This window comes from Phaenicophaeus curvirostris, chromosome 4, assembly GCF_032191515.1.
Source record: "Phaenicophaeus curvirostris isolate KB17595 chromosome 4, BPBGC_Pcur_1.0, whole genome shotgun sequence".
Classification (NCBI taxonomy): domain Eukaryota; kingdom Metazoa; phylum Chordata; class Aves; order Cuculiformes; family Cuculidae; genus Phaenicophaeus; species Phaenicophaeus curvirostris.
The window spans coordinates 71561270-71849627 of NC_091395.1; the positions used below are offsets into that span (position 1 = coordinate 71561270).

Here is a 288358-nt window from a genome sequence, read left to right on the forward strand (position 1 = left end):
GGCTGGACACTGTACAGAAGGTGCCCTTTTACTGCAACAGTGACATGAGATAGAGGTGCCTTTCAACTGTCGCCTTTTTTGCCAAGACCATGTCAAATGAACTTAAAAGAGGTCAGTTAACAATGAGCTTCTGTTTGCCTGAGGTCATTATTTCCAGGCACGGAGGTAACAAATTCTGAGCAGCACGGTTACCTGCGTAAAGAGCAATAAAACAGAGGTGATCTGAACTAGCGATATTAATCACGTGCAATCCGATTGTTCTTCACTGTAAATCAGGAGGGTCTGGAGGCGTTTTAATTTTTCTCCTCTCTTTTATTATTTTTAAATTTCAGGACTGTTTGAATGCAGCCAAAAGGAGCCGCACTGCCCTGCCCCAGCACAGATCCATGACCCGCAGTGAACCTCCCTTAGTCTGGAAAGATGTCCTGGCATCTGACAGTCCTAGCTCAGTGTTGGTAGAAAAAGCAACAAAGGAGGCGAAAAGGTGGGAGCATCACAGTGAACGTGACACAGAAGGTCAGTAGAAGAACACCTCAGCCTCCTGCTCTGGAGGATGACTGAGCTGAAGTAACAGTGAAATGAAGATGTTGGACCTGAGAACATGAGGCTCCGTGAGCCTGAGCATGGGCAGACCTGACTATCTGACAGACAAACTTTGATTTCTTGCAGAAATGAGTTTGGAAACACAGAGAAACACAGACACTCTATGCAGGTTGAAAAAAGTCCATCTAAAATAACACTAGGAGAATATATCAGGTCAGGGAACGCAACGTTGTCCAGCTGAATTGTTTCCTACAGCACAGGCAGCATGGGCAGAGGTCCTCTGATGACGATAAAGCTGGTTGGCTGAACCACTGTCCACCTCCTCGTGTGATGCCCTGCCAGCTTTGATCTCCAGAGCCAGTAGCTCCCCTGGCTGAGCAGCTGCTCATAAGGAATTTTCCAAGAGGACTCTCGTCTCCAAGCTTGTTAGCCTTTCTGAGCTCATTAGCCTCTCTTGGCCTGAAGCAACCAAGCCCCAGTGATGTTTACTGTTTGTTGAAAGATGCATCACTTACACGGCCCTTCCTAGTAAAGGATGAGTTTAAGGAACTCATAGCATAATACAGCCATGTGTTAACTATGCATAGCCAGCTGGACTCATTTGGGGAATAACATCATGTGTATTAGTTACGACTTTGTACTTTGAGCAAGAAGTCAGATGAGATAGAGGCAAACAAACAGGGTAGTCAGCTACGACACCCAAAGAAAAACTCAGGTCCCAGAATTTTTTTTTCTATATGAATAACACCAGAGCACATGTTCAAGATCATGTCACTCAAAAGCAAAACACAAAGCTTCCCTGTATTTCAAACTGCTAAGACTACATCTTCTCTCTGCCTCAAACAGGAATATAGCTCTTCTATGTCTTTACTTGTGGGCCTTATGGGGAGCTACTCTGATACCTTCCCTACACAGGTGAGTATGACGGATGAGTTGTGAAGAAATGCAATAAGAACTGATCCTAAGGTATGGTGGAAGAAGGAAACTCGATGAAAATTTATCCAGAGGAAATAGAACAAAAAATATCAATGCAGAAAACATGCCATCAGGATAATGCAGCTTGATACCCCACCATTTGTAGCTAGACCATGGATTAACCTATACAGCTCTATGGAAGTCCAGCTCAGTATGAAAACTCTCCTTTCCATATTCAGTATCGCCTACACCATGCTCACCAGAGTCCTCTTCTAGTGGCAAAGCCGTCAGTGAGAGGTGAACCTTGGCAGTACTCCACTCCAGGAATCCCATGGGACTGGGACTGAGAGAGGAACAAAAATTGGCTACCGTCCTGGACTGGGAAGAAAGCTGAAGGAGCCAATTTGGTGCCATTGCTCTTAAATGCAAGAGACAACAGGGTCAGCAGGGAGGACTTCAGAGGCAACATGGAGCAATTACATTCTGTGGGTTTTGCCCTGCAGAGCTTGCTCAGGTGGACAGACTCATTGACAACAATTAACATCCCATTTCCAGGCATGGCTTGTAAAAATTGCAAGGGTAACCACTGACTCAAAACTGAACTAACATTTAAAAGTCAGTTTTACTGCACATCCAAGTCAAACAAAACAGCTCTGAGTTTCTGCAGACACTCAGTAGCCTCATGTGCTGTTTCTGGGCAACAGGGAGGCTCTTACACAAACAGCCTTGCCAGAGCTCCAGTGGGCTGAGATTGTGCTTTATTCAAACCATTTCTGAATGGTGACTAATTGCATTCTGCCTCCCTGTTTATTTATTATTTTGCATCAGGTGACCCTATTACCAGTGCAACTTTGCATGAAGAACATCAAAGGGAAGTTCAGAAGTTATTGGAGCTCTCTTATCTTGTGGCCAGCGTGATTTCCTAATCGGCACAACATCTGCCTTGCATTTTGTGAATTTTAGTACATTGAAATCATTGTGGCTCAGAAAAACTTTTCTGTAGCTTGCTTGGTGAGTATAAGCTCAAATCACTGCTGCTGCATGTCCTGGTCCTCCAAACACTCAAGTACTTGAGTTACGTTGCACATCTGAACAGTCTCATTGACCCAGTGGGAATATATGATTGGGTAAGTGTCTGTAAGATCCAGACCCTAAACCTGAAGTGAGACTGAAAAGCATAGAAAAAAAAAGGGGTCAGAGAGGAGGAAGGACATGATAAAAACACACTAAATAGTGAACAATGCCCGACTGTGAAATCAGGTGTTACTGTTTAACCTCTCATAACAAAACAATAAGGAACTTCTTGTAGCACAGGTAAGATAACAAAATGAGAATTGACAGAAGGAAATACTAGCTTTTAACCAAGTCATATAATTCTGTCTTGATCACGAAGAGTAATTCGTGCTGGAAACTAATCAAAAAAACCAACAAGAGAACTATTGTACTCGTTCCTGGCTGTGGAAGAAGGATACATGCATTCTGTGATTATGCAAGGAAAAAGATAAAGGGACAATAATGGAACAATTCCTCAGCACAGACGGGAAGACGTTGCTAAATTGACTGACACTCATTTCAGACACTGGCTAACACATATCACAGATTAAAAACTAAACATCACAAAATTTGATTGTTGAATGGGGGAGAAGACTGGCAGCTGAGACAAAGATATATGTACATATTAGGCTGAAAAGCAGTTTGGAGCAGGGATTTGTGTTGTGATGTATTTCTACAATATCCCTGCATCCTATTACCAAGAAGTATTATTAAGCCATAAAAAAGTTGGTTTTAAAAAACATCAATTTTTTGTAAACAACACTGTTGAAGACCTGCATGCTCGAGAGTAGCATTGATCACTCAGGGTTTAGAGTGAGTTACTAGGACTGAAGACACAGCCTTTCCATTCCCTCGGACAGCCTGCTGCAGAATGCGAGGGTGACTTGCTCTTGACCTGCTGGTCTCACTTTTGGTGTTATGCCCTGGTTTCAATATATGTGACTCACTAATACTCTACAAAAACACAGTTTCCTGGTTGTGGGATGATTAAATATTTGTCCTTTTGCAATCCTCTCCACTCGGCCCCCACCTTACAGCGTGGCAGTAAGGATAAACTATAAATTTGCTGTAACAGAATCACAAAGCCAGCACAAGTTCCCCTGCTACTTGCACATCCTAAAACTGCACTGTGTTCTATTTAAATTGAAAAAACCACAGTTTTTCCATGATCGCCTGCACCAATCTGAAAGATTGCCATAACAGAAGCACCGAGGAGTTCATGATGAGTGTGGCTTAGAATGTATCTGAGCCTTTGATGTGCCATCACATGTCAGTTTGCAGAGCCCTTGTGTTTGAAAGCCTGTTGGGCTGTAGCTGATGAGCACACCCAGATCTGCGGCTCCTGGTATTAACTAACCGATGCAAGCAGAAGCACAGATAGATGGGGGTGTAAAAAGCCACAGCCTTTCAGCAGGAAAAATGCTTGTTTGTCCCAGCTGAAATGCTTTGCAGCAGACTTCAGATTTTGACAACTGCCTGTGAAAGCATGTGGGAAGTTTGGGGGGATCCAACTGCTTCACTTCTCTTCTGACCCCAGAGTCACTGACGTGTTTGTGCGTAACGGGCAGAGCAAACTGCCTACAATTTTGCAAGTTTTTTCCAACATGAGCAATAATCTGGGTGTCTCCATGCTCTGGGGATCGCGTCTGGATGCCCCGAGGGACTGAGTATCAAATCTTTGAGTAATCGGGGCTTGGCAGACCCAAGCAAATTCAAATCCTTTCACATATTTGTTTCTGACATGCTTGGTGGACTCCCCGTTACATGGATTCATGACCCTACCAGGTTTAAGTGAGAAACTGCCAGTTTCTGTGCATTAACATAGATCTTCACAGACTTCATCAACACACTCAAATATTAGCAAATCTCTTGCTATCTCTTATCTTGTTTCCACTTTGTGATTCTTTGTAAGATTTTTTTTTCTGATGATTGTATTGTCATTTCACTATTTAAAACTGCTGCACACCCACGCCTACAAAACTATCTCAAGTATTTCCACATTGTTAAAGGTACTTCATAATCTTATACTTAAATTATCAATTACTTTGCTAACACACCGTCTCAGACATGAGTGAGTAGCTGAAATACAGCATTTTAAATTCAGGACACCTGAATGTTTTTTTTCCCCTCTCATGACTTCTCCTCCTGCTTTGTGTAAGGTGCTGGGCAACTCACTATAACTTTTTGCACCTCATTTTTTAAATCTGTTTTGCAGAGCTCCAATAATTTCTTTCTCGAAATGTTCATGTGCAACTAGATTCCTTAGCTTCCTTTTGGGTGATGAAACACAAACTAGTATCACTTATTGAGCCTGGTAATCTAAGATAATTTGAATATAATGCAGCCTCAAAATTAATAGCCCTGAAACAAATAAGAATAATAGACTCTAAGGAAAATTACCAGAGTAGGAACACAGCAGGCTCTCTTTAAATGTGTCTTTAAAAATAAATTGCATACTAATAATCCTATTATTCAAAGGAAAAAAAGAGTGTCTTTCTATGTTTATTAGATACTCTAGAAAAGCCACAGTCTTTTACAATACTGCTTCTCATAAATCACTCCAGTTTAATGACAAGATTCTGTAGACTTCATCTCACATTTAAGTAAATATGTTTATTTCATCCTGGAGAGAGATTTTATTTTAGCATTAAGATTATAATTTTTTGTAAGCCTGTCAGAAAACAACATGAGCACTGCCAAATGGAAATACATATCACTCCCCTGGTATGTTTAAAAATTAAGTTTTTTTCCTCTAGCACAGAATAATCCTTATTTATTCTGACAAAGAAGCAAAGGACAGCGATCAGGGACACTAAAGTTAACTGCTGCCTGAAGTCATAAACATCTGGTGGCTATTTTAATTGCATTGTGAACCAACCACAAAATTCTCTGCTAAAAGAACAGAAATATTTCCCCTGTGCAATATTGTATTTTAGAATTCCTCTCTTCTGAATCAATGTCAGACGTGATTACAGCACAATGTAGTCTGGGTTTTCATGCCTGCATTTTCTTGACAATGCTGCATAACCCTATTACAATTAGAGAGTTACTCAAAATTTCTCATATGAACGAAATATTCAGATTGTTGCTGCAAACACTGACCTAAAGATAAAACATAATGCTTCAAGCAGTGTCATCTTTTTTGTAAGTTAGGTAAATTAGTAAGTCTATATACAAATAAGAGACATTAGAAAGCACAGGGACAACCAAACAACCACACAACTGTGTGTATAAAGAATCTATGTAGAGAGATATACACGCACACAAACATACAGATATTCATACATATATATGTATATAGATGCATATATAGGATGCATTTAGTAAGTAGTAATACAACCTACCTAAATATGAATAGCAATTGTTGTTAATAAAATACTTGCATGAGTAGTACAGGGAACTTCTAAATGTCTGTGCTTCCTGGGGAGACCAAATGACCTCTTTTTTACAGATACCAAGATCAAAGCTCTTGGTTAGATACTCCAGCTGTCTCTCTCATTGGCATTTGACATGCAACCCAGTCCATTTAAAATCAGGGGGCATGTAAACATTTTAACCCTTGGCAGCAGTATCTGAGAAAGATGCTAGCAATAAATGGTCAGAACTGCCTGGGCCAAATCACATTTGGTGTCCTTCCTTTGAAGTATTTGCAGGCGCTGTACCCTATGGTTTTGACAAAAAGCCAAGTCCAAAAAAAGGCTGTCGAAGCTGGCCGGACATGGTCTTTGGGATCCAGGGTGGCTCTGCACAGCTGAATAATCGCCTCTAAACTTGCTGTGGGCCTCTCTGTCTGACCTTGGAGGGTCTTTGCCCACGGCTCCGCTTCGGTGTGCTGCCTACACTACCCCAGCTCCCACACTTAAGTGGCAATTTTTTTTTGCCAAGCACAGAGACATCTTCATCCCTTGCAAAACCTCCTTTGGTGGGTGTGCGCATACTAACAGGATCAGACTCTGCACTTAATACAATCACAGCTATTTTGTTTTTTAAAAATCATTGCCACAGGAGGGTGCCATTTTTCTGTTTAAGCCCAAATTGGTCAAGTCTCTTGCTGAGAAACTAATCACAGGTTCAAATCCATTATGTCCCAGGAGAGAAGGACATGGTGGATGTGAGCTCAGGAGAAGTGGCCTTGCATGCCTACGCCTTCCTACCAAAGCCAAGCTAGGTACCTAGGGACAGGTGAGCAAACAACATTGAAAAGATCCTGCGGGTAAAAGCACTTCTTCTGAAGAGGACTTCTGGTCCTCACTGCCAAGTTGTTTTCTGTCATATTTTTGGAAGAGACATAGCACAGGGAAACCAGAATCTTTCTCTTCTTCAGCCATACTTTAAAAAGAATGAGTGTCTCTCTCTTTCCAGTCCTTGAAGAAACATTGGAGAAACAGTCCCCATTCCATTTGACTCCTGACGTTACCTGCCTCCTGCATCAGGTACACATGATCTGGAGAAAGGAGGCGCTAAATACACAGATAAAATATGTCCCATTGGCTCTTCAGTGGCTTAAATGCCATTCTCCCCATGCAGAGACCCCAACTCACTTAACCTGGGCTTCCAACTGCATCTTAGGTTCAGGTGCATAAATACTTTTTCCCTTAAAATGCCAAAGTGCCCAAAGGTACCCAGGGCACCTATGCAAAAACTAGCTTCTGGCACAAAGGCAGTAAGACAGGTTGATGTGACGCTGGTTATCAGATGGCCAGAGCAGAGGTATGAAAATGCTATCTCTTATAAGGTGGTGCATAATATGTTCAACACCATACGATGCTCATGAGGAAGAGGAGCAGAGCATCGCTGACCAGGATATGTCCTTCCCAGAGAGACCTTCATTGCAACATGGGTTCTGCAAAGCCATCTCTGGAGGTTATTGCCTGGCAGCGGAGGGAGGAGCTGTGTACCTAGATGAGGTGGCAGGAGCTGGTTCTCAAGGGGAGATCTCCTGCTTGGAGGACAGTTGATGTCGTCAGCTGAAATGGCAGAAGTAAACTTGGTGGAAGAACCCCAGGAATTTCCCTTCTCCAAACATAAAACAGTTTCAGGTTTTGCACCCTTGCTGCACTCACCAAGGCACTTGGCTTCTGTAAACAGCTAAGTTTCAGACACGTCTTCCTCCTTTCTCCTCCTGGTGTTGTTTTCCTTCTGAACAGCCTCTTCCACAGAGGGTTTGTCTCCCTTGTGCCTGAACAGGGAACAGACCAGTTAGACACCTAACCTGTACTGCGACCTCCATCCTCAGGGCTCCATGCACAGCAGTGAGGCACCCCCACAAACATCTCAGTGCCAGAGTCCCACTGCCTGTGGGCAAATGTAGATGAACTTAGACATTTCAGGGAGCAATCCTTGAGTCTCAGACCAAACAGTGCCATCCAGTTCCTGATCTCATCCTAAGAGATTCATCCAAGGTGGAACTCACTTAAACCCTCTTCATGGCTCCCCCTGGCAAGTTCACAACTGCTCAGTCTGTGATGGCTTCTCCATTACTAAACTCATAAGTACTCGACATTACAGTCAGAAATGTATTAGTAATATTTAATCCAAATTGACTTCAATTAACTTTCCACACATTTGAGTAATTAAAGGCAGTGGTAGTCACTGTCAACTGCAAACAAACCTATTAGCGGACTACGAAGATGATCAGAGGGCTGGAGCACCTCCCATACAAGGACAGGCTGAGAGAGTTGGGGTTGTTCAGCCTGGGGAAGAGAAGGCTCTGAGGAGACCTTATAGCAACCTTCCAATACCTGAAAGGGGCCTACAACAAAGCTGGAGAGGGACTGTTTATAAAGACTTGTAGTGATAAGACTAGGGGCAATGGGTATAAATTGTAGAGGGGCAGACTTAGACTAGACTTTAGGAAGAATTTCTTCACTATGAGAGCTGTGAGGCACTGGAACACATTGTCTAGGGAAGTTGTGGCTGCCCCATCCCTGGAAGTGTTCAAGGCCAGGTTGGATGGGGCCTTGGGCAGCCTGATCTGGTGGGAGGTGTCCCTGCCCATGGCCGGGGGGTTGGAACTAGATGATCTTTAAGGTCCCTGCCAACCCAAACTGTTCTACGGTTCTATGATTCTATGATTGTAAATGATGGACAGTGTATTTGCATTCAATATTTATGGCCAGCGATTGTGCAAGTATTTCATACCAACAAACATCTCAGTAAACATGATCTAAGGAGGTCATTGAAAGGGAAAATTTTAAAATAATGTTAACCTCTGAAGATTTTTTCCCATTATTTTTTTCTCATAGAACTGCAGCTATTAAAGTGTCTCCTTAAATAAGTGGCTTTTAAATAAGTGCCCACTAACTCAAAATTTACTGTGCCTTAATATTCTTTTAAAAGTTATGCTTGTATCAAGAGATAAAACAATCTAACTACATCATTTCAGAGTTTAAACAAATAGACTTTGAGCTGTACTGGCAAGATTTGGTTGTCGTTAACTGACTTAAATTGTATCAGTGCATTTATTTCCACTTCCAGATGATGTTACAGAAAACAATTAGGGAAGAATTTCTCAATAGTGCAAATGAATGTGGAAATACTAAGACAAACACTGTGCTGAAGTGTTTGTAGTCAAGAAATTGAAGAGATCAACATAAAAGTTTTGAAATTAATGCTGTTCAAGAACTGCTACCTAACCAGAAAGACTGAAACCTGGATTCCAGGCGTACCAGTCCTGCACTCCACTGTCAATTGCTGATATGGATCACCGGTCACAGCTCTAATTGACTGATTACACAAAAGCACTTTGCAAAATCAAGACTAAGCCTTTGCAATGTATGAGCTGCAGTTCCTAGCGACTGGCTCCAAGAGAGCTTCAAAGTTTGCATAAAGTCACCAAAATTGCATTTGCTGACTTAAAAGCAAAACTCAGGGGATTTCTTCTGTGCATTTACAGAGTCTGATGGCATAATGAATAGAACTGGAACAGTCAGATGAAACTTTAATTGCGAGAGTATAAACTGAGCAGTAATGTTTAAACATATATTTTGTGTCTGGCTTTAAGGGAAAAAAGGATTTAGATCAGAATTGGTGTTAAGGTTGGAAGATCTGCTTTTGATTTGCCAATAGCAAAATTCAGATGAATTTTGGTAAAAAAATGATAGTATAAATGAATATGCCTCTGGAATATGATTTTGTTGATGGAGTTCAGAGTTTGTTTTCCTTTTACCTATTTCAAAACTAATTAAATTAACTGGTGCCATGGCTACCTATTTACACTGTAATCTCAAATCTAATTCTGCAGATGGCCTTGAGACATCTTTTTGTCTGTTGCCTTGCAAACAGGAAGAAAAGTATAATCAAAATTCCCATTAGTAACTAAAGATCTGAAAATCAAACTACTTTGTTGTCACAATTAGTTAGAAGCAAGCCATCTCGCCTTGAGTGTCTGTACTATGATCTTACGTGGCAAATGGTGGAATATCAGATCAGGAGTGCAGAATTTATGTAATAAATTAGTTACATCAAGCATAATAAGATTTGCATTCTATTTCTTTTGTACAATGCTATCCATTTCATGAAGGCTAGGACACATTTAAGAAGAGTTTTCATGAACATTTTATCAGCCATATTATCAGAAGCCATTATAGCATTGCAACTTGATAAATTCTACCAAACTGCTGGGTTCTTCTTCTTCTTCTTCTTCTTCTTCTTCTTCTTCTTCTTCTTCTTCTTCTTCTTCTTCTTCTCCTCCTTCTTCTTCTCCTCCTTCTTCTTTTTCTTCTTCCTCTTCTTCCTCTTCTTTTGAAATTCAAAGAGGAGTAAAGGAGTTAAAATAACAGGATGGAAAATTACCTTCCTGTAAATCTTTGCCAACTTCTAGTTTACGGAAAAAGACAAATGTAATTTGGGGCAGCAGATTTGTATTAAAATGTGACCCTTTACAACTGGAATGTCCATAATGGGTGGCAGTTGAAAGATCTGTTTTATAACCCTTTCACTTCTTTAACAGCCTTGCATGCAATAATTTCTGCATTCAATTTCCTGTACATGTGTACCACAGCTCACCCAAGGGAACTGGGTTCCTCTACAATCCTCCTTCTTTTTCTGAGTACTTGTGATTTCTAGCCACTTGAGGAAAAAGATCCCATAAAAAATAACACAGTAACACTTACTGTATTTATGAAGCAGTGAACAAATTTGCGTTCTTTGCTTCCAGTGAAATGATAAAATTTCTTTGCTTCCAGGATCAGGTCACGGCCGGACCCTACCAGGCTGTGTCACAACTGGAGGACAAGCCTTCCTCACCAGGGAGAGCAAAGCTGCTCCTTATGGCAGCTGATGTATCCAGATGGAAACCACCATATTCTCCTTTCCCCTTTCATGTCTTCCAGCTGGAGAAGAGGGCCAGGGAAGGAGAATGGGAAGGAAAAGAGAAAGAGTTAAACTCAGCCTTGCAGCTAGTGGGTATAGTCCTGAGTAAGCTATGACAAGAGATGGTAAGTGTGTTATGCAGTTATACTATTAATCATCTTCACAGTAGTCCTGGACTGTGATGGCACACACTGTATAACTTACATTTTATTATTTGGCATGGGAAATCATAAGGAAATCCTTTACTTAACAATGGAAAGTGTTTTCAGCCCGTTTGATAACTGACACTTCCTTGTCTATTGTTGTTGGGTTTGATGCAGGAACTGCTGGAGGGAGCCAGTAGCCCAGACTATGCCCAGAGGACTGACTAGACAACTGATCAATCTCCTCTGGCTGTGTAGTTCATTCAGAGTAATAAAACTAAATCAGCTATTGAACTACATACGGAAATTCTATACACTAAGTTGCCTCTGCTAACTAATGCTCCAGGCCTTTAGAGCTCACTCTGGGCAGATAAGGAGCCTTAGTGCTTTCAGGAAAACCATTTATGCCCTGCACTAGGCACAAGCTTCAACAACATCGCGGCTCTAAAGGGACATGTCATGCAGTGCTTGTGGACTTGAGGTCATCTATCTTGCAGCGGACGATAGTACTTCCACCCAACCACTGCCAGGAGATGAAATAATAGTCATTCCAGTTTGTGGATGTAGATCAGCTATATTTAAAGTCTGCATGTGCATATAGCTCCATATCTACATGTATGAAGGCGATAATATTTAACAGCTCCTCAGCTTTAAGCATAATACTGGTGCTAAGGCTTTGAGCTAAGACAAAGATCCATTTGGGGGTTTATAACAGACATCTCCCCCGGTTTTGGCACGATCACATTTTTCTGGATCTTTTTAATGCCCCTTTGCCCTGTTGAGGATGAGGATGGTCTCCAGCTGCCTAAAAGCATTACACTACAAGTAACTTGCAGGTGTAATTGGAGCACAGATGGTAGTAATAGCTCCAGAAAATTAAACACATTCTTTTTTTTCACTTTTCCTTTTTTTGAAACAAACACTAACCATCTTACAAATCTTTTGGCCAGGCAACAGTGCTCACTGCACCCAAATATAAGAAATCCAACAAAAGCAGTCAAAACATTAATCAATTTTTCCAATTGCTTTAAAAAACATTGAGTGATGTGACAAAATATACTCCTGTCTGGATAATTTTTGCTGATGCAGGAGTGTAAATTGCCTAGAGAAGCTGCCTTCTTTGATTAGCTTCATCCAGCAATGGGGTAAATGGATCTTAGCTCTCTGGTTACATTAAAAGCAAGAGCATTAACATGGCTGCTATGCCATTTATCTTCTGTGCTTCCTGACACGTCCTTTGTCTTGCTGTCACAATAGATATTTCTGCAGCTGGAGACACTCTGCAGTGAGCATAGCAGCCCAAAGCAGGTACACCTACAGCAAAGGGTAACTGGGAAACATAGCACATCCTGATAAAAAAAAAAAAAGTCATTGTTTCACCTTTATCTCCTTCCTGGGAAGGGAACAGCATGCTAACAGCACCTTTATATCACAGGAATTACTCTGCACCCAGGAATGTCATTGCTCAAACACCCCTCATCAGTGTAAGCCAGAAGTGGGCTTACATATATTGCGCATTTTGGGGTTTTTTATTTGAAAAAAGGAGCAAGCCCCGCTGTGCTCTATATTTCCCGAAATACTTTCAAGGAAAAAGAGTCTGGACATCTCCACCAGGTTTAAGCTACAAACACATCACAGCTGACAGATGGAAAACTGCATAAGAGTCTTATAGCTGCCCAATCACAGAATCACAAAATGATTGTGGTTAGAAAGGACCTCAGGAGACCATCTTATTGAACTCCTCAGCTCAAGCAGGGCCACCTGGAGTCAGTTGTCCAAGACCGTGTCCAGACAGCTTTTGAAAATCTCTGAGGATGGAGATTCTAACAGCTTCTCTGGGCAACCTGTGGCAGTGTTCTGTCACTCTCACAGTAAAAAGTGCTTTCTGATGTTCAGAGGGACCCTCCCATGTTTTGGTTTGCACCCATTGTTTCTGATTCCCTCACTGGGTACCATAGAATCCACCACGTGGTTGGACTCGATGATCCGGTGGGTCTCTTCCAACCTGCTGATTCTATGATTCTATGAAAAGAGCCTGGCTCTGTCCTTTTTGCACCCTCCGCTCAGGTATTTACATATATTGGTAAGATCCCTCTAAGCTTTCTCTTCATCACGCGAAACAGTCCCAGCTTTCTCAGACTTTCCTTGTCGAAGAGATGATCTGCTTCCTTAAGGATGATCATGGTCCTTGGCCAGACTATCTCCAACATGTCCATGTCTCTCTTGTATGTGGGAAACAGAATTGAGCCCAGTACACCAGGTGTGGCCTCACCTGTGCTGAGTAGAATGAAGGAACACCTCCCTCAACCTGCTGGCAACACTTCTCCAGGTTAGCATGAGCTGTCTTTGCAGTAAGAGTACTTCACTGGCTCATGTTCAACTGGGTGTCCACCAAAACTCTTAGAAGCTTTCCTGCCAAGCTGCTTTCCAGATGGAGGTCCTCCAGTGCATGGGGCTGCTCCTCCCCAGGTGCAGGATTGTGTGCTACTCCTTATCAAACTTCATAATGTTCCTGTTGGCCCGTTTCTCCAGCCTGTTGAGGTCCCTCTGGATGGCAGTGTAATGCTCTTGCAAACTTTCTGAGGGTACACACTGCTTCATCATCCAGATCATTAATGAAGACGTTAAACAGAACTGGACCCACTTTAGACCTAGCAGTGTACACTACTCACTACTGGCCTCCAACTAGACTTCGCGCTGCTGGTTACCACACTCTCGGCTCAGCTGTTCAGACAGTATTCAACCCTTTCAATCCTTTCAATAGCCATTAGCTGCCTTTGTTAGTGTTCAAAATCTTGGAAACAGGAGCTGCCCACTAAGATTATCCTCATAACTGCAAATCTTGGATTTGGCCATTGAAGAGTGCAGATATTTTACGGCCTCTCGAAGTGCCTGAAAGGTCATTTTGTTTTGCCACGCTGTGTGATTCAGATGAGGCACTGGACTCACCATGCAACCAGATAGGCTTGGAACAGAGAAAGGGACCTCATCTCTTTCCCAGTAGCGTGACCTCCCATCCTGCTAGTTATCACTGTGGCCAGGATAGGGAAAAGAGCCACCTGGCTCTTTGCAGGGGAAAACATGGCAAAAAAGATCAGAATCAAAGCAATTTTAACCAGCTTGTCATCCTGGTAGCAGAGTAACCTTTAAGAACTAGATGTTCCTTTCTTTTCTTTCTTTATACAGGATTTAATTTGTTACACTGCAGTGTTGGGGAGGCTCTAAAATGACAAAAACGTCTCTCTTCACCCCTGTCAATAACACTTGCAAGCTTTCAGTCTCCCTGCTACAAAATTGTTTTTCTTGTCAAGGACAGTGTTGACCACTTGAGCTGGCTAGAGAACCACAGCACTTGGTGCCAGAGGCAAACCTGCAACTGGACTTGTTACAGCTGTTGAGTCTTCATGCCAAAAATCTCCCTTTGCAGAGCCAACGGCGTAAGGCACGAATCTCTCCATGCTGCCCTATCCACCCTATTGCAGCAATCTGTATTTCTGTGGTGGTTTTAATTCAGGCGGTGTTAGTCCCTTGCTCTGTTGGGCTCAGCGTCATCCAAACCACTGACAGCAACCTGGAATCCAAACCTGTGTGGGATGGTTGTTTTTTGCCTTTTATTTTTCCCTCTCCAAAATGTGTTAATTGAAAGCCTCATTCAGGTGGTCAACAGGGAAATTTCACATCATGGACACGTGTGGCTGGTACCCTAGTGCAGCTGGCTGCTGTCTTACCACCAGATCTGGGACCATCAAACCACAGCATTGCTGACACGAGTCTGCTACTGCATGAGGATTCAGTCTCTATCTCCATAGTTTGCACAACCATGGGTTAAAGTGCACAGATCTTTTATGTGACCACATGGATAGAGGATGTCAAGGTCATAATTGCCAACTTTAATGTTAAAGTCAGGTGGTTTAGCACTGATAGTGATAGGACATGTATTTACCAGGTAACTTCCAGAACAAAACAGGGCTAGCTTTCTAATGTGCTTTAAAAAAAAACCCAAAACACCAACAGAAACAAAAGGACAGCCAATGAATGTTTTTATTTCTGACTTTTAAAACTCAGAGCCTGAAAACTACAAATCTACTGAGGAGTCTATGTCTTGCTTATGAAAGCAGGAGCGATTAAAATGCCTGAATAAGTGACAAGCACCAAGTACCTTTTTGCTCTTAGGTCTAAAATGTTATTGATACAAGAGATTGCCAGCAGACTTATTCCGGGAAATGATTTATTCACTTATTCTGAATTGCTACATTTTGTTCTGTCTGTGGATTCACCAGTGAAATAGCAAGCGACAGCTTGGCTTTTCCACAATAAATTAAACACTAATATGCTTTGGAAAGCAATAGGGAGGGATGGTGTAGGTTTTAGCAAGGCTGGGTGTACTTCGTATTCATTCCCAAACTCTTGGTACATTTGTAGGCAAATCATCTTGATAGTTTGAGTCTTTATTGCCTAAAGTATAAAAATATTACCTTTCCCTGCAGTTCTTTGCCTGTCTCGTCCTCAGCTTTTAAGTTTTCAGTGTGTAAATAGAATGTGTAGTAGCATTAACAGGACTCCAGTATTAGATGGCAATTCTAACACTTGCAATAATAACTATAGCCAGCTCACATTAAATCACCAGATATTTGATGTAGCAGTGACATTTTCAGTGGAATTAGGCTAGAAAGAAATTTATCCAAGAGTCTTTAGCAGTGATTCAGACATGAATGCCCTTTTTATGTAAAGCGATAGTTGGAAGGATTAAGATTGGGAGGTTAATCTTTCCTAACGGCTAACTCATTGTTTTCTCACGATTCCAAAATTCTTTGGTAAGAGACACAGTCTGGACAACTCGCCATTAACAATTTTGGAATGGAAAGTTAACCGCAAAATAGTCAGAGCTGGATATCTTGCAAAATTCGCTGAAATACTGATTTCCTTCTGAGTCTTTCTTCTAAAGATGCCAGACACATTCCTATCCATGTCCAACAACTCTGTTTTCTGAAACAGAAACGCTTACACACACACACATATCCACGCAGAGACACATACGCTCAAAAGAGACAACTTAAAGTCTCTGCCAAAGAACACGTATGCTGGAAAATATATTGATTAAATAGCTTGTTTTCTTATCATAGTCTAAAAAAGCTTACCCTTTATTAAAAGGGTGTTGCTCATAGAAGAGGTTAACATCAAAGCTAATATTAATTAAATTAATCAGAAATCTTTTATTTTTTTTTCTCTTTGTTTTCCAAAATAGGAAGTCATTCTAACAAATATTTAGGACAGAAAGGAATTGTGCTGCTAGTCCTTCCCAGAAGGAGATTTTCTGTCAAAGAACTGGTGGAAAGTGAAGAGGGAGGGTACCGTGAACACTTTTTTACTCAAACCTCAACGTCTGGAATTTAAAACGAGACCTCTTGGTGCTGTGCTAGGACTATAAATGCCTTTCCAACCTCTGTTGGTAAGTTTTGTCCTCAAATCCAGCTATGTATCAAGTTAATGAAAGCTTTTTGTTTCCAGCAGATTTCTCCTTGGTCTGTCTGAAACAAGTCTGTGGTTCTGCTTTGCGTCTGTTGGTCACCCTGTCGGCCTAAGTTCCCTCCAAGGCTCTTCTGCTGCGGTCGTGCCACTTGGTGGCTGCATGGCCATGAACACAGAGGAAACCTGCTCTTGCCTATGGGAACCTTCCTCTACCAGGACTCAAGCATATTTAAACACAAATTAATAGAGGTCTGGATTTTGAGGCGTGTATCTTTCATACATCAAGGGCCTGAAGACTTCAGGGCATCTTGCGCTTAGGGGCGACCCAGAAGAGAGGATGCTGCTCACAGTTTAATGTAATCAGTTTAAACCATAAAACCGTATGCAGAATGCATTTAGGGACTGGATTTATTAAACAGCCTTGTATTAGGCAAAATCTGCTCCCATGGTGATATCTGAGTGGTACATGCACACAAACGGGGCAAGGCTGGGCCATCAAAGAGCGCGTTTGGAAAACTGCCAGAGTACACAGTTGTGGGATGATATTTCTCAGTCACGCCCCAAATTCTTATGTTCTTCCATCCTGTTAGAAGTGAAAGTCCTGTTACTTGGAAATTATTAGTTATGCTTCTAGTTCCTAAGCAATTATTGAAGAGGGCTATCTCGAGTTATTTATGGCACAGCTGAAATCAGGGAAAAATGGCTGTAAAAGTGCCATTGTGGATGTCTGGTTCATGAGCAGCTTTCTTCACTCTGTTTACAAATCAGAGGAGTGGTCAGCCTCACAAACTCACCCAGGGAACTGAGATTTAAATGGGGTCATTTCTGGCTCAATAATCATTAGCAAGACTGAACTTTCTGCAAGATAGAGAGTCTTCTATCTAGGCACAGATTTATATCAGTAGGATCAGAGCCTCCAGCACATAAATTCTTTTGAGGCCAGCACTGCCTACATTTATGTTTTTGAAGTATCTTACTGAAAGGGGCCTCAGAGCCATATTATATCAGAATTAAATGCTATTTTTAAATCACTGTGTTCCTGAATCGGTTACTTAGTTTTGGCCAGCCCCAGGCATTACTGTTGACAGAAAAACAATAATTTAATTTTACTGGCTAATTCATTCTGGACACCTTTATATGAGGCAGTTAGCTGATGTCCTCTGAGACTGGTGGAGCAATGAAGAAAATATAGGAAAGAAAAAATCTTTGAAGTTTCAACTAGAAAGTCCAAATTTGGAGGAAAAAACTTTGTGTCATACAAATTCCATTATTGTAAGTTTGGGACTGAACTGTATCATTATTTTTTATAGTGTTGTAAAATGAAAAACTCTTTTTAGCAAATCCAGTTCTAGCTGTCCATTTTGGATTGTCAGGTTGAAGTGTACTGTGCACAGGACATAATTAGCCTGATGCAGAAGCTAGTGAAATAAATGGACTTTAAATAATATTTTGGGTACTCAGAGTAGTCAATGAAAAAAATGCATTAGAACTGGAAGTCAAATAAAATTGCTTCTTGCAAATAACTTTTTAGCTTGTTTTCTCATTTTTCTCCCTGGATGTTTTGTGTTATGTTTTATTTTTTCTTTTTCTTTGATGGAATTATTCTTCATAGCTTCCAGGGAGGCAAACCTGCTTCAGGCACAAACTTCCCTGACTATCTGATCTTCTCACCGTGTACCAAACAGTTGCCATTTCCTATGTTCCCTCACAAGAAATGGCCTTGCCGACTCTCTCCTGGCCCACTGCCATGCACCCCGGGCTGTCTGGACTGCAGGCTGAGAAGACTGAGCCTCAGCAGAAATGGGGGGTCTGTAGACCTCTGATCTGCCTCCTCTTCACTATGCAGGAATATTATTCAATTTTCTGTTTTGGTTTTTTCTTGGGAGTGGGAAAACTGTTCTAGATCTCATTGACTTCTGCTTCTGGCTCTTTCTCTTCAAGAAAGTTCAGTCCTGAACCTCCACCCCACTTTGCTTAGGAGCTGTCGTTCTGAGAGGAAATGGTCTGGTTCTAAATTACTTCAGTTTTTAAGTGCATGTAATTTGTAAAGAGCATAAGTCTACTAACTATACACATCATCTGGATGGTCATATTGAAAACCCATCCTTCTTCCATGATGTACTGAAAAAGGGAAATGAATCACAAAACAAGCGTCCATGAACTGGACAGAGTGCAAGTGTCTCCCTGCCTTGATTCAAAGGAACTTTTGGCTTTCAGCCCTACATCCATCTGAACTGGTGGCAACATTCCCACTGCCTCCAATGGCACTGGATTTGGTCCTTGGATATTTATGTTGTTAAATGGAGCTAATAGTCCCTCAGCGAGCCTGGAGAAGGGTCGTCTCCAGTCTATAGGGTCACAGGGTCTGACCCTCATTACTCAAACATGCAAAACAACACCATCAAAATCTCATAAACAGAGGCAAAGGCTGGAGGTTAAAAGAAATGTCTGCATGCTTCACAGAAATCCAAAAGCATTGTGCAATTGCAAACACATTAAAACATGAGTCAGCCCAACATTTGGAAGGAAAACACATCCCACGGTGAACAGATACAGTGGGTAGCTGGACCACATGACCCACTACCATCCTAAATTATTGCTATTTTAGGTCTTCTATAACATATAATTTGCAAAACAACCTTTTCAAACCAAATTCCATGGCTTAAAGTGGGGGGTATCTTGCCTGTAGGTTGGGTTTCTGCCACAGATCTTATTATTTCTCCTATCATACTTGCAGTTTTACACTCTCCTTTTCTATAATTCTGCTTCCATTTTTTTTTAACACTGCCCATTTTTGCCTCCTCCTTCCTGCTCGCACCTCCTTAAACCCAGTGTTAGCAGTTACTCTCTTGTTACTTTTCCATCAGTTGATGGAAAATTCCTTCTATACAGGTGAAAAAGTTATTTATGGAGTTCTGTTTAAGTGTTGCCTTCTTCTCACCAGATCCCACACTCCATTTTCTTTAACTGTATGCTGGTATCTGTGCTTGATTGTTTGTGTTGATATTATTATTAATGGCTCTGATGTGTGCTCATATTTATGTCAGGGTTTTTTCCAGTTCAATCACTATCCTCCCCTATTCAGTGTGATGAACTCTTCTTTTGTTTTTCTAAGGAATACCTTTGTCCAATGCCCCTCTCCTAATACATTATGGAAAACCTAGCCTGGCGGAATCTCAGCTGTTAAAGACCTTCATATTTGGTAAGAACTGGAAAAGTGAAGGTAAGTCAAGCCACTCATGCAAGATTGCTTTATACGCACTATTTGGCTGGTCACCTTCTACTAACAGGTGAAGTCAGCCTCCTTTTGCTCGTCTTGTCACACAGCTGTAAACCTCATTCAGCTTGTGACAACACCTACAGCAGTCAGTATATGGGAAAAATACCACTTCAGCTCTAAAATTTTACACACTCTTGTTATGAACTGTGAAACTATGGCAGCTTTCCATCCAGAAACAGCTGGACTTGCAAGTGCATGAAGTAAGCCCTGTGTTTTACATCCATGCTTGTCTTATCTACCACAAGGTAAGGATATCTGCAAAATGGATCAGTCACTGCATCGATATGCAAAAGCATGTTGCCATCCCCATGATAAGTATTATAGAAAGTCATGAAATCATCACACACATCCCATGTTCCATGTACATGTAGATTTTCAAACCCAGCTTGGCACCTTTTCTCGGAAAATGTGAGGGTTTATGTGAATAATCCATTTACTTGTTGAAATATTGCCTTTTTGCAGAGTGTGATTGAATGTGTCTCAGATGCCAACCGGCTTGCTTAGTGAAGAGAAAGAACAGACAGAACTCTTGGAGTGTTAAAAAGCTCCTTAGCTGCTATCCACCTTCCCTCTTTCCTTGAGCAGTCAGCCTGGTGGGGAACTGGTTTTTCTCTTCTTGTAAAAAAACATGGGCATGTACAGTGCAAGGCTTGAGCAAAGCAGCTTCCAGCAAAAGCAAGTCTCTTCTTACCTAAGAGCATGATTAAACTTGGTGGAGACAGAAATGAAAAATGAAAAGTTAATATTTTGGCTCCAAGGTCTTTCTGGCAGACTTGAAATTATCTTTGGACATGTCAAGAAAAGTTTTCAGGACAGACCCCAGAGCCAAACATTTCTGAAGTGACTAGTGGTTTTGCCCTGCTCAGCTTGAGAAAGTGGGCTTTAAAAACTCACCTTGTGAGAAATTAGGTCCCTTTGCAGGGACAGAAGGAAATAACTCAGTCCCTCAATTCCAGTAACTCCCTACACATAAATGCATTGAGCAAATCCTGCTTGAAGCTGTCTCTGTTTCTTCCCAGTAAGACACATCTGCAAGACAATTCTTTTTTCAACATGAATGTCTGGACCACATTAGTGTTTGAGATGGTTTTGATTTCTGTTACTGAGGCCTAATTGCTTTCAGCAAAATCACTTCCTCTGGAAAATCGATAGAATTTTGTCACTTAATTTCAGTGGCACTGAGATTTCACACGTGTGAGAGTTTAGATGCCAGCCTACTGCTTCAGAAAGGCCCAGTAAATCACAGATACTAGGAGGACAAAAAGTACTTGAACTAGCGTTCAGCAGTCAGTCCTCAAAGTTGGCTCCACGTAGAAAAATTATTCTTCCCCTCCCTACAGGGCAAAAGAGGAGTTCCCTGCTGAAATCAGTGGAGTAAATATAGCATAGCTGAATTAACCTATTAGGGCTCTTTTCTGATTTTACATACACTAGCTTGGATCTGGAGTGTGTCTGAGACAAATAGTCTGCAGCTTAATATGACTCTGCACTTAAATGTGAAAAAAATGACAAAGCAAATGAAATATCACACTTAGGTACATAACTTAGCTGTGAATCCTCTGCTACTGCAGGGTCTTCAAGGCTGGTCTGCCTTTCCTCTGTCTCTCTTACATAGCTGAGGGGTGAAAACACATCTGAAACATAGGAGTCTGAATCCGAGATCATAAAACTATAATCCTCCTCCAGTTCAGTTCTCCCTATCTCCCCAACCTGATGGATATTTAAATGTGTACAGAAAGTGAGGAACTCTTCAAAAGGAGTGCATTGCTCCAATAACTTTAACGCTCTCTGACCTTGCAAACAAACCACGAACTGATAGCCCAGATCCAGATGCAGATGAGCAGGAGAGAAGGTTCTCCACTTGGCAACAGGAGCACTCAGCTGACCTCAAACCATCATGCCCATGCATTGTCTGAATACCCCTGCACTTTTGTCCATTGGTAGGAGAGGGAGAGGAATGGCTGGTATGGGAATGTCTTGACATTTGTGCACATCTACAAGTATCTTAGTTCTGCCAGGGCTTGGCAGGTTTGCTTATTCTTTCTGGCAGAAAATTAGGCACCTGCTGTGTCAGGTGGCAGCTGGCATAAAGTGTGGAGCATCTCAGAGGAGCCCGTGTGCTGAATTCCGACACCTTATCATACAGCCAAGGCTTTTCTAGGATCTAACCCTTTAATTTCCCTGAAATGGTGCTCTGAGGTCTGACCTGCAAAGAGGCAAAGCTCAGATTCAGACTGTAAAATAGCCAAGGAATTCTGCTGCACCACTGATTCTCCAAGCACTGCAGTCTGGAGGTGTCCAACATGCAAATGTGCAAGATGCACATCTCTAAACTGTTTGGGGTCTACCCAACGTGGCATAAGCTACTTATATTTCTTCTACTTAAGAGCATTCCTTCTAGCACCTCAACAGCACGGGGATACCTGCTCTATCACTTAAGGATAAAGCTTTAATTATTGATCTTTTCTGGATGGATTGGGGTGATAGCAACTCAGCTGCTGCCACACCCAACAAGTTCCAGACTTCTGGTTGGCTGCCACCTGCTCCTACTACACTCCTGACACTCAGCCTCTTTGGGCCTTTTTACAGCCCCAAACACTGGCAGCAGGGCAATGGAAAACAGAACATGTTCAACGTGTAGGAGTGTTTACTTTTGTCATGACACAATTTGGGATTTTCCATTTAAGCTTGAAAAACAAACCCTAATCAGAATTTATTAGGAAAATAGTAGCTATGAGGTAAACTTATGTCAACGAACGCCAAGAGGTCAAACAGACGATGCATGACATTTTAGTTGAATATTCTATGTGTTCCTAGAAACAGTGTGAAAGCTGGCTCACAAAGTATTTGCTGGAGTGTTATAGTGACTAGGGAATAGGGCAGGTCCAGAAAGTTCCTAAAAGCAAAGCCTTATTCTGCTTTGTAATAACAGAGGTCTTTTCTTCATAAACCAAACCCAAGTGCTGCAGATGCCAAAGCTGGGGAATGGCAGGGGATGCCAACATCAGCATGGCCGGGTTGCCAGCAGGAGCCAGAGGATGCAGGACAGGTTGGAGTCACGGACAACCCTGGTCTAGCCTGGGTGAAGAATAACTCTGACTTTTCCCATGCTGCTCCCAAATTAATAAGTCATAATTCCTTCCAAAAACAGAAGAAAATGAAGAAAGTCACCAGTTGAGACAAACTCCCTCACTGAAGCACTCCAGAGAGCTTACAACTTAAGTGTTGTGTAAAACTGTTTTGCAAAGAATCAACGCACTCCAAAATGCCCCATCCTCTGAGTGAATGGGCAAAACCTTCATACAGACACATGCTATTTATAGACTATAGGTTGAAAACCAGTGATTCAGGAGAACTCACGTACTACAATTAGGTGTGCTAGCTTTCATGGCCATGATATCCTCACTGTGATGGGTATATCCCAACAGGTTGCTTGTAAGCTGCAAACACTACATAACACTGCAGTGTACACAGGGGCCCCTGGAAGATGCTATGATAGAATTCAGCATTGAGCTGTGTCTTTCTCATATGAGCTCCAAATTCACACATCTTATGAGACTTAATTTACAATGCTGAAAATCTGGAAAACAAGTAATACCACAGGGGAGAAGAAAGGTGGAAAAGATAAGATGCTTCAGATGATGGAAAAAATTTGCAGTTGCATCTGTGTGACCCTGGAGGGTAAAGCCACAACTACACCAGCACATTTCCATGGCCAAGGCTATAAGCAGAAGACCTGGTGTACAAACCACAGGCCGCATTGGGATGGCTAACTGTGGGAATGCTCCAATGTGACAGCTCACCCCGACTGCTTTAACTGTTCTCACACCCCACAGTCAAGCGAGGTGAAATAAAGCCATTCTCTGGATCACTCTGTGATGACTTGTTTGTGCAGCCATGCCATAAATCTCATGTCACAAAGCTGAAATAAATTTGAAAAACAGGAGTTTGGATAATCTATGGTCAATTTTTTTGCAGTTTTTGTGGCACCTGAAGATGCCCAATAAGATTTCAGAATTGAAATCCTGTTAGCATCACAGCACGTTTTAGTACCCAGAGTCCATGTGTCTCAGGTGTGCCTATGTGCAAAATTTAAGTCCACTGAGTCCTTCAGAAATAGCTCTGGAGCACGAGTTATGAGGAGCAGCTGAGGGAACTGGGGTTGTTTAGTCTGGAGAAAAGGGGGCATAGGGGAGACCTCACCACCCTCTACAACTCCCTGAATGGAGGTTGTAGCATGGTGGGGGTTGGTCTCTTCTGCCAAGTAGCTAGTGATAGGATGAGAGGAAATGGTCTCAAGTTCACCAGGAAATGTTTAGATTGGATATTAGGAAAATTCATTTACTGAAGGAGTGGTGAAACACTGGAACAGGTTGACCAGAGCAGTGTCACCATCCCTGGCGGTGTTCAAAAAACCTTGTAGAGCCTAGAATTATAGAATCATAGAACCACCAGGTTGAAAAAGACCTCTTGGATCATTGAGTCTAAACATTCCTATCTGCCACTAAATCATGTCCCTAAGCATCTTGTCTACCCATCTTTTAAATACCTCCAGGGATGGTGACTCAACCACCTCCCTAGGCAGACTGTGCCAGTGCCCAGTGACCCTCTCTGTGAAAAATTTCTTTCTGATATCTAGTCTGAACCTCCCCTGGTGGAGCTTGAGGCCATTCCCCCTTGTTCTGTCCCCTGTCACTTGGGAGAGGAGGCCAGCACCCTCCTCCCTACGACCTCCTTTCAGGTAGTTGTAGAGAGCAATAAGGTCTCGCCTCAGCCTCCTCTTCTCAAGGATAAACAACCCCAGCTCCCTCAGCCACTCGTCGTAAGACTTGTTCTCCAGCCCCTTCACCAGTCTCGTTGTTCTTCTCAGATGTGGTACTTCAGGACATGGTTTAACAGGCACAGTGGTGCTGGGTTTAGAGTCGAACTTGATGATCTTGAAGGTCTTTCCCAACCTTAATGAATGCATGACTATGATTCTAGCTGTGAAGCTTCCCCTTAGACATTTTGACTTGGATGGCAAACATTTCCTGCAACTGCCTTTCTGCCAGACACCTAATTCAGATTGAAACCTGGTAAGGGACAACGACTGCTCTGAGCATAGGTTCTTTGACAAGATGCTACTCAGACCAGCTGGGATGTAAAGGTACAGTCAGCTTCCCCTGATATCCCAGTGGCTGGAGAACAACCTTTAACAAGAGCAGGAAAAAGGATAAATCCTAGGCTTTGGTAATGTTTTACACATACACATGCCATTCAGATTGAGATGCAAGGATCTCCATACCTTGGATGAGCATTGAATTGGGATTCTTTGTCACTGGGTTATCACTGCCCCAACTTTCAGGATGTGCAAGATCGCAAACACAGACCCATATTTAGCTTTCATTAGGGTTAATTAAGGTTGCTTCACATCTGTTGACTGGTCCACACCCTTTATTAATTGATGTGTGAAATGTATAAATCACGGCCCCCAACTAACATGCATCCCTCTGCAGCAGGTAAGGCAAGTTCTTAAGTGACTGACTCTTCATTATTTCTAGCTCTGAGCCTCCAAATAAACCTAGAAATTTCATAATTGGATTGAAGTAAAAACTTATTCTTCCCATGTGAAGAGCTGCATCCACATCTCTGCAACACCAGTACATCTTTCTTCCAGAGATTAAGTCCTTGAGTGAAGAATCTGTCAGTGACAGAATGTGAAAACCAGATGTTAGGCATTTGTGAGGAGGATTCGATTTTATGTATGGAGCATTTAGAGCTTTAAAATGTCATATTTGAACCACTAGATCCTGCCGCTGCTGACATGGGGTAGAATGGAGCTGTAGGACTGCGACGAATAGGGTGTCAGGCTCTGGTTCTCTCCAGTGCATGGGAACAGAGAGCTTCCAGCAGACCCCAAATCCTGCCTTGGGCACCCTAAACAGAGCTGGCTGGTGTGTGGAGGCATTTCTAACACAATCCCACAGCAAATCCCAACAAAAAGACAAATGGAGGTCAACACAGTTCCCCACCCTGCCATTCTTTGATGCTAGCCCCCCTCCGTTCACCCACACAAACCCTTGATGTAAATGGGTCAAGACTCACTCTCCATATGGGGCAGTGCATGCTATTTTTAATTTCTGAAAATTAAACCAGCTCTGAAGTTGGATTAGTGGTGGCAGATCCCTCTAAACTATAGGCACGTAAACTGAGGGTGGACAGCTGTTCCGACGTTCCTGGCTCGGAATCCAACCCTTAAACACACTAGATGCACATACATGGCTTCTTGGCTGTCCCATTTATGCCCATCTGTTATGATGGCACACTGCCTGCTTAGAAGTTGGTCAGATCTTTGCCCTTGGGTAATATACCAGGCAACGACGGATATATAAGGACAGGCTGCATGTGGTGGCAAGAGATCTCTTCCCCAGGAAGTGCCTTCTGCTCTGCCTGAACCTTGTTGTTTGGTGTGGTGGAACATCCTTGAGCTCCAGGCACACCTGTTTCATTACTGGCTCCCTAATAAGTAAGTGAACTTAGGAGAAGAAAAGGAGCCTGTGGACCTCATGGAAAGTTTTGGCTGTCAACAATGAGCCAGGTTGTATTACAGAGCATTCCTGAAATACATACATTCACCAATGGGGACATCAACTTGACAGTTCCACCCACTGCCATTCTGCATAACAGGCAACAGGACTAGGGGACAAATCAAATTTCAAAGGATTGCATACATCTGAGTCCAAGATACCACTTCAACATTTGCCTCAAGAAGAGAGCCAAGGAACACAACTCTTCCTGGTCTTTAGCAGGGTTCATGATGCCCTTTCACAAGGGAGCATGATGATGTGACTATGTCAGGTGAAAAGCAGAGATTTTCCTGTGTCCATTAAGACATGTCACATTTCCCTTTGCATGAAGTGGAAGAACCCCCTTGAAGTGAAGACTGAGAATTTGATGGGCTTATCATTCCCCTTACCCCAAAGATGTTTTGCCAGAAGCAGAAATCTTGAGCGTGTAAGATAAGTAATGTTCAGCTTGATGCAGAAGAGAACATGCACTGATCCGCCTTTGTATTTGCAGCAATGCTTAGAGTCCTTGTCACTCTTCAGCACAACTTTTGTTCTCTACAGTGTAAAGTATAAGATGGAAAACAGCAAATTAAGAATATTATCCTGTAGCTAACTACAAAGAACTGGATAAAATGACATGTCAGTGCTGACAAAGGAAAGCCCCTGTTTTAGCAAGGCCCCTATAAAACCCTCATTTACACTTTATATATGAGAGAAGTCCTCCTATGCTAGAAATCTCTAGACTATACTTGCACCACTGCAGTTTGGTAGCAGCGCCTCTTTTTCTGCCATTCTTGCTACATCTTTCCCAGCAGCTCAGGATTCTACTTGAAGTTGGTGTATTTAGATCAGCAAAAGCCTAAGGAAACTAAAATTATTTTGATGTCACCTTGGAAGTTGTTGTTAAGGTAACGATCCGCCACGATCCAACGTCTTGACTCAGGAGAGCAGGAGCATGCTTTACTCAATGCGTGGTGCCAGTGAGTACACTACAACATCTTCACCCTCCTCTGCTCTCCCGGTAAATCTATACCTGTTTCTACGCCATCTGAAAAGCAGCTTCCCCTATGAGCACCGCAGATCAGGGCACTAGTGCCAGTGCACTCTTGCTCCACTGTCCCGTGGACAGGCGGTTGGCAGCCCTTCAGAGGCCATTCTTGCATGATGATACACGTGTCCCCAAGGGTAGGTCTTGGAAGGGTATCTGAATGTCTACATCCCAATGAAATCCTATAGTCTCCTTGTCCCCCAGGCTGCCATGTAAACTGGAAAGATCAGGAAATCTCTAGCTTAGAAGAGTGCTATGAGGCACTTAGACACTAACGTAATTATGGCTATTTATGTACTTCAGGTGGATGGATCTGATGTATTACCCGCAATGACCCTTTTACTGTCCAAACCAGCCTCCAACGTGCATACATTTCCCTGCAACAGCCTGGCCCATATCCCATCGCTATGGATATTTAAAGAGTACTTTGGGACTTACGGTTGGACTCGATGATCCGGTGGGTCTCTTCCAACCTGGTTATTCTATGATTCTATGATTCTATGATTCCTGGTGAAACGTCTACCCTTCAGTCACCAAGACGACTTGGTGACTTGGCATTTTAACAAAAGACAAAATCCACAGTTTTCTCCTTACCACCAGTGAGAAGTCCTTAGTGGGAACTTCAGTCTCTGAGACTACAGTGCAGGGTTCAATTCCAGCAACCTTGAAGTCTGGCTCAGCCTCAGAAACCGGGAATGGACAATATATGCAGTATCTGACCGTAGGCCGTTTCTCTAACTCTAATTAAGTCTGACAAGCACAGTTTCTCCTTACACATTGAGCTCACATTCTCCCATATGAGCAAATTTTATTCCAGCTGCCATTGTATAATCAGAAATATTATAGGTTTTGTTCTTTCTTGCCAGATAGTGTTTTTTCTCTAATTGGATCCATAAGAATGCCCTTACTCCTGAGGTGAGACAGGCTTTTTCCAAAACTGTCTGCAGAGAGGAGCTAACCTCATTTATACCTTACAAAGTCATGCTTTTAATTCATAAAAAAAGGATTTTATCATTATTTTATTTGGGTGAGCGATATGGGGAAGAAGCCACCTAAGTGACCTAGTAACTCTGAAGTACTTAGTGGCACAAAATTCCTCATAGGATGCCCTGCAAACAGCAGTGGGTGTGCACGTTGCTGGTGAAACAGCTAGAAAAACACCTCTTGTATGCAGTCTGGCAGGACTTAGCTGTAGGTGAGACGTGTTCACGTCCAGCATGTTCAAATTTAGCAGGATGGGCACAGGGTTACACCGGATACTTGGTATCCAGCAAACCATCCTTAAGGTCTGGCAAAACATGTGGTAGGTAGTTCACAATAGACCTGTCCCAGATCCTCAGTCTTCCAACGTTGTCCTCAGGCACAAGAATTATTCACGAAAAGGACTTCTTCTCTGTGATGGTATGTACCTCTTGTTGTGTCTAGACCACTGTGAAACTTGTACTGTGAAGTGAACAGCTAGGTCATTCACACATTTGAACACCTGAAGGTCCAAGACCCTGTGCAAATCATGTCCCAAGGCTTCAGTACCGCGGCAATAGGCAGCAGCTGAGCCAGTGCTGGAGAACCTCAGTTTTGTACTCAGGACCACAGGGAGTTTCTTATTAATTTCGTGGAGCACAGTCAAGAGCACAGATACTTCTTTTTTCAAAATGCCTCCTACTTGTTAAGTCATATTTCTGTTGGCAACTGAGGACTTTTGACCTTCTTGAGCAGCATGTTCTTTCCAGAAGAAAGTTCATATGTAGACTGGCTACTTCATTACAGCACAGAGGGTCACTTCTTTATTAAGAACAGACAGTACTTGGGTATGGTTAAAACCAAAAGCACAAAGGAAACTGTTCCTTTTTGGACGTGGGCTTCAGTGCCAAGTGAAGTCACTGAACTACTGCTGCTTATGGTGGCATGAGTCAGGAATGGCACAATACAAAGCTGCAATGTGATGCTGCCAGGTAATTGCTAAGGTTGCAATCCTTCCCAAGCTGAAGACCCAGAGAATCAAAAGCTAAGGACTGCCAGTCTTCCCTGATCCACCTCTTAAAGATTTAAAAGTCAAAAAGATCTAGCAAAGCCTTTTGAACTAACATAGCTTTGAGAAACTCTATCCTACAGAACACCTGAACGCAGCTACGCTACAGCTTCAGGTTGACTATAGGAATGATGTAGAAGGGAAGGAGAGAATGCGCGGGGATTCGTCCAGGGTGTTTGCCTTACACAATACCTTCCAGAAGAAAGGCCAAGATTTCTAACTTCTTGGATGTACTCACCCCAAAACTTGCCAAAGCTTTTCATTCTCTATGCTGCGAACAGGAATAAGGTAATGGTGACGGGAGGTGAAATTCAATTAGGTGGAACAAAAGGGACCTTTTATGGATTTTCCATCATAAATCCTTTACTCAGATTTTTATTGTGGAGGGCATGGGGGGGGAGCAAAAATCATACTGTTTAAAGAAATGAAGCATAACATATAAACTAGTAATGGTGATTAAATAAACATAAATCAGTACTTAGTGAAATGTTGGTGCAAATGCAATAGCAGCACACTATGTCATTGTCCTTTTGCCAGGAAGACTGCTTAAAAGTAGTGGGTGAAAAACTGCTCTTATTTAGGCATCATCTAGGCACCAGATGGATGCCAAATGGTATTTGGGATTTTAAATCACAGTCTATTTTAATGGGCTAAGTTTAATGAATCTTAAGCAAGGGACCACTTCCATTCCTTAGACCCTCAACAATTAATTCAGGCTGACTTACATCTTTTCCTGTTGCAATATGATGAGGAATTACAAGGCATAAATCTGGGCTTTTTCCACTGATAGTGAGGGTATTGACTTAGGTATTACTCATGTCAGGGCAGCTGCTGCAAATTTAGACCCTGACTAGCCTCTTCATTACTTTGAATTCTTCCCTAGCACATCTCAAATCCCTTTAACGGTATTAATATTGTCACACCAAAATTTGCATGACACTGTATAAATCAATGTTGCATCTACATCACAGAAACTGTCTCTCATAAAAAACTAAGTAGTAAAATGATGAAAGTGACCATACAGGACCTCTGGTTTGCCTCCTTTCTTCTTCTTGAGATATTCTATGATGCTGTGCTTTCACTCTCATGATAATCCCCATCTCCCTCAGGAGAAAAGATAATACACCCTGCACTGATTAGGTAGCTTAAATTTATCTTCTTTAACAAAGCAAATATTGCAACAAGATTGTCTGTCTTCTCGTACGGTCCAAATCCCTTAGGTAGAGCAGTTTTTGTGCACAGAATTACACATAACAATTTATTACAGAAAATCACACCCCGCAGACATCAAAAGAAGGGAACCACATTTTTTGCCACTCCCCCAGCAGCCCACAGCAACCCAGGCCTTGGATGGAGAGGATGTGGGCACACCAGTCACCCATCATCAGGCAGCATTTACTGGTCCTGCCAACAGACTGAGACATATTGGTCACATGTACTCAAGAGCTCGGGGAACGGCCCATGGTGAAGCGTACAATTTAAAACCCACCCAGTTACTTTCTCGGAAACTTTCTCCCCAAGTCAAACCGAGAAAAATATGTATTCAAAATACCAATACGAGGACAAAGAATTGCATTACTCTGCTATGACTCCAGCGTTGCAGCACGGACAAACAAATAAGGAGGTGTGGGAAGGGCAGGATGCAAATCTGCAGCCCTAATTGTTACCTTGGAGGAGGCTGGAGGGTCCTTGGGTTCAAGCAGGAGAGGTTACAGCCCAGCACCAGAATTCTTCTCAGCTACCAGCACCATAAACACGGCAAGCTGATTTTATACAAGACACAGCCTCGTTCTCCATGGTATCAGTGCCAAGACTTCTGATTCTTACTAAGTTAAAGGCTCATGTAGACCCAAATATGACCTTGCATCGGTATGTTCACCAATGTTCAGTCCTCTACACAAAGTCACATCAGTGCACTTGTATCACAGTGAGCCCACAACTGACAGGCAGTTGTACATATGCATATTTATACATTCACAGATGTTATACATGTAAATAATCTGTTTTTAAACACAAAGATGGAAATGAGTGGTGTATCTTTAAGAAGGTGGAGGCTTCTTTTGGAGAAACAATGACTTTTTCTTCATCTTTTGAAAGTATGAACAAAAGAGTGCTATCTTTAATTAACGTTCCTTTTTGCAAGAGTTGTTGTTTGCAATTTCAAGTGCAGAGGTCTTAAAAAAAAAGTAGAATTCAACCTGTTCTTTAATCTGGCCTTTATTTGAATCTCTCCTTTCTTTGTAGACATGTCCACTAGTCCTTAACCTGATTTATGTGATTGGTCAATAGTGAGTTAATGAAGGGGATAAAATGTTTTCTGGAATGTTGCGATAATCAACAAATAGCAATGACCAGTAACTGGACCACGGCCAAGACAGGAACTTAATCCCCTGAAGTCCAAGGGTATTGTGAAGTTGCACTGAAGTGGGAACTGAAAGAAACCAGTTACATCATTCCATTTGTTTCCTTAGATTGGGACAAATGCACTCACTCCAGTAAGCATATTCGAAGACTAATTATGTAGGGAGAAAACAAGGTAGGAAAGAATTTCTCTACTTCTAGGCATATGTGATTTCAAGTACAGTTTAAGGGGTTTAATCCTCTTCTTTTCTGGCAACGCTTTACTGTTTGATGCATTCAGTGTGGATTGTTTCTTCCAGAGGTCACACACTCTCGCCCCCTACCTCTGCTTTCCTTAATGATGTGGAGCAGCTCCCTCGCCCTCTGTCAAACATTTCGCCTGAATTCTCAGTGGCAACACAAGAGCTGAATAGTTCAGCTTCAAGGATTAAAGAGGTGGGTTTAAAATGTATGTATATCCTTCAAGTGTAAAATTTAAATTAGAATACTGAGACACCCTTGCCTGTTCTGCCTTGGATTTCTTGTAAAGGTCAGAATTCATCACTGCTGGAGTCCCACTGAAGTTAAGCAGTTTTGTCAAGGATGAACTTGGAACTATTCAACTTGGGACTATGAGAGACCAAGGCTTCTCAGCCTGGATCTTTCTGGTTTCGAATGCACACCACAAGACACATGGTGGGTGACAATAAGGAGAGAGGATTTTCAGGTGGCTGGTACAGAGTCACGAAATTTGAAATTATGCACATAAAGCCCTGATCAATTCTCACAAGTTCGGCACCTAGGCAGGAGCTGAACACAGCATCTGTAAGACAACCTAGAAAAGAATTAACACTCCTTTGGTGGGGGCAAAAGGGCTATGGGCAATCCACTAGTGATAGTGAAAGGACTAGGGACACTGTAAAATATCCCCTCTGCCTGTGGTGGGTGTCACCAGCATCAAGGATCTTGCCAGGAGTAGAGGGAGGACTACACGATTTGACCCGAGCCTCTGTTTTTGAGAAGTTAGATCAGATTCCCAGTGTTACATGATACATGCCCATGGCAGGGTGGTCAGAATCAGATGATCTTTAAGGTCCCTTCCAACCCAATCCATTCTGTAATTCTAAGATACATGCCAGTACAAAGAGTACTTGTACTAAGAGTATGCAACACATCTCTCAGAGGGGGATTTTGGGGATGTAGGAGGATAAGCCCTGTGCTGATCAACATCCATATGTTCAAGAATGTTTTCTCAAATACACATCATCTTCTCAGATCTTAGATCTTGCTGGAATAAAAAAATAAAAACCTTACAAAAAAACTGAAGTGACAGAAACTCTTCATGGACTTCCAAGCTAACACCCTTCCATGTGTTTCTGTGCTGCTTAGTCTCACTTTTCCTTCAATGAGCGATTAATTTTTTTATTACTTTATGGATATTTTTTCTGATAAGAAGCCCTGGAAAGCCCATGTTTTATGTGCAGGTGGACTGTGAATTCACTGAGTAGAGGGATGAGGTTTATTTGTCTCATTTACACCTCAGACAGTGGGTCTGAATTTCACTGCTATGACTAATTCATGTAATTGATGGAAAATAATTGAGGTGTTTAAGGCACGGGTGGATGAGGTGCTGAGGGATATGGTTTAGTGTTTGATGGGAACGGTTGGACTCGATGATCCGGTGGGTCTCTTCCAACCTGGTTATTCTGTGATTCTGTGATTCTGTGAACACCTTAAAATGTTTGAGACCGCACGGCAGAAGGTTCAAATGGAGCCATTGCTTTTTTGAGGAGAACAGTTGGGGCCTGTAATGATGTGAGCTTTGAAGGAAGCAGGAGATGGTGTTTGTAGTAATGAGATTTCCAGAACTGGAGGCCCACGGGGAATCATAAAGAAGAGAGTGGAGTTAGACATGAGGAGTGAGGAGAGATTAATTAGTGGTAAGAAACATCCTCCTGATACTCTTTAACAAGCCAAAACACTTAATGTGCAAGAACTGTGTTAATTGCCCATGGCGGAGCACCGGATGGCCAGAACCACGGTCTACACCCAAATGGAAGGGCTCTGGACCAGTCCTTCTCTTCTCCCTGTCTGGCTCTGATCCAAATTTGCAGACTCCTCACCACCCAAAGACATCCAGCAATAACTCTGATGGAGTCAGGTTCCTCTTCCATCTCCCCTTAGCTCCTCTGCTCCAGACTCTTTATGCCTCTGGCCTTGCTCTGTGTATTGCTTCAGCAATTTTGCCTCTTCATTAGCATTTCAGCAAGCTAATTGCCTTCCTCCCATGAGATGGCTGGATAACTGTATTGGCCAGGCAGCTGCAACTCTCTTGTGTTAAGGGATTTGTTGATTAAAACTATTAGCTCATCCAGTTTGACCCTATCAGCTCTAGCTTCCTTTACTACTGATGAGAAGCACATGTTGGTGGGCCTGGAGCATTTCACAGCAGAGCTCATCAGCAAGACAAGGGGCTGGACAACAAGCAGGTGGGTTCTGGCAGTGCAACTTCCTTCTTGCCATAGGTTCAGGACAGATCCATAGGGACCAATGGTAACCATCGCTATAGAAAACACTGCAGCCCAGGATCCCATTTAAGACAAAATTCATCAATAGGTAGCTTCAGAAGACAAGGTCCTTCTAGGGAAAAACTGAAAAAGTTGGTGTTAGTTGGGTGAGATCTGCGAAGCTGTGGGACAAGAGGTGATGTTTAACTCTAATTTGCTAAAAAAAATGTACAAGAATTATTGTAGCAATGGCTTGTGAAGAAATAGAAATGCTTCTCATCAGGTTTTGTGTGTGGTGAACTAAGGACGTCTACTAACACATTGCATAAGTGCAAGAGAGTTGTGTCTGTTCTGTGTGTCAAAGGTTTCAGATGAAGCTTTTATTACTGGTCAGCTTTCCAACCCTCTGAACAAAGCTCTGAATAATGATTAGGTTACGTTCCAAGTTACTAAACCTCATCTCCACACGCTTTAGTCAAAGAAGAGGCTTGGAGGAGACGTCCAGAAAGGTTTTATTTATTCCTTTGCCTTCAATCAATAAATACCATCTTAAGATATAGAGTTTTAAGGTCTGGTCCAATTTGGGTTTAAATCAGGAGGACAATTGCTCTTGAAGAAAGGAAATGCAGCTGTCCTGCAACAAATGTCTGTGATAGCTCTGTTCAAGGCCTGATTCACCTATCTCAGGTCTCTTAAAAACCTCCCATTGGAAAACTTATGAGGTTTATTCCAGCACTTGCCTATCTATTGAGTTACAGAAATTTCTGGTGTTCAGCAATGATTTTTCTATCTATCTTCTCTTCTGTGATTTGTAGAGTACATATTACTTAAACTATAGTGCCTGAAGCTGAGCAGAGAGTCCCACATCTCAGGTATGCCTCTCAATTAAAACCATAAACTAGAGCTTCTGAGTTCTGACTTAATAACCTGTCTATTAATAGTGACTGTTACCGGGGAAATCAGAAGAAAAGCAGACAGATAGAAGGAAAAAAACAGTGTCAAATTAGATATTTCTCTGAAAATGCACTCCAACTTAATCACAAAACATAGGTCAAATAACCTACAGAGTTATGGCTATGGGGGTGATAAAGCCTCCCTTTTAATTTTTGCACACGAAACTGTGTTTCCAAATAACTTTTCAGAAGGGATAACAAGTGATTTACTCCTACATACATAAAACCCCACACTAGCATATTTATGCATTGCCATGGGAAAAGCACCTTACGGATACTCAGGTTTCTTCCCTTCTCTAAGCAACATGCAAACCAGGGACTGTATTTGTTGCTTACTGGGCTATAGCAGCATGGGTTATTAGGTTTGTAACAAAATCTCAAATAACATAAATATTTAGAAATAGCAATCCAGTGGGATTAAGTGAACATAGAACCTAATTCTTACAGGATTTACTCTGCGTTGTTAATTCAGCTTGCACATTTTAGAGATAACAAAACCAAACTCTGTAGGGCTGTGTTGATTAATCCCAAACATTAAATGTCCATGCATACGGGATTAGATGCATGGGAAGAATTTAAGGATCAGTACTAAACCCTGTTCATAAATCCTAATTAGGCAACTCCTAAAGATGGTAGTTCACAAACCCCAGCACCATGAACATGGCTCTGCCTAGTACCAGAACCTCTATAAAAAAAATCCCAAAATGCTGACAGGGAGAAATTTTATGTGGGAGTAACAGCAAGAGATTTTTTTCTTAAATCTTAGCACTGAATTGAGTCAGTCATTCTTTTCCTTTCCCACAAAAAAATACTAGAGTTGGGGTATCTAGTGCAGAGCTCACCTGACCCAAATATGAACGAACACATCTCTCGTGAGAGACTCCCTTCAATGTTCACCCCCTGTGCTGAAGACCATCTTAGAAGTTGGGTCGTTGTGTCTTCTGGTGTAATTATTAAGAATTCTTCGTGCAGCGGGGATGGGATTTTGGCGTGGTACGAAACACAGGGACAGGGGGACAGGCTTTCTGAAATAGTCTGTGGGATATAAACTTCATACCCGGCACGTTTTTTCCATCCTAAAACCCAGCTGAGAGTGGAGGGAGGCACCTTAAGATGGTGAGCCACTGGGCTTGTACACAATGAATCCTTTTTTGGATGGAAAATCTTCAGTTCCACCTCCAGAAACATGCTAGCGTCAGGAGACTGACCAAGTTATAATTGAATCTCTTTGTGTTATTCGTCTCTTGGCCTTCCTAAGCTAAAGCAAGCTCCATTTGATTTCTTTGGCATCATCTAGTATGTGTACTGCCAGCGCATTGGCCTTGGTGCCTTGCGTAAGCCAAACTGGCCACTTCTGTGACCTCTTGTTCTTTCTATACATGGAACATATTTCAATGATTTTATAACTCCTTAAATAAGGTCTCTTTTATTCTAATTTGAATGCTGTATTAACTTGGTTTTGGGTTCTTTCCCAGTCTCCAGGATACCTGGTGCTTTATATTTTGGATATATCTGTGTACCTGTTGTTCCAGGTTGTGACAGAGGGTGTCTGGCTCATTCACTTCTCCCGTCAGGTGTTGGACTGCTGGTCCCTGCTTAAAAAAAAACAAAAACCAACCAACCAAACAAACAAAAAACCACAGGTGGCAGGAAAGAGCATAAACATTTTCCTTTGAAAATCTCACTGCAAAAGCTGCCCATCAGCTCACATGTGCTGTCTCATCAGCCTGCAAAAGGAAAAAGTCCCTCTTGTTGCTCAGTTCAGCTTGTCCAACCTGTGGAAGAGGACAGATTTTGAATCAAGAAAGCTCACTGTGTATTGTTTTGACAAAAGTCTATGGGCCATGCCTGAAGCATGGGGCTGCAGAGATGAGGATCTCCCAAGCAACGCAGGAGACGGGCACAAAAAAAGCCACATCTCCTGGAAACTGGCTATATGACCCCTTACAAATAATTTCTGGCATATGAGACTATTAGATCTTGACACACCTAAACAAGAGAAAAGTGTTTTATCACTTCTCTCTGATATCAGGTTGAATATGTCCTTACACCTACCTTTATTGTGCACACACGTTTCGAAGAGGAGTTCAGCTAAACATCAAAACACACCTCTTCTGCTGTCAAGCAGGTGAGCTCTTTGCTCTTATTCAACCATGACAGAGGGCAGCTTGTGTTCCCCCTGCACAGTGAGGCCAGGGACAGCAAGTGGCAGCTGGAGCCATGTGAAAAAAAGCTGGGTCTTGTACCAGCAGGCAAACCCACCCTGAACTCCTGGTTCGTCAGGAGCCAGCCTGCTTGCAGGAACATTTGGGGAGGGAAGAATCTCCAGACTAAACATTTTAAAAATATATTTTCAAGTTGTCATTACACATGCCCTCTATCTCTAAACACCTTTGAAATTGCAGTAGGCTAAATTTTTCAAAAGTTTTTCATTATCTTTAGGTATCAGTGTTGAAATAAACTGTTCCCATATGCTTCAGATTAAAAATTTCAGTGGAACCAATCTGAAACTGAAGGGAGAGACTTTGGCTTACAGTTATTCTTGTTCTTCATATTTATTAGAGGAGGGTAAACCCAAAGGCTCTGAAACCTCTCACAGGATGGTGAACAGGTTTCCCCTGCACTTGTAGGGGCCAGCTGCTCCAGGCAGAGCTGCTCTCGTAGCAAATCAGCCCTGGTGAAAGTTTCTTTCCAAGAGCAAATGGAGAGGAAATTCTCCCCTCTCAAATATAAACTGGTCATGAAAGGTATAATGAAAACTGGGGGGTAAATTAAGCTGAAATGATTGACCCTTTCTCTCATTCTCAACTCAGCTTCATCCTCTTCCTCCAAATTAACTTGTTTCTTCATACGTGTCCTGCTTGTAATAAGCATGTAAGCTGTAGCTCCTGTGGTGATGGAAGATAAGAGTGCAATTACATTAAATTATAGTAATTGACCTCAAATTTCTGCTTTTTATGCTGTTATGGTTGCTTTTGACTTCCCTGGCCTCGGCCATTTATTCCTTGAACTTCACCCTCAAAAAGGCTTCTTGAATCCTGAAACAGCCTCTTGTGTTTCTCTCATCTGCAGATTTTCCAGCTGAAGAATCCCAGACCATGCCAAACTGGGTATCTTTTAAGCAAGCCTCCTAGAGGGAAGATTCAAGTATTTCCCCCTGCTCTTCTTTGTCTCCTCTTTACACCTTTTGGTGGGGAGGGAGGTTGAACTCTTGGCTGTATCATCTCTTCAGCCAGTAAATTATGCAGGAATTCAGCATAAAAACATTCAGGAGCACATGAGTTCTTATCAGTTTCCTTGCCATGCTCTACCACATTAGTCAGGAGAAAACAGTGGTTTCAGCAGAAAAAAAGCAAGATGAACAGTCCCAGTACCTTTCTTGTCCTCTTCTCTCATGGTGTTGGGAGTTGCCTAGCAAAGGACATCCAAGCCTTCAGCTTCATTATGGACATGACTAAAGAGTTTGCAAAGGGTCAGGAGGTCTTGGAATTGTGGACAAAATTATCTACCCAGGGTGCTTTAGAAAAATCAATGTCAGCCTCTCTTCAGATGTTATCATGAAAGCACATGGTTACTTCTTAATTTATTGCCCCTCATGACCTTTCTTTTGCTTCCAGATTACTCTTACACAGTTTTTTCTTCTTATTGCCTGTCCCAAGCTTTCAGTCAGGAAGAAAGCTACTAGGTGGGAGAATGGGAGACCTTGCCAAGAAAGCACATCATTTGCCAGCCCTGGAACAGCAGCCAAGGCAAAATGGAACCCAGGCTGACTGCCCCTACATCTGCCAGGATGGTAAATAGGGGAAACCAATCCAGGTAGCAGATACGATTGGACAACTCCAGGCTGTGCTCCAAAAGTCATGCCAGATTGGCAGAGGATGACTCAGTGCCATGTGAAGTACCATCCTGTACACTGGGAGTAGATGCTGCTGCAGAAATCCCTGCTGTGATTTATACACTTAATCCTGGGCAGTGGACGTGCTTGGATTCTCACAGGAGGCCTATGACCAGTCAAAATTACAGCAAAGAAGAATGTTCAATGGCCAGGACAGGTCAAGTAAGGCTTCAGTGAGGTCCTATGAGCAGTAAAAGTCCTTCTAAAATCCTACTTTCCTTTTCAGCTCTACGCCTTTGCCTTCTCAGTGAGGGAATTTTTCTGGGCACTGTTTCAAGGATGATCCTGAAGGGGCAAGAAAGTGTGAAGGGCTAAGAGGAGGTCAGGGACAGAGAGAGACATAAGACAACATGGAATGAGAAGAACTAGCTATTATACCTTACCCTAATATCCCAGGTAAGGATAACATCTCCATTCAGAAATAAGAACACCAGAATTGCAGTCAATCTATCCCTACGTACCACTGATGTTCTGAAGCTTAAAATAATAGCTTGTAATCCCAAGTGAGGAAGAAATTACTAATTATAAATGTAATACTGATAACATGTTTTTTTTAAAAATCCCAGTTCCTTTTGCATTTTCTCACAAATCATTCCCTGAATTTTGTACAAGTGCTTTGTACGTGCAAATCTTCATTAAAAATTTTGAGTACTACTTTTCAGGCAGCAGGATAACTGTGAGTTGCTCTCTAGATTAGTCTATATCTTTTCCCTGTAAGAGTTGGCCATGCTGCCATTTGTAGTGCCAGAGTGGCCAGCTAAACCTTCCAGACCAAATTGCTGTAAAACGAACTGCACAACAGGATGAAGTGTGCTGAATGCTGAATGAAATTGTTCTCTTGTCAGGAATGAGTCGTTAAGGAGATGCAATATTTTAAGACATCCCCAGTGGCTGCTCCATGTTTTTGTGAATAAGTTATTTAATTATTTTATGGGCTCTGTGTTACTATGGGAACTTGATGAACTTGGAAAGACACAACAAAATCAGGCTCTCCCACATGGGACCATGTTGTCTTTGGTCCCAAGTACTTCACGATGTACTGTAATTATTTAAACACCAGCAGAGCAGTGATATCTTGTGAAGGCATGACAGATCACACTTTTCTCATATTGGGAAAGAGGACTGGAACATGTGAATATGTGTACAGGGATCTGTTTGTAATGGAACTGTCATTATAGGACCCTTGTGTGCTTGCAGTCTCATTTCATTGAGTTAAGAGTACTCAGTTTTCTTAATGCTTGCTTAATATGTTTACTTAAATATATTTAATAGCCTATAGAGTCTATTCCCATTTACTGTTGGAGGTTTTTTTTGAGCATCATAGTGGTGAGGCTGCATAAGATACCCTTGAAAGACATCAGTAGTTATAATAGAGCGAAAGTTCTAAGGAGTGCGTGTTCAGGATGTAAAAGGGCAACTTTCAGTTTTGTAATGAAAATAACCAAGTGAGGAAAACTGTGGGGACATATTAAAACAGAACAACCAGCCAGGAAAGTAACAAATTACTCAATGTACCCAAAGGGAATGAGTAAATAAGGCCAGTTTCCTTTTTCAGATGTTGTTCGTTGTGGAAGAAATAGATGCCCAGTTTGGAAAAAAAAAAAAAAAGAAGTAATAATAGTATAAGATATTGCTCTTTCTGCTCCCTGTTCACCATCTGACCTCACCACTATTGCATTCCTGTCTGCAAAACAGCTCAGATTCGAGGAAAAGACTGGACAATTCTCGAGGAACTCTATGACCTGGAGGTTAGGACACTCTTTTAGTTTGAAGGAAAGGAAGTTTCAGTGCCCCTTGGCCTCAGTGATAGACTCTTTCTTCCTAGATGACTGTGATAACATGCAAACAGCAGCCACTACCAAGAGCAAATGTAGTGGCCGTCCTGACCACACTCCAGGACCTTCTCTGAGTGACCTTGGGTTGATGTTGCAGACTGGCTGGGACTGTGATGGAGCTCTAGATGGGAGGTCATCAGCTGGTTTTACCATAATAGGCTCTTTTGACCACATCTGAGGACTAAAAATAAGCATTTAGGGAAATTTCAGGCAAAGTTGCTGCAGGTCCTACAGCTATTCACATTTCTAGGTCGGTACACAAGAAACTCCATGCTCAGTGACCTGAAGGAAGAGAGACAGCGGAAAAGCCTTGAAGCAGAAGTACCGAGTAATTGAGAATCCACCCTTAAATTGTAGGAATGGCAAGGGGATTTTGTGCTCACCCCTTTCAATGTTTCAGTACCCAGAGTCTTGTTATTCCTTCTCAGGACATCTAACTGTTGGCAAAGCAGGTCCTGGTGGCAAGGGACACAATGATCTCTTCAGAAGGGTCCCAGCTGCCTTTCCCTGTTCAGCATCACTCATATCGCCGGGCCCAAGGAGCCAGTGCTCATGCATGTAAAATCACTCTTTTTAATTTTCTGTTTCTGTAACATGACCTACTACTATACTACATCTTCATGAGGCAGAGCTGTCTGGAGAACATCTGTTGCAGTCCCAGCTGTTCGGGTACTTCCTCTGTCTGATGTGTTAGCCCTGATACGTGCAATCACCGACAGTAATACATCCCCCAGTTCCTCCTACAAATCCTATTTTCTCTGTTCTCACAGGGAGAGGGAGGGAAAAAAAAAAGATAGTTTGCATGGTTAAATATGGGTTAGTTGATCTATTCTCACCAAATCGCACCACTAGGGTCACTGTGGACTTACTCATACCAGACAGACAGTAAAAACCATCCCAGTGTTTATTCCCTTTGGAGCCTATTTAATTAGAGCTGCCCACCTGCTCCTGAATTTTGCTGTCATTTTTTGATGCTATGGGCAACGTGATACTCAGTTATTATAAACTATGTTAAGCTCTACCCACTGTGGGGTTTATGACAACAATCCTTGAGAAAACTGTAATCTTCTGTACTCAAGTATATCTCCTTGTTATAATGCTTATGATTCTTGGCTTGAGATGATGGCAGATGATGGCCATGAAAGACTTCCAAATATGGGTCCTGGCAACTTGCTCTCTCTCTCCATTGCCTGTATTAGATATGTTAGGTGAAACCATTTTCAGCCCATGGCTTTCAGCCTTTCAGCACAGCCATCATTCCCATTCCAGGGCACAAGACTGAGAGATGTGACAGCCTGCCTCAAGGTAACAGTTCCCTCTCATCTCCAAAGCCATTCTGCACTTACCTGCGGAGGGTTCAGGAGGAATCAAGGTGGCTGCAAGAAGGTAGGAGGCTGGGGTGTCATCTGAACAGACTTCACACAGCTTAACCTTGGACTTGTGAAAGCAAGTCACTTGCCTCCTTTCCCTGACTTGTCCACAACTCTGGTTTTCATCCTCATGCAGGAGCAGGCATCAAGATGCTTAGCCAAGGGTGCTCAGTAAGTCAAGGTTTGAGGTAATTTACAGGACTTTGGCAGGAAAATTTGCAGGGACTGATCATATGGAGACCTTCTCCCACACCTTGAATGAGAATTATGATGTCCTGAATGTCACATTACAGGCTGAAAATCTTCTGGGTGTGTTTTAAAAGGAAACAATGCTTGGACTATGAGAGAAGGGCTATTCAGAAGAGCCTTACAGGCTGTGGGTCCTATGCAGATTGATGGACTTCGAGCACTTCCAGTGCCTGACGTTTCCCCTTGGAAAAATAGGAATTATTGACTCCTTACACACTGCACAGGTATTGCCAGAAGGAAAAACCAAAACATGTTTCCAATGATCAACATTTAATCTGCTACATTTTTTGAAAAAATCTATCTTCTGAATCCTAAATACTGTGGAATAACCTGGGGACACCAGCTTACATCAGTATTTGATAAGAATGGTTGGACTCGATGATCGGATGGGTCTTTTCCAACCTGGTGATTCTATGATTCTGTACAAGTACAACCATGGGACAGCTCAACTATTTGACAGTTTTGGAAACAAAATGTGTTTCCTTATTACCTGATACCAGTGACACGTATATTAAAGCAACCATCATGATTACTGTAACTTCATGACTGAAAACAGCAATAAGATGTTTTGTCTCTATAAACTCTCTTCATTAGTTTCTGGAAAATTAAAAAGCATCAAGAATATATCTTAATACCAAAACTTTTAAAATGGTACGAATGGATTTGGAAATTTAAATTTTTTGTGACTTTCTTATAAATTTTGAAAAATAGATATCCAAATTTTTATATAGTTTTCCCTGTGCTGGTGCCGCCAGCTACAATCTCAGCAATGAAAAACTATCAAGATTAACAAGCCAAACATGTTTCCCGCACAGTCTGGTCATCCATAATAGTTGGAAGCAGCCGCTTCCCTTCACTGCCAAAATATTGTCTATCATTTGTTGCCTAATACTCCTGGAGGGACATATTAGGGTTTATTATATAATTTGAATCTGCTTAGTAAAGTTTCCATTTAATGCTGGTTGTAATGTGAATTATCTACCATGATGTTTCTTCTCCAGCTTTCTTAAGTACAACACCTGGTCTTTGATAAAAGCTTTTGAATGCTGGATGTGCGTGAGCTGGACACACACCCAACTCTCTGTAGCAGCTGTAGGACAAAGATTTGGTGTAGGGTAAAGATTTGCTGTTGACAGGTCCTGTACAGTTCCTGCAGGATGGTACGAAGTGAAATTCCCCCTTGTTTTTCTCTTGTACATACTTGCCCGGAAAAAAAAAAGGGAAAAAAAAAGGCACTGCTCAGTGCTGATGACAGCAGTTGTCAGAAAGCTACTGGCTTCTTAAGGGAAATGAGCTAGTCTCCCAAGAAGTCCAGCACAAGATTCACAGTGACCTCCATGCAGCCCAGTTCAACCCAAACCACTTTTACAGCCTCATCCTGTACCTGGGAAAACAGCTCCAACTTTTAGACTGTGTTTTGGGAGAAACAAGGAGAAGTCAAGACCCTGAATGGAATAACAAAGCAACTGTGCCTTCCATTCACTGAGAAATTGAGCTCAGCACTGGGACACAGCCACCCCTGTATGGCCTCCAATATCTTTGTGCTGTCACCAGCTCAGGTTTGGGAAATATGTTCTATTTTGCTACCCCTGATGCTCTGAAAGACAGTAGATGTCCTGTGATTTCTGTGTGCCAAAGAACTACAATTGGTATAATGAGGAGGATGATTGTTTTGTACAGACACTAATTTGGTGCATGGACCCAGGTGCAAATCTCTTGTTCTTCCTGCATTAAAAGACTCTCATTACTTTGTACTTCAATGTCAATTCTATATAGTGAGAGTAATTATTGATGTAATTCATAGGGATGTAGTGAGAATAAGTGGGCAAAGGTTTCTGGAGTGCAGACACTCTGGAAAGGGAGAGAGGCATTCAGTCATTTACCTATACAGTGAATATCATCTATTCTCCTATAATTCTTTAACAAGTAGGTTATTTTTAAGTGCCATTTTGACCTTGTTTTGCCCATATGATTTTGTGCCTTTCAGTTTGTAGATGCCAGTTCCAGCAAAGCTTGCGTATTAGATTAACTGCAGCAGGGGTTTGCACTTTAAATGCTGATCGCAGAGTTGTGTTTGGGCAGAGGCCCCTGCAACACTGTCAAGGAACCAAAAAGCAAGCGCAAACAGAGTTGTGCTGACTATATGGCCTTTTACAAATAATTTCTGGCATATGAGACTATTAGATCTTGACACACCAAAACAAGAGAAAAGTGCTTTATCACTTCTCTCTGATATCAGGTTGAATATGTCCTTACACCTACCTTTATTGTGCACACACGTTTCGAAGAGGAGTTCAGCTAAACATCAAAACACACCTCTTCTGCTGTCAAGCAGGTGAGCTCTTTGCTCTTATTCAACCATGACAGAGGGCAGCTTGTGTTCCCCCTGCACAGTGAGGCCAGGGACAGCAAGTGGCAGCTGGAGCCATGTGAAAAAAAGCTGGGGCTTGTACCAGCAGGCAAACCCACCCTGAAATCCTGTCTCCTCTGATTTCCTTGTTTTGTTTCCTATTCCTATGGGCAGGGAGGGTTTGGGAGAACATTAGCCTCCCAGTCTCAGAGGGATGCTGCAGAGACACAGCAGTATAAGGAAAGTCACAATTATTTGTTAAGGTCTCTACCAGATTTGGGCAAATTTAACAGAGATGTACACTTCACCAACTTGCTGCAGGTTTTTGTAATTTTCTAGTGTTGCACTTCAGTGCTAAATCCAGGTTCCGCCTTTTGTTTCATAGTACCTAGATGAGAAATTTAACTTATCTCAGTGGAATGGTAAACAGCATTAGGCATCTTTCCACTTTCCAGAAGTGGCAATTTCTCTTCCCTATTTAAGGAATCTTATCACAGAATCACAGAATCATTATGTTGGAAAGGACCCACTGGCTCATCAAGTCCAACCATTCCCATCAACCACTAAACCATGCCCCTCAGCACCTCATCCACCCATCCTTTAAACACCTCCAGGGAAGGTGACTCAACCACCTCCCTGGGCAGCCTGTTCCAGTGCCCAATGACCCTTTCCATAAAAGATTTTTTTCTGATGTCAAGCCTGAACCTCCCCTGGCGGAGCTTGAGGCCATTCCCTCTTGTCCTGTCCCCCGTCACTTGGGAGAAGAGGCCAGCACCCTCCTATCCACAACCTCCTTTCAGGTAGTTATAGAGAGCAATGAGGTCTCCCCTCAGTCTCCTCTTCTCCAGGCTAAACAACCCCAGCTCTCTCAGCCGTTCCTCATAAGGCCTGTTCTCCGGCCCCTTCACCAGCTTTGTTGCTCTTCTCTGGACTCGCTCCAGAGCCTCAACATCCTTCTTGTGGTGAGGGGCCCAGAACTGAACACAGGATTTGAGGAGCGGTCTCACCAGTGCCGAGTACAGAGGGAGAATAACCTCCCTGGACCTGCTGGTCACACCGTTTCTGATACAAGCCAAGATGCCATTGGCCTTCTTGGCCACCTGGGCCACTGCTGCCTCATGTTCAGTCGCTGTCAACCAACAGCCCCAGGTCCCTCTCCTTCAGGCAGCTTTCCAGCCAGACTTCTCCTAGTCTGTAGCACTGCACAGGGTTGTTGTGCCCCAAGTGCAGGACCCGGCATTTGGCCTTGTTAAACTTCATGCCACTGGACTCTGCCCGGCGGTCCAGCCTGTTCAGATCCCTTTGCAGAGCCTCCCTACCCTCCAGCAGATCGACACTTTCACCCAGCTCAGTGTCATCCACAAACTTGCTAAGGGTGCACTTGATGCCTTCATCCAGGTTGTTGATAAAGACATTGAACAGGGCTGGACCCAGCACTGAGCCCTGGGGAACCCCACTTGTCACTGGCCTCCAGCTGGATTTCACACCATTTCCCACCACTCTCTCTCCCGGACTCCAACCCGCATAGGCCAGCCAAAGCAGTGACCTGACTTTAGCCTAGAAACCTCTTGAGATACGTCACCTTTCCTTTTCTTTTTTAATTGCTCCTCCTTATGAGTCATGACTCCTCCTTTCACGTTCACCTCCTGTCTTAGGCAGCACTAGTGTCAGTAATAACGTTTCAATTTTCTATATTGGTAGTATTAATACTAAAATAAGTCAGTAAAATTTGCCTTAAACCCTTACCCAGATCCTCAGCAATATTTCATATACCAGCTCCCACTGTTTTCAGGATCTAGGCCTCCATTCTTATCTCTCTGATTAAATCATTAGCTTTAATATCCTTCACCGTTTTCAACCATTTTCAACCCGCTAATAAAGCACTGGAAAACGTGGCTGTAAGCTTCATGAATATTTATTTTTTCAACACTGAAGGAGCAAGTTTACCTAACAGCTTTTCTAACTGATTGTCTGCAGAACAAGGAAGTTACGGCCATCTTAACACAAGCAGTAGTAGTTTATTGTTTTAGTAGACACTTCTTTTTCCTTCCTTTTGAATAAACACATCACAGGGGCTGGGAGGACGTGTGCCAAGAGCATTAATGAGCGCAGCAACAGCCAAACAAAGTGCGGCAAAAGCACAATCCTAATCATAACAGAGCGAGCAAGTATTGTTACAAATGTTCCCTTTAGTATGGAAATGAGCCAGGGGTAATAAAACCACCATAAAGATGTCAAAATGACTGATCACCATGAAGCACTGGCCTTTTTTATAACCAAAACTTGCAATGAACTTAAAAAAAAAAATCTGTGTTAAGAGAAATGTCATTTTTACTTAACTTTATTGTTTGACTTATCCTCACTTCACTACAGTTAGATGATTGCAGAAGAGAACAACTTCAGAAGGCCATCAGTAGAGACCTCATTGATATTAAATGGCATTCAAACATGATGGTGGACTCTGGATGGAAACAAACTGTTACCCAGGGCAATTAACATTAACACTGCTACTACCTCATTATAAGAATATGGGACATATTTAGGTACTAATTGTTTGAATAGCAGCAATAAAACATCATGCTTAATGACGTACAAATGAAAAGCTGTGTAACTCATGTAATTCATCCATCAGAAAAATGTTCAGGAACAGCAGCTTGAATCTTTAATTACTCAGATCAAAGAAAAAAAAAAGGCATTTTGAAGTCTAGTCTAAAGTGTTATTTATGACTCCTTTCAGTAAAGGATAGATCAGGTCAGATAGAAATAGCACTTCAGACTGGGTTAGTGAAAATGGGGAAAAAAAGAAAATTCATTGCTTTGCTGATGTTCATATATACTGTATAATATGTTAAATCCTAATTATAATAGACTGGTAGAAGGGAAAGGAGAAAAGAAAGAAAAAGTGTAAAAGCTAAAATAAGGACAAATAAAGGTCAAAGCACTACATATTAATCTCAGAGACCTGAAGTGAGTAGACACACACAAACATGCTTGGGCTAAACACAAAACTTAAAATGTGCGTTCTTTTTCTATATTCCATGATATCTGGACAATACGTATATGCCACTTCATTGTCAATGCAACGCCAATATTTTAAATATGGTTATATCAGCCTTGATTTCCAATTTTCAGTTACAGTAGTCCACATTTTTTGAGGGTGTTTTTTTGGCTTTTATACCAGACTTTTAAAAGCTGGGAATCTTGGCCTAAGAAACACTTTTCTGTTAAGATAATGTCAAGAGAAATTCTGAAATACCAACAGCTTCCTAATTACTGGCATTTTCTGGAAGGTCCACAATGTAATACTGACATGATGAATCATCTAAGTGCATCCCAGCACAGCTGGATGACAGACCCTGACCCTGGTTTGCCCTGCACCTTTGTGCCATGTTCTTCCTCTGGGAAACTGATGAGAAACTGGTTCCATAAAGCTAGGTGCTCTTGTGGCTATGGCACTCACAACCCCACTACCTCACAAGCAGAGAGATGCTACAACTACCCAAAAGGAGGCTGTGGAGAGCAGGGAGCTGGCCTCTTCTCCCAAGTGTCAGGGGACAGGACAAGAGGCAATGACCTCAAGCTCCACCAGGGGAGGTTCAGGCTTGACATCAGAAAAAAATCTTTTACGGAAAGGGTCATTGGGCACAGGAACAGGCTACCCAGGGAGGTGGTTGAGTCACCTTCCCTGGAGGTGTTTAAAGGATGGGCGGATGAGGTGCTGAGGGGCATGGTTTAGTGATTGATAGGAATGGTTGGACTCGATGAGTCAGTGGGTCCTTCCCAACCTTGTGATTCTACGATTCTATGATTCTATGCAGGCAAGTGACCTCCCTCTGAGTCTAACACCCATTGACATTCCATGCGCATCGAAGACCTGCAGGGTTACTTTGACCGAACTGTACAACCCAACATAAGGTCACTCACGTTCAAATGAAGGTGCTGAGGAACCTGTGTCCGCTCCAGCGCAAAGGCAGGGCAGGATCCTGGCTGGCTCTCACCCATGTAAAAATGGATTGAAGACACATGAGTAATTAGCTTAATCCACTGAGCAGGCCATTAACTGCATGTGTTTACTTTCAAATTAACATGTAAATCCTTCATGACACTGACTGCATCAAATCCAGTAAGATTTTCTAAAATGCTGATAATGTAGAGAGAGGGCGGGGAGCATAGGCACTGGGCGGCATTGCTGTTGACACAGGGGGGTTCTTCCAGACACAGTAAATGTCGATGCACAGCTCCCTTTTATATAAACAACACCATTACTGTAGTAATAAGCTGGAAAGTGCTGTGATCACATACTCACAGTCTGGAGGCAAGCGGAGCTGGGTGTGCAGCCTGAGCGAGGCTGCCATGTGCCAAATGTTGCTGTAAGGTCTGTGGTGTGTGTGTGCAGCTACGGTGCTTGCCAGAAGCAGTGCAGCTGGGTGCAGAGGACCTGCGCTTGCATCCTCTTTTTTTCATCAGCTTGACTACACTTCTTCAGGGCCAGAAGGGACCACTACCTGACCCCGTCTAGACTACATGCATCCCTTTCTAATGTATTCTAATGGCATTCCCAAAATATTGCATCCAACAAAAACACCCTGTGTACAAAGCACCCAGCCTTGCTTTGAAGAATTTGAGAGATGCAGTGTCTACCCCTTCCTCTGATTGATAGCTCCTTCCAAAATGTGTGCATTTCCCACTTAAATGTGTCTGGCTTCGTATTCTGGCCATCAACTCCTGTCATATCTTTCTCTGCCAACAGGCTGGCCAGAATAAAGAGATGTAAAAACCTTGCAATGACTCCACGTGTCTGATTGATTTCCCAAAGGACATTGCAGGGATTTTTTCTCATTGGCATCTGCAGGAACTGGAACAGGTACTATATATGGAATAAGCATGGACTTTCGGGCATTTAGAGTCCTGGGCACACTCATCATACCCCATGCAGGCAGAGATGATGCCCAGACAGCAAAGCCGTGATAAATTCCCCATTAACCTTTGACCACCTCCCAGTTTTCTCTCACTGCTACATCTCCCCTAGGGCTTTATTCCAATATTTCAAACCTCTGAAGAGTTTCAGATAGCCACAGAAATGGAGCTGACAGAAAAATATTTCTTGTCTCCCACCCCAAGTCTGCAATTTCTGCATAGAGTTAATTGGGTCCAAGGTCTAGGTCAGGTCAATATGAAGTTTGTGTTAGGGCCAGCTTTTCTTAACTTGAAATTGTCACAGTCTAGGCATTTGCTGCCTCTGGAGTGAGCAGTGAGACATTCACATGTGCCTTAAAGGGGTGGAGGTGTTGAGCTTGACCTTGAAATTTCTGCTGCACTCCAGGCACTGGAGTTCGGCCACCAGCTCAGGGACCTGAAAGTTTCATCTGGCTAATGGCAGTTTGGCTCCGGGTGCAACTATGGCATTTGGCTCTAGAAATGTAGAAAGGAAATAAAGCTGCTTTTCCTTCAAACACAGAAACCTTTTCCAAACCATTCAAAACCTAATGCCTTCACTACTTTCACAGTACCTACACAAAATATCACACCACAGTCTGGAGCAAAAGTAATTTTGCAATACTGCTTGCTTTGTCTTGCCAGCATGTATTCTTGATGTGTGCAAACAGACACAGGCACATCCTCATATGCACACAGACATAGCCACCCTTTCCTTCAAAGCATAATAAGTTTAGAGAACTCTATCACCTATTAACACAACTCCAAACTTTTATTTCTTACGTTTCTTCTGAAACTTTTATTACAGAGTCACAGACATACACATGCTCTCCCATCCTGTCTAGTTTTGATGTGTTCCGTTACTGTATTTGCCACCAATTGAAAATCATGACACTTTTTAATTTAAATGTGATAAAAAATTTCAGTTTGGAAGGGGACAACCATACAAAGCCTGTCCACACAAGGTTTAAAAATGCCACACAGAAACTGGCATGTAAGGCCATGTTTGGTCTTAAATATAAATAAGATAATAATAAACAAAGATGGTGAGTTTTAAGTCTAAAATCCCTTTGATCTTTAAAGCCCTATGGCTTTACAAGTACAACTAGCTTCTGTATCACAACCTGCTGTGTACATCTATGTGCTTATATGTATAGGTACATTTATCTATAAAATAAAATACTTCTGTGTTCAAATACGCTCAGGAGCTAACAGCAAGACTATTGTTTTCTTGTTTAAACACCCTCTATTCACCAATGAAGAAGAGTCCAAATCTTGTTCCACTGCGGAAAAACAAATTCTGACACAAGCAGGACCTGGCTGTATTTATTTAGACTAAGGGAGACTTTTCAATACATGCAAAGCACAATCAAGACCTAAAAAGAAATAGCAAGCAGTAGGATTTTGGACAGAGTGACTCTTAAGAGCACTTACAGGTGCCCCGCGGAGGCAAAATAATTCTGCAAAACTGCAAAACCCATCCAGGCACAGCAAGCCAGTGCAAGGTCCAGAAAACCCTTACAGCCCAGCTTAAACAGGGTATAGGATGATGTTTTCCTATGGGGAAATTTTGCACCAATTTGAGTGTTCAGCAGGACATACTCAAGACGAAGCTGACAGGCAAGCTAGAATGAGCATCCAGAGAATGAACATCCTGAGCTTTCTGCAAATTAAGACCTTTACAGCATCTCACACAGTGCACCCAAAACCACCGTGGCTGGAACATGCAGCTGCGCTTGGCCCTTGCCTTGTTCACATTGGGTGGTTTACTGCACCGTTCCCCTTTGGAAATCTCTCTGTCACCATCAATAGAGATTTGTGTCTACAGGCAGGAGCTTTAAAAGGCAGGAGGAAGCCACTCCTTCTGCTTGAGCTGTCTAGCAATAGATAAAGTTTTTGGCAACAAGATAAAACACTATGGAGCTCCGAGATCACAGAGGGTAGAAGGCACTAGTGGAGACCACTGTGGTCAGCGTGGAAGGTTGTGATGTAAAAGAAATGCAGGTTTGCGCCTTTTAACCCACTAACTCTCCCTCCGAGGGTCAGTGATATATCTGCTATTAGTCCTGTAAGACAGTCTCTTACGGTTTGCTTAGCCCTGAACCTACAAAACCAGTGCTCACTTCCACCTTTGAAGCTGGTATCAGCACTGCTAACACAGCATGCGTTACGAGTGTCCTCTGGCTGCAGCACTAACACTGAGATCAGAGAAGGGCTTACAGGTAAATCCTGCCCTCTGCCATGCCCCTAAACGTGCTGAAATGTGCAGTAGCTCAGTGCACATTATGGCACCATAAGTAGCTTCCCATAGGGATGAGATAATGAGATATGAGATGTAGCCCTTAGTATCTCTCATGGAAACACCCACTTACAGTCTTCTTAAAATAAAGATGATGCACTTAATGTATAAATGGTCTTTTTTTTTTAGTGAAATGACTCAATAATGTAGAGCCATTAAGAAATCCTACCTAAACTTGCCTTAAACAGTGCTCATATTTAAGTCTCCTTGAAGCTGAGAGGGTGCATGTGAAGATACCCATAATCTGAATTTAGCTTTTCTGGACTTCATACATTTGTGTTAATGAAGAGTAACTGAACCATCCTGCTGAAAAAAAATTTAAAATTAGCAATACTTTATTACAGGCTTTACAGGAAGATCATCGTGAGGGATGGTCTTCCTGTAGATGTTATAACATGGATTTCCTACTGCAGCATACAGGAAAGCAGCAAAGTGTGCAATGAAGTGCTGTATTGCAACAGTGCCAGCTGGTAAACTTCACGTGAATAGGAAGGTCCCCCTCCTCCTCCTCCTCCTCTTCCATCTCCTCCCCTCTCACAGCATTATCATTATCAGATGGCTCCAGCCAGCGCCAGCACAGTGGTCAGGGATGGAGCCACTAATCCAGGTGGTTAAGGCAAAAAAAAAAGGGCTTTATCAAGCAGCATGTATTGGTGAAGGAAAACAGGAGCCTATGTGCTTCACTGAATCGTGGCCCCATCTCACAGCGCTATGGCTGAGCAAACAGGGAACTGTTTGGTTTGCTGGGGATTCAAACAAGCCAGCAGCAAAACCACTGCAGGTCAATCCAGAGCAAATACCTTCACAAACATCCAGAGAACAGCAAAGCCAAAAGCCCTGTTTTGTTTCAGGTTAAATGAAGCGTTTCACTTTTAAATGGAGCAGCTGGTTTGCTGAAGATCTCTTTTGTGGAACAGGCTTGTGAAGGAAGTAATTTCAAATGGGAAAATTGGCATTCAAAATCGGTTTCAAATTTTCAGGGGTTTTCTCCCCCAGCAAACTTTAAGTGATTTTTCAAGTGAACAGCAAAGTGTTGAAGCATTGCTGAACTTGCCTTCTCTAAACAAAATTTTGGCTGCTAAAGGGTTGAGTGACTTTCCATGGACAGAGGTGTGAGCCCTCCTGGAGGGCAGCAACTCCACATGTGCTTTCCTTCTTGCACCCAACACACCCTCCGCTGGCTCCTTCAGCAGCTGCATTTACAAATGAAGTGTTTCACCTACATTCCACATTTTACCCTTCCAAGCACCTTGAGGCTGAAGTTCACTTTACAGACTCACAAATAATTATGTGGCGATTTCAAACTTTTAAAAAGAAAATGCATTGCAGGTTTGTGCTTAAAAAATGCAACCTCTTTCCTCCCCCAGAACAATGCATAATGAAACAGATTTCCCTGTTAGCAGATATCTTTGCTACTGAAGGTGACAAGGGGTCCAAGAGAAGTGATCTGGCCACTGCAGACCCTCGCAGTCAGAATATTAACAGTGCAAAAAGCTGGTTTCTGATGAAAAAAAAGGAACCAGCAGTACCTGAGGTGATGCTAGGAGATTACAGACGGCTAGTGTGAAAAGGCACAGAGATAGATGACCTCCGGGTTAGAAGTATAGTTGGTCACGTGTCACATTGAGCATTTTCTAAGCATGGCATGTATAGAACCTGAAAAAAAATCTTTATTTTCTTTGATCAAAAATACGTATAGAAATGCCTGTTTCAAGGAAAATATCATACATTTTTTTCTTGTTTAACAAAATAAATTAAATATACATGACTTCTGTTTAAACTCTATATAGAATTACAAAGGTTTTATATTTGCAATTGGATTTATTTCCAGTCCATATAGCTATTTAATATGGTCCTTATTTATTTTCTCTTTTTTCTGATTTCACTGTTACTTGAACCGCAACAAAGTTGTATCATTTCCAAAATGTTATCTGAGGGAAGGGGACAACCACACACACAACCTAGGTGAATATTTTTCAAATGCATTTTTTTCTACCAGGTAATTATTTCATTCTCTTTGTTTCTTACTCTTTTTTCATGTATTTTGCATTGACGTAGAAAAATCCAGTAGCTTGTCACTGTGAGCCATCAGAGAAGGACAGCGTGTTTTTCTTTCTTCACCATCAGCAGTTCAATTATTATTATTATTTATTATTATTATTTATTAAATATAAATATAAAGGTGTTCTGTACAATGTTCCTCTTTCCTTCCTTCTTTTTTTCTGGCAGTGGCACTGAGTCACAGGACCTGGGGAGTGATCTGCAGAACCGCCCCCCCGGGAAATACGACTTCTTCAATTTGCAGAAATCAAACCAACCAGCTTGGTTAGCTTTGCAGACAAAATGACTGTGACTGAGAATCATTCAGTCTTTCATGTCATGAATAGAAATTAGTTTTCCAGCCCTCTTGCATTATTTTTTCCCCTGGAAAAGGTGAATTCGTTGTGTCCTGGTGCTTTGGCACTAAACCTCAAGTACTTCAGAGCTCAAGTGATTCAGAGTGGGACAGGTCTGGGGGCTCCCCACTGAAACAAGTAATGTGCAGCAGGCACAGGAACAGCAGTGCCCATCCAGAAAAGCACTATGGTTTTCTCTTGATCTTCCTGCTCCTGCTCCTTTTAGCAACACAAGGAATGAGGTGGTAGTTCACATCCCTCGGTCCTGTCTCATTTGTTGCCACCTTGATTAAAAAATCCAGGAAGGCTCCACTGTTGGAGGTGGCTGCCTCTCTGCTGAGATTTGGAGTTCCTTCATTATTCCTCGGCTACATCCTGATTGCAATAATTAAAAAAACAAAACCTCTTTTCTGTCTTTCTCTATTATATATATATTTATATAGATAGGTATAGATATATACACATATATATACACACACATACACACACGCATATACAATTATATATATGTATATATATTTAAAATCATATATATAATCTTTTCTGTCTGCTTTGCCTTATTGCTGGCAGTGCGAGCTGACTTGGAGCAGTCTTTTCTGAGGTACCACGAGGAAAAGCCCAAAGGAGCTACTGTACACGGCTGCCCTCTTAGCACTGGTACTGGATGTGCTGGTGCTGATGGACTTTGCCTTCCACGTGCGAGTGGGTGTGGGTGTGGATGTCCGTATAAATCTTTGGGTACATTTTGGATGCCATAGGTGGGGCGAGTGCAGGCCCTTGGGAAAGTAAATGCTGCTGCTGGGCAACATATTCCTCATAGTTTATGGAGGAGATGCAGTCTTTGTCGGGGACCTGGGAGACGCAGATCCTGTCCCGGGGCTGCGGCCGGTGCACGGGAGCAGCAGCTGGTGGGGAGCAGGGTTTCTTCTTGGTCTGGCAAAGCCACAGGAGGATTGTTCCAAAGATGAAGACAGCTCCAGCAGGGATGCCAATGATCACAGGCCAGGGAAGGCTGCTGGCCGAGGAGGGGGGCACAGGTGCACTTGGAGGCTTGGGATCTGGACATTACGGCAGGAGGGAAACAGAAAGAGTTAATTAAATGCAGGCGAAGTGAATTCAAAACAGATGTCACACTTGGGCTGGCTTTTGTACAGGCTGTCTGGCAACCCTGCCAGACCAAGTAACAAGGGAGAAATCAAGCCAGCACATGATGTTTGGTAACTGCTTTGCTTTTCAGTGCTCCTGGAAGGACAAGCAACTCATTCTCTCTGGTTTAGGGGTCGGGAGGGGAGTCTTTGGGGAATAGTTTAACTTTCCGATCCAAACCTTAATGGACGCTCTAGAAACAGTCCAAAAGAGTTTCCTAACACTCTCACTCTGCAACAGACTGGGTGCCACTGCCCAGGTCAGAGGACACAACACAGAACGTGTCAGTAATACATCCATGTCAGCAGCCCAGGAGGCATGATTGGGTTGTGCAGAGTAATGGCACTTTGCCCATTTGCTTCTGCAAGGTGTAGCTGTGCCTGCGTGAGCTTTAGACACTATTTAGTACCCCCATCTAGCAATACTGGAGCTACTCAGCAATGCTCCACCATGGCAGGCAGCATGAATGTGGTGGTTTGGAGGTGTCTCTTGAGTTTTTTGTGTTGCTGGGAGGAAAACCAAAGGATGGGAAAAACATAGGTGAGCTCCTATCTCCTTTGTGGTGCCCAAGTCATGGAGAACTGAAAGTTCACACAGCACTGAAGTGTGTGCCCATCTCCCTAGGCCAAATTGGCTCTACTCCACCAGTCTCTTTGGAGCTACCTTTGGCTTCCCAAGAGCAGTAAATTCAGCAACCGGAGGACAAAAGATGCTTCAGACAGCATCTTTCACACACATCTTCTCTTCTGTTGGCAGGCTGTATAGCCCTGAGCAGCCACTCCAGTTTCTAAGCTTGATCTCTTGATTTATAGACAAAAAAGGAGTCCTGGGGTAGGATCCTAGCTATGAAAATCCCCATCTAGATGACTACCAGTTGGGATTTCCAAAGCTCTGCAAAATACCTGGGGACAGAATTCAGCTTGTAGGGAGACACTCAAAATTCAAAAACTGCAGGTTGTCCACATCATCTGATATGTTATATTCAAATACATATCACTTAACTTTCAAGCCAAAACTCTTTTAAGATACTAATGTCTTTTTTCTCTCCTTAACAAACAATCCTATGGCTAGTTTGAAATATCAAATATAGACCATGTGGTGTCTTTGAAATCAGAAGGACCTATACTGTTGACCTCAATAGACAAAACTTTGATTCATCATCACTAGAAATTGCAGAGTAATTTAGGCTGGAATGGGAGTCTGGAGGTCATCTGGTCCAACCTCCTGCTCAAAGCAAGACAGGATCAGAGAACTGACTCATGAGCTGACCACAAAGAGGCTTCATGTCGCTTAGCAGAAATTTTCTTCTGGGCTGGAATGATAGTGTTTTGATATTCATCCATGCTGTTCCTCTTGTCTTCTTGTCTAATCTGGTAGATTTACAAGCAAAACGGTGTTTTTCTAACTCATGGCCTTGCAACTACATCTATGCCTCTGAGGGCAAGCTGGGTTCTCCTTCTTCGTCACTGCCAATAACAATAGGTCTGCAGGGTCTGGTTCTGGTATGAGGCCTCATTATAGTCCCATTTAAATCAATGGAAAGTCTCCCACTGATTTAAGTGGAAGCTGGATTAGACTCTCATAGTTCAGAAACTCCCAGAGGCTTTGAGTTATATCCCACCCACACAGTTTTTTCCTTGGGACTGACAGGCTTTCTGGTTGGAATTTAGTCCTAAATCTAAGCGATGCAGAAGAAGACGCCAACATTATTCTCTTACTTGGCAACCCACAGTCAGTATCTAAATTCAAGCCAGTAATTCTCAATGGCTGCTGAGATATCAGTGAGCAGAAGAAGCCAGGCAACCTTAGTTACACAGTCACAAGCACTTTCCCCACTACCTACACAGAAAACCAGTTCTAACAGCATGGCAGAGTTAATGAACTCTGTCTCTCACTGGTGTCTTGACTGGAGACACCCCATTAGATCTGATAGATAAAACGTTCTGATATTGGCTCCAGTTCCCACACTCTCTTAGCTGTGATAACCTTCTGGTGGTGAAGGGAAGAAAAAGCAGCAGGACTGATATTTGTCCTAAAACTGAAGGATCTGAAGCTAGATTCAAATGACAAGATGAGGCAGAAAGAAATGCCCTTTTCAACAAAACCTGTTTAGCAGAGCAAAATTCCACAGTCAGGAGACAAAGGAGTAAATGACAAAGTGAGGATGTGCCTCAAACACACTCGATACAGCCTCAGTTCGACATGGCCACCAGCCTCTAGGCCTGGGAGAGGAGGAAGCAGCTGTGAATTTGGTAAAAGGGTCCCCAGGGGATCACTGGTAAGAATTTAACTAATCAATCATTCTCTCTTTCACACTTTTCTTTTTCTTCCCTTGTGACTCGGACAGGTTTTATTCTTCTCTTGTTTTATTGTATGTTGTATCATTGTTTCCTTTTACAAGTAAGAGCAGTATAAATAAAAGCAAGAGAAAGGAGAAATGTAAGGGAATGGCGTTGCAAACTGTGCTGCAATTCAGTTCCTCTGTGCCATCCTGCACCCTGTCACTGATGTGATGTGTTGTAATGCCTGCAACTGCAGTATCCTTTCCCAGCAACTATTTCATATGGGAGCAGATCTTTCATTTTATTTCACCTTGCTGGAATCATTATTCCCCATGAAGGGAGAAAAGGAAACACCATCAAGAGGATTTCTGCAGGGATTAATTTAAATCAGTGCTGATTTAGTCACTCACTAATTTTTATAACAACTGGGCTAGCCTAAATCACTACAGCATCACGGATGACTGTGAAGCTCAACGGGCATCAGTAGTTGTATTAATAAATAACACGATGCAGTCAATTGGTTCAGATGGAAGGTAAGAAAAGGCATAACTCACCTGGCAGGACTGTGAGAAAGGCACTGCGAAAGCTGTAGCCCATGGTGTTTGCCCCTAGGCAAATGTACATCCCTGCATCCTCTTCCTTGGCTCGAGTAATCATCAGTTTGTTCAGATAGGAACCATCAGGACGAGACCAGACCTCCCCTGTGGGCAGCACAACAAACTTCTGTCCCCCAACGTCAATGGTTGAGTTGTACTTGCTCTCTGTGCCGTACTCCACCCTTTTCAGCCACTGGATGACAGGTTTGACATCGCTGCGGACTTTGCACTGGAAAGACGTGGTCCCACCATAGTCAACTGTCGTGTTGACAGGGTGTGTCCCTGTCAGGATGGGTTTGGACCTCGTCCTCTCTGCAAAAAAACACACAGGGAGCTCCATAAAAAAGGGGATTTGCCAATCTCATTAACTTCTGATTGCAGAAACAGAAGGAAAAGGCATAGAAGGGATGAAAAATAATTGTCTAGTCCAACTCCCTGCTCCAAGGCAGGCTGAGATTTCTGCAGACCTTTCCTGATATAAATTTGCCCAGCCTCTGCCAAAGCCTCTAGTGGTAGATGCTCTCTGGTCTCTCCAGACAACTATTCCATTGTCTGAAGCTTAGCAAGTAATTTTTCATGCCTAACCTGAATCCTCTTGTTTCTAACAAGGTAGTTACTTGCTCTGTTTGCATCAGACCTGAAGAAAAGTTTGCTTTCCCTCTTAGCCCTTATATTTTGGAAGATTTTCTTCAGCTCTCTCCTCTGTACACTGAACAATCCTCACAACTGCTAAGCAAACAGTGTCGTAAGAATCTCCTATAGATAAGTTTTTTCTGTCTTTGCCATATTTCCACTCTCTCAAGTCACCCAGGAAGCACTGATATTTGGGTACCCGGTTTGCAGGCACTACCTATGTCAAACAAGGCCTTTCTGCTCCTGGGAAAGTATTGTAATTCCAGTCTGGACTGCTGAATTTCCACACTGCATTGTTGTATGTGGCAGCTATGAGATGATAAAATGATCCATCTTTCCTTGTACTCCTACTTATCCCTGTGTTTCAGGGACTATGTCCCAAAATAACGGTATTTTAATGATGTACCTTGACCTACAAGGTCAGAGGCTGCAATGATCTTTCTTGTCTTGACCAGAGGAGGATAAATGGTCTGATACTAGCCAAAAATGGCAAAACCCATTTCAGGATTAAATTTGGGCAATAGTACAGGTCTGAACACAAAAGAAGTGGACTATTTAACTGTAAATGTTCGCTTGATATAGACTCTGATGAAGTTTTGTCAATGTTTATAAATAACTGAAAGAAGGGTGTAAAGAAGATGAAGCCAGGCTTTTTTCCAGTGGTGTCCAGAGACAGGATCAGAGGCAATGGGAACAAACTGAAGCACAGGAGGATCGCCCTGAACATTAGAAAACACTTTTCTGCTGTGAGGGTGTCTGAACATTGCCACAGGTTGCCCAGAGAAATTGCGGCATCTCCACCCTTGGTGATATTCAAAACCCAGCTGGATCTAGGTGACCCTGCTCGAGCACAGAGGGTTAGACTAGACAACCTTCAGAGGTCCCTTCCAACCTCAGCCATTCTGTGATTCTGTCAGGCTGTGTCTCTTAGCACCATGTCTGGTAGGGTCCAATTTACCAGGGAATATAACAGAAACTTATGTGTTTTTAGACACAACCACATATCTACTGAGAGTCCACACCAGAACCAGTGTGGCCACCCCCAGTTTGAGGACAGCGAGGGGTGGGATAAAACATACTCCTGCTACTTTTAGTCTTCCCAGACACTCTGTAAGGATAGGCAGATGGTAAGAAGCCCCTTCTTTCACAGACTAATGGCAGGCTATGGATATTGCCTTATCTTTTATTTGGGAGTCCTTCAGGAAATATGTGTCATCTCTGTAGCTGGGCCTGGTAGCTGCCCATGGGGACCAAACTTCACTGGAAGCCATCCCATGCCATCCCATTGTTGGGGGAGCTGAGACCATAGGCACTACCGGTGAGCAATATAGAATCATAGAATCACGAGGTTGGAAAGGACCCACTGGATCATCGAGTCCAACCATCAGATCTTCACTTTATCCTCACCTCTCTGCTTTTATTATTTCTTTTGTTAACATAATCATCCCCACACTTGCAATGGAGGAAATTTTTGTGGAGAAAATGCTCAGAAGGCTTTTGCTTTTCTGGCCAATAGCAAAATCTTTCCTTTCTCACAAAAATTTCTGCTTCAAGTCTCAGCTGATGAAGTAAAATATGAAGGTAGGAAAGGAAATCAAACACAAGAGATTCACAAGACTATCCTTTCCAGCATGATTATATGCCTTAGATTGTGTCAACACCACATAAAGTCAAAGGAAAAATATATCCCTCATTCTGAGGAAAGTTTAGGTTTTTTTTTTTAGTGCTAGCATCAGAGAAATCAGCCACAGTTTCCAGACAAGGAGGTACTGCAAACCTTTATCCTAGGCACAGAGAGAAATTATGCTGTCACTGTGTGTGGCAACTGCTGGTAATCATCAACCACTTTTGAAGGCAAACAATGTTGGATTGAGCATCTAACAAAACAGCTCCCACCAGCACTGGCTTTGGGGTGAGAGGAAGGAACAATGGACTTTCTTTCAAAAACGCAGGATACTGTCAATAATGAGAGCTCTAAAGATGTGCTTGAGAAACAAAAATACCACAGTGGTCTCTATAGGCTTTGCCTTAGGACTATGAGCAATAACCACAGCTGGGGAGACTGAGACTCAGATAAGCAAGACTTTTGGAGTGGAGGCTCAGGGAGGAAGAGAAAAGGAGGAAATTGAATAAAACCTGTAATGCTCCACAGAATGATGTTAAAAATAGAAAGACGTCTGAAAACTACTTAATGCCCTTATCTCCTTGACTCTGGTTCCAGCTTTGGTTACTGTTTTCACTCTTGGCCAGCAAAAGCTAATGAAAACAAAGGTTACATACATCTTTAAGTTGATAAAAACCAAGATAAACAGGGACACAGAAAGGGGTTTGTTCCCGGTGCTGTCTGGTTTTGATGAAGTGAAAATGCCACAGCTGCCATTAGGATGGGGCTTGATTCATTTCCCTGTCTCTGCTCCTGGTTTTAGTGTAAACACATGTTTTTACTGTCTCCATACAGCTGCATCTTTATCAATCCCAGATGTCCAGCAGGTTTGTGCCTTCAGAGACCAGCAGAGTTCCCCACATGTGCTTTTAATTCCTGTGATTCTAGAGAAAGGACTTACCATAGAGATCTTTACCTTTACGAACAATCTTTCACACTGGGATAAACTTTCTCATGCTAAAATGTATGCACAGATAGACAAATAACATGCATTCCATGTGGCTGGAAATAGCCTTGCTCCACATTAATGAAGACTATTCAATCTTCCCTCCACTCAGTTCATCTTCTCCACTTTTTTGAGTTGGCTGTTTTGTAATAATTTCCATGACAACTTATGATGATGTCACAGACAAAGCACAATGATTTAAGAATATGAGCTCTTCTCTGGTAGACTTAGGTAGGATTTGAGTATAATTATCTTCAGTAATAACAGGGGAAACAGGAGATTAGAGACCAAGAATCAGAATAGCTAGATAGTAAGAAAAGCAATTTACTCTACCCCATTACAACGTAGGGTAATCCCCCACAGCTCATTTTCTAAGGGCTGAAGTCTTAAAGATATTTAGGCATCTAAAGATACAGAAAGGACCCTAGAGGGACAATTTTTTCCTTTTAGTATCTCATTTGTACCCACCTGAACCTTCAGATGTCCAAATGTTGTGTTTTTTTAAATCTCGGCATAAAGCCTTGTCTAGCTAATCACTCTAGTCATGAGATTTCTGCTAATTCCCTTCAGATGCTTCCCTAATGAAGTGGGCCTCCTATTACAGCTAACTAGACTGAATTTTCAATTGATTGGTTTCACCCTATTACTGTTCTGAGAGAGTAATCTGGGCCACTCTAAATATTTCTACCCCTCTTCTATGGTACGTGAAGCAGCTTTCTCAGTTCCCAGTTTGTCCTTGTGTTGACTCTGTTGGTAGTCAAAGATTGAATTGAGCAACGGTGAAATTTTACCATGCAGGTGCCCCTAGAGATGACTGTTTTCCAAGTATCTTCTCCCCATTTCAGCTACTAAACTGTATTATTGCTTCTCTGTCTTACCCAAGTCTTAGATTTATTCTAGTGTTACAACAATGTTTTCTCTGTCTTTGCTGTTTTTAACACATCCCCATTTCTGTCCTGCTATCAGCACTACACATGCGCCATCATGCCCTCTTTACTCAGACAGCCCCCTTCTCAAAGCTCCCTCTCAGATGCTGGACTTACGGATTACTTCAACTTTGTACGTTGCATTGATTTCTCCAACTTTATTAAACACTCGGCAGGTGTACTTCCCACTATCCTCTGGCTTCAGGTTCTTCAGGTTCAGCGTCCACTTCTTCTTCTTGTTCTCCCCAATCTCTTGGGGTGTGAGGGGCTTATTGTCCTTCAGCCACGTGATGTCAGGCCGTGGATTCCCACTGGCCACACACTTCAGGCGGATGGAACTGCCAACAGGACGGGCGATCACCCTCCGTCTCATCTTTGCCGGCTGTGTGAACCTGGGTCGGGCTGCAAAAAGCATGAAAAATTGACTGTGGTGAGCAAAGGGCACACAAAGGAAGATATTGTTGTCAAGTATTATGGCCAAATTTGTTTGAGAGGGAGGCACGGATGTATTTGAATTTCTACTGGACTGCTATTGACACCACATTAGCCTTCACCAGGCACAACCTGGAGTTTCTCAGTGTCTGTAAGGCGCCTGTGTCAGACCATCTCATAAAATAATACCAAAATTGTGGTATTGTAGCTGAAGGCAAAATGTGGCTCCACAATCACATTATAATTGTTACCACACTCCACGCCACAAATGCAAGCCCTTAGCCAAGATCTAAGGAAAAAAACTCAGATTCCTGTCAGGCTGACCATTTTCTCAGTCTTTTGCTGGTCGCTTGAAGTTTCTTTTTGTAAAGATGTTTTGCCCATAGTTCTCACTGTCTTTAATGGGACTTCAGAAGAGTCACCATCTTTTCAGTTGTGGCAAAGTCTTAGAAGTGTGCTAGATTTTGTACATTGAGCTGAACTGAAATGTATGCAATTCATTCAACATTAATTTATGAAACATTCACATTAAAAGGCTAAACAAATGGAAAGACCCAATAAAAAAGCCTTGAGTTTGTTATGAGAAGTAATCCCATGCCAGTCTAACCCAAAAAAGGAGAAGCTGAAGCAATAGCTGCTAGTGGAAAGAATCATGGGTTAAGATATCCACCTTGTCTTTGCAAGGAAATCAGCAATAGATCTAATGGCAGTGACAAGATCCCTAGATAAATGCAAGGTCCCCATGTGGCAAAATCTGTTAACTTACAACCTCAACTGCACCTAACTTTAATTCAGTTTGTAACAGAATTCCACAGGGAAAGGAGGTGGCACCTTTACACACTGGCAGTTTTATTGACATTGCAGAGTCTTCCTGCAAAGCGATGATTTGATCTAACTAATCAATAGAAACATCTCTGCAAAAACTTTTAAGACAGTTGAAACAATAGAACATAATCTGTTGCAAGGCAAAAGAAGTCAAAAAAATTACAAATTTCTCAGTTACTTTAATCAGGGAATGCCAGCCCAGGGGCCTTTCCAACTGCAGTCTCCTGCTGAGATTAACACCACTTCTGATTTCCACTTGGCACTCTCCTCCTATATCCAAAATACCGCTGACAAATTCGCTTGTCTTCTTTCCTTATTTTCTCAAAGCCAGTTTCTCCTGCGAGTCCATTTAGTGCCTCAACAACAGCTTTCTCCCCCTGCTTTTGAATCCTGTTTCTTGCTTACCATAATCTTATTCTTCAGCCATAAAGGTCAGTCATCCTGCCCTGTCACACTCCCTGGTAAATTCTCCCTCATCCTTTTCTTGGGAAATAATTGAAATAGGTAATAAGCAGCCTGCTCTGTGGCACACTGGGATGAGTTATGTCCACCAGCCACTGGCCTTCACCACCAGCACCTGGAGAACCACAACCTCAGTAGGTTATGCTTCAGGTATCAGGGAAGTTTGCTACAGGAAGGCACTAGCAGAGAACGAATCCTGCCCTCCAGGGTTGAGGGCCTGAAGCTCTGGGATGTGCATCACAGCACAGCTTTGGTGGATGGAGGAGGTTGGTCTGTAGCTTCCTCTCTTCAAGCCCTAGAAACTGCAGCTATTGCCCTCTGAGGTCTGTGAACATATCCCTCAGCCCTCACCCCACCCTGCAGCATTGCCCAGCTCCCCTCCCTCCCAGAAGAAGACACCCTGTGGCACACTCCTCTCTTCAGAGACCTTTTCTGTAGGGGAAACCATCTGCCTCCACAGCTTTCCCTAGCTCCCTTGGCTGTCATTTTGGGTCCCAGCCATTTCATGTTATTTCAAACTCTTGCTTAGAAATGCTTTACTCTCCATACAGAGGCTTTCAAGTGTAATCTAATGAACCAGAGCAACTCCAGCACTGTAAGTCCTTGCCATGACAGCTGAGCAGCAAGTGTGACATACTAACCCGCTCCACAGGTCTAGATGCTTAAATTGCTGGGTATTCCCTGGGGGTCTGCTGCAATAGGAGGCCTCCTCCCATCAAAAACAATCACCCTTCCAGAGAGACAATTAACCCCGTCAGAGCTGCACATTGTAAGCAATGACATGCTGAAGTTTAAGTCTGAGAGGGAGATGTGCTGATAAGGGCTGTCACTGTGGAAATTCAGTGAATGTCTGCAAGGTACGTGGAGAGGTTAAGAACCAGCCCTGAAATGGTTCTAAATGGTTGTTTTCTAATATGGCAACAATTTACCCCGAGAGCAGGAACTGCAGGTCCAGGTAAGAGTAGATCTTTGCTGGATGAGATTCCTGGACAGGGATCAGAGTCAAGCGAACAAGGCTAAGTTCTCCCCTTCCTTTACCTCTTTTCTGCTTCCACAGTGATGTTTCAGAAGGACTTAGTGTCTCTGCTCAGTAAGGGCTTTAACTGACAGAAAATCTCTTTTCTCCCAAAAAAGCAGGCCTATAACTGGTTTTCCTCCCACTGTGACTCCCATGAATCTGTCCAGAGTTTTGCATTCACTCCTCATGTACTGTTGCCCAACAACAAACTACAGGTAAAGTTAAACTTCTTAGGCTCCTAGGCTCTTCGTGCCTGCCTTTCTTCTTAAGGCTAAGTGATTATGTGGTCTCTGTGCAATATGATGAATCCAGATCCCATTTACACAGTCCTGAATGTTTCCTTGACAAAAGCCTGAATTGGACAAGCTCAGAAAAGCCAGTTAACAAGAAAGGAGAAAGAGAGAAACACACACAAGAGAGAAAGACAGAGCCAGCAAGCACAAAGGGGAAAGACTGAGCAGCAGCAGTGTGAGAGAGGCAGAAAAAGTGTCTTTTGAGTTGATGCTAGTAAATGTTTGTTCCCAAATCTGTACTATTTACAGAAGTTTTGCTTGTTGGAATGCCAGTCTGCTATGATCTGACAAAATTACCTCCAACATCCACCAGCTCAGCTAGGAGCACATCTGTCATGGTATTTAATGTCTGCTCCTGTCTCCACCAGGCTAATGAAGAGTAGGAAAGATGAAAATTTTCCTGCTGAATACCTCTTGAAGGACACCTTATCTGGAGTTTACCAGCCTTTCCCTAGCTCTAAAATGTTGTCATCCTTTTCCAGAATGAGTGCAGGTTACTTTCTTCTCCCAGAGCAAGCTCAGCCTCAGATGAATTCAAAGCTACCATGGGTCTGCCTCCTCCAGGTGTGGCCTGGACTACACCACAGCACCCCTTGCTTTCCAGCTCCTGAAGAAAACTGGTCTCAGCTCAAGTGATGGGGACTCATATGGTGAACACTTGACAGGTTCCACCCCTAGCACTGCTATGAGATTTCTCCCTGCCCACATGGTACAGACGTGGTACACAGCCACCTCTGTATTATAAAATTAAAAGGAGGGATGTATTCTACTTCAAGATCAAAATGAAAATGCTGTGCTACATGTCTCGAGTTCATAAACTCACAACGCACTCCTGTCAGTAATGGCCAAAAGCTGTTTGGCATCAGCCTGACAACTTATTGTCCTTCAACGAGTGCTTGGACCAAACTTAGGACCTGCCCATCTTGCAGTGATTCAGAACATGTTCCAAGTAAGGTTTTAGCAATTCCCCAAAGCTCTGCAACAGCATCAAAATCCTATGCTTGAATAGTTCAGGGCTAAAAGAAGTTCATGCAGGTGTCTAAAAGAGAGGGTAATTTAAAAAAATACTTAGCTTTGGCCTAATGCTAATTCTCCTGAAGTGAAGTCAGACCTCCCATTTGCCCTCAGTGGGAGCAGTGTTATGCTGGCACTGAAGGCTTTTGGAAATATTGCTGTAAAAGTCAATATGCCTTTTATGGAGAGTCTATGAAAGCTGTAATAGCTGCACACGCGAAAGAAAGTCACTGCCCAGAAAAACAAATGCAAGGGAGAACCATGCTGAGGTATATGGCAGGGGGCCCTAGAGCAGACCACGGGCTGCATTTCATAGAAGGACCCTTGGATGGGATCCATCCACACTGACATGTTAAGCTGACACTGTGTTTATTATTTGACCATCTGTAGGGAGAACTCACTCCAGTCATTCTTCCTTGCCTTTCCTTCAGCAACACAGAAATGTGCCGTGTGAACAGCAGTGATTCAAGAGCCAAGGAAAACCAAGAAAATATACACTGTTCCTTACCCCATTGCTTCCCAGAATGATCTTCATATTCTCCATTGGAGCCTTCAGGCACCTGGCTATCCTTTCCTGAACTGGCATCATCTGCAAAGGAAAGGAAAGGGAAGATGCTGAGGTGTCCTGCAGCACAAGCAGTACAATAACAAGAGTCTGAATTTCCTCCTGAAGGCGTCACGTAGCTGAAACACTCAATATACATTTGGCACCCACATCATGGCACTTACAGCCTGGACAGTTTAGTGAACAATTTAGTTTTCTGCTTTATGAGCTTTTCAGCAGGCTACCAAAGCAATGGAGATTAATCAGGGTTTCATTAATAGCTGACAAAAGACTCTTTCTTTATGTTTACAGGCTGCTGTTCCCTAGTAGGAGCCAATACATTGTACCTTCTATGCAAGTAATAGTATAAATAAAAATTACAGATAATTAAACGTAGGAGGTGAGGTAAGACTTATGTGATCAGTCACACAGACCACAAGCAGTGGGACTGGGGCCACTAATTCACCTTTCAGATTCCAGACAAAATCAGGAAAGCCAGCAGGTCTAGGGTCAAATGAGCCCTCAAGGGATGCTGAATGCAAAGCTGGAGAAAGCAATACTGAAAAGCTATTTGTGTGGTTGTTTGGGTTTTTTTAATTAAGATCCATCCACATGCTATTGATGGCACACCACTTTACCACCTTGTCCTTTACCATTCTTGTTGTCTACATTGCTACCACAGAGCAGCATCCAGACCTCAACTCTGTGCCCTGTATTGCTAGGAGAAATAGAAATCACCACAAGGTGAAACCCTCACCACTCTAGCAGCGCCCTCAAATTGCTGTTGTGACATGGCCACCTTCAGGGTCTCCATGAGGGCTGAGGGAGCAGGAGAGTGCCCTGACCCTCTTTGCACAACCTGGTGATGCTGATGGTCTCACACCTCTGCAGTGCCCAGATGTGTAGGTTTTCCCCTCCTCCCGTAATAGCCTGACCTCTACTACATAAGCGCCCAGCTGAGAGCATCCTGTTAGAGCAATGCATCACACTGCAGTGCATCACGCCGTGACAGAGGTCCACCTGAGGGACTTTGAGCACCTACAAGCGATGGCGTAACAAAGTATAGCTCTTCCAAGATTATTTCTGTGCTTTACTGGTGGCACAGTGCCATACAGCAGCTGGATTTGAGGGGAAGATCTTGATCGAGGGCTACTCAACTCCTAGCTAAAGTGCACTGAAGTGTGTGAAGTTTGATTTTCAAAGATAGGACAGGTGAAGGCTGTGAAAAATTTCATCTCATTAAAGAACTGCTCTGCAATGGTTTTTAAAAAAATCAAGAGAAGTAAAAACATCTGACCTAAGGAACTAATTTCTCCAATGTGCAACTCCTAACACCCATAACTCTCACGAGCAAAAGAGAGGAAATTTCTTTCTGTAATCTCTGTTGCAGAGAGGAAAAACTTATTTCTGCTTAACCATGAGCATGCCTCCCTGAAAATTTACAATGGAATTGCTCTTTACAGCTGTTTTAGAAGTTGGGTTGTGCTTAAACAGTGCTTAATGTGTAAACTGTCTTTCTGTGAGAAGAATATGTGTTTAACCCCATCCTCACCCCAGTTTCTGCTGTTTTGGAAAATCATCCCATGTCTTCAGCATGGGGCATTTTATGCCAACACATGCTCTGCTCACATTTGCTGCTGTCCCTTAAACAGAGAGGCTGCAATGCCATATGGGTTTGTCCCCCCTCGTCCCTGACAGGTTTTTCTCTTCTCCTTGTGGCTACTTCAGCACGATTTCCCCCAGAGTTATGTGCAGCTGTCACTTCAAGGAGAAAAGAAAACTTTCAGGGCAGTGCCATGCCCTTACTTCAGCAGCTCACTCCAGCTGATTGTCCCTCCCTACCTCCCCCTTCATCCTTTGTCCATCGCTGGAAACCCAGAGGCTTTTCCAGGTGCCTCAGCCAGCTCCTAGCCTAAACCACAGGGAAGCAGCATGAAACACCATCACATTCAGGAAATATCAATTATTGCCCAGTTCCGTGAGTGCAAATGTACTGTCCAGGCTCCTCCAATGCTGGCCCACAGCCTGTGTTACAGAGGAGGCGAGCAACCCACGTGACTGCATTTTACAAATAACTTTTTGCAGCCTTGCAAACCAAATGCAGGGTGTACAAATATATCCATTATTTATGATGGCTTGCATATGACAGATTGTCTCCTTTCAGTCAAAATACCGAATTTATTATCTTCTGGCACTTGTACAGGTTTTCAGATAAATATGAGTAGTGCTATGAATGAAATCTTGGATGGTGTCTAACAGAGAACTTAGTAAATCCCTTAGCACAATTAGAAAAATGTATTGAGTAATGGAGAAGAAAGAAAAATTGTGGTCAGAGATGTCGGATTCCTGCCCATTGTTAACTGCTGAATATCTTAATAGTGGTAAAGACATTTAAGTGGCGATGTTCTGTCAATTATATTTTAATCCTACTCAGCTTGATGTACAAAGAGCAGTATATCCTCCCTTGCCTCCTGCCTCATGTTACAGTATGTCAGTCCATGTGCACTCCTCCTGCCTACAGACAAGGACTGACTGGCATTCTCAACACCTCTTGACTTGCTGCCAGGCTTTTGATGTAAGTAAAATTGCTCTGAATCTGTTTGATCCTTTGAAGATGCTTCGCTGGTTGTTATCCTGCCAACTCGCAAACTTGCAGAGTAACCTACCAAAACCAGACAAAAAGTCATTTTAGAGGGAATAGATCAGGATAACTAACGCCACCATGCTGAGCCCAAATCATCTGAAAGAGATGATTTGGTGGGGAAGCAGGGTTGACATAAATATCCGCATGCATTTATACATGTTGGTTTAGATCCACAGAACCAGTTCCACGTTTGTTTGGAATGTGGTAACATTAACAACAACACACAGCAAAAGTCTAGGGGGCTGGGGGCAGGGAGTGTCATCAACATGGAAACTCATGTAGACCAAAACTACTCCTTCCCATCCCCAGAGCTGCACACTGGCTAGGGATGTGACAGCAGTTTCCCTTCCAGCTACAATATGCAGTGAATCAGGCACCTACCTCCAGCATGACTGTGTCTGAACAAACTTACAACAAAGCTGAGAACCGTACAGAAAAAAAGCTGATTAATGAGATCCAGAAACTGGATGAAATTCAGCAAATCTCACTTTGGGAAGATTCACTGAAGCCCTGGATTCTCTGGTCAAGCTTAAAAATGTGAGTGAGGCAGCAGAATAGTCAGTGATATAATGATGAAGTGTTAACCTGGGATGTGAGTGACCTAGGGTCAAGTTCCTTTTCTGCCACATTCAGAGGAGAATCTGAGCCTCACCTCTTACACCTTGGGTGAGTGTCTTAAGCTCTGAACAGTGGTCTCAGACAGCCAAAAAAGAGCTTATTACTATATAAAGTGGAACAGTGCTGTGGGAGACAGATATCTCAGGAACACCCCTAGGATGGAAGACTCTTGTCTAATTCAGCTATCACCAAGATCTGACTTCCATCTGCCTCATCCAAAGTTAGTACTGGGGCTGCACGAAAAGAATCTGTTTCTCCCTGTTTTGAAGAATGTTCTTATTTCTTTAATTTTAATATGAAGTGGTTTCCTAGGGTAGGGAAACACATTTGTAGTTTGTTATAGTCTCTATGCTAGCAAGGATGGATATTTCTCTACCACAAACACATTTTGGTCAGCCTGCTCACTCCTAGGGAGGGATCTATGACACTGAAAGCAAAGACAAATTCTGTGAAAGTTCAGAGGCGTTTGGTTAAGCCCAAATCTGGGGTCTGAAGCCTGGCTAACACTGCTAGATATGAAGACTTGCTGTTTGCACTTCATCCCAAGCTTTACAAATGCAACTGGCATGGCAATATTCTTATTAGGCAGAGCATGGACACGAAAAAAATCAGCCACATTCAGATATGTACGATTAGCACACAAAATAATGAGTCAGTAGCAGAAATCACATGAGTCTTAGCTATATTCAAAAATTATCCAATAAGCTGATTGCTTACTCATGGTCTTGTCACCTCCCACAGAGGCAGGAAAGTCAGGGTGATAAGTGCATACAAAAAAATCAGCCTGCAGCCAAAGGGACCGGCTACGCAGCCTTGCCAGCTTTGCTGCCAGCCAACTACCACAAGAGGCAGCATGAAGAAGGATGAGCTGCTGAAGTTTTCTACAAGCTACCTTTTCTGTGACCTATATTGGAAGGTCATCCGATACTGGACTTCTTGGACAGTATCATAGGCTTAGGAGAGCAGCCAGTTGGAAGACGAAGTGGAAAACCTGCCTTGAAAAATAATCAGTGACTAATTTTATGTCACGAGTGTCTGAAACTAAAAAAAACACACAGTAGAGGTGTCCTCACTATACAATTTGGTTCCATGGTGCTACAAAGTATGCTGGCTGGTCGAGAAATCTGAAGTGGGAGGCTGCAATATCATGTCAGATGGTAAGACTTGGAGATGTGGGACTAATTCCTGTAGCCCTTTCCCCTCCAAATACTGCACCTGGCCATACAAGATGAGGACAGGATGGATCCAAAGGCATCAGCCTATTGTTAAGGAACGTCATCCCAATGGCGTGATCTCCAGCTGTCCTCCAGCTACAGCCTCTCTCTTGCTTAAAGATCTCGTTCCAGGCTGGCTTATAGATCTGAGGTGCCACAGGACTGAGATGCTGGCACTGTGCTCGGGCTGAAAAGTGGAGTCACAGGCTAGTTTTTGCATGAGACTTGACACATCTGAGTGTACGAGGCTCTGATTATCAGTGCTGACATCATGGACCAAATTGTCCTTTCTTTACACATATTGCCTGCCATGGGTCTTTTTGGTCTACTCTCTGTACCAAAACAAGTGGAATTCTGCAGAAAGGGTATTTCAGTGTGTAACTCCATCAACTGGCAAAGCACTTTGGGGATCCTATGGGACAATGAATGCCACATAAGTGGGGTATAGTTACTGTTTATTACCATAGCAGAATTGTTCCATTCCCTCTTAAAAGTTAAAACAAATGGAATATTCTACATAATGGTCTATCTCTGAGAGAAATTGATGGGAAATATTCATAGACTGTTACTGAGCTAGGACCAAATTTTATTTACCCACAGATTCTCCATGAAGGCTTCATGTTTTAGCCAAACAGGCCAATGCCACATGGTAAGCATCCACCCCCAAGCCAAAACAACAGCCCAATTTCTGAAGCAAAAATCTAGCTGTAATATTTCTCTATCATTCATGAAGTTGCTTTAATTTGTTATAACGCAAGGTCCGTCCCTGCTCTGACTTGATGGCACCAGCTTTGGAGTCTTTGATGTCAGAGGCCTTGAAAGCCCCATTTCACAGATGAGCCAGCTTTGCATAAATAAACAAAGTGACCTCTGAACTGGAGCCTGAGACCTGAGCACACTTCAAAGCACTGGGGGAGGCGATGGGGGGAATGGGGAATGAAGCGATCAGCATGCATCATTAAGGCAGACCCCCGCTCAATGCTGTTGCCCGAACAAGGGGTATAAATAAAAGGAGGGAGGCAAGCAAGGAGGGAGTGAAATGAGGGGAAAGTGATGTAATCCAGTCAGGCTTGAACAATTATAATGAGGCCTTCTCTCATGGAAGAATGAAAGGGATCTCTCTGAACCCCAGCTTTAGGAGCTGACTCTCCCATTTACCCAGATGCAACATATTTGCACATCCTATGCCCCGACGTCCTTCACTGCCGCAGATGTCTAGCAAGTGACAAAACACAGGTTCCTGTGGGAGGTGGATCTTGGGCATTCCTAGGAGTTAAATCAGAACTTGTTCTGCTGAATTTAATCAGAAAAACTGAAGGGTGGGAATACACCATAAGCATAAACCAGAAAGTGATTTGACTCATTTTTCAGTATCACAATGGTGCAACAGATAGAAGATGAGTAACACGCATGAACGAAAGCACAATCTGAAAATGTAGATCTCTGCAGTTTATCTCAGATAAATTCAGGCTTTCCTGTAATACTTGCTGGAATTTAAGGGGAAACACAAGGGAAAGATCATTCTGTACTTTGTTTTAGGGAGTCTTCTGATGGTTCATCCGATGCCCAGATGAATGGTCCATGAGGTACACATGTAAGCAAGCAGTAACAACTTTATCTCTGGGTTTGGAGGATTAAGGCACTTGCTTTCCTCAGATCTCCTTAATGCAGATTAACACTCCAGGTTTCACTAGAATTTCAGCTGGTATTAACCCCTAATGGCCAGAGAAACACATACAAACCTGCTGGCTAGTGCCATGATTTTCATCTGAAGGCTACCACTGCCAGCTGCCAGGATTTTATTGCTCTGCTTGTGAAATTTGGGGTGTTAGAACCTTGATTCTAGCAAGTGACTACTTGAGATTCTCTTTTTTGATTTTTTTTTGTTATTAAATAACAATTCTTAACATCTGTGATCGTAAAGAACTCTACACAAATACACCCTAAAAGCTTGAAGGAAAAATAAACTCATTTTTGAGATCTTGTGACTTTTTCCGATTGTTTCTTGGTTTTGCAAGGTCTGAATTATGACTTCAGGATCCTTGGGTCTGGTGACCAAGGCTGATCTTAAATCATGAAAAAGATTAAGATACAAAGTCTACATCTTGGCTAATTCTGAATTTCCTCCCATCACTGAGGTTTCCTTTAGCAAGCCTCCTTTCTGAACCCTCCCTTCTGCCAGAGGCAGACAGAATAAAACTCAATGTACTTATCCCACTAACAAAAACCTGGTTTAAATCTCAGATCCTATTTCGAATGTTTTTCATGGTTACTCCATCAACCCTTCATCTCACGCTCACCATTTCTTAACCTGCCTACTATATTAGCAGTGTCACCTACTGTATTAACTGTACTGATGCTATGAAAGGACTGAAAATATGTATAGAATTTATTTGGAAGGGCACAGCGAAAACAAAGGGATCAGGAATACTTGGAGGGAAGAAAAAAGATCTCATGGAGGAAACCCTTTCCTTGGGCCCAGCCAAACAAAACTCCTTAAGATGAAAAAGAAGAAACCCACTCAGAGAGCACATAGCCAAGGAACACTCTACTTTTCTCAAATAAAGTCCAAAACACCAAAACCAACACAAACTAAAAGGTTACTGGCAGAGAATTTGCCTCTGTAACTGGCACTGAAGACTTTATTGCCTACTCTCTTAAACTCCAGTTGAGCCAAAAATAACCTGAGGTACTGATACTGGAATTTCCTGAAAATAAAAATAAAAAATGATTATGCTAGTGGCTTTTTTGGTATTTTCAGCTCTGGTCATTTTCACGAGAATTTCCATGCAAAAACTTTTCATGGATATCACTTAGCTCTGGGAATCTCTCTGTAAGCTGGATCCTTTGCAAAAGAAACCTTTGCAGCCCACCCACCTCCTGAAATACTGGAGAGGCTCCACAGCCTACAGACCAAAGCCCTGGCTGGGAAATGAAGAAATAAGACTTCTGTCCCTAATTAGATCAATAACTCACATGTATGATGATGTACATGCCCATTCTATTACCTGTAGATTGCCTGTAGATGTCAAAACTCTTAATTGGTGGTTATTGCCACATCCCACATCTCATACTGGTGAACATACAACAAACCAACTGTTTTAAAACCATAGAAGACTTAGCTCTTTTCCACAGAATGAAAGAGGGAGGGAATAGGGAGTAGCATGGACATAGGAGAGACAGTTTATTTTACAAGCTGGTACCAATCTAACTCCAGCAGCACAGGCAAAACAGTCTTATTTCCCTGGACAGTTTTAGCAGCCCACAGAGAATCTAGCACTGCTCCACATAAGCTGCTGCCAGCACCTGAGCTAACTGTTTTACCACCAATTCTTTCTTAATTCTTCAGCCTCTGCTGGTGACTCCAATGTAGTCCTATCCCTGCTCCATGCTGTTGCAGACTACTAAAGAATGTTGTGGTTTATCAGAGTAAAAAACTTTGGTATGGAAAGGGATCACATGCTTCATTAGAGAGGTAAATGGAATGTCAGAAAATGGGGTGTTTTCAACATTTAAAGGGATTAATGCACAAATAATGAGATAGCAAATGAGAATAGTTAAATGGAGCATATGTGAAAGCTTTCGAAAAGGGACATTTACTAGACTGTGGAAGAACCAGAAGAAAAGAAAGAAGTTGTATTTCTCTAAGTCTTTGGACCTATTCTCCCAAGTGACGGGGGACAGGACAAGAGGGAATGGCCTCAAGCTCCACCAGGGGAGATTTAGACTGGACATTAGGAAAAAATTCTTCACAGAAAGGGTCATTGGGCACTGGAACAGGCTGCCCAGGGAGGTGGTTGAGTCACCTTCCCTGGAGGTGTTTAAGGCACGGGTGGACGAGGTGCTAAGGGACATGGTTTAGTGTTTGATAGGAATGGTTGGACTCGATGACCCAGTGGGTCTCTTCCAACCTGGTTATTCTATGATTCTATGATTCTATTAAAGTTGTAATGGTCAAACTATGGCTGAACTAGAGATTTTGCAAATCCATTTGCCAAAGTTGGTTCATCTAGTTCCCAAAAAGAGCTTTAGTAACTCCTTCACTGTTGCTATGAATATGGTATAACCTATAAGAATGAAAAAGTACAACAGACAAACATGTCCATGAAAAAGCAATCTTGACAACCACAGAAAAAATCCTCTATTGACTATATCTGTACAGAGGAACTTTGGAGCTCTTCTGAGCTCCCGCACAGAGCTCTTCTGAGTCCATGTAGGATGAGACCTGTGCACACTACGTTTGTCTCTCTCCTCCCCTTCTTTGTCCCCTGATTCTGTACCTGGTTCAGATAGGCGCATACTTTATAACTTTCTCCCCCTCTTTCTCCAACCACTTTCCATAAAGTTGTGGTGGGTGAAGCCTTCCTGAAGGTTTAGTTCTTCCCCTGCTCCTTGTAATCTATCGCTACCCACAGAGCTCACAAAGTCATCGGAGGCGCATTCCCAGTCATGGCACATCTGCACACAGGGATGCTCCACCTCCTGCTGTAACCACACAAAGAACCACAAGGAGAAACGGTTCAAGCTTTTCACTGAACCACTGCAATTCCCTGCTCTACCATTATAACAATTACATTACAAAGGCAATCACAGGCCTTCTGCCATGCTGACTCCTCCAGACACCAGGACCTCCCGCCTGCCTTCAGGTCTCCATTCCACAGGGGGCAAGAAAACAATTCTTCCTCCTTTGTCGTTGTTGAGGTTACTTTTTTTACCAGCATGGTCCAATACACACAGACAGCATTTCCGAGGGCTCTGCACCACAGGCACCAGTCTGCAGTTATATTCTTGATCTACTACTGGAGAGGATGAGAGGGAGAAGGAATCAGAGAACAAGATGAGTGGTTAGGCTTCTGCCTTGTCACCAGCACTTTCTGAGCATGAAATAGTAACACCAAAAAGATAGCAATTACCAATCAGCTGTTCTAGATCTTGAAAAAATTGATATTTCCCAGTATTTTTTTAATAGTTACTTGCACCGTGTTAGTATCAAGGATTACTTAGAGATGGGCTCCCCGTGTATTAGATTTTGCTCACACACAGCAAAAAAGTCAGTCCTTGTTTAAAGACTTTACTACCTGGGCAGTGTGGGTGCGGAGTGGATGTCCCATGTTTTAAGGTTCCAGAAGAAAAACATTTTTTAGCATCCACCTGTTTTGGTCTGCTGGGGTAGCAGAGTCTTGTCTAATTTTATAGAGTTAAGAAGCAAAGCTTCATTTATATCACCAATCAGCCCATCTGAATTCATAACAATTTTATTGCATTTATTATTTGTAATAACGATACATTACTTACTTACAGTAGGTTTATAAACATTGAGAAAAACTATGTGATTTTAACTGTTATCTGATGAATAAAGATGTTCAAATAATCCTTACTTTAGAAACCTAAGTCCAGTACCCAAGTTAAGAGTGAGAACAAAAGGGTCAGGTTGACATCTACTTCTCATCCCTGACTGTAAAGGGATGATGGAAAGAGCTTCAGCCACATTCAGTGGGTGCCAAAAGTGAGGTGGTATGAACACTCCACCCAAGAACACAGGCCAAAATTCCATCTTCAACAATCCTAAATTGCTTAGGGTTAGGGGAGGGAGGCATGCCACTGAAAGGACTAATGCAAGGTTAATGATAAGAAGAAGATTACAGCAGAGCCGAGGATAAACTGATAAGACCTGGCTCTCAGCCTTCTATTTTAACCACTATGCAGCTGCTGTTCCCCACATAGAGTTATATCTCTACCACTCCCCTTCCTAGTAGCACTGACCAATGCTTATTATTTCCTTCACTGAGATGTGTAGGAACATCATTGATACATGTTCTATCTCCCTGGACGTTCATATGGTCAAAATAGCCAGCAAAAAGAAATTTCCAGAGGGGTTGGAAGGAAAGAGAGGTCATATGCCAGTGATTGAGTACAGGATTATTTTTGGATGGCATTTATAAATCAAATAAAAATAATCAATCGCATAATCCTGCTCCTTCCAAACACTAAATTAATTCCTTAGTGTGGAATTACCCAATCCATCATGTTGAACTGGGAATTGCAGCACTGAACTTTACAGACAGGAATGTGGATCCAGCTGTTCCTTAAACACCAATATGAAAATTATTGAAACATTTTTTACAGGCTTACATATTTCATAGTCTTCTGGTAGAAAAGTAAAAATATCTCCTATGAAAGAATATTAAACATCCTATGCAGTATGACAATTACCAAATGAAGCAAACTCTCAGAGATGACTGCTGCTTAACATCTTTAATGGGAAAAGTGAGCCTCGTGTGTTTGCTTGAGGCAAAAAATCACACCTCATCAAGATCCATCACTAGCTTATTATGTTTTAATTTCGATTTCAAGAAATAACAACACCTATAGGTGGTAAAAGTGCCATGACATCAAATCAGAATGACAGATTTTAATTGGATATTACAGAATATACAAAAATGCCACTGTCTAAGACATAAGTTATATTCAGTAAGGCACAAAATATTGTTAGGGAAGCCTTCCTCTCAGATTTCCAAAGTAAAGAGAACTTATATGCATACATGCAATAAATACGGATTTAAAAATTATATGATATTCATAGCTGTCAGCCCTTCAAAAGCCATCAACCTATGACTGTATACTGAAACATCTTTGATAAATGGACTTTCTAAAGGACAAGTAAACCATTAAGACCGAAAGTACAGAAAAGGCATTTGAAACAGTAGAGAAGAGAAACAAATTTTTGCTTAGTTTTTTTAAACTCATATATACTATTAATAAACTGATATGCAGTAGTGTAATAGCAATATGACAGTGGTGTGAGCTCTCTGACCACTATACTTGAGAGTCCAATCATGAAAGACAGAAAGTAGCATCAGTGCCTGAGGATGCCAAGCCTTTTAACATTGTCCTCATAAACTGTTAAATACGTAATTTTATTAGCGAAGTGCCATACACCTTCTATCTAATGTTCAATGAATGCTATGTGTTTCCCCGGGTCATTGTCAGACTAATAATAAACTAGTTTAAGTAGCAAAATGCTACCACTTTCATAAGTCTGTCCAAGAACAACTCTGGGCAAGTGGCAATTTTGTTGGCTCCCAAAACAAACGGAATACTTGGCACTCTACCTAATGTGAGGATTACAGTATTTTACACTGGATAATATGGGCCTGTGTCTCGCCAAAATTAAACCTAACCTAATTAACTTGGAGTAAATTATAGCTTTCCATGTGGGGTAAAACACAAATTGTAAAAATGGTTACTCCACAGTTAACTATGTAATCCCAATGCTGTCATTACAAATTTCTAAAACATACTTGAAAACAATGACTAGTGTAGTACAGTCATTCCTGTGGGATGGGATTAAATTCCCTTGTGTTTTTTATATATTTTTTTAAATGCCTGTCCTAGCATAGTGATGTTGGGCTTACGGTTGGACTTGATGATCTTAGGGGTCTTTTCCAACCTTAATGATTCTATGACTCTATGACCGGCAGCGTATAAGAACAGCCAGATTAGGACCAGGTAGGACCAGAGACAAGAACCACCAAAGAAAATATGTGAAAACCAAGAGTTTTTTCTTAGGTGCAATTCAACTGATTTTGAATCCTTAGTCACAGTGTTACTGCATTTTTTGGAGAGTGAGGGCACGGCTCTCCCTACCACTCAGAACTGTCTACAGTCAGAGATGCAACTAAACCCATGTTAGTGCACTTCATACCCTGAACCTCTTTTCAAGACAGAAGAAAATCTGGCAGAGAATCCATATGAGTTTTGCACACAGGGAATAAAGGCCCTGAGACCATATAAATGCATCAAGAAGACAGACTAGGGCTGCAGTTTGAATTCAGCTTTTCTCAACAACGCAGAGCTAGCTAACAATTACCCAGTTAGCTGTCACCTACGAACTTGCCTAGACAATCTATAAATGACTTTTTTGTAAGAAATATTTCATTTTCTGTGGTATTTAGCAGATAAAGCTGGTTTAAAAGCTTTCTATGCAAGTTATCCAATAAGGAATGATCTTGGAGAGCACTGGAAGACACAGTGTGCTCCAGGGGTGGAAATGGCAACATTTAAGTCCTCTATTCAAAATATAGAGAATGCATCTCAGTACTATCTGGGTGGCTGGTGTAATATTTATTTTCTCATTATTAAGCACTGCTTTCTCCAAAACCTCTAAATACTTACTCTAACGAGCACTGCAGTTACACACCTTATTTTTACTGTGATAATGTATACTACTATTAACATACTCATATGCATGTTGCATACTGAGTGTATCCCACATGCTGTTGGCTATTTCAAACAACAGATGTGAGAGGGATTTAAATACCAATTCTAAAACTCTGCAGTTGATTAAAATCCTGTGAGCCATTCATAGATTGCCAGATATTCTATTTACATGTATTTCTACCATGTAAAATACTTCAGGGAATACTCTAGACCCTGGCATATGGTTTAGAATGATGATAAGCAATGTTGGAGATGCCACACAGACAACAGGACATATTATCCGGTTACATCTGTGTGTAAAATGCTTTGAGATTTTTTGATGGAAGGAGTTACGAATGTGTGAGGCTGAGATGCTACATTTATGTCCCTCTAAATCATGCTCAGAGATAACAAGCAGTTAAAACCCCATCAATGCAAAATCAAGCACTTTTATGAATGCATTTCATTGCATCCATGTGCTGTTATCCTCTAGGGTAATCATGACTTGTGGGTGAACCTTGTAAAACTGCAGAGGATCAGCTTAAAAGGAGCACTCCAATGCCAAAATGCATCCAAATCTTGTGAGAATAGCCTGTGCATACTCAGACTGCAGCACACGCAGGGCTTACTCTTCACTTCTTCTAACACCAGGGAAACCCCTACCCGTGCCACAAATCTGACTGACTTCAACTTCTGCATCTGTAGCCTCACAAATCCCACGGGCCTGAAACTCCCACGCTCTATAGCAGAGGCCCTGCCTGACAGATTACATGCAAATGTTACAAATACATCATAGGTTAGAGTAGAGGAATGTTCACAGCACTGCACACGTGTTCAAGGGGAAAAAGATTCAGCAAGACTGCTTGGTAAAGTCCCCATGGTAATACAGCCTGAATGAGGAATTCTATCGTGTGAAAACATTCCCAAATAATTCCTTCTGTTTTCATTAATAATATTAAATTTCCTGCTTCTGGGGTATCTTTATGTTTTAACAAGCACAGCTTTTTGTCCCATCTTCTGAAAGGCTGCGCCACTGTAGTCTATTATTACTATTTATGCTGAAGTTGTTTAAATAGACCAGGCATACATTTCCAAAATCAGCAAGTTGCAAGCCATAATCTCATACCAACCAGATTAACGTGACACCTGAGATGTGTTTTCCTTCAAGAAGTAGGAGTCTGAATGGCTGAAAGTGTCAGAAACGCATGAAAAAAATAGTCTTTCTGCTTCAGAAAAGTATATGTAGTTGATTCTGCAGCCCTTGTAAGTGACCTTTGGTGATTTTTTTCTTGACAAGCAGCCAACTAAAATTGAATCAAATTGTAACAGACCAATGGTTTGCAATCACTGGAAAAAAAAAAAAAAGAGTTGTTCTCTTATAATTTCAAATACCTCATTCTGGCCCAGAATTAATTAGAGGAGGATAAATTATCTGGTCTACAATTTTCTCTGGCATATTATTTTACTCATGTCTTTCTTCTTCCTCTGCAGGGGGTGCTTGTGGTCATATTGTTCTTTTATTTATGGCTCACAGCCTTTTCAGTGGCAGCACACACACCAAAGCGCAGGCACGGTGTGGGAATGCAAATTCCTTGCGAGGTAACCAAGAAGAGAAAAATGTCCCAGACCATGCCAAATCTTTACAAGAACAGCAGTTAAAGAGAAACTATAGCCTTAAAAAACAAAACCTAGGAAACAACAACACTCAATTAGAATATAATGATTTGTATATTTACGAGCTTTAAATATAAGACCTGGTTCCCTATTGAAGCCTAATTGGTTCTTTTGAAATTCTCTTATAAAACAGTGCTCATATTATCCAGCTGATGCATTCCCCTATTTATTTCGCTCAATGGTGACTTGTTTCCACTTCAAATTGGTTGCACCCAAAGCCTGCTCTCTGGCTCAGCTTTCAAACTGATTTCTCTGACAAGCTGGCAGCAATAAAATAATTCATTCCAGAGGCTGAGAGAATCACCCGCAGCATATACTGCAAGTATCATCTGGCAGCAGTACAGGGCTCTACGCAATGGGAAGCCTGGGGTAAACCCTGTGCTGGGATGCATGAATGCTGTGGGGAGGAGGAAAGACTTCAGTAATTCGACCAGGAATAAAAGCAGCTTCATGGCAGTGGGATGGGAGGAACGCTGCAGAGGGGTTGCTATGAAGGAGACTCACTGACAGGCGGAAGGGGCCACCAAGGAGAGGAATATTTTGAATAAAACTAGAATTTCCAAATGAAGAAATAAGCCCTGGGATGAACCCTGTGATGTGGTGCAGGTGTTCAACTTGTGGTCTGCATATCTATAATCACTTCTGAAGGCCCAGGGAAGATAAAATATCCTTGTGCTTAACAATATGATGTACAAAGTCATAGAACTACAGAACCTCGAAAAAGATGAAACAGCAGATCCACTCTTGTTGAAAAAAATAGCAAGCTCCTCAGAACCTAGCAAGGGCATTATGTTTTGGATCATTTGCGTCTGGGCCTTCTATAAGAAAAAACAGGTTCAAGACACTACATCGCCCTGCCAAAGCCACTGGATCTCTGAGGGCTCAAGGCAATAACAACTTTCTCACATCAGCACGATGTGTAATGAACTGGTCCAATATCTCACTGAGCAATCACCGGCGTGCTGCAAGGAAACCTGATTACATACCTCCATGTACTTCCAAATGAACCATATCTGGGTAGAGATTAGTCGCTGTTTTTACAGTAAACTCATGGACTAAGACCTGTGGTCTGATGCACTTTCGAGGGCTAGAGACCCCATTACCTACATGTCCTGAATCCTGCATTAGTGGCAGCCCCATTTGACTTCCACATGCTCCCTTGGAGTCCCATGTAGGGGCAGGCAAGCCGGGGTGGTTTGGCAAGTCACCTTTGAGATGGGACAGCAGGAAAGCAGAGTTTAACTCTGTTGACTTTACTTTTTGAGCACTCAGAAATTTTACTGCTGGAAAACTATATCAGCCTCCATATGAATTTTCCTTAATTTGACTTCTGGCTGGTGTAACCATAATTTGTCAGCATATCAAACTGCAAGAAGACTCTTCTGCAAGACCTTCTCATAAGAGAGAGAACTGTCCCTCCAGTAAAACCCAGTTTGTTCAGCTCAGTGGGGAGAATTCCATTGCCTCCCTTCAAACTTGCACACAGTGTCCTGGCACAGCCAATACAAAGTTCATCAGTCCCTAAGGACAGCCTGGCCAAGGTCATCTGTCTGGCCCACAGCCAGGACAGCTCCCCCGAGAAGCTGTCTAGAAGGTGACACATCATGTTGTCCCTTCACAAGCTAAACCTAACACAACAACTCCGTCAGTACACAAGAGATGCAAAATGGACTTCAATCACATTCAATCACAAAGTCCAACAGTGAAACTTTTCCATCGAATTTCCAGGCTGAAGGTGGCAGAATTTAGGATTGTGTTTTAAATCATGCATAAAATTGCTTCTATATTATTTCTAAGCTGCACATTAATCAAGCGACCAGATATTCTAAATGAAAACTGCATTGGAAACTTCCCAGAAACGGAGGTGTGGCATTAATTTTGTAAAAGGCAGAGCAGAAGGCAGCTATCTCCTTTCTATAGCACAAGTGGTCAGTTGGTGCCCAGCAGTCTCAAGAAGAATAAATATCATCTTAATTTTAGAAGACTTCTGCTCTAGCTATAAAATTTATAACTGCAAAAATAACACGACTGATTGGAAAACATTAATGCTTAGCTTAGATTAATACCACTGCTACCTAATTGCATGGGGAAAGTAGTGCAGTGGGTCTTAAGTGTTATCTCCACAGACAAGAAGAGTTATTCATTAAAGTTAATTGTGGTTTTATCTGCTTAATGGAAAAATCACTCTCTTCTCTGCTTTATAAACAATGGGTTAATCTTATCAAAAGAAAAAAAATACCCCTGAAAGTATATTTTTTTCCTTTAGCCTTTGTTAAAAAAAGAAAAGTATAAAACAGCAAAAAAGCATTTTAGCTACTGATTTTAAAAAAAGACAAGTTAAAAGCTAATATGGAGACAGTGAGCTGGGGAACACATACCCATGGGGACAGGACAAGAGGGAATGGCCTCAAGCTCCACCAGGGGAGGTTTAGGCTGGACATTAGGAAAAAATTCTTCACAGAAAGGGTCATTGGGCACTGGAACAGGCTGCCCAGGGAGGTGGTTGAGTCACCTTCCCTGGAGGTGTTTAAGGCACGGGTGGATGAGGTGCTAAGGGGCATGGTTTAGTGTTTGACAGGAATGGTTGGACTCGATGATCTGGTGGGTCTCTTCCAACCTGGTTATTCTATGATTCTATGTCCATAGGTAAACATACCATATCACCATTGCGCAGGATGTATCTCTCAGAAGAGACTTCCAGGGAGCAAAGCAATTGAAGCCCCTTCCCCTTTCTCACCTTCAAAGGGGAAAAGCAAAAGAGACAACACGGACTAGCCAGGCTTCAGGCTCTCTAACACTGGGAAGGTGACCTTCCCTGCTGATGGCTCAGGACCTCATCTGTAAAACCAGGAGCAACAGGTTCCCACCAACTGAGACTAGTATGAGGACAAATACAGCCAGACTGTGAGCTTCTCCAGTGCAAGCACAGACGCAGACAGGCAGGCATGTTGTTTTAGTCAGTGTGTATAGCTCACTTAAATTTACCATGGAGTTTCAACTTGCAGTCCCATATTTCCTGTCTTAATCTCATATACAATGTGGGTTTTGTACTGTTAAACAGTTTCTCTGTGGTTGCTCCATAGCAATGGGCAAATTGATTACTACACAAAAGGCCAGACTGTGTTTCCAGATACATACACTCTTTCCACTGATCTGAAATGGAAGGAGCTGGTGTGTTCAAGAATAACTAGCGTAAGGATAAGGCATTTTATAAGACACAGAGGAGCCAATTGCTTCTCAGCTCTGCCCAATGCCTCTGAGTAAAAAAATGACCAAATTGTTTACTCCTTTTATTGCCCCAACTTTTTACCTATTGTAATATGATTTCTGCCTTTTTCTGCTGTTACTAAGATTACATATTCTTTGAGCAAGGGTTCCATAAACAGTTATGCAACAGGACCTTACTACAAGAGGTTCATAATAATGTAAAACAAATTTGGTATTCCTTCAGAGGAAAAGCTAAATACAAACTCCTTTTAACAACCTGTACAGTATGACCGCAATCTTTTACAACTATAACTGGCCTGATCAAAGCACACTAAAGCCAATTAAAATGTTTCATTGGCTTCAAAGTAGAATGGATGAAGAACATTAATGCTTAAGGATGGATGTGAATAACACTGAAAGACCCAACAACCTGAAAATGTTCTCCAATGGCATCTCCCTGATGGGCTGAAGTGTTCTCCGTCATACATTAAGGGATTATATCAACAAGACTGAAGCAATAACACAGAAGGAGGAGGAGGAGGAGGAGGAGGAGGAGGAGGAGGAGGAGGAGGAGGAGGAGGAGGAGGAGGAGGAGGAGATGATGATGATGATGATGATGATGATGATGATGATGATGATGATGATGATGATGATGATGATAAATTAGAAGAAGAATTAGAAGAAGAAGAAGGAGCAGCAATGGAAAGCACAAGCTGTAGAAGGTCCAATAAAAAGAACAATACAAATTACTTGGGAAAAAAGCCGGGATAAAATTACTAACTTCACCCTTCAAAGTTTCTGCCTTAAACCAGATGTAAATCTAACCTTAGCTGCACAGGAGTATTACTGGAGGGGAAGAGGAAACACCTAGCTAGCAGCAGCAAAGCAAAGAGCAGCACTGAAAGATGCAAACCCATCTGTTTAGTAACATGTTGCCTTAGGACAACATAGTCTACGTATGTTATTTGTGTGAATTGTTTGATACCAGATTTGATCTACACCTTGGGTTTTTTTTGAGCTTAATGAGGCCTTATGATAAATCCTGATCTGTCTACACAGTCAATAGTGACATTGATAGTTTGAGCCAGACAGATCTTATTCTTAGGGAACACAGATATTATCACTGTTACTTTAAAAGGAAACTATTTTTTCTAATAAGTGCTTGTCTGCATACAGTACATAAGTAGAAACTGATTTGTGCTTCTGTCATCTAAGCAAAAGACAAGCTTCAAACATCACCCATCAAATCAGACAGGACACGAGTGAGTTCCTGTGTGCGACTGGGAGAGAAACACCATCTGTCTTTAAGTGCTTCTCTGTGCTCGTGATTTCTTGAAACAAGTCACTCATCTTCACTGTGGCCACAAAGTACATTTCTCAGGAATCTATCCAATTCTCCTGTCTGCTCAAGCTGAGGAAATGACAAGTGCTTTGCCTTCAGCAACAAAGATCCCCTGTAGGAACGGTGGACAGTGTGAACAGAGACAAGGAGGCAAGGATCGAGGGATGTAATGCTGTTTGATTGGAACTGAGTAGGTATGAACTAGTCTCAAAAAAAGTGAGAATTTAATTGTCCTGACAACCTTACTCCATGCAAAGAAAGGGAATAGCATAATACCTCCCATCTTTGCCATTTCCCTAAGGTGAAACATAAGTCAAAGGGTTGTCTTTTCTAGCAAAATCACTACATTTCACTGCAGGTCTCAGCTGTTGGATTTTTTTAGTCATACATCCTCGAGATCTAAGAGCAGGAACTGGTTATTAAAATGGTAGCGGGTATGAGTGAACACCTTTGACAAGTTTAGCCCGGAAGGGAGAGGAGAGCTGGCTTTTATGTCACACATTACTGCTTCTGAGCAAGGAAAATACAACTGGCAATAAATTACAATGAAAAGAAAAAAGCTGATCAAATATTCAGCACTGAAAAAAAAGTCATTAAGAAGAAACTGCTTTAACCAGCCATAGTGTAGTGCATAAAGACACATTTGTACTTCACCCTGTGAAAAGCAAAGGAGATGTTCTTGGAAAATGGGCTGAATGCCTCGTAAATTAAACATAAATATAGAGACACCTGCAGTGCAAAGTCACAGTTGAGAACAATTTCAGTAGGAAAACCAGGTTCACAAATAACAGGACAAAAAAGAGGTTTATTTTACTTATGCCTTAATTGTTGCACACTCAGCGTGAGAAATCCTGAAATCCAGGAAAATTCAAATCTACCTAAAAATAGGGCAGGTCAGACCCAACAGCCTGTATCAGATTTAGAGCACAACCAACCATGTGCCATTAATGCACCTATCACAATTTTTCTCTCCAGAGCTATGTGCTTGGTGGGCTTCATTCACACAAGTGTCTATCAGCACAACATGCAGAGTCCTCCAGGAGAAAAGCAGAAGGATTATGCTACAAACAGTTCAGTAGCCTTCAAAAGCCTTCACTATGTTAATAGCCTTAAAGCGACATTTCAGAGCACCAACGACACCTGGTCCAGCTGCTCACGGCTTCACTTCCATCTAAACCCCTCGCTGCTCATCTCCCACCCCTCTGGACAAGGTGAGGAGGACTTGTGCCTGCCTACTCAGTGCTAAAATTTATTGGTTAGGCAAGACGAGAGGACACAGGATTCTCTTTTGGTTTCTTGTGCACATTCTCCTCTACAGCTGCTGAACGTAACTTTAGCAAACATCAAGGAGAACAGGAGGCTTTACTGAATTAAAATATTTAACATACTGGCTAGTCATCGTTCCCTTTGAAACCAATACCCATCTGGGATTTGACTTCATGAAGACTGCTACAGTCTTTCCATACCATATCCCAAAAAAGTTCAGAAGGGAAGCACATTGTTGTATACTTTATGTAGGCCCATAGAAAGATTGGGTTTGGAGTGCACATGCACACAAAAGCTTTTTATCTCCAGGGACCTAACCTTTGATAACTGTCATTGCAAGCATTTTATTTTGCTCACTTAAGTAGCGCTATCAATAACCGCCTTTTGCTCTGAAGACCAACGTGGTCTGCTCTTCCAAGCAAAGGAAAACAAATTAAAGACTTAAAACACCCATCAGTTGTTCACTTCAGCAATTTGATCGCTATCTTTTTTTATTTATTTATTTCCAGAAGACCCTTCAGGCCAGATAATACTCACTTGCTGCCTGCAATGCTGCACTTCAGTCCACAGCATGTGTATTTTTTGAGAGCTTCAGTGAAATATGAGAGAGAGACACAGATTAGAATCTGGCCTGGAATTACAGTTTGAACTCTGCAAAAACGGATACAGCAGGTCAAATTCTACTCTCAGTTACACCAGAGTAGCATTCCAATGAAGAACAGAAAATCCATGTTTTTAGCCCTCATTTTTTTATGTTATTGATACAACCGAGAATGATGTGGGGAGTTTAGAAGGATTAAAATCATTTGTAAGAAATCCGTGGCAAGCTGCAAGTATGCAGCTTACTGGTGCATCAGCTGAACGCTTGACTGGAGAACCAAAAAGAGCGTGGCTCTGCATCATTTGGGAGAAGGCAGATAAGGTCTTACTGCCTTGCAAGTCCTGTGCGTCTCTGTGGCAGTTCCTGGAGTCTGGATGAGTTTAGAGGAAGTTCTCCAAGCAGCAGAAATTTAGTTGCAGCAGCACAGAGCTCAGCAGGGGCAATTTTACCGAAATACTTGGGATTCCTCAGTTATTCTGATTTACTCTAACAGTACGATAAGACACAGACTTTTGCACCACTACGGCGAGGTGGATGCTGCTTCCCATGCTGCCTAGTCTAATTGCATCTGTCATCACTCCTTTCCACCAAAGACAACAGTGGTGGCATATCCAAAAAACAGCAAGAGGAACTTGACATTTACCTTGAAATGGGAAGAACCAACACAAAAGCAGCATTGGAAACTCCAAGCACATGAACATCTGACCGGGTGCAAGTGTGAGTTGCACTCATGCGCCCACGTTTTTGTGAAAACAGGAATGGGGCACATGCACCTCTAGTGCTGTTGCACTGGAATCATTCAAGAGACAGCTTACTGGCTCAGCTCCTCAGCTTGCTTACAATGGAGACATATCAGGGATATATTTCATCCTGTGATTCTAAGCAGCTGGCCAAAACAATAAAACTGCAATCTGTAAACGTGCTCAGATTTTTTTTTATTTTCCCAAAAGGTAATAACTTCCCCTTACACACATGCACATTGTTCAGAAATATTAGCCACTTCTCCCCTGTTCCAGCTCTGGTAAGTCAGGTAATTGAAGCTTCAAAGGAGAAGCTTGGTTTAATGGAGCTGTGCTTGCCAAAGAAGACAAAGGACTTTCATTAGATTTCTCCCAGCTTATTTACATGACTTATCTTTTTATAAATTCAACTTCCTTCCAAAGTTGATAATGAGGTGCCTTGAAATAAAGAAAGAAACAGAATGGTTTATTTTGTCACAAGGCAAGTGATTATTTTTCTGATAGAGCGTGTCTAGTGTAAAGTTCAAAAACAATGGAAGTAATAGTCTTTAGGTAAAACACATAACTGTTCCTGATAACAGTCTCCCAGGAAAAAAACAGCATTTTCAGAATTCTGCATAGCAGCATTGACAAATACCTTCCAGAAGCAGCTGTCACGGTTAATTTCTGCTTTAAGTTCTAAAACCAGGGATGGCTTTTCAATTAGACATTATTCATAACTTTTTGCATTTTATATCTTTTGCCTGAGAATGAACATTTCCGAGACAGGAAAAGAACCACTAACACAGTAGATTGAAATGTTTCCATGCATCTCAGCCCTTGTCATCCTGAGTTGCACACAAATACATACGGTTTCTCCACCGTGGAGTCCTCATCAAATCACAGGCATGCTGGTATTTTCCTAAACTGGCCTCCCCTGTCTGACAATAACCCTTGTGAATAACAAGATTTTAGTGAAGGAAAAACAGAAACAAAGTAATTGGATAATTTGAAATAATGATGGAAGATACCTTCTACATAATAAGTGATCAACTAATTAGGCAAGGTGATTTGCACTGATTTGTCACTCAGCAGCTGGAATGCACAGAGAAGGTTTACCCAAAACAACAGAAGGGACAAATGATCAGATAAAGGATGGAGTGAAGCATACCCCTCTGCAGGGAGTCAGCTCCATCCCTTAAACTAACTGCTTCTTTATGGCTTGCATAAAACCCTGGCAAATTAAGTGCTCACTCAGGGTATTTGACAAATTAATCTGGGGTCTACCCATATGAATTCATCCCAAATAACCACCATAGTTAAATCATGCCTTAGCCAAACCTAAATTCATTTAAGAAGCATTCTATTCTGTCCTCAAGATTCTTGCTTCCCAACTTTTCCAATACATATACCAGCAAACAATCAGCTCCTACATTTGAGTTTCACTAAAAAATAAATTAATTCCATGTCAAGAAATAAAAACAACATAAAAGCAAAACTATGCGTGCAATATATTAAACAAAAATAAAAAGCTCTAGCACACTTGACCAGACAACCTAAAAATAGTGTCCAAAGCGATACTCAACATTTCTAAAATTAAAGGCTGTCATAAGAGCATGTTGCAATAGCAAATCTTGCTGTAAAAAGTTCTGAAGCTTACGTGTGTGAATTAAAAGAAACTAAAGCAAGAATTTTTACAAGTCACTTGACTCAATATTATGGTACGTTAACTTTGATTTTTACTACTGCTCAACATTTTTACTTTTGGACTAGACCAAACGCCAGAAATACCAATGAACACATAGAGGGGGGTGGGGAGGATAGAAATGGGAGGATTTGGGTTTTGTAATCACAGAAAAAATGCAGTATGAGTGCTGTGATAAAACTCAAGCAGGTTTTCATTTTACTTAAGTGATTTAACTCCATCCATAATTAAACCCCAACTTTTCTCCCTAGGGGCTATGAAACAAAACACATCTGAGAATTGTGCAGGATGGACAGCCTGGGATGGGACATGGGCTCTGGTTCAGGGCACAGCTCAGCCTCACTCCATCAGGACTAGATTCCAGGAGGAAGGTAACCTGCCAAAATATTAATTTCACTGACCCCCTCTTCTTCAGTGGAATATCATATGTTTGCAAGTAAAATTGCTAAAAATAATTAAAAAAAAAAGTAGCTGTTCTGCCTCTGCACTGATGGGAAAGGCAGACGTTGCCTGTAGCTCTATCCATCACAATTTTATTCTCAATTTTCACACCATCCCCCGTTTTGTGGCTCACTTTGTGGTAAGACACTGGAACTCAGAGCTGCTGACTGTCAATATGAACCTCGTGCTGGTGTTTACTGTGCCTCATACCACCAGCCTGTGCGGGAAAACAGTTTGGAAAATACCGAGAAACATTGTCCAGTCATTCCAGTGGGAACCCAAAAGAGCTCTGAGTTAACCTTGGCCAAAAAGGAAGTGAAAAGGGAAATAAAGAAAATGAATGAAGATAGAATTCCTGATAATGCACTCAGTTTACGTGCCTAGATCCTGCCCTCAGAAACGTGTGACTCGGCTGCTAAACAAATGCTTTAGCAAAGTGTTTGGCACTCACATGTCTAACCACAGGTCACTGCAAAGCAAATCATCACTGCTGCACTTCATAGAACTGGAAAGGGTCATTTCCCAAAGACTGAGGGCCACAGGGGTCCTGCTAGTGTGCCAGGAGACCCTAGCAGCACTGTGGCAGAGCACAAAAGGCAGCGCGAAGTAGCAAAATTAATTCATCTCAAGCTCTTCTTAAGGTAGCTGAGATTTTCTGCAGCCTTCCAGGTGTGACAAAAAGTCGTTTGTGTTTGACAAAATGAGATGTCAGTGAGGTAGCCAATGTCTCCGCCTTTCAAGGCTTCTTCTCATTTCTCTCATTGGGAGTCTAATGATCTCATGATCATCCCAGATTAAACCCATTTCATGAATTCAAACTATGCCAACACAGCTCGGATGCCCTTTCTCCCCAGTGTGTTTGCATCTCTCCTTGATTTGACACACCTTTACATTAATCTGCAATCAAATGTCAGCATGTTACCGTGGGACTTCTGTAAAATAAATATTTGAAATGTGATTTCTCCTGCTAACAAAGAGCTCCTGCACTGATTTGTGAATACTGTTCTTCTGGACTGTGTAAGACCATGAACAAATAGGCAGATGCATTTTGAATCATGGAATCATAGAATAGTTTAGGTTGGAAAAGACCTTTAAGATCATCAAGTCCAACTGTAAACCCTCACCACAAGAAGGATGTTGAGGCTCTGGAACGAGTCCAGAGAAGAGCAACAAAGCTGGTGAGGGGGCTGGAGAACAGGTCTTACAAGGAGCATCTGAGAGAGCTGGGGTTGTTTAGCCTGGAGAAGAGGAGGCTGAGGGGAGACCTCATTGCTCTCTACAACTACCTGAAAGGAGGTTGTGGATAGGAGGGTGCTGGCCTCTTCTCCCAAGTGACAGGGGACAGGACAAGAGGGAATGGCCTCAAGCTCCACCAGGGGAGGTTTAGGCTGGACATTAGGAAAAAATTCTTCACAGAAAGGGTCACTGGACGCTGGAACAGGTTGCCCAGGGAGGTGGTTGATTCACCTTCCCTGGAGGTGTTCAAGGCACGGGTGGATGAGGTGCTAAGGAGAATGGTTTAGTGTTTGATAGGAATGGTTGGACTCGATGATCCGGTGGATCTCTTCCAACCTGGTGATTCTATGATTCTATGATTCTAACACTGCCATGTTCACAAATAAACCATGTCCCTACATCTGCATGTCTTTTAAATACCTCCAGGGGTGGTGACTTAACCACTCCCCTGGGTAGCCCATTCCAATGCCTGACAACCCTTACAGTGAAGAATTTTTTCCTAATATCCAATCTAAACGTCCCCTGGTGCAACTTAAGGCCATTTCTCTCATCCTATTACTTGTTACCTGGGAAAAGAGACCAACCACCTTGCTACAATCTCCTTTCAGGTAGTTGTAGAGAGCAATGAGGTCTCCCCTAAGCCTTCCCTTCTCCAGACTGAACAACCACAGTTCCCTCAGCCATTCCCCATAAGACTTGTGCTCTAGGAAGCCAAACAGATTACAGCAAACACACCTAAAACTAGAAGACACCACTTCAGAAAAGTAGCCCAGATCTCTTTAGTCAAACTGACATGCAAATTGTTCAGCTGTGGCTCATCTCTAGTGGAAATGCAGCATATACTGAGTATTTCAATGATGTGGTGAATACAGTTAGCACAGAAATTCAAGCCCAAAGAAACACATGGCTGGTTTTATAGGAGGTGCAATGTGCTCTTATCTCAAGACTCCCTCATCTTCAACCCACCACCATCTATCCAAATATTTTTGAAAAAAACTTAAACAGACACATATCCACTTCTTCATAGGGTGTGTAGACTGCTGTGCCTTTACTTGCCAGGAAATCACAAGGGAGTGCAAAAAGGTGAAAATAAACAACTGGAACTTGTAGCAATGATTGGGGGTTTTTGCTCCTAGTTGAAAGGGGGGGGGGGGGGGGTGTACTACCCATTTCTGACTCTTTCATAAAGCTAAATTATTTGGATGCCTTTGTGGATGCAGGCTGGCATGGTGAGGCAGCAAGACCGGACCTCCAGGCCCACCAAAACTCCCACTGCTCCACAGAAAATAGCTCTGAGAGCATCTGTGCTTGGACTTGGTTCCAGAATAACTATTTCTGCATCAGCCCCATGGCTATACCCTTATTTCTAAGCACACTCCAGATGAGGAATTACTGGTGAGCTCAGAATCCTGGAAAGAGGGGTCTGAACTCCAGAATCCATGTCTAACAACAAATTTATGCCACCACACTCTTCCCAGAATTTCCAAGCATTCGTGGAAGAGAAGTGAAGTGGGCTCTCTGGACAACTCTCTGTGCCAGCCAGCTAAACCTGCACTAATTCTGCATTTGATCATACTCCCCTGAAAGAACAAGAACTATTTCAGTTCCAAAGAGAATGTTCCATAGGAAAAGGAGGAGGCAAATACTGGAGCCTTGTCTTGCCTGTTATACTGGCCAATACTCAACCGAGATTCCTGGCAAGGACGGAGAGAATTTACCTGCACACAAACTTCATGTTTTGAGCCTTAGGGACTACTGATACCTAAAACCAAACCAAATGCCTCTTTCTCCAAAGCAGGAGCATTTAGGAATCAAGAGGAAGTCTGAAAGCTCCTAACGAAGGGCAATGTTTCTATAGAGAAACTCTGTGCAGGCAAACTAGAACTGGAAAAATCAAAGCTCTGGAGGGTTTTATGCAACAGTAGCCAAAACCTTGAAAGAAAACATTGTTAAAGGTCCCTATTTTCTCTTTTCTTTGGGGGGACCATTTCTTCTGGAGTGGCCTACATTCTCAGGCCTGAATGCTCCCAAATTAATTGCTTTGCGTCCTCTTCCCTCCCCCCATCCCCTTTTCTTTTTCTCTCCTTAGCTTAGTCCCAAGCCAGTGAAGTCTTGGCCAGGACCCGTAATGAACTGGCAGAATGATAAAGAGATGCTGGGCTGGAGGGAGGTGGGGGACCAAAAGCCCGCTAATAAGACCAGGATCCCCTACTTACACCATGCTCCACTGCGGGGAAGCCATTAAAGACCCACAGAATAGAAAAGAATAGGAAGAAAGTTCTTACAGAGAGACCTCCCCTCCCTGGGCCCTCTCCAGCACTTTTTCAGAACGGAGCCCTCGACATGGCTAATCCCTCCACCGCTTAATGAACTACAAGCTTCCCTTTCACTTGGACAAAAGTTTCTTTCCTTTCTCGGGCCTAATCGCAGACAAATGGTCCCCCCACCATGATGCCTGTTAAAAACCCATTCCCTTTTTTAAGGCTGTGAGGCAAGAGGAATGCCACTGGCAAGAATAGGTACCCTTGAAATGAGCTCCTTCTGCACTTCTGAGAGATAAGTAGGAGATGACGTTGGAGCTATAATGGAAAAAATATTTTCACAAGGCAGCATCTGTTGTTTCAGTGGATGCAGCCCCATTTTTGTTCCAAAATGCTTCTGTGCATCTGTCTATATCTTTTCTGTCAGTGAAACAATTACCTCCTGCCCGCGGTCTCTTTACACACACATATATTACTGGTAGGAATGTTGCATGGCTGCACAATAAAGCTGCTGGAGTCTGTGTTGAGTTTTGTACGGACAACAACTTACTGCAAGAAAGAGTTATCAGTTTTCTTCCAAAATAAAATAGTAGGCATAACTTCTACAATTTATTATTTCACATCGTGTGGAATGAACTTGAATAATGCCAGTTCCATATAGTAAAAGGAAGATAAGCTATCTAATTGACTATAAAAAGTTGAGCATCCAAATTTTACTTTGGTAGGTATCCTTATTTCAGGATAATAGAGCTAAGCTCGCAACTCTAACCTCTGTTGAGCAAAAATAAAACCAGGCCATTTATTTTACTATTTAACTTTCTGAAAACAGTGTGAATATTTTGTCTTGGGTGACTTTTTAAATGACCATTCGAAGTTGATTTCTTCAAGTTTATAAAATACACCAATATCAGAGCTGGGAATATGCCAGGTCTGCAAAGCCTCCCTCCAGAGCCACGTCCTCTGTCTCACACTCCTGTATGACAAGAAGATGTATAGACTTTAAAGCAAGTAGGGACTGTTTGATCATTTAATCTGCACTCCCATCTAGTCAGTGCTGCTGTATTTGGCGAAAATATTTTCCAGGAAAGCTTGTTTTCTGCACCTGGGCTACGGGAAAAGGCAATTCAATTTGTTTGCAAGACAGTATTTAGTTACTGAATTTGACTAGAAGAGAAGGGAGAAGAAAAAACTCCCAAACCTATCCCAGCACAGAGCCTTGGGGGACAGGTTTCTCTCGTACTCCCATTACAAGGAAATGCTGGAGTTCAGAACCCAAGTCTCAGCAGACTTCATATCCAGTTACTTTATATTTTAAAAGAGGGGGTAAAAATCTATGTGTGGATTAAATGAGCAGCTGTTAATCAATTAAGGCCAAATGCTCACAATGGATAAATTTACAACAATGAGCAGGTCAAATAAGAGCCAAAGGATGCCTCTGAGGCATCTAATTTTCGATGTTTTCTTTCCTGTCCTGTTACAAACCATCAGAACAATAGTAACTCCAGTTTTCTAACAGGCCTACATGTAAATACCCCAAGTTTTAGGTATGTCATCTGCAGCCCAAAGGGCCTGGGAACTCACAGATGCATTTTTTCCTGCAGGACTTCCACAAGCTCTTGCCCATGTTCTGCTGTTATACCACAATCTTATGCCTGTGCTCAGGCTAAGACCAACAAATGCAGAGGTAATTGAGAAAACGATGAGTAGGAACCCTAATATGATTGGAGCTGTACAAAGTGATCTCGCATCACTGCACTGCAGAGGAGAGAGAAGCTGAAATGCAAATAGGATTTTTGTGGCTTTGAGCCCACCTTGAACCACAACATTTTCTAAAACAAGGGTGATGACACACCTTTGGACCAATGGAGCTTTAAACTGAACTAGTAATAGGTATACAGAATCAGGAAAATGCATTTTTGACAGAAGAGGTCTCTTCTAAGGCCATTTCCCACTACTACACCACTGAATTATGGCTCTTTTAGGAGAGGCTCTCCCCGTTGAAGTGGCACAGCCTCTCTGATATCCTGGTTACTCCAGGCTTTTGCAAAAGCAGCACAGAGCTTACCATCACTGACTTGTGGCAGAGTTCACACCATAGTCTAGGTGAATATTAACCAATGTCTATAAAGCACCTAGGATGTGAGAAGTGACAAGTGTTAGTACTTTCAACCATGCATTTCTGACTCTCTGGCAGAGAACCAGTTTCAAAGGGCTGGATTCCACTTTTATTTCTCTTGAGTTTGTCTGCCCACTGGTGCTTGCAGGGTCAGGCACAGGAGGAGGGGCCTTCTTCCCAGCAAATCAGGCAGCTTCAAAACAAAAGGAATTCCATTCAATTATTCCCAGCAAGTGGATTAAGCAATGAAAGTGACATATGAGTCCATTGTGTGGTATTTTTGCAATTATGTTCATTTTTCCTACATTACTGATACGCTACTAGAAACCAGACACCATGCCCAATAATGCAAAAACAAAATAAAAGAATAGAGCCAAGAAGGGGAAGAAACAGAGTGGAAAATGCAAAACAGTAAACCATTCTTCTTAGCAAATGTTAAGTACCACCAAGCTGGTATTATAGCTGGGCCCCTAGACTCACACAGCAGTCAACAAGGAGCAAAGCAGCAGATGGTGGTGCAGGAGATTAGAAATTGCTACCAACTGCCTGTCTGGAGAGCGTTGCTTGGGATTATGGACTTGACAGCAGAGCAAAAACCTGTACTGAGACATCAAAATGTAGGGATCTTTGAAACAGGAAGGGTCCAGGCTCTGCAGAGATTTAACCTGCCCGCATGAACTCCATCCTGCCAAAGTCAGAGAAAGCACACAGAAAGACTTTGTGGATGTGTAAATAGAAAAAGTAGCTAGATGATGTTAGTGCTGTGAATCAGCTCAGCTGCACTGACATCAGCAGATCTAAGTCAAAATGTACTATCCAAGATTCCAGCTTCAGAGACCGGGCAAAAGCTGATGAAGTTAATTAGCTTCTGGTAAACTTACAAAGGAACGGGAATGAAAAAACCCACCATGGTCTGTGTAAGTCCCAGAAGGAAACACTAAAAATGGATGGACTTCTTGTTTGTTTTTTTTTTTTAAAGACCACTTATGTACTCACACCAGGTAGCACCGGAGCAGCTCTGAGAGGTCTCGCAGTCTTTCTCTGCCCTTCTGCAGAGCCTGGTAGCGTAGTGAACTCTTCATATTTTTCTCTCTGGTTTCTGGCCACTAGAGTTCAATATATTAAGACTGCTAGTACAGAAACATACCCACGGCAAGAGATTCTAGTACGACAAAGTGCTTATACAGTGCTCCTTTTTGGGGAGATTAACCATTAATTCCCCTTTATCCTTCTATCCCCATTGTCTTCCAGGTGTAATTGTAGAGTGATTGTAGAGCATTTCCCCATTAAAATGCCATTACGGAGCAATGCTTTCCTCCTACAGCTGACAAAGAACATGTGAGGGATAATCATCTCTGCTGTTGGCTGCTTGGAATAGTAACTGCAGCACAGCTACTGAGATCAGAGAGCATTGCAGCACTCTAGTGTGGAACAAGTGTCTAACAAACTATTTCATTCAGACTTTCATTCACAAGGTCATCCTCATGTTAAATGGTTTTCAACTAAATTCCTGTTAAATAGCAGCAGTTACTAGTTTATCAATGCATCTCTAACTACAAGGTGGCAAACAACACACCTAAGCAAGAGCCCAATAGAAAGGGAACCGACTTCAAACTTTACTGGATTTAGCCACTCCCTTGTATGACCAGAGATATTTTCCAATGCAACATGAAAGCTTTGGGAGGAGATCTACTGTATCAGGATGGGCAAATGTGCGTGTATGCATATCTTTATCACTGTAGTCCTCCAAAGGACTCATAGTGCCTTCTGCAGAGGGATACAGTTTCTTTACTGGGTGATGTCCAAGCATCAACTTCTGTCATTGGCTTTAACTAATGAAACATTCTGACAATAAACCACAGCAAGCTGCATGCCGCATCCATCGTGCTGAACCAGTGTGTGGTTGCACACGCATTTTTGAAAGCACATTTTCCTTGATGAGCCTGTAATTTGACTCAGTCGCTCACTGCAATGTGTGCTAAATGGGATGGGAGAGTCCTTCATGGTATCATTCACACGGACAAAGATCTGAAGCAAATCTATTAAACACATTATGTTATTCCAGATATTTAGCTGTGGAAACAAGATCAGGACCTGGCTTATGATCACAAGAAATGTCCCTTATGACCTTTGTCTTTCAAGAGTGAGGGGAAAAATCGGCCACTTGAACATATATAAGGTTTACTGATATAGATTTCAACCTGGACCAAAGAGGACCTAATGAGTGGACCAAATGTTAAATCAGATTAAAGAAGTATTTTACAGTCAGTCAGATTTGGGGCTCCAGTTGTCAGCCCGACCAAATGTTGATCTCTTTCTCTACCAGCATCTTCCAGCCAAAGCAACACAGGATTCCCAGTCTCTCTTGAGAAAGCAAAGCTCCAAGTAGCCTTGGAGTATAATACCTACATGCATATACCTTAGACTTGCACCTTTGCCTCAGCATGACCCCATTTAGTTTACAATACAGTATCTTTAAAAAGGGGTGAGAAAAGGAATCTCCTCCCATAAATACTGCCCCACACGCGTGAGGTTAGCCCAGTCCCCAGCAAGGCAGTAGCCACTGTCATAGAGGACAAATGCAAGGAGGTGAAATACCTGTCTAGTTGAGCACTAACTCTTTAAAGCTATGTTTGACACAAAATTGACATAATTTCTGAGCACATTAGGAGAGCTGCTCAGGAAGCCGGCATTTTCACATCGTATTTGTCAATCAAATTACACTTTGCTGGGAAATAAATAAAGCACACAGGCTGCCCCGCTAAGGCTTTTTCCAAGCAGACTGGTGACGTGAGCAGCAAGATGTGTCACCACTTTCTGCCATGGGGTCAGTTAGTGTGTCAGATCCTCCCACTGATGCCATGCAGTGTAACCCACCGATATACAGGGGGGTTTGTGGGAAGCTAGCAGTCAGGGTTTATTGCCATTTTCATGAGGAATAAACCCTGACTAGACTGGCCAAGGCAAATGCTAGCCTGGCCTCACAAAGATCAGGGTTGATGGGGCCAAGCCAAGTGCTGGCTGTCATCAGCTGAACTGGTGCCATTCCCCATGCAGACGAGGCTCTGCTTTTCCAATACACAGCTACAGCCAGGCCTGGCAGATGGTCTTCACTGGTGATGCCAGGACTTTCACCTTGGCTTGGCTTCTCCCGTTTGGATGGGAGTCATCTTTAGCGGCAGACAGGCTGACGCCTGTAAAGGGCTGCCCTGCAGGCAGGATGCGACCCTTTGCTGATGACCAAGAGCTCCCTTTCCTCTCGCCTCTGAGCTCATGCTCCAACCCCAGAGGCAGAAAAAGACAAGCCAATGGTGCACAGCTATGCTGGATATACCCCTTGCCACTCAGAAGATGAAGGCAAGAAATGTGGTTGCTCCATCTACTGCAGAGAACTTAAGTCTATAAAATATGAGAGCTGGCAAAATTTCTTTTAAAGCTGGTGCTCTATGTAATGAAGGAAAAAGAAATCTGTTGAACCAAAACCCTATTATAATGATCTTAAAAGAGAATTTAGTAGCTTTGTTGCTTCCACAAGTGTAATAATAATAAAAAAGAATCACTTCTCAGGAGACACAAGTTAAATATTTGTCTTCTTTGTTGACAGAAAGGGTGAGGTTCCTCTCATCTGCTGCACAAGTAATTCACGCGCGCTCCCCTCATGTAACATTATCCCTCTCTGCCATCAAAGCAGGGTGGGTAGAGTTTAATCACTGCCCCTACTTGCTCTACTTACAAGCCTTGCCTTAGAAGACATGACTCCCTTCTTCAGAGATGGATTTTACCATCAAATCCCTCTTTTCAATGCCACACCCACCACACAAGATCACAAAGAAAGGGGGTTGTTTAAACACAAAACCACAACTGCTTGATCACAGCAGTGTTACCACTTACAAATAGTGCAGCATCTTTCAAATCTCCAGGTATTTATATAAGAAATAGTTAACCTCCACTCCATGTCTTAAAAACATATTCTCTCTTTACCAAAAGGAGTTGAATTAAACTCAGAAAATGAGAATGGCATTTATATACATATCACACATAAATAAATTATTCTTCACTTTCAATGTGTAGGAGTTCTACTTAAAGATTAGCCCAAGCCAAAAGCTAGAATCTAAATAATATCAGGTTATAAAAACATGTGCATTCAACAAAATGAAGGCAAATTTTCCATGATGTATACTGGGCAGTAGAGAAATAAGGGATCCCTTCCTCATTTGAACCAGACATAAATTCTAGCAGAGCCCTTCCTTCATCCTAAATGGCTTTCTAGAATACCAGTTGGTTGTGTGTTATTTCTGATGCATGCACTATGCAGACCCGTAAATTCATTCAACTAAAAAAAGGATGATGGAAAAATTTAGGACCAAAATATGCAAAATAACTTGAAATAAATAACTGCATGGCTGTTAACCAGCTGTTAACCAGGATGTATATTTAATATTACATATTTAACATACATCCTCACGAGGATGTATAATAAAACTGTGCAAAAGCAACTAAAGGAAATGGGTCTGTCTAAAATCTTGACAACTTTTAAAACTTATCTAATGGACAAAACCATCGAACTATTTCATTCTCATGTTGTCATATCAAACAAAAACATGCTAATATTCTCAAAAAATCAACATCCCATTTTGATGTATTGAAAAAGCCTGGAATGCTTAATTTCTTGCTATGCTGATCCTAAGCTGCCTTCTCCTCCTCTTGCACATTGCCTTATGGGAGCTGTAGTTCCTGGCCATACTTCTTCTTCCAATAAGTATGCAGAATGACTTGCTCCTGCAAAGGATCAAACAAGTTTGGACAAGAGATACAGGTTTCGTACTACAAAAATAGCCCATGGGAAAGAATGTAAGACTAAAGTATAGCTGCTATAAAGTGCTTACTGCATTAATAGAGGAAACCTAATACCTTATTGAACTCACTCAAAACAGAGTATGTTGAGTCAGACTCAAAAAACCAAAATGTTTTTATCTGAATTATGTACTCAACTAAAATTTCTATAACTGATATTTTTGGCATAATCAGAAGTTTTCTGCATTAATCAATTTATAATTTTATGGAAATTCTATTTTCCACTAGAAAATGTCTCCAAGAAAAAGCTTCTAAATAGCTTTCATAAACTTTGTTGATTGAGGTAGCAACCATCTTCCAGTTTGTTGTACACAGGCTAGTATAATAGAATCCCAGTTTGGGCTGGAGCTCTTAAATATGACCTTGTTAGCAGTGTAATTAAATACTAGAAAAATACACTCCTATTGCCTTGTTTTGCACCAACTTCTTTGGCTTTTTCACGGCCTATTTCTCTCATCTCCACATCAATTTTACATTCATGAAGTTTCTTGCATAGCCACACTTGTTCTTGGATCACAAAAGAAGCTGTCAAGGCTTATTACCCTTTGGCAAAACTTTGCTGAACATGGCTCAAATGCCAAATTTACTATGAAAACACCCAGAAGTGAAGCCTCATATTGATTCCTTGCAGTTCACCGTCATGCCACCGAATAGGTCTTCTCCTATGGCTAGCAATTCATAGGCAGGCGACTAAGTGATTTGTTTCATGCTTGGCTTCATTCTCACGGCACACACCTACTTCTCCAGGCAAGAGGAGTTATTTTCTGGACATGGAGTAAAGTATTTGACAGCAACTGATCAGGACGAATGGCCGCTGTGTGCCTCTTCAAGTCAGTGAAACACGGTAACGCGCCATCGCAAACTTCTACTACTGCAGCTTAAAACACATTAGGAAAATTGCCCGATCAATAAATCCTCAATGAATGCACTAGCACATTGCTGCGTTATCACATGAGTGGAAACAACAAATGTGTCACTCCAGTGATTGTTTGATGTGAAATCATGTGGAACGCCTCATTTGGAGAGCAGCCCAGTCGGCCTCTCTGAAACTGATCCCCCTCACGCCATGTTAACGAACACCGGAGCGTGAAATCCAACCTTGCATCTGCGCTGCTGCAATCTCATTTTGTGCCCGCTACGTGTCAGCGTCTGTTTTTATTTTCTGGCACCTTGAGCAAGTGTTAGCAACTCTAATAAGTGCCACACGGACACTTTGCTGGGAACAAGCACCTGGACTGGAGCATGGCATTCATTAAACCCCAATACATTCACCCTCAGCACTCTTTTCAGAACGCTTATTTCCCTCACTACATGATTACTCATGAGCTTACTCCTTTTTTTTTTTTCCTATGAAAAATGGAAAATACAGCATGCCCCGCTGGCCTAACAACTGGACCGTGATTCCAGCAAAACTCTCCTCCTCCATGGTCCCTTTTATCCTTGCTGCATGGCACATTTAATAAAACCACAGGCACACTTTGGTCAGATTCCTCATTAAAGAAGGTTAGGCACTTGTTTTTTCTTCACTGCATTGAAACCAAGGATGTCATACACAGGTGCAGCTAAGCTAAAAGGGTATGTATGTTTTGCTTTAGATGAGAAAACAGATTTCAGGGGAAGTTTACTGCGTCTCCACAGCTTTGTAATATGCAAGAAGTGTGAATTTTTGATGCGCATCTTCCATGAAGTTGATCTTCCAAGAAAGTAAAGAACAGTGTGCACCATGATGGTTTTAAGACTCGTTAGTGCTCTCTCATCCTGTGTAACAACTCACTTACCACCACAGCATGACTAGGGAAGGATTGCTACTCCAAACTTGAGGAGGTGAATTAACATTGAAATTTGTATTCCTGTAGAAAACAAAACAAATGAAACAAACGATAGGAATGGTTGGACTCGATGATCCGGTGGGTCTCTTCCAACCTGGTTATTCTATGATTCTATGAAATCTTGCCAGCTTGACTGGTCTGGCCTGAGGCATCTTAGTTTCTAGTAAAGGACAGGCAAACTAAAGGTCTTACTCTTCACAAATGAAGAACCTAAGGTGGCTTTCATATTTAGCTTCAGATTCCAGTATCAGTATCTGATGACTCAACAGAAACAAAAAGATGCAGAAGAAGGTGCACATTGGGTAACTTCTGGGTTGCCAGCAGTACTCCTCCCCACAGGATCTGCCGAATTAAATATCTACTGTCCTCCAAAGAGAGAGCTGTGTCTGGAAGCGTTGAGTGATTATAACGCCTGTCCCATAGTGCACTGGGTAATGTAGGACAAACTAAACATACACAGACCATGTGGAGGAGGAAGAGAAAACCTTTTCCTACAGCAAGCACAGTCCAGTCAGCTGAGGATGGGATGATCATGAGGATCTTTCACAGAGCACCTACTTTCACAGCAGACCATCTACTGCCACTAGCAAAGACAATACTGCTCCTAATCACAGCAGTGATTTTTTTTTTTTTTTTTAAATAAAAAGCTTTCCAGGTATTACTTGGAGTATTTACATGGGCACCCCATGCACCCTGAACTCCCTAGAGGCAAAAAACCCCTCTCTTAGCTAAAATGATGTGTGAAAGTAGTACTAAAACATTGAGAAAAAGCGCTCTCACACACACACACGCATGCACACACGGCAGTTCCCTGAAAAACAGGGAGAAGAGAAGATTGATGACAGAGAATGTCATCAGTTTTTAAAAAACACAGCCTGCAAAAACCCTCAAGTTAAAGGAGTGAACTACCAGGGACTCATCAAGACAAAAATCAATAAAGCAGCATTTATAAATCCATTTCCAGTTCAGGATAAGCCTGTTGCTGTAAGGAAAAACAATCAGAGTTAGCACAGAAAGGACAGAAGTAAAAGCAAACTGCGGAGACTGAATATCCTGAGAAGACAGATGACTGTTAGAGCACAAATGCATAGTCCACTGAGTAGGTCGATAAAGTGTGCATATATTTAATGTTAGGAGACTGCAAAGCTTCAGGCTGTGAGACTCAGTCTTCACAAGTAAAGACTTCAAGGATGACCAGCTAAATGTCAACTCTCAGGTAAAATCTGTGATGCAAACAAGTTAACAAATTATTTGGATACAAGAAGAATACAACACAGAAGTGGATAGGTAATCTGACTGTATACACAACAGTACCTGAGATAGCATTCTGGGTCCAAGCTCTATGTCAAGGCTCAAAATGAAATAGAAAGAATGAAGAAGAAAAAAGAGTACAAAAGGGAGCCAAAAACAATTATGAGAGCAAGAGAAAACACTTGTAAATGTTAAAGTACTCAACACGTCCTAATAGCTAGAGAGAAGGCTGGGAAATTAATTAAGCCCCCATAAAATATTCTTCTACATAACCAACACATAAAATTCTGGCCTCTGCAATCTTGGTAAACTAGCAAAATATAAGCTAGTGGCTGGCAGTGGTGGTTAGCAAATGCCAAAGGAGAATTTGCAACAGTATAATTTTTTCATGTTTAATTCAGCATCTTCAAGCTCTCGAGTAAACAATATTCCATCCATTTCCTGGACACATACATAGACTTAGAGCTATAATACAGGACTGAAGAAGTTGCCTGTCTTTTCACAACAAATGTCACAGACTCCTAAACTTGCCATTTTTCATTAAACTCTTGGCAGGAAGCGATGCTTAACCCTACCTTCTTAAAAAAAAATCCAACAAAAAAACCCAAACACAAACCAAAAAGCAAATATTTCACTATTTTCCCAAACAAAAGGAACTAATGTAGGGTAGGTAGCAATTGTGATGACATTACAGATTAGCCTTTAATCCAGTTTCAGTCTTCCAGCTGGAGAGTGGAGACTGGATGGTTTGAAATCCGTGAAGCTATTTGATTTTAAAGGCTTAACAGGCAACTAAAGGCAGTGTAGGCCAATGGCACCAAATTCACTGTACCATGTCTAGTACATGATCCAGATTTTATATGCGTCCTCTGTGTGCTTACTCTGATATAAACTTTCAACAAACCAGAAATACGTGCTGACCGTGCAAGATGGACTAGAATTCCATCCTTGTACATGTCCAATCTGTTCACACAGAAGTCAGCAGGGCTAGCCAGAGGAAGGTAGGTTCTCAAGACAGACAGTATTTAACAACAACAACAAAAACATCATAAAAAATTTGATCATGAAGGAGGAAAGATCATAGGGAACAGAGTATGCATCTTCATATTCTTTGTATTGTATTGCAGTGTGTCCACTACCTTAATCAGGAAGATTATATTTTAGAGAGTGACAAGTAAGAATGAATACATTCAGTCTTGTTTTCACTGCAGGGCACAGAGAGTGGCTTTGGGTGGCTTTTTGAAACATTCATTTGCCAGGGAGAATAGGAGCCTGAGGACAGAAGGCTTCATATATAATTATATATATACACACATATATATATATCTCCTAAATACAGGGCTATACTGTCAGCTAGTGTAAATGACCGTAACTCCACTTATGAAGAACATCTATAGCATAAACTGGAGGAAGATCTGTCCATGACAAACTGAAATTGTGCCCTTAGTAACACCTATTCACAAAAATATGCATGTCTTCTGGGGCAAATTTCACTATCTGCTCAAGTTTGTTTGGGGAGTGTGTGCAGCGATGTCTGCTGGGAGAGCCAGAAGGGGCAGAGGGAGCGTTCTGGCATAAAAAGCACTACATCATTGAACAAATTCATCATTAACCAAATTCCACCCACAGCTGCACAGAAGAATTCAGAATTCTGCTCCAGACCATCAATCCAATGCCCAGTTCCTACCACACTTGTGGTGAAACTCCTAGTAGAGTTGTTCTCTCCAAACTTTGTGTTGACACAAAATAGGAGCAATTTCTGAAATAATCATCATAGCCATTCTACCATACGGCCAAGCCGCTTGCGAGGGGAATGCAATTAGAAATATGAGAATTTATCTGTTGTGAACAGCAGTGTGCTCCAGCTCAGAGCAAATTCCTTGTCATTTACACACACAGCTTTGTGTGGTTTTAACCTTAGCATAGTCTCTGGTAAGCCAATAGCAACAGAAGCGGCATGGGAGATGATGATTTATTTTTTCTTCTCGCTGCTCCAGAAGCAACTGTGTATTTTCCTTGTCAACAGCTGTGGTTCATACACTATAAAGATAGGCAGAAAGGGGCAAAATACCCCACCCAATAAACAAGATGTAAGACTCTGAGGAATTGTTATTACATGCTGTGCATGCCAATATAATGCTATTTGCAGCCTCCTCTCTAGGTCACTAGAGATTCCAGTGTCTTTTGTCCAAAACAGTTGCTCTTCCTTGGTTGTCTGCGCAAACCCTTGTCTTTCTGACATACAGCCAAACCCCAATGGAGGCCGTAACCATGGAAGGGTGAACAAGTCCCTCTTGTGCACCTAGCTGAAACGCCTCTGCTCTTCACACCAAATTACCACATGCCTGTCTACCCTCTTTCTTTGTATCCTTCTTCCACACTTCTGCTGTGTTCCATGTGACGACTCGTGTCTGTAATCCCTTCTGAGTCCCAGACCTCTAATGCCTTTCACGCATTTCTACTGGGGGGTTTTACTGATGCTAGAGTCTACAGGGACGCATAATCTTGTCACTGACGGACAGTGAGGCTCCTACTTGCTTTTCACCTTCTCCACACACGGCATGATGCTTATGGCTTAAGATATTGAAAGCCTGAACTCTTGCTACACTCCTTTTCAGTGCAAAGGCTCACAACCAAAGACGGTGGAGCTCCTGTATCTATCCCAGCCATCTCCTTGAAAATAATCACTCTTTGCCCCAATCACAAATTAAACATGGAAATCTAAACTGCTGTGAATGTAATAGCATAAGAATGCCATTTTGACTACCACAGCTCAGCTGATATGGGGTAGCTTATTAAGTGGTGATCACACAAGCATTGTTCATCAAAAGCCTGGGATTTTAGGTGGCTTGAACTTAGCTATAAATCCACTAGCATCTTACTGGAATGAAAATAGAAGAGCATTCATACTCATCCCTCAGCCTTAGCTTTCTTCTGGATAGGATGGCAAATATCATCAGCTGTCAACGAACACAAAACACATGTGCTGACCCAAACCTTCACTGACCATCTAAGCCAAACTAAAAATGCATTCAAAGGGGTAGGAATTCCTTATTCTACTCTAAAAAACTGTCTTGAAGTATTTTCGAACTTTCCAGGAAAGCTGATGTCACAGTTTCACGGTAGAGGCTATTCTTTGAAATGCTGATTAACATTAATGTTGTGAGAGTGCCTCAAAAAAACCTCTGACAGGACCCCACTGTCTGCAGCACTCTCCCCAAAAGCATTCAGCCTACTGAAAAACACAACCTTTTTACCTGCCTGAAGTTAGGAAGGATAAGAAATCAAGGTCAATTATTTTAGAGTTCCAATGAAATCCAAGCAAATCTATTTATCCATGAAGTTTTGAGTTGAATTTTGTCTGTAGAGAAGCTCAGCAGAAGTTGAGCTCCGGTTAATATTTGGCTTTCCACTCTTGCTTTTACCAGAGAGACAATTTTTCGGGAGAAATAGCACAGTAAGCTTCTCACAGCAACTGTGCTATCCAAGTTTTTCAGTTTAAGATCTCATTTCACATATGTAATACTGGCTCCATAAATGGCTCTTGGAGAAAGTCATGTTACAAATACAGAAACAGATGCAGTCTTGAAGAAAAACAGCTGTCCTTAGGTAGAAGAGCAAGCACACAGCGCACCCAAGAAAATTTTAAGGTAAGTAAATAATGGAAAATAGTCACTGATAGTCACAGAGGCCCTGCAGGCAGGCTGAAACCTGATTTCAAACTAAACACTGTGGAAAAGTGAGCTGCATTGCTGGCACTTCCACAATGCAGGTTGGAAGGAACGCTACAGCCACTGATCGATACTTGACTCCTTCCAAACAACCTCCAGGAGTTGCATAAAACCAGCATTTCCCTACACCCACTTGCCTTCCACTCCCGCTCCCCAGATAAGTGCATTGCAACCTCCCAGATGGAATGAAGTTTGTTACTGGCAGTTGCACCGATGGGAACAATCTTGCTCTCGTGGGCTGAACACTGAGCTATGCCTACGCGTCTGGAGCTGGATACTTCTCTGCCTGCCTTTCACAATGCCAGGTTCTCTTTCGTTGTGCAGCACGTCTTACACAAGGAACCATGTATCTGCTTTCATTTGCAAAGAAAGATCACCCACAGAGTGGGACCTCCATGTGCCTGGAGGGAAATCTCTCTCTTTCACTTGGTGGGTTTTATGAGGGCTATCTTCCAGTTTGCACAGCAAACATATGGCTTGATTCAAAGAGCATTCAAGCCATCAGAAAGGCTTCTCTTGGCTTCTATACGCTTTGGGTCTTGCTGTTCTGGAGAGTAAGGGACTGTAGTCTAATAAGACTCTGGGCCAAAAATAAACTGAACACATGACATGACTCTCACCCCGACCCCATTCTCATCCCCCACCTGCTTCTACAGGTCACGGCTTTCAAGCCACAGGAAGATGTTTACATCATGGTCCTATTGACACGCAGGTCAGAGTTCAAGGAAGCCAAGTAAATCATGAGTTTAAATAGGGCAGGGCTGGAGCCAGGCAGAGGAGAGAGAGGAGGCAACGAGAGCAGAACCATTTCTTTGAAGAGGAACACATGTGAATATTTACAGTCCCCCTGGTGCATTCTCTCACTGCTGAAAACATGTTCAGACGCTGGTTGGCTAATCTGCCTTCTGAGAAGTTCAGCTGAATGGCAGGAAGTCCTATTCATGCCATCAACGAGATCTTAGCTTACCCTTCAGTTTACCCAGAAAAATCCTAGTGGCATGGAAGGGAGCCAGTGAATTAGCCCTGTATACACACTGTACCAAAGAGGCTGAACTATGCACTGTGTATTCCAAAAAGGTTGGTGAAATCAGATTTAGTCCCAGCACACAGTGGAATTCTTCACAAAAGGAAGAAAAAATAATAAAAAAAGAAACCACCAAAAACCAAGTTAGCAAACAAGGCGGGGCTTGTTTCTGCACTAAACCACAGTACATAGTTTAACAACCTTTCACAAATCTTCTTCATTTATCATTAATCTGATGGCAACTTCTTTATCCCCAGCAAAGGATGTATGATCCGCCTCTTTGACACTGCAATATTTCTGGTTTCCTATAGAGTTCAGAGGATCTCAACAATATTCCCACTGCCTGTAATTACTGCAAAGTGCATTAGCACTTCACTTTGTGACTCACAGGTGTCCTCTGCCTCATTAAGACTCCAGGAGTATCTAACGAGAGGATTTAATTAAAAGTGAGCACAAACTCATGATGAGGCCTCATCATTCTTTTGTTCATCTGTTTGTTGATCAGTAAATGGTAAACCCAAGGGACAGAAGGGGAAAGTCTAGGACAAAGTGGGCAGAGGAACAGTAAGAAGGGAGAGTTAATGTCCAGATGTGGGACATCGACTCAACACAATCAAATTTCACGCCACATAGCAAGGGTGGACATAGTATTAGAAATGCTTGACCTTTCTTCCTTTTTAAAACAGTCCATGTTTGAGAGGCATCTGAAAAGCATTTGTAAGACAGGACAGTCCCATACACAGGGATAGGCTTTTAAAGGGAAGTGTGATCTGCCTGCCATGTTCGATCCACTTAGCAAACATAATCTATCCTGTCTTCAGCACAGCCTCATTTCTAATAATAGAAATATTATACTCACATAGCTTTATTGCCAGACCCTTCCTTGCTCAAACACACACAGAAAATTATCATATGGACAAAATCCTACTAGTAAATTATATTTATTCCAGCTGAGCAGCTGGGTTGGGGATTCATTTTCTCTACAAGAAAGTCCCAGCAGAAATTCATACAAAGAAAACTATCACCAGGTTAAGGCAAGATTCTTTTGGCTTCCTGAACATAACTTTGGATAATATCACTTTTATTAAATGGCTGTTTCAGCAAAGAAACCTTGTGGGCAGTCAGCCTCCCTAGTTTTGTAGCTTTCAGTGAAATCTTCAGCTTTTCGGCAACTCTTTTAAGCCCCAAATATTGCTCCTGATCAAGTTTCTTTATGTATTGCAAAGGCAGCTACCACATTTTGCAGTGGACAGTGGTAGCCTAACTTTGCTGCTCTGCAGTCATACAAATCTGCCCACAGAAGCTGAACGGCTGCTTTCTTGAGGCTACCACAGAGAAGTCTTTGGGATGAGACTGCTCTTTCCTACATAACCTGTACATTTGCATGTTGCAGCTGAAGGTCAGAAGAGATCACAGGAACATCTATACCAACCACCTACCCACCACATGGCACAACAAGTTGCTTATAGTCTTCACTTGAAATGCAAAAGTCTTTGGTTAACAAAATTTCTCATTTTCAAGGAACCACATCAAGCACAACAGTGAAGGCCTAACCACTGACCCACTTTCCAGGCCCTGATGAAGAAAAAAATCAACTGCCTGAGCTAAGCCCCAGTCCTAGCAATATCTCTGGCTGCAAACACACAAAAAGTACCTTGAGAGTTTCCTGCAAAAAGCCCTAAAGAAAAAATCCCTGGCTCCTACTCTGGAAATGAAGAATCCTTGCCATGTGAGAAAGACACAGAAGACAGTGAAAGCACTGTGCTGTCTAAGAAATAAGACAAAAGGCCCCCATTTTGCTCGTATGGTCTAGCGGATTGGGCTAGAAAACAGCATAATATGGGTTATTCTGTAGCAGTATCTATTTTTGCTATTCTTTCCTGAATTTCTTTTAGGTGACCTGTGACTATTAACAATGTAGGACCATAGTCATTGCAATTTCTTCAATTTTTGTTATTCATTATTTATTCTGTACCTTTTGCTCACGGACTCCATTCAGGCCAAAGTACAAAGCACAAGGTGACATGTATATGCAAACAAGCATTATGCCTGGTTTGTAGGCTTTGAATCATTATTATGATTTTCTTGTTAGGTAACTAAATGTAAGATGTAATGGTATCAATCATCCTTCCTGGCACCTGCCTAGCCACATGGGTGATAAGCAACACAGCCCACAGTACTGGTTTTAGTAGGGGAAAAAGTACAATTCTATCCTCTGGTCACCTGGAACAATATAATTCAGTCTTATCTGCACAGGAGGAAAGCATCGTGTTAGCAAACATACTTGTTAGCACAACATTCAACATAATTTGTCCTTCTGAACAATGATTATCGCTTTTAAAAACACATTAAGTGATCTCAGATATTTCACAGAAACCCAAGTTAGTGACTTGTTAATACGTTTAACTATGTCTTGGCTCAAGTCCTCTGGAAAGTCAAGGACAAGCTTATCTCTCTACCTACAAATGACTTGACTATCTTTACTTTTTTTTTTTTAAAGAGTTGGTTGTGATACTTGGTTGCTGAATTCTCTGCGGCTTTTCATTCCACACACTGCGAGGCACTGAGCTGCTGCAGGTATTTTTGATGACCTTCAACGAGAGGCAATCCAGCACAGGTCTGGATGAGCACCCAGCATACACTGTTCTCCGCTCTGCCAGGGATCAAGTCCACCAGCTGCAGCCATTAAGACAACTTTCCTAACACCATCCCATGATGCAACGTCTCCTGCTCAGAAATTACTCAGAAATCCCCACTTACAAAAACAGGACACAGGAAGAGAATTTTTAGGACACCCAGGACAGGCTGGCAAAACCAGAGCTCTGTCAAAATATGTGTCCCTCTGTGGGCATAGTAACGCTCTTGCACAGTTAACTGATGCAACCTGCCATGTTCCAAATAAGCACCAGCTGCAATTTCCTCCATTTTTTGAAAATTACATGTGGCTCTCAAGAGCCTGGCAAACTGTCAACGCAGCCCCTAGTCTGGTGGAATTTAAGCATCCTTAATCCAAATGGTATAAAAGGAAACAGTTACAGAAACTCTGAAAATAAAGGATGATGTCGGGTTGAAGGCTTTCTAAATATTTCTTAAAATCATGAGCGTGATTTCTGCAGACATTGACTTTCAGGCAAAACTTTAAAAGTCTAAGCTGCCATCACTTTCCAGAGGAGCTAGATGAAAGGCTATATTTAGAAGATTTTGTCAAAAAAAATTTCCTTAAATCAAGCTGCTTAGTCCTGCCTAGAAAAGGATGTCATTTTATACTCATTCACTTAATTTTTAGCTGTTTCCATACACACACAAGTTTGTAAAAGAGAGACATGACTGGACTGCTCCTAAATTTAAATTAAACCATCATAAAAACTTTGCAGAGAAAATGCCAGCTTTGTGCCTAGTAAAAACTAACACAGTATTTTCCTGGCACTGGGAAAATGTCTGATCCAGCGGTTGTTATCTTTGCAATATCCTCAAACTATGAGATTCTTCATTGGTTGACAGTTACCAAAAACTTTTTGGCAGAATCTGGCTTATGTGATTTGAGCACTGCTTAGCATCTGTCATGAGAAAGGCTTAGGAAGAGCTTTCTTCTTTTACAGGAACGCACTGAAATGAAGGAAAAACCTGAAAGCATGAAGAAAGAAGTAAGAGAATCAAACAGCTAAGTTACTACTACTGAAGTGCTCTTGAAACATCTTCAACCATCAAACATTAATGCAGTCCTGTCTTCCTGGGGATGGATTACATGATCTCTTTCTGTAAGTCGTTTCCAGCTCTTACATCTATGATTCATCCCTCTTTTGGGCAAAACATAAAACCAGTGTGCTGATCATTCATCATCATTAAAAATCCCATTGCATTCTTCACAAAAGCAGAGATGCTTGTTCTAGCCAAAATTCCAATTTACGTAATTACTGTACACTGCCTACCTAAAAAACTCCCTTCAGTTTGAATCACAGAGGCATTAGGCTACAATATCTTCTAATCAAAGGAAAGCGTGTTTGTTATTTGCTTTCTTGAAGATTCTGCACTCATTTGGACTTACCCAAAGTGAATATAAAACACCATTTACACACACTGTATGTGAGTCGTACTGAGTAAAGCATCACACAAGGTGCTATGCAGGGGAGATATTAGCATTATATGTGGAGTAAACCATGGAAGTGTAGCAACAAGGACAGAAAAAAACGTTTTGCATGCTTTCAAGATGCAAAGCTAAAAACCTTCGTGGTGAGTGCAGGGCACAGCTCTCCTGAGAGACATCACCCTGTGCTGGTCCCTCATGGATCTCGGCTTTTCTGCCCCTGCTGTCAGCTGGATTTAGTCAGAACGGTGTTACAGTTATATTACGCTTGGCCCATGGTGGCATTTTCTATGGAGGTATTTCCCTTACTGTTTTTCTTACGAAAATGTGAATGGCTTTAGTACAGAAACCATCTTCCCACGGATAATTCTGGTTACACCAAACTTCATAAAATCTTCAGAAAGAAAATTTGGCACCTCCTCTCAGAATCACTTTTGGTCTAGATACCTTGACAAGCTACAACAACCTTTTTCAGAGAGCAGCAACTCTGAATAAATGACTGTGTGTTATATGGAAAGAGACTATGGAAGGGACTAACCAAATGCTGCAGCTCCTCCTGACAGGTGACTGAAATCCACTGCTGCTTTCACAATCTGTGTATTCCACAATACAAAATCCAGCCACATCTCCCATATGCTAAATAGGGCCATTTACTCAACTTTTAACTACAACAATATCCCCTCTGTGTTGTTGATAATGAGTCAGCACAGGTTGGGATCCAATGCTTTGCATGGACACTTATGTTGGGGGAATCCCATGATATGCTTCCTATGTGTTTTTTTCATGTCTCTCTAGGCATCTGCTATCCTGGCTGTTAGAGACAGAAGACTGTGCTAGCTGGATCTCTGCTTCAGTCTGACCTGGGTACACTCACAGTCTGATACCAGGTTCCTAAGGCCAGCATGTAAGACGCCATCTGAGGAAATGAACTCAGTGATAATAGGGTTATAATATGGTTATCATATTATATGATACAGATAATTTCATCGCACAGATTCTAAGCTTAAAGATTCTTCAAAAAAGTGAAATCTTAAGGAACAGAAGTTATACTTCATTTATTGTAATAAAGCTATAAAAGTTATAAATTTCTAAGACCGAATTGCTACTGCCAAAGGGTTTTACAGCACCTTCAGTGCACAGAAACATGCTTAACAGATCATTGTGGCTCCTTAATTTAACAACTAAAATATGGAAAACTCCATGCATGTAAAACAAACTTGGACCAAAAAAGCCCCCAAACCCAAATGCAAATTAAAGTTGAAAATACCAACTACAGTCAGGGTTTATGTTAGACAGCAGAACCTTCTAAATTATTACAAGACTGTATCGTTCAGATTAGGGCCAGGTACATGTGCATGGTAGCACCCTTGTCCCACATCTTCTCTTCACACTGAGATATTATCGCTTATTTTAATATACCTTATAAGTCTGCCTGACTGGCAAATTTTAAGACACAGTACCTTCCATACATGTTAGAAATGTTTCCTGATATACCAACATATCTTACATCTGCAAGCAGGAGGAAATCAAACAGTCACTGTTCTGTATCATGTATGTGCCTTGCCAATAATAGAAAGTCAGAACTAAATCAAAAGGGGTATGGAATTCTTTACAGTGGGTCTACCTCAAACTAGCAGAATGAAATTCAAAAAGAAAATATTTAGGAAATCAGAAAAAAAAACATCCCTGGCAGAGAAATAACATCTATTAATAATTGTTGGGAAAAAAAAACAAAACAGACCTCTCATTATGGCTCTGGTAGTTGTAACACAGGGGCTCAGTTTCCAGTTCCTATACAAACTTCCTTTGGGACTTCAGGCAAGTTCCCTCACTCAGTAAAATGGGACAAGGGTTGTCACTCATCATCTGTCTGTGTAGTTGTCTTAGCCTATAACATCACAAGAATGAGGTCTATTTGTTACTATATGTTAGAAAAATGTTCAGCACAACATGGCTTTGGCTTTCCACTTGCACATCTGAGCACTATAATATAAATAACTCTGATGTATTTAAAACTGCTCAGGACCAAAAAAAAAAAAGAAAATAGTCTGGGGGGAGGACAAAACAATGCTAATAAAAAACTTATTTTTTTCAATAAAATTATGTAAATCAGGAAGGAAAACTACATTGTCTGAAGAAGAAAAGACTAGTTCTGGGGTGAGACAGGCAGAGTTCCTTGCTGGGAACGGGCAGTAGACTCCTGGGAACTGGCACAGAGGCGTTGCTGTCTCAGTGTCCAGGACAGAGGATAGAAGCAGCTCTAGATTCCTGGTGGGCTGCTCCCCGTCTACAGTTTCTGCCTTGAACCTCTCTGAGATGGTGATAGGCTCTCTGTTGCCAGCTCCTGCTCTGCCCTCCAAAATATGGCACCTTGGGTGACTTTGATGCATCAACCACATAGAATCATAGAATTATAGAATAGTTTGGGTTGGAAGGCACCTTAAAGATCATTCAGTTCCAACCCCTCTTCCATGGGCAGGGACACCCTCCCACTGGATCAGGCTGCCAAAGGCCCCGTCCAACCTGGCCTTGAACACCTCCAGGGATGGGGCAGCCACAGCTTCGCTGGGCCACCTGTTCCACATCTAGCCTGGCTGGTACTCTTTCCTTATCCCTCCCCCAAGGACACCTTTCCCTCCACCCAGTGGACACATTTCTCTGCTGCTAGCCACCACAGGAGAGGTACAAAAGGACATGGAGAAAATAATGCCATAACACCTATTCTCCTGTGGTATGAATTTTGGATCCTGAAAACTATTTGCAAGATTTTCCCTGAGACAGAAAGCAGATTTCAAAACTGGAGAGACAAGTTCAGCCTTGACATATTACCAAGCAAATGGACAACTCAGACTGAAGTCCAAGGGACTGCACAAGGCAGCACCCTGCTTTTTAGCAATGTGCTTCTGGCCATCACACCACCACACTTCAAATTAAAGGTCTGCAAAAGCCCCCACTATATAAGCTTCTATCAGGTACTTCCACGACATACTAAAATGTAAGTGACAGAGAGAGGGAGGAGAACTAAACCACTAAGGAAATCAAATGCTGTATGCACAACTGACATAAACACTAAATATTACCTCAGTTTAAAAACTTGAGTTATTTTTCTTTTCAGTCATATCAAACTACCTTCCTAATCACACACACTTGTTATTTTTCCCCAAGGACACAAACACAGCTAGTAAAATATCTACTTGAGGAAAAGCAAAGTGTTACTGGTGTGACATGAATTGCTGAAGAAATGCTGCTGAGAGTCTAACCCGAATGCAAGCCTGAGTTGTGGCTTTCCAGCAATATTAAACACATGAGACTGAAAATCACTTCCTTTTTTTATTTTTTTTTCAGAGACAGCTTTGTGTCTTTTGATTCAGTCACTCCATGCTAACTTTTCAGATGACCAGAACCTACATTTCACTTAATTCCTAGGATAGGAGAATCATAATGAAATCCTGACCTCAGCTGCTTTTGCCTGAGTCTGACATCTGCCATTTGAGATACAGGGACTACTTTATCAATTTCTATTAAATTATTTTTGCAAGGAAATTGTTTTAGCAGAAGCTATGCAAATGCTGAATACTTTGCAAACTGTGAAGATCCACAGGAACTGAAGAACTTTTCTCCCACGACTGTTGCATTGTTTTACACAAGAAAGGATGAACAGGAGGTCAAAAGCAATGCAGGAACAGGAGCTTTTTGCCAACTTTGTGTGCTGAGGACTAGGAAGTTGCACTAGAAATTTGCTCTGCGTTATATAGAACAATACGGTTTCTTTGCAGTGACCAAAAATCCTGCCCCACCTCCTCAACAGTGGCACACAGGCCCTACAGCAAGCAAAAAATGCTTTAAAACATTTCAACCTGTGCTCTGTCTGAAGTGTTAAACCAGGCTTCCTTCCACCACTCAAAGTTCACTGAAAAAAATTGCCAAGCTCTCTGCAAATACAATATCCAGAAACAGGGCTTTGAATTCTCACACAGACGGGATAGACAGAAGCAGAAATAAATAACTCTGTCTCAAGAACTACCCATAGAAATTAGAAGAAAAATACTTTAAAATAGTCTTATGTAATTTGTGTGACTCTCCGCTAACAACATTCTTTGAAACCTTATTAAAGAACTTCAAAGTATTATTGTTGTAGCATTATTAAATAACTGTGTGAAATAATACCAGATGTAATGAGGATGGAAAGGAAGAGACTGCCTCACACTCCGTCACAATTGTATCTTCAGATGACTCACTCTAGCTGAAATTTCTCATTCGGTGTCCCAACAGCGGAGGTCTGCAGTGCCTTACACAGTGGAATTGCTAAGATGAAGCCCACAATGAATAATAGTGCTTTTGTTTCAAACAATCTCCAATTCGCATAGTTTCTTTTGAGATCTCTCTCCCCCTTCACAGATTCCATATTTTGCTGACTTTTCCTTATATTTAAGTGTCAGCCAGCAAAGAATTGGCAACAATTGTGGGACAATTGCTTTTTCTCATCTCCCTCGTGCAGGATGGGGGGTTAGGAGGGGTCAGGAAAGAAGGAAAAATGAGGAATTTAAAGAGACAGCCTGCATGAAGCAGTGAAGCTTTAAGCATAAGCTGCACATTTTCAGAGAGCATGAAGCTGTGAAGTGGAAGGCTTGGGGAACTGGAGGCATGAAACACACTTCAGTATCTAGGTTCACTGTTGCCGCTCCCACTAGAGCTCAAAGCTTGGTGAGAGCATCCTTGATGTTCAGCTGCTAAACATGGAGAAAATATTAGGAAGCACTGGAGTGACTTGGAAAGGGAAGCTCCATTTTCTTCCTGGCATGCTTTTCAAGGGGAGGAGAAACCACCTGCCTTTCCACTGTCTTTCTACATAGACCTATACTATTTGCTACATGGACAAGCATCCAGTGAAGTAAAGGTAAGCTACCTTTAATGAACAGAAGGTATCTAAGCCATTTATCTGCTGTTGACCTTTCGGGAACTTCCAGGAATGAAGGTTTGCTATAAGTGAACTGAAATAGCAGACATTAATTCAGCAAAAATTATAGTCCCCTTATTTCTCCCATAGTATTTGCAACTTGTTGAACACAGCTAAGATCCCCAAGTCAAAAGATCTGGGATGTCAACTGCCATGCTGTAGGACTTTCCTCTATGGAAACATGAATACTGCAGTCACACACTTTTATTTAGGATAAAAAAAAGCCAGATGATGCCCTCAGAAAGTTTTTTTTATGCAGTCCTGGGTGCCACAAAACAGTATCTATTCCTAATCAGATTCAGCCCTCACAGCATTCTCTGTGGATACATAAAAGTGTGGTCACAGAAAAGCCTCACTCCTGCTCTGGATGGAGGTCATCCTGGTTAGATGTCCCTCTTACTTGTGCATATGGTCAGAGGTGACACTTTATCTCCACGGGACACAAGGGACTTGGGATATCATGGGGGAAGAAGACAGGGAAAGGACAAACAGGCCCAAACCTGGGAGCTAGACTGGCAGGATGCTTGCAATGCCCAGAAGACTGGGGAAAAGCTGACAAAGGGATGTCTACAACTTTAGACTTGGTGGGCATGAACTTGGACCTTCTCTAATCTTTCAAACAAGAGACCCTGTGACAAACTGTCTGGCTTATTCATAGTCCCACCGTATTCTCTTCCATCTTCCCTAATGCCATTAGACCCAAATAAACCCCAAGAGTCCAAACAAAAAGCTTTGCCATTGCTCTGGCATGAATACACTGGTTGCACACAGGAATGAGAGTTTAGCCTGGAGACATAATCCCAGATACACAGCTGTGTACAGTATGCTGAAAACTAACCCAACACAGAGAGCTGCTTTTATGGGCAAGATTTGTTTTTCCAAATGGGATTTATTTAAAAGAAAATGGAATGGTTATAAAGAGCTCACTCTAACAATAACACAGAAAAAGAATCCAGTGTTCACTGCTGGCTTAGCTGCATGGTACAATCCAGACAGAGAAATCTTCTTTAGAGGGTCCTGGCAGCAAATGACCCGTCCTGCAGAGCAACCCATGAGGAAACAGCTGGCTGAAAACTGGGACTCTGATAATGACTGAAGTTAAGGCAGGAATTTCTCTGGGGGTGGGTGTTGCAATGCCAATGTGAGGAAGTGACTGTGGGAACACCCTGTTTCAATAACCCCTATCAATAGCACGGCAAGGCTCTAGGAGACAAATGGGACTTCCCCCTTAGGAAATTGTTGGCAGTCCCCATTGCCTATTTCACCATATTCGTCACCAGGGCCAGAACCCCTTAATTCAAAGGTCACTTATGTTCCCTTAATGATGGAGCCCGTTGTATAAAACTGACTCTGTACAACCTTGGTTCAATTTTGACAGCATTTGGGAACTAACCTATCAGTACCACCAAGTATGAATCAATAAAAAACTGATGCTTTAGGTTTCAGCATAAGGTGTCCATAACCCGCTCCCCTGTTTTCCTTAAAATAAAGCAATTGGGTCCTTTTCACCATCACCCTCTACAAACTCTGTCTTCTTTTCCCAGCGCTGTACAACGCCCTGTTGCTTTCTGTTTGTGTCCTTCAGCGTGTGTCTCAACAGGCCAATACACCTACTCACCTAACTGCAGTTTATCCAAATATCTGAAGAATAGAAATAAAAATGGTTCAAAGCTGTACTAGGGGAGATTTAGACTGGACATTAGGAAGCATTTCTTTACTAAGCTGGTCAAATACTGGAACAGGCTTCCTAGAGAGGTGGTCGATGCCTCAAGTCTGTCAGTGTTTAGGAGGCATTTGAACATTGTTCTTAAGAATATGCTTTAACTTTTGACCAGCCCTGAATTGGTCAGGCAGTTGAACTAGATGATCGCTGTAGGTATCTTACAACTGTAATATTTCTTCTCTTCTCTTCTCTTCTCTTCTCTTCTCTTCTCTTCTCTTCTCTTCTCTTCTCTTCTCTTCTCTTCTCTTCTCTTCTCTTCTCTTCTCTTCTCTTCTCTTCTCTTCTCTTTTCTCATTTCTATTTCTGTTTCTATTTCTATTTCCATTGCATTCCATTCATAAAGAGCCAAGATCATTAATGTTTCTGATACAATATGCTTCAGAACTACAAATCTACTTCAGTGGCTAATTAGAGAGACCATTAAATGTCTTTAATCTGGGGCACATCAAAGACATTTCTTCTCCAATTAGGCAATGGGTTTCATTCAGTCCTGCCCAGGACAGTAAGCCATGCAATGTTGCGCAGATGTTTTCAAGTCACCAAGTAGAGTGGGTGCAGGGACAATTTTTACAGCTCTTACTGGAAACCTATTAAGGTCATGATATTGAGAAAGAGCACAGTATGGTCTTCATATTTTAAGCTTTGGAAATATCAACCCCAGAGTTATAAGATTATTTATTCTGGAAGCTGGCTATTAGGCTGCTGCCAGGGTAGAGCTAATCAAGGGACTGGCTGGCGTATTAATCCTGATACATTCCGCAGCCCATAGTCTGCTCATAGGCTTCCACGCCTGCCCCACAGTCAGCAGATAATCCATTACACCTACAAGTTCTGATGAAACCCCAGACACAACTAATTTTTCTAACCTGCCCCAACTATATTAAGATCCAGGCAGAGAAGAAGCAGAGGCTGTTCAGCTGTTATGGGCAGAAATCTGGAGATGTGAATTAGCCCTAGGAGAAATGTGCCTTGGGACCACCTGATCCCTTTCCAGATCCTTCCAAGAGCTCTACAGACTTTGTCTTTCCAGAGAGACATAACCTTTTCAGTCCTTCCCACAGAGTATTTAGTTTTAATCCACATTAACTTCCTTGCCCTTGTCCCGGCAATCCTACGTATCCCAGCACTGCAACAGCCTTCATCCCTGAACAGCCAGGATAACACCCTCAAAGCACATTGCAGCATCCTTTCCTTCTTCCGCACACCAAGTCCAACACTCAGCAACCATCCTGCACCTGAACTAGCCACCTCCGTTGCCTCTATTTCACATCAGCAAAGCTCCATTTGTTCTCCAGCAAAACTTGAGGAAAGCTGTACTAATCACAGGTGAGACTGAACACGCCTACTCCAAATCCACCAGATCTCACCCTGCTTTACAGTTCTCCTAAGGAATTCAGATTTCAACAGTAATTCCAATTGTACCTGCTTGCCTTCAAATGAGGTAGCTTTCTCCCGCATAAACTGGCTGTGCTGATATCCCAAACACGTCTTGTCATCAAAATACACTTATTTGAGAACTAATTCACTCAAAATTTTATAGCACCTTGAAGAGGTAAGACACTTCTGGAAGTGGTAAGTTTTAGTAGGGTACTTCAAGGAACAGTGAAAATTAAATGAGGTATATGAACTATGTGACATAAGCAGCTTTCTGAGACCTCTGTAGATAACTTGCAAGTCAGTGTTTCTTTCACCACTACACTGGTGCATTTGCTGAGAAATCCAATGCTACCCAGTGCTGAGGAAAACCCGTCAAATAGCTACCAGTGTTAAAAAGACGAATTTCCCTTACTTAACCTTTTGAGGAACAAGAGGCTAACAGAAAAGGTAAATTGTAAATCTTTCCAATTTAGAAAGTGGGACCTTTTCAACAGCATTTTTAAGGAAATCTATGGCCAGGGTGTTCTGTGAATTAAAATGGAAAACCTGACACCTTTAACAATTTCCTGCCACTGTATATCTGTCAGCATTGCATGGATTTTATCAACTCAAAAGTTAAGTTTCACAGTTAGGAAATCTTTGCATTCATTTGCTTTAGGGTTGTTTTTATACAGTTTTCTTTTCTCTCCAGCCCCAAGATACCTGGCTGAGGAATCCTGCGAAAGGCAGCGCTGTGTTTTTTCACAGCATCTTCCTTCCCCCATGAAACACCAAATAAAGAAGATCTGAACAGGAGAGTTTTGGACCATTCCCATGATCCAAAATATCTCAAATCTGTTGCCCTTCATGTCACATCACAAAACGCAACTTTCACAAGTGCTAGCATAGGAACAAACATCATCAGTGAGACTACTAATTGTCATGGAATTAAATCCAGAAGCCATAACAAAAATTAGAGCCCTACAAGGACGAACACTATCCCTCTGGGAGTACAAAAGTGATATATGTAAGACTCAGGTGGGAAAGCAACATCAAATGGCACCCAGCAGCCAAATGCCAGAATGAAGACTAAAATCCAGGTATCTTAGCTCCTTGTCTCACGTCTAGGATGCTGTGACACCCCAGTTCTTGGTTAAAGTGGAAATTTGGCTTAGCTACATGTGCTGAATGTAATTAAGGGTAGTAAGGACTGAAGCGAAGTCATGGCCTTGCTGGCTTCACACCACATATGGACAAACACTGCTTTTAGTATCTTATCAGCCTAGATAAACTTCTTTTTTTAAAAAACATCAGTTTCTCTCACAGTGTCTCCCTCACAGGCCGTCAACAGTCAAATCAGCATCATCAAGATCACAACGAACACTGAGAGTCACCAATATGGAAACATTTCTTAATATTTTACTGCTTCATTCTGTTTATTATGGAATAATAGCTGGCTTTCTTCTTCAGAGGTGTCCTAGGGTATACCAGCCCATTTCAATCACTGCGAAGACAGTCACATGCCCAGGTCTCAGCCAGAGGCATCCAGATCACCGAGCACACTAAATGTTATGATTTCATCAGTTTTAATAACTAAAGAAGTATAACGTTATAAACACGACCCTTGTAAATACAACCTAAAAGGCAACCCCCAAGTATGCACATTGCTACAAGGAAAAAACCAGAAAGGCTAACAAGAAGGGAGATCACATAGAAGGAAGAGACTCAGACCACAATAAATGTTTCTATGGTGCTGATAATTACTTTAAAGCCATCCTCACCACCTCCCACAATATGCTATTTCCTATTTTATTTTTTTTCTACAACAGAAAAAGCATTTGAGATAGAAGAAGGCATTTGATCCAGCTGTCCACTCTCAGCCCTGCAAAACCACAGGGCACTCTCTTTATTTCCACCTCCACCATGCCGGGGAATGACATCACCTCTGCTTGAGGGGACTGGTGGGCCAACAAAAATAACTGTTGCTAACCAAGAGCGCTATTGCAAGAAATATTTTTGGAACCATACTCCACATTCCTCCAAGTCCCCTGCTTCCTAGTCCAAACATATCATGGCCTAAAAATTCCTCACATTTTCTATGCAGTGTTTCCTTTGGGCTCGCACAATGGGGCAGTTCTGCTCAGCAGCGCTAGTGTTCTGGAAAGGGAAGAGGAAAAAAAAAAAACTTAAGCACTAAATAACCCTAATGACAACCGCAGGGCTGCAGTGTTATTTTTAGGTCAGAAAAATTATGCAGAAGGCAACAGAGTCACCTCAGATTTACCTTCCACTGCCCTTTACTGAACAAAAGGCCAAAGAGCTCAGTCATTTCTTCCACGTGGTGGTAAGGGGTACTCACCTATGTTTGTGGCAAAGACCCAGCTATTTAGTGGAATTTTGGATGGAAGAAGGAGGCCAGGAGGATGTGACATCTCCCTTTGACAGCAGCCCTGGAACCACACTGGAGTAACATAGCCCACAGCATCCTCACCTATGTGCTCAGCTGCCCTTTGGCTGCAAGAGGCACAAAAAAAATGGAGGAAAATTCTAGGTTGCTTCTAGGCTGTGCACTGGCCCTCATCTTCCTGGAGACAAGAGCAGGATTCCCCAGCACGTGCTGTCTCTCCTAAGATTCCACTCAAATGACACTGTATGGATCCCCTCCACTCCCACATCTGTTGGTGCATTGACACAAGGTCATTCTGGAGGCTTTCTTACTAGCAAATGAATGATTTTGGCAAAACGTGTATACTTAAGAATATTCAGAGCAATACAGAATCACAGAATCATTTAGGTTGGAAAAGACCTTTAAGATCATTGCGTCCAACCAATTAACCTAATGCTGCCAAGTCCAATGCTAAACCTATCCCTAAGCACCACATCTACATGTCTTTTAAATACCTCCAGGGATGGTGACTCAATCACTTGTCCGAGCAGACTGTTCCAATGCTTGACAACCCCTTCAAGCTTAAGCCAAGCAATGGAATAACTCTTATTCCTACTTCAGTGTGCATTTCTTCCTTTTTTGATTTTTTTCTCCTTCTTTGGATGAAAGCAATTCTCCTTATTATCAAGGCAAAAGTCTGAAGACTGATCTTGCAAGGAGAAGTTATACATACCTGATCAGGTGTTCCACCCCAACCCTGCTCTATTCCAAGTAGAACTATTTACCTATTCTCAGTACAAATTCCTACTTGAATAGGAACAGAGGCTATTAAACAATACGTGCTTTACTGGCCAATACTTTGTTTCTTTTTTTAGCTGCACAGATAAGAAAAACAATGCAGACAAGAAACTAATAGGGACCATAAAGAGGCCACTTATGCCACTGATGTTCTGCACAAGGTTTAGAAAATCCCTTTACCTTATGGTACCTCTGTTATTCCACCAGTCCTTGATCAACTTCATCTGTTTAGGCAAGAAAGTCTGGGACTTACTTTCCGCTCTGCCCTACTCTTCTCACTCATTGTTGGGCCTGGAAGCACATGTTTATTAAAAATCATTCTATTTTTAAGGCATTTAGGTTCATTGCACATCCACAAACATACCAGTTGCCATAAAATGTTTTCAAACACAAAAAGAGAGAAGAAAATTCACTCTTTGGAGTGTTACATCTGAGAGACGAGGAATGGGCTGGGGAAATCAGCATTTAGGTGGAACTAATTAGCAACAACTAAAAGGTAATTGACAACATAACTCATAGCCCCCTTGTGGGTTATTCTAAAATGGTTGTTCATGTCTGAAGCATTTCAAAGACTTTCATTATCTGCTTGGTCTACTGCTTTCACAGATCAGATAAATCAGTATTTTCAACCACAGCATTCAGTTTGTTGCCCTGCGGAATAATTCCCCAATCACAACTTCCAGATATACAGAAGCACACAAAATATGATCTCTTTTACTAGGCTAGTAAAAATCAGAAAGCACACTGTACAAATTTTATAGACCTCAAAGGTCTATCTTCTGCATGAGGAAACTGGGACTTCAGGCTACTGTCAGCACCATAACAGAGAAAAAATAATTTCTTGGCTTCTTTGGAAAGCCCACCAGATAGAAGTCACCAGTAAAGTGAAATAACCTAACTGCAAACTTACCTGAATCTTTCCTCTTTGTGGAACTCTTTTCACGTTACAGTTTCAGCTTGCAGATCAACACTTGTAGAGACGTAAAGGAAAAAGGGGCAACCAGCAAGAAAAACACTTCTGCCTCTTCAAGACTACCCCGAACAGGCAACTGTAAACTACCAGAATGCAAAGTGCAAGGGCCATATGGATCTCACTCACAGCTCCTCTGCATTGCTGTGCTGAGCCCACTCTGCACTGCGTGCAGGGTCACTGACTCGCTCCAGCTAAGCCAGGCTGGGGGTGTTCAGAGGACAGAAAGCACCTGCGCTGTGCAGAAAGTTCTGCTGATTCAGTAGGATGATTTGGGGAACCTCTCTGTGCTCCATTTCTGAAGTGCGACAACCCTTAAGATATCAATGTGTCGCTGAGCACTCCGAGGTATGTCAAGCACAGCACTCGTGGCTGTGCTTCTCATCACTGAAACCGGGACACGAGACTGGAAAAGCGAAACACCTCCTGAAAGCTCCTAGGAGCTATGTCCAGAAGGAAGAAGTTCCGTATGGATTCATCTTCTTCACAAAGTAGAGGGAGGCAAGGTGTGAAAGCAAGGGAGGGAAGGAAAAGATTAATACAATTTTCCTCAAAGAAACCAAGGCAATGAGCTAATGCTTTTATAAAGCTGAGCGAGTAGGCAAGAAAATGAGAACTTTCTAATTGTCAAATTGGTGAAAATGGCAAGAAGTTAAATGCTGGAGTCCCAAGGAAGAGGGAAGCAGTGCTTTGAGCAGAAGCCAGGAGCTGCAGAATGGGAGACCAGCATAGGTGACCTGAAGACCCAGACAGGCACTAACAGAGATTCTGGAGATCCTCTCAAGGGTAGAAAGAGGACCCCTGCACCAGCAATAGGTCTACTTCTTTCAATACAGCTCCTGAACAGTACAAAGCAGAAAGTGAGCTCTTCAAATAGATTTCTGCAAAATCCCTTTCTGTTTGCCTGTGGGAAAAACCTCATGCCTCAGACAGGTCAATTAGACACTCCAATATATGTCTGAGATTTTAAGAAAGTTCCTAAAGACCCCAAACCCCATCCATTTTTCTTGAGATCAGAGGCAAGGATAATGTCCCAAGCACACACCTGAGCAAATGTGTTTTCATGTGCCTGAGAGGAAAGTTCAACTTCCAAAGGCAGTTAAAGTTTTCCATGAAAGGGACCTTTTCTCCTTCAGCTCATTTGCGTCCAGAATAATTATGCACATGGAAACACCTCTCCTTATCCTCATTTCAGCGGTCCAGGACTGAACAGCTTCACAGGGAGGACAAAATGTTGGTGTGAATAAAGCTACCCAGGGATCATCACATTTTTTGCTCCTCCAATGACCAAAGAGGTCAGAGACTATAGGGTAATATGAGCACAAGTGAAAGCTGAAAGGTGCTTTTTTACTAACCTCATGATGACAGTGAGGTTGGATTGCATAAAAGAAATGTGATTCTTGTCAGGGTAAACAAGCCTTTCTTGGCACTGAATAAAAACATTCCCCAGGGCTTTCCATCTCACCCACCAAGGACATGGACAGTACTGACCACTCTCTGCTTCAGCCACGCCTCAGGGAAGAGATTTGTGGCAAAGGAAGATGGACAGATGTTTGTTTTGAGTGGCTTTCACTTGAGACCCAGTCCCAGATTCATTAGCTGATTTCCTCTGTTTCTAAAAAATGAACAAAGAGAATCCCTCCCTGGATTTGGAGAATGGAGGGAGACTACAGCAACCTTGACAGGTTTGGAGGAAACGAAGGAGAAACTATTGAGACACATTTCCTCAAGTGAGATTAACCTAACTAATCTGAAGTATTCAGTCTGCACAGGAGAGAGAGGGAGCCACATGACCAGCTTAGCCTAGGCTAGTGAGATGGGGAACCCATCCCCACGGTCTAGTGGAAAAAAACAGTGGATGTCTCTTGAGCCCAGCTTTAGTCCTAGTTTCAGGGCTAAACGATGGAACAAACAGATCATGACTTTGACATTTGCTCTGCTATCATCATCAGCTCTATCTGATAGGATGACACTACTTAAGCTGTAGTAGCCAGAGGAAATCCAATGCTAAGGAAATGGACATTCATTTAATGTTTATCTAGGATCTGCTCCACCAATGAGTTCCAGATGTTGGCTTTAATTGTTGCATTCTGGTATGTTTAAGCAGCAGGAGTTCGTAAGGCCCGTTTGTAAATCAATCTGGCAGACTCATACTGAATCCCATCTTTGCCAGCTTTTCTAAGGAAGAAGATGCTCTTAAAATATTAAGTACTTAATGTGTCTGCAATGCAAAAGGAAGGAAAGATTTTTTAAAACATCCCTCCCCTGATGTTTTTCTCCTTTTGCTCCTTCTCTCCTTCATTTCCTCCCTGCAGAACTGCCGGACAGGCCGTTTCCTTCACATGAGTCCAATGAATTTTAGCGGTCCTATAGCTAATGAGGGTAGGTATCGTGACGCCGTCCTGCATCATGGGCAGAGCACCCTGCTCATCATTCACAAACATTTATTCTAAGCAACTCTGCTATTTTCCCACCACAGCCAACGGCAACTGCATGTATGGACTACATCCAGCAACAGTGCTCCTGATATTTGAGCCTGGCGTTTTGCTAAAGCAGAAAAAATATTAAAATTGATTACTACAATCTTGAGACTGTCTCAGGCCCTAGCTTCCATGCTTTTATTAATTTGTATTTTACTTTTACAGCAGTTACAGCTCATATCCAAAGGTGGCATAAAAATGACTTTCATATTCTGAATCCCAAAGCATCGTACAAGCTCCAAGCTAGACACTAGCAAACCTTGTAACTGTTTTGTGCTCAGTGTGACTTCACACAACAGCTGAACGCATTGAACTGGCATGAGAGGGATTGCTTATTGCAACAGCTAACTTATCAGTCAGACCTTGCTAACAGGATAGAAAACTATGTCAAAAATAGTTTCAGCTGAAGTGCTTTGTCTCTAATGACTAGAGCAGACACGATGGCTCATTAAAATTGCTTTAGAAGCCCTTTTTCTTAATTTCCTTTCAAAACACATGCTTCTGAGAAAACACCTCAGTATTCAACGCATGTGAACCCTACTTACATTTTCCCAGGAATGTGTGCTTAGTACACACATTTTTCAAAAGGTGTCATTGGATGGTTAGGTAAGGTTTCAAAAGCTTTCAGCATTGGCAATACTCATCCCATAGAAGTTCATGGGAATTCTTCACAAGGGGTTGACTCAGCCTCGGCTGACTGCTTTTGAAAAACTCCCCTTTATCTTCCATATTTGACGGCCCCAGAGATGAAGTGCTCTAAGTTCAGTTTAACATTCTCCTTTAGTATTACAGACCTCTACGTGGGGTCCACTTCTTTTGTCACAAAGAACACAAAAAACATCTCACTCACAGCTTGAGTCATGCCATATTTGAGAAGAGGTTTGAGAAGGAAAAGCAGTGGCTAAAAATCCACCTGTTACTTTACTCTCTGAACAGAGACCAAAGTATCAGCAAAGAACTGGTTGTCTCACCTCAGTTTAGCAGTGGTTTAGCATTTGGGGCTGGACAAGAAATCTCACTGCAATACAATAGCAAATCCCCCAAAACAGGCAGGATAAAGTGAGCAGGCTTGAAAATACCTTCCAAGACCATGGGACCACATCTAACCAAGGCACAAAAGCAATGCTATCCCTATAATTTAAATAGTATCACTTTCCATCCTCTGGAGCTGGGGTGAAAGATCTGAAAGACAGCTCAGACCTCCTGGTTCAGCACACTGGTCATTCCTCCACAGCAAAGAGGCTCCCCACACTAAGTGTCCAAAAAACTGGTGCGGAGCTCCAGGGAGGTAACTGTCAATAGGAAAAGCAATAAAATACTGGAAAACTGGGCTGTAGCAGAAATAACAGGAAAGACATGAAGGCAACTTGTTGGTGTTTATACCATATGTCTGAAACTATTTTGCAGTCCATAGCCTAGGAGCAAAGATGAATAGATTTCACCCTGAACACAGAATAGTGCTTTCTTCAAATACCAGGTGGGAAGGATCTAGGGAATTTTTTAAAGAGTTTACTCTTCAGGACATGCCAAAATGGCCTCAAAGGAACAGAGGCTCTCTCACAGGATCTGCAATATTCCCTCCCTCTCTGTAGATGCTGAAGGGTGGCAAAAACATTGCTTGTGAGCAGACCAGTGTGCAAACTGTTCTCCTGTTCAGCAGGGAGCTTTGAACACAAGAAGGGTCAAAAAATTTTGAGAAGAGCTAGCAAGTCAAACAAACAAATAGCAATAACCATAAGGCATAACTTCAGTGTTTGAATTTTAACAGTTTAATTTACAGTTGACTATGTCCATGACCCCGGTTTTGCCTAGAACAAGGGTAACACATATTCAGATCATTCTTGGCACAGGGACTGGAGAATACACATGAGTGGTGATGGCACTGAGGATGCTGGGAGGCCAAATTCCTTTCTGAAGCAACTCTACCAAGCTACCCTGAAAGCTGTTGCCCTTTCGTCCGTTTATCATGGCACGGTTTCAAGGAGACACCACAAAATTCTCCATAACTACCCAAGGATGGAACACCCAGAGGACAACCTCTGTTTTTGAATGTCACATTAACATATTTTCACAATGACCATGATTAGTTTTTCAAACACCTCCCCGTAGGCTCTGAAAACCATCCCAGAGGAAAGAGGCTGATGGAGTCCCCATAGACAAAGCCGACCAATCTGCCAATCATGCCTGTCAAGACAGGAGGAGCACGCCTAGCACCCTGATTGCCTTTCAAGCCAAAGGCACAGATCAGCTTCTCAAAATTCACCCTCAATATTATTCATTTCCCACAAGTGAAGGCTGCTGCATCTCCCAACCCTCCTTGAAGGAAAGAAATTAACAAAATCACACTCAAAACAAAGCAGCTCAGATAAGACCTTGGCTGAATGTCTTGATGTTGAATTCTGATGTCGCTTCACGTCAAATTCCCACAACTTCCTCCTGGGTTGGAGTTTCTTCTGCCAAAGCACCCATAAGGGCTACCAAGAGAAACTGCAGCGGGCTTGCAGTTGTCAGGAGACACGACAGAGCACAAACACTGGGCTCTACTGGGGAGGTGCCATCCTTTTCCTCCATGAGATTCCTCGGATTGCTCTGGAGAGAGCAGCAGGCAGGTCTGGGAATCCCAACCCCCTTCCCCAAATCCCTGTCAGCAAATGAGAAGGACTGCTACCAGCTCTTCTCTCTTCCGCTGGCTGCACATTCAACAGAACCAAGAGTGAAAATACTTGTTTACTTCAGTAAAAAGGACACTAGAATTTCTTCTAGCTTGAAATAAAACAACACAAAACCAATATGTCAACTCATAGGAATTCTTTTTAAGAAGAGAAACATCTAATATCAGACCAAAGAAAATTCAACGAAGAATTTGTTGGTGGTGTTTTTTTCAAATCAAAATAGTTTTGCAGTGGAGGGTTCAATTCCAAATATTTGAAAGTCTTTTGTTGACAATCAAGCAGAAAACTGACTCGAATAGTTCAACTGACTTGACAACATTTTTCATGGAAACAATGAATTGGAAGTTAAAAAAAAAGGTAATGAAAGTCCTATGCATCATTTGGATTGTGTGATAAACTCAGATTTAGTGGCTTGGTTGGCATGGAGATCAGAAAACTACCTATATTAAGCATTTTTTGCCCTATAAACTTTGTAGTGTGTCTACAAGAAAATTATATACACACAGAAGAACACACGCATCTGTAGCAGGGCAAAAGAGAAGAAGAAAAGAAGACATCAATTGCCTTTGTTGCACTGGATCACTGCAATGGAAAATAAGATTAACTGCTTCCCTTTAATTTACATGAAATGTTTTCTGTACAGGCCTGTTAATAATTTAGCTTGTTATTAAACAACAGTATTGTTCTTATTGTTTGTCTCCCTATTGTTCTGTCACTTGCAGTAATTTAAAACAACCCAGAAGAAATCACAGACAGATGCATTGCGTAGAGGACAGATGCGCTGACCTACACACAGCTTTAACAGCTAAGCTTCTAAGGTAAGTTTATGTTCTTCGCTTTCACTGCACATTAAAAGAAGGTTCTCTTTAAAAGTTTAACTTGAAAGCTGCAAAATACATTATGGGAGTAGAAAGTGAAGGGATAAATTCTGTGTTATCTGATTCCTTTTACTGCTTGGAGGGGTTTTATTTCTCCCCTTTTTCCTTGGCTTCAGTGTGAGGAGCAGGTTCCATCCCATCAGCGCGTCCAGAGTAAAAACTGACATTTTATGAGTGGAAACAGTCCAAGGATGGTGGCTTATGCTCTTAACATCCTGACATCTCAACCTCTGGAGCAGCAGCAGCACTGCTTCCAGCGGCTGCAGAACACCTTAAAAAGCAGCCCGAACTGACAATGAAAATAAACTACAGTTGCAGCACTGCTGGAATCTGGCAGCCTTTAACAAATACAGCAGCGTCTGGGTGTTAAAATACATAAATCTGTCATCATTACCAGGCTAAGGGGTCGTCATCCTATTCACAGAATAAAAGAACTGTGCATAATCAGTAGGGCAGGGAGTTCAGAACAAAGTACGCCTTTTACAAACTCTCAACTGCTGATAGATGGATGTTTGCAAGGGACTTAATGTCTTTAACAGGGTACATTTAAGAAGGAGTGTAGGTTTCAGAACTCCTGGGATTTGTGCTTTTTTTCCTCTTCTTTTCCAAGTTTATTTCCAAAAGTGTATAATGTAAACATTCAGGTCTTCTGACTATGAAACCCATGTTATTATAAAGTAAGAGGAATCAAAGCGTTCTAGCACAATGATATTATTCATCAAGCACAACACAGAATATGTTCTTTCATCAAACAAAAATAAATTCAATTTAAAAATAGGTTTATACACTAAGTGCCAGCAGTTTTGTTGGGTATGGGCTTTTTCCCCCCCTTTTCTTCATCTTTTCCTTAATGTGGATGCCAAAGACAGCACAGGAAAGGTAGAGAACCAGACCCTACAGGAATGTAAAAATACATCCTCTCAACAACTATACATTTTAATATATGTACAAATCGAGAGCACGTGAGCAATGGATAGTGGATGTGAGCATTTACACATGAAGAGGGAGTCTCCAAAATCAACATTCAGTCTACACCTTATAAACTAGCCCAACTTGGTACTGTTCTTTCTATAACAAATATGATACACTGTGCCTTAACTCACAATATGCCTCTTGTGCACTTTTGAGTTAACTGATATCAAATGGACTAAAATTTGGCTAAAAACCAGTATCAGTGGTATATAATGGGCAAGCAGAGCCATATGGTGGCACTAGAGAATGGGACACAGCGCTCTCCAGCAGAGACCTCCTGGAGACACTGTGCCCATGAAGCTCAACGTTTCCGTGGTCTTCTCAGTCCAATGAAGCCGCGTTAAGTCCTTCATTCCCAGCCTTTGGCCAGAAGAGGGATGGATGCCAAGGAACCATGGATGCCACCTCCCAGGGAGGTGGTTGAGTCACCTTCCCTGGAGGTGTTTAAGGCACGGGTGGACGAGGTGCTAAGGAGCATGGTTTAGTGATTGATAGGAATGGTTGGACTTGATGATCCGGTGGGTCTCTTCCAACCTGGTTATTCTATGATTCTATGATTCTATGATTCTATGATTCTATGATTCTATGATTCTATGAAACACTGTCAGGAAAAGGGGAGGGCAGTAGCAGTTGTAGGGAAGTTAACAGAAAAATCCTGCTACTTGGGGAAGTTGGTCATAGAATCATAGAATCATAGAATAACCAGGTTGGAAGAGACCCACCGGATCATCGAGTCCAACCATTCCTGTCAAACACTAAACCATGCCCCTTAGCACCTCGTCCACCTGTGCCTTAAACACCTCCAGGGAAGGTGACTCAACCACCTCCCTGGGCAGCCTGTTCCAGTGCCCAATGACCCTTTCTGTGAAGAATATTTTCCTAATGTCCAGCCTAAACCTCCCCTGGCAGAGCTTGAGGCCATTCGTCATCTTGGATGGTTGGCAAGATGGCAGATACCTCAAAACTGCTGAGGACCAGGACTGCAATTAGTGTGACGGCTTCTCATTACTTGGGGTGTTCTTAATTAAAAGACATTTAAATTGCTATTCTGCAGTCACTGCAGACCTTGACTGGTTATCCACCTTCTGCACGTCTGCTTTCCACACGCATACATATCATCCGCTTGGACCAGGGACTGCCTTGGCTTTACTCACAAGCGCAGCTATTTCTAAGCACTATAGATCTGTAGATGTGGAAAAATCAGTGGCTGTGCCCATCAGCGTTGCTCTGTCAACACAGGCTGAAATTCTGCCCATTAGCTGTATGGAGGCTTGTAACAAAGACAACTCTGATTAATAAAGTCAGAGGCAAAAGATGTTTTTAGCCTCAGATGTACAGACGAGAAAAACCCAACATGTACACCACAAATTCATTGGGATCAGAGGCTAATTCTATTAATATCATTTAACAGGAGGAACCCATACATTGCCCAGATCAAACACATTTTTAATGCCTGCCTGGCATTGTGTATTGCTTTCATTCCCAAACAATATTCGAGCAGCAAATAAAGCTGCAGTCTACTATTTGCATGGGTGTAGCAGCAGCTACACACTCCAAAGCATCTGCAAAGGATTGTGGGCTAAATGCATCCATATGTCCTGCATGCCTTGAATTTACACTGGCTGCAGCTCTGGTTGCTGCAGTCTACCACAGGATGGAGTATGGGGAGAAATTAAATATCCATACATATATGTATGAATTTCATGCTTACATTCATGGAAAAAAATCTTTTCATTTCCTTTAAATTGTGAACAGGTGTTGTCACCTTCTTAACTTGGCTTCTATGTTACAGCTTCACGAAGAGAAAAAAGGAATCTACCCGAAACAGTGAGGCTTTTGTTAGCCAGAACATCATGTATTGATAAACATACTGTAAAGTTTGTTATAAAATCAAATGAAAGTAATGAAACCTAACAAAGATCTCGTAAAAACTGTGGACATTATACAGCATTAGCACTGAGCTACATTATAGATCGGGACTTGGAAAAAACAAGACTGCTGCCCAGTTGTGATGTTTCCAGCCTTTTACACCCATTCAGAAGAGCCATTAGTCATATGACTCAGTGCTACAATTTTTATCATAGCATAGTTACAGCTAATACTGGCACTCACATCATCACCTCTTTACAGAGAAAGTTTTTCAAGAAGAAATTTTTATAGGCTGTTGTGACATCAATCTAGTGTAGCACTCATCAAAATGACTAAAAGTAGTGAAATCATTTTTCTGCAGCAATCCGGGAATCCTTGTCATTTTGAAGTACTTCTCTCTCCTCCTTTCCACTCCTAGGACAGCAGAAATTTTCCAGGACTAAAAATGCTGCATATGGCGACAGGGAGTTCATCAAACGCTAAACAGGAGTCCCCAAAAGTGGAGGAAATGAAGCACCACTGAAACTCTGGGGACAGGAATAACAGGCTGCTTTTAGGTTCCTTTTAACATATATGCTTCTGCTGTCCCTGGGTAACACCACGTTTCGTTAGGGTGTGTGTCATTATGTCTACACTATTAAACACTCAGAAGGAAGTCAATTATTAGTCAATAATGAGTCATCTCCAGTGGAAAAGGAGCTTCATTTCCATGTGAACAGTTTTTAGCTATGAGTTTGCACTAAAACATGAAAATATTCACATTTTATGTACCCAGCATTTCACTGGGATCAGTTAATGCAGATTGACAGTCTCTTACCATGGGCTGACATGCAGGATCCCCTCACTTGGCAACATCACTTAGATGGGTCTTTTTATGAACAAGGCCCTACCTACATCTCCACAGAGGGGTTGCTGTGACCCAGTGACACCACGTCACATGCTGGCAAGAAGTCCTCGTGCAATGATTGCAACTGCTAAGCCTTGAGCAGTAAACTAAGGCTCCTCTTTTCTGCGCAGCTCCCAGAGGCCAAACCAATCTGAGCGTTAATTAGCAACTTAACCATTACTAAGCACCAGTGACTATGGCCAGATCCTCATCTGGTGTTAATCACACTGTGTATGCTCAGGAGGCCACCAACATAGATTCAGCTGCCGGGCTGGGTCCTTAACAAATTAAACATGAGAACTTTGTTACTGTTTATTGTCACAAGGAATTCTTCATTTCCATATAACAACTGACTAATCTTCATCAGTCATAACTATACGCCCTGCGATTGTGCTAACGGTCCCACGTTGGATGGGCTGCCTTTCACACTTTGTGTTGAAGTAAATGAGCTAAAGACGGATTCCTAACTCCATACCATGAGCAGCACAAGCCACAACACTTCGTTCGCAAATGCACATACTGCACCTTCTTTTTCTTAACTGTTGACTCATTTCAGTTTTTGCTTAGCATAAGCAGTCCCTTGGTGCACACATTGCTGACTCAATGTTGATTCACATCTTCTTGCTGAGCACATCTCTCTGGTCCCCAGAGTTTATTAAGAGGCCAAAACCCAAACATAAATGAATTTGTCATACTTTCCCAAGATGGCTAGTGGCACCTGATTCTGTGCTGCAAATGTTTTCTCAGCTTTTGCACTATAAATGAGTTCTGAGACACAGATTGATGACTTCATTGGAGAACTGTAATGCAAACCATATTTTACTGTACTTGACTTTTTTTCACACAGCATTTTCTACTACTATGAGCAGAAAAAAGCACAGTAGAATAAATATCCATTCAGACATTGCCATGCTTTTTTCCAGGATACTTATGCTGACTGTTAAAAAAAAAGGTTATTTTAATGCAAATTTTTCACACATGCCTGTTATCAAAGAAAGCTGTCTTTGGACAAGCTGTAAAAAAAGCATAAAATAGCAGCTGGCTCAGCAGGAAAAAAGCTACTTTAAAGATAAATCATCTGATGTCAGGGGAGAGTCTCAAAGCAATCATTTGCAGCATACAGACAGTAGATATTTAATAGCAAATTTGATTTTTTTGAAACAAAGATGTATCACAATTTCTGAGCAGCCTAACAGAGATTTAGGACAACAAGCTGCACTCTTCTTCCTGCTCTCTGCACCAAGATTTTACTACTCCACAGCCTATATGGAGCCAAGTGGTTTGGTCACTCAAAGAAACAGGCATCAGAAGAGGGTATGGACTGGATGGATGATGGATTCTTCACCACAATCTTCCTCTAAATAAACCCAAAGAAAAGAAAAAGAAACAATTGCAGTAGTCAGAAATAGTCAGAAATTGTCATGGCAAGAAACAGAAACCGGAGCAACTGCTCCTTGGACTTATATGTTGATCTTTTTGTGCTGAGATGCACCCAAGAAAGATGTTTACAAACTCACAGTTTGCAAGCAAGAAGTCTAGAGTGCAGAGACAAACCCAAAACCTAATCTTGTTGCTGCTTCCTTTTTCTTTGCTACAGGAGGTAACATGAAACATGGATGCAGGTGCAAAAATAGGGACAGTTTGATCTTTCATCACTTGGTTGAGCAACTGAAGCAAGATGAAGTATTTACTGGCAGCACCTGTAGCAATAGCCACACGTGTCGCAAGGCTGGCACACCTTGCCAGGTTTGGCCCATAACATTTCTGCAAGTGAAAAGTTCTCTGTGTTGGGCATTAGTGAAAGAAGTCATTATGCTACAGCATAAATATTTACTAATAATCCTTCTTACAGCTGTTCATTAACAATTTTCCCTTCCAAGAGTGACTAGACTTCTGGAAACAAGCGATGCCATTTATTATTGGAAAAAAAAAAAAAAGTATGGTAATATAGGTTGTCCAGCACTTCCTTGTTAAACACTTTGTTTTCAGTTATTTGTAAGGCAGGCAAATCTCACCCATTTGGGCAAAGGTTTCCCAGGGAGGGCATCTAAAACCATCTAAAACCAAAATAAAGTTACTTTTCATACCTGTAGAATATAAACCAGCTCTTCTGAAATGATTTGGCTGGGAAAGAAACTTAAAGATAAGATTTTCAAGGGCATCATTGTACAAATCCCTTTTTTGGAAAGGTACGACACATTTGTTTAGAAGAGCTACAGATAACTGTCCACAATAAAGAGCCATTGTACTTAATAACTGCAATGCTCATTTAACACTGATTAAAGAGAAGTTTCTCTTCAGCATTTGTAAATCTGTCTGCAGTGTAATTGGCATCTCAAATCTTGCAGTACACCACAAAAACTATTAAGGCTGGCTAGGAGAGGAAATTGTAGTTTTGATTTATATTGGCTATCTGCTTTTACTGGCTTACATTTCACGTAGGGGTGTATTAAAGCAGGATTCCTTGGATCTTTGGGCCCTGCAGACTGAGAAGATGGGGAAATAAGCAGGGCAGAAACCAACTGCTACCATCTGAGTTTTCAAAACTTTTGTCTGAGAAGGAAGATCAAAAACCTAGAATAAGAGAAGACTCCCTTCCAACAAAGCAGCAGGAAGATGCTAAATTAGGAAGGAAAGACTAAGTGTTATGGAGGAGTAATAGTTTTTTAGGGTGGGATTTAAGAGGTTTAAACTCAAGTCTGAGCCACAGCTTATATTTTATATGGTGTTGGACTAATCACCTGGTCTCTCTTTGCCTTAGTTACCATCTGTAAAATCATAGTAATCTGTCTCATCCGCACTTACAGAGTGAAAAGTCCTCCAGCCAGGCAAAACACAGGAATGCCTACCAGACATGTAGAGGCAGACCTAATATTGCTCTCCTCATCCACTGAGCTGGCTGGTTGCAAGAAAGATGTGCCATGAAAGCCACAAAGTAACATTTGAACAGGCTTAAAACAAAATTATTAAACTTGCAGAGACCAACGTGCAATATAGACAAGGGAGCTCACCTCTGCTGTGTCTGCCAGCACCCACTGGTGTTAGCAGACCCACTGCCCATTTTTCATTCCTTTGTACAATGCCACAGATTTTTGTTGGTTTTTTACACTCTAATGGAATGTAGAGACTATTTGGAGTTAAGATTAAAGATTTACATAACATTGAGTGCAGGCAGAGAGGTTCAAGACAGCTGAGTTTTAGCCTCAGCTCTCTGTAGGACCTTGAGAAAACCATCACCTGAACTTACTGCGTTGTACACGTATATAACACAGGTGTGACAGTTCCTCATCAGTGGTGCGGCAGAGCTGAGTTAAAAGCACATAGCATAACTCAAAAATCTTTCAATAAGCTACTGTGTAGATTTCAGATAGCACTGCTTAAATTCCCAGAATGTTTTCATGTCAAAGTGGATTTTAGTTTTTCAAGTCCCAACATGTAATGAATTGTTTGATGCTATTCTAGATTTAACAGCTTAACCACTTTGCCCATGTCTGACACCTGCATGGTTTTACATGCTAGTTGTCAGCAGTAAAGTTGGTATAAGAGGGCTTTTTCTCCTTTGAAGGAGTGGGAAGATAGAAAGGCCATATGGTTCAAAAGGCCACTCTGCCTAATGAAGTTTGTGCTTTCTGGAGCACAAACAAAACAGCTCCATCAATTTAATCTTCATCCACAAAACTGACATGCAGTTGGTCTTAAAACACTGCCTCCTTCCCAAAAATCAACAAAGGCTTGATTTGCTCTCAAACGAGTATTTTCACCAAGACGAACACGAGCATCTGGCCAACGCATTAAATGTTTGGATCCTTTGAAAGAATAAGTTAGTGATACCTTGTGTGAGCTTGCAGACTTTGGCAAGAAAGACCCTAGGGGAACATTTGTTTTAGGTGAAATTGTTTTAGTGAAAAGCAACTGGTTTGAAACATTTCATGAACACATCTGTACCACCCGAGACAAGGGAGATAAGCAATTCGTCAAAAATGGTCTGAGCAGCAAGGCACAAGGGTATACTGTGACACAAGGAAGGAAGGTGCAAAGAGTTGCAGAAATACTGGGGTTAGCCAGCATTAGAACAAGGGTGCATGGAGATGAACGATAACTCAGCCCATATGCCTGCCACACATTTAGATTAAAGTTCCCCTTTTCCTGGCACTTGGTGATCAATATTTGTTTGCACAGGGCTCAATCTCATACCCACAGAAGCTAGTGGGAGCTTGCCATTTCCTTCCATAGCTGCCTGATGAGGCTCCAAACAACTAGTGTTTGTGCCCAGGGCTCTTCAGTGCCAAATATAATGAACGCTATTGTTCTTAACACAATTAAATTTGATAATCCAACTTCCCTGAGCAACTGAATTGGAGCTTTTGCCTCACTCTTTCCTGAATTCTAATCCAGCCTTTACCCTGTGCCTCCTGGCTTTTCCCTTTCATTTGTTTCTGTTGTGCTGCAAAGAAGTCAGAGCTTTCTTTGACCACAGATGTCTCAATGCCTCTTTGCCTTGGAATGACGGGTGATGGCTTGGGCCCTGAGCTTTGTAGAAGATACGGGATGACATAGAAGATCAAAGACTTTGGCAACCTCCACATGACGCAAAAGCACAAGCAGGACTGAAGCAGGCTCCTATAGCATTCTTTTCTCCACAACAAACAGTCCGGAAAGACATCTAAATGGAGTCTGTATAGACGTGAGTCTTCACAGACTATTTCCACTTCATCCTTTTTGCTCAGTGTAGCAAAGAAAGATGGACAAATATGGATAGGAAAAAGGTGAATGAGGAAAATCAGATCTGCAAACTATGTGAACTATAAGATGGCTTTTGCATCTTTACCCCACTGATGTACAGGAGTCATATAGCATGAGGGTTTCCCTCACCTAAGCATCTATTTCCTGATAAGGCATTTATATTCTGGCCTTTCTCCCATACTGGCTCTGCAGCAAAGTACATTCTCCAAGAATCACCTTGTTATCAGGTGATAATCCTCCATCAAATAGCACCAAGTGTTTGCTACAAGCTCTGAGTCCACAGCAGGCCTCTACTGGAAAGTGAAGAACAAGAAATAGAACAAAAGCAGGCCAGCATCAACCACTAGGTAATTGGAAACTACCCTAAACTGTAACCTCAGTTTCACTATCCGAGAGAAACAGAACTTTGTGGACCAGATACTGGAGGTGATGATCAGGCAACAGGGTGAGCAAGGTACTTGATCTCACCCTCTGCCTTCTAACCCTCCCCCTTGCTCCCTCAGCATCCTCCAGCATGCTGAATTTCATCTAGCTCTTTCCCTCCTAACAGACAAGGAGCAATGACCATATTTCTGTGGCAGCCACAGCAGAAGAATAACTGATTACCCAGAGAAGTGTCTTTGAGGGCCCTTAGGAATGCTCAGACCAGCAGACGATCCTAAAATCCCATTGCCAGGCCAAGCAAGCCTTTTAATGCCAGTCAAAAGCACAGCCAGAGAACGCGTGGTCACCAAGACGGCATCTGAAGCTTTTTTTAATCCTGCTTGCACCAAGGGGATTTCTCAGGAACTGACCATCCATGGATCACATTCAAGCTCTGAGCTTTGTTTCAATCTAAATGTTGTTATTCCTGAAGACACCGTGCTTTGCAAAAGCTCAATACATGGATCTTCCAGCAGTGTGTTTTTATATGGGTGCCCTAACATTTGTTTTGAGAACTATCCTGTTCCAACAGCAAACATGAAGATCAGCATGACCTCTCCTTATCGCACAGACTTTCCTGTATGGAATTCATTGTGATTTGGACCCTAGTGACTATTGCATCATTTCTGTTTATTTGTAACCTTTGGCACTGCGTAATCTTATCTGCCTGCAGCCGGCTGCAGCAGAAGATGTGCAGCAACATAGCCAGCTCTGGCAATCCTCAAACACTGGAAAGGGTCAGTTAAGACTGGAGGTCAGTAAATGATTAGCAAAACAAATCTGCAATCACTGACAGCTACACAGAAATCAGCTTGCTCTCTCTTTCCAAAGCAGGTGCGACCTGGCTTTTCTCCATCTCTACTCACCAATCACGATGAGGGTGTAGTTCACATTGGTGCTGCCAAAGCCATTGGTGGCTTTGCAAATGTAGGTTCCCGCATCTTCGCTTTCCACCTCCTTGATCTTCAGACCTTGCTGAAGGATTCGGAACCTCGTCCAGCCGCTGTGGATAGTGCGTCCATCCTTCATCCACATGGTGAGAGGCGGGGGGTCGCCCTCCACTGGGCACAGGAGCTTGATGGTCCTCCCTAGCCTCACGGACTGACGGTGAATCACTTTATCGGCAATCCTTGGGGGACCTAAGAAAGAACAAAGGAAGAGCTGTTACTGCTTTTGTCATAGATACAGCACTGATTTGAAGATCAGTCATCAATCAGGGCATTACATTGACCACTACACAGAGACACTAAAAAGTTCATACTAAAAATCACTTTCAATCAAGTGATAAAAAAAGCAGCCAATTACAGAAGGATACAACAGCAGAGAAAGTGGTTTATGTGACACCTGCAGCTGTAGCCTTTGCTTCATCATCAGCTCATGAAAACCCACCAGGGGAGCCTGGTTCTGACTCTCTTTTGTTCTTCCAAAGCCCTCCTGTCCTATAGCAAGGAGGAGTCCAACACACAAACTATTCAGCTGCATTTGGTACAGCAACTGTAGTTGTTTTAAACTTAACACCCATCCTGAAGGCAAAATTTGTAACAGCACTGGTAGTTAAAACAAAACCTGAAGTTAAAATCCTTTCATGTAGTATATACACTAGCTCCCTTTAACAGTCACCATACAGGCTTTATCTGAGACATATAAGCCTGCAGTTGTTGGCCATACACGCACTGACTGGGCAGCCAAAAGGTGCAGTATAGCCTGACACATTAAGACTTCTTGTAGTCCAAAGAGGATATTTTTATAAATTGCCTTGACAACTTTGCTGATTTGACCTAACTGACAAATATTTGTTCTTTGTACAAGGTGATAATTTTGTGCAAAACACAGTGTCCCTGGAATGTCACAGAGTGAACACATTGTTTGCCGCGTGATAACAAGATGCATTTGGACAGGCCAACGCTCAGAATAAAGAAGTGATAAAGACTCCAACAGTGGGAATGGTCGCATAGCAGAATCCAAACCAGAATTTCTTCCCAAGACTATGAAAAGCTGAAATAGAGTCTTTTTCCTGCATCTACCTTTCCTGCCTTTTCATTAATTGCACAAGTTCCGCACGCCAACTGCAATAGCAATGCTCTTCCCAGAATAGCCTATTATTGGGTGTGATAATAAGTGCCTTGCTCTTGCATAAGGACAAAATGTTTTGCTAAGGATTGCTAATGCTGAGTTGCACCCAAAACCCACAAGATGTTTGTGGGATTTGGAACTGTTCCCTTATACTTTATTTCTGTTCCTAGTGTTTTGCAGGATTGGACCCCCATGGGATAAGCTACAAAGCTCATATTTGCACTTCCTCATGACTAATTTTTATTATTCCAGAGTCTGTCTGAATTTTTCCCAGCATGACTAAGGCCGTACATAGAGTCCAGCTCATGAATGACTACAGAGCTGCTATTGCAGTTACTCATGTCGAATCGCAACCATGAACTTTGCAGCTTTGCTGGTGAACAGAAGTGCTGCGCAAGCTGAGGCATGAACTAGCTTGAAACTCATTAATTAGTTTAACTAAGAGCCTGGTTAAACTAATGGATCTTAGACACAGATTCTGATGAACAGCTGAAGACCCAAAGTGGGGATTTTGAAAGCACTTATTCTGAAGAAGTCAGTCCCTGGCAAAGATAACACCTATCCCTGCACACCTTTTGCAGACAACTCGGGGACACTGTGTTGGGAGTGATGGTGACCTCCCATATTTGAAGGGAACGGGCAAAAAAAAAAAAAAAGAAGATAAATTCTGCCTGTCCAGATCTCTCCAAACACTGTAAACCACACTGTTAAGTGTTCATAGAATCATAGAATCATAGAATAACCAGGTTGGAAGAGACCCACCGGATCATCGAGTCCAACCATTCCTGTCAAACACTAAACCATGCCCCTTAGCACCTCGTCCACCCGTGCCTTAAACACCTCCAGGGAAGGTGACTCAACCCCCTCCCTGGGCAGCCTGTTCCAGTGCCCAATGACCCTTTCTGTGAAAAATTTTTTCCTAATGTAATTCCTAATATTCTTCACCTTAGGGGATCACCAGACAGCTCTGTGGATGGAAAGATAATCCCAAGATTATTTGAATGTTGAACTGACACAAGCTGTGTTGCTGCATCTTTTAAAGAGGAAATCCACCCATCAGGAAGGGTTGTGTGTTGGCTTTATAAAGCAGACTTCACCAACACCAGCTGAGAATCCAGCCCCTAATTCTGCTACATTTTCCTACACTGTACAGCATCCTGTTCACGTAAAGGAGCAGAAATGTACAGACAAGTCCACAGCCTCATTGAAATTCTGTGTTGGCCCTTGGAGAAGTCCCTTCTGATCTAAAGCCCTACCAAGTCAAATCGTAAGAGTAGCCTCATTGCAGTCCACTTGTGAACCAGGATACCACTCCATGCATATTCAAATGGCAAAACCTGATCTATAATTAGTGCTGGGGGAAATGTTAGGTGCAGGGCAAACAGGGAGAGTGGAGAGAGAGCGCCCTCCTCTCAACCTCAAAACCTGCTGTAGCTCCTTCAAAATCCCTTTCCTTCCGACATTCAGGTTGACTCCTGATGAATTTCGAGACCTGGAGGAATCAGATAGTTTCCCAATCACGTCATGTGCCTCACTGAGGCAGACTGCACAAGCAGCTCTCCTGATGGCACCAGAGTTGCCTCTGGATCTGTCACATGTTTGGGTCAGTGGTAAGCTTGGTCCTCCTAAATGCCATTTTCCTTCGATTGACCTTTCGTTCTGAGGAATTGTTGGATCGCTCCCTGTCACAGGATCTATTCACAGACCTCTATGACATTTAGGAAAGGGTGTGTTTCTTGGAGCCTTTCTGCCTGAAAAGAAGGACACTAGTGCGGTCCTTTGCAGCCCTTCATTAGCTGCTCCAGTGACTTTCTCAGGATGAGGAATAAAAATCTCCCCATACTCTTTTTCCTCCTCTGAATTTTGCCAGATACAGCTGCATGCACCTCTCAGTAAGCTTCAGCCCTGGGACAAAGATGCTAAAAACTCACTTCTGTTCATTCGGTGCTGTAAATATTCCCGTTTTATTACTTATCATCTTTGCATTAATAACTTTCTGTGCAAGCAGTACTATATCTCTGGAATCACCACCTTCACACACACCAAAGGCTTCAGAGATCTTGGCAAGCCAACAATAGCTAGAACTCCTGTAGATGGCTACAGCAAGAATAAAATGTTTATATCATCACAGATCTCTGTCTCTCTTTCTAATGTACACACATCCACTGGGTCTCATCTCACTACATATCTGAACAGCCCTGCCTTGGGACTGCAAAAGTGATGGATGAATGCTTTTCAAGTCAAGATACATTTTGGCACTTCTCACCACTCTCTGCTGCTAGCGTTTGGTGGGGAAGTGGTGGAGAAGGGTAAGTGTGTCTTGCCAAAAGGCCCTCCTGCAACACCCTCTAAGCAGTGGATGCTGCTGACATGGAGCTGCCTTGCATGACATTCCATAGAAATCCCACACTATCCAGGTAGAAATGTATCCCACCTCTGAACCCATACATGAAGCTGCCCAGAACCACTCAGCTTCCCCTGAAGTTTAATTTCCAGGACTTCTCTGTGGCAGTTCACTCTTCTGCTGTACGAACAGTGCAAAAAAAGATGTAGCTAAAAGATGCTGAGCATCCCAATTTCTCATGCGCACCACTGGTACTGAAGGGAGCTCTCCACCTCGCAGAACTGGTCCACAAATATGCGAGGGGGTGGCCAGGCGAGCAGACTGCTCACTCGCTGCAAGCTCTCCCAAGGCTTTGATTTGGAGGTGTCCCTTGGCAGCTGCCTCCCGCAGGGCTGGGGCACGCGTGCATTCACAGCTGAGTGCGGCAGCACAGGAGCAGAGCCCAGGGCACAGCCCGCGGCTCTGCAGGCTGGATACATTTCTACAGCTGCTTAGAGAGGCAAAGTCCCAGGAAAGCACCTGCTGCTTCACCTACAGCTGCCAGTGAGGTAAAAACAAGCTGAATCCTGGCTCCTGCTGACTTCTCATTCCTTGCCACTGCCAGCTTCTGCCCTGTGCTCTAATGCAGCAGATGCAATTACTCCTCAAGCAGCCAGAGTCACACTCCTAGACTCCAGCTTTGTGTTGTAGGTAGAAATTATTTAATATATTTTGAAAGTAAGTCCCTATAGTTGCTTGTTCTAGTGCCGCTCTTGCCTTGTCTCTGGGTTATGCATGCATTCTGTTTGTGGGTAACACCACAAGAGCTGGAAAGCAGCACTATAAGGGATTGTTTTGTTAAACCAGATTGTGAAAATTGTGAATTCATAAATATACCAATGTAATTTTTTAATGCCAATATACACTAACTTTCTGGCCCAAAGCCCTCGTGCGGATCCCTTCAAGACCAAGCAGGAGAGAGCAGAGCTCTCTGGCCCAGGATGTAAATCCTGGGAGAGGCATCCCCATGCCAAACTTGTTTTCTTAGCCATTAGGCAGTGACTCTTAAAAAATCAGTCTTTGTAAGTGCTGAGAATCTGCAGCTTCTGATGCTCCAGGAGACAGAGATAATTTCCCGCAACACTTCACCATGAGATATGGGAGAAGGCACCAAACCTAAGATCTCAGGTAAATATTCCACCAAAATAGGTGACACGGACTTTTACACATTTTTATAGTTGTGATAGGGAGGGAGAAAACAACCAGTGTTTCTTCCTTTTAGCCCTGCAATTTTCCATTACACAAAAGGCAGTTCTCCACAGCCACAGGGTGCTGGAGAGGGTGCAGCCAACTTCATAGCCTGTGCGAATAGAAAAAGCCGTTACGATAAATTAAGCCCTACCTTGACACAAACCCAGTGAGGCCAGGCTTCCTTCAGTCCCCCTTGTCCTCAAACCAATAGTTGGAGAGAATATTTTCTTAATATTTCAGCCAAGGGGGAAGGGTGGGGTTTGACATCCATGAATGTGACATGGGAAGAAGTGACAAGAATGCAGCTGCCTCCCCCTGTGCCTGGTTGTTATTCTTTCTCCAAACACAAACTAAATATAACTTTGCCCCGTAACATTCAAATCATTTTAGTTACTAGAAGGGTTCATGCCTGGAGTTCCAAGGGCCAGCGTGCAATCAGGCTTAAAATATAATTTAAACAATCTAGACCCTACATTTTCCAGAAAGTTATTTTCTTGCTGGTAGTTTACCTATCTGCAAATACATGTAGGTACACTCAGAAAGGAAACAACAATCCTACAGATGCCAAGGTTTCTGTTCAAGATCATATAAGCCCAGTCAATCATTAACAAGGAAATGCCATGATCACCTCATTTGTTTTAAATATTTCTGCTCATATACATGCGGACAAGTGTGCAGAATTATTTGCCTCATTCACGAATACAAGCAACTGGAATCTCCATTCTGTTCCATCATATAAAAGACAGATCCTACACCTGTCTAACTGAACAGCTGGGCAATTTTCAATTTATATCCTGTGATACTGTTCTCCACTATCCTACACCACAGAAAAGCCCACTTGCTGCTCTGCTGCTGACACTGCTTTACAAGCATTCCTGCTCTCCCTCCCCAACCCCCAAAGGGCCTTGGAAGAGCTGGTGGTTGCCACTTCTTGGCAAAAAAGTTATATAAACCCAAAGAAAAGTCTCTTTGCTTTAGCAAACAGCTATTTCCAGGAAGCAGCAAAACCAATTTCTAGAAGTGTATTTAAGACCCAATAGTGAAATAGCCTGGAGCTTCCTGTCCCTATTTCTCACAGTCAAAAACACACACACATGTAATTATATTTTCCTGAACTGCATCGCAAAGTTCATGCCCTCATTCAACTCATACATGTAGTAAACATGATTTATAACTCTGTGTGAAAACTCTCCAGATATATGGTGTTTTGATAGTGACTCGAACCTAGAGCTATAATTTAGTAACACCTAGCAGTGAAAGCTAAATGATTTCCCACTCCACATTCCTAACTTTCCATGAACCCCTTTACTGCTAACGTGAGGAGGAGATACTGCTTCTACAATTGTTTGGACTTAGCCTTGTTATTCCTTCAACCAAACTGCACACTAACGTCAAGCTTCACATATGGTGAACACACCAGCACTGACCCACGTCCTATGAGACCATTTGCCATGATACAGTTCAAAGTGAACTTTATTAACACATTAAACATAATTACAAAGAGGAAATTCCAAGGAAGGTCAACCAGCCCAGACATTTTCTTGGAATGAAAAGTAATTTATAATATCCACATACAGTATTGTAAAGTTTATAAAGAAGTTAAATAAGTTTTAAGAGCCCCATGGGTTATGTATATTTTATTATTTAATACCAAACACATTTACTTTCCATGAAGATAATATTTCTTTTGAAGTGCTGTGTTACCAAATTAGCAAAGTCATTTACCATGAAGCACCCAAACAACCCATCAATGAATACAAGGAAATAACATCAGGGACTGGGGTATCACAGACAATGTGTATCCTATAAGTAGAATACAGCAAAACAAGAGAAATCATTCATTATGACAGTGAGATGAAGAAGTAGGACAATGGCCACTAACAAAACCACTTGTTGCATGTGAACACAATCCTTTACACCAACACTTAAGACAAAATTTGGCCTTTACCATACTCATCACTGTAACAACTGATCCTGTAGAGTCCCTAGTACAAAGGCGGTTCACACCAAAGTTGAATTCTTACACCTCTTCCATGCTTCAGAATGAACATGGATGGCTCAAAGGATCACCTAAAGCCATGTTTTAAACTTGCTTCCAGAGTTGGTTTACTTGGGATATCCATTCCCAGAAAGCTCTGGATTATAGTAGTTTAATCCTTACTATAGTAGTTTAACCCTTACTACAGTAGTTTAACCCTCTCTGCAAGACTAACATGAAGATTACACACTTACACTCTCTGCACATCATCGCTACTATTATTTGTGTTGGCATTCAAGCTGTAATGATCAATCAGTGGACAGAGGTCTCACTATGCTGGGGGCTGGACAAACACCTACCAAAGAACAATTCCCACAAGGAAAGGCTTACAAAGCAATGACGGCAAGAGTTACAATTAACATGAGTAGGTGTTCCTCAAAGAGAAGAACTCTTGGCTCTCCGCACATTGGGAAGCCATTATAAGGAGAGCAGAACTGATAAAAATGCTTTTTGGCAGGGATCAAAGGATGCATGTTTTGCCCATGTATACCATTTACTACTGGAATAAACAGTTCAAAGGACTGGTGAACCCAACATCTCATCATATTTTCAAAACAAAACTATCTGTATTTCCAAAAGGTATGCATTAGCCAAGCAAAGTAGGGGTCAGCGTAGGGGTAACTGGGCCGAATGCTTTGGTATGTGACATAAGGAGATCAGATTAGATGAGCTAATGGGTCCTTCTCGGCTTGAAAACATAGGCGCCCACAGACAAAAACAATGCTTATCAAAAACAATCAAAAGATTATAGAAAAAAACAACAGCATCCCTGTAGAACAAAGACTCTTAGAGAGGAACACAAAAACACCACAAGTATTTGCTGACCAGTCCCGATGACTGGTCAGGCTTAGCTCTGGGAACAACAGACTGTTTGCAGGAGCAAGTTATATGCTTGGACCGCATCACTCCACATGATGGAGAAAACAGCTTTGTGGATTCATTTCACAGGAAGTAAAGTGACATATTTTCTCTTTCTTCCCAATCTCTGTGGTAGAAGCTGCTTTCCTGATGAAATGGATAGTTATTGATAGCACAAGAAGTGCTTGCCATATTTTTACATGAGTAATAACTAGCCCCTTGGGTGAAGACTGCCAGTAAATTTTCTCCTCTAGTGATTCCAAAAATAAGAAAAATAGAATATTTGGGAACATGTTCCATTTAATTAAGTGCCCTGCGTACACATTTCACTGCGATTTAATAAAATAGTTATTGTATATTAAAACAATTGGCACTTGATTATTGCATAGATTTATTGCAGTTCAACAACAGTAGATGAGATATGTATCTCTTACATGGTTTTTAAATCCTTTGAGCATATGTTTTCAATAATCAGTTGGTATTTATTTAACATGAAATTACCATCTTATTAAATTAAATATGCATGGATGACATTCAATTTCAAGTGTTACTGAATATTTTTTCAGCAGCATAAAACAGTAACTTTATCCCCTAGGTTCTGAGGTAGCAAACGCAGAGGAGAGTTAGGATTACTACAAATTACTTTTAGAGAAATAGACTTCATATGCTAGAAGGTTTCTATTTATTGTTTCTTAAGTGCTGCCAGTGGGCTTAGCATGGGCCAAAAGAGAGGACTAATATAAATTATACTGATGGCACAGTCCAGGTATGCAGTTCAATGGATAACCAGAAAACATTTTTTAGAGAAAAGTAGAACAAAGGTGTGTTGGCACACGTACCCACACAATTTACCGTTTTTATCCCCATTCAAGAAGGCAAGCGCATCTGAATAACAGCATTCTTAGTTTGCTTTTTCAAAAGAAATGGCATTAAAAGATATTTTCAAGGTTCTGAAGTCAAAAAGCTTTTTTTTCAGCCTGATGTTTCCAGGAAGGACAAATTGCCTAATTCTGGAAGAAAGCTAGAAATCCTCTGGCTTGAGGAAGTTAGGAGGATCCAGAACTCAACTGAAAATCCTGCCCCATATAAACCCAAGCTGCTCTCACCAAACCTAATCCAAACCCACAGCATCTCCACCACAAGTCACAGAGACCATTCCTGCCAACATAAGGCATCTGTTTGCTTCCCATAATCTCTGGGAAACAATCCAGTCAAGCAGCCCTGAATTAGCTTCTGGGGTTAATCTACTCCAATTTTAACGTAAGTGTTGCTGTACTCTGCCCTTCCAACTGCTTCCCAACCATGCAAATCCTGCTTCACAAGCCCAGTGGGTTTCTCAAGCCAAATCGCCCACCCCTTCCAAGATTTTCAGCAAAACAAACCAGACACTTAGCAAATCTCAGTTTAATTTACTTATTTCGTAACAAAACTCCCATTTGAGCCACCAGTTGCAATTCATGTCAAAACCCAAGGCTTCGAAGACACACATTTACTTCTGAGCCAATCTGCCCTATTTTTTGTCCCCCCTGCCTATGTGCAGTGTCCCGTCACCTCATCATTTTATGTGAACAGCTCCTAGAAAATAGAATGTCCAAGTTCACGTTTGGTGACACGGATTCCCCTTGAACTTTCATAGTCAATATTTAACCCAGTCTCAGCACTGTACAAGGTTTAATAAGTAATTAGCCATTTCCCTTATAGACAGACATTTGTGTGAGAGCTGCACAAGCAGGAAATTATAAGTGTCATTGTTTATGTCTGCAGGGAAACAGAAACCACGATCTTTAAATAGTTGGTTTGCCTTCCTGCTAGTCCACGGCAGTAAATCCTGGGCCATACAATGACACAGGGACCTTTTTCATTTGTATTTAAGAACTAGGTTTTCCTCAAAATATTCTTTAAAATCTTTTCTAACAGATTTCTATGTTAGGGATGAAAATGGAAAAAACTTCACACTCATCGTAGAATCAACTGGCTTTTCCCAATACCCAAGATGGGAAAGGTGTGAGTAGGGCACTCAGGGCTCAGAAAAAAAAGCAAAACATCTTGGAACACTCACTCTCAAAAAGAAGACACTGCCAAAACATCCATAAACCTTTTTCTCTTAGGAAATCAGTGGCAGTGCCCTACATGGCAAAGCTGCTCTCAGCCTTCTCTTTGCTCTGCCCACCCCTGTCACTAGGGCTTCTAAGTTTGGTGACCATAAAAACGCGGTAACAACTGTTTGTTGGTGACCACAAAGAGATAAACACTGTGGTATTTAGGAACTGAAGATATTTTCAGAGGCTTCTCTAAAACAGAAGGCACTTCTAGCTGAATGGCTGCAGTTGGTATGGGGTATTTTGCAGAAATGTTTTTCTATCAGAAAATCACATTTTTGACAAAAACCTCAAGACTTTGTCCAGTCTTCTCTTTCAATATTTCCTTTTTCAGCTTGAGAAATCTTTTCTGTCATAATTTAGCAACTAAAACTCAAACATATACAAACAAAAAAGTCAGGATTTTAAAAGTATATTAAGAAATGGTAATCATTTTTAATGGGTTGCTGTATCACTATAATACGAAAATAGTTTTAATTTCAGACAGGAATAAAGTAAAATACATTAAAAAATCACAAGGGAAAAAAATGTATATAAAAAATTTGCCTTGCTCCAAAAGAAAAAAAAAAAAACCTTATCTTTCTCAAAAGAAAAATGCAAACCAGAACTCACTTTCCACCTTCTAAGACAACAGCATTTTAAAATTCTGCCTGAAATCATTCCCCATCATCCTAACAAAACCTGCAGTTCATGGCAGGTGTGATGGAAGTCCTCTATCCAACTCCCTCCAAATTAAGGGTCTACCTTACATATGCCTACATCAGTGTTTCAGTTTGGACCAGGAGTGTTCTTTACAGTGAATAATTTGATCATCCCCTCCAATTATACTTTGCTACACATCATGAAACAGTTTTAGAACACATGAACTGAGTTGCTTTTATATGAAACTGAGCTGCAAGGTGGGCTCCAGTTCAGATGGGCATTTAGTTCCCAGGATCAGATTAGGGTTTTTCTGAAGTGACACACCCCTCCGAAATGTGAAATGCAGGTGTCAGGTGCTCAGCACCAATTGCTTCGCTTTACAGATCCAATCTTATCAATCCCCACCAGTTGCTAATGCAGACACAGGCAGCAATTGCTAGTGTAATTGCTAGTAATTGCCCAGTAAAACAAAAGCAGAAGCTGTGTTCTCAGATTTCCATTAATGAGTGCTCAGATTGACCGACTCCAGGACCAGACTGGAGCTAATCCAGAATAAATTCCCAAAATGCCTATAGTGGGAACATCACCTCTTCAACACCAAATCGTTCACTTTAAAGATTTGTTCTTGTTGTGTCATACCACAATCTAACTTAGATACACCTATGCATCTCTCTCCAGGAGGGGAAAATACTTAAATAGAATCATAGAATCATAGAATAACCAGGTTGGAAGAGACCCACTGGATCATCGAGTCCAACCATTCCTATCAAACACTAAACCATTCCCCACCTAGCACTTAAAATACAATTTAAAACAAAGTGTTCACATAGATTGTTTCAGGGAAAACATACATTTCAACTCAAAAGACACAGTCTCCTGCATATGAAAACAAGGAAACCATCAATGAAGTCTTATAGCATTCGCATCTGGTTCCTGCTCCCCAGATGCTGAAGCACGCACTACCTGACGTAAAAACACACAATATTTGATGGTATTGGCAGAAGGCAGGACTTCTTAACGCATGAAGCCTTCATACTTGGAATATATTATATTGTCAGATCTCATACAGGAAACAGCCTCAGGTACAGCCCATACCCAAAAGAAAGCAGGTAACATTTGCTTCAAAGAGATCAATCCTAGTCTAGTGCCACAGCACAGCATTAAAACACGTAATCATGCTTGTGCAAGTTCATACAGAAGTGTTCTTCTGGCTGTGAAAACTCGAGTTAGCACTGGCACAGTGTAAGGGCTCAGCTGGACAGAGGCTAGTCCAGATTTTTACACCCTGCCTGCAACGGGGACAGCTTCAAAAAGATCCACTTCCTCCTTTTCTACACACAAAAAGAGGGTTAGTGCACTCTTAAGTGTCCTTTATTATTTCTTAGCATAAGAGAGCAAAGACTTGTTCTGTTATGCTCGCTGTATCTGATCACACTGCCACGGTTTATGCCTAGGATTGCCAGGTGCTTTTCTGGACAGTCATGGGACTGTTCTACTTCTAAGATCAGATAAAAATCCTCATTTCATCTGGTATGTTCAAAGCTCTCCTGCACCCATTAATGCTCAAAAGCTGCTTCACTTCGTCTGGAGGAAGGTGATACCTCTATCGCAGACCAGTGTGGCGTGGCTCAGGATGAAGAAAACAGTACCTAACAGTGGGTACACGAGGACTCTATCCAAATTTTAAACCACTACAAATAAATATTTAAAGTATAAATCCATTTGCAGTCCTCAAACTATCTGAAGGTTTTGAAAATATTTTTCCTTTGCTGAAGATCCCATATTGCCTGCCTATTATCTCTATAAATCTGTACGAGTAGAAATATTGTGCTAATTATTATCTGATACAAGTCAAGTGCCAACCCCCTCTTATTCACATAGCCTATGACTGTCAATGCACTTGTTTTATTTGAGCTGCCCAAAATTCAGCAGCCACAGAGGACACGTGAGTTTTGCTGACATTGATTAGATTGTAATTTCAAATGATGTCATTCCACTGGCTGACTGCACACTGGTATGTAACGTATCCACCAGGTAGATAGAGCTACACTGGAATATCAATTAATGTGCACTCCTATTACCTCACGGTCTGGTAATGTACAGCCCCAGCTACCGTCCTGCAAGTGTGTGGGGGGAAGAAACCTGGAGAGCGTAACAGCTATCTAGGAAAAGCTGTGCATGAAGGAACATTGTCTCACCGCGTGATGACATAGCTGCTTTATCCTGTGCTGCATGCGTGCGTGTACCAGCACACGCACATCGCATCAGCTGTCAGCAGGAATTTCTGACTGCAGATTAAAGCATTGCCACGGTCTGTCTGCTCAGCCTGTCCAGACTGATGCACATAGGAGCAAAGTGTTCACTCACATAAAGATTTCCGAGCTTCTCTGTTCACAGAAATAGGAGGTTTTACTGTTGCAAAGACTTGAACTTGCTCTTGAGGAGCCTCATGAGAAATCACTTCTGTGCTGCACACTGGCATTTCTAAGCAAGGAGTCAAGAGGTCAAAGCCCAAGGTCAGAAAAAAGCAGACACGCAAGACTTCTTGCTGTACCTGTGGCTGGATAAATCAGCACTCTCCTAATCAGTCACTAATCCCCAAATCTTTATTGCATGTAAATTCCAGTCCCTTCCCAATGGCTGTGCCATGGTAATCTCCAATCTGATTACAGTGAAAACTCATTGGACGATTCATTGATAAAAGATGGAAATGTGTAAAATCAATTTGTTATATATCATGAAAAGTGCTGCACGTGCCTTCAGGGATCAAAGAACTGCCATCAAATACCAACAAATAAAGGGTTGTTAAAAGCACTTTTTATCTAATAGGGGATTTGACTATTAGAAAGAAAAAATTCACCTCTGAAGGAAGAACCAGGGCATTGTTTTATATATAGTAACGGATCCAATGGTGACTAAGGTAGAAAAAGCAGTGATCATCATTTAAGGTCATGGTATAAAAGTACAAGGGCAAAAGACAAGAAAGACTAGATCCACTTGGGCTCACAATTTACTGGCAGGAGCTCAGACTCAGCTAACGATTTCAGCTTTACCTCCAGAAGGCGAAGCAGGAGGAGTGTTGGCAAGGACTGGCTGGTCAATGAATTTGTCATTTGGTATTTATCTTGATAAGAAACAATATAATTGGCAGAGCTGAGCAAAATGCTCCCAACTTTAGGTCCTGAGCTCAATCAGGCTTTGGGCTCAGATAGCCACAGCGATAGGGACCACAGCTCTGGTCCACTGGGAATGATGTTCCATCATTCCACAGTGGTTCTTAGTTTTGAAAACAATGGAAAATCGATAACACTTATAAACAAAATACATTGGCAGGATCTCACTCTCATGTAACTTTTCTACACTGGACAGAGGGGAAGGCAAAGCTTCCTTTGTGTAATCCATCAAAAGATAGAGAAAAATACCAAATTAAAAGAAAGCAAAGGGCAATCTAACTCCTTTGTTTCATCCATCGAAGGGTACTTGCCAGCATTCACAATTTTATTTTTTAAATATTTTCATATTAAGGGATTGTTTCTTAATGTCTCTTTTCTGAGGGCATAATCCTGAAGGACAAACTCTTGTTTATTTGAACATGAAAGGATGTTTGTGACCTTCGTGATCATGAGGAATCACTAAATGCTCTAAAAACAGGAAGCAAATAAATAAAATCAAATTTATTGTAACACTTATGCTACTTAGGCCAGAGTACTGGTTTTCTGGGGTTTGACCCAGGAGTGCTGAACATGGAGGATTAGTAACGTGAGTGTTTCCCACGGATGTGTCCCATGTGATCTATTCAAGCATCTTTATGACATATATTAACAAAAAAAGCTACACCGGCTGTGGAAACCAACAGCTATAGGATCTAATACAGCTTATCCTCCATGCACCATTACAGAAGAGGACATTATAAGCAGGCGTCTCCCCTAGAAAAACTTGTATGCTACAATCAACAGGAAGCTGGCTCATATGCCCAGATGTTTTTAATTATGGGAAGAGGGGAGAAAGAAGGACATTAGGGTCAATAAAACCATGCTGCTACTCTTACAGCACCTACACTCCAAGAGGGACACCAGTAGCTCAGCTCTGCCATTGATAAAACTTTTACAAGACCTCCACTCCAAACAGCCCTGAAATCAAAGGTCTGTTTACTTAGCCTTTGCTTGCTGGGCTTTAGGATAGTGCAGGGAAGATCAAAGCATAGACCTCGTTTAACATGTCCAAGTACACAACCAGCCAGCCTGTTTATGTTGGATCCCAGCACACTGAGTGTGCTGCTGTCTGTCAACACTTCAGGCTCATTTTCAGCAATATTGGGTGAGGAGGGAAATATTCACAAGGGCCTCACAGATTTTGGTTCTGCTGAAACAGAAGTGAAATTCAGAGTAAGGAGCTTTGCTGTTAACTGTGACTGCCAAGGTCAAACATGCACTCCTTGCATGAAAATAGAAATAGACCTGTTGTCTCTGCTGAAGTGCAACACTATTAAAATGCCACTAAAGTCTGCATGAAGAGCTGGAAAAGACAATTTTGCTTCTGTATTTTTTGGGTGCCACCTGTTTTTATTGCTAGTGCTCACGGAGACTGAGGTATTTTGCTTGGCACTGGGAACGGATGACACCCTGTTCACCTGATACACAGAAAGAGGTGCAATAATCATCAGCAATTCACATCTTCCTGCAGTCTCCCATTGATGCTTGTACAACTACTTTCCAGGGACATACCAGTTTGCAATGGCAGGCCATTTATTCACCATACATACTCTCTCTTTCACACCTGCTGCTGGGGACTCCCAGTCAGAGATGGGTTTACAGTTACTAAAAATGCAGCAGGACTAACAACACTTGGTTCACATTTGTAAGAACTTATTCTTTCCTACATCACTTCTCAACCAGATATGTCTGAAATTGGCTAATGGGCGCTAAAGCTAGTCATAGAATCATAGAATGGTTTGAGTTGGAAGGGACCTTAAAGATCACCTAATTCCAAAACCTCTGCGATGGGCAGGGACACCTCCCACTGGATCAGGCTGTCCAAGCCCCATCCAACCTGGCCTTGAACACCTCCAGGAATGGGGTATCCACAACTTCCCTGCGCAACCTGTGCCAGTGCCTCACCACCCTCATTGTGATGAAATTCCTCCTGATGTCCATTCTATATCTGCCCTTGTCCAATTTATAGCCATTCCCCATAGTCTTATCACTAAATGTCTTCACAGAAAGTCCCTCCTCAGCATTCTTGTATGCCCTCTTCAGGTACTGGAGGTACTGTTGTAAGGTACAAAGGTGGAACAGCCCTCAAAAGATGTGCTTACATGGATCTCATATCCTTAGGACATCAGCTAGATAGGAGCTGGTCATGGATGGGTACAGGAAGGGCACTCAGAAGGAGGTAGCTGGTTACTTATTTAGCTTCAGAAGTAGGGCTTTCTGAAAGTTTTCTCTAAAGACACAACCCTCATCTGGTATCATAGCAGCACCTTCAAGAGAAAATCAAGATCACAAAAGTTGGGGCAATTCCATTTTTTGCTGATTTGTTTTGCTTTTATTGGTGCTTTTTTTTAAGTTTCCCAGGAGACAAACCCTTCTATGTTCTGACCAGCGTTGCTCAGAAGAAACGGAAACCCAGGTCCTGCAAAACATGAGGCAGTTTGTAACTAGTGTTAGGAAACCATGTCTGACAACTTGTTCTGGAGCTGCCTCCTGCAAAACACACTGCATCATCTTCTGAATACCTGAAAAGGCCATGGGCTGAGACAAAGCACTGGACTGCACAGCCCACAGATGAACTCAGGACAGGACTGGGATTGAAAATGCGTGATATATAATCTTGCTCTATCTTCCACATGATTTCTTTGTGACCTCAGGTTGCCTTTATTTCAGCAGATGGGAAACTGGGCAATTTTTTGCTAATCGCTGCATATGTGCTTTGTGGTCCTCAGCTGATGGATCCCAGTGTGGCACACCTGGAGCAGAAATGGAGCCATTTGGTCTGAATTAGACCAGTGTGCCATTTGCCTTAGGAAAATAAACCACACAGCTGACAAAACTAGAAGTTACTATAGCTATGAGCAGGAATAGGAAAGGAATGAGCAATGTAATTGAGCTGTATGTGCACCTTATTCCCACCGCTATCCAGGGCACTGATCAATTCTAGGTGTGTTCAGGGCAGAACTGCTTCAGTCTTAATTGCCCATCTGAAGGTGACACTTCCAGTGGTTCCCTCACAAAATTGGTCTCTTACACTGATGGGAGGAGCTCGTGTAGAAATGAGTGACAAAGTAATACCCGCTTCTTCTAGACACCTAGATGGATATGCAGGTTTCAAGACTCACCAAAGCGTCCTCCCAGTTTTGCAGGTGAGATGTTTTCCCTAACCAGGCAAGATAGTCGGCTTTGCTCCACTTTATTCCACTGCCTCTAGCCAAAATCCCCATCTACACTCCTTAACTGTTCCTCCCCCCTCTTCTTGGTTCAGGTATCCAATCCCTTCATACGCTTGTAGACAGTTATTGTACCCTCAGGTGTCACTTAGCCAAGCTATACATATATTTACAAGCAGCTCTTTTAATCTCCTCACATAAATCAGTCCCCCCAGTTGTCTGATCCGATCATCTGGGCCTGTCTCTCTCTGTCTGGATGAAAACCTAGCCTGTCCCTCTGACATCTCATGGATGTCAAGCTGTCAGCTCAAGCTCACAGCTCTTAATCTTCCTCCCTTTCCTTAATTGCTGCAGACACCACTACCGTCCTGCCTGTTGCTCAGGCCCACAGCCTGAGCATTTTTTTCACTCCTTTCCCCCTCAAGCACTCCATATCCCAGCTCTGACCACGAGCCGCAGACTCTTTCTGCAGCTTCTTGATAAGACACAGCATTGGCTGCCCATCCACTCATTTGCAGTTTGCATCCAGTCTTCCATTTTATTTCATCGTGACTCCTCTGCTCCAGCCTTGATGAAACACATTCTTGCCTCATTCATACTCAGTTTTTTCTAGATATCACTCTGGTCACATCTGCTTCTCTTTGCATCTAGCTCCTCCTTTCCCTGTCACATCAAACAGATGCTGCTTTTCTTCACTTGTTCAGGCTTCTCCTGGCCTCTCCCCACTTTTCCTATCACCTCTTCCTTACCAGAGGTCCATCCTACTCCAACTGGGCCAGAAGTCCAGGCTCTCTCCTTCCTTTTTTCAAAGAAAATCACAGGTGTCTTCCGCCAACCTGCCTGCCTTGTGTGGGAGCAGCTCCACATCAGCACTGATGGAGACATTCAGCTCTCTCACCATGCACCCCTCCTTAAAGCTTTCTTGCACTAAACATCCAGGATTGCAAGTCAGCAGCTCAGCTTTACACCTCTGCTGGTCCTCATGGGCAGCGCCATCTCACTAGGGCTTTGCTCAACCCATCCTTCTGTCTTCCTGACATTGTCCTTTATCTTGTACCCTCAGGTAGCTATTTGGGCACAGCCTGCCTGTTGTGCTCAGACAACACCTTGCACAGCAAGTGAAAATCCTGAGCACAGCAGCGACACACACAAATCACGCTAATCACAACAGCTTCACCAGCACCTCTCTGCTGATTATCCTCATTTCTGCATCCACAGCATTAAAGTATAATTGCATTTTAACAAGCTTCATTAGCACATTGCCTTAGTCAAGCTTAACATAGCCCAGCACCCAAGGAAACCTCATGGTGCCTCTTTTCTGCTCAATATAATTTTCAAGGCTTCTGTAACCTGATTTGTTAGGAATAACCTCAGGGCTGTAAAGCTTTTCTTCTGCCATCCAGCAATTAAGGAATAATTTGTCACGGAGCAAGTCAAGCTGCAGGGCAGGAAAGCCCTGTGCAATACAATGAAGCTGTGTAAACCGTAGCCCTGGGTGCAGGAATGAAGCGAGCATCCCTCCCCACCTCCTTCGTTAGCTGGTAACCTGTGCTCAGCAGCAGCTCCTGTAAATGCTGCACAGGCTCCTAAGTAACCCAATGCCTTGGCCGGGAGGCAGAGAAATGCCTGTATACACCCTGTCAGCGTGCTCCAACTGGGACTCTGCCCTTCCTGCACTTTTTCGGACGTTGTGCAGAAAGGTAAACAGCAAGTTGCCAATCGGTACCATTGGCAAGAGCTACATCATGGAACAGTTTTAAGAAATGAGCTGCAAAGCTTTTTTTATAGCAAGTTTGCAAAGGACAACTGAAAACCCTGGAAAGAAAAATGTTAGTATCTTAAGAATAAGAAAGAATGAGCAAAGGTAGGCGATGAGTTTACAACACTCCAGAAGCCTTGAACTTGCTTAATTTGCATATTCTGCCTATCCATGATAGGCATGAGGTATGGTACCCTGCACAGAACAGAGCAACCTGTGGTGCCTACATGACAGGATCAGGACACGTGCCAGGATAGTGGCTCTCAAGCAGGGACACACTTCACATTTCAGGCATCATTTATGGTCCAGTAATTGTTCATATATCCATGGACAGATACACTGAGTCTCATGTTAGAAAGAAGGAAGAGACAGCTCTTCTGTCTATAGAGTTCAACAAGTACTTCTGTCTGGCTAAATCTTTGCTAGCTTTTAAGTTGTTTAAAACTTTCTCCAGTGACATAAAAGTCAAATGTTTTCCCAAGCATTCGTGGAAAGATGCTTCCTCTTTTTGGTGGGGGAGAGAGGGTATTTTTAAACAAACAATGATCTGACTGTGCTCACTGTGTGTTAAGCCTAGCCACAAAACCAGAAGTAGTTTCGCAGATGGAGATTGTTACCTGATTTTTTTTTCCCCTTCATGCCCATAGTAGCCAGATTAAGGAACTGCTAGCAAACCTCAGTCACCCTTTCCAAAATGATACACAGGAACATTGTGGCAGGAATAGCAAGCTATAGAGTATCAACCACTACAGGGCCCCAGACAGCTGTCTGTGAAAGCAGAAAACATGGGGTTAACGGTACTTTTATATTTTCCTTTTAGCACTTGCAGACAACTGAGGACTGGCATGGAGATTTTTGATCACTGCTGGAAATTCTGCATGCAAAGAGACAGTCTGATCTTGTGAAGCATGGGCAACACTCAATTACCATTAATGTAATGGGAGATCAAAGATGGCCAGAATTTTTTAAAAAATTCTAAATCTATGGACAGGAAGGCTTCCATCTCACTACACAAAGGGTTCTCCTCCAACAAACCCTTCTCATGTGCCTATTTATCCATGTCTTGTAATTTTTCAGCTTATGTACATAAAGAAGAAAAAACCAGTTTCTAACTATCTGATACTACAACAATATATTCTTCAGGAACATATACTTTTCACATCCTACTATCATTATTTTAACATTCAGGGGTAAAGGAAAAAATCCACCTATTCCACCTTGCCCCCACCCTTAAGCAGACAAATAAAGCATTCAGCTCGTCTGAATTTAAATTTTTATTGGAGCTGATCCAGCAACCAGAGCACATTGCTAGAAGCCAAGGTCCTGCTTCCTTCAATACACCTCCTTCATTCTGACTCCCTGCTTTTGTGCTGCTTTGGTGATCTCAATCTGTGGTCAGGGATAGGATAAAATTTCAGCTATTTCCCCCACCCCTCAACTGCATGGAACAGGGCTTGCTCTTAAATCAAAAGCCCTGAACCTTAGACCTCTGGTTAAGTACTTAACCATAGTCAAGTCTTTGAAATAATCATGAGCTTTTTTTCTTAGATATAGCTAAAACCAGAGAAGTAAACCAAGTTCTCAGACTTATCAAAGGTATTCAGAGGAAATTGGGAAAAGGGGGTACAGAAGGTGGCTCCACAGTGCCGTTTTAGCCTGATCCTCTGAACCAGATGGCATTACCAGTCCTCATCAAGAATTCAAAATTTCCTCCCATATCCTCTAGGGCATGAGAAAATATTGTTAACTTTTCTGGAAGCATTAGGAGCAGACAGCAACTGGAATCCAAGCAGAAGTCACATTTCTGTCATTGGCTCGGTAAATGACTTACACCTTTCTGCACAGGACGGTGTGGGTCCCATATACCTTCTACAAATGTTTATATTTTCCTCTCTCTGTGCTTCTCCTTTTTTACCTCCATTCCCTCTCCTCTACACAAATAGTAATTGAAGAACCATAATCAACCCTTTGCTTGGCTTCACGTCTCTTGCATGGGCTAAAGTTACCTCCAGTTCTCCAGCATGGTTTGGGGAATTTATTTATATTCTGTATTCTGGAGATAGACCTCATGTCTTGCCAAGGGCTCGCATGGGTCTTACAAAAGGAACACTGACAAATATTTATGGAACCTAAAGTGAAACTCAAGACACTGTTAAAATAAAGTTTGGCTTAGTTTTTTTTTATTTTCCTGAAGAATTGACCTGGCTTTCTTGGCAGAAAGACTAATCCAAATGCTATTGGTATCTTAACAGCTCATAAGAACCACATGCCTCAAATAAAGCCATTACCATCAGACACGCTGAGTGGTTCAATTAAGCAAATATGAAAATAGACACTTCATCCTGTTTTAACTAAGTGGGATCATTTCACCCCTGAATCCAGACTGACAATGAAAATGATATAGTATTAATAGAGTAGCTTTTTATCCTGAAAGATCCCGGAGGATTACGTAGACCTTGCTTCACACCCTACCGGGATGCTGCCACTTCCAGGGAGGAACACACAAGCTGTCCTGCATCCCCAAGGAACAGCACATGGCAATTTAGACACAGGAGCGGAAAAGAAGTTTGCATTCAGCTGAAACTATAGGAGGGAATTTAAGAAAGCAGAATGGAGATTGTTTAGACTGGAGCACATCCAGCACAGAGGAGGTATAGTATTCCAGCATTTTAAATATAAAAGTTAAGGCAAAACATTAAAATAATTCTGGTTTAAAGTATCCAGAAATCAGAATTTAGGGCAGAAATTGATACACCATTTTGAAGGTGAAAAGTTTCATTCTACCCACTTCATTGGTGCATGGGAAATTCTATAGAAGATGCTCTTGCTCACTGGTACCTTCAGGAATACAATAACCTGCATAAGAAATACTCTAGAAGATGCTCTTGTTCCCTGTTCCCTCCAGGAATAAAACAATCAGGACTAACAAGACATTGCATAGCTGCCTATTAACATAAGGATGGCACAGGATATTTTATGAATTAAAGGCTTCAAAATGCTTTGACAGGTAGTCTCACAGACTTCATGGAGAAGAAAATATTTCATCTACATCACACAGGAGATGACACTGAGCGCTGCCAAGATTATTGCTAGCATCTCTGCTCCATTTCACATCAGCTGCATTGCAAATGATGTAGACATAAGTCCGATCAATGCAAAATAACACATTTAATACTTTCTCCTCCTCTCCTGCAAGATTTACACCTGTTTTCCTCTAAAAATATCAGTGTTCCTTCTTCTGATTCACAAAGACACACCTGAGAAGAGAAGCAGTCCTGTCACTATTACTGCATTACTATTACATCCCCCAGTACAGAAGCGTGAAAGAAATACAGCTGTGCAGTGAGAGCTTTTTGCCAGCCACAAAGACTTAAACAGCTAGCAAATAGCCCCTCTGCAGAACAGTTGGCAGAAGGCATCAATCCTATAAAGCTTCTTTCTTTTTTTAAGTTCATTTAGCCTGAAGTAGAGCAATCAAGGCTCTTCTAGCATGATATCACATCCTCAATATGTAACCACTTCAAGGAAGAGGACAGCTATTGCAGAGAGATGTTCCAGGAGAAGAAATCATTATACAAGTGAAAGGGATTTATTTGGAGCGACTTTTAAAATAATGTGCAGCTCCTTTTTTTTTTTCTTCTCTCCCCAGGAAGAAACTGTGAACCTTTCTTTCACTAGTGAGCAGTTGTTCACACACCTAATCCTCTGTCATCCTCAGGCGGATAATCATGTGCCAACAGGAGGAAGCGGCTGACTGTGGGGCCCTACAGCCATCAAATACAACACTACTTTTTCCCTGGAATGGGAAAGAGCAAAAGGAAAATAGTCAACCTTAAGAGGTGAGCAGAGGGGAAGAAAGCAAGCAGTTGCATGCTGTGTAAAGGAGAAAAGTTTCAGTGGCTCTACAAACTGCCAAGAGCTAAATCTGTTCTCTTACTTATAAATATTTTAGGGGAGGGGAGCAGTACTCACAGAAGTCATATTGCCAACAGCAGGGAGGAAAGTACATCTATACAGAGATTGTGCGTTCCCCTGCCGCGGTGGGGAAACTGTTCTCAGGTAGGACATAGGAGGAAGATGTGGAGAGGTCAGAACTGTTCATCTCAGGGTCCTATGGCATGAAGGATCACAGAGCTCCAGACCCACGCAGCAGTGCAGAGGAAAGCTGTGGGTTGTATAATGGCTAAACAGGTAAGAAAAGTAGATGCGTGTTGTGCCAACTCTGGTGGGATCATTTGGGATGTGGGTTGGACTGAGGCCACCACCTCAGCTGCTGGTTTGGAACAAGAAACCCCTCTGCTTTCACCTCTTCTGACCAACAGCTGGATTGGACTAATGGGCAGCAGGCTGAGCTAGAAGAAACTCTGTGCAGCAACCTTAAGGCAAAGCAGCCCGGATAACACACGAGACTCAGGATTTCATACAGAAGTGACTCCGTTCCTCTGTTTCGGTGTGGACACAGTGTTCATAGTGAGTAAACCTGCATCATCCTGCAAGCCTGGAACGCTAGAAACACACTCAGCTTCAAAATCTTGTGGATGGTGAATATTTGCAATGCCAGCCTTCAAACTGCAGTGCAGGGTTGTGCATCGCCCAGAACAACATGCATCTGCAAGCTTTAAACTGAGCAGTGAGACACCACAGAGGCGCTAAGGGCTTCTGCACAGGCTAGCAAGCAAAATGTGTTCTTTGGAGGACGTCTGGCTGGTGTCCAAGGTAAAAAAAATGACCATAACAGAGAGCATAACCCCTCTCTCTCACCCTCCCAGTATCTTCAGGATGGTCAGCTGTGCTGTGGCTGTTGCTGGTGTGAATACACCTCTGCTAATATACACATGCAGCAACAGCACCGCCACCGCCTGCACAGCCTGAATGCTCCTCCTAAACCTGACACTACACTCCTCAGACACTGGAAATGGCCTCAAGCTCCGCCAGGGGAGATTTAGGCTGGACATTAGGAAAAAAATCTTCACAGAAAGGGTCATTGGGCACTGGAACAGGCTGCCCAGGGAGGTGGTTGAGGCACCTTCCCTGGAGGTGTTTAAGGCACGGGTGGACGAGGTGCTAAGGGGCATGGTTTAGTGTTTGAAAGGAATGGTTGGACTCGATGATCCTGTGGGTCTCTTCCAACCTGGTTATTCTATGATTCTATGAAAAGAAGCGTGGCCAGCAGGTTGAGGGAGGGAATTCTGCCCCTCTATTCCTCTCTTGTGAGACCTCATCTGGAGTACTGTGTTCAGTTCTGGAATCCTCAACATAAAAAGGATATTGAGCTGTTGGAACGGGTACAGAAGAGGCTACAAGGATGATCCAAGGGATGGAGCACTTCACATACGAAGACACGCTGAGAGAGTTGGGGTTGTTCAGCCTGGAGAGGAGAAGGCTCCAAGGAGACCTTATAGCGACCCTCCAGCACCTGAAAGGGACTACAAGAAAGCTGGGGAGGGATTTTTTAAAAAGGCTTGTAGTGATAGGACTAGGGGCAATGACTAGAAACTGCGGAGGGGCAGATTTAGACTAGTCATTAGGAAGAATTTCTTCCCTATGAGGGTGGTGAGGCACTGGCACAGGTTGCCCAGGGAAGCTGTGGCTGCCCCATCCCTGGAGGTGTTCAAGGCCAGGTTGGATGGGGCCTTGGGCAGCCTGATCTAGTGGGAGGTGTCCCTGCCCATGGCAGGGAAGTTGGAACTAGATGATCTTTAAGGTCCCTTCCAACCCAAACTACTCTGTGATTCTATGTGTTCACGCGTGACCTATATGTGAAAACACAGGCATTTTATCACACAGCTCTGCAGTTCAGGACATGACATCACCCCACATACAAAAGACATGTGTATTGCCACATAGTTGATGAAAGTGGACTTGGGACAGCATTAATGAAACATCTGAAGCTACTCCAGAGCCATGAGAACTCTCTCTCTCTGTATCTTGAAATGTATGGCTCTTTTACCACATACAGTCCTACTTTCTCCAACAGCAGCATGACATCACCCGCCCCATACTCAGGGAATAATTACAGCCTTGTCTGCGCTGCAAAAACTGGCCCCATAATTCAAAAGTAAAGTGCTGTTCAGTCAGCAGCAGCCACAGCAGTGCTCTAATGCCAGACTGGACTCAGCTGTTTTTAGTGTTGGATCATGTAACTCTGCTTAAAGCAGGATTAGAAAAAAAGCACTGGGAAAAACTCCCACACCCTGACACCCCCCTCTTAACAATAACCTAATTGCAGTGGCTGCAAGGAAAGCAAGGGGAAAATTTGTTTTCCTGCCCCTGGAGCTTTTTCTGAAATTTAGAAAGGGGAATTCTATTCCAAAGAGGGGTAACAAATAATACTGAAAAGTAAGAACCTCAGCATTTTCACAAACTGCAAGAAGTTTTTCCTATCTGGTCAGGAGTTGTATCAGTGGTTTGGGAGTGTTTCATTTCAACCCTGGCAGCTGCTATTAATTTTTAATCTTTTCAAGCCTTTTGGTAAAAAAAAATAACTTAAATCACAGATCAAATCTGAACCATTTCAAATCAGAAAATGATGGTTTTCAGTTGAAGAAAGTAAACTGCAATCACAACCTCCCTGGGTGACAGACAATTTTATTCCTACCATTCTTTATTTGTATAATTAGCCTGTCCTGACCCAAGATAAAGTCCTGCAGGCACAGTTGTCAAACAGATGATACAGTAGTGTGTTAGGGTTTTTTTTAAAATGAACCTGATGAATGACCAAAATAAATCCTTTCGTCAAAATTTCAGTTATGATGAGCTAGCATTTTTCACACCAAAAATGTTACCTCCAAAAATTCTCAGCTAGAATCAGTGATGTCACAGGAACACCCTAAATTTCCACGCCTCACAGCAGTTCATGGGTGTTAATGTTATTCCATGGTGCTCCTGCAGCTGTGTATTGGCACAGTCCCTAGCTACTCTTCTCAAACACAGAATACATGAGATTTCATGTACACTAGACTTTAAAAAATAAAAGTAACTCCTTTACTACGTGGCAATGTCAATGAAAGATGAAATGAAACTAATTCTTTCACGCACAGAGCCAGTTAGCCATGATGCAGAGCAGCACACTGGCTCACCATGTCAGCAAGCAAGGAACAAATGCACTGAGACCTCATGCCAGATGCATCTTATCGTTTGATTCACATGCTCTGACTGATGCACATCAGTAATACCACCCCTTCCCTCCAGAATGCTCCTATCTCTCAATTCCCTGCCAGGGGAAGTGAAATGCTTGAAAAGTGATTTACTCTCTGCAAGTATCTGGGAGACCACCCTGTGCAGTAACCTATGGACTGGCATGGACTTCAAGATCTTCCATTCCTTTGCACAAGTTACTTTGGTCATTTGGATAAAAGCAGAGGGAGATGAAGAAGCATTTGTGTCTGGAATTCCTTGAATTTCACTACCAGCCACTGAGGGCTTAGCCAGAGCCAGTTCTGTAGTTATAACAAAATCACACTTTGATTTCAGGACGTAAAGATCCATTCACTGCCACTTACAAGCATTGAGGAGTGTGATGTGAGTGCAACAAGGAGCAAGAAAACAGCCTCCCCAGTGACACTGGATTGAACTCTTGTAAACAGGGTGACCGTCACAGCATCCCCGCTGTGATGTGCGCTGCCACAGTACTTTTACTGCTCTTGTAGCGCTTAACCTATGTCAACTGCCTTCTGAGCCGTTTGCTTCAAGACCTGATAGTGACAGACATGTAATTCGGTTTGGGAAGGCGTGAGACCTGACGCCTGCTCTCCTTTACCACCTCCCTCCCACGTCTATCTGCTTTCCTTGCTGTTGGGTTATGTCAGCTCAAAAGCTTCCCTAGGGAGGAAAATAGCAGCTGGTTCTCTCCAACCATCTCACCCAATTAAAGAAAAATCCGCAATCAATGCTTACATGCCTATATTGTGGACGAGGCACAAAGCGGGTGAGAAGTGACCTCACCCTCCCTCGGCTGTGCTGACTTTACAAGATTCCTGAAAAAAGTCAACTGAACAAGAAGGTGCCACTTGTATCCTACCGTTTCTCAGAGCAGAGCCAGGCTTGTAAATGTTAGTGCTCATGTAAAACTCTCTGAGATGCCAACGGTGCTCTTTTCATCCGGAGTAAATTATATTTAGTATGTTTTCATCAAGTCCCAACTTCTGTAGTCATGGGATAACACAAAAGGATGAACCTTAAGGAATTTTTTTGCTGTTATGATGACAAGCTTGTGGGAAAGTTTGAGAATTTGAACCCACAGCCAGAAAACAAGTAACAAGCACCCAAATGGGAATTTTAGAGTACCTTACAATAACCTCTTGAGTGCTGGAGGCTGATTCTTGGTTCTGGGAAGGGTAACATTACAATCTTTGTGCTACAGGACTTGACTAGGATGAAAATAAGACACTTTCTGTAACAATCTGGGGTCTCTGTTTCTCGTGTGTGGGGGATGGTCCTCAGCAAGCAGCAGAGGATACCTGCCCACTAAACTGACATTAAATGACATTAAATCCACTTTGTGGATCAAAATAAGGCAACACATTTAGATGTCTAAGTGGATTTAAGCATCTGTCATTAAACGTGAGCTTGAATGCTTTGACCCTAACTTCTTACTGTTATTTCTTCCCTATGAAGTAGTTCTAAATCTAAATCTCTGTCTCACTGCAGTATGATCAAATTATCCTAGTGCTTGTAGAGTAACCTGAGACTGAATGAGATGTGCAATGTCAGTGCAATAATTAATGCCTAGTCAGTAAGGGCAAGCCCTTGAAGGCGCATTTTGTACTAGGAACACACCACACTAATGTCAGGAGAGCAGGGAGGCTTCACCAGTCTTTCTCAGCAATTCCTCAAGGACCCCAAGTAGAGCTCCTCTAGTAAGAGGCCAACTATACTGACACTGACACAGCCACTGCTGTAATTGAGATCCACAAATGGACACTTGGGCAGGTCAGCATTTTAGTGGGAAAAGCTGTTATGGGTCACTTGCAAGGAACATACATACTTCTTTCTGTCCCCTGACCATCCCGTCCCTACCCTCTCCTCTCATCCCATAACATAAGCAAGTGGCACTTCTGGAGGAACTCACAAAACAATTTTCTGATGGTCACAAAGTGAACTATGACATATGTTGAGGAACAACGCAAGGGATTTGCCTTCTCTGAGCCTTTTCACACACGTATCTGCAGAGTACAAGGTCCTGTGGCTCCGAGTGATGTGCGCATTACTACCAGACTCCAGAAATCAGCTCAGCGACCTCCACACCCACCAGCTTTTAACCAGGACCTTATACATTTTGTTACACCTCCGTATCACCATGCCATACAAAAGTCCCCCTACTTACTCTTTGAACAGAGCCCTCAATTCTGCGGCCACACAGCGTGGTCCTGCCATACTCCCCTACGCGATATTCAGAAATACCTTGTTATTTATTATCAGAGTTATATATTTTCTACCAAATATGCTGCTCCTTCCTACAGATGATGGCCATTCAACTCCTTGCCACGTAGCCCTCTCAAATATATAGTGTTAAATCTACAAGGGCCCACGTGATTGTGCAGTGTCATGCAGAGAAATGTTTCTTTCCCACCATATATTGTACCCTAGGTACAGCAACAGTCGTTATTCACGGGGAACTGAGGATGATGTGGTGACGTTGCTGCTCTTACCCCAATGTACAGGAAGCAGCGTGGGTGCACAGGTACATTCCCAAGAGGACAATCCGATGGCCTAGATGTGGCAGGAGACAGTTCATCCCCCTCTGTCAACAGCTGATGAGAGATGACAGAGTTTTAGGACTGGGTTCGCTACACTGGTCTTTGGATTTTGCAGATGTGCTCTGCAGAGTCCCTGCTCTAGGATGTGAAACCACTTTGGAGGAAGGGCCACGATTTGATGGGGCTGGAACACAGCACTCCACAAAACTCAGAAATTCAAGCATTAGTCATTTGCAAGTCCTCACGTGACAGCAGTGAGATTCCTTTCCCATAAAAGTCCCCAATAACAACCACAAACCAAAAAATTCCTTACACAGAACAAATCTCAGCGGGACCAACCGGGCTACTTTCACTGTTTATGCAGAGTAGGAGGCAAACAGCTCTTTGATATTCACTCATCTACATTAGGAATGGGGAGTGGGGGTTGAGAAGCCCTAGATGGCCTGGCAAGCATGACTTGCGTTGAAAGGTGAAGGGACTTTTGCTTCTCAGCCAGCCAGGAACTTCAAAGACTTTTTCATTCATTTGCTGTTACCTCAGTACACACATACATAACTGCTGTTAAGGTATCACAAGCTTTGGCAGAGGTCAAAGCTGCCCAACTCACAGTACAACTGCCTGCTGCAAACACAAAATAGACAGATTTCTAGAGAGCTTTTTATCCATGCACAACTTATGTTCTGTGCCCAACAGAAACAATGCAGAAATTATCATGTGAGATTTTGTGAAGCAAGTTGTGCAAGAGTTTGGATGAGATTACAGCACAACCATTTTCCAGCCACCGGCCTTTCAGTCAGAAGATGTCAATTTGATGAAAAGTGCAACTTTGGGATGAGATTGTATCAAAATTGGTATAGTGTAAAAAACATTTTAGGCCCAGGATGAGAATTTATGTGTCCCAGAACAGCCACAACCTAGATCACAAAATCTCAGTTCAAGCCCTGTAATAAATCAGTGTAAACAAGACTTCTGTATTTTCTCATAGCTCTAGTGCACACACACATGCACCTCTACAGCCTTCCTCTCTCTCTGGCCTAAGGAATACTGACTTCGTAATAATAAAGAGCTCCAAGAAGCTCCAACTAACTAATCTGATGAGACCCAGCTTCCCAACCACCCCTGTGATTTCCCTCCCATAGAATAAGTTGGTGCATCTTTCTGTCTCTTTGTTTTTCTTTTTTACTTGCCAAAACACCACCTGACACCAAAATAGAATGGAAAAAATTGAAAAGCCTATTTATGATAAGAGAATCCAAATCATCACTTTTGCCTATCAAGTCTAGGAGAGATGTTTCTTGCTTCCAAAAGGCTTAAGTTTTAGGATCAAACTCTACAATGGTTTGTGCAGAGGAGTTCTCCACAGTGCCAAGTCTTAGTTGAGGTAAAATGCAGCAGGTAAGCATAAATCTGAAAAGGAGAAGGGATGAGATAGGAAGAGGGCTACTATAACTACACAATCAAGCAAACAGAATAAATGAAGTAAAACACATTAAAACTCTTCCTAGGTTGGTTGTGTTTTGTTATTTGTTTGTTTTTCCCTGAAGTATTAACAATGAGATAAATGAATATATTTAGTCATGATGTTTAAGCCCACGGTTCCTTTTAAAAAGGTATATTCACCCTCCTCTGCTCTCAGTACGTTTTTATTGAGCAATTGGAAGATACTATTTTCAAAGCCAGGACTCAAGTCAGTTAATGGTTACATCTCTTTGTGTTGCCTTTTCTTTCAGTGAAAACCAGCTAAAGGTTTGCAGGAAGGAGCCTCAGGGCTAAAACAGATGTCATGAGCTACTTCCTACAAATTAGAAAAGGAAAGTAACCCCCTCAGGTTAATTATGGGGAGAGGCCACACACGGAGCTGTGTAATGAGCCTGTGGGATGGAGAGAAGGCAACTGTTTCATATTGGATTTCAAGAGACAGAGCATGAAATCTCTCATGCTGACTACATGCTTTCACACTGCAAGAGCAATGCCTTCTCCTCTGGGAAGGACACAAGCCGTGCTGTCTGGGGCAGGCAGCAGAGTTAAGGAAGGGATACACTTACATTGCTCGACTACCCTCCAACGACATCTCTTCACGTAGATGTCTCCTCCACGAACAGCTACCACAACAGGCTGCCCACTGCAGCTCAGCGCGCCAGGGCTTTGCACCTGCCTCCCTATTTACACAGGTGCAAGGTAGTTAGAAAGCCACAGCCTACAGACTAAAGTGTAAAGGCTGGGACTTGGCTGACCTGAATGTTGTTGTTTTCCTGGTGTGATGAATAAGCCAAAGTCCTTTCATCTTTCTCTGCCTCATTTCCCCATCTGTATAATGGAGATGGTGGCTTTTTTTTTTTTTTTTTTTTTTTTTTTAAATAAAGTGGTTAGACTTTCACTAAGGGAAAGTACCAGAACAATCCCAGGCAGCATCATTACCAAAGAGCTCTGGGAGAGTGCAAGTTACAGCTTTTTTCTCTCTTCTACTTTTCTTTTCTATTCTCTCTTCCCCAACTCTCAGGCTCCTCCAAAAGCTCATGATTCATGAAACTATTTCCTTAGGGATCAGGTCACTTCAAAAAACTCACAGATGCTCATTTACAGTAAACTGGCATAGCTAAGCAATTGTAACTCAGCTATGAACCTTAGCTGAGGAACCAGCCCATGTTTCCTTCAACTAAAATATACATCCATGGTCGGGTTAGCACGACCTAACAAACCCAGCAATGACAAAAACAACAACCTTCAATGAGCAAGCTAGTGTGCCTAGATTTATTTTGGTCAGGGGCGGGGATAGCTTGATATTTACTTAAAATATGATTTGTAGATTCGGGGTTTAAGAGACAGTTAACGGCTTCATCCAAAAATGAGGAGAATCCTGGCAGAAGCTGGACTACAGTTTCTCCCAAGAAGATATCACTGTCATCTGAGGAGAGTTCAGTGGGATCTAGGGAACATGGCACAGGCATAGCTGAACCTCCTACTGCCAGCATGGCCACGTGTAGCTGCTCCTGAACAAGTAGGGAATAACTAAGTGGCCAGGAGGAATGGAAAAGCTCAAGATATTCAGTCCAAAAGGGACATTTTGTTGACATTCCATCTTATGGGGGGAAAAAAAAGTGAAATTTTGGGTTTGTTCCAGTGCAGAACAGCAGATATTTTCTTCTTCTGAAAAAATCAACAGGAGATAGATCTGTGTAAGCACAGCCTCTTCCTGTAACATCTTGCCAGTCTCACACAGACCACTTCTAACTCTTTTATTGACGCTGCGCTAAAAACAGGCCAAGAAAAAATCTGAATTCATTTAAAACTTCACATAAAGCATGGGCAGTGGAGATTAATACACCGCTCCCTGATTGACAAAAGCACCAAGCAGTGAATTGGGCAATGGATTTTCCAGCAACACCTATTACTTCCAAGAGCACAGCAGGATATTCACAAACACACTAAAAATGACTAGTGGTCAATGAATACTAAATGTCCTTCCATTTTTCCACACCAAAGACAAACAAGCGATCCCCAGACTTGAACTGTTCGTTTGCACGTCATCCTACTTCCCTTCCTCCAGAAAAAGCCACACCAAATCCACCCCACTTTCAGCAGGTAGATTAGAGGCTAAATAAAAGTCATTTTCTTGAGCCGGGTTAGTTTGAGGTGCTTCTGAGATAATCTGTCTGCCTTGAGGCACCCTCTAAATACTTCAAGGCACCTGTTTGTCATCACTGCAGCATTATCCTTGCAAAATGCATCATCCTTGCATGAGGGAGGTACCTGATGTGCAGGGTGGGTAGGTGCATGCCTGTTACCTTGAGTATTTACTAAGGAGAAAAAAAGTTTGTGGCCTGCATATTTCAAGCTGAACACCAAGACTGTGCAGATACTATAGTGAAACACATTGCTGAACTCTGCCTGGCCTGTCCTGATGGTGCAGGATGGTACCCAGTTGAGCTACAGAGATGTGGCACAGTAGGTCGTCAAAAACAACTGCCCTTCAGCAGTGCTGAATGAGCAGTTTCAATTTCTGAAGGCAGAAACGAGGGGCATACACTGTCCACCTGGACAATTATCAGTGTCCTGTTAAACACAACAGAATGGCAAAGCAGCCTGGAAAACTGAAAAAATATTATAAGTCTTCTTCATACTTGTATGAAATTTTCTTGGGCTCAGAGGATTTCTCTAAGATTTAAACAAATAACAGGATCAGAAGGTTTTAAGAAGCTCCCACGGGCTTCTAAGGGGCCCGATCCAACCCCCGGCACAGTCAATAGGTTTAAAAAAAAATAATCTCCAACTTAAACACAGCTATCGCGATTTACACCAGCTGAGGATCTCTCACCCCTGCGTTAATGGGAACATGATCAGGCTGTTTGCCAGCACTTTTGGCTTTGCTGAAGTAGGAGTGACATTCAATGTATGCGTGACCATCAGATTTCTTTACAATGACAAGCTTTGAAGTCAGAGCTCTTTGCTCTCTTTCCACAAACCATTTTCACTTAAAACAATAACTATTTAAATGGGAGCCTCACCAAAGTAATTTCAGATTTATTTTTTAATCTTCTGCTGATGACAAAATATAGTTAAATCGCAAAACCAGGGAGACCTGCCTGTTCCATCATAGAGCATTCAGCACAGGCTGGACACTGCAACACTGAACCACCTCCACTGTTTTTCAGCACTGTGAAGGAAAGTACTGGTGGCTTCACCCAACATTACACTGAAACACTAGAATGAATAAGATTTAGCAAATTACTCCTTTTACTGAAAATCTTGTTAAGCTTCTCTTTCCAAAAAAGTACTAAAAGTTGTCTTTTCTCAGCCAGCAGGGCTGTTAGAGGCTTGAATGCAATTTGTGGACCTCATCCTGCCTATTCAGAGCAAAAGATAACACCTGCGGGAAGCAGGCAAAAGGTTAAAACCTGGTACCTCTGTGTTTTCCTAAGTGCAAAGCTTGGCACCAGAACAGAGGCTGCAAACAATGGCAGGAGCATTGCGCGTGTTTTCTTTTCCCTTAAAGTAACATTTTTGCTGCAGTGTCATCTTTCTGCTCAGCCAAGCAGGCGCTCTGGGTCAAATCAGCTGCGTGAGCCGTCAGCAGATTTTTCTGGCCCTTTCAAAAGATCTTCAGGCATTGTATTAAGAAGCCAAATCAGTGAAAAAACAGGAAAAAAAAAAAAAAAAGTCGACAGAGAGTGCCCACACGTTTTACCGGTCAGGCGCTCGCATGACTGTGAAATAATCAGCATTCTTTTGGTGAAATGTCGCAGCTTTAAACCAGCAATCTGGCTTCACTCTCTGGAAAACAGTGTGCTTTCTCGAAAAAGCTAAAACCAGGGTATTACAGCATGACAGCTTCAAAATTCCTCATACCTCCCGTAGGAATCACTCACAAAAGAGCAGGCTGTTCCCCAGGGCTGGATGTCAGGGAAACAGACCCTTTGTGGAAAACCCTAGGGGAAGGAATATTTCCATTTATATCATCTTTTATGTTTTGGCTAAGTAGCTTGTTTATAATTGTTGGATTTAGGCGAGAGAGGCTTCACCTCTCCTCACAGTTCCTGTGATGCAGCAATAAGAGCTTTGGGGCCTGTTGAGTCACTTCTCAAACACAGAAGAGAGGAGAAAATTTCTTAGAGTATTTCATCTGTTTTGGCAAGCATCCTTCTGCAGACGTGGACACAAATAGCACGGAGGACAGTCCCATTTTCACAGTCTTTTGCACAAACTCTACCCCTTTCTAGGAGCCATCACACACCAGCAGAGCAGAGAGAGAAGAGGCACTGAACAGATTTCATCACTATTTGCCAGGACTTCCATAAAACAAACAGCATTTTTTAAATGAAGCAGCTTTTTTAAAAACAGAAATATCCCTTCCAAAAAAAATTCACACTTTCTATACAAAATTTCTTCAAGGGCTATTGCTATCCCAAACAAAAGAAACTAAGGAGTTACACAGGGGACTTCCATACACGAGTCTCTGCAGATATGGTGAGAATCAAGAGGTTAAAACTGAAGAGGACAGAAATTTAATTGCTCATAATTCTGCCAAACAGAACTGTTCAGGCTAAGTATTTTCCAAGCCTGGAACACGTAACTAGGTTCTTACGAGAAATAAAAATAGTAGGAGAACATCTAACTAGAAATTCTATTATTTGGCATATGCACACATAAACCAAATTAAGGCAGAAAAGTACATTTCCTTCAGTTCCTTGATTTGCAACTTTAATAATGTTTAATGCCATTTTCTGTGTTTGTAAATACATTCAATGGATGGATAAGTCAATGCTAATTCCTAGTACTTGTGAAGCAGAGGAGCTGAACTAATCATTGCTGGACATTAAATAACATATTATGTCTTTAATATCTATTCGTATAGCATTAGAAGAGTGGTCTTTGAGCTTATGCCGTCCCTGCTGCCTCTTCTCATGAGGATTTCTCCCAGTCTGCACTGTAGTGAAAGAGAGATAAAATCATTTCTGAAATGAGACGGAGACCTGAAATGCAAATTAGAAGAGGAAGAAGTCTTCAGAAGGGGGTCTTCATACAGATTCAGTAGGCTATCAGGTCTTTACCTGCCTGGTAATCAATCCTGGTCCCTGATCAGCTTCAGGGGATGGACCCAGCAGGAGCACAAAGGCTCTTTATTCCCTTTGCTCATGTTGTGATTCTACAATGAAGCCTAATTCGCCAGGAAGGGCAAGGTGGAGCTGGACATAGGGCCTATCGAGTAACGTTAATGTTCAGCCAAGATACGGACCTTGTGTTTGAATGAGACAGACAGTCTTTGAAGAACATAATCTGTGTTACCAACAATGGCTGGAGTGAAAGGAACTCTCTCTGGTTACCTTATAGGATGGACTGGTAAAATATAGTTGGATTCTTATCAAGATATTTGGTTTGGGTTTTTTTTTTAATCATTGATTCATATGGTAATGGCTGTGAATACAAAATGCAAGGTCTTAAAAAAGAGGAAACATGAGAAGAGTATAGCTTTACTCAGTTCATGTTAAGGTTGCACACTCTTGTTCTGTGTGATTTTTTTCAGATATAAGCCCTGCTATCCTCCTAGGGACTAATCTTACCCAAGGCTTTTCAGATTCCATCCAGTTCCAGTTGGATACAGGTTCGCAGCAGCAGTGAAAAGCAGCAGCTCTCCTGGGGTGCTATGTTTCTCAGATTGACCTTAGCTCTGTTTACCCTTGCTTCAAAAGTTTGGGCCAACATCTGCTAAGTAAACTGGAGTGCCAGGGTGATGAGGACAAGGAAGGGGAGTTAAAAACAAATGGGATTGTTCTGAAATGAGAGAGTAGCTAGAGGAGCTCTCAGGACATTGCAATGGGTCAGAATACTGATGCAATTCCCTTTGAATTATTAGAAAGTCTTCTCATGACATCTCTAATCAGTTTTGAAGCACATAGAACACACATGTCCAAAGCTAGTGGTTCTAGTTCAGAGTGAAGCACTCTTCAAAATACCCAGTCAAGTAACATATTTACTTTCCCCATGCATGCGATAGCGGCTTTGGTCATATACTGTGTTTAAGAAGGGCAGTTAAGACAGCAGGATCTGTTTCCCCCACTAGCTAAATGGAAGTTAATCAGCAGTGAGCTGCAAGCATAGGGGCTAGAAAGGTCTTTTCAAAGTTGATGGTGTGTTCCTTCTAACCCATCATGGGTTAGCTCCTCACTACCAGCAACCATAGCATTTCATAATCCATCGCATTTGCCCCTTGATACAAGAGATGCCTATGTCACACTTTGCACTTCACAACTGGTCCCCAGACCAGTAGCTTGCACAGCATCACTATATTGTGATCATGCCTCCCTTAGGTGTTTGCCAGGGGCACACTAATCAAAGGTCACTCTTAGTGAGTGTAAACGGACATGAGGATGCTCAGCACTTTCCTGAAGCACCTGAGCACTTTCCCAATTTGAGCATGTTGCCAGCTAGACCACCATCTCAGCACTACCTCCAAAAACCAGTAACACTGGATGAGACAACATGCATTTCTACCTCCAGAAAGCCAGGAGTAAACAGTATGTGTTGGACAGGACTAGGGAGAGATGGAAGGGGACCATCCTTAAGGGTGTTATCACTGTAAAGATGAGGCTGTGTAGGAGTGATCCCAGACTGACTGAGCAAGCTCCAGTGTAGACAATCTATATGGGAAAACCTGCAGTTTCTTAAATTTTCAGAGGATGCTTTAGCTGTGTGGGCCAAACCATGGCTTTGTTGTAGCAGCTATGTTCACACCAGGAAGCCACTGACTGCATAGCATACCATTATATACCAGCAAAACACTCCTTAAATAACTGTATTCTCAGCATTCAGCATATGCCTTTAAAGCATCAGGATTAACATCCTCCAAAAAAGAAAAATGGGTAATATGAGAGCAGATATTCCCATTATCAACATATCTACATATTTTTTAATCCCAGCCAGCACGTGGCCCTCGTATTATCTCATGGCAGTATGTTCCAGAGCTTATCTAGAATAACTTCGCTTTTCATCGCCTTCAGAGTTCCCTGAATATTTCCTTGTTCGTGTGTCATGCTGCTTTTGGCTTTCTGGACTGCTCTGTTCATACTCAAGGCATCTGAGGAACAGAACCCAGCTGACACAAACACATTGTCTAAAAAAAAGGCAAATAAGGCCACTTGACAGCAAGCTGTCTGATACTCTTTTTCATACACAACAATATTGAGACCTGTACAGTGTCATCTGAGGTGAGTACAAGCTCAAGAATACAATCTTAGTACTATATGGAGCTTTATAGCAAACCTCAAAGCCTCGAGCAATTGAAGGCGGGTAAGTAGCCAAGAAAATTGGGTAAAATGCAACATTTCTTAATCAAAGATGTCAACTAACTGAGAATCCGCTTTTGATATGAAGACTGATTTTCTAGACATGAAAAGGTGATGCTTAGTTTGAAAAAAGCTTCACTGGCTTATCCCAACCACGTAGAGAAGTGAAAACTAAGTGGAACTCGTCTTGTCCAAAAGCACATCACTGAGCTATGCTGGAAATTACCAGCAAGCATGAACAGATGGGGACCAGTAGCATGAGCTGATCAGTCACTGAGCTGGAAACCACACAGCATTATGCTAAAAAGATCAACCTACAGCAACTTTCCTAACAGTTCTTCTGAAAGGGTCCACGGGATGCATCTTTGTTGAAGGATATCCCTAACAGTTTTGGAACCAGAGCATAGCGTTTGGAGGCTGGAAAGCTCTGTCTCAGTGTCTCCAAGGTGCTAAGGGGCATAGTTTAGTGATTGATAGGAATAGTTGGACTTGATGATCCAGTGGGTCTTTTCCAGCCAAGTGATTCTATGATTCTATGGATGCCACATCTCTCCAATGCCAATCATAGACAACCTGGTGCTTCTCAATCAAACTATTTCTGTGAAGCCACATTATCCTCATTTCATGCCTGAGAAATTCATCCACATGCTGGTGATGACAAAGAAAAAAGGGATTTCTCTGAGGTCAGGCAGGAATACTGTTGATGCACAGAGATTTAAACCACAGTTTGTTACATCCCAGATAAGAGTAGTAACCACTAAACTAGCTTATTCTCTCTAGGCTACTAAGTCCTTGAATTCATCACCTGGAAAAGATCTCAGGTACATCAACCCCATATTGGGTTATTTAAGGGTTAAACAGGGCTTATGAAGCATTTTCTCTGCTGATGGTAAAGAGTTCGAAATATATTACAAATAAAATCAATAAAAAATTGCAAAGAAAACTCTAATAACAGCTGTCACAGTGGGAATCCTCTGAAATCTATTTGTAGCCAAAACCATCAAAACAGTAACCTAAGCCTGTTCACCTTTAAAAGAAGAAAATTAGAAGAAGCAAGAAGTTGAAATCTGTGTCACTTGACAACTCCTGGCAAACTCCTCTTGGCTTTATGGTTATGATTCTAAATCCTCTCAATTTAATGGTGTAGGCTTCCCTATTTTTTGATCACAACTTATGGCAGTTCTGCTTTTTTTCCCCTGCATTATTTTTTAACCAGACCACAGCCACTAAACTTAGCAGCAAAGGAGTAAGAGCATCCTTATGAAAAAATACCATACATGCAGAACAACTACATGGCTGGGGAAAGGAAATCACTGACAGACCTTTTGAGTTTCCACTTTGCTGGCTCATGAGGCAGGTCTGGTGCTGGGACTCCCAAGACCCCTGAGGTGCCAGGGCACTTGGCAGCTGATGGAGAAGCTGCTTAGGCACAAACCTCCCTTCGAGCACAGCTCACACAAAGGTCTACAGCGACTGCTGGTCCACAACGCTGCAGTTGGATCGTAACCAAATAACCCCCAGTGTAATGCAATAATGAGGGTGAATATGGCACCTTGCTGCTTCCTCTCGGCTCAGCCACAGTCAGGCTGGGGGGGCCTCCACGCCGGGAGGACAAGCCACACTCCAGATTGTTTGGAAACAACAAGAAAAAAGCTTATCATAATCCTCCTGGCAATTAGAGCCCTGGCTGGTTGTAAAGTGTAATGCATTTATCAAAACCTTCCTGAGGGAAGTGAATTTGAAGCTGATGGGGACTGCAGGAGTAAGAGAGCCCAGCTGCTCCCTGGAAGCCTGAACTGGGGTGAGGGGGCAGAGGGAGGAGGGAGAATTCTTTTGTCTCGAACAGGCACATTTTCCAACAGCCTGTTTGTGCAAGGATAAATAAAACGTTATCTCTTTCAGTGTATCTCTCGAAAGCTTGGCAGATTACAGCTGGCATGCTCCAGGAGCTATTCCTGCTAGGTTCGCCAAAAAGTTAGCCACCCCTGGAGCCATAAATCATCCCAAACCAGGCTGCTTCTCCTTCCTCCCCATCAACGTGAGAAAAACCCAAACTGTTAAAAAAAAAAAGAGAGAGAGAGAAATTTGCCACTTTTTGAAATGCCAGGAAGATAAAACCAGCAGCTTTTGCCCTTTTTACACCATGCATCAACAGCAGCTTCCCAGAGGCAACTCATACAGACTGGCATGTTGAAAGGGATCATCTCCCCTCACAGCAGCATGAGGTGGATTACAACAGTGCAGTCTTGTAAAAAACATCTAAATTAACAGGTTAGACCAGTGTTCCCATACCTCTACCAGCACAGACTGAGTATTGACATCTGCTTAAATTCTCCAGACCCTTTTCATTTCCCACCCAGGGCCCGCAGCTCTCTCCCTAGTCCTACAAACGCCTGCACATCGTATTCCTTATCCCTTCCTCCTCAAAACTGCAAGTTTTACAAGTCTTACAAGGAGCGGCTGAGAGAGCTGGGGTTGTTTAGCCTGAAGAAGAGGAGGCTGAGAGGAGACCTCATTGCTTCTATAACTACCTGAAAGGAGGTTGTGGAGAGGAGGGTGCTGGCCTCTTCTCCCAAGTGACAGGGGACAAGACAAGGGGGAATGGCCTCAAGCTCTGCCAGGGGAGATTTAGGCTGGGCATTAGGAAAAAATTCTTCACAGAAAGGGTCACTGGGCACTGGAACAGGCTGCCCAGGGAGGTGGTTGAGGCACCTTCCCTGGAGATGTTTAAGGCACGGGTGGACGAGGTGCTAAGGGGCATGGTTTAGTGTTTGATAGGAATGGCTGGACTCGATGATCCAGTGGGTCTTTTCCAACCTGATTGTTCTATGATTCTATGAGTCTAAGTTGTTTCCATGCAGGGCAGGAGGAATAAAATTGCTCATGTTGTTCTCTCTCTGCTTGTGCTTACCTCTGTCTGCTGTGAACACACAACCTCTTTGACCACAGGACACCCTCCCTCCCTTGCACCAAAGCCTCTCTTCCCTTTGAGCAAAGACCATACCCCAGGATTTTCATGCTGTAATGTAAATGATCTCCCCATGACAACCAGAGAGGCTGATCATGATACAATCGCGCTCCTACCACAGGGAAAGGAGCTGAGCCCAGCACATAGTGCAGCCATCTAAGGCTACTAGAGCTTTTTACAGAACCATATTGGTATATACATGCACTCAGCAAGAAAAGAATGTCAGGACAGGGTGTATAAGCCAGCAAATGATGGAAAGACGCAGATGGAACAGTAACAATGAATTAAATTCTGAGTAAACTACAATATCTGCAGAGAGTAGGACCCCCACGCCACCCCTCTGCCTCAGCTCTGTGCATAGGGTAAAATTTCTTTTTACTCCATATAGATGCACAGTCCCACAACCCCTTCCAAAACAGCTTCTCTCCTCCGCAAGGTTTTATTCATCCAAAACCACTGAACAACCACTGCCTTGTGTATTTCTTTAATCACTCCCAAATGTCTTTCCTTCGGGGGATTCCTGCTGAGATCCCAAGCCGGATTCTCCAGTGGAGTAAATCAACCTAGCTACACTAACTGGGTCACTGATTTACACCTACTAAAGATCTATGCTCCTCCCAACCACTTCACTCCCTACACTCACCTGTGCGCAAGCCTTGTCTAAAAAACTCCTGGCAAAACCCTTCAGTGCATCCTCCCCTGCACAGGGCTATTCTTGGGATTTAAGGAATGTGGGCATTATATTGCTATGAAAAGGGGCACTGTCCTGAATTTATACATGGGGAGGTTGCAGGGATGAGAGCCAGGGTGTAGTGGCCTTACATCTGTGACAATGTTACGGGGGTGACAACAGCAAAAAAACTTTGATCAACTCCCGAGTACAAATGCAGGTTTATATTCTTGCCATCTGGCAGAGTATCATGTTAAGAGCTGAGCAGACAACAGTGGCTGCTACTACACAGTGTACTATATACCAATAAAAGCTGAATGGATCTACAATAAAGCAGACTTTTGAAATAGCTGTGAAAGGAAAATCTAGGCCACTAAGTGCTGTTAGAAACAATGTCCTTATATTTTTTTCCTTTCCTTTACTACTCTCCTCTGTCTTCATTCTGCTCTTGGGATTCTTCTTCCCTCACTTTTCCCAGCCCCAGTGGCTGCACAGAGAGCTATCAAGTGAAATGCTGAACCTAAACTAAAGGTTGTGTTCATTTAACAAGCATTAAATAACAGTCAGGAGGGGCAGACTGGCAGCTGCCTTCACAGCTGAGGCCAATCCCCCTCCATAAATGGTGAAGCGTAGCATCCCCATGAATGGAGGAGGTGACCGCAGGCTCTTCTTTCTTGCTTCTCCCCCTGCTATTCAGCACAAACACATACAAGACCCATGCTGATCCACAGCCCCATGGATAAAATCCTGAACTAGTGTAATCATTGTCTTTTGTGCTTCTCCAGAGCTTTTTAAGCACAAGGAACTCCAATCATTCTCTAGACTTTGCCCATAACAGATAAAAATGCTCAAATATGATCAAGCCACCACTAATTAGTGGGCAGCAGTGCTCTGCATTGATCTCAAATGCACGCCTTAGCTCAAATGTCTTTCATTAGAAATGAAGTGGAAACACTCTGCCCCACACTTTCCACATACCAAGACCACATTTGCTCTGTCACATGCAGTGGTGCCTCAAATGGTGTTATTTGGGTCACAGTGCCAGAGCATCTCTCTGACATGGATCAGAAGGAGGAATAAACTGTTATTTCACTCATGAGTTCGCTGTGGCTTAAAGATATTTGCCCAACCTATTAGCAAAGTCAGGAAGAGACTGTACCCATCCTGGTTCCCAGAAACTGGTTTCAATACCAAGACCACCACTCCTGCGTTTTCCAACTTCACAGGCTGCAGCCCTTAACACAAAACACATTTGGTATCATTCTTCACATCAGGCTACACAAGCTGTCTGAGCTACCCACGGGATATGTACAGACAAGAACACATCAGTGCCAAGATGTATTCCCCAGCACTCTGCATTTAACTGCGTTGGTGAAAATACCGCGGGCTATGGCACGTCCTCCAAGGGACTCCATAGGATCCTTTCTCTCTGTTTTGATCATCTGTTAAAATGAATAAGAATATTAGCCAGCAATTCGATGGAAGAAAATTTTGCCTTGCAGTAAGGTCTCATTGTTACTAAGTTTTCCTATCAGGAAATACAACAGTCTCAAGGGGGAAGCAATGGAAACTGTGACTCAAAACAACTGAACAGGTTGCTAGGCTAGACACTACAGGGAACAGTCCTGACCTGGCAGGAAGACCCAATAGCCCTATTCTTCCTCTTTGGCATCTGTGATCTAACAATTGCTCAGTCATTTCAATAAATCCTTCAGCTCCTCTATCAAATTTCATTTTTTTATGGGCTTAATTCTCAAAAGAACTCACTGCCCAGCATTCAGGCCAGGTTTTCATCTTCAGTTGCAACGAAGAACTTTCCAAACATGCTCATCACAGAAGAAGCTATCTTCGGAAAGCCCCTGACAAGGTGGTATAACTTTGCCAAGACTCTGAAGTACTAAGGATATATGTGATGACTGCCTGACTCTTCAACAGGAGGAAATGTTTGCTTGATGTTCTTATGGATGTTCACACTGTCAAAAGGGCTAGATACTGTTTTCCCAAAGTAACTTGACCCATTTAAAGAACTTCTCCAGGAAAGCCAGTTGAGTATCTCTGACATCTCCACAGACACTCTGGTATTAACCATCCCCTTTATCTCACTATATTTTTGTTGATAGCTGAACTATGCAATGCAGTGGTTCTGGCATCCCAGCAATGGCTAGTTATCAGGAGTAAGAAAGCACGAGGTCTGGGAACTCATTGAAAACATTCAGAGGCGATATGTGAGGGACTGGGAGAGATTAGACAGGGTTTGCTGGGGCTCCAGGAATTCCTGCAATTCAGAAGTTACATGGCGAGATTTCTTTTTCGCATGGGACAGCAGGAAGATGGAGTTTCCATTTCTCTTTAAAATTGTTTTCCCAAAACTGTCACACATACACAGTTTCTCCTGTTTTTTTCTTCACTGTTTCAACCAGCTGCTGTACCCAGGGCAAGTCCTCAGAGTAACAACAACCCTCATGTAAATTGGAGACGCTCAACTGGGCTTCTCATGTCACCAGGAGCTAAACTTTGGAGCCTGACTGACAACATCCACAGCTGCCTCCCCAACAATTCACCACTTACAAAGGGCTAATTAGTATGAGGTAATTAGTTTCAGGCAAAGAATGCTTGAAAAAATAATCTGTGTGTATAAGGTCAGCCATCCTAGATTCTGTTCAACATACTTCTTTTTTTCTCTGAAACAGATCTCAGAAGGAGAAACCTAAACTAGGTGGATGCTGGAGATTCAGGAAATCAAGTGTTTAAATGTACCCAAGTGCTTAAAGATGCAACTTCAACCCTAAACTCCTCTGATGTAGCGGGCATATAAAATGTGGAAGTTTCATGGATGATACTAATTATCCTAATAGCTCATCTCCTTTTCCCATATACCCCACACCTAGGGAAACACAAGACAACATGAAAGTGATCCAGCGGAAGACAATGTGCCGACAATGAGATCTTGCCAGAGTTGTGGCCACATTCATTTGCCACTCAGCTCCTGCTCCTGTCATGGGGCAGCTGTAAAAACGAAGCCACTGGGAAAGCACCATGTGAAGCCAGAATGGAAAAGCCAACACAATCCCAAAGTAAATGCAGCCAACGTCAGCCGCAGGCGCCACAGTGGGACCTTTTTTTTGCATTGTTGTCGTTTTCCCCTAAAACAGCCTGTAAGATAAAGAGAGCCAGTGATTAGCTAAGTGTCATCTCCCTGATACGCATTTACCTGATACACATTTACCCATTATCTGCTCCTGACACCTAATATCTAATTGCACTGAAATGACCCAGAAGGACAGCCTGTTCCTAAGAGGGCCTGAATAAACCAACTTGGGGAGGGAAGCAATAATAAAAAAAAAAAAAGCTTCCTAGCATATCCAAGCAATGAAAAGGCTGTACTCCAGCAAGGTTAGGATGTTACTACGGAGATTTCAACAGCAAGGGTGCAAAAGGCTACTTCTAGGAAAGCTTGGCTACCTCTCAGAAGCACGTCCAGGTTCCAAACTATTGGGTCTGGTAAGGTTTCCTGCCCACAAAAATAGTCGCACGCTCTCTGTCAATGAGACCTGGGCACCATCAAGGATGCCAACAAGATCAGAGGCTCTGCACTTCAGGGAGAGACAGCCCCCGCCTTGCCATGTTTAAAAGGTGCATAGAAAAAGCAACAAGACAGGGAGAATTTTCAACTCCTCAATGAGGTTTTTGAGTCTTGCTTTTTTTTTAAAAAAAAATGTATTAGATGATTGTTCTTCTGCCAGACATGGTTTAGTGGCAGATAGGAATGGTTGGACTCAATGATCTAAGAGATCTTTTCCAACCTAGTGATACTACGATCTATTATTCTATGATCTTACAGCCCTAAAACCACTAGAGCCCTCTAACTTGAGCAGAAGCAGTAGTGCTTGAGTCCTGGTCCAGACTCGGTTTGCTTAGGTTTCAGGATTTGAGATTTAATCCTAATTCAGCTGCAGAACTCGTTTCCAAGATGCTAGAATTATCTAGACTGTTCTGATCAGATTCATACTATCTGGGAAAGCATAAAAAGGCTCCCAAACCCCACCACACGCTGCTGTAATATCATTCCTGTTTTCGTGATACCCATGCTAAATGGGACCAAATTCAGAAAACAGACCTCTCTGGTCATGCAATCCAAATCCAAAACCAAAAACCTGTAAGTCTGGATTTGGATTTAACAAAAGCCTTTGCTCCACATAAAAGTTAGCATGTAGCTATAACAGATAACGCCCTCAATTCATGCCCATTCCTTATGAAATAAAATCCCATAAATGCAAGTTTTACTACAAATACTGTTGGGCCACGTTTGTCATACAAGCCACTGGTTTGCAAGACAACTGCAACTGTTCTCTTTGTAAGAAAGCGAAAGGAATGCACGCAGCTCTGCTAGTGATGGATGATGTGCCAGCCAGACAACGGGACCGAGTTCACCTTCAACAAGATTGCAGAAGACAGAACTGGGAGGAGTGGTTGTTGCACCAGGTGGTTGTGCTGCCATTCAAAAGGACCTCAACAAGTTGGAGAAATGGGCAAACTGGGTCCTCATAAGAGTTCAAAAAGGGAACATGTATAGTCCTACAGTTGGGGATGAACCACGCATCAGGACAAGCTGGAAGTATCTCCATGTTGGAGATATCAAAATCCAGACTGGACCTGGCGCTGAGCAACCTGCTCCAACTGTCCCTGTTTTGAGAAGGGCCTTTGGACTAGATGGTCTCCAGAGGTCCCTTCCCACCTCAGCTCTCGTGTGATTCTTTTAAGTTCTCATGGAGTGTGTGGAGAGAACACAAACACTCTGGCTTTACAGTGCATGAATAAACACGTTCGATACTAAGACTGCGTAATAGCCATTGTACCTTCAATTAAAATGTGTCCATGAAAACTGTCAGAATTATAAAGGCTGCCACAAGGGACACTAGAGGGAAGGCTGTTTAACTCTACAAGCACAGCAGGCAATGCACAAACACACACTGCACCAGCTAGTGTCAAATACGGAGACCCCTCTTCTCTCTCTTCTTTTTTTTTACTCTTATTTCAGCTTTTATTCAGGAATGAGGTTACAGTCTTGATACGGAATGTCAGAGATGCAGGGCCAACTGTCCCTTGCTCTCCCTCTTTTAAAAGTATACTTCATGCCAGATCAGAGATTTGAACCTGGAGCTCCATATCCTGAGGCAGCAACCTAAACTCAAGTTGAAGAGCACCACACTGTCTTCCTCTTCATCCGGCTTGGCCTCTCTCTTGTAATATTCTTACTTACATTTTCCTTAAAACTTCCACCTCTTCACATGTTGGTCTCAACAAAAATACAAAAACAATTTCAGGGAAGTTTCATTTCACAAAAATGTTCCATCACCTCTAGTGGTGACTTAACTTTCTCTAAGTACACAAAACATGAGTCCAGCTGCAATGTGTGTGTTGTGTAAATCTAGTGTGACTCTGCTGAAGTCAGCAAATGTGGTCCAGATTTGCAGTGCTTTCTTGGAATGAAGAACTTTGCCTTCTATTTATAATATACTTCCTTGCTAAAGAAATAGCCTTAAAATGGCATTCACTTTTTCATTAAGTGCCTTAGAAAAAGAAACAAAAAACACCATTAATTACCAAAAAACCTCCTATGCAATGGCAAAAAATAGCTTGTAGTCCAAGTTTTGCTGTTATGCTAACACAAAGCTGTAGTCATCCTGAGCTTGTCATTAACACGACTGCACATTCACTCTAATTTAAACAGGCAGCAGAACATTATTCTCATGCAAATAACAAACAAATCTGCCACCAATTGGTAACAAGTAGCTCAATTTGACAACCATGCATACTATCAGACAAGTATTGATAATAAATAAAGATAACAAATGAGAAACTTGTGTTTAGCAACCTAAGCAATTAATAACTAAAGACAGACAGACAGGTGAAATATGTCAGCACATGGAAAGGATCCACTAATTTCATAGCACTTAAATTGCAAAAGTGGACAGCTTTTTTTGTTTAATTTTTCAGAAAAATTTGTAAGAATGTTTAAAACCATGCTGTTTACCCATGGCTGCAGCTCCCCCCTAAGCAGGGTGATGCGATATCTGCTAGATCTCTTTCAGGTATCCTACCCCCGGTTTCTCTGCTCTGCAAAGGAATCAGGACATCAACAGCACGCCCCATACTTAGATTTTCCTTCCATTAATTAGGCCACCTTCCTGTTGACTTAAGTCCCTTTTCTTTAATGTCTCTCAGGTTGATCTTTCCAACATAAGTCCCATTCATATTTAATCTCTAGCTCTATTTAACTTGTCAAGGCTCTAATAAATGAGGAGAGTACTCTTGGCCAAAGGTTTTCCTCTGATCTGCGTGGTCCACAGAAGTGGATATATACTTCAAATGATAGAGCTCATGTCTCAGAGGACACAAGTGAGACTGCAGCCCACAGCAGAGTGTGCAGGCATCCCAGCCACAGAGCAGACCCACCACGGCACTCCTTCATATCGAGATAGATATCAGGCTCCAGCACTCACCTTAGCCTTGTTTGCACGCCCCAGTTAATCCCCAGGATAAGGGAGGGAACCTCCACAGGGTGAAAATGGCTGCTAAGTAGGTTAAGCAAAAGCAATTTCAAGGACTGCAGTGACTGGGATGTGGGGTTCACTATGATCTCCTCCCACCTTGGAAAGAGACCACTTTAGAGGGGTCCCTCCACCCTTTTTTCTGCAGAGACTGATCCCACTCCCTTGACCCCAAGGGAGCTGCTTTAGCTCTGAGGTCTCATTCATCAGTGCAACTTCTGCTGCATAAATGCAGCAAATCCCATAAACACACTTTTAAAGGAAAGAGTGTGACACCTGATGGGACAAGGGGTGGCCCTGGCCAACTGAAAGGACTGCAAACACCAGAAAACAAGGCTCTAAACACTGCATTTCAGAGATTTTGCTTCTATGTAACCACACTTCTTCCCCTTTTCTCCTGAAAACCTTGGTGTTATCGGTAACAGCCCTGACGCCATTGTCTCCAAGACGTTCTCCATTCTCCATCCTGCCCTCTCCCACACCCTCGGTGGCCAGCACTAGCTCGCACATACACCGGACCCCCTGGGAAGATGAGGAGTTTAACCATGCTCTACCCACCATGTCATGTCAAACCCACCACGTCGCACCCTGACCACCACGTCACACCCTACCAACCACACTGCTCAACCTGGTTCTTCATCGCAGCCACTGCAGCAGGTCCAGATCACAGAGAGAATGACGTACAGGTCCTTCTCTGCCTCAGCTCCCAATTTTTCATCCCCTGACCTTCACGCTAGCAGGCATTGACCTGAAAAAGTCACCTTTAAAGCCAAAACACATGCAGAGGTTGGACAACAGGAAAAGGGAAACCTGCCCGTCCGTGCCATCCAGATGCTCCGGCAAGCGGCACTATCTCAGGCTTGGCTCCCTCTTCAGCCCTGAGACAAATGTGGTTTCCCTCTTGACTTGCTATTTAAAAACCATCCCAAGACGGGCACATAGCGGTTTCAGATTAATGAGCTGGAGCCGTCAGCGGGTAAGTGGTGTCTCCGCCTGCTGCGAAGCACCAGGTGCCCCCGCAGCAGAGCTGCTGCTGCCTCCGTGTCAGACCAGTCCATTTCTTTACTGGCAGCTTTGCATGATTTTTTTTTATTTAAGGAGGATCACTTCCTAAAACAGATTAGAAGCTCCCATTCCAGGGGAGAGGGGATTCAGTCATGGGTATATATTGCATAAATGTTAAACATTGCATTTACACGTCCTCTCAGTGCACTTTACCAGAATAGCTCTTTATCTGCACACAGAGCTCACTGACCTGGGCTGAATGGGGAGCTCATTCAAGGCAGACAAGCTCTGCCAGGGGAGGTTTAGGCTGAACATCAGGAAAAAATTTTTCACGGAAAGGGTCACTGGGCACTGGCACAGGCTGCCCAGGGAGGTGGTTGAGTCACCTTCCCTGGAGATGTTTAAAAGACAGGTGGACAAGGCACTGAGGGGCATGGTTTAGTGTTTGATAGGAATGGTTGGACTCGATGATCTGGTGGGTCTTTTCCAACCTGGTGATTCTATGATTCTATGACCAAGATCATTTGGCTCCCTGAGTCGTGTCCCTCCATCCAGCCTGCTCCCTCTAAAGCCCACATCACGCCCAGCCCACACGGTGGGGTATTGAAAGCCTCCTGCCATCCAGAGGTAGGCAGAAGAGAGGTATTTTGTTTCAGATACAGTTTCAGAGATTTTGAAATCTGGATTAATGTGGAGCAGCAGCAACACCTGAAGTGCAGAAACTGTCTCAAAAGGAAAACCTTACTTTCAAGAGGACTGTTTAGGTCTGAAGCTCAGCAAAGCCCACACAATTCTGTGAGGCACCTTCACTTCAACGGGATGTGACTCCAATTTATGATGGAAAACAGTTCTGATTTTTTTTTAATCTCTATATCAGAGCTAATGGAATTACATACACAGAAAAGAGAGAATATATATATATCTGTCATTCTGCTACACCCATGGCAGTCATTTACAGTGATGCAAAGCAGGCTGAAGCTATGTCACATCAACACAGCAGGGTTTTACATCATGATTATTATGGCGGTTACCCCAAGGTTCTTGTCAGGATCAGAGCCCTGTCTGAACAAGGTACAGTGTAAAAGCACAATGAGAGAACACAACCATAAGGAGCAAATGGGCATAAAACAGGAAGATGAACAGAGCTATGAAATAAATTGCCCAGGGTCCCACAGCAGGCTGATCGCAGAGGCAGGAATTGCCCCAAGGGATGGTCACACCACCTTCACACAGGTTTGCATAACCGTAAGTGAGCAAACACTTTAAAATCAGACTCATTGTACAGGGAAACATGGCTTTGGGGCACCACTGGTCCAGATGTACGTCAGGGGCCATTTCTTTACAGCTCACAGCTGCATTTTTGCTTTCTTTGCCAAAACAGGACCAAAACAGCACCATCAGTAGATGGTGACATCATCTCATACCTTTGCTTGCTTAGTGCACCTAGCCAAGTAAAACTGCAAACGTTTTGTGTGGATTTGGGATGAAGGTGAAAAGGCCAGTCTCAGGATTTAGGTGCACTGCCACGTGAGAAGCCTGAGGAGACTGATGAGGGGCAGAGGAAAAGAAATAGCCAGTGAGAGAATTAACATAAGCAATTGCAAAAGGATTTACATTGGTGGAGACTGGATGATAAAAAACAGGCACAAAACACAAATGGGCTTTAATATTCAAAAGTAACGAATAAAAACCCACAGGAACCTGTTCAGACATTTCTGTCATGCTTGTGAGAGCGCAAGATGACTCCATGCAGATGGGTAATCACTCAGGCTGTAACCATCTGAAGGGCAGAAGTGACAATCCCCACAGTCAGTGGGTGAGTAGAGCCTCAATCACAGCGCGTTAAAACTGTCAGTAAGTTGTGGGACCTGATTGGTATTTTACATGGCTATGCTGCACCCTGGAGTTACACTCCTTTCCACACGTCCAGGACAGTGATGAGATGACACCACCTTTCAGGTAAAGCTATCAAGTCACAGCATGCAAAGAGAGAGACTGGAAGCTGGAGGGGCAACCTGTGGGGCTACACCAGCTTTGTTACCTTGAAATTCCTAAGTTGTGGGTGCCTGCTAAGAAATGTAGCTGCTATGAAAAAAAAAAAAACAACCAAAAAAACCCCAAACAAACAGCTAACAGCAATGCATTTTAATCCCCAAAAGTGGATGGATGAAGTCCATGGAAAATCTCGTCTAGGATCCCTAGAAGACAAGCCGCATCCTGGGCTAAAAACCCATCTTGATGAGTCCTTGGTGGGTGATATTTTGCTGCCAATCAAGCAACCATCTTTTTTAAACACCGCTGTCAAACAGCAACCTCATCCACACCATCCTCTAGGAGCAGTCTTCGGAACAGCCACTCACATAGCATCCTCCACCTCCCACCAGTGCCCACCTAGCAGCACAAGGACCATAAGTAACCTGCACCAGCTTCAGCCCAGGGCAGCACAAGGTTTGGAGGTGGCTGGTTTGGAGGGCAGCAGCGAGGCCACCCACCCCAGGCAGCACAGACCCGCATGCAACCCATGCATTTATTTGAAACCATTTCTGCTTTGTAATTTCTGCAAGACAGTTTTTAGGGGCCGATGTCAGAAAGGAACCGCAAGATTATAGAGGGCTTGTGGGCAGCCACAGACAGGCCCACCAGAGCTGAAACTGTGGGCATCCCTAACAGTAGACAGAAACCCTCTGGGAGCCTCAAACCCATCACCAGGCAGTGAATCCTTTGTGTCCCTTCAGATTCAGATGAGGAGAAGAGACATTAAATCCATAGCAGATCTGTGGTTTACAACTCCAGTTAACAAGGGAGGCTTTGCCTTCCTTATTTTTACATTCCAGTTGCACATAAACAAAGAATATAATCTGCTTTTACGGATTTCAAGTCTGTGGATCTTGCTGTCGATGTTAAGGTGCTTGGCCAATGCCATCAGCCTCTGTTCATCGGTTTTAATGTGCCAGGAGGACTTTTCTTCCCCCTAATGTTTTAGAAAGGGAAGGAGCACTGGAGGAGAGAAAAAATGGGTTATTTTTGAAGAATCGCTTGCTGTTAGAGAAGACAGGGAAACACTTCTGGTTTAGATTAGCAGCGCTGGGTAATGAGAGAGTAGACCCTTTGCTACAAGCCCTTGCATTTCATCAGCACATGAGCTCTTCACTGGTGCACTGTCCAGCCCAGTTCTGACCATTAAAGCAATGGCATTTTCAGCACTGTTTCCCTCCAGAGTCTGTCCTGTAAGCTCAGATGTCTAGAGCTATTTACACTGCCTATCTTTACCCTCCTGTGTAGCTAACGGACAGAGTAGACACCACTCAGAGTCCTCACTTAGATACCCAAATTAGATGCCTGCAGTTAGATGATACCCTCACTTTCTCACACACTCCCTTTCACGTCCTTCTCACACTGTCAAATTGGTGCTAACAAACCTGAGCATCCACAAAACTGCCTCTTTTAAGTTTATAGTACCCTAGGAAAAACCTGCATCCTTTGCCTGGCAGCTATGGTTTGACTGCTTGTTGGCTGTTGGTTTGGGTGAATTACAAAAGAAGGTTCATTGACTTCCCTGCACTTTTGTGGGCTTCGAAAAGAAACCATGGATGAAATGCAGAACCAGCCTCCTGCACTCACACACCTGTCTAGAGAGGCAGTGTCTTGCACCCAGGGGTTGATTTTAAACAGGAAAGGGAGGAAGAGAGAAAAACCTCTCTCTGAACGCACACAGCACCTGCTGAAGCAGTCAGCTTGCCTCCGGTGGTCTCGCTTTGACACATTACACACTGGATGTGGGCTGTGAAATGTTGGGTTGGAATACATTTGTAAAAGTAACACCCACCATAAAAAAAGAGCAGGGAGCTCCGGCTTTCCTGCAAAATGTACCTAGCAGGAATTAAAATGTAAAAGAAACACCCTCCGGGGTGTTCACAGAAGCTATAAACCCAGGCAACTGTTTTGCCAGGTGTTATTGTGCGGCTCCTGCTGTTAAAGTGATTCTTTGCTGGCATCTCGCCTGTCTCATCTTCCCAGTACCCCTGAGCCCACTGGGCAAGCAGCGCTGAGCCGGGGCAGCCGGGGAAGTTATTAGCCAGCACCGCTCGGCTAGGGCTGAGCCGGCGACAGCCTTTGAGCAGCTGAATGAAGTGTTGTCATTTCCCAGCTGGGAGCGGGAAAGAGCGCAGTGCCGCTTCCTGATGCTGTTATTTTATTTTGCAGTGGCTTCCCCTTCCCGCTGTCTGAATGTCACAGATTACTTCACTGCTGTGCAAGCCTCAAGGCGGGGAGCAGAGGGGGAAGTGAAAAATCTGGCAAGCACTTCCCAAGCTGCCGGCATCCCTGATGCCCCAGCTGCTGCTCAGAAACCAGAGGCTGGAAGGGATGGATGGAAAAATCACGTTCGGGAAGAAAGAGCCATGCACAGGTTGTTAACCCACCTGCCAAGGTCTGCAAACACCCAAGGATCATGCTCTCACTCCCGTCTATTTAACCCTTCTGCACTAAGGCTCACGATGTCTTGCTGGCTCAGGAAATATAAGCCCCAGGCTGCTTTTTGGAGCCTGTCAGCAGCACTCTTTTGTCAAGCAGAGGCCTTCCTGTCAAGTTATACAAAGTACTCGCTCTCCTTTTCCCCGTGGGAGCCGCACATGCTTCCTCCCACAGCAGCCCCAGCTTTTGTCAGCCGAAGGGAGCAGGGCAGCTGGCAGAACACTCCACGGGCTGGCAGGGAGACCGCTCTGCACAGCCCCATCCCTCACCACTATATGCACGCAAAGGCTCTGGGCAGAGGAAGCAGTGGGGAATTTGTGGGACCAGGCTGGAGGATGGCAGAGATCACCAGTCTGGATGAATAACATGGATCTGTGCGTTGCTTGAGACGCCCCTGTGCCAGGCACTGACCTGCTGTCTGGCCGCTGGGAGACAGCATGCCAAAATGGAAAAAGCAGCAGCAAGGACTACATCCAAAGGCAATATATGCTGCTTTACAACACTTTCTAACCTGTCTGGCTTCAAGCTAGAAACTGATAGAGACGCAGAGGGTCTATTTGATAAAGTCAGAATAAATGCCACAGCCACGTGGCTTCCTATACTTCAGAGAAAGCTCCTTCGAGCAGCAGGGGTAAGGTGACCAACCAGGGCTGAACTGAAGCTCTCAGAGAACTAACAAAAATAACTAAGAATAAGAAAAAACAGAGCCCTAACATGATCTGCCCAATGCTACTACACAGCTTCAGAAGCAGCAGTGAGAACACCAAATTCTCCAGCACATGGAAGAAGACCCTTTCACCAAAGCTTCCTTGTCTTCACTTATCTCTGAAATTTCTTTTGGCCATGGTCCTGTTTTGGGGACCTGGCTGTATATCTGCAAATTTACATGCTTAGTTTTGTGCCCTGTAGGCTATACACATAAAATAAGATAAGTCAAATTCAGTTCTTTCTATGTATCTTAATAACTAGTGAAGAGCCATGGAAGGGAGAGCAGACAGCACTAGATTGAGCTGGAGTGACCTAACACCAGCCTACAACACTGCCACTGACTACCAGGTGGGTCATATTCTCTCTTCCTTACTATTTGGTTTAGTGAAAGCTCTTCCCTGTGCCTTCAAATTGTAAAGCAGAGAAAAGAGTGCCAACTGCCTCTATAAAGCATTTGAAGACCTATCCACTACAAGGTGAAATACTCATGAATAACAGCAGGACTGCTGCCTGAATAAGGTAGCACACAGAGAGCTCAGAGGGTAGGCTGAGGCTACTAAAATCATCCTTCCCTTTTACGCAAAAAGGAGGTGCAAATAAAAGTATTCTGCTTAGTTTGTTCTTTCTGAAAGAGATGGCAAGTGCTTTTCTCCGTATGCAAACATAGAAAAGGTAATTAAACAGCAGAGATTGAGGCGGCATGGTGTATCATTGCAACAGCCTTGTATGCAGGTTCCCCATATAATTGTCACATCAGAAAAGAATGTCATATCCATAACACCTAGTAAAAGTTGAGTATTGTCAGGAGCAATTGAATTTACACAATTTTCAATTTTTAAGCTTAAAGAGCACATTAAAATCACTACAGAAAACGCAAAAAAGTCAGACTTGATAGCAAAATTAGTATCCCAAAATAGGTTTCTCCTCCAACTGCAAGGGAGGTACTGAATCACATTCTCCTGTAAGTAATTTTTCCTTACTTCCACAGTTGAAATGACAATTTATTGTAATAGGCAACACCAATAGAAAATCCCATGGCTCATGTGCATCACAGCCCCAAGAGAGGAGGACCACAACAGTACTCTGGATCTTTCTAGCCATCTACGTGTGAGGGTCTGCAGGACAGGCAGTAAAACCTCAACCTGTTACAACTTCTTGGCCAATTCCCCCCAGACTAGGCAGAGGGATGCATTAGTGTATCAGAGCTTTGTATGAAAGAGCTGAGCTCCCAGACCGCTTCTAATTCATCTAGCCTCATCGTGCATCCATGTGAGATAACCATGACAGGAGAACAGGGCTGTAGTTGCACAACTCACGTTGGTCTAAATCACTGCTGTGACTGCACGTGGTTTTAAGTCAGGTCAGTTTATTACAACTGCTTATAGCAGTACGAAGGGAGAGGCAGAACAGGGCTGGTAGGGGCTACAGGGTAGCAGGCAGGTAGAACCACTTCTCTCAGCAGTGGCACCAGCTTGCAAAGGCTAAAAGTACCAGTGCTAGACACAATCACACTTCCAGCTGCGGGCTGAAGGACAGAAACCATTTGGCAGTACACAGCACTGCTTCACAGCAATTTGGACTGCGAAGTAGTCACCACACAGCCCCATGGTTTCAAGGAGCATTTAAGCAGACAGGTTGCATTAAATCTCATGTCAACATACAGCCTCCGGCTCTGATGTTTGGATTGAGTGAGTGTAACTCTCCACTGATCTCTGGGGCGACAGGGAAAATACTATCCTCACATCCCTCAAGGCACAAAGAAAACCTTTTCGTTCTCACTTCTTCTTTTTCACCCCTTTTAAAGTGATGGGATTCCTCACCAGCTGTAGCTGGCACGCACACTCTCCCAAAGAGCCATTTAATACCGTCACACAAAACTGCAGCATGAGCCACTTTGGGTTATTATGTGCAATAATTGCAAAACACAGCAGCCCTGGTCTTGCAGACTCCAAGAGGCTTTCTGCAAGGGCACTCACTCAGTCCCCACTTTCTGTAAACTCTCAGCTACATGCCCGAGAGATGGACAGCATTTCTCCCTGTCGCATCCACCCCCACCTCCACTTAATTTCATGCTTGGACTGTGACTGCATTAACGGGTCATATCTAGTTTCTCCCTCGTCCAGTGATTAAACCGACATGGTGCTTTGCACAGTCTTTCACGGACTCTTTATCTCAGTAACAAGAGGGAGGAAAAAGCACAAGGACAACTCTGAGCAAAGCAACGCTGTCTCCTTTCCTGGCACTGGCAGAAGTCTCTCTGGGAAGTGGTGTGCACCCTCTGTCAGGAAGCTGGTAGAGAAAAGTTAAGACAGCTCAAGGGCTTGTCAGGGCAGGACAGACGTGGTAAATGGGAAATTCTGGAGGTCTATCTAACAACATTTTCAAACTTTCCACTGTATTTTTCAAATGTGTTACATTGAGGAGGTGGGTAGAAATCGGAGTCTCAGAGATGTTGCACTCAAAGGTTTTCAGAAGTGGCTTCTGCTTCTGAGAGCTCTGTAGGAGATGCCCAGAGGAGAATGGTGCCCTGCTCTACAATAATGCCCATGAAAATCAGCATCATGGTTATAGATGCAGGACACTGAAGCCGCAGCTGAGTACTGCTCATTTACATCAATTCAAGACTCAGTTTTAACTGAATAGTTTTTCTCAATACTGCCTTCTTGCCTACCACACTTTGGTGTTGGTGAATGTAATCCAGCAAGTTTACAATGGTTTTATGCAGAAAAATCTTAATCTAGGACTAAAAAAATACTTAAAAATATAAAATTGAGGTTTTTCATCTAATCCCATTTCTTTAGTTCTTCAAATGGTCATAAAAGAAGGAAATATTCCAAGGCCCACAATAATTATGAAAGGAACTGCCACCATAGCAGGATAAATCAGCAGCAGAGCCATGAGTAGGTGCAATGACGAAAGACTGCTCTCCTGGCTTTAGAGCCTTGAGTCACTCCGAATACAGGACGCCCAGGCCAGCGCAGGGTGCCCCAGGTCATCTCTGTGGAGCTGGCAGACAGGACACTGAACCGATGGGATGCTTATATTTTGCAGGATAAGAGAGCCTTGGGTACGATCTACCAGTTACCAGTTATCTGTGTTTGGGAAAGCAAATAATAGCCTAAATAGTCACAATGCAGCTGCCTACATTCAAGTAAGTTCCCTTCAGCTTCCCGTACCACAAGTACAGAAAGACTGTTCATCTCATGATAATGCAGGCACTTTGAACAGGTCAGATGATTCCCATACCAGGTCCTCTAGCCCATACTCTCGCATACTCTATGCGAAGACTCTTTTTGACAGGCTCTTCAGACAGCAATTGTGCAATGAGTGCAGACACTGTAAAATAAGGGTCACCCCAAATCAAAGCCTTCATCAACCCTATGATCGGACACTCTAAGAGACATTTGGAAAATGCAAATGCATAAACTTGCCTCTCTCTCTCCTGACTCATTCTTGGGCTCTAGCCAGATACAAAACTGCTTTGGTACCATAAGACAGGCTTTTCACTCCTAATGGGCTTGTGAAGCACCCACAGGTCCTTTCCGCTCATATTTGAATCATTCAACACCTTTACAAGTTCCTTAGTTTCTCAGAGGAGCTAGCCAAGCATCTCCAGAGCCAATTATAGGAGCGAACAATGCAAGTATAAAATAACAGACTCTGTTTCCAACTTATAGGTTAGAAGCTTTGTTTAGAGAACCTCCAAATCCATCACAAGCATATTCACTGTCTTCAAATCCCCTTGCCATGACCCTTGCAAAGATGGCAGCACCTGGAAGAGGAACGAGGGGAGCTGACTTCAGAGGTGTACTGATTACATCTTGCTTATACAAAGGTACCAGCTCAGACCTCAGCTTTCCCAGCAGTTCCTTTGCTTGTCACATAAAGCTAAGTTTGAGAGAGACTCGTTCTACTCACACATACCTACAAGTGACATCTGTGCAGTTTCAGGCTATTTTCAGGAGGAAATACCTTTGTTTGCATTGGGTTTTATCAAAAAAAGAAATAATAAAACAAAGCATCACAGCTGATACAGTTATTGAATGAAGCTAGGCCAGGTGGATTTATCGTTCCAGATAGCTGGTCTACTGGAAGGTGCTTTCATACACATGTATGTGTGTGTGCGCACACACATACAACACACACAGTTTGGCTGGGGTGGTTAAAATATTGTAGCACTTATTGCTCCTTGAGGCCTATGAGTTCACTTCTAGGCTCCAGGCCAGCTTGGAAATCACATAACCCACACGAGCAGCAAGGTTGTAAGGAGACATTTGTCAAGAAAAAAGATAGTTCCTGAGTGCTGTTCCCTGCAGCACATATCTCAGCAACCCTGAAACCAAGATAGTAACTAGTCAGTGCTTTGGGGACTATCCTTGGCGAGGTCAGCCAAAAAATGACTACCCACCACCAATACTAAGAGGGTCACTGTGCTGGGGAAAAAAGGAGAAAACACCTCCTGGGCTTGACTCTTCTGTGCAAAGAAGCACAGAAATTTTGAGCCATACATTAGTACTTATTTGTCAAGTAAAAGGGCTAAACAGGCATAGAAAGGCCATAAATCATTTGTGTTGTCTAGAAAAGACAATGGAGCACGGGTTCCAAGGATCTCCTTGGAAACACCAGCACAGGGAACAAGAAGAGGATGCCAGGTAATTAGAGGATGACACACTTAAGAGGTATGGAGCAACAGTGGATGGCTTTATGTGGTGAACAGGCACCTCTATAGACAGGCTTCTAAAGGAGATCGCAAACCACCACAAGTCTCTTTTACCCCATCAGAGCAACACGTGATGGGCAGGCAATAAGGTAGAAAGAAGCCTCACTGAGCTCAGTATTGATTTATCCACAGAAAAAGGTGGCAGGGGTAGTCATGCCAGCCATTCACAAACCCACTTTGCTGCGTCCTTCCTCTGCAGAACCTGATGTATCAGCTTCAGCCGGATCACAACAGAGTGAGAACTGGTTCTGAGACATGAGGGGAAATTAGGCAGCCACGTCAGACCAAATTCTGATGCCTCACAAGCACATGCCATCACTGAGGAAGCCAATACAGTTTAGGTCCATCATATGGGGAGGAAATTTATGCAAAAATCAAGCCAAATTAAGGGCAACCCCCTATTACATCATGGTGTAACAATCTGCATGAAAACACAGCTATTGATATCATCAGGTTTCCCGTTCCTAATCGTCATCTTTTTCTTATTGTGTTTTAATTTCTGCTGTTAAGATGTAGGTCACTGGGGGAGAGGAGAGAGGGAGAGCCTGTTATGTTTTTTTCAAATTAAATTGTGGCAGCAGTGTGCAGAGAAGCACAGCACTTCCCCTCTCTCACCGGGTAAGCTGCAGCACAAAGGCTTGGGGCTGATTTCACATCCTCTTCAACAATTAAAAGTCAAGGCCAGCAGCACAGCCAAAACTTGACACGCTCTTTAAAGAACAAAGGTCACAAGATTGAAGTCTTCACTCCCCATTTTGGCTGAAGCAGCATGAAATATCCTCTTCAAAACCTAAGGCAGTTGAATCTTTATCAGGTGATGACGGCTTTTTGGAGAATGAAGACAACTGACCTCTGTGTCTTTCCTCCTACTGTTCCACAAGAAACCTCCAAGTCACCTAATTAGTATAAATCATTTTCCAGTAAGTGCTCCTGCCCCACGACAGCCTCATCAAACACCATGTCCAGAGATAAAGCTCTCGATGGCCATGACAGGAGCTGAGCCAACGCTGGATAAGCCAGAAGACGGACAGTCAGTGGCTATGGTTAGCCCCAGCCCCCTGGGGAGCAGAGTGGGCTGAGGTGGTCACTGCAGAGCTGCAGGTGACCTCTGCACAGCTGTAGACCACATCACTGCTTGTCCAGAGAACAAGGGGCTAGAGAGGACAACAGCTGGGCAGGAAATAAGCCAAAGAAATACTGCATTAGAAACCCCAGCACTCCTAATGCTTTTGCATAAATAGCATTTTTGGAAGATTAAATAAAATAAAAAGTCATTACATGGTTAAATGGTTAATTTCACGGCTGCACTCATAAAGCTGACAGAAGTCAGTGCAGCCTCAGGGAGGCCCTGTCCAAGCCTGACAGCACCAACACACCCCTGAAAATGAGGCTTCACTGAGTAATTTGGTTTTGGCTAATTTAAAATTAACCCTCAGGGCACGTTGTTTGGTCAGCCCAGAAGTCTCACTCTTGAGTATCCAGCAGACAGACTCATAGGACAAAAGTCAACCATCTTCTTGCCCACCATGGGGTAGGACTAGCATCCATCCCAAAGAGTTTGGAGGTCCTTCCTGCCTATTGACCCTTCATGCTGCTTTGTCCAGCACGCTGAAATCCTTACCTAATTCAAAGGTAGCCTCCAACTTGTGGAAACTTCCTATGAACGGTGAACGAGGTCCAACATGGTCCTGATTCCACCTTCTTTGGCTGAGGAGGCAAGGATGAACCATGAGGAGAACCTACAACAATGGACTGAAATGGCCTTGGGGTTCATAGGATCCACCTTACTTCTTCTCACTGCTTCAGACACCCTCCAGCAGTGGAATGTGGCTCTATTACATTTCCCTCCACACTTTGGTTTACTTCTAGCATGGCTCTTTTGCCAGCACAGAGCCTCCTCAATGTTCCTCTAGCAGCCAGAGAAAATCCTCACAAAAAAGGGGTATTTTTAGGAGCTGTTTCCTCCTATCATTCTGAAGTGCAAGTGGCATTTCATTATCATTAGCCCAACAAAATCAGCAAGCACAAGGCACCACAGAATGAGTCCTCTCATTTCTAGGAATAACTCAAAGACCTAAACCTGAGCTCTTCCAAAGTTAGGCTTAAATTACAGAGAATAAACCAGGCAACCCCTACAAGCAGGAGCACCAGGAAGGCCATTTGATTCAGCTACGAACTGGGAGAGGTCTAAATTCAAAGTAATGCTAAAGCAAATACCAAACTGACTCTTTCCTCCTCAGTGTGGTCACTCTCTAGGTAATGATGTGGTAAGAAGGAAGACTCAGGTCATTAATCCAGCAGAAAATGTTTTGCTGCATTAGTTTTCAGCCGTGTTGTGAGTCTGATTGGCCCAGAGCATCCAGAGAAGTGTGAGAAGGCAGCAGGCAGCCAGCAGCAGGGGAGAGGAGGGCCTCCAAAATGAAACTCACCCGAAAATATGATTTTTATATGAAACAGCCTCTGCTGACAAATAGTTCTTTGTCCCAAAGCAGGGAGCATGCTTCAGGCAAGAGCTGCTAAGGCAGACCCCTGCTTGAGATACACTGCAGAAGCAAGTACTGACTCCATGCACACTACCTGGGATTAAGACAAAACATTTCCAGCCATGCCCTTAAATAAATTAGCCCTTCATTCCATGTATTGATCACTTTTACTGAGCCAAACTCAAAATATTCATCCACTACCACTGAAGGCAGTAAGGCTATGCTGCCAGAGTCCAGTAAGAATCACTCCTCTCCTAAAACTTTCATCTGTGTCGAGGCTCAGAAAACAAGGATTTAATAAAACATGAGGTATATTTGATCAGGTTACATTAACTGATAACTTAAATTCCAGCATGTAATTCTAGTTTTTAAAGCTTCACCTCCCCCCAAAAATGTAAGAAGGGGAAAAATCCAAAATTTTCTTCAGTTTTCTTTCATGAGATGCCGAAGAAATTCTAAAAGATGGATGGATAGAGTAGAATAAATTGTATTTTAACTCTGGAATCAATTGGCTTAATACTGCTAGGATCCTCCATCAAAGTCTATCCCTAAAAAACTATTCAGGTTATCAGACATTAATTACCTATATAAAAATTAAAAAAAAATCCTGAAAAGTAGTGATTATAAAAAATAAAATTGATGAAGAAGTCATAATGGATGAACACACACATGTATTCAGCCTGCTACTTACTAACCACAGCCCCTAATAGGAGATAATGGAAGCTGCTTTCAAATGAAACATCTAAATGGGTCTAGAGCTTGTTTTCTCCAAACTCAGCCAGGCATTACTGCTGCCACAGCCACTTTCAATCAAGCTTTTACTGCAAAGCAAAACAAAGGAAGAAGTTAAATCCATGGGAGATTTCCAATGAATACTTAAAAATCTTTTCATGGGACAGAGTGAAGGAACTCTGTACCAGCAATGACCTCAGAAATCTGGTGAGTTCACTACATTGCAGACTGTTCCCTCTCACCACTAGATTTTAATTAGCTAATTCAAGGCCTTGTATGGAAGAGGAGAGAATAGTGCTTAAGCAGCAGAAAGTCCAGCTCAATTTGCTGTGCGCTTGGAATTTAATACATGAACACCAAGACTCTTTCAGGGACTGTTTTATTACACAGTTGAAGGTAGACATACAGCCCCTTGGAGCTTTCCAAAGGACCGTGCACACAGCGTGCCCACGCATGCAGCTGCAGCAGTTCTTATACGAGGTGTGTGCACAGATTTCTGTGCCATGCATACACCTGCCTGTGTGGATGGCGATGTACGTGTGAGGAGAGATGCTGCTGTGTACATATGTCATTTGTACATATGCAAAATCTGTGCAGACACACAACCCACAGCAGAGGGATTTTCCCTGCCTGCGTGTTTCGCTCCTCTAAGGTCTTTTCACTCATCTGAGGAACAAAGCCAGTCGTTGAAAGATTCAGCAAAAGTGCCTTGTTACACAGAAGAAAGAGATACTTTAACTCAGCTGTCAATAAGTTTTGCCCATTTACATGTGTGCGGAACACTTTGAATAAATTACGTTTCCAGGATTTAGCTCCACGACACCGACCTAACAAAAGCAGACTTACAGCTCCGGGTGAAGGGAGGGGGCCAAGGGGGAAATACATTTTGCACCAGATAAAATCCCTTCCAGAACCATGAGGGCAAAATGAGTTGGTGTTTTTCTTTGAAGAACGTGGCTTTTGCATCACTTTCCAGCTATTTTCAGACGCATTTTCTTCTTTAAAAAACTGGGTTTGAACGTCAGTTCCACGTATGGTCTCTGTGGGGGTGAGGATGGGATGGGTTTGCTTTTTTAATTACAGACCCAACAAAAGTAAAAATGATGGGGTGCCACTGGTGGAGATGTGCCTCCTGGGGGACAGCTTTTCCCTGGAGAGTCAAATCTGCCATTCCAGCTTTCAGCAGGACCAGCAACAAACAAAAGTGCTTACAAGGCATTGGCCGAGGTTTATATCTTATTTTATATATGCACGGGCATGTCACCAAGCGACTACTCTGTTTGCAGAAAATTTACCTGTGGGAGTGAAACAGAGGAGGATGCAGTCAGTCACATCACCTGGAGTAGCAGCTTTCTCATGGACCGGTCCTACACATTAGGGGAATGACTTCAGCTTTTTACTAAGTAAGAAACCCTAAAGAGGCAAAACCCGCTCAGATAAAGTCAGTGGGATTTGTTAAGAAAAGAATGGGAAACTAAGTTTTGTGATTACTGAAAGGAGACAGATGGCAGGTAGTTCTCTCTATCCTTCACTTGCCTGCAGGGCAATAATCATAGAGAGACATGCTAGAATGATTTTAGTCAAACACAAGTTTGTATTCCCGTACGAGACTAAGCAGATGGAGTTCCCAACTCCATGCCACGCAGGACATAGCAGCCACTCTAACGGTACGCACAGATCTCCCCTCTTCTCAAACTGTAATGCCTTACCCAGGCTGCACTGGTCACTAACTTAAAAAAAGTAAGTGAAGCAAAATTGACCCATGAGGCTGAAAGGCAGGCAGGTTCCCCACAGAAACAGCAGCTGAAAATATCCCCAGCTGGCAGGCTCTACAATGCTTCGATGACAGCAGTTTGGGATGGTCAGCCAAAAGGAGCTAAAGACTACACGATTCCTTTCTCCTCCAAGGCAGTAAACATGAATTCCTGACCTCCCTGATGTGAAAACCAAATACACTGAAAGCAAGAAAAAAAGAAACCACCAACATCACAGCTTTGTGTTTAATATCAACGAGAACATGCGGAACCTTTCTTCACGGCTTCAAACAAATAAGTGACTCATTCCCTTCACAGAAGCAACCTCTACAGCCACTGCCTGCAAAAGCAACAATGTGAAAGAAAAAAACCATCTCAATTAAGTGGGTTCTCTGCCCCCAGCACCCACCAGTGATTGGCACTTGATAAATGATACAAGAAAACTTGTGAAAAATACCCAATCATCATCAAAAATGGCCTTTCTGCAACTACCACCCTAAACCAGACAAAACCACTGCCAGAAGCGTGCCTATTTCCATGTTCTTAATCTTATCTGTGGAAAAGGATCCAGGGCATCAGCTTCACTGATGTTTCCAGGAAGAGGAGCTCTAATCAAGCATTTCTGCCCATGAATAACAGACAAGGAATGTCTCCGCTTGGCCTGTATTAGCCTGTCAAAAATAAACAAAACATAGTAAAATCCGCTTTGGAAGCAGGGGAGAGCTAGAAGAGGATTCAATTGCTGTCTTATCTCCACCAGTACAGATGTTGCGAAGGCAAGGCTGACCCATGGACAGCCTGTTGCTCCAAGTTAGCCTAACCAAATATGCGAAGTCAAATGCTGACCTAAGAAACTGGCCTCCCATGCTGGATGGCAATCATCTGAAATGGAGGAATTTGCCCAACAGATGTTTGGGTTTTTTTAAATTGTGAAGAGAGTTGTAATAATAACTGATTTTCTTAAAGCTTCAGCTACTGCAGCAAAACAGCGTTGTGGAAGCTGCAGTCAAAAAAACCCCATGCTTTTTCAGAGAATATGCAACAGAAATAGTCAAAGAACCACAAACCACTTTAGGCATCAATTTATGACTAACCAGCCCTCATTTGGGGATTTAACCCAGCATGCCAGAAGGCATCAAGAGGGCCATGTTGATATTTTACAAGAGAATAACCCTGAAAAAGAAAAACAAATGTTTACATGCTATTTTTCATGCCAACTGGGCCTGGTCATTCTCAACCAAACCCCATGGATCCTGCATGGCTTGCAGCGACACTGCATCTGCCAGGAAGGACTGCTGATGTTGGGACGGCTGCTCCTTAAGGAAGTAAAAGCACTTTCAAGTGTGTGCATGCATGAGGATTCACCATGGAACCTCTTCGAGATCTGACAACACGCAGCAAAGGGTCAACAGTTCTCTCTGGAAGGCTGTGTTGATATCTGCTGCAAGATAACGCACCCAGCAGCCAGAGACTTACTTATTTTCTAGGTTCGTTATCAGTTGTTATTGTAAGTAAAGCAGTACTATGTCAAATGCCCCTTCATTTTGACCTTACCATGGGCAGGACCCACTAAGATCTCATGGAATGTGAAACAATCATTAATACAGTCTTCGTGGCAGTGCTAATAAATCATGCAGCTAAGCATCTTTTAACAAAGCAGTAAACCTTTGCCAAAGACACACCAATAAACTGCAAATACAAGAACTCTTCCACCCTCAGCCTCTTCCCCCACATTCCTAAAATGCAGAAAAGCAGTGGTGACTTTGGCTCCCACCCTCTAATCTCCAAATCCCCAGTTACACTGGGGGAGTTGAAGATAACACAGATTGAAGACCTGGAAGGAAGCTTCTTCCAAAGGTAGAAGAAAGGTGTTAAATCAACAATCCTGTGTAATGGATTCATTTACCATGACATTTCTCTGTGTGCAGACAGACAGGCAGCATAATGTCCATAAACCTTTGGCCTCCCATGCAGACTCTTAAGAGAGAGGTGGTACCTCAGCCTTCTGCAATTAGCTGCATTTCATGCCATAAGGAAAACGTTTGCCTGTGTAAGAAAATGGGCTGGCTCACATATTAATACTTCTAACACTCACTGAAGCCTAGGGGCAAATTTACATTTATTGGCTTTAAATTAGCCTTTCCTTTTCCACTTGAAAGAAGCCATTCCTGATTTACACCAGGACCTGTTCAAACCCAGACTCCATCAGGACTCCTGCATCTCTAACTTTAGTCACACGCAGTGTAGGCACCTGAGGGGTCCCTGACCTCCCTTTACAGGAGCAAAAGGTGCATGATGCATCTCAAACTCATGCAGGTAAATAAATTGAGCCAAACAAATCCTGCTCTGCAGCCTAGCAGGGGTCGGACAAGCTCATCTCCTTCACGCTGTCAGCGGGACCATGGGGACTCTGCAGGGAGCACTTTCTGTTGGTGGCTTTTCCAATTGCTACCGTGATATGATGTTCCCTTCCATGGCAGCAGGGCTTCAGGCCATCGTGTCCTTCTTTTCTGGTTCACACAAAGCAGGAGCTGTGGTATTGACCCTATATCTAGCCGTAGGGAAGGCCACAAAGTTCTCTGTGTGCGTCACCAGCCTTGTCAGCAAGGGCAGGATTTGCAGCACTAGCTCAGAGAGGAAAGTTTTGCTTCCAGCTCCTGATCCACCAACTACAACTCCTCCTCCCAGATCCAGCTACAATCTCTCTGCTAGGATGCTTTAAAAAAAAAAAAAAAAAGCAATGTTTTCAGGGTCACTGTGAAATTATGTTGTTTTCGGCAAACAGAACTGCCTGAACCTGATTTACTGATTTACTGTACATCCTGTCCATGCTTTGCAAGAAAAACACCACACAAGTTTTCAGGTCTGACCTTTCAGCCCCTCCTGCTTGGGATGATAATTCCCTGCATGGTGATGAGAAAGCCCTAAGGGCTATTAATCCTTTTCACTGTGGGGTATAAATTGTTCACCAAGGGGGAGGAATACCACCTCTTCCCTCAAATACATATAATATTACACACTTAGGAGCAATTAGCCTGCATGTGCAGCTCCCAGACACAGCTACTTTGTTGATAGCAGCCAAAATGTACCATGGGTCTGTCCTCGGATGTTTGTCCAAACTGTGTGAACTGTAATGTGTCTTCGGGCACCGGCACCCACCAGGGAGGAGGTGGGGGCTCTGTGTAAGGGTGGCCTAACCTTGGCTGAGGATATTAAGTCACTAAGGAGCAAGCAGAGCCTGTCCAGGCTCAAACTCAGAGCAAAACCCTCAGTCAAAACTTTCCTGTGAATTATCCAGAAGCTTTAATTACTGTCACTGCATGCAGACAGATGAGCAGTAACCATGTATAGCATCTCCATTAACTATCCCAGGAGCCAAAACAAACTCAGCACTTGAATTCACCTAAATTTAGGTGTCTACCTCCCATTACAGTCTGCAGAGAGCTGGTCAATATTAGCTCAATGTCCTACTTAATATCTCCATTGACTTTGAGGGCAGCTCAGACACCAACACAAGGTGACAATCTATGAGCTGAACATCTCCCACATTGCCCCTGGTTCATGCCACAGGACAGCATTCCTGTGCCTGGAGGGCTGAGCCCCCACGGAGGGGATGGATGCCCCCCTGGAGCACCCTCCCCACAGGTACCCACAGAAATGTGGAGGCTCCTTGCTCAGCATACCAGCTGGCTTGGAAAACAACTTGTAGACCTGCAGATTCAGGGGGACCAGCCCTACCTGAGCAGGAGCACGTGGAGAGAGCCAAGTGCACGTCAAGTTCAGAGCCTCGAGGTTCATCGAGGCTGTCCTAGTGCTCCTTGCAGACTGCTGCCCACTTGAGAAGGGAGCTAGTGAGAGGACTCCTCTGTGCAGGCAGTGGTTTTCAGAAACGCTTTTTCATTCTCACTAAATCCCCAATCCAAGCCTTACCCTTTCGCTCAAAGTCTTTGCAAACACTAGCAAAACCTTTCCCGTTAATCTTGCTTCATCTCACTAAAACAACACAGACTGTCTGTCTCCAGGGAAGGCTGTCACAGGATATGGGGGAGGAATCTATCATTTGTAATGCACGGAAATATAACTTACATATATCAAAGGCATTTTCTGTAAAAACAAATACGCAGCAAAGATTGGGAGGCCAAACCCCCATTGCCTTCAAGCTACTGTGCTTAGCAATCGTGTGAGCAACAGCCTGAGCAAACCCAATTAACTTGATTTGTAGATTGCACAGATTAGTAATTGTGTTCCAATAGCAAATCCCACAAGGAGCCCCTTTTGCTTATGTTTCTGTACAGCTCCTCATTTGTTACCATGATACATAAGGGCACCTATCTAAATCCTTTAAATTTATGTACTGCCAGGTATGCAGCCCTGGCCTCTAACAGCACCTTCTTGTGAAGAACTGCAGAGATCTCTGCAAATTCTATTTTAAAAACTCTCTGGTGTCTATGCATACAAGCAAAAACACTGACACTGAGGCATCGAGAGGCTCAATTTAGCTGTTAACGCAGAAAGTTTGGAAAAGAGCTAGTGTCTTCGGGACACTACTTTTGATGGGCTTCACACTGCAACCATCAGCCATGCTGGGGTTCCTGCACCCTCCAAGACTCCTGACTTGATCCAAATTTGACTCTCAATGTGACTAGATCCAACTGTGAGACCCTTTGCATAGCAACAACCCAAACATCTTGGAAAAAAAAAAAAATACTTATTCTGAAAACTGGAAAATGTTGCAGGGTCCACTCCCAGTGCAGAAATTACTCTTTGAGTTTTATGAACAGTTCTTTCTCAAGTAAGAATGCCTGACATAGACCTCCACAGTCAAAGATGCATGAGATTCTAGTAATGTTTGTTTTAAACCCAGAGACACCCCTCTAAAGTGGAGAGGTTTGTGAGGCTGGAAAAAAAATACAGTAGTGACAGAGGGATAGGGAAGGTGGAGGGGGGTTTTTCAGTATTGTATCAACTAAAAAAACATGTTCTGCTGGTTGAAACAAAAAAAAAAAGCAAGATGTCTGATGAATAGTTCTACTGATATTGACTGGATTTCTATATTTCTAAAAACATGAGCACTTCATAAATACACTGAAATATTCTGTCATCGCCAGACAGAACGTGCCAGTTTTCTATAAATATAGACATCTGGCGATGGTTTCTTCTAGTGTTATGGATTTCTGGTGCAAAGAACGCTACTTTGTGAGCAAATGCATGTTTGAAATTAATTTCATATGTGACAGGTTACATTAAAGAGCAAGAAAGATTTGCTGGGCAGAAGCGCGTAACAAAAACACTGTGCTCCCATACGGCTCCTGAGCCTCTCCATGAGGTTGCCCACATAATATTGTAGGCATAAAGTATGCTCCTTCAAGCAGTGCTGTGCAGCTTAATTAAAGCGTGCCCACAAATTGCATTGAAACTCGAAAACCGTTGATGTTTGGCGTCGTAATTCCAGCCATGGTGAAACACCACTGAGAAAACAATGAATATTAAATACCAGCGAATAACAGCATGCTTTGTACAAACCACCTGAGGGGTACCACAAGCAACAGGCAGGTATATAAAATCCGGTGCTATAGGGCTGTGTCTTGACTTCATTTCTTCCCTTTTTTTTTTTTTCTGTGGGATTTTCAGCCTGATTTCTGTTCTATCTGGATGATAGAAATGCATCACACAGAGGGCAAGTTGGGGACACCATAGGGTCACAGCAAAGATGCATCTTTGCATGGGGCAACACCTTACATCAATAAGGGCTTGCTTAAACTGTAAGCGAGTGCTAATTTCACATTCTAAGAGCAACAGAAGACATCTTTGTGCAAGGGCATAGGCTAGTCTTCTATCCCTATCTGACTTGCTCACCAGGCTCACTATATCCAAGTCATTAGCATCAGCAGGTAAACCAGTTTGGGGCTGGGGAAGTTTCCTTTCTGGTTAACATAAGCAAAGTGTAAACACTCCCTTGCAGGTTAACAAAAGCCAGAAGCCCAAACAGGGATAACACTTCAGGAAAAGCTGGAGAGGGGGAAGTTGAAAAGACAATTAATCACAAGCTTTCCTCCACTGTGACACGTTTTTGCCAGTGACCGGGTGTTTAGGGTATCTGTGCGCTGCTCTTCATTCCCCTTGGTTGCAGGGAGTGTTTTCCAACTGAAGCCATCAAAAAAAAAAAAACAGACCCCAAAGCCTTCTTTGTTATCCAGCCCCAACTGCCCTCCTTCCCCTTTCCCCTCAATAAACACCACCAATCCATCAGCTCCATTTGTATCCTTCTTTTTTCTTTCTCAAACCACCCTAAAAGCATTTGGGGAGCAAAGGCAGAGAGAAGGGAAAGAGGAAACCCACCAAACCCAAAGCCACTACACAGCTCTCTATGCATGTCAACCATTTGCTAAAAATTCCAAATAAAGACAAACCCAAGAAGTCTCAATACCCTGTGTTATCTTTGCAGGCTGGCTGCTGCCTTATCAGCTCCGACAGAAACCAGCTTTTAAGAAAAATTCAGCAGCTTTTGGGTGGAAGCTGGTTCCTAAGAAAACACACAGTGGAATTGCTGGAAATCAATCCAAGAGGACAGGGTGAGCGGGTAAAAGATGGTCTAAAAGCCTCCACCATCATCTCACCCTTCTCCATCAGGAAATACACTGCCATGCATTGTTCTTTATTATTTTTCATAATTCACCCCTGACGCTTCATAGAATCATAGAATAACCAGATTGGAAAAGACCCACCGGATCATCGAGTCCAACCATTCCTATCAAACACTAAACCATGCCCCTTAGCACCTCGTCCACTTGTGCCTTAAACACCTCCAGGGAAGGTGACTCAACCACCTCCCTGGGCAGCCTGTTCCAGTGCCCAATGACCCTTTTTGTGAAGAATTTTTTCCTAATGTCCAGCCTAAATCTCCCCTGGCAGAGCTTGAGGCCATTCCCTCTTGTCCTGTCCCCTGTCACTTGGGAGAAGAGGCCAGCACCAAGAGCTACATGAGTGAACAGTTACTCAAAATGCCGCTTGCATTAGGGACTGATGGTGTCCAGGCAAAGCTACCAGCAATCTGTACCAGGTTTCAGAGTGAGTGCATCAGAAATGGAAGAAGACAGAAGATTATGATGTCCAACACTGGCATTAAGCACTACTGTCTTGATTGTCCCCAGCAGCCTTCTAGTACTTACAGGGAGCCTACAGGAACACTGGGGAAGGGATTTTTATCAGGCAATACAGGGATAGGACAAGGGATAATGGTTCAAGCTGAAAGAGGGGAGATTTAGATTAGATATTAGGAAGACTTTTTTTTTTAATGTGAGGGTGGTGAAGCACTGGCACAGGCTGCCCAGAGAAGTCATGGATGCCCCATTCCTGGAGGTGTTCAAGGCCAGGTTGAACGAGGCTTTGAGCAACCTGATCCAGCTGAAGTTGTCCCTGCCCAACTGGATGATCCCTAAGGTCCCTTCCAACCCAAACCATTCTATGATTCTATAGTTCTATGAAGGACTGGGATATTTTTCCCCCACCCTCACTTATAACAGAGATGCTCTTTTTGGACAAACTCTCCATGGGAGGATTTGAATGCTAAGGAGCACATTTTTTATGAAAAGCAAAAGCCCTGTTTGTTCATGCACGTAACTCTCTTCACACAGCAGCAGCTACCCTGCACAGGAGTTGAACTTTCCTTTTGCAAGGGTGTAAGGGTCCCACTCTTGAAAAAGTTATAAAATAGTTATAAAACACCTTTGCTTGACATTAATTGATAGGTAGAATGAGCTATAGTGAGAAGAGCTGTCTCAAGGCCAAGAGCTGCTTTTCAGTATCTCTTTTGCAACATAGCAGAGGGAACAGCTGGGGGGAGGCCGTCTGCCTCTTGTCAAACCCAGAGGGAATGACGGACAGACAGATGCTCCCCGAGGAGCTGCCCTGGCATTATAAATGACTCTAGTAGAGGGTGCGTGGCTTTCTACCTCTGACCTGACCCTTTCTCCCCTAAAGAGTCCTCACAAATCTTCCTCAACAGCTAGCAAAAATTGAAGTGACACAGCTGGGGCCCTAAAATGTCCTTTTTTTTTTTTTTTCCTTCCAAGTTTTGCCCAAGACAGCATTGCAGGGAAGGCAGAGGAACAAAGCAAAGGAAACTGCGAGTGTGGAGGGTGTCTATACAACCAGGTTCAATCCCTCATGGAACAGCACTCTTAAGCTGCCTATCCCGAGAATCAAAAATCATACAGCAGACTCCAAAATAACAGGACTGGTCTATGGTTTAGAGAAGTCATACAAAACTTGCTTTTGTTCTTTACCTCCTCTTCTGGTGTCTAAGTCAGCTAACAGCTTTGGTGCTCACATTTTCTCCAAAATCATCGACACTGAAATCTGGAGTGTTAGTTTCATTTTGCTTCAACTGAAAGCAGAGTTATTTCCCAATTTCCTAAAGTCAAAAAAAATAATTTTAAGGGGCAAAAACCAGCATCAGAATCCTTGCAAAACAATTGCTACCACTTCAGCCTGTGCTTCGGTTCTCTGTATTTCAAATAAGTGTAATATACTGTGTAATGGGTCCACAGCAAGTGTTACTTTGAATATACACAAACCACAGATGCATAAAGTACATGGTTAAACACTTGGCAAAAATTATATCAGAGGTCAGAAACTTCTGTAGCTGTAAAAGTGTATTGAAATACTTGGGCTTGTACTTCCCTTGCGTGTCTCCAGTGTTGTGCCACATGGGTTTTACTGGATTAAAACAGAGATGAATTCAAATAGATGTGTCATACACTATTTTCCTTGTTTTATTTGACTTTAATTAGTTCTTAACAGTACTGCTCTTTGAAAAAAAAAAAAAATTTCTCAATTGAGGGTGTTGGTTCTGCCTAAGGCTGCTTGGCCATTTTCCACTGAAATGCCCTTTCAACAACCATCACAATCCTTTCCAAGCAAAACGAAATCTCTTGGAAGAACGTCCTTTTCTATGCCCATGTGAAAATTTGCCTTTCTTAACATTCTACCCCTCCCTCAGATTTTAAGTTGGCTGTTCTTTGCACTTTTCCAGGAGGGAACAGAAACCCATGGTGGGCCCCAGCGGGATGTGGAGCAACACCTGGGAGCAGGCAGACCTTGTTAGCACACACGAAAACACCTTGCTGCTCCTTCAATAATCTCTAACTGTATTTATTTGATTTTTTTACATCCAGTCGTTTCCATCAATAATAAACAGTGTAATGCCTACCTTTCCCCAGAGCCAATAATGAAGTTTGTACCCAGCAGAGAGGTGAAGACCAGGCTTATGATTCATGCATGCAAACCATGTTGGGTGTGCAGCACAAGCCCTTCAGTCCATGTATGAATGATACCTTTGTACCTGCTTCACCTTGGGCACTGACCCAGGGTTTGGGCATGAAAATATCGATCACGTGCATCTGTACTGCAGCAGCAACAAGAAATCCTTATCAAGATGGTATCTATTTTGCACGGGGCGCTGTAGGCAAATACAGGATGTCACCTTTCTGAGGTCTACACGGGTAAAATAAAACTCAGCTTACCAATGTGTCTGGTTTTTGGAGGAAGCCTTCATCACAGTAAAATAAACTCTCTACACAAAGAGCTGTTCCTAACTTGCATTTAAGACTGTTGTTCATTCTGGGTTTGACAGCCCTCAATACACCACCAGGGCTTCCGTACAATTAGGATATCCAAGCACCAACACTCATGCTAACAAATAAAAAATCACACCAGCTATAACAACAACTTTGCCTTATGCTGTGTCCACTGTATCAAACAAATTGTTGGTCCTTTGCTGACCTGCTCTCCCAGAGCAAAATTAAATACTTTAGATCTTGCAGTCCTCCCCCAGTTCTGCCTTAATATCTCTTTTTTACAGCAAAATACCTTCCAACACATGCCACAGCCAGAAGACCCTGCTCTAGTTTTAAGCCTGGAATACTTAAAGCACAATGCTCATTCAATTACTTGGGTACATTTTTCATCTTCCTCAGACAAGTTATTAGGTTAGCTGGTTGGTTTGGGTTGTTTTTTCACTTAGTGTAGTATCTGCATTGCTTTTGCACTGGTAAAAGGGAAAGTGCTGGCAAGTATGCAAACAGAAAGATCCAATCAAGAGGTTACTAAAATTCATTCAGGCTTGTTCCTCTACACTGTTATTTCAGTTAGTGTCTGATAACCAAACAGTTCCCTTTTAATTCTACATTGCCCAATTATTTCTTTCAAACATTTGTCTCAGCGGAAGCTTGATGCTATTTTCCCTTCTGGAGAAAGAAACCCCCAAGATGTATTTTCAACCTCCCAGCTCAGTGTTTCCCAGATATTTTGAATCGGGGACCGCTGCCAAGACTCACATTTTTCCACAGATCACCGCGCACCTTCATGCTCACAGCAGAAAGCCAGTACGGTGACATAGACATGGGGACGGCCTCCGGAGTGGTTGTTATTGTCCCAATTCTTGTCTCCCTTACCATAGCCCATGAGCCACCAAGGGAACAAGGGTTTGCCCCTCTTACATCATCCAGGCCTGAGAAGATCTGGTAGATTCTAAAGGATATTAAAAAAAAAAAAAAAAAACCAAAAAAAAAAACACATCCCTGCTGCCTTGGGATAATTACAGTCACTTAGCACCAAGTTCCAATTTTCCTGGAAGTGCCACAATTTAGTCATCCAATGCCGAGTAGCCTCAGCAGCCTTCACCCGGGCACTGGGACATGTACCATGATCTTCCCCTTCCTACAAAAAAAACCATATCAACAGGCAAGAAAAAGCCACCGTTTCTCTGAGATGCAGGGTCATGGTTCTTCATGTTAGACACACATCAATCATCCCAGGCCAGAATTCCCCCACCATGTCTCATGAGCCAAAATAAACAACCCCTCTCTCTCCACAAGCATTGTTAATGCAGCCCTGCAGCTTTACCTGGTAGCCTACTGGCTCTGTTCCCCTGCAGAAATATTTTCACCCGCGGGGAGTATCTTGCAGAAGTTGTTTTCTGTGCTTTAATTTTTGCAGCCCCCTCAAGTGGTGTCAGTAGTCAGAAGTCCATGCAGATACAAATCCAAGGCTGTGGGGGAACCTGGCTTCACGTCCACATTGATACGAGGGTCAATGCACACTGTGCCTGGATCAGAGGGAACTCGCCACAAGCAGCGCTTATTTCAGCTCATCTTTGCTGCTGTGCTCCTGCTAAAGCAGCTCCTTCTCTGCAGCAGGTGATGCCATAGAGGGCAAGCAAACACCAGCAGCATTAACTTACCATTTCCAAGCTCCTTCTCTTTCAGAAGCCAAAAGCAGAAGACAGACTAAGGGAGATCCCCATTCCCCTATAAAGCACCCGAAATTTCATGGGAATACTGAGGCAAACAGAAAATTGTCATGATATAGACTGTGAAAGCCTTAATCTCCCAATACAAAAGGGTAAGAGATGCACTCCTGTCTGAATGAGCTGAACCAAGTGCAAAAGTAAATAAAGAATAATTAATACTGGTCAAAAACAACCCAAACCACTTCTGCATGAGAAGTTTCTACCAGGGTAATACACACTTTTTCCAATAAGATCCACCAGTGGAAGACGCAGGATCCAAATCTGATTTTTCCAGTCTTTACATTCACTATTTGCAGGCAGCGCTGCCTTCTACAGTGTGGACCCTGCTGCATCCTACGCTCCTAAAGAGTCATTGTACAACGTTTACATCAATGCTAAGTCCTCCAAAGTACTGAGCCTTCCTGCCATAAGTGCAAATGGAAAGGACTTTCTGCCTGTGGTCAAAATGCAATATCACATGAGTTCAGTTCATGTTCATATACCAATTTAACCCATCATATTTTTTCCAGCCTGACTTTCTGCCCAGTTTAGCTCCCCAAAATACAAACCAGCAAGGTCAGAAGAGCTGTCACACCGGCACAAAGGAGTTACAAGGCTGGGAGCAGAGCAGGACAAGGATAGGATAGTGGTGGGGTCAACTTCAGTCATCTTCAGCTGTCAAGAGATCACACCTGAGAAGTATTTACTGCCAGGATCCAAGCCACTGCAGCCAGGCAGAGGAACAGGAGTCCTATTTGTGCTGCTAATGACCCAACTTAGCAGGACAGAAATCAAGAGCTTGACCTTTCCCAACATCATGTGAAGCAAATGCTCCATATAACATGGCTCCGGCGTTATCTACAAGGCACAGGTGCATGACTTCAATTAGAAATGACCAGCATTCCATACATAACAGTGCCTTTCAACATAACTCAGACCATCCAAAAAACACTTGGAGGCTCAGTTACCATCTTCTTCCCACCACCCTGCCAGCTCAGGAGCACCAAATAATTCCCCATGAGGTCTCAGCACTATTACTTGGAAATCATATTGGAAGCCACAATTTCTCTCTGCATGCTGGTGGATCTTAAACTTGGTGCTTGGTTTGTCTGGAGACCATTTCTCAACCCCACCCCTAAAGTAACTTCCACAGAGAACAATGCTGCTGGTTTGTGTTCACAAGAGATTTATTCCACTCTTCCAGCAGCTCATGCCGCCTGCACCTTTCAGGGGGCAGAAGCTGCTTGAAACGAATGGTTCCTTCTGGTTTCTGGGAATAAAAGGCTGCCCTCCATAATCAGGGTATTGTTCTCCCTAAATGGACCCAGACTCTGTAAACATGCTCCTCTGCGAGGCACTGGGAGGGTGACTGGGAGCGTGTGTATACATACATGCAGGGAATGTGTCTTGTTCTAAAAAACAGTAAATTATGTTAATTCATTTCCTCTGCCTAAACACTGGTAATAAACTTCGGGAAAGGAGGAGGAAAAAGTAAACAAGACTCAATTACAAAAAGGTGAGAGGGAGAGGTAACCAAATAACTCCACCAAATGTCTCCTTTGGGAAAGGACATTCCTGTTCCAGCTCAGATGGGCTCCGCACAGCCCTCCCTCTGCCAGGAGGTATAAATGTGACCATAACAATTTCTTTCTTTTATTTTGTAAGGTTTCAGCCTGTTTTCATGAGTTCAATGAGCCCCCACCAGTGCCCTGATCCACGCTGAGTACATCCGCGGGGGCTTTGCGCCACATGTGATGTGAGCCCTCCGGTGACTGAAGCCAGTACGAATAGTCAGACCCTATTTGTAATTTTCTAACAGAAAAATAATTTCACCAACCAAACTACCACGCTTTGACTCAAAACCCTGATTAGCACAGTTTGAAAACAGGGCAGCGTACTGTTCTGGGAATTAACTTGCTTGACCCCTAGTCTATAATGGCACTCAAATAATCTGCGAGTCAGACAAAGTTGAAACACTCTTGGAAGACCACACTGAAAGAATTTACTGGATTTATTGGATTTTCTAGGATAAAAGAAAAATAAGCCTCAAACTCCACTTAGCTAGTCCGTGGTCTTCAGAAAGACAAGCTTTTCCTCCTGACACTCTCTAGAAGAGGAATGCTGCCTGTGCTGAGCAGCACTGTTTGGGTCTCTTTTTCTGTATATATTTTTTTTTCTTCACTGGAAACTCTCAATAAATACTAACAATTATTATAAATATACCGGCCTATTGCTTTGGCTACTTTTGAGTAGCACCTTGCTGTTTTCTTTCTTGGGATCAGTGGTAAAACATGGAGAAAAGGGACAAATTCTCATTCCAGTGAGCCTACAATCCTACTCCCAACAGGAATACTCATGGGAGAAGAGCCCTCAAATGAACTTCAAATTAAATATCCTGAGGCTACGTTACCAGTTGCAAAGGACTACTCTGGTGTTTCCAATGAACTTCCAATGCCAGGGTTAATCCTATATATAGCACTGTCACAAAATACTGCTTGAAATCCTGTAAATCCTCTGGCCTGCTCATGCTTGAGGAAGCAGGGAATCAGAAAAAACATTCTGCCTTAGTGATACAAGCAGGACCTTGCTCTGGTCTAGATAAAACAACTACCCATCCCTTCCTTAGGTTTCTCCAGACCCTGTGCAAAATGCTTCAACTTGGCCTCTATGACTTCTTTTTGTCTCTTTGTATCCCAGAAACAATAGAAGTGTGCCAGAGCAGTGACAAACATCTTCAGATAAAAAACCCAGCAATTAGAAATCAACTGTCCAAAGCTAGTTCTCTTGCATATGCAAATATCTCCCTAATAGGTTTACCATTCCTTGTCAATCAAACCTGTCAAGGAAAAGTAAACACCTGTCCTGGCTCTTATTAAGTTGAAAGCTCCGCTCTCGTAAGTCATTAATAAAAATAACCCCAGCAAAACCGCATTTCTGATTGGTTGCGAATACCAGGAGGCGGAAAGATACTCATCAGCTCTCATCTGTTAATCTAGTTTTATATTAACTATTGCAGATCACGATGAACCCTCCCATGGCTTGGTGCCGCACTGTACAGAGCTAAACCACAGCCTGGGCTTATGAGACCTCAAATGCTCCTCTTCTACCTCACAGGTAGTCAATCACAATTCACTGAATGAAAGTGACTATCGCCTTCGTAATGGAGAGCAATATGCAACCTTGAATATTAAAATATGAAATGACTTATCGGAGCACACAGCCTGATCCCCATATGCTGGTGGAGCTGGCAGCTCTTCTCCCAGTTTCCCACTTGAACTGCCTAATAAATATTAAACACTTCCTAATATTACTTGTTTGGCTAAAGAAACACCGATTGCTATCAAAATGTTGTGTTAATCTGGCGAAGAACATGAAACATATTGATCCACTCAGAAGGCAAGCAAAATGGCTCATAGCATCCTCTTTCTGAAGGGTATCTACACTCTGAAGGAATTTCAGCTATCAGTTTTACATTGACTGGTTGATGCCCAACAAGCACTCTTCCTTCCACAGAGAGCCTGCTGTATCCCTGGAGGGATATTCCACAATGTCCAGAGGTTTACCCTGTTATTTATTAACCCTTCCATCCTTGACACGTAGCTCATATACTTGTAACTCCTCTGACACTTGTCATTGCTTAACCAGTGTTAACAGATCCATTTAGGTGAGAGCAACAGCTGAGAAAAATAGCTTCCTCAATTACTCCAACTCACACATAATTCATCAAGAAGAAAAAGGAGGAAAAGAAAACACTTCACAGTGCTTCAGTGTCTGCAGCAGCCTAACTCCAGGAGTCTGGTTTGTTCAGCTCTGGGGAGCTAGTGGGGCTGAGTAACTGTCCCTTTTACCTCCCTTGGGGTTGATTTGGCCTCACCTCATCCACTTCTGTCTAGAAAAAAGAAAGATTTAATCCTAAACCAGGCAGCCTAAAATACTAGCTACCCTAATGAACCCCCCTTTCACAATAGAATCCTTCTACTCAGAGTCACATGTTGGTCAAAAGACAGTTAAGCATCACACCTAGACCTAATGACATGGGGACACCTGGCAAGACACAGGTGAAAAAAAAATATATAGAGCACAGATTTTTAAAAGACGCATACCTACATCCTCTTCAGAGCATGCACTCGAGATCCCCTCCCAAGGCTTGGCTGCACCAGGTGTCAAAGGCAGCACTACACTAATGCAGCCTAGGATTTCTCTTAGAGGCTGGCTAATGCTTAGATTTCCCTCCACATCCGCCTCCAGATTTTCTCCTCTCTCAAACATCTTGTGGACACAACTAGCTAGCCCACAATTGCCATGAAGAGTCTTCACAACACCAGTACCAAACTCTCACAGTCATCAGTTTCACAGGATGTGCATATGCAAACCCAGCTAGGAGAATATAAATTTTTAAAAAATGCCTATTGCACAAATTAAGTCCACATTTAAGTTGAGAGATTAGATATTAGGATGACATTTTTTTTCCTGTGAGGGTGGTGAGGCACTGGAACAGGTTGTCTAGAGAAGTCATGAATGCCCCATGCCTGGAGGTGTCCAAGGCCAGGTTGGGACCTTGAGCAGCCTCGTCTAGTGGGAGGTGTCCCTGCCCATGGCAGGGGGGTTGGAACTGGATGATCTTTAAGGTCCCTTCCAACCCAAACCCTTATATGATTCTATGATTTCTGCATCTGTCTGCTGTTCCTGTGTTTTTATCTACCATGCTCAAATGCCAACAGCTCCTAAAATACCCACCAAAGTCAACAGCGCCCAAGTGGCATCTGGGGCATGACACCTCTTGCATTACCCTCTTCTCAATCACCTGACAGGATACACAAGATTGTGTAAATCTTTCATGAAATAAATTCACCAGACATATGGAGAGATTATTTTGGGTCTCATCAAGTCAGAAGCCGCTCATAAAGAGGCTGAGAACAGAGAAGCAGCAGTCCTGAGAAACATTAACCTGCTCTGAGAAGCCTCTGTTCTCAATTTACATTTTCCTTCCCCTAGCGAAGCTCAAAATTAAGTTTGAACACTTAATGGAAAAGGTAGCCTGGAGTGATTGGCTGAATTTCTTCCTGAAAATTGGAGTGGTTGGGATGAAATAAAAATGTTAGGTTATTTGCAGCACTGCTGGATACTGTGTTTCTGCTGCGATACAATGGGGAGACTGTGTAATCAGGGCAACCAACCAAACTCCACGCAGCCCATGTTTATTTGACTCAGAACAGGGCTGGGGGGGGAATCAGAGATGTGAATGGATTCAGCAGCAAATGCATATATTAACTTGCTAAATAACACTCGGGTCAGTCTTCAGCCCCTCCACACCTAGCAACACTGACCATAGAATAGCAATCTTTCTTCGGGGATAAACCCCTCTGTGGCAACCCAAATTTAAAGCAATGAATTTCCAAGTTGCTTTCAGCCCCAACAGTGCACACTCTAGCCACCAGCAGAGCTTGCAGTGGGAAGAAGCAATAAGCTTTTAGTATTTAAATAAATAAATAAATAAATAAATAAATGAGTCCAACCTCTCTGGTTGATCAGGCAAATGGCAGGATCTAAAATGCTATGCTTAACCCACATCTCTTCTGCTCTTGTATGTGGGAGATCCGTACGGAGACTGATATCACAGATAACCTGCGTAAGTCAGGGATGGATCCAAAGCCCATGGGAGTGAGTAGGAGTCACTGAAGCAACTCTCACAGGCTCTGAATCGGGTCCTAACCTGTTAAAAATGGCATGGGCTGCACCTGCATATCTCATACATCAGGGTAGCAGCAAGATTAGATTATTCCAGTTTACTTTGGGAAGTATCTTTCTTTTACCTTGGTACAACGGCTACTGAGAATGAGCACCAGACTCAATAGACTTGCAACAGACAGGAGTGTTTGCAACTTTTAAGAGAAGAGATGGTGTGAATATACAAAAGTCCCTTACACAACCCAAAATATTTAGTCTTGGTGCAAAATATTAGCATAGGTCAACACAGCTAAAAGCATACAGTGTCACTAATATTAGAGAAAGCTCCAAGTCAAAACTGATTATAGAGAACAAGGAAAGGAATAGAAATCCAAATTAAACGTTCAAAACAAAAACAAACTTATTTCAGATTGAGCAGCCCACCAGAAAACACTAGAAGAGGTCAAATCAAAGACAAACTCCTTGAAACAAGACAAAATGAGCACATTAAGGAAAGAAAGCGGAGAAAGGAGTGTTTCCATCTACTCCTGTAATTCTGGGATACATTTGCACGGACCCTTTAAACAGCATGATTTTACAAGTCACTGTAGACACAATTAGGAGTTTCATGTCTCAGGAAAATCAGAAAGCTGTGCTGATATTCCACTCTCACTGAACAAATAAAGCTATGACTAATGGTTGTTATTGGTTTGTGGGTTTGAGGTTTTTTAAATTTGAATTAGGCACAAGATGACCTTTGCATTATTTTCCCCTTTCAGTGCAAATTTTTTACTCCTCCAATAACGAATCCAAAAATGCAGAACCAACGACCATCTCTACTAGTCACCCTATTCCATGATGAGGATTCTGCACCCAGAAGTGCCAGCATCACTTGTAGCAAGACAGCCACTCAAAAAGGAATTACCAGACATGGCATTGCAAAAGCGCAGCTCTGTCAGCCAATTCATGCTAGATGACAAACTTCAACTTTAGTTGATAAATTAGTACCAATGGTCCCAAACCATGAAAAGCAAGTTCTTACTTGCCAGCAAATATCACTTTGGGGTTTTTTTTTTTGGTTTAGAATAATATTTTGTTCCTGTAAGAACCATTTTTCTTTAATTTTTCAAGTCCCACCAAATGGCACATGAAAGTTTCTTCTGAGGCTAAGTCAAACTTTGGAGTCAAACCTTTACTATGTACAAGTTCATCATGAAAAAAGACATATTTTAATTTGCTGCTTGTGTCTTTTAATGTCAAAGAAACATATAGGCTTGGAAAACAAAGTTATAAAAACTTTAAGGAAAATCTAAATGTATTTGAGCAATTTACTGAGTTTTGTAATATTCCTAATTAAAAAAAATAGAAAAATCAACCCTAATTTTCCAGTATGACGCACACTGTATTTTATGCTTAAACTCAGCAGCAATTTAAAGCAGCCGACAGCCTCAGAAGAAGGGAGGAACTAGGGTTTAAAAAAATCACAGAGGTTTTCTTAAATCGTCATGTTGACTGCAGGTACAAGTCACGCCAACAGCTTATTCATGAGTAAGTTCCCCAAAAGCATGATCAAAAAAAATGCCCCAAACTTAACCAGGAGATGTGCAGTGAGTTACATAAAATCTGAATCAGGCTGTAGATCTGAACACGCTTCTCTTTCACAAGTGAGAAATGACCTAATGGTTATATCTGGCAACAACCACTCAACAAGAATAAAGGAACAAAACAGATGCCAACAACTATCTCTCTTTTATTATAATTATTTATCTTTTAAACATTTATTACCATTTACTCTTATAAACCCCAAAGTTACAGAATAATAAATACGTTCCCCAGAATGAAGAACTAATCTCCCAAGAAATAAAACCTTCCAGCATCCTAATGCCCTTTCTCCAGCATTCAGAGGCACAAAAATGGCACAAAACAATACTTCTGCACAAAACTTGCTTGAATTTTGACATGGTCCCACCAGCAAATTCCCAGTAAAACAGGCATCAACCAGTTCTGCAAGCCAAGCGTCACAAAGAGAAGTGCCAGAGTAGAAAGCAATTAAGGTCCCGCTCTTCCCCTCCCTACGCAATGCACTGAAAATGAAATCAACATCCAAACTAATTAGTTTCCAGTAGAATATCAGCTTACTCGCCAACAGAGGGTTGTTACTGCTCTTACCAAAAACTTCTAAACATACCATACGAAATCTTGTTTAAGCCACGCGACCAAGCCAAGCACATCCCATTGTTACCATATACGGTCACCAACACGAATAGGATGGCAACTTGACAGATTTGGAACAAATATTGCGTTGTGTGTCACTGAGATAATATAGGCAGGAAAATATCAGATTGTATTACCTGTATCCGACCGGAGGTGTGGAGTGGTAGGAGCTACATTGCTGTAGGACATAGTCACTAAAGGTTAGTGACCCAAGATGGCATTCGTCCCCGCGGAGGAGGGCCAGGGCAGGACGTTGAGGACTTTCATGCCCAGTAAAGGGCTGCTTGGAGAGAACAGGAATGGAGTGACACGAGGGATGAGCCACCGGACCTCCACTATTATCCCAGGTTCAGGGTTGATACTATCCAGTGCAGCTGGCAACCGGGCTGAAGCTGCCATCCTACACGTTGGCGGCCAGCCGGAAGGCACAGTCCCTCTTAGAAAACCACAGCACACCGGTTTTGCGCTCAAAGAACGTATTTAGTGCACACAAGTTCTTGTCTTCACCCACACGGGAAGGAAGGGGCTTGGATATTTACCTAAATAGCTCCCAAGGAAGACTTTTTTGATACACACTCCTACCAGGAGATCCTTAGCACAGCAGAAGATTGATCACTGGGGGAGTTATTCCAGATTAAGTTTTTTGGAAGGGTTATTCCAGTGCATTTGTGGATGTAGACAAGCTTTTAGCCAAAGTCTTGAAATTTCAGCCTCAAAAGCATTGGTTAGCCAGAGCTACCTTACCCTTCATCTCCTCAGACATGCCGAGTTCTGTACCTGAAACTCTAAAATTATATCTGCTGTCTGCTTTGGGTGGACGCTTTGAACGTATTGCCTCTTTCTTAAGAGTTTATGTTAGATTCCTAAGATAACACCTTTTTTTGCAGTGTTTTCTACCTCAGTGATGTGGCACGCTGGGTCACAAGAAGGGACAGAGCCAGTATGCATAACTCCGAACCTGGAAAAATGCCCCCATTTGCTGGGGGAGGAAATGTTGACGCATTAGCTCAATAAGCCATCCATGCAAGTCCCTTCACCTTAAAAGGCATCACCTAAATAAAGATGTAGAAATAATACAACATAATATTTAATGCAAGATTGCAGCTGAGCACTCAACTGTCAGGAAATATCAAAGCCGGAGCGCGTGGGCAACTTAACTCTGCCCCCTTGTGCAAATGCACTTTGGCACAGCCCTTCCCTGAACACAGGGCATGCGATCAGCCAGCTCCAAATTAACATCCTAATTCCAGCATAAGCTACTTTTGCCTAATATGAGCAGAAGAGGAGGACCAGCACTTTCACACCGAGCCTCCTCAGCAACCTTCCTCGCTTGATTGCAAGCCAGCAAGCACCTATTTAACTTCTGATGCCTCAGATTAGGAGGTACTGGCACGCTTTGGGCCACACACGTCTAATGTGCCATCAGGATACCGATATTAAATGCATTTTGGCCAAAACAAAGAGCTCTTCTTCCTCCGGAGTAAAGCCTTGCAACCTCAGGCTGAGATTCAGCCAAAGGAACATCTATAAAACCCAAGTAACTGAAACAGGTAACATTTATACATCTCCAGTGGTCAAACCCACTGTATGATACATTCGGAAAAAATCCACGGGAACGTTAACAATCGGGCACATTTTTCCAAGAATCTGAAATTGACCCAATGTAAACATGTAATAATTGGAGATTTTGACAGCACAAAATAAGGTTGCAACATGCTCACAAGTGTCTTACCTCTGCTTGCTTACAAGTTCAGTCTTCCATCTAGATCCTACACTATCAAAAATACTCTCAACCTTAAAGAGGTCCAAAGCAGGATTTAAATGTGAGGATTTTGTCTGTATTTTTAAAGCAATGACACCTTTTTCTTCTTCACATTCCCTGTGTTGGTATCAGCACATGAATGAATGACATCTTGCATGGGTTTAGTCCTGTTTTTTAAAGTCTATTTCTACGTCATTTTAAATAAACAGGACCATCTCTCCATCCACTAGCAGGACATATATTTCCAGCTCTGAAAATAGTTCATATAACCCAATTACCAATATAATCCTATTAAAGTTAAATTAAAAAGACCCTTCCGTAGGAAAAACAACGATGTTCTGAAATTAGCACTATTAATTTTCTGTCACTTCTTTACACAACAACAGCCTACAGCACTTCATTTTCCAGGGGCAATAAAAGAATACAAGCAAGACAAGTGCAAACCAAATTTAAACAGTCAACCAGTAAAGCAGCCAATACTCAGCTCACAACAGAGACAAAAATCTTTTTGTCTTCTCCTGCCCACTTCAGATCTTTTCCGGAACTCCACTAACTTCTCAGGTCCATTGCAATAATATACATCCATGAGGTCATTTTAATTCATACACTGCTGCCCATTGCCTACAGCTTAAACTGTGTCTCCATTGTAAACCTTGCCTGGAATTCAGACTTGCAGGACTTACAGCCTATATACTGTTTTCCTTTTCATTCAGCTCCCAGCCAAATCATTTTACAGTGCTTTTGCCTCCATAAAATATTTGCTTGGGAGCCAATGCCAAGAAATAAAAAAAAAAAAAAAAAAAAAAGCAATGCATTAACCAAACTTTGGGCTTTTAGAGTAATACTCTCCCTCTCCTTTCCACCCTTACCCCCAAGGTTTATTTTTGGCAAGTTACAGTCCAAGCAAAGGGCATCTTTAAACCTTTTAATTCACAACTCCGTGGCACCGTGCGATTTAAAGTTCTTTCAACAGTTCATGCAACTCCAATACTGTTGGGAATTGCAGCTGGAGCAATCTGCATCCTAAAGCCATACCCCCATTCTCCTGGAACAATGCAGCCCCTCCTTGGTGACCAGAGCCGGGGGAGCTGAAAGCTTGGTTTCTCATTCAGGGTTTCCAAGGACAGCACCCACCAAGGTACAACAGAGGCGAGCGAGGAGGTAAAGCCAATGCTCCTTCCACTCTCATCCTTTGCCTAAATCACCTTCCCATAAAGAAACTTCTTGTTCTCCAGGCCCGCTCTGTCAGTCCCAGGTCAACGTATTTCAATTTGCCTCTGGTAGGATAACCTGGTTATTGAAATCTGATCAACTGCTGGAGCTCCAGCGCTAACATACGCTCTCGCTGTTGGGAACTGTCATTTGTCTGTCACCGAGGAAGTTAATGGATGTGTTTGTTTAGTTTGCTAGCGGGAACATACAGGGCAGAGGCTCCAGGGATTACAGGAGGGGAGAGGTATTTCTGATCCACGGAGGAATGCAGTCGCTTCTCTTTAAAATTGTCTATTTTTACGCACACACAAGAAAAGCCCCTGGAAGTTCACCTGTGCCTAAGAGACCTCAGGAAACGCAGAGCGACTGCGCTCCATCCAAACCGATGGCCTGAAAACACACAGGTAAGGAGCCACCACACATGGGCACAAGCCTGCACCCCCGAGCCGATAAGAAACATGCGGGAGACTAGTTCACACCACCAGCAGCTCAACTATGAGGTCCCTCCGAGAGCACCGTGGGTGTTTGTGGAGCACGAGCCCAGCGGAGCAGAGGGAAGAGCGCGAGCGGCAGAGTTCGGCGCGGTCTCCTTACCTCTTGCCGAGTCCGAAAATGCAACTATCCCTGCGAAAAGGAGCGCGAGCTGCAATTCCATTTTGAAAACCAGATCGCTCTGTGTCGTTGTACGAGCTATCGTCCTCTCAGACCTGGGGGCAGGAAAAAGGAGAGCAAAATAATTACTGGGGAAAAGCACCAGAACAACTCACAACTTTGGAGAGTTTTAAAACCTACGCAAAGACTCAAGAGCAGAGACAGTAAACGAAAGAGCAACGTACTTGTAATTCATTCCTTGGCGCTCAGCAAGTAAAACTTTGCCCTCCTCTCTGCTTTAGCCTGATATAAATCAAGAACCCACTGAGGCCAGCAAGCTCCTCTAAGTTTACAGTTAATGCATAATTCTTTGGTGTCCTGTACAGAACCAGTCTGGAAGGCAAACAAAACGCTAGCGAGTGGCCATAAAACAAGATTTCAGGTTAACAATTTGCGGAGGAACTTGGGGAAGGGGGAGGAGGAGGAATGTTACCTCTCCCATCAGCAGCCCAGAAAAACTTTGTGTTGCTGCTCCAATGCCCCTCAGACGGGCTCAGCCCCGGGTCCGAGCCTTCCTCCACCTCTCAACAGCCCCGATCCCTCCTCCCCGTCCCCTTCCCAAGCCCCAGTCGCCCCCGAGCGCTCCCAAGGTGCGTCCCTAAGCGAAACCTCGTAATCCAGGTCCTCGGAGATGCCTTCCCTGCGAACCCGGGGCAGATCAGGTTTACATTAATTACACCCCGGTCTCCTCCTCAAACTCTCACTCTCTAAACACCGTCTGGATTCCTCACCCTTGTCAACTTCCCCGCTTTAAACGCCCCCGGGACACGCAGCAACCCGCGTGCAGCATCCAGCCGAGCAAAAACACGGGCGCCCCGCTGCTCGCTCCCCGATTTTGCAGCGGGGAGCCGGCTCGGAGGGCAGAAGGAGCGGAAAAAAATAAATAAATAGAGATTGGGTTCGCCGTTTGTTTGTGTGATGCACAAAGGGGGCTTCCCCACCACCCCCCTCCCCACGCCCCGCCGGGTACCGGGATGCAGGCTGCCGAGCATCGGGGTCGAGAGGATGGAAATGGGGGGGGGGGGGGGGGGGGCAAAGCTTCGGGGTAACCCCGGCGCTTCCCAGCCGCGTCCCCTCCCCCGCCCCCAGAGGGGGTTTCTCCCGGCCGGGGGCACTTACCTCGGCCGCCGCCGGGGCTCCCTCAGCGAGCGCTGCCGCCCGTCCCCGCCGCTCGCCGCTCCATCCCCGCCGCGGCGCCCGCATCCCCCCCGGGGCGCTGCCCTCCGCCTCGGGGCTGCCCTCCCCTCCGAGCAGCTCTCCCCCTTCACCACCGGCTTTTCAACAGCCTCCCTTTTTTCAACCCAGGGGCGATTTGTTTGGCTTTTTGTTTGTTTTTCTTTTTTTTTTTTTTTCCGCTAGGGGCAAGAAGCTAAAGCAAAAGAGGAGGGCGGGGGGCGGCGGGGGAATCTTGTAAATTGTTTTTCCAGCTTCCCGGCTCGGGCTGAGCGTGTGTGTGTGCGCGGGGAGGGACAGCGGGGACCTGCCAGACCCGCCGGGGCTCCGGGATGCCCGGTGATGCCGCCCCAGCCGGAATCCCGTTTAAGGAGCGAGGGGAGGAGGGGAAAGGGGCTGGGGAAGGGGAGGGGAGGGGAAGGGGGGGGGAGGGGGAGGTAAAGGGAGGTTTTGGGGCGGGGGGGGGGGGTGGGGGTGGAGAGCCGGGGCGAGAGAAACAAGCGATAAAGCAACTTTCCCTGCAGGGCTTTGTGGCGGTGGGGGCTGAGCCGCCCGGGAGGTGCCGCCCCGCTCCCAACTTCGCACCAATCGCCGGCAGCCCCCGCCCTCCCCGCCGCCCGCTCCCACCCGCCGCTCCCCTTAACCCTTTGCGGGGGCTGCGAGGGCGGCTCGGGGCGCTGGAGGAGCCGCCACCCAGCCCTCTGCGGCCACCAACCCCTCCATCCCTTCTTGCGCTTCGCCAGCCCCCCCCCCACCCCCACCCCTGCGCAGCGGTGACACGGAGCATCCCTCCCCTGGCACCCTCTGGACCCCACGCAGCCCCCTTAATCTTTTAAAGCTCTCCCCCCCCAATACCTTCTTGCCCTTCTTAACCCCCCGGAGCAGCAGTGCCAGCCCTGGACCCCGCTGTGCCCCGGAGCATCCCTTCTCTGGACCCCACGTAGCCTCCTTAACCTTTTCCAGCTCTCCCCCCCCCATACCTTCTTGCGCTTCTCAACCCCCCCGGAGCAGCAGTGCCAGCCTGTGCCTCGGAGCATCCCTCCTCTGGACCCCACGTAGCCCCCTTAACCTTTTCCAGCTCTCCCCCCTATACCTTCTTGCGCTTCTCAACCCCCCCGGAGCAGCAGTGCCAGCCCTGGACTCCGGAGCATCCCTCCTCTGGAGCCCACATAGCCCTGTATAACCTTTTAAAACTCTTCCCCCTATTCCTTCTTGTGCTTCTCAGCTCCCCACCCCCACCCCCCCCGAGCAGCGGTGCCACCCTGTGCCTCGGAGCATCCCTCCTCTGGACCCCACGTAGCCCCCTTAACATTTTACAGGTCTCCCCCCTATCACTTCTTGCGCTTCTCAACTCCCCCGAAGCAGCAGTGCCAGCCCTGGACTCTGAACGTCCCTCCCCCGTTACCCTCTGGACCCCACGTAGCCCTATAACCTTTTAAAACTCTCCCTTCCATCACTTCTTGCACTTCGCAGCCCCCCCGGAGCAGCAGTGCCAGCCCTGGACTCTGGAGCTTCCCTCCCCTGGTACCCCCTGGGCCCCGTGTAGCCCTATAACCTTTTCGAACTCTCCTTCCCATCCCTTCTTGTGCTTCTCAACCCCTCGGAGCAGCAGTGCTAGCCTGTGCCCCAGAGCATACCTCCCCCGGTACCCCCTGGACCCCACGTAACCCTATAACCTTTTAAAACTCTCCCTCCCATACCTTCTTGTACTTCTCAGCCCTCCCCGAGCACCCGTGCCAGCCTGTGCCCTGGAGCATCCCTCCCCCAGTACCCCCTGGACCCCACGTAGCCCCCAAAAGCCTAGAGACCACCAGCCCCGCAGCCCCTTCACTCACCCCACAACCCATCCCTGACAAACCACCCCTCTTCTTAAGGCAAGGATAGAGCCCCGTCTGTGAAAACCCACAGCAGAGGCTCAAGGGAGAGGTTGGGGTCCCTACAGCCACGGGGTACTGGGGATGTGCCACAGCGACACATTCGGGTGGGCGATATCCCACCCCGGCTGCGCTGGTTTGATCTCTTGTCTTGGATGCAAATTATGCCAGAAGAGATTGAACTAAGCTAAACCAACTGGAAAATAAACTATGGAGATGTCTGTTCCTTAAATTAACTGTTACAATTATTTACTATTTACTTTTAAACAGGACCTGCTGATGCATCTGCTCTTACATCAAATTACTCTCCACACAGGATTAAAACCAACCTGGCAGAATTCACCAAACAAACTAAACAAATGACAAGAAAAAAAGCTGCCTCTCTCCAGGGAGAACCATTGTTACTATTGATGTTATTGCTTATTAGATCTCTTTTTTTTATATGCTCCAGCATGAAGGCCTAAACCCAAGCCAAGAATTAGTTTGAACATCCATCATATCTGTTTTGTTAGGATTATGAAATCACACCCTCTCTTTTTATTATTATACTGAATATTTTTACTCAATGGTTCCTGACAACATTAAATCTTGATGTACAAAATCACTGTGAAAAACATTCAAGACTAAACATATGAAGTCCCTGAACAAGAAACAAACAAAGTAGCCGACAATATTGTTTTTATATTTTACATATTTATATCATCGTTTTTATTATTAAAGTTCATTCATCTGAGAAATCCCAGATGGACTGCTCCTACTATCAGGCAATAATTTTAGCCTCATTGACTTCAAAGACAGTGTTGACTGAGGCAAACCTTCAGGACTTGACCTACATGGTCATATTCATGCTATGGATTCTGATAAAATCACTCCAACTTGTGCCAGAATGAGAGCTCAACCACCCACTGCATTGCAAGGGATGATGTGTAAGGCACGTCTTTGTAACATTTCTCAGCCATTTCACCACAAAGGAGTCAAGGTCTTTGTCTCAAGGACATCACCGTCTAATATCCAGCCCCAAAACTATTTACATGACCTTCTGTTCCTATTGAGACTGAAGTCCAAAGCAGACTCAGTGCTGGCTCAGATGCAGAATGCCTGCCCGTCATGGGTGGGTTTCCTACCAGGTTAGAGGGACCCGACCGAATAGCTCCTCCTCACCATCTCATTTTTCTGGGTCATGCAGTGAGGCTGAGGTTTAGTTCCCAGCTTCACTGGGACTTTCTCAACACAGCCTGGGTCTGAATCAGCTCCTGCCTGGAAGAAGGCAGACCTTCTTCCAGCCCAGGCTGTGCCCAAGATGAGCACCAAGTGGCTGGACACAGAAGAAAAAAATCCTCTGATGTATCCACTTCTTCCATCCTCACTTCCTTACTAAAAATCCCACATGTGCCTTTGTGGGCTCCAACGTATCCCAGACTGCACATATTCCTCCAAGACACCTATAAAGCAACAAAATCCCTCCTGCAGCCTTTCACCTGTGGGAAGTTCTGGGAGATGGAGGATTACAGAGGTGGTATACAAGATTCTGAAAAGCATCCAGGTGCCTAAACACCTTCAGATCCCCTTTAAGCCTCTGTCATTAGGCATTGTGAAGCTTTTTAAGAATCTGGCTCCAAGTGATGTTGCAAAGGGATTACACGGGGCAGGGAATGGAGCCCACAGCTTCCATACCCCAGGCTAAAATAACCAGAAAACAACTCCTACTGACTCCAAAATGTCTGCACAATTTATTTTTTTTCTTTTTTTTTGCAGAGGCTTGGGAGTGCCTGAAAGACAGCCTGGAACTGTGCTGTTGACTTCATCCACGTCATTCCCAACAGAACAGTGGAGGAATAAATGTAAAACATTGATAAAACAAAACAATTAATATTCCTGAAACAGCTCCTAGTTTATCAGAAATAAAATCTCATTTTCCCAACACTTCTACCTAAATAAGGAAACAGGCAGAGCTGTGTTTTTCTGGGCTGGCTGTAATTTGCAGGATGATTGAGTAGTCTGAAAGTCAACAGCCCCAGTTTGCTTCTGCACCCCACAGTCCTGAGACAGGGCTGTGGGAAAACAGCTTTCTGGAGCTGACAAACAAAACCGAATGCTAAGCAACGAAGTACATGTCTCTGTGTGGTTTGAGAAGTAGGCTAACAGTCCATTTGTATCCCAGTTGTCCCCAAAGCCCTGTTTCCAGACCATGGCTTTCCAGATTTTGCATAGCTGTGATGGTCTAGTGAACATCCATCCCCAGAATTACTTTCCTCATGTCTCCAAAACCACATCTTGGCCTTTTTCCAGCTTTCTTACCTCTTTTCTCTCAGGAGCTACTCACTTCCATTGTCACAGAACTTTGTTTTCCCCCATTTTATCCCTTCCATCTTCATTGTTTTGCCTTTTCTTTTCCCCTACAGATGATGTGGGAGACACAGCACCTCCAGGCTGTAATTCCCGACGCTCTTCAAGGAGCGTCTCAACCTGCAGGCAATAGCCATGCGGTTGAATTTCCCCATCACACCCAGCATCCCAGGAGCGGGGCTGAGGCCACCCAAGCCACTTGGGTTGGCAACGACGCCTTGCAGGAGCACGAGGCCCCGTGGCACCCGTCCACAGGGACATGCCACAGGGGCAGAGGGTGTGCAGGACCGGGTGGCTGGACGCAGCTGACAGAGCACGTGAAGGTGATGGAAGGGCACGGCCAGGATTAGGCGCATTCCCTCCGTCCTCCGCCCCATTTCTGCAGCTCTCCTCAGGTTACCGGGGGGAGCAGCCACCGGGGGTCAGACGGAGCATCCGCCTAGGATGCCTGGCTGAGGGGATCACTCTGGACATGGGAAAGGTAAGTAGTAACATGATTAACGGGGCAGTTCTGATAAAGCACTTGATGTGTGACAAGGCAGCGCAGAAAATGTCACAACAGGGCAGACAAGGAGCACAACACACCCACCTTTCCATTTATACATCACCAGAGTCACTGTGCTGATCCATTTGGGTCTATAGTCACAACTGAAACTCTGTTTTTCAGAGAAAGCGGTGTTTTATGGGATCTGAATCACCATCTTTTCTGTCTGTGGTAATTGAGATCTAGCTATAACCTAGGTAATGTTCAGAGAGAAGGTATAGGAAGATAGAAAGATGAACCAGGGTGATACGGTCCTGAAATCTGTATTTTTTTTTCTTAATAAAAATACACCACTTCTCCCCACACAGACACTTGTGCCCTTAGACTATGCTTAGTTCTAAGCATTGTCATAAAGAAATAAGAGTGCACCTTATGCAGAAGATGAACTTTTACACATGAAGCATTAACACCATTGCCAGGCAGAGAAGAATTGATGGTAAAATGGGGTTAAATGTCCTGTCAACCAAGCCTTGAGTCATGTATGGGATTCAGGGAGGTCCTACTGCCCTGTGGCCCTTGCACTGGAGATTTCAAGGCTTTTTGCAGGCACAAATGATCACCTTGTGTTCTCCGTCTTGGTCTGAAGTACCATCAGGAGAGGGTTTCTAGCCTTTCCCCCGAGGACCAGTCACACATGCTGGCCAGTCTCCCTGTGCCTGGAGAACGTGCTTGGATTTCTCATTGATGCTAAATTTGCACATGACGGCATCTGCAGGAAATGCTTTCCACCATCCCCAGTTGGCTGGGAGACCCTATCTCTCTTGGCCAGGTTAGGCACGCTGTGTCAGCGCTCCCTGGCACTAGGGAAATGTGACAGCCCTGAGCAGGGTACTGGCAGCACTCGGGGAACGCCAGTCAGACCAGCCCAGGAGGACGCATCTCATCAGCAGTGTGAATCCCTCATGCTGGCTTCCCAGGGAAGTGAAGTACCCATGCTGCTAAATGAAGTTCAGCGTCTCTGTGGTCACTCCTCACAGTAGGACACGCTGCTTAGCAGCTTAGCTGAGGTCTCCAAAAGGGATTACAGCAGAGGACAACTCCTTTCTCCAGACTAAAGCTGAACTGCCCTCTCAGAGGCCAAGCTCACCTGTACAGGGAGAGCTAGAGCATCCCAGAGCAGTCCAGCAAATATGGACAAGTATTCTCTGGGTGACAGCCTCAAACAGCCCTCTCTGCTCTAAAATTGTGTATAAGAAGATCGTAGTATAAATAAAAACATCACAATCCATGTAGAATTCTCCTTCCTTGCAGGGAAGTTAAGCATAAGGAAAGGTTTTAGATCAAACAATACAAGGAGAAGAACACAGAGAAGGTTTTGGATGCACAAGTCCCAGACCCCATTTCCTTTTTCTCTGGATTCTCTTAGTAGATCTAACAGAAGTTATTACCTTTCCCTTCCAACCAACAGCTACACCACCATGACTGCTTTAGTAGGAATAATCCACATCTGACACTCAACACACCACTTCCATGCTCCCAGAAGGTGCTCGGATATTTGGATGAGGAATATGGTATAAAAAGCTTAGGGTAGACCATGTTGCCATTTGTTTGAAGGACCTATGTTTCTTCTGCTTTCTTTAATTTTATTTCACTTCTTTCTCACATCCTTTTGCATCACCTCAAGAAATTTGCTTCTTCTCTGTACTTGTTTTAAATGTTTGCAGGCAGTTCACTTACTCAGCATTTACTCAAACTACAAGTAGTTAAAGGTTCCAAATGTTCTCCATAAACACATCCTTCCTCAGGCCCCTTATCCTTTATATCACTCAACATTGGTTTCTTGGAGTCAGTCTGACACTGGTGTATGGAGGATTTGATTTTGCTTTGCTTTTACATCTGGCTAGTACAAGAATAATCCCACTGGAGACATTGGAATCATCGTAAGTGAGAAAAAAAAACTGATCAAGCCAACAGATTCATCTGTGCAGCAACTATTCACTCCAGGTAGTCTGAACTGAAGACTCTGAGTATGCATCCCTGAATCTAAATATCTCATTTGAGGAGGTGACCACACTTTTGAAGGCCTAAATCTCCTCTCACTGCACCCTCAAATCATCTTCCTGTGCAAGGAAGTTTGACTGTACACATCGACACTGGGTTTAGCAAATATATGTAGCAAGCATGAAAAGAGGGATGTGAAAAAAGAAGGAAGAAAAAAGCCCAAGATCAACAGACAGAGTGAAAAACAGAAATGTCAAATATTAATTGCTGCACAGACATGAGGAATGTTAAGGGAAACTGTTTCAGGATTTATGTTCAAAAAAATAAGACAACTTCCCAAACTATTTCCTTTCAAATCTCTCAGCATTTTCCATAAATTCCATGTGCATGTGTGGTGCTTTCTGATAACATACAAATCTGCATGCATAAACTGTTTTGAAATGTTTGTATAGTTTAATCCAAAAATATGACTATATGTTTGTGTTTTAATTGTCAGCAGCAGGATATTAAGCAACAACCACATGCGGCATGTCAGGGGCACTGGCTAAGTTTAGGTGGTACCAGCAAAGCCTCCCCCTTTCTGGTTGCATCTCCATAAGGAAGAGAAACCAGGTTATCTGAAGGAAGAACCTATAACCAAGCAGAGTGAGTGCAAGAGCACAACCCCTGATCCCAGTGACCCACTGAAACCAATAAAGCCATTTCAGCTTCATAGGAGCCTCAAATTCCTGATTTCCTGGTCAGGCGTCAGAGTTTTTGCAACTCTGCAAAAAAATAAAGCCCTTTTTGGGGGGTGGGAGGGAATGACACTTTGCTTCAATTGGTGTTGTTTGAAATGTCTTTCATTTGTTAACATTCTTGCTGAAACCTAACGTTAGTTCCACTTTATCAGGAATATAATGCAGCTGCATTTTCTGGATGGGAACACCACCAAAAATATGTTAACCATATAGTCAACAGCTACGCCTTGTTTACTCTTATGCATAAAACCATACGGAAACAATCCTCATAGGAAATCTCTTTTCTTTTTCTCTATCTGTATGCAAATAAAAACAATAGAAAAGGCTGGAATGGGATGCTTGCTGAGAAATGGGATGGGAGGCTTTTGCTGCCCTCTTCCCAAATGAGCAGTAGGATCGAGTCAACCCATTGTGGATGAGGATTTGTGTGCCGAGCGTGGCAGAGGGAGCTCAGCACCACACTGTGCCTCTGCAGAGGAGCACTGGGCACTGGGAAGCCTCTTGCTCCATCCTGCCTGGACTGACAAGAGCTTGATTTTGCTCAGGGTTTGCTGAGAAACTCTCCTTGATTCCCCCAGGTGCCAGCTTGGGCTGCTCTGGTACAGGATAGGTTTCACAGGGAAGATACATCCACCCTCTCAGTGATTTTCTTCTAGGACAGTCCTCTTGTAGATGCAGTTTTCCTGAAGCACACACTGCAGGTAGAGTGCTGGCTTGTGCCCAAATCTCAGCCCATGCAACTGCCTCGCCGTGATGGCTCAGCCTTGGCATCACTTGTGCTGGCGGATGAGCTGCCCAAGAAAATTGTCTGGCTCCAGAGATGTGCTCCCATGGGCATAGGGCATTGGGGCTGCAAAAACGAAGGTATCTCCAGAGAGGCTTCCCCCGAGCTCAGGTGGGAATTCTTGGACCTTTGGCTGCACAAGCATTCATCAGACTCTCCTTGTCCTTCTGCTGCCCATTACTTCATTCAGCAGTGCTGGCAGGTTGGCTGCAAGCTCAGGGCAAGGCTGAGGGGATGGACCCTCACACAGAATCACAGAATCACCAGGTTGGAAAAGACCTCCAGGATCATCGAGTCCAACCATTCCTATCAATCACTAAACCGTGTCCCTGAGCACCTCATCCATCTGTCTTTTAAATACCTCCAGGGATGGTGACTCAACCACCTCCTGCGGCAGCCTGTTCCAGTGCCTAATGACCCTTTCCATGAATTTTTTTTTTTTCTGATGTCCAGCCTGAACCTCCCCTGGTGGAGCTTGAGGCCATTCCCTCTCATCCTGTCCCCTGTCACTTGGGAGAAGAGACCAGCACCCTCCTCTCTACAACCTCCTTCCAGGTAGTTGTAGAGAGCAATAAGGTCTCCCCTCAGCCTCCTCTTCTCAAGGCTAAACAAGGAGGACTCATCTTGATGGTCCTAAGGGGCACTGGCCACTTGCCTGTAACCAAAGAAGATGGCTACAAAATCCACTGGGATGTGATGCACTAGAGACTATGTGGTGGAGCCTCTATCCCGCCCTCCCCAGGCATAGGCAGGATTAAATATTAACCACACCAGGTCTGCTTAGAATGGGGCACTTCAAGACAGCCCCTTTGGCTGAGCAGCTGTCCCCACGGCCATCCTCATGTGAAGAGAAGAGCAGCGAGCATGCTAAGGAGCCCTGGAAACATGCAAGGAGCTGCCAACATTTGCTGCCAAACACTTTTATCTTTAGATGAAGATAAATCTGTTGCTTACTTAACGCAGCCTTTACGAAACTCACAGCTCTGGGTTTCCAAAATAACAGAAGTAGAGTAGAGCTGGCTGGTGTCCTGGTGAGCAGTAGATATATACAGGGCAGCTAGGAGGTGACAACATACCTCGCCAGAAAAATGGCTGGAGAGTAAATCATATTTCATAGGAATAAAGACAAACTTAACCTTCATGGGCCAGAGAACTTACCTTCTTATGTTTCTGCAAAGTGGAGGTGTCTGTTTACTTAAGGGAGAAATTAAGATAAAACGTTAATAATGGAAAGAAAAAAAGTCTGGTACTTGAAAAGAATAATGAAAAACATAAAAATCTTACAACAGAAGGTAGACATAATGCAATAGTGAAAGAGCAGAAATGTGCCATAAATACATAAGAGGGTGTCCTCAGCTGTCACATGGTTTGTAGCTGAAGGCCAGAGGGGAGAAAGATGCTGGCAATACAAGTTACAGGCCCCTTTGCAGCGCTGGCTGTGAGCCCAAGGGTCTGCTCACCAAGGTGCTTTTACTCACATTATACACAACTGTGAGTTCCAACAGATGAATGTTGTCCCAGGGTCTTGGTGTGGCACTGAGCCATGGCTGTGAAGTTGGGACCTGCCTCCTCTAAGAGGTCCCGTGTCCCACTGACAAGGCACTCCCCGTTTAACAGGGCTTTTGTCAAACCTCAGGCTTCTGGCAAAAATAAACTAGACTCCACTCTCATTTTCAGGTCATTTGCTTAGTTTTTGTGGGGCTAGGTGCCACAAAGCTATTGCAAACACTGACTGGGAATAGCAGCTCCCTTTTTAGCTGTAAAACTCAACAGTCTCAGTAAATACCACGTATTTTTTTAATACTAGAGTTATTATCTGACAAAAATATTGCCCCTTCCTCTGCCGCCTGTGACCCAGGCTGAACCTGTTTGGCCTGGGTTATTGTGCTAGTGTAATTCAGTGGAAAAGAGATTGGATTAAACAGGCAGCTCTGGAGGAGTAAATAAAAGGAACATGCTTTAAAGAGTAAATAGACAAGTCAGAGTATAATGGAATAACTCCTGGCCATGCTAAATCAAAGAGAAAATAGTGCCCTTGCTAAAATCTTAACACGGATGTTTATCTCTGCAAGAAAGAGAACCCAAGAAAACCCAGAGGGGAGCAGAGGATGCTCTGGGGGTGACCACTAGAAACAGTATCACAAAAAAAAAAAAAAAAGAAATGTAGAAAATTATAAAAGTGAGGCAAGATCTGCGTAACAGCCGGACTTGCACCAGGGAAGAAGCCCAATTTCTGAAAGATCCGCACCCATTTCCTAAGAGAAGTGCAGAGAAAACTGGGATAGCTCTGGGTAATTCCTCACTGATCCAGGACCAAATCTGTTTAGCAACAGAAATATTATTTTTTGCCTCACTGCCAGCCCCGCAGTTCAACCTGGACTGGGGGGGTCAAGTCCTCAGTTTCACCTTCCCTTTTCCTTTTATGCTGCTCCAGTGAAGTCAACAGCACGTTTGAAAGCAGTAATGGGATTTTCTTAGCGCAGGGGATCCTACCAGAGTAGCCAGCAGCTCCTGTCCAGGCCAGTATCACAACGTCCCAGGGCAAGGAGAGGGCTGGGAAGATTTGACACGTGCTGGCAGGCTCAGCATGCAGATACGCCCTTTCGGCTGATGGCATAAACCAGCCCAGATATACAGTAAATTGATCTGCCTTGCTCCACAGGCTGTTCTATGATTATATGATAGGAAGCTCACCCCATTCTCCCCGTGCTCACCAGTGCTTTGCATCCCCAGGAGACCTGCAAGAGAAGCAGGGTTTAAAGTCCCTTTAAAGCAGTCTCAGAAGGTTCACCTCTCCAGGACCACAGTAAGAAACAAAAGGTTTTGCAAGCCCAGGATCTGATTCAGGTTGTTTACATACCTATATAAAGGTGGATCCCAGTCTGTTTACATCCTTCTGCTGGGTTGGCCTGCAGAGAGTAGGGGGAAAGACTTTAACTTCAACTCTCATCTGAATATATAAGCAGTAAAAATCCAAGTGGGGTAAAGAGTATGTGGAGTTGCTTTTCAGAGCTGATAGCCTCATTTTCATGCAGTGGCATCAGAAAACGTACATCGTGAATGACTCAGGGATGTTTGTTTCTCAACAGTTGCAGAGGAAATTCTCTGCATTTGCAAGGTGTGAGAGTCCTTTCCATGGGAAAACAGGACAGTGCCTATGGAAGTCAAAAATTAAGTCTCTTCCTCATTCCTACAGTGACTCTAGCGTAAGAGCTTTAATAAAGGGTTTTGACAACCCATGATATGGTTATATGTTGGCCCAGTTTTATGGATGTATTACCTCTTCTCTGCTAACAAGGGAGTAGGGATCATCATTTCCATTGAAAACAGATATACAAGTGAAGAAAGACTAAATATATGCAATATTGTACAGTCATTTTCTTAACCAGACCTCAAATGTTGTTGTCTTCATAAATCATTTGCTGATAAGAACTTCTGAATGTTTCAGCATCTTGATGTGATCATTAATTGCGACACCCAGATTACAGACACAACCACCCCTACGTGAGCATAGCACTAGAAGTAAATATATAGACAGAAGGTATTGCACATACTGTAAAGTTATATGGTGCAAAAGAATTCTGCAAGGAATACCACATCCTGAGGCTTAAACAAGGAAATCCAGGCCAGGCATAGTGGAAAAAATTAAAGCATTTCAAAGCCAGGCAGAATTATGAGGATGATCAATCTGAATAATCCAAGGTGCATAGGAATGGTTGGACTCGATGATCCGGTGGGTCTCTTCCAACCTGGTTATTCTATGATTCTAAAGTGGAATAAGTGCGAATCTGTTGTGTGATCTATCACTGTGGTGAGGGACCTGGTTTACAGACACCAAAGTCATCTGCATGAACAGTTCCCCAGGGCTCCACTTCAGAAGAGATTCAAAAGCAAAAACAGGATTAAAACAGCAGGTCAGCATTCCCAAGTCACTGGCCAGTGCTCCAGGTGGAGAGAGCCGTGCTGGTTAGTGTGCTCTGTCACGGCACACGGCTCTACAGATCCCATCGCACCGGGCGAGTTAGTGGAAGGCAATGGTTCATCAGACAGTTCTAATTTCACCAGCTAAGGCTTCCTGCTCAGCCTTACAGTCCCCCCAGAGGCAACTAGCCCTATAGTCACTCTTTGCTTACATCTGGGCAAGATTTACTCCCAAATCATGTTTTCCCAGGAAAGTTGCAGAGCGTGCTCGTATTGACAACATCTCCTAGGAACACAGTAAACTACGCCTCATGAGAAGCCCCCTGGAGGGTGCTTCAAGATGAGCTGGGCAAAGGATGTAAGACTGCATGGCTTGAAAGCCAGGAGGGCAGTAAAAGTAGCATCTTCCAGCACAAACACAAAGCTTTGGCCATGAAAAATGGCTTATCAATAGAACATGGACCGGGAGGGCATTTAAGCTGGTGTCTGTAAGAAGAAAATAAGACAGCCCTACTTTTCGAGTAGAGAGGTATTATTGTTAGCATCTATCTCCTTGTATAATAACTTTTATTGAAGTTAAGGCCTTCTGAAGATACAACTCAAGAAGGCTAGCATGGCACGTGCAAGAACATCTTAATTATTAATAGTACTTTTTGCTCAGCTCTCAGAGGTTTGCTGGAGCTGAATATTGAAAGCATGTTTATTGGACCTGAGTAAAACCTTGTGGGTCACTCAGAAGTGAAACATAATTCAAAGTGTGGAAGAGGTTAGGCCAGTGCCATTTCTGAGAAGTCTCTTTGAAGGCAGAGTTGCAGGTTATTATATTAATAGACTCTGACAGAATGGTCCTTCAACAGACCTGAAAATGCATATTTCATTCTCAGGCTAGACATTTGCCCTCTTCTAAGGGCTTTTAAGCTTTTCTCTTGATCTTCCCCACCCAGGGATAAGGATGTGCAAGCTGACCTTACCTTTTTTCATCCATCTGATGTTGGCAGATACCTTCCTATATTCAACTCTTGGCAGGTTGGTTTGCTTCTTCTGTCATTGTGTTTTCTTCAGGAAGCAGAATCAGAATGTGAGTCACATTTATCATGAGTACAATCCTGTGAGAAGGAGACTGCACGTTCCTGAAGGAGACGCTGTGTTGTTCCCATCACTTTGAGGCCATTTAGTGCTACTCTTCACATTGATACTGTAGATTTAATTGGAAGCAAAGGTGCCGTTGCACTATGCAGGAAGGTATATTGTGGCCATGCTGGAGAACAATTTGCAACTGTGATTCTGCAGGAATCCATCCAGGGCACAGCCAAGTCTCAAACTGGTTTTCTAACTGAGGTCTCTGGAGTCCCATGCATCAGAACAGTGAACTTGGATAAGCTGGACAAACATGGTATTACAGCCCTAACAAAACTAGATGCCAAACTGCTTCAGAGTTAAACACAAACTTGAATGCTGGCATGGCTCAGATGGTTCCAGGAATAAACCACATACTTTAGACATTTAGCTCTGTTTTCCCAATCAAAGTGTTCTGAAAACAATCTCAGGTGGACAAAAGGCAGCCGAATCAAAAACTCCTTTTCCTGGGAAAACTGGTAAAGACATAAGGAAGTGAAGAGGCTCAGAACTGCAAGCTGAAATACCGTATGTGAAATGTTGTAATGTCTCCAGCCTTACATGCGTGTTTTCTGCACAGAACCAGGGTCTTCTTTGCGTACATAAGGACTCCAGTATTCTGGTCATCAGTTTTTAGGCTCATATAAGAAGCTGTTTGATTGCCATATAAATATACATTAGTCTGTTCACTCATGCATCTCTAAGCATTTTACTAGCATGCATAAATTACATCTCAGCGAAGCCTCGTGTTCCACTGATCTGTAAGTATCTCCATTTGATGGAGAAGTAAGATTCATTGGCAAGTTCAGTCACTTAGATGATCTCTCCCAGTCAGCTGCAGCTCTGGAGCCCAGACTCCCAGTACTTGCCAAGAAACCTTAGTGTTTCATTATGGACACTTCCCATTTAAGAAAAAAAAAAAAAAGAGTAATGTAAAGTGTGAGAACAAGTCTGCCTGCAACACACGTACAACAGTGAGAGACCTCACATTCCCCGAGAAATGTAGCTGAAGGATTTTCACTGGAGGAGGGTTTGCCACAAGGGCACACCCAAGCTTCAGCATAGACATAAGTCAGGTGCCAGTCTTTTCCCTCTCGCTGCCAGTTCAAATGTCAATCACACGCAGGCTCCTGATTTATAGCAAGTCATGCTACTGCTCTTGCGAGCTGGAAGTGAGGATGCCTGCGCGAAGCCCTGGATGCCACCACAGAGTGCAGGACGCATGGTGTGAAAGTGTCTCTTAATGATGCAGGAGGTGTAGAGCAAGTGGCTGACTCCATCATCCCCTAGCAAGAGGAGTTTGCACAAAGAGCAGACATGAGCACATGGGGCAAGGCTGATAAAATACTGGTCAGAGATTAGCTGCAGCCACAGAATTCATCACTGACTACAACTTTTTCCAAAGCTCAGGAGCATTTGGGCCTGGAGCTGTTTGTTGTTCAGCCTGTTGGAGACAGAAACTCTCATAAAGACACGATGGGACACGTGCTGCTTTGGTTTCTAGTGCCTGATCCAAACACCTACAAGAGCATGTGGCACTCCCAGCATCTTCCTCTTACCCTCCCATTGTCCTGACATGTTGCTTGAGTTAGTATCATGTTTACAGAAGCTTTGCAGATGCTTCTCAGCTTTGCCAGGGGTTTATCTCCTCACCTCAGTTAGAGGCTACCTGTTTGTCTAGGCCATAAGGAACCCTTGACTAATCACGTCCCTTCTTCACCCCAGCATTAAGCAAAAGAGAAAGGCACAAATAAATGCTGCCAAGTCTCAGTTATGTGTGGTTTAATCCTCTGCTGCTAAACCTTCCTGGTGGTGCAGGGACATCTATCTGAGCTCCATTAGATGCAACATGCTGCCACTTTGCTCCTTACATCTGAACTATACGATATCCAGGGCCACGTCGAAAGTCACTGACAAGATTCCACACCCAGATAAGCCCTCTGAGACCCAGAACTCCTAGGGAGCAAAAGGAAAAACAGTTAAGAATTTATGCATAGAGTCCTTCAGACCTGCTAGGACAGGTATTGGTCATCACTGGAAGGTCCGCATGGTTCAGTGCAGACTCTGTGGTGGCACATCTCTGTTGTTCTCCCAGTGCATTCCAGAGCTACCTCAGATTTTGTCAATATCTGATTATCTCCCCACTTCTATAGATAAAGGAAGCATCGAAAATGCCAGCATTTACTTTCATATCTTCTTTTCTTATCCATGTCTCCCTTTTAGCTGGTAAGTCCTGCACAGCCCCTGTTTTGCCATGTACAGCAGTAGTGTGTGAATAATAAAAAACAATGATATGCTTTCAGCCAGAAAATAAACCCCATATGTGTCCTCAAGCCTCTTTTCTCTTGAAGAATTCATGCAAACATTGGTTCCAGACACTGTTATAATCCTGTTTACTTGTCAATGCTTGGAGTGAGCATGTAATTACAGTTCCACTCTAAGATACTTAACATGTAATTCAATGGCAAAGAGCTGCCACGTTATTATAGTCTTCTGAGGTTGGATTTATGCCCTGAAACCTAAATTAGTCCCAACAATTTCTGTTCAGAGAAGGATAATTTATTGCATATATTATCAAGCACACCAAGAGCAAATTTCACTGAGACAAGAAACGACACAAACAAATAATTTTACTTTTTTAATACTTTCTTTGCCATCACAGTTTTCTCAGACTTGTATCCTCCTAGGTAGGTAAAGGGGTTTCATTTGAGTTGGGTGCAGAGGTGAAATGAAAAATATCAATTTTTGGTTGGACTCAAAGATCCAAGAGGTCTTTTCCAACCTCGTGATTCTATGATTCTATGAATTGCAATGAAAGAAACCTTAGGAATCAATTCTGACCTTGGAGACAGACTCAAAAACTCTGGGACACGTCTTTTACGATGGTAGCCAGTGATGCAACTTTGATGTCAATACCAAGCTAAAAGATGCAGCAAGTTAGAGGAGAAACTGGCCTTTGCTCACTTATTCATCCCGGTGTAGCTATGTCTCTAGGATCTGCTGTTAAGCTACTGCCTTTCATACCATCACTATCAACAGCCCTAACTGGGCCCTGCCTTTAAAATAATCCATCCTCAGCACCACAACACTTAGCACTCCTACAGGCCTGTTCATACAAGACTCTCAGAGGGCTTTACATGTCCCAACTGCTTAAGCAATACAATGTGCCCAAGAATTTGGTCAGAGGCACGGTGAGGGTAGCTGTTTGCCATGAAAAAGCTACACACTTGCCTACGGCCCCGGCCGAGGCTGCTCGGTCAACAGAGGCAGGACTCCAGCTCTTGGCTGCATTCATCTTCTGCGTGTCCCATATTTTGTTATGGGCTCAGTTTCCCATTTATAAAAGGAGTTTTGGACTTTCAGTCTTCTCAAGGGCAGGGTGACACCAGCCCTGGGACCCTTCTAGAGCAAGTGCGTTATCTACAGCAGTGGAGACACCCAGGTCTCCTTCATCACCTTTCAGCCAGGTTGCCCTCCTCCAGCCATTCTTTGGCTCCTGAAGCTCAGCACAAACATAACTCGAGCAGTTTTGTTATGAGGTGTAGAGGCCACAGCTAGGCTGAGTGCACAGGAGTCATGTGAATGCGGGTGGAAAGTCTCCAAAGCTCAGAGGAAGGAGAGCAGAGGAATGCAAGCGCGGGGAACACCTGGGACCCCATGCTGCCAGCAAGCCCAGGTGTGCATCACACAGGTGGGGAGACCACGACCCTGAGCCTGCGATGACAGCTCAGGGTCCCTAATACACTAGTTCCTGGGGTCTCACGTGCATCTGTTGGAGGGTTTGAGATTTGCCGTGGGCCGAGGGGATAATTAGGCAGGTGGGCTGCTGGCTGTCCAGCATGCCTGCCAAATTCAGGCCCCCTGGAGGTGGGTGGAACCCTATAGAAATCTTGCAGAGAAGTGGATGTATATGCAATATACTCACCCATGCATGCAGGCAAACGCATGGGGGAGAGAGAAGAGGCGTGTGCACACACTGGCTTGGACACATTTGCAGAAGCACAAGAAAACCCCAGGAAGAGAGAGGTCCATGATGTGCAACACAGAACTGATCACCTGGGAGCCACCATACACCCCCTGGAAATTGGCAGTTCAGGTCTTGTCTTAGCAACTCTCTACTGTTTTATTTAGGGAAGGCTTTCTAATAGCCAGGATCATACAACGGTTGCATTGTGCCATCTTCTGGTTAAAGCCTATGGACTCCCTTGCTGGGAGTCATGCTTAACTCCGTGATAGAAAATCTTTTTTCTTAGGCCTTCAAGAAGTGAGATCGGAAGACATCAGATCAGCTCACATCTGTGACGAGTAACAGCATTACCTACGGAAATGAACTTGAAGAACAAGGCGGTGTTTTTGAGGACCATGGGGACGTAGGAGCTGCAAAACACAACCCTGGTCTGCCAAGCCTGCAGTTCTTGCCTCCAGGAGAAATGACACTTCAGCATATCTCTTTAGTGTGACATTGAGATACCCCTTTATCCATTTGGCCAGCTGTGCGGCTATGAACTACTTGCAGGTGATGAACAAGGCTACAGGAAAGTGAAAAAAGAAAGTAGACTCAGAGGAATCCTCAGAGACAAAGCGTGTTCATCTCTCTGCTAAGGAAGATCATGAATATCCATAAATGCATGAGGACACATGCTCAGAACAGCTGCCAATTACTCATCTGGATCATGAATATGGGGAACTAGATGTTCCCAACCCACCCTTTGCTGCAGAAAAATGAGGATACACAATTGTAAAGGGATGTGTGATCTTGGAAAAGGCTTCATGGAGAAGTAACTGGTCTGAATGCACAAGCCTAGACTTGATACAAAAAATTTAAGTGATAAATCCTTTTGGGTTTTAGCAGCAGGATTTATAATCCACTTTTAAAACACAGCCCCTGAAAGTAGAGCAATTTTCAGCACTGCCACATCATGCCCAACTCTGAGCTCACTTGTACCAACATAGCTCCCTTGATTTCAACAGCAACATTTCTCCACCTACCAGGATCAAGTCACAGAAGTAGGTGTGCAGGATGATGGATTCAAAAGGAGCTAATTAGGCACAGATTAGACAGACAAATTAGAAATAACAATTTCACTAAATACTGGTTAAGCAAACACAGCTTCAGGGAAGATCCGTTCTAGGGATTGTCATCAGCAGTTCTAGCGTGAGCTAGATGGATAGCAATACCCACCAAAAAGCTGGCATGTCATGATGTTGCTACAGGAGATGGTATGAAAGAATCATAGAAAGGATGAAATCATCTCCTGTTCCAAGAAAAAGGAATTAGCCAGTCTATTTCAGACACCGCAGGGTATGGGACCTGACAGACAGGCGGCTGCAAGCATTTGCCACCTTAGTAATATTTAATTATTTGGCCGTAATGAGCTCTGCAAATGTGTTTAGTCTCAAAATATCTTTGTATCATGCTCTGAAATTTCAAGTAAATCACGATTATCGTGAAAGCAGCCTGATGATGTTACACACAGGTATCATCCAGCGCTGAAGTACCATTTCATTCTTAGCTTAACTAAAGTAGGAGAAGCAGAGACAGACAGAGTTTTACAAGATTTAGGTGACTTCAGCCTAGTCTGCCCACTTATAATCTGCCCTCGCTTCCTAACATGCTGGGTATCTCCTTGCACAAGCCTGTCATCAACAGGAGATATGGGAACATGTCCAGATTTTGAAGTAATACGGTCGGTTTGTACCCTCCGTGATCTGGCAGATGAGCAATCAGGAGCTTGGATTGCACCATGCTGCAGTCCAGCAATCCCTGATGTCTCTCTGTGGAAAGCAGGAATATGCTCCCTGAGACTAAGCTTACAGTTACGCTCACATCAGGGTCACCAGCAGCAGAAGGATTTTGGACCTGATGTTGAATGCTCAGTCGGTTGAAATGAGAACTGAAGCACTTAACAGGGTGTTGGAATTAGATTATCTTTAAGGTCCCTTCCAACCCAAACTATTCTATGATTCTGTGATTCCAAAACCATCTCATGGCAAGGCATTAGTTTTGCTGGTATCTGACCACTGCTGTTATCTGGTCATCTTCCAAGAATGAGTCTCTCCTTTCACTTGCATCACTGCTTGAGCCCCTTAGTTGTAAAATATGAATTGCTTTTCCTGCCTGCAAGCATACCAAATATCAGTCCTCCTTACATATCAGTTTTAAACCTTGCTGCATTTTGGTTTTGATCGTTTCTATGCCTGCATTTCTTAGACTGTACAGGCCAAGACTGATTAAAATATTCAGTATTGGGTCTTTTAGCACTGTGGGGTTGTGGGTATCTGAAAACAGCACTCTGAACTTGTATTTATTTCATTATTTCATGCAACTTTCAAATTTTCTTTGAACTCATTTTTTCCTCAGATCTACTGGGGTTTCCGTTCATTCATTGCCACCACAGTTTTTCTCCTCTCCACTCTAGTTTGGCTCTGTCCTGCTCCACTTTTGGCATCACAAGCTGGCAGTTAAATGTTTTCTGCCACATCATCAGGACTGATAAACACACCCTCCCTCAGTGTATTTTGCAGGATCCTATGGTCTGTGGTCTCACTTTCCCTTCCTGGAGGACAATACCACTTCATTCCCTGTCCCATTCCCTGCTCTGGACACAGCAGGAGTTTTTCATAGAATAATCATAGAATAACCAGGTTGGAAGAGACCCACCGGATCATCGATACCTCCCATTTGCTGCTTCTTACCTGCAATACTCCAGCATTTCACCACAGGGATGGGGGTTCCCTGTCACCAGAGCCCCATTCCCCATCCCTGGAGGTGCTGCCTGCTCTCAGCATTCCTGTGTCTGGAGGGACTGGCAGCTGGATATCTCACTGCAAGCATCGCAGATGGTGCCCACAGCCCACAGATCTCCCCTATACTTGCTCTGGGACTGAGCAAGTCCCCATATGACCGGGAACTGGCCTGGTCTTGAAGGCATGAAATAAGAGTCCACCTCCACTACTGACCTCCTTGGCACCCTGCTGTGCCCTGGGGAGGTCACCAATAGCAACAGCTTTCTGCTCCCGGATAATACATAGTCTGAGCAAGTGTATTTTTAACCACATAGTATTTTTATCTAGTTTCTAGCACAACACAATATCAAATACCCTGCTGAATCCCAAGTACACTATGTCTGCGCTAGATTAGCTGCATCTACTACATCAGGAAGGCGATTATATATTTGTTTGGCATGATCTATTTTTAATATGCCCATGTTGTTTGCTTGCTATTGGATGCTTTTCTGCCAAATGTTGTTACGCAAACTCCTTCAACACAGTGTGAAGTCTGGGTGCTTCCCCAAAACAGACAACAAGCTAATAACACAGAAGATGCCAAGCCTTGATTTCATGGTGTTCTTAAAGACAGGTACCATATTTGTTTTCTGCCAGTCTTCAGATGCCTCTGACTTGGGGGTTTATTGAGTTATTTTCACTGGTGGATTCTTTCTCACTGGATGCCTCATCCTCTATGTTGTCTGATTCCCATTGACAGCAGAGAGAATTTGGGATGATCAAGGGCTAGAGGACACAGCCCTGGCTTTTGTCAGCTCCCCTGGGTGCATTTCATCTGTTGATTTATGTGAGAAATAGTTAGTTTGCCTTGGTGGAGAAACAAAAACACCCAAGTGCAAAAAGAAAAGGCGACTGAAGACACAATGGTCGTGTCGTTATTGAAATGTTCTTCTCACTTCAGAAAAAACAGTCTGTGTTCAAACAAAGTGATAAGTGGGGACAAAGATTAAGCCAAAATAAACCTCCTTATCTCAAAAAAAATTCAGCTTCCTAAAGCCAACCTGGGTCTGATCTGTGTGAACAAGAGAAAATGCAAGAAAGCTGAGATATTTCTTAAAATAATATTACTGTAGGACCCAACAAAAGTAAGTCCTGCTCATGGGACAAAAGTTATTTATGATCAGGACTGACACTATGCCCATGAGAGGTCAGATGGAGAGCAGTGCACTAACTCTTCCATGTCTTGCACATTTAATTTACAAACATAGGCAATGATCCTGCAGGGAGATACCTTGGCTGAACAGCAAAAACCAAGTAGTTCTCATTGTCTGTGAACTTCCCTTTAAAAGCAACAGGACCTCTCCTGGCACATAAAGTTAGAGGACTTGGTTAAAAACCATATATTGGGCCAATTTCACAAACTCCAATGAGCCAAGAAGGATGATTCCCAGTGTGTGATACAGAGCAAGGGGCTTCATTTCAAGCCCTGGCCTTGAGAGAGGCTTCTTGGGTACCTTTCCCCACCAAATTTACCTTCTTCTTTTAATCCCATTACTTGAGGTTGGATTGAAACAGAAAAATAAGCATTGAGAATATTCTTTGTGAAGAGTTATAAATCCCTCTTGAACACTACGTCAAACCCTCAGGTGCTGCATTACACAGAAAACAACATTTTCAGCTCACTAAGGTTACTGACTGTATGGCAGGGGAGATCTCCCATGCCTTGAACTCATTCCTCCTTAGTCTTCTGATTCAAACCAACTGAGGTCAACCAGAGGTCTAATCTGAGCCTTCCCCACACAATGCAACCCCCTCCAATGTCAGACAGAAAAGCATCTGCCCCAAACCCTCTCCCCACCACCAGCACACAGATCAGCTCTGGGTTAGGGCATCCCCTCCTCCCTCCAGCCTTGCTGGGAATCATCACTTAGGATTTGCTTTGTTGCCTGTTATACAGATTACTTTTATTTCATGAACAAAACACACACATATATATATATGGGGACACACAAACATGTGTTTAGATACAGGGACACCAGCCTATGTGTACAGGCTCCATCTTTGTCTTTTAGTTAACATAACCAATCAGAAAAAAAAGGGGAAGAAAGAGATGTCATGTCATGAAACCTGCAGGACCTCTGTGGTTTCTGCATGTGAGAAGCCATTCCATGCGCCACCAGCCTCAAGCCAGCCTGACTTTTGTTCTTCATTTTCCCAACAAACTGGTCCATTGCGGGGTTTTGCCTAATGAATATGCTCTAAATTGAAAAGTCCAGCTAGTGGTTCACACAGACTCCAAAAGATTTCCCAAGTGCCACTATTACACAACTCCGAAGGAGAGCAGTGCCAGATATGAGCCCCACAATTGACCCACCACCCTCTTCCACTCCAGGTTTACAGCAGTTTTAGCACCAAGCAAATGATGCTGTGGGTGCACCACGACACACCTCAACGAAACATTGTACTGTTTGAGAGATGTTATTATCCACTTGGCACCAGCAGTGGGAAAATTGACATCTCCATGTGGTGAGCTTTGGGCTATGGATCTGCCCAAAGGGCTGACAGTCCAGTGCAAACTCAGACTAAGAAAAGCCTGTGGCATTGCCAAGTATTTTGAAGAGGAAGACGGTCTTCTCCTAGGGCACTGTTTTCCAGCAGAGTAGAGGAAAACTGACACTTCAGGTATGCCCATCCTGGCTGGGCACCTTCTGGAGCCACATCTAGCAGTGTTATCTCTCACTAAAGCCCATGTCCAACCAGTAAGAGTGATGGAAAAAGTCAAACCATCCATGAAGGGAAGGCACTAATGAAGCAGAGCATTCTCTGGGAAAGGCTGCTTCTTTTCTGACTTGCAGAAAGTCTCTCAACACTCTTTCAATCATATGACACACTCGGCAGCAATGCTGTCAGAATTGTTCCTCCTCAGGAGTTTGTCTGCCAAGAAAACTGGGGAATGACTCATGTCATGGCATTCAGAGCAATGGGAGGGCAGGACCGGGAGGTGAATAATGATTCAAAAGCACAGTGGGTTGCTTCCAAGGGAGGACGGGCCAGTCCTACGCATGATACAGGAAAAGGACCTCCCAGCACATTGAGAGGACAGAGCAGAGCAATGGGTGTGTGAACAGTGGAGAAATGCATCCCTGTCTTAAGACATTTCAAAGAAAAGACAAGTGATATATAGCTGATCCGCCGTGGACTGGAAGACTCAGAGGACATAGATGGCTCAAAGCTGAACCAGATCATTAGAAAATAGTTGAGGGCTGCTTGGTGGCAATCTGAAATGGGGTTTGGAGGTTACTGCTGGAATTCTTCCTGAATCACAGGAAGACATTCAAGAAAAGCACCAAGATAATCCTTCCTCAGTCAGAGAAGGAATAACTGTTAGACCTATGTTGTATTCTTTCCCCACTGTGGTCCATACAATATCTGTGCTGGAGACACCCAGATCTGCTTTAGTGGTATATTTGAGAGATTCACTCAATGGACCCTTGAAAGCGGACTGCACAAACAGGGAAATGCAACCCATTTGCTTCCCCAAATATTTGCTTTACATCCATGACTTTAACCATAACAAACCACCCATCTGCAAGATCCAGTGGCCCTTCTTTTATATTTCTTTCTGCTTAAACAAGTCACATGGAAAAAAGCTGTACCTCCATTCCCATCTCCTGTTCAAAGGAGAGTGTCTAAGAGGGGGAGATGGAAAACTGTTCTAAAACTAGTGGCTCCTCATTACATCTCTGCTCCTTTGCTTTCTTGCATACATTAGTCCATAATAGTCCCATCCTCCTGTATGTACTAGCCTCCTCCAACCCAGACTGGCAATCTCACAGGAGGCAGCAGCACCTTGAGAGTCAAGACAGACCATGTAAATTTTGGGGGAAAGTGGGCAGGTTCCAGAGAAATCATATCCAAAGAGGCAGGTTTGGCTTGAAACTAGTATGGAATACGTATGTGTGTGCTTATGTGACACTTGAAACTGCTGAAAGGAGCATGGAGTGGGAAACCAGAACACCTCCCACTCCTGTCCAGCTACTAAAATGGAGACAGCTCACCAGCTACAGGGCAGTGGGTCAGGCTGCAGCTCCCTGGCTGCTGGTGGGCATCAGGAAAAGCAAGAGGGACAGGTTACCCAGCAGTGCTGGGGATGAGCAGCAGCCAAGCACAGTCCCATTCGGGTGCAGGGCTGGCATGTGGAGGTTGAGGCTGGCTCCTGGAGTAACTAAAGCATGGATGGGGTTTGCATTTAGCAGGGGGTGGAGTGGTTGCTGCGCCATTGCGTCAGGGCCAGCTGCTGAGACGATGTCTGGACCCAGGCACTGATTAGAAATTATCCCAGACAGAACAGAGTGAGGGCAAGGGAGAAGTGAGTGATGGATTAACCCGTTTCGAGTCACTCTCCCTATAAAGAGCAGGTTACTTTCTGCTCCGGTGCCGAGTTACGCTAACAGCCGTTGCTGAGACAGGGCCTGGGCGAGATTTATTTATCTTCAATCCTTTTAAACATTTCAACACCCTGTGTCTGTGCACCCAGCAAGCCTGTGAAACCGCATGCCTTGCAGTTCCTACTCTCTCCCCGCTCTTCCCTCCTGGTTGTTCCACTCCCTCCTTGCTGCAAGCCAGATTGCTTGTCAAAATTAAAAATTAAGCCATGGGAGGCATGCACTTAGTTTTCCCCTCTGCCCATCTGGTAGGGTCCTCATCCTGCCTGGGATGGTGAAGCGCCTCATAAGCATATAATTAGTGCTAAAAGACACGCAGCCTCTTCTTTTCTTTAATGTCCAAGGCAATATGGATGCAAGGGAGCAGCACAGCATGGGTCACTCCCTCGAAACCATGTTAACGTTGGAGCGCCTCACACTGCACACAGGGTGAGGCTACGCATGTCTTGGGAGGAGCTCCTACATCTGCAATCCATCACCCACAGACCCAGCCGAGAGCCGAGGCAATACAGACCATTTGTTAACTTCTGCATCCTGATGACTAATGAAACATGATGGGGATGGTTTATGGGCTAGCTCTGAATCGCGCTGGAGCCCAAACATGCTTGTTTCTATCCAGCACCTTTGCCTGGAGGATGCGCTGAAACTGTCAGGGCTCTTTGCAGGGACAGGGAGATGTTACTTATGCATAAACTGCACCATCAACTTCAGAAAAGCTGCAAAAATAGAAAAGGACAGCACTTTATCCCAAAGATTTCCTTGCAAAAGGAACAGCCAAAGCACACAGATTTGCCCTACTCTTGCACTACTGGATGGATTTTCCTTCCTGTTGAACCTGAGTTCAAGGACGTGCAGCTCAGCCCTATTCTTCCAAGCTGCCCTCTAGTCAAAAAGCGTTGCTCCCCCGTCTCCAAAAACCATGACATCCACCACCCATCAAGGCAAGATATTCCTTGGCAAAACAGGCAGACATTTCAGGCTCCTTCCTCCCTCTCAGGATCTTCACTGCCCGACAGAATCTTCTTGCCTGGTAAATTCTGTGCTTTGCTATCATGCTGTTTCTACTATTGTAATATTTTAGCACCATTTAGAACAATTTCATCCAAAGATCTCAGAGTGCTTTACAAGGTTTAGTTAATTAAGCCACTGAAGTATTATTACATCTCTCTTACAGAAGAGAAAGCCAAGCAAAGATGTTAAATGACTTGCCAAAGGTAATATGAGTCAGTAGCTAAGTTGGGAAAAGAACCCAGGAGTACTGACTCTTAACCCATGGCTGTAAACCATTTTTCTCTATAAAACAGAAATGAAGCAAACAGAACGGTGGCAACGTGGCTTTTCCTTTTAATCGAGCTGCTTTATAATTAGGACAGCAAGAAAAATATTGGTTCCTAATCTTAGAATACATTTGTTTTAAATGGACTGTGTGGAACTTTGGGGGCTTCTCTGTGTTTTGAAATTCTCACATAATGGCCGTGGTTAAAGAAGCTATTGTGCTAGCAGAAGTTCCAGGCTTTTTGCAGAAGTGAGCTCTCAGTTTTCTGAGAAGGCAGAGCAGATGATTGAAACATCACTTCAAAACAGTCTGACAAACCTATGACATCTTCCTGCTAACTAAAGGCATTAAACCCACCAGAACAAGTTGATGTTTGTTCTATTAACAAAGAGCCAAAAAAAAAGGGCATGTAAAGGTGATTTCTCTTGCAGAAAAGTATGACTCCTCCTAGACCGAAATCTGCAAGTAGAACTGCTCCAAGTCTAAAGATAAACACAGTGATAGCAAGGGCATTTCCATAAGGACGCCAAGGAATTTGAAAGAGGAAGGAGTAACTGGGACCCCAATGAGCCATTTGCCTGTATCCTGCTGTCCATAAGTTTTATAAATTATGGAGGAAAAAATGGTGTATGTAACTGAAAGCTGCCCCTAGGCACCAATAATTTGTCTGACCTGCATTTAGACAACCAATCCGCTCAGCTCTAACTAGCCTTGGCAGCCTCGTGCGGGTCATATTTTTACATGGATGAACTGTTCTTCAACAATTTCCTCCAATGTGCTCCCAGCACAAACAGGCTTTTCTTTGCAGGCAGGTATGTGTGCCTTCTTTTCCACACATGGTTTGTGAGGCCATTTGCAAAGAAAATTGCTCAATCCCCTCGCTCTTTCCTATTAGTATGACTGCTACCAGCTCTCTTGCAGTTTTATGGAGTGGGGAGAGAGGTTTGCATAGGTTCGGACTCCCGTTTTAGGAGGCTACAGAACCATCTTTTTCTTCCATTTTTTCAAATCTAGTTCCTACCTGATCCTGACATTTGCCCGCAGTACCATGGTTTTTGACTCAAGGAACTTCCTTACACTCACAGTGACAGCCAGAATTTACAGTTGCAAAATTCCTGTTGTTTAATTCTGAGGCAGAATTAGACAACCAGGAGAAATCACTGTGAAGAAGGGGAGAGAGAGCTAGGAAAGCTCCCGCCTCTCTAAATCCAGGGCTCTCAACTTATGAGTTTACTTGCCGCGGCCAAAGTCCTCTTGGGTCTGTGGGATTGAAGATACAGTGAGAAAAGCATTAAGAAAAGAAAGAAGGTGACAAGGCCACTGTCAGAAATACGTACATATACTGTATATCTATCTATATCTATATTTGCCCTTTCTGGGAAGGAATTCATTGCATGCACCAAGAAGCTGCATGACCTCAGGGGGTAAGCACAGGATTTAGGGTCTTGTAGGAATTTGCCCTCACTCTTTATTTAACGCCAAGTAGGATCGCGCCTGTATGAACCGAACACTGCCAGTGGTTTCCCTCAGACATTTTGATGATGGATTGCTGGCATCACTTGTTTTCTTTTGAAGGCAATTCATTTATCAGAGACAATTACTCAGCTGATAAGTTCAGTGTGTTCAGCTGTTCGTGGCTACACAGCAGCTACAGGCCTATAAATACAAGCTGCTATTAGTCTGATTAATTATTTCAGATCACTAAACTGCAGCTTTGTTTAAGATAAGACCCTAATAAGCTTTTAGACTAAATCTAGCAAGTCTACCAGCATCAGTGACACTACCTTCATTGTCAGTGCCCCAAGCCCAGCAGCTCCTTCAGTCTGACTTCACGTTGAAGCGAGTCACACTCCCTGGGACCTCTGAAGAGCTCAGCAGGTGTTTGGTGGGTCATGTACAGCGATGGGGAACTCCCTTGCATCTGCCACATAGCAAAGCACTAAGGAAATTGTTTCCAAATGTCCCTTAATTTAGAAGTTTGCTTCCCCCTCTCACCCTCCTATTTTATTCCTCAAGGCTGCCGACCTTCACCTCTGCTGCCATCCTTCAGCCGCTGTGTGAATCCTGACACTGAGCCAGCTGCGGGTGTCACAGAGCGCAGAGAAATGAGCCTAACCAAGCCAAGAGAAACATATAAGAGCCTAAAAATTGTGAGTAGACTTTTAAGCAAGGGAAAGCAGGTTTTAAGAGGACCTTATTTGATTTAACAAGTTGGCAGGTGCTAACGCTGCTACAGTGAGACTTGCAGAGCACAGAGCTGCACGTGCTGATACCAATCCCTTCAGATGGGATGGCAGTTGTGTTTCATTCATTTTCTGATTGCACAGAACGTAGAATCATAGAATAACCAGGTTGGAAGAGACCCACCGGATCATCGAGTCCAACCATATGAATTCACACTCCAACATGAGTGTGAATGCATGTGAGCACATACATGCAACTACATCCTCTTCCGCTGCTGCTCTCTGCTAAAGGAATCAATGCCATTGATTTTTGTGCCATGAGCCCAGACTGGCAAGGGCCATGGTTGTGGAGCAGCCATTTCAGAGTTACAGGTTGCTGAGCTCCAAGCACGGGTTTGAATGGGCTATGAAACGAGCTTGGTTTCACCACGCAACATCAAGTTTATGCAGACACAGACCAACCTCTCAGTCCTCCCAGTGAAGACACTGTCAGGCTGAAGAGCAGTGCATTTCAGACCTCTAGATATTTTATTTCAGTGATCTAGGGAACAATGGGATTAGCGTTTGGCTTTAGATGGACACCAGGTAAAATTCAGACCATTGTCATTAGATGTTTCAGCTATAACACAGGCAACTTGCCTCAACCAGCTCACTCAGGGACTGCAAGTGGGATGTCCTCCACCAGCCAAGGGAGAGAAACACGCCACTTTCTGGTAGCAATATTCTGCTCGTTTCTGGGCTCAAGGTAGCACCAAGCACAAGGACCTGCCTGTATTCCCAGTCCTTTCTCAAGGTTAAGTGCTACCGTAGCGCTGCAGCTATTTCACCCCAAAGTGAGAATCTCAGATCTCCTTCCAAGCAAGGGAAGTTGGAAGAAGGCATCCACCTCATGATGTCCTGCAGCTCCAGTGTTTGTGTAGCACAAGATCTTGGGTCTAACTCCTACATCAGTATAGGGAACAGCAATGCAACAAATATTGCATTTCACCTCTGCGCCTTGAATCTGGATCTGTCCATGGCCATGTGTAGAGTAGGGAGGAGAGCCACATGGAGCATACAGCAGCCACGTCCAGCAGGAAGAGGTTGATCTCACTCAGCCCACTCCCAGGGCTCTTCACGCATTTTACATGACACTAGAACAAAATACATAGCAGCTGTTAATTTTATGCACCCCTCATTGCTTGAGTTTATCCCAAGAAGCCATTTAAAGCATGGTATAAACATTTGGAAATCAGTACATTTCCCTGGGAGGTTCCCTCACGAATGACAAGCAAGAGGTGTATTTTATTAGCTTAATTGGAATTGTTTTCTCCATTAATCTTTATCAGCCACAGCCAAACACTGAATTGTTTACCCGATGTCCCCAGGGGCTCAATAAAAAGAAAAAATTCCACATGAAATCCACCTCAAACTGTAGGTACACTGGGATGTGTACTCAGGGACCTGGATGTGCTCATTTTGGAACCAAGCCTGAGGCCAAGAAGGCTCTAAGGAACCCTCCTGGAGGAGCCTTCAACCTAGAAGCCATCCACTCACCTGCTTGTCTGAAGGGCTGAGGAAGGACAACAGTAAAGAGGACAAGAAAGGAGTTGTTGATCCAGGGATCTGATACAGCTCCTGCAATCATCTGAACCTTGTTTTACATAGAAGGGAGATTTTTGGTATGATTTTTGTAGTCTGTGGCTGCTTCATTACGTCATGAAAAAGAAACATGCCCATCAGAAACTATAACTCTGGGACCAGTTCACATGCAATCTCATAATTGCTCAGACTCTTGGTTTTCCTTACTAGAGGGATTTACCTATTGAATCCAAACTGGAGGCCAACCATCTTCCAGTAAGAACCTGCTGATGTGATTAAACCTGTGATTAAAACTGATTGCCATGAGAATGCCCCAGAAGTGAGACGAGAAATCCTGGAAAGTTTTGAGGACCATAAAGCCTTATCACATAATTTCAGCCCCTTCTCAAGGTTGTGTAGCTATTGATTTCAAAATTTCTTAGGTTGCCACAAGAACAGCTTTCCTTGGGCACGTCGATACCCTGAGGACTCAGAAGCATACTAAGAGGTGGAAAAGGAATATTTTTATTTTCCACATCTGCCAAAAGGAAAATCTATGTCTGACTCCAGGTTCTTATGGATTCATGAGCCTTGGAATTAATTTGCTGAAAACACATTCTGCTCCTACAGAAAAACTGCAGCAAGCTGCTTGGAGCTAGTCAAATCTTAGAAGGAGCTACCAACAGAAAACAAGGCGAAGGGCACAGAAAATCTGTCATAGCAAAGGAACTGAGGTTACATTGAAGGCTGGATCAGAATTCAAGGGTAATGTTATCATGACATCAGTTTTGCAGCATCCTACATTAGCGACATTTTGGGGGAATTATTTCTAACCACACGGGGACAAATGTGCTTGGGAAGTGGCCAGGAGGACAAATCAGTTCACAGTGACACATGGCCAAATCCTGGGCATGGCTACACTAGAGTAATTGCCAGTTGATCCGCTTTGTTCTCCCTGGAGCTACCCTGATTTCAGACCTGGAAAGCCAAAGGTGGACCTTCATCTGCACACTAAAAAGATCCAAAGCAGCAGGAAACTGGACCAAATCGGAAGACAAGATAAAAAGAAAAGGAAGACTTTGCTGAGATGAAAAACAGTAGCAGTGGCTGCCTAGAGAAGACAATTTATGGACCGATTTCCACAGCTCAGATTCTTTGAGTTGATTGCAGTACTACAGACTAGGAGAAGTCTGTCTAGAAAGCTGCCTGGAGGAGAGGGACCTGGGGGTGTTGGTTGACAGCGACTGAACATGAGCCAGCAGTGGCCCAGGTGGCCAAGAAGGCCAATGGCATCTTGGCTTGGATCAGAAACGGCGTGACCAGCAGGTCCAGGGAGGTTCTTCTCCCTCTGTACTCGGCACTGGTGAGACCGCTCCTCGAATCCTGTGTTCAGTTCTGGGCCCCTCACCACAAGAAGGATGTTGAGGCTCTGGAGCGAGTCCAGAGAAGAGCAACAAAGCTGGTGAGGGGGCTGGAGAACAGGCCTTATGAGGAACGGCTGAGAGAGCTGGGGGTGTTTAGCCTGAAGAAGAGGAGGCTGAGGGGAGACCTCATTGCTCTCTACAACTACCTGAAAGGAGGTTGTAGAGAGGAGGGTGCTGGCCTCTTCTCCCAAGTGACAGGGGACAGGACAAGAGGGAATGGCCTCAAGCTCTGCCAGGGGAGGTTTAGACTGGACATTAGGAAAAAAATTTTCACAGAAAGGGTCATTGGGCACTGGAACAGGCTGCCCAGGGAGGTGGTTGATTCTCCTTCCCTGGAGGTGTTCAAGGGATGGGTGGACAAGGCACTGAAGGACATGGTTTAGTGTTTGATAGGGATGGTTGGACTCAATGATCCGGTGGGTCTTTTCCAACCTGGTTATTCTATGATTCTATGATTCTAGAAAGACATTGGTTTTGTACATGTGCTATATGCCATCCCTGGTCAGTCCAACTGGGATTTTAGCAGGCACAACGATAGCAAACTTGTGTGAGAGGATAGTTATGCCACCACATACCTCATCAGCTGCAGCATGGCTGGGGTCCAGGGGAAATGTGAAGGTGACATAATGAGGTGCTAGATGAGGTAGCTGAAGAGGTCTAAGGTAGAGAAGGTGAAGGCTATGGCTGAAGTCATATGTCAATGTAACCCATGCCAAATCCACCAACTCTGAGGGTGGAGAGGATGGCTTGGCACAGCAAGGAAGGAGAATTCGTGTGAACAATAGCAGGGAATCATAGAATCACAGAATCACCAGGTTGGAAAAGACCCACCGGCTCATTGAGTCCAACCATTCCTATCAATCACTAAACCATGTCCCTCAGCACCTCGTCCACCCGTGCCTTAAACACCTCCAGGGAAGGTGACTCAACCACCTCCCTGTGCGGCCTGTTCCAGTGCCCAATGACCCTTTCCGTGAAAAATTTTTTCCTAATGTTCAGCCTAAACCTCCCCTGGCGGAGCTGCCATGGGCAATGAGAAGTCAGCAGACTGGACAGGGAAAGGAAAACTCCACTGGTGTGAAAAGCCCTGTAGGAATCCCTCCCTGAGGAAAGCTCTCCTGAAGGAAAGGCTGGAGGGCTGCTAACAGGGTGATGAGGCGTTTGCTATTCAGACCCAAACTCAGGGAAATTCTATAACCACAGCAATGTAAAGGTCTAACCTATGGCTTGGATTTCATGGACAGAGCATGAAAGCTTCAGCCCAGCATTTGGAGGGCTCATCACCAAAACCGTAAGCTGGGAACTTATATCAGTTTTACCATCTGGATATTAGTCCAAATTACAACAATCAGCAGGCAAGCGTGTAACAGAGGGATAACAAATGGCTGTAAGTATTTTTTACCGAGCAAGCGAGGGGGAGGTGGGAGCCTCCCGCCCCTATGCTGGGTAGAGGAGGATTATTTAATCTAGCCGGCCCCCTCCACCAACCCCAGATCATTTCCTCCTTCAACAGCTGCAGCCAGGGGGGACAGGGGAGCATGGAGACACACAGCTGTCCCTTCCTGATCACTGTGCGCCCCTGCTGAGGCTTGCTGGATCCAGCTCCATGAGTCCAACCCTGGTACCAGCTCCCCCAGCCTCTCCTCAACCCCAAACCCTGGGAGCTGCTCAGGACAATTCACCAAGTTGCTTTTTTCTCGCCTCAACCAGTTTGGAGAATAAAAGATACAGCCACTCCTTGCAAACTTTGCCTGCTTTACAGCTTTCAGTTAGCAAAGCCACGATGTGATGGTAGAAATATGCCTTATTTGAAAGGTATTTTTTGTATTTTAAGTATTACACATAAATACATATTTTCTTGACCAGCCCACCAGGTTTGTGGGATGATTCCAGCAGATGCTGCTCTTTATCTACACCCCTCTGCACGTGAGCAGAGATAATAGTTAATTTTTGCAAAATTCAGCTGTCATGAAGCTCTTAAAGCAATTTTCCAAGTCTGCTCTCTAAGGGTTACAGGCTAAAGGTTTGGGTTATCAGCCTCAGTTTTTAGTGTTTTGGAGGAAAGGGCCGGGGGAGGAGGGCTGCTAGTCAGCTGAAGGGGATTTCTGAGCAGGGCTCTCACGGTGGTGAATGTCACTTCTCACAGGGAGGCCTTTTTCCATGGAAAGATTTGCACAGTTGGAATCTGAACGAAATAAACCTACAGACTGACCAAATACAAACAGGCCTTTTAAAAGGTCTGCATCAGATTTGTTAACACTGGTCCACAAAGACCTTGGTGCAGTCATGAGGACAAAGGGCTTAAAAGAAGACACATCCTCAAACTGGGCTGGATTCCGCAGTACAAAGGACCAAAACGAGGGCACTAACTGCATTTCTCTTATTTTTTTGTCCTATTTAGCTTGACCCTACCCATAGCACGATTTCTTGGCCTGGCTCTATATAAATGACAGCTTTATAAAGTTGAACTGCTCTTTTTCTAACCTGGATTTTTTTCTTTGGACACAAAAAGTTCAGTATTAAATATAATCACTTTTTGGCATGCTATATAAATATGCATTTTGTTAGATTGACTTGCTCTGTGTAAAGACCTAAAAGGAATAAAGTTCTACTATTCACCATTGTCAAAGCAATACCCCAGACTCCTATTTAAATATACTGCTGCGAAGGTAGAAAAAATAATAACCCTGTTATAATTAACTTGCCTGGAGCCATCGCACTGACGCCACGAAACTGAGTTTTTCTGTGCTGCGCAGGGACTTGACTGGTACATTTTTTCCTAAGTTATAAAGTCATTTTCTCAATGGCACAGAATTTTCTCCCAAGGGGCATTACAAGGTGCACAGGCTGCAGAGGGTCAGAGTTTAGTGTTAGAGAAAGAACACAAACCATTTCAATGTATTAATACACAGGCTGAATGTGCAGGAACGCAGAATAAGAGAACCACAAACTACCCAAAACTGCAGCCACTTCATATCCACATGTATCAATGATGATGATCTTCATAGCAAATTTAAACTATCTTAAATAAAAAAAAAAAAAAACGGTATCATGACTATCCAGCTACCTTGTACTTGGTGGCAGGAACAGAACCATTACACAGTCAGCCTTATCCTGACAAATCTGATGCTGATGCTTTGAGCTCTGGGCAGGAGGTTGGACTAGATGATCTCCGGACATAACCCAGCCCCTTTCTATTGATGGTTGTGTGCAGGTCTGCTCCTTACTTTGCCATGAGTAAGACTGCAGCATTCAACTAATGAATGAAAAAAATCTGCCTCAAAGGGATCGCTGGGAAAAAAATAAACATTTCAAGCTACTGTTCACATGTTTTTAAGCATTAAAAAAAACCCAAAACCCTACTTATTGTTATACACAGACACTTAGCTTAGATTTTTTTTTTTTCAAAGGTGTGTGTATTCTTAAGATCTCACACAAACGACATGCTATCAATACAAAAAGGCCAGAGCATTTCAAGGAAAAGCAAGCATTGAGGAAGGAGATTGTTTCCAGAGACATTAGTGATTTGGATGTTTCCACTTTTTTCTTTTTTCTTGTGAGGGTGGGGAGGCCCTGGCACAGATTGTCCAGAGACATCGTGGATGCCCCATCCCTGGAAGTGTTCAAAGCCAGGCTGGATGACACTTTGAGCAGCCCAAACCATTCTATAATTCTAAGATAGTATTTGGGGTCATGCAACCACTGTCTAGTCCTCTTAGGTATATCTCTTAAGACCACAACAATAAAAGGGTTCTCAACTTGCCATCTTTCCCAATTCTCCAAGTGACATGAAATGTTTCTAAAATTGATCATTAATTATCAAGCCATCAGACCAGCCACACAGCAACTGCATAACCAGCTTTACCAGTTGTATCAATAGCAATACCACCTCCAGAAAGTATACAGGAAAACAGATTTTGCACGTGACCCTGCTGAATAGCAACAGCCTATTGCTTTCATCTCACTTCTCCAACCTCTGGAGCTAGACATGGTTCTGCATTTCACACGTAAGAAGAGGTTGCCCAGCTAGACTAAATGCCATAGTCTCACCTTGCAGGATTTGATTTAATCTTTGTGTAGAAGATGATGTTTAAGGTCAAGGGAACAATGTGCTGATGAGCAACAGCTTAACTAGACCATTGTGTTGGGGCCCATGGTCCTGTTCAAAAGTCAGACTGCAAAGAGGAAAAAAAATATATTGGAAGGTTCTCTTAGTAGTCCTTGCTTATTAAAACCATTCTTTGTTCAGAAGGCATGGGCGTACAGGATATGCTTTCCAAATTGCTGCTGCCCCATACCATGGGAGGCTATGGGATAGGAGCAGTTTTGATAAATCTCAGACTAAATATTGCTGCAGGCTTTTCATCATGAAAAAAGTATTTAGTGTACGTCCCAAACCCACTTCTTTTCTTTATTGCTAACAGGAGGTAGAGGGCAGGGGGAAAGATGACCCTCATTGCTCTAGCGCAGGCCTTGCACTGCTGGCTTGGATGCTTGCAGTGAAGTTGAAAATGTTCTTTAAACACGGGAACTCCTCTGCAGTTCAGCTATTGGGATTGGGAGGAGGAGAGGAATTTGGGTGAATGACCATGAAACTTATCACACCAGCAGAACTCCCGCCCATTTCCAGAGGGGAGATGGGAGCCAGCCAAGAAATAGAGCAAGGACTAAAAAATATACAACTAAATTTAATTAACTGAAAAGGTGGAAGAACAGCAAGTTAGTCTCACTTTGAGGGTTTTATGCCAATGCATAAAACCACATTTGTTTTTAGGCTTCCAAGCCTAAAGTAGTTGCTGGTAGGAAGAGGGGGGCTCTCTTCATTAAAATATTTCTTGAAATTTAATTTTTAAAAAGCCGTCATGCTCTCTCAGAACACAGGTTTGACAGCGTGGTTTCCAGGTGGAGAGGAGGTCACAGCTTATCAGTGTAATAGGGATGGAGAGAGGGAAGGCACTGGTCATACACAGGACACTGCAAGAACAGATTTAGAGGCAAGTCTGTAGTGCACGTGGATGAGCTTTTTAGAGATCTTCACACCAAAACAAGAAGAACCCATGTGCAGCAGGGAATGCAGAGCCATCAAGTCAGCCCTGCCAGCATCCAGGCTCTGGAAATGCCCCTGGTCACTGGTAAATGAGTCTTCATTGGGTGCTCCAGGCCATCACTTAAACGAGAGACTTGATAAGGCCATGTTGTCTCTTTTAACATTGTTTTCCTTTCAGTTTCCCATGCTGAAGTGGCTCATGCTGGACTGAAAGTAGTTTTCCCTTGTTTGTTTGGATATCAAGGCAGGGGCAATCCAAAAGCACCAGCCCCATACATGATTGTACATCATCACTTTTGCTACCCAGACAGACAACCTCCACACAACTGAAAAACACCTTTGCTCCTCTGTGAAGGAATATGTCTTCCCCTCAAGTGATCCACAGCCTTTTTGAAAAACCACATTGCCATTCCCATGGCTGCTGCACATGGACTACAGCCCCCAAGCCATGCTGGGCAAAATGCACACCCCGCCAGACCCATGTCCTCTCCCTCCTGTACTGAGACCACTGTCCCAGCAGCAGGACTGACCTTTGGATGAGAAAGCAAGGGTCCTGCTTGCACCACACTTTTCAAAGAGCACATTAACCCTGATTGTCTTGGCTAACTCTCTGGAATTTCCTTCCTTGCCCCGGAGACAGAGCATTCTGTGGAAATGAAAATTAATACTTACAGGCGGCTCGAGTTTGGGTGTGTTTTCAATTATATATTTGGAAAAAAAAGGTGAAAAATCAGTGGCTGCTACAAATAAGCCTATTTTAATTGTAAATCCGTTTAGCAGGAGGTAGAATTAATCACCTAAGAGAGAGTTGGGGGAGAACCCCGAAGTTGCAGACAAAGCAAGGAGAGTGCGAATCACACAGTTGGCATGAGATCCCATTTCATTTTTGTTAGGTGCAGGGGTCTTAAGTCCCTGAATATCTCACTGTTCTTTCCCTCCTGTTCTCCAGAGGGAGAACAAATGCAAATGGTGTCGTGTTAGAAGGGGCTAAAAGGGCACCCTGCAATAATCCAGTGTGCAAAACCCCCTGGATTCATCAAGGAGGGAAGTTGTAACAGCCCTCAGGAAGCTTGCGTTACCCTCTGTGTACACATAACACCTCCAAAGGAATTTTCTGCAGCTCTTCAAGAACAGACCCAGGTCTATTCACCCCAGCTTCACCCCATAGTTCACTCACACATGCCTAGGCAGCACTTGGGGACGCACAACAGAGCCCCATACTGCACCAAAATAACCCCAGCCAGATGAAAAGTAGACTCTGTTGTTTCTTCCATGGCTCTGGTGCTGGAGTTTGACAAGTAAGGGGAAGGATTGTCTTTCCACAGCATGCACAGGTTAGCAAGAGTAGAAACAAACCCCCCAGCAGCAGCTGGTTACACTATACTGCTTCCCCATGCTCTGCAAGCCCCTTTTTCCACCCCAAGCAGGGACAGGAGAGCCCAGCCAAGACCACAGCACACATAGTGCTCCACCGACAGATGTGGCTGCAGCATAGCAGGTTGCACCTGGGCCATGGGAAGGATAAAGATCACATTTGTGGAGTGTCTGCTAATGGGTGGGTCAGTTCCAAGAGGTTTTCCATACGCATTTTCCTTGAGAGCTGCAAATTAATTCAGCTTGGGCAAACTCACCTTCATTTGAGGTTCCTGCTAAAGAAATACTCAAGTTTTAGCTGTACAAATACTTAAAGGAAATAGATTCCATGTTCCCAGCCAGTGTTTGTCAACCTGCACATCAGCCAGAACCGATTCCTTTTACCGTCAAGAAACTTGTCCAGCCCCTTCTTGGACCTGCTGACTCTGTCTCCACAACCTCCTGTGGCAGCATGGTCCCACCTTTGGCCCAAAGCAACTATTTCTAATGCCTATTTTACACTAATCTTCTACTGGTTTTGCCCTCTATTTGGAATATTAAGAGATTTGGTGAAAAACAGCATCATATTCAGCTTACCCATTGCCATGAAGCTTTTGAAAATTTGAATTACGTTCCCCAACAAGTACGCTTTTCCTCTCCAGCTATTTCTTATGATATCGTCATATTCTGCAATGTCTTAATTCAGACAGCTGAGGCTCTGGCCCAAAGGAGAGGAATCCTCAGGCCAGTTAGTCACCTCCAGTGAGCAATCTGCATATAATGCTTAATTCCCTAGTTTATTTTATTAATTATTATTGCAAAGTTGGTCTGTGTAATATACTGAGACAAGCGTGTTGCACAAGTTTTTGTAGGAACTCAGTTTTGAAATTGTTACATGCAAGAACACATACCAGCTGTGACCATGAGAAAAATCATGGGTCTCATCCAGCTAACCACAGCTTGCACGTAGAGTATGTGCAATCAGGCTGTTTGACTCTTGGAAAACACACACATCTCTCAGCTACATGGTTTATTTTACAAGGGAAAATAATAAATCTGTTTTCAGTGCACAAGTAGGACTGAGAATAATTAATCTGTCAGTTTGGCCATCAAGCTGAAAATATTTTGGTTTGATCTGGGTTGAAGCTACATTTTTCTCTAGCTTTCATTAGACACAAGCAAGATATCAATCCCCAAAATGAGGCACGGAGAGCCTCACAAAAAAGCACTTATTTATTTTTCAAAACTGGAAAACTGTTCTTCTAAACTGCTTTCCATGAAACACTCTGCGAATCTTGAAACATTTCTCACAACTGAAGAGCTGAGCAGAGGGTTTGCAACACCAAGGGAGAGCTCCTCCTGCCCTGGGAACTGCTGCATGGTCCTTTAGCTCACAACCCTTATCATAGAATCGTAGAATCATAGAATAACCAGGTTGGAAGAGACCCACCGGATCATCGAGTCCAACCATTCCTATCAAACACTAAACCATGCCCCTCAGCACCTCGTCCACCCGTGCCTTAAACACCTCCAGGGAAGGTGCCTCAACCACCTCCCTGGGCAGCCTGTTCCAGTGCTCAATGACCCTTTCTGTGAGGAATTTTTTCCTAATTTTTTCCTAATTTTTCCTAACCCTTCAACAGCCAGTTCTTCTAACACCCTCCCCAGCAGGGAAATGGCATAGTCTGTGCTCCACAAGAGAGGCCTTAGACCACCAAAGGACACCCAAGCAAAACAAAGCCTCCAACACGTGATACCTCAGTCCTTGGTACCACCTGCACTGTTGGGCATCCATCCCTCAGCATGGGAGTGCAGGCAGGAGACTGTGAGGGAGATGGGTAGTAAAGAAAGAGAAAACAGGGAAAGCAACAGTTACAATTACATTGTGCAGCTGCTAGGATGGTTGTGGGACAGAAGGTGATGTATGCGGCTACAGCATTGCAGAGGGGGATGTGTCCCTGCAGTGATACTTGCACTACAAATTCACTTCTAGGTAAAGTAACGAAAGCTTTCAAGTCTCCACCTACAGGAAATAGTCTTGATGTATGGTGTACATGGATACATAGTGCATACAGATTACAGAGCTGGTTGATTGATAACTCTCATATTGATAGACAGATACAGATTGATGCAAGTGATTGGTAAAGCTCAAATGTTGAAATCCTTTGGCTTAGACAGGAGATCTGGGAAAAAAAAAAAAGAAAAAAAAATCAAGCTAACGATTTTTGAGGGATGGACAAACAATTTCTGAAAGCAGGGTCTGGCCAAACTTTCTAATAAAAATGGTTGGCTCCATCTCTCTTATTTAAAGCCTTTTTTTACTATTCCAAATGTTTAGTTTTCCAGTGAAAGTAGTGACCAATTCTGTAGTCCATTTGCAAGAATCAGATAACTAGTTCCTAAAAATTATGAGGAATTATAGAGCTTAGGAGCATTTGCAGGCTCTTCCTCCAAGTGTCTACATTTGCTATAGGCTATTTATTTTGAAATAACTTCATTACTTCTGTGCGCTTCCCACCCTGTGCTGGCCAACACACCAATGAGCCTGCTAGGGATCCCACTAGGGATCCTATGAAACTTTCCTCCCCAAGCCCCCTTTATCCTTCACCTTTTCCACATGTTATCAGCTCAAGGCCAACAAACAAGCTCCTCATCTCAACACACTGGCAAAGATGCAACTGTGATTGCATTTGCCCAGTGAAACTGGGTGAAAATTATTCCTTTGCTGTAGACTAGCAGACCATACACAGAAACATATTTGCAGAAGTGCTTCTCAGCACCATCAGCATCCTCTGTTCTGCATCTTCACAGCAGAAATGCAGGGGATTGAGAGCAGGAAGCTGGTTTCATTCAGTTGTCTGTTCTCAAGCACTGCAACACAACAAAAGCTTCACAAAGGCTGAGAGAAGTATTTGTGTGCAAATATTATTCCCATACAGTTCAGTTTATTCAAAGCAGCAGGGTGAAATATCAAGCTCTATTTCTTCCACGGCTGGGCATCTCTGTTCAGATAGGCAGAAAAAGGCTTTAAACAAAGTATTCATTTAGACAATATTAGTGGCTCTTATTTCCATGCTATTCAATAGGGGTATGTGGGCGCATTTGTTACCAAACCCCAGTAATCAGATGTTCAAGCAGAGATTGTGCGTCGCACACAGCCTGCTGGGGCTTTGCACAATGTTCTGAGCACTGAAAGCCAACTGAGATGCTGGTAATGCTTTCCCCTGTTGTGCAATTGCACTGAAGAAATACTGGTTGTCTTTTCAATTTTTGAGAAAAGAAGTAGGAAAAGAAGGATAAAAAGGGATGATATGAATCTGATATGAATCATCTGCTATATCTGGGGAAAAATGCACAGTAAAAGGGAGTCATGATAAGCCCTTTGCTTGAAAAGGAACATTTCAGCTGTGAGGAATTTTTTGGTGCTATTTAAGCCCTAGAAAAGACTTGAACAAAAGACACACAAATGTTATTACATTGAGAAGTGCTGCAGGTAGGTAATACTAAAACAATGTTCACAATGGACAGAAATTTAAGAGGAGAGTAAAAGAACTGGTCCAAGAGTCCCAAAGAAAAAAGCACCCCATGACCCCACCACTTGCAACACTGGTATCGATACGTGGGAACCAAATCCCTTTGGCATATCAACATTACGCAGCCGGAAACTTGTGAAACTTGTTCCACAGGTCAGCAAATGCAGCTGAGGAGATGTAGCCAGAGTGCCGAGCACAGAGAAACAACACTGGAGAAAAGTAAGGTTATGGACAGGGCGCCAGCAAATTAAGCCAGGAAGAAATTAAATTGAGAGGAAGCAGGAATGGGCAGTTATAAATGACACTGGGCTGGCTCCTGCTGTGAACTTGATGCCCCACGAGAAGTCTCAGCCTTCAAAAAGTGCCTTTCTGCAAGTAACTCTGCTTCAAGAGCAGCGGAAATCGAGTAGAGGCTCGGTTCACCATGATTCTCCATTTAAAGAAAAAAAAAATCAAATTAACATGGGATGCATCATGATCTGACAACCCCAAAGACAGAGAAAAGAAAGTTTTTTCCATCTAGATATTGCCATGAGGAAACAGTTCTCAGGAATTGTTGCTGTTCCTTCACCAAGGGTCCCTTTTCCCCTCACATTTCCCCATGCAGTAGCCCTCATCTCCTCCAATCCAACAACATCATACAAGGTCACACAATCACAGAGTGCTGATGGGAAAACTGTCATATTCAAATCTAAGTGGCAACAGATGTCTTATTTGCAAATTAGCACCATTTCCCAAGACAGCAAGAAAAATTACCAATTTGGGGACTCTCATTAGACTAAAAGAGATTTAATTCCCCATTCTGTTAATTCACCAACCTACATCTTTGCAGCGCTTGTTTGGCAAGGGAGGAAGGATAAAGGGGACAAACTCTCTTCACTTCATGTGTCATTTGAGGGATGCAAGATCATCCTTGATGCTTTATAGGTAGCTTCTTTAATTTGCCTGGCTAATAACATGAAGTTAAAAACTACCACTTCAGCTCCTCAGCCCTACATGGTATAGACTGGTTATGGTATCTGGATCCTATAGGGAACCTAGCATGTTACGCCACCAATTGGCCAAATATAGAGGAGATTTTCCATGCTCAGCAGAACTGCTTTACAGCAGGGCTTGCTGTTCAAAGCCCCTCACGCTGCTTGTGGAACGATGTTGATGGCATTTCTGTGTATGTGACAATGGCACAAACATTGCATGAGGGTGGGTGGATCAAAAAACAAAGTCTTCCCAGACTTGCAACTCTGCAAAAGCAGCTCCTGCTGATACTCCAGCTGGCCAAGTTCTGCCAACCATCTAGTTTTGCCCTGGAAAGCACGTGATCTTCCAGTTTAAGCATCTTTTCATCATCTCTGCAGCCCATGACCTTCAGCTCTATAAACAGCACCAGCCTCGAAGCAAAACCCCCTGCCAGCCTGTCGCAGCACATGCAAACATAACAATTCATAAGAAGAAAAGGCGCAGACTAGAGAAGTGCTCAAAGGGCATGTGTGGAAAGTCAGCAGAAGATAAGGGCTGTGTTTGCTCAGACGTATAGAAGTTCATGGTTAACTAAGCACAAAAAAAATATTAATCATGCTTGCATAGGCAAGTCTATAAATAATCCCAATGGATGGAGTACACTGCTGCAGTTTCCTTATGGAAGTGATACGTGCAGTACCTACCTTACCTCTTAATGCCCTCACATTTTAAGAGGATATAAGAGTCTCCGGGGATGTCAATGCTTGCGTTCCTCCTATGGCATTTTAATAGCTAATAGCAATGAGGTAGCTGCATCTCCACATACCTCTGTTCTCTTCCCTTCCAGATGAGCAATGCCAACGCTAAAGCTGACATCGCTGCAACCTGAGAGAATGACTGTGCAAGTGAGACACTTCCCAAATGACTCTGGCCTTTTGCACAGAGCTATGTAAATCTGGGATATGCTCTGTGGCTGTGCCTGGGAGCTCAGGATGTACAGCAGCCAGGTCACAGCCGCTGTGTCATTACAGGTACATCAAAAAACACCTTCACGAGTCTCCCTGGACAGCATTTCTAGGTAGCAGGAAGAGCTGTCTGAGAATACATGGAGAGACATCAGCTCTGCATGGGGGAGTCCCAGGTGCCCTAATGGGATCTCAGTGTCCCCTCCTGTCGCTGCAGGCAGAGTGCAAACAGGTTATCCAGGTCACCCAAAGAAAGCTGCACATCACATTAGGAACACAAACCAGCAGTAAGGTCCCGCTGTGCCCTAGGACACATTAAAACCAATACATTTTCCATATCTATCAGGGAGTTACACTGCTCACGTAGAAGAAACCTTCAGAAAAGCAGCGATCTCAAATGCATTCTGTGAGTACAGTCTCCCTGAAAGATGCCAGCCCATTACTTTCATTAGGGATTACAGGGAAATGTCATATTTGATCTGCAATGAGAAGGGAACCAGAGAATGAATGCACTCATTCAGCTGATGCCCTTACAATTAACAGGAGCTCCAGTTTAATACACCAAGAGTGGGAAGATTTGGAAAGCCCCAGCCAAAGAGGATCACTGGATGGGTTTGAGCAAGTAAACCTTCCCCAATAACAGCTTAACAGTACCACCTGGTGGAGAAAGTCAAATTTGCTCTGGCTGCTTCAGAGTGGGGCTGCACAGGGATGCGAAAGATGAACAGGGCTATTCAGGGTTATTTTTCCATAGAAACTGCATTTTCCACTCCTTTTCAGCAAGCTTTCAGCAAGGGTAAAAACACACCAATATTCAGCTGTTTAGTTCAGGTCTCCCACTGCAAACGCAGCCACGTGGCCAGCAAAATTGCCATTGGTGTGAGGTATCCGGCAGCCTCCTCCTGAGCTGTGCTCCCCTCAAAAAATAAGCAGAAGCCTTCAAGGACATGTCAGGAGGCAATCAGGCAGCTAACATCAACCTACATGGTACAAACAAGTGTCCCTCCATGATAACCATCTCCAATTAAAGATGTTTCATAGCTGGCTGTTTAAAAAAAGAAATAAAATAAAAAGAAAAAAAAAAGAAAAAAGAAAAACTCAAGCTCCCTGAAATTTGTTTTAACAAGGGAATTATTTGGAGAAGCCTTGGATGAGAAAGGAAATTTAGTCTTCCAGTTCTGTAGCTTCATAAATTCCTAAATCTGCATGTATCTCTACATCTAACAGCTCTGAAGTGTTTAATTAGTAATCTTTCCAGAATCTGCAGACAAAACATTCATTTTTGACAATGTGAGGGTTTCATTGCACTTAAGCAGCCTCATTATGCAGTTCCATCCTGGTGTTGAATCAATTAAGCATGGCAGCAATAAAGCGAAGTGGAACTAAAACTAATGTACTAGTGGGAGCTAAATCACCAGGATTATTCAGAGTGACATGTTGCTCAAGGAGATCCAGGCGAAGTTTATTTACGCTTGCAAGCATCCCTGTGCCACGCAACCCAAAGATCTCGACCTGCTGAGCCCCTCTGAGAAGCAGCAAATTAAATTCTTAAATCATGGGTGGTGTTTGCACTCTCATAGCTAATTTAAGGTTCTTTATTTTTTATATATATTATATAGCCATGTTATATATTTTATTTACATATGTGAAACAGAAAATTCTGCCAAAATTAAAGCTCTATGGGAAAGTCTCATTCAAAGCCAGCAATACCTTAACAGCAACAGGGTAAATAACTTCCACTATTTATATAATTGTGCAGTGAAAAAATATGAGCAAGAGTCTTGGCTACTGTAAACCAGGCACTGTTGACTTCTACTCAACTACAACTTACAGACTCCCCCACAATTTGCCATGGCCACTAATTAGTTTATTAAGGACTCCCTGCCAGCCGTGAACCCCTGAGATGATGGAAGCTGGAGTGTTGGGGTTTTAAAACATGTAATTAATTTTTCCATTTGTTATTTTCTCCCTTCTTTGCACTTGGCTCAGCTCAGACTGCTCCGTCTTTGGATCAAGCTGAGCTGAGCTCAAGCATGGTGCTGCAGCCACATTGTGCTCAGCCTGGGGATTTCTCTCCAGATGTTAACGGTGTTTATTTATTAAGAGGAGTGATTTTGAACAGGACTGCACTGAATTCCAGCCAAAATAGGTGTTCAATTGCTCAGGCTGTTCATGTCTGCAGAAAAAAAATCAAGGCTAGGGCATTTTAAGCAGAAAACTGCTTCCATTTGGAAATGCTGCAGGGAAGCAAGTTTTGGGCACAAGTTGCCTGCTTTCTGTCTTTGCAAAGGGCAAATTAGACCTACGAGTCCTTGGCCCAGGGATCCCACCCCTTACAGGGGAAAAATGATATGAAGCAACCAAACTAGATCCTTAAGGCTTTGCCGTCGTGTCTTGCTGAGGTGAAACCACTCAGGTTTTCCACCACTGCTGGCCCAAGACAGGCAACTTTTGCACAAACCCATGTATTTTGTGAAAACTGCAAGTCAAAAGCTTAGTGCTCCACCTCAAGAGACAAATTCATCAAAATATTTCCTTAGATTAAGTTATTTCAACAACATCCCTCCCGACACCATTGAAATACCATTTGCCTGGAAATGGACCAGCTTCCAGAATGAAAGCGGGCGGTCCTGATCCAGCACCTCCCTGAACAGCCTGTGAAGATGGGAACAAAACTAATCACTGGTTGACTTCCCAAAAGTTGCACAATTAGACAGAAAAGCTATTCTGTTGCCTGTACTAAAATATGATCAAGCTGGGAGGCAGAAAACTACACTCCTGCTTCACCTTCACAGGTCAGTGGGAGCTTGGCCATGGAGCAAGTGGGCAGTCAGGGTACTGGGATGGGATGGGATGGGATGGGATGGGATGGGATGGGATGGGATGGGATGGGATGGGATGGGATGGGATGGGATGGGATGGGATGGGATGGGATGGGATGGGATGGAGGGTTAAATCGGAGGATGTAGGACAGCAGCTCTGCAGCATCCTGCCAGGGTGGGCTGTGAGGAGCCAAGGAGCTGGGTAAGAAAGCAGCCTGGCTTCTCTCACAGCATCACACAGGCAATACAGCCCTGCAGAGTGTTTCCATTGTAATGAATTGGCGTTTTCTGATGGAAAAAAAAAATAATGCACTCTGCCTGGAAGCGGTTTTGTAACAAGCACTGCCAGCACCCACTGGAGTCAGGGAGTTTTTTAGAAGCTGTTTGCTTTCTCAGGTGTCCAAACTTACATTCCAGAGCCCAGCCTTAGCCCCCGCCTCTTTCTCATCCCCCTTGGCTGCTCTTCAGCTTTCCATCTGATGGGTCAGCAACAAATCTCGTGGCCCCCACACCACCGCCCATTGAGTCAAGTTTGCTCCATATCAGGTATCCTCAGTCAGCTTTCTTCCTGAATTTGGGCAGATGGAAGGCTTGGAGATACTCCTCCTTGAGATCTTGTTGCCAGAGATCTTGTCTTTTTTTATTCCTTGTCATTTTTGTTGCTGTTCAGGCTCCAGGAAAATAAGTGTTTTCATTTCTTATCCCCACTCTTGCTTCATGGGGACACTCACAGCCTGAGGCATCTGAGAGGATGCTGGAAAAGCAGAGGCTGATCGGCTTAGCCCATGCAAGGAGAACTGGAAAAAATTTTGCATTTGGCCCTGCCAGCACTGTTGCTTCAGGACTTTTGGCAGTCCACAGCATCCTGGTGATGCCCTCTCCTAGAGGACAACCTACATGGACGAGTGGAAACTGCCAGCAGGGAGCCAGGGCGCAGAGCCCAATGTGAGCCAGGCAGCATGCAGAGTTGCTCTTCCAGCTGGCACCTCTTCCCTGGTTCTTGTCCCATCCAGCTCCATGAGCCTCCAAAAGCCTTTGAGAAAGTGCAGACCCATTCGCAAGACTCCTTGAGCTTCTCCAGCCCCAACAGCGAGCTGCATAGCTCCTGTCCCACTGCTCAAGCTGGAAGTGCACAGGCCTCCCCAGCTGCTTGTCTTCTGCGGAAGATTGTCCAAAAAAACAATTGCTTTTCAGATGTAGCATCTCATGCCCTTCTCAAAGCAGCAGGGGAGCTCCAGTTCCTTCCTCTTTCTCACAGGCATCTCTGCAATTTCTTCTTCTGCTGCCTTCCCAGCCCCATCCCTCAACTCTCCAGCCAGCTTTTCCCTCTTGCACCATGGAATCCAGAGAAGATTTTGCCAATCTCACTCTGCTGCCAGGGGCTCAGAAGGACAGGGAACACGTGCATGGTTAGCGAGAGGAGTCTCAGGTCCCCACCAATACCAAATCCCATGTGGATATAATGCAACATGCTCTCAGCACCTGGGGCTCACATTTCCAGCTCAAGTCCATGGCCTCTCCCTCTCTCCAGTATCCCATAACTGTACCTGTCTGGTCGTTCCTTAGAGGATCATTCCACAGCTACCAAAGCCCAACCGCAGGCTAATAAATGCTCAAATTACTGCTGAGTTTTGCCAAAGGCTCAGCCCTATCTCATGCCAGCAGATCTGCTGGACCTAGGCCACATTGCAATGTTCAGGCCAAAGCAATTGAAAGCTGGTCAAGCAAAGTGATTTGGAAGCTTCCTGGAAGAGTCCTAGGAAGACACGTGTTTATTCAGCTAAGGGAAGAACACGAGATAAGCTATCACACACAAGAAGGAGTTTGATTTGCATCAGTGATTTTCAGAATGCAAAAGCAGGGGTCATCAGGGTCCGGACTTCCAAAAAAATCAAAAGGACTTACTAGCATCCAGCTACAGGCACCATTTTCACTCTAGGCAGCTGAGCAGTGTCTTCTGTCCCTGCAAGACACTGACCTATCAGCCACACATAGCAGCAAACAACTCTAAAACTTCCTCCGTGGCTCACAGCAGTCATCCAAAGCTTTAGCTCAACCCCAAAACTTTCCACCATCTGCCTCAGTCCCCATGCTCCCACTTTCACTATTCCCACAGATCAGACTTCTCAAGCTCTCAACCTACAAACTAAGAGGTCCTGCTCAGCCTTCTTTGGCTTTAAATAACCCTGATTTGAGCACTATGACCCCTGGACCTGCCTCCCTCCAACTCGGTAAACAATTCATACCTGGCTCAGGTCAAGATGAATCAAACCTTCTTACAGGGTTGTGAGGATCACCTAACATTAACACCTAAAAGAAGGCTTGCTTTAAGACATCATGGTCCCCAAAAATGCTACCTGCTTCACCTCAGCGTCCTCAATGACGAAAATGTAGGAATAGGAATAAAATACAATGAGGATAATGAAAACATGACCTTTTTTTCAGCTTGTGGTGTTTCCTGAAGCCCCTTTTTCATCGATATGTACCAAGGACTCTGAAGACTGAAACAGGAAATATCTGCAACAAAATGTGTGAAATGCTTGCGATTTAGGTAAAGGAAACTTATGACTGAGGGGCAGTATGAGACCTACGGGCCCCGTGGAGAACATTTGTAGGCCTTTTCTATGGATAATACACATATCTTGCCTTCTTAACTTGCTGTCATAAAGCTGTTGCTTGGAGCCAAAGGGAATAATTTTCTCAGCAGCAGAGAGGATCTTGAAGGAAGAAAAACCTGTTAGTTGACACAAATTAAATACCAAAGGCTCTCACACTAATAGAGAGTTGACTGTAGAGTGGCAGTGCTGGGGATAAGCCAGACAGGGCACAAGGGAGGTAAAGGAGAAATAATGGTGCCTTGAGCTGTGAGGGACATAAAAGAAAGTTACATTGCCAGCTTGAATGTGCCTTAAAGAATCATAGAATCATAGAATAACCAGGTTGGAAGAGACCCACCGGATCATCGAGTCCAACCATTCCTATCAAACACTAAACCATGCCCCTTAGCACCTCGTCCACCCGTGCCTTAAACACCTCCAGGGAAGGTGAATCAACCACCTCCCTGGGCAGCCTGTTCCAGTGCCCAATGACCCTTTCTGTGAAGAATTTTTTCCTAATGTCCAGCCTGAACCTCCCCTGGCGGAGCTTGAGGCCATTCCCTCTTGTCCTGTCCCCTATCACTTGAAAGCTTTGCTGCTCCGCTCTGCCCTCAGGACCATCCTAGACGACTTCATGAAAAAGAGAAGTTCGTCCCTTGTTGCTATGAGATGCGTTATGTGCAGAGGTCCTATGAGAGATAAATGCCCTCAAAAGATACAAACACACACATTAAAAAAAAAAAAATTCAAAGCATGGATCCAGAAGCCAGCAGCAGAGAGGACCTAGAAGGAGGAATATGCACACCTGACCTGGAGCCATAGTGTATCTTGGAGACCTGTCTTCATCAGACAGGGCCATAAGCCAGAGTAGAAGAAGACCAGGCCAGAGGGCTACATGCCAGGACAACTGGGAATGCCCTTTCCTCAATACAGCCCAGTCCTGGATTAGCTGAATACCCAGTGGAAGAAACTTTGAGCCCCAAGTATGCATTGGCTTATGCACAAAGAAGAGACAGATCTTCAAATAACTTGAGATTAGGCAGCTCTACAAAGTCCAAATTCCACTTCCAGAGCTGCACATGAGACTCTGAGCTGTATACACCCCCTCTCTTCATGCAGAGAAATCTGGGAATATTAATACCAAAACAATTAATTCACCAAATGCAACTTTCCCTTCCTACCAGCAATTGTTTATCCTAACGCTTATGCCCAGAAAGGCTCCCTGGCATCTAAGCCATGCAACCTCCGGTGTTCATAGTGCTGTCCACCAGAGCAGGGTGACCACATATGAGCTGCTGTGGGCGTCAGCCCTGAGCCCTCTCCAGCTCCCAAGCTATCTACATTCATTGGCCAGGGACTGATAATTTAGCAGCACAATTGAGTTGCAGTGCTGGAGGACATTTCTTGGCTCTGCTCAACTCACTGGTGTAGCTGCTGTTCATCAGACCACTCCCTTCCTGCCTTTCATAGCCAATGCCTCTTTGATGTATTTCCAATATAGGTTAGGTAATAAAACTGCTACAACAGAGAGATCCTCACATGACCACTGCTCAAGGAGGACTTCCCATATCCACCTCTTGCCTGGGTTCTTATCCTTATATAAATAAAGTAAAGCCTTTATGTCTTCTGCAAAAGAGCACATGGCAACTCATCCAGAAATGGACAGACTGGTTTTGGATTATCTCCAGCTGCAATACCGGGATAAGATGGGTCTTCCCCATGCACTTCTACCACCCTTACTACCTCATTTCTACCAGTAGCTGGACTTCTGCACAACTATCTGTGCATCAAGAACTGTGCCAGCTGTGCAGGAAAAAGGCATTTTCTGGATTGAAGGAGCTGGATGTGGCCCGGAGTGACTGCACAAAATACCACAGTCACAACTGATGCACAGCAGGAGATTGAGAAGCCAGGGTGCGGGGTAGGTGGACAGCAAGCCAGTATTGCCAACCAAAAGACAGTGTTACATGCAATCACAAGCTCAGCCACTGGCTGTTACGGTAACTGCAAGTTTAGGCTTTAAAGCTAACATGACAATGTCTACACAAGCTGTGGTGTTGTCGTAAACTGTCATGTAGACACACTCTGTGTGAAAAACCTCTCAATCAGAAAAAAGAAAAAATGTATTCTCAAGAGGATGCTTAAACTTAACCTGAGAGCACTGTGGGAACAAGCATCACCAGTACCAAATATAGGTGTCAGAGCAAATTTTCTTCCTAAACAAGAAATTTTTTGCTATTTAAAAAACCCTCTTGTTCTCAAGAACATTCCATCCCCAAATTCTCCACACAAAGCTTGGATCGGATGTCTACTATTCAGATATTTTTCCCTTTTGGTTTCAATATTAGCTGAGGTGCATTATCGGCAGGAGTTAGAGCCGGAAATAGGAAATGAGATGGAAATCGTTAACAAGAGGGCAAATCAGTTCAAGGAGGAGGGTCCTTCTAATAACTGCTACCTTTTACAGCTTAGGATTATTTGACAGGGAGACCAGAATGAATTGAACAAAAGGAAAATCCAAGATGTTTTTGATGTTTGTTGATTTTGATCATGTTGGTCAGATATTTTGTTATTTGCTGGTTTAGTGTGCTTTACAAATGCAGAACATGTATGGTACTTGTTCAAGAAGCTGACAGTCTTAGCATGAAAGAAATGGTAGGTAGATACTTAGCATGAAATATGAAATGGAACAAGGAGGCAATAGCAGCCAGCATGGTAAATGGTGGTCTTAGTACTCTCTCTTGAAAGATTTACCACTGTCCTTTCTCAATAAACAAATCCTTGATACGTGCCCTGCATCGGAGGCAAAACACAGCAGTCACAGGGTTAAAAGACCAATGGGATAGAGGCAGAACATGAAGTATGGATTCTCCAAGCCCTGCTCTATCAGGTGCAGTCCTGATGCAGCTTTAGCATTAGTGAGACCAAGAGTGGCAGGTGGTTCATAGAACAGAATCATAGAATCACCAGGTTGGAAGAGATCCACCAGATCACCGAGTCCAACCATTCCTATCAATCACTAAACCATGTCCCTCAGCACCTCGTCCACCCGTGCCTTAAACACCTCCAGGGAAGGTGAATCAACCACCTCTCTGGGCAGCCTGTTCCAGTGCCCAATGACCCTTTTCATGAAATTTTTTTCCTAATGTTCAGCCTGAACCTCCCCTGGTGGAGCTTGAGGCCATTCCCTCTTGTCCTGTCCCCTGTCACTTGGGAGAAGAGGCCAGCTCCCTGCTCTCCACAAATGTTCACTGCAGAGTGGACATTAAAAGGGCCATGCCCAAAAGCGTATTCATGGGATGTGTTATCATTTAAGTGAGGGTGGTGAGGCACTGCCTAGAGAACCTGTGAATTCCCCATTCCTGAAGGTACTCAAGGCCAGGCTGGATGAGGCTTTGAGCAACCCAGTCTGGTGAGAGGTGTCCCGCCATGTCAGGGAGATTAGATCTAGATGATCTTTAAGGTCCCTTCCAGCCCAAATCATTCGATGATTACATGATGTGACCTATATGAATAATCTCCAGGATAAGACAGAAGTACCACCGCTGTCCAGAGCTACAGATGCCCTCTTTGTACTCTGTTCATTGTGTTGATAATCAATGAACAGAAAATAAGGAGGGATAAAAAGCAATTGCAACTAAATTTGACTTACTGTTGGTACACATTATATAGAGTATTCTGCTACCACAAGTCAAAACATTAAAAGTCAAAACAAGGCAGCAAGCAATTTTCAGTATTTCTTTCCAATATTTTTCCAGTTTGTGTTCCACAGCCTAGACTGGTGCCATTTCAACATATATTGCTGAAACAATGTTATTTTGCTGCCACTACCATTTCAGATTCAATTAATAACCTCATGGGAATCCCTAAGCAATGTGGCTTGGCACTGTCAGAAGAGATAGGGATGTTTCTTGCTATATTTTTCAAGGATAAAAGCCCATCTGGCAAATTGCACAGTAAAAGAATAATATAAATGTATAGACTGGGAGCTTAAGGTGAGTACTGATTCACTAAACATGTAACAACTACAGGTTTTAACTGCGGGTTTGATCAAAATGGTGAGATTAATCCTGAGAACAAAGTGTTATTTTAAGAGGAGCTCTGACAGACTGAGATCCTGTGGCTTTGGTTCTAAGAGAATGAAGCTAATTTTGTCTTTCTTGATTTTGGTTTGGATAGTTTTGGGATCCCTGCAATTTGCTTCGATTTGCAGGCTAAGCTGAAGATTGGCTTCATTGCTAGCGGAGCTCAACATGGTGAAGTCCTCCTTGCCCACAAGAATTTAAATGAGGAAGAGAGATCCTGCCAGAATAACCTGAGGCAAAGATGAACACCCAAGTGCAAAAGCAAGTGCCAAGCCAAGCAGTGTGGGGTAGAAGTCAAGCACTTGCCAGCGACCAGAGCAGTGGGAGCCCATCTACAGCAACCCAAGAACAAGCTCTCCACAAAGTATCGTATCGTGTGATCCAAGAAGGCTTAACTACAGAGCCAGTTGACCTCAGTGAAAAGCAGGTTGTGTGCATATGGCATTTTAGCATAAACTAGCTAGGGCTGGTTTTGATATTACTTCCTAGGATCTTTCACAGTGAGGTGGCAGTTGAATAATTCAGCAAAAGCTCCAACGCTTCTCACAAAACAGAAATCAGCTGTCACCGGGTATTAATGGAGTGAGAAAAGTAATTAGGTCTAATTTCAGATATCTCAGCCAATTAAATAACAGAGTGAGGAAAGCTGTGTAATTTAGCTCTGCTCATCAAAAATGAAATTGTCAAATTGTCCACATTTACGAATCTCATGCTGAGCCCTTGGAAGGCTTAAGCAGGATTTGTTTGGGAAAATACGCAAGTTCTGCACAAGGTGTCAAGACCAAGTTCACCTTGTATTTTTCTGGTTCATAAAACTTGGATCTATTAGGTTTAAAATCTTCAAAGCTGGTCTCTGGCCTCAGACATTCCCAAGAAACCAAGCTGAGCCCGGCCAAACCAAGAGCTGTCACCAGGTCTGAGAAGAAACCCTCAATTCATAAATGGGAAATACACTCCCCAAAAGGTAAGTGTATATGCTCAGCCTGCCAGACGTCGTATCCCACCTAACAACTCACCCCTGGGCCAAAATTTTCAATAACAGTGTTCTCAACCGCTGAGCTAGGTCTTGGTCTTGTGTGAACTCCATTTCCAGTTGTGCCACTTTGTTTGGTAGAGATATGCAGGAGTCAAGCTCATGTAATCAAGGCTAGAAGGTGGCCCCTAGACTCCAGCCCTCCCTGATACACATGCCGGAGCTGGGCCAGCCCTGCTGCAGTCTCAGATATCATGTTGGCTGGCCAGGCACCACTGCTTTCTCATGTTGTGTCTGCATGAAAATATCTTTGACGGCACAGAAGTAACTATTGCAATAGACAAGGTCAAAGGTGCAAATCGGCAGTGGAAAGTGTCAGAAGCCCAGGAGCATGGGAGTTGAGTGTGAGAAAGATATATGCTGTCTGTAGCCTTGAAAGAGAGATACAGACTCTATGGCCACCAGCTCATGGGGTCTGTTACCCTGAATAACTGGCAGGTTGCTTGGCTAATGGGGGATTTCAATATGAGACTGGACCAAGTCTCAGATCCATGCCCCTTGATCTATCACAAGACTTATGCTCAGGGCAGATCCGCCTGCCAAGCCAATGGAGATTTTATACTTAATAGCAGAATATGTTTTCCTTTGGCTGCATGATGGGTGCTTGTATTGGGGATTTACAGCTGATCAAGCAAGAATTCACATGGTGACATTGAACACCATTCAGTTGAAAGTCAGAGAAGAAAGGGAGGAATGGAGTATGGAGGAGAAGAGAGGTGGAACCTGGGTGTGTTGCTACTCCAGTTGATTAATCTTGGCTTTAAGACCCCTCTTTCAGGAATGAATGTGTACAGCTTGTTTTATAAGAACAAATCAGTTGCACAATACCTTTCTTGCTGGCCTGTGTGGTAATTGGTCACGCTGTGACTGCTAGTGGGGTCACCCAGAGGCATCAGTTCTGGGACCCTGGCTTCTGCCTGCTAGGCAATAAATGAAGGCCACTAAATGAACGTCACATTCTCCTCTGAGGCCTCATTGAATGAGGACAACTTCTAGCCACTGTTGACTTGTGTGGGATTTGAATTGGTGACCCAGACATGAAAGGCTTTCTGTCCTAGTGCCAGTTCTTTAACTCACTCTGCTGTAACAATAAATATCCCCCAAATCTCTTGGAACTACCAGCAATTATAACCTTAAAATAAACTTATAGCACAGGCTAGTGCTTACTGAATGTTTGTTTCCCCTCTGGGAGACGCGTATCCCTCAGGAAATGAGTTTCTAATTAGATAGGAGAAGCAGGGCAGCAACAATAGTGTGGGAAAGCTAAATTAATAAAAGCTTCTAGGTACAGTTTGGCCAACCCGCAGAGAGAACTGACAAATGACAAAATGAAACTGTACCAGGGATTTTAAACTTTGTCTCTTCTTGGGAGATGCCTATGCCAATTGCAGCAGAAGAGATGTGAGTGGAAGAAGAGAAGATAGAAATAAAGATGCTATTACAGACCTCAGGAAAAAGCTGCACAGAGCAGCCCACAGGAATGTTTCAGCCTGCAAATCCCAGACCATCTAAGGCAGCATCCTATGCAGAATTTCAGCTACTAAGTCTTTGGGCAGGTTAATAAAATAGGTGTTCATCCTCTATCCCCCTGAGGTGCTAATGCAGCTCATTTCAGAGTCCAGTATTTATTTTAAATACACAATTTTAGGGAGTCTGGATCCAGTTTGAGACAGTGCCCTACCTGCTATGGAAAGCTGGGGCTGAAACACCCTCTGGGCACTGTATGGCTCAAAGACACCAAGATCCATGGGGCTGGAAAGAACCTTTTAGATATAAACACATCTGATTGTTCATCATGCCAGCTGGAATCACCCTGTCTGGTTTTGTCTCTGTGGGTGCAAAAGAAAGGCTTCTCCATTTCTTACTTGTATTTGTGTCATTTCTCACAGTGCGTACCATTTATAAACCTTGGAAATGCAAGCAGTCCCTTGGAAAATATCTCAAACGTCACCCATGCCACATATCCAGAGCAGAAAATTTGGTGCAAACATGCTCAGTCTCTCTAGAAGTGAATGCCACTGTCTACACACACCCCCAGGTGCTGTCCTGATGTCTGTTCCTGCAGAAGACCGAAATTTTCAACGTGCATCTTTCTGGGCTAGATCAGGTTCATCCTTGCTCAGAAACTCTTTCTCTGGGTCTGAACTGCTTTTCGGTGGTGAAAGATACATCAGCATATGAAGAGATAAGCCCTAAAGTGGGAGCCAAAATATACATAGCAAACTGCATCCTGCAGTCCACAGCTGTATCCCAGGATACGCAGAGTGGATGTCTAATAGGAGATTATTTATGGGGAGCCCCTGTGGGCTCCTGTTTTCTAATTACCCTCTCCCTCTGTGCTTGCTCATGAATCCTTTCGGAGGACTACCTCTTCTCGCCCTGCTTCTTCATTATAGAGATGAGTATATGTAGAAAGAAATTTGGAAGGCTTCTTAACACCGCAATAAAAACATCAGAATGCAAATAAAATATTACAAAAGAAAAAAGAAAAATATGTTGCAAAGGAAAGAGTACAAAAATAAATTCACAAGCTGAAGAAATACAATTTTTCCATCATACTTAACCTTAAGATAGGAGCTAGGAACAGAAGTAATTGTGCATGGACTCTTTTCAGCACCTTCCACACCTTGACTGGCACAAAAAAGAGAGCGACCACCAGTAAAGAAGGTGACCTAGGTCTCTGAATGAAACTAGACAAGAGATGAGAAAACCGCAGCCCTTCCAAGAAAGGGCCTTCAGGGGATGGCATTTCCTGGAGCATGAATCAAAACAGTGCCAATAATTTTGTAAATGTACAATTAAGACAATTCAGACATAGAATGTAGCAGTGAAGGGCTTGCTGCTAGGGAGACTATTTCTTATTGTTCCAGTCTTCTGGAAAACATAGAGACACTCTTTGAAGAGACCAACCTTTTTGGTCAAAATAGTTTGAGGATTTTCCCAGCATTCACCCCCAGTGGAGATGGAAAAGGAGAACCATTCTGCTCATGGCTTCAGTGATGTGGTTACACCATGTGGCTACAATGGCTCTGTTCCATAGTCAGATCCACAATAACTTTATTGATATGATTTGGGCTTTATTTTTAAGATTCAGTGCGTTTTCTCTGGGTTTTTTTTTTCTAGTCAACACTAATGCATTACTTTTGTGCAATTAACATCGGAAAATATATCATCAAAGTGCTGTCTAACACTTCAAAAATTTTACATCCTCCCAATGTATTGGCTTCTAGTGAATCAGAAATCCATCTTTTTCTTTTTTTGGCACATTTCAAAGCAGAGACACAATGCACTCCTGACCTTCCTGTCACCATGTGGGGCATTTCTTCACCTGTCCACAATATGTCTGCTCAAAGCCGTACTCCAGTATCTCCCTTAGTACCACACAGATTTCTCCACAAAGTTGTTATCTCAAAAGGAAACATATGGGAAACAGGCACAAGAAGCACAGGACACCGCTTCTTATCGCTCTGTCTCCCAGAAGCACATGAGATCAGCATCTTCCTCTAAACTTTCTGTGTAAAGATGCATAGAAAACAATAAAAAACTAATCCTCCTACAAAATGCCTAGAAAAATCACAACTCTGTCCATGACTTTATGTGATCTTAATAGTGCCTTGGTGTATTTTAGACAGAAGGTGTGCAATCTGCAACCACGGACCTTTTCAAACTGTTATCACATCAATTTTGAGTCATCTTTGCATCACCGAGATACATCATTCCTCCTGAAATGAACATTGCCCAGGCTGGGCAGCATTCCCAAACAATAGTTCCTCCTAGCATCTCTGAGAAATCCCTGTGAGGGGAAACTGCCAGCAATTAGAATCACAGTATAGAATAGAATCATAGAACATTTAGGGTTGGAAAGGACCTTAAAGATCATCTAGTTCCATTTCCCCTGCCATGGGCAGGGACACCTCCCACTGGCCACGCTTCTTTTGATGCAGCCCAGGATCCTGTTGGCCTTCTGGGCTGTGAGTGCATGTTGCCAGCTCATATTGAGCTTCTCGTCAATCAGCACCCCCAAGTCCTTCTCCATGGGGCTGTTCTCCATCACATCATCCCCCATCCTGTACTGAAACTGCAGATTGCCCTAACCCAGGTGTAGGACCTTGCATTTGGCCTTGTTGAACCTCATGAGATTCACACAGACTCACTTCTACAGCTTGTCCAGGTCCCTCTGGATGTCATCCTGCCCTTCCTGTGTTCTTTAAGGTCTTGGCATAGTCCACACCCGTCGACTTCCTCATGCAACCCAGGAACGATTGAGGTTGCAGACCGATAGTGGTCCTGATGTGCGCAGAGACCGAGGAGCAAAATGCATCGACAAAGAGATGCTGAGGAGGTTTGCATGCTCCTGTCCTAGAAGGGGAACAGACCTCAAGTCTGGAAAACACCTAAATGTGTATTCCTAAATCTATATTACATCTCCCATGTTTCAACATCTTCTCATCTCTGGGGCTGGATGACTAAAAAAGTCCAACTAGTTTCCTGAAATCCCATCTGCAGCAACAAAACCATCACTGTGCTGATTGCAGCGCATGCCCATGAGTCATGGTCAGAACAGCCAGAAACAGCCTTCTGCTGTGGAAAAGAGTGCCTGATAAAACATCTGCAAATAATAACCACTTAATTTATTTCTCCTCAGCCTGCCCCTCCTTTAGCCACTGTGCAGAGCCACCCGAGAAGCAGCTGTAGGAAATAACAGACCTTAACCCTGCCACTTGTGCAGCAGGCAATGTGTTTGTGTGTGTGTGTGTGTTTGTGTGTGTGAGTGAGTGATCCTGCAACTGTCCATTCTGATCACACCACTCAGCATGATTCCTGATAGCACTATCAGAATTAATGAATATCAGCAAAGGAAATAACAGCAAGTGGTTGTTTATCCTCTCTTGCCCCCCAGGTCCTTATATTTCGCAGGAGACATCACAGTACGTGTTACCAAGACCATTGCGGAGCACAGAGGTGCAAGATGGGACTTTGTGCCACTTGCTGCTCACTCAAGGCTGTCCCTGAGCACACAGCCTGGTTTGTGTGCGCACCCTGATGAACAGGGCCCCAAAGACTGGTGAATTCCCCATCATTTTGAATCTTTGCTTGAAGTAAGGACATGCTTGTAACAGAAACACTGAACTCAATTCAGGCATCATCTGTGCTAAGAAGAGGTCAGGTAAGTTAGATATCAGATTCTGATTTGGCCTTGAAAATCTGTGAAAGAAATACCTGCTTTTCATTGCAGCCTAGCTGCTGCACCACTAGCAGCACCCCAAGCAGTGGGCACTGAGACACAGGACCGGGAGGACCTCCTGTGGTGCTGACACTTGCAATCCTAAGCAAAAATATCATTAAAAACCTTCTATAAACCAACCACGCTCCATCTTCTGCTGACACCTATTTTCTTCCCTCCTGCTTAGGAGGGAGCTCATACACGAAATACTAACAACCTTCCCTAGTTTCTAACCTGTATTTATTCATAGACACTTCATGCCTGCTTGTTCTTGTGCCAACATTGTCCTTAGGCTGAAATAACTCTTTTCTCTCCTTTGTATATTTATAGACAGCCGTCACATCCTCCCTTGAGCTTTTGTTTTGCTAAACTAAACAAGCCAAATTGAGCAATCCCATCTCATGTGATAGGTTCTCCATAGTCCTGTCCCTGCCCATGGCAGGGGGGTTGGAACTAGGTGATCTTTAAGGTCCTTTCCAACCCTAACTATTCTATGATACTTTTATGATAATTCTGTCCATGTTTGGTCCAGCCTCAGGTCACCTTCCCAGTTCCAGGAGGTTTATCCTGCTCCTGATGTCCCACATAGATATCCAGGTTGTTGTAGATCCTATATATAGTGCCTGGGTGAGGGAAGAACCAAATGAAGTGATGCAATGATTGGGTTTTGACTCAGATACACATGTCAGTAGCTCCCAAGTGCTACCACCACATACAACTCATGCAACACCTGTGGTGGGGTAGACCCATCATGCTGCGTGGGTAGAGCCAATATGTGAAGCAATAAGCCCAAGGGATGATGCACGAAGAATACCAGCAGAGAGCGTAGTCCCTCCATGATTTCTTCACCAGTTCAGAGGATTTCTCCAGTCATGTCCTGGGTTTTGTTACTGTCATGAGGCCATCCTATAAATGGATTTTGCACAATGGCTAAAATAAAATACAGAACAGCAGCACAGGGAGCTGTGTTAGATGAGTGGCAGCTCATGAAAATAAGAAATTGCTTGTGGGTGTTGAGGAAAGGCAGACACATCTGGACATAACCAGTAGTGGGGTGGAAAGCTGGGAAGGGAAGAGATGAAGCAGTGTCATTGTGTGATCTGACTACATATTGCCCCATGGCAGTAAGTCCTTTGAACTCCTGGTAAGCCTCTCCCTGCACAGAAGCATAAAAGTTGCACAGGGAACCTTAATAAATTATGGCTCCTAATCAAGCTCCTAATTAGGCACCTAATTTGACTGCTTGCATTTAGAACTTTGATTTTCTTTGGACGTGTATTTTTCCCCTATACTTGATCATTTTAAAGGTTGTATTTAAAGTAAGCCTAGTCTGGATCATTCTTTTTAGCAGTTTTTCACCATTCCAATCAATGTACATCAAGCTGCCTGCCCAGAAACAGGGAGGTTATTATAATCACCCTGTCACCACAAGAATCAACCTTTGTGTCAGGTCTCAGAGGCAATGGACAGAAGGATGATGTTGAGCTTTCCTGCAAGTGTGAATTTATTTTGATTTTGCTGATGGATGGGGTTTGGGGCAGCTGATT

The 288358-nt window shown here is 43.3% G+C and overlaps 1 protein-coding gene across 5 annotated transcripts; it reads right to left on the reverse strand.

The window, feature by feature from the left end:
- Nucleotides 1–51788: 51788 nt before the first annotated feature.
- FGFRL1 (fibroblast growth factor receptor like 1) lies at nucleotides 51789–228336 on the reverse strand. 5 transcript variants are annotated; one of them, XM_069856515.1, is made up of 7 exons: nucleotides 228262–228336; nucleotides 227086–227198; nucleotides 141246–141518; nucleotides 67215–67295; nucleotides 62780–63064; nucleotides 58453–58806; nucleotides 51789–55528 (listed from the first exon to the last, which is right to left on the reverse strand). In XM_069856515.1, exons 2-7 carry the CDS (start codon nucleotides 227144–227146, stop codon nucleotides 55119–55121), a joined length of 1464 nt encoding a protein of 487 aa, XP_069712616.1. In that variant the 5' UTR covers nucleotides 227147–227198; nucleotides 228262–228336; the 3' UTR covers nucleotides 51789–55118. The 5 variants fall into 5 exon arrangements, with proteins under 5 accessions (XP_069712616.1, XP_069712618.1, XP_069712615.1 ...); XM_069856517.1 differs by lacking the exon at nucleotides 228262–228336 and adding an exon at nucleotides 227576–227621; XM_069856514.1 differs by lacking the exon at nucleotides 228262–228336 and adding an exon at nucleotides 227328–227453.
- Nucleotides 228337–288358: the final 60022 nt, after the last annotated feature.

Excerpts from the sequence above, each read along its gene's own strand:
- FGFRL1 (XM_069856514.1), bottom strand. Across the intron at positions 141,519-227,085 it reads ATTTTCGGACTCGGCAAGAG|GTCCCCCAAGGATTGCCGAT; the intron begins GTAAGGAGACCG and ends GTTCTTTCTTAG. Across the intron at positions 63,065-67,214 it reads TCATTCTGGGAAGCAATGGG|CCCGACCCAGGTTCACACAG; the intron begins GTAAGGAACAGT and ends TGCTTTTTGCAG.